Below are 288358 nucleotides of genomic sequence, written 5' to 3'. Positions count from 1 at the left end.
TAGAGGCGCTGGAGGGGGCTGGCACAGGGTGCTCCGACCCCTGGAGCCGGCCCCGGTAATAGGTAAACAACATTTCTGGAGTTGCAAGTAATTAAATCATTAATTTTATATTCTATGCCATTAATATTAAATGCAATAGTTTTTCTCATATTATCCTTCGAAGCGGTGGTTCTGCACATAAGGCAGTCCCCGCATCTATGGATGCCTCGCGGTCTGTTACTTGAAATAGTTTTCTCAATTAATGCACTTTTGACCAACTTATTCTTCAAAGAAGCTGCTTTCTTATAAATAAAAGTGGGCTTCATGGGTATTACTCTACTCAGAATGGGGTCATCCTTTAGTAATTTCCAATTATCCTTAATATTTTTTTTTATTTTTTATGATGGCCTCCAAATTGGGTGATGTATGCCCATTCAAATTTATTCTCATTCTGAATTGATTCAGATTTTTCTCTCTCATTCAGGAGGTCTTCTCTATCTCTTTGACTTTAGAACTTACTTTATCTAAAAGGTCGGTTGTATAACTTTTGCTTTGGAATCTACTACACATTTCTTTTATCTGTTCGTCCAAAATTACCTCCTCAGTACAATTCCTCTTTTACCTTTTTAATTGTCCTAATGGTATAATTTGGAGCCACCTGTCATGATATTCATTCTTAATATTTATATATGCGTTTGAGTTGGTGGATTTTCTGTGTATGCAAATGTTGCCTTCTTTAATATAAATAACTAAATTAAAAATACTATTTCAGATGTGCTAATGTTAAAAGTAATATTAAAATAATTAATACTTAAAAACTCACAGAAATTGGTTAAAGATTCTGAATCAGCGCACCATATAAAATGGATATCATGTATAAAACGCCACCATCCTCTATGGCTTTCAATAAATAAAGTTTGGATACACAAAGAAAGAGAAAAAGAAGGGCTAGTTGCTCTTTCTTTCTCTTTCTTTGTGTATCTGATTGTGCATGTGGGCTATGGGACACCACCAACACTCTACAATAACTTATTATAATAAAGAATTTATAATTTGGTTGGTAAAAATACAACTAATAGGTTCTGTGTGGAATCTTTCCTTGTTTTCTCTAGTAAATAAATGTTTCCCAGTATGCCATAAATAAATTTGCATCACTGGGGGCAAACCTGGTCCCCATTGCTGTACCAAGAATCTGAACATAATAACTGTTAAAATAAAAATAATTATTATGCAGAATAAAAGCAATGCCTTCTAAAATAAACATTTTAAGATCTTCCGAATACTAACTTTTTTCTAAAAAGAATTTTACAGCCTCTCTACCTTTTTCCAACTCTATAATAGTGTACAGATTCCTCACATCTGCCCTAACGAGTGTACAAGTATCATAGTAGTCATCACTGGCAGAGAATATCTGTACCTGCTGTATACTACACAATATATACCTACCCCCAGCTTACATGAGAACATACCATTGCAATCCAGTTGTGCCTGTTCCCTCTTGAGCATTGCAATGCACGCTTGCAAGCACGTGTAGTGCAAATTCACACTAGTTAGATACAGCCCAAAAATGGCCCAAGAGGGATGAAATAGTATCTCGTTGATAATAGTGGTTAACTATATCTCACTGGTTTGTTAAAAGAAAAGCTTCTGTGATATGGAAAAGCTGTGTGATTCCATTGAATATAGAGAATACATTTTGCCATCTCCAGCACATATAAAACGATCACTGGTATAACAAGCCCACTTGCTGGTTTAGGCATGTTCGCAATTATGATAAACCCTTATAAGGAATGCCCAGATGTGTTCTTCAGAGTGAAAAACTTGCTCCTTGGCAAGATCCATGAGCAGCAGTATAAACCAAGGGAACTTTGCTGATAAGCAATCATGTGACACTGCAACAAGGGAAAACAGCTTTTGTTCTAAGATGGCCTCCACAGTCCAGGCATATATAGAGCAGGATGCAGATGTTTTCGGGGGCCTGACCGCATTTTTTATATTCACCAAGCAATGCCACCTTACCGAGAGAGCTGTCCTTTGCGTTTTTCTTCATGGAAACCAGCGTGATTAACGCCAGCATGCACGCAATGAGTGGTGGGATGCAAATTGTGATGTGTCATGCATCCCGCCCATGAACGCCAATAACTGCCTATCTCATACTTATGGGGCAGTCCAGGAGGCCTGCCACCTTATGAACTGTGTTAAGGACGCTCTGCCAGGAATCACTTCATTCTGAAAAGGGAGAAGTTGCCTGTCTACAGGGGAGTACTAAGTGAGGAGGGGGCCGCTATACAGTCTCCTTCCGAGCCCCCTCCTCTCTAGCCGGTGGCAAAAGTATGTAGACATTGGCATTGTGCCAGAGTCTACTGCACATGAGAAGGTCTCCGGGAAAGTGACGTGGTAGCCATTTTACCTGCAATTTTTCTACTGTGTATGTGCAGATTGCATGAAAAATGGCTGCCAGGCCATTTTTCCAGTTATTTGTGCAGTGCTGCTGCTGCCTCCATGGGACTTTTGGACAGGTAAGTATTTTAGAACATGGGTACAAAGTATGCGGTGAGGGTCCCCAGGGACCCCGGGGCCCGTTTGCACTGCACACCCTGCACCTATTATAGATGCGTCCATTTCTATCCGAGAATGTCACAGACTGATCCACAGCCTGCTAAGAGACTACAAAGTCCTGAGGAAGAAGAGGATTAAAGTTTCTCCCTATCTCCCCATATGTGTCTGTTTTTAATAAAGCTTTAGGGCTTTTGACTCACCCTCCCTCAGCCTCTTTCCTTTCCCCCATTATGCTACTTGATGTTTTATATGGTGATATGTCTTTAAATTGATATTATTAATGCGCCCTCCCCATATATGTGTTTGCCTTTCATTAAAGCTTCAGACCTCTCACACTTTTCCCCCCATCACATCCACAGATTTTTATTGAATATTTTACTGTTTGAGAAACCGAAAGATTGCATAAGAAAAGAGGTGTTTTAAACCTCTAGGATGGGGGCAGGCATGTATGCAAATTACTTGTGGGAGTTAGCCTATGGCAAGCAGGGGCGGGTTTGTAACAGGAACATTATATAGTCGGCTAAAAGTGTGGGCCAAAGCCTCTTTGTTCCAGATTCTGGTCAGTGACAGAGATTAGCAGTGTTTAAGTTTGATTACATTGGTGATTGTTTTCTTTTGTTTTGCTTTATTTCTTATTGTATATCTCTATCCCTGCTGTATTCTATCTCCCTATTCTGCTGTCATTTCATTCTTCAAAGTTTATTTTTCATCTCTCTTTTTTCACTGATTAAAGCCTGCCCCTGTTTATGGCCCTGTCCCTCTTGATGCATGCCCCGTCCCCGCCGCTGCGTACCCCCTCCTGCCCGCTCTGTTTGGCCATAATGTGAGCAGAGCTCACGCTGGCGCCGTGGAGCGGCCTCTGCAGGCGGATCCTGCTCCCGGCGCCGCAGCTGATAGGACGCGGGGCACACACCAGCGTAGGGGAACGGCCTCTGCCGCGAACACGGCAGATTCCGTTCCCATTGCGGCTCTTGCCGGGGATCGGCATCGCGGGGTGGCCCCTGCCGCGTTTGCGGCGGGTGGTGCCCCCGGCGCCATTGCTGATAGGCGGCGGAGTACGCACCGGCGCCCGGCTCTGCTGAGCCCGGGCCCGGCCGTGGATCCTGCTGCAGGAGCAGTTAGGTGCCCCCGGCGCCATTGCTGATAGGCGGCGGAGTACGCGCCGGTGCCCGGCTCTGCTGAGCCCGGGCCCGGCCGTGGATCCTGCTGCAGGAGCAGATAGTCACGGGCGGGAGCGCACCGCGTCAGCGGCACGCGGGTGCGCTCTCACATCCGACACCCGGGACATAACCTCCGTAAAAGGAGGAGGTCCAGGCAGGGAGGTAGGGCAGAGCCCAGTGTTCATAGAGGGTCATCCTTACCTAGGGGCCTCCCCGTTCCCCGCTCACAGCGGGGCGACCGCCATGTTAGTGAGCGGGGGGCGGGGCTTAGTTGACAGGGCAGCCATTTTACAGCCAGTTTGTCCCCAGCTCCTGTTACCGAGTCTGGGGCTCAGGGCCCTAGTGCTAGTGGGATGACGCCAGCTCAGTCAGCCCCTGTAGTTTTGGGTATTGTCGCCCTCCCCCCATTGCTGCGCAGCCAGAACCCTCAGCCATCGTGTCAGCCTGACCAACTCTGGCTGCTGTGTTTGCCCCATTTTTAGCAGCTCCGCCAGCTGTTAATTTGTATAGCCAAAATGTCGCGCCTGCTAACGTTAACCCCGCAAGGGCGCAAGGGGGGTCGGAGGTAGAGCAGTTGGCGCAAGCATTGAGAGCTATTGCCCCTAGCTTGGTCCAGCAAAGTGTAGTCACTACAGCACCCTCCCTTCCGATGAGTCAGGGTGCTGGTCAGGGCGGTGCAGATGTTAGGTGGCCTGCCGCAGAGGCGGCAGCGGGTGTCCTTTCCCCTTTTTTAGATGACGTCGTCAACGAAGGGGAGCTTGTGGACGAGGATGTCGGAGAAGGGCCGTCTGGATTTTCCTCTGATACCGTGACATCGGAGGGTTCAGGTGGGTCTTTCTCAGACTCTAGTTCTTTGACATTTTCTTTTGCTTCCTCTACCTCTAACGCGGACAGCGCTGGCAGAGTGCGCAAGAGAGCAGCAAAATATGCAAAATTGGAGGCAAGGTGGTGCTCGAGGCGTAGGCAACGCATCCCTAAGCGTAAGCTGATAGAGAAGGGTTTGGAAGGTTCTGCAGGGGTTCACTGTGACAACACCGCTGTATTGCAAGGTTTAAGGGCACCTTGCCGCAGTAAGATACGCAAGGGAGTCTATGTGGATATTTTTGCTCTTACGGAGAAAACTAAGAAGGCGTTTAAAGCAGCTAGGGCAAAGGGCGGAATAGGTTTGGAAGCGTTCAAGTCTTACAATTAACGGGTTGGCCGGTTTTTGCATTTTCTTGGCTTGATATTTGGAGACGCGTCCAGAGGAGCACTTGAACGTCATTAGGTACCTGCATTTAATTCACAGCATGCAGTTATTCGCAAGGGTCATGGCTTGGCGCGCTTACGATGAAGAATTTAATCGCAAGCAAGATGGCAGACAGGTGATGGATCTAGGCTGGAAGGAGGTGGAGGTATGGCTGGAGTTCACACAGCCTTTGCGTCCTGCGTATGAGGGGTACAACGCGAATAAAACTGATAGTTTGGTTCGTCAGGGCCAATAGCAGGCATATGCTTCGTTTTTAATAATTATACCTGTACGCAGGGACGAAAATGTAGTTTTCATCACCTCTGCTTGCGATGTGGTGGCAACCAGCCAGCTGCCAAGTGTTTCAAAGTGGGTGCCCAACAGCAACCTGCTCAGCCAGCAAAAGGCGCTAGGGCTAAGTAAAGCTCCTTCCCCTGTCCATGTCACAGCGATTGCGAAATGGTTGATTTGGTACCCGGTCCTGCAGGACGCAGAATTTTATTAGAAGGGTTTTCATTTACATATTTGCAGGGATGTTGACACAGTCTCCCCTAGGAATTTCAAGTCTGCGTCTGAGTTGCCCCACATGCTTAGGGAGAGGGTCGATGGTGAAGTTAGCTTAGGTCTTTTTGCAGAAACCCCCATTAGGTATCTTGTTGTTTCCCCGGTGGGTGTGGTTACCAAGAAGATTCCAGGAAAATATAGGCTCATTCGGCATCTCTCTTATCCACCAGGCTCGTCAGTAATGATGCCATACCATTGAGGTTTCCTCGGTGGTGTACCAGTCATTTGACGAAGCTTTGGACATGGTTAGGTGTTATGATCCGGGCACACTGTTGGCTAGGATAGATGTTGAGTCAGCTTTTCGCCTACTTCCATTACACCCAGAGTCATTCAGATTTATGGGTTTTTGCTTGGACGACGGATATTACATAGACAAGTGCTTGCCTATGGGATGTTCTGTGTCATGTGCGTTTTTTTTTTTGAGCGATTTAGCACTTTTCTACACTGATGCGTGGAGTTTTCTTGCAGTGGTCATGGGATAGCCCACTATCTCGATGTCTTTCTGTGCGTCGGCCCTTCCGGTTCAGATAGATGTAGTGATGTGTTGTTTTCTTTGCAAGCGCTGTTTTTTCATTTTTGGAGTTCCCGTTGCTGCGGACAAAATTGAGGGCCCTTCTTGCTTGTCATCCCTCCTGGGCCTATTTAACTTCGCCTGTAAGGTCATACCAATGGCAGAGTTTTTTCCGCGTAAGCTGGGAAGGGCCACGGCTGGGGTCGCTAAACCGAGACATTTGCTACATTTAACCTCAGAGATTAAGCGGGACCTCTCTGTCTGGGTTTCGTTTCTTCAGGATTTTAATGGCGTTCGGTTGGATGTCTCCAGCCGCTGACAATTTGCGGCTGCAGCTGTTCACCGACGCAGCAGGCGCCACAGGGTTCGGATGCTACCTCGATGGTTCCTGGTGTGTTGGTCGTTGGCTGGAGGAATGGGTGGGAAAGGGTTTGACTAAGGTCTTGCTCCTTCTCGAACTTTTCCCATAATGGTTTCCTTTGAAATCTGGGGGAAACGGTTACGCAATCGCAGCATCATTATCAGGTGCGACAACCTGGGCGTGGTCCATGGTTTTGCGTTTGCTAGCGCAGCTGGTGCTCACATGTTTGCGCTGTAACATCATGTTTAAGGCACGACACGTTCCTGGGGTGGAGAAAGAGATAGCTGATGCGTTGTCACGTTGTCAGTGGCCTAAATTCCAATGTTTGGCCCCTGGTTCTGATGCTGAGCTTTGCCCCTCTTATTTTTGACAGAGTGATCAAGCCGGCATGGGGGGCTTAGCAGAACAGTCTCTAGCCTTCTCCACATTGCGAGCATACCGTCAGGCATGGAATGAACGGGAAAATTATTCCCGTAGCAGCAGGCAGGTAGATAAGAGTCTGTATCGTTCGATGCTTTCTTTTATTTGGAGTCTCCATTTGGCTGGCAGATCCAGGGCTTCAGTTACGCGCTCTTTGGCAGGCATTGCTTTTTATTGTAAGTTGAAGGGACAGCCTGACTTTTTACAAAAAGCGTTCTGATCATGAAGGCTTTAAAGGGTTGGGCACGGGTCTCCCGGCCAGTAGCTGACCGTAGGAAACCTGTGGACGCTCATTTGCTTCCAGCAGTATTGGGGGCAGTTCACGAGTTGCTCTTACCGAGTACGAGGCGGTCCTGATCCAATTGGCATTTTCAATGGCTTTTCACGGCGCCTTGCGGGTATTCAGAGCCGGTAGCATCTTCCAAATGGGTTGATGACACCATGCTCCTCTCGGATATCTCGGTCAATGTAAGGTCCGTGCTGTGTTAGGATGCGGCGGTCAAAGACCGACCAGGCTGGTAAGGTTGGTGGATCTCGTTGAGTGCGTCTAAGGATGAACGGATCTGCCTTGTGGCACTAGCGATGTGCTACGCATTATTACGGCCGGATGTCCCTGGTTCATGGCTCATGCATTTGGACAGGACTCCGCTTACCAAATACCAGTTTGGTCGGTTTGGAAGAGGTGTGTATCAGGTTTAGTCCTCCTGCCTCAGGATTTTGGTACACACCCGTTTCGGATCGGAGCCGCAATTTCGCCGGCAGCTGCGGGTTTCTCGGCATCAGCACTTCAGGCCCTGCGATGTTGGAAATCGGATAGTTTTATAAAGTTACATTAGACCTAGGCGTTAAGGTCCTCTGTTTAAAATCATGTCACAGTGTGTTCTGGTGACGTTTATATTTTATGCTTGCCTGCTTTTTTGTCATATCTCATGTACTGTCTTGTCTTGTCTGTTACCCCTGTCCATCCTACTCGGGATTAGCTACTCGCCATTGCTGGCAATGGGAGTCTTGAGGGATTTTACAATTTTTACCTGAACTGACGGATTCAATTCGGCTATTCTCAATCATTTAATTATGCCATAGTCCATCCCTCAGCAGGTTTTTATTTTACCTCTTGCCGAGTTCACCTGTTTTTTCCCAATTCCCCCCCACCCATTCTTCCCCTTTGTGTCTTATGTTTGTCAAAGCCACTTTAAATAGTAAAGTCGGCGACCAATAGAAAATTTTTCTTTTTGGCAGATACTCACTTATGTTCTATCAGATCCCACTAATACACCATAAAATGTTATTGTTTTATGACAATTACTAATTTTTATTTACTGCTTTCCTCCACCTTTAGGATTGCTCTTTGACACGCAGGACATTTGGGTGATAGGCCACTCATATATTTTTTGGGCTGCTAGGTTTATGAGTTCAGATCAAGCTCAAATTTTTGAATATTCAGCTAGGGTCCATTGGATAGTTTCCAGAGGTATGAGATGGCATTCCTTTTGTCCTAAACTGTTAGAGTATGCAAGGCTTTTTGGTAGGCCACGTATTTTGGTGGCTTATTTAAGAGGCAACGACTTAGGGCAGAGGTCCACTGTAGAATTACGAGTTGATATTGTCAATGATTTGGTGGGGTAGATTTAGTTATATGTATAGACCTGATGGAGTTCATTTAACAGAGGAGGGTTTGTCTTGTTTATTGGGGATCTTTTTGAGGAGTTGGCGTTATTGGGGTAGTACTTGGTATGGTGGCGGTGCGGCGGTTCTATAAGCAGAACCTTGCTGTGGCGGGAAAGAACGGCAGGTCGCCAGTCCGGGTGCAATTATGATTTAAGGGCGCTACCTTCGTTGACTGGTAGTTGGCTGTACCAACCTAACGGGGGGCAGTATCACCACCTAAACGGGTGGGAAGTCAAGATGGGGGTGAGCGTTACCTTTTGTTGTTGACATGATTTACATGGTTATGTGTATGCACTCTGGGCGATCTACGCCTGCTATGCCTTTTGTTGTTTGTGTGTGGGCATAGCAGATCTGGCTGATTTCTGGCCGTCCTTTCTTTGCCACCATACATCCTTAAATAAATAATAAATAAATAATAATTATTATTGCTCCAATAAATCGCCATCAAGTTATCTGCCAAATCCACGTCTCAGTGTCTTTATTTTATCTTAGTATGATAAGTGGTTTGCACACATGACAACACCTCATCCGATAGAAGGTTTAGAGAAACCGAAAGATTGCATAAGAAAAGAGGTGTTTTAAACCTCTAGGATGGGGGCAGGCATGTATGCAAATTACTTGTGGGAGTTAGCCTATGGCAAGCAGGGGCGTGTTTGTAACAGGAACATTATATAGTCGGCTAAAAGTGTGGGCCAAAGCCTCTTTGTTCCAGATTCCCCACCCTCCCTCCCCTATAAATTTTGTATGTGGTGGGTTTGGTTTTGGGTGGCGGGAAAGAACGGCAGGTCGCCAGTCCGGGTGCAATTATGATTTAAGGGCGCTACCTTCGTTGACTGGTAGTTGGCTGTACCAACCTAACGGGGGGCAGTATCACCACCTAAACGGGTGGGAAGTCAAGATGGGGGTGAGCGTTACCTTTTGTTGTTGACATGATTTACATGGTTATGTGTATGCACTCTGGACGATCTACGCCTGCTATGCCTTTTGTTGTTTGTGTGTGGGCATAGCAGATCTGGCTGATTTCTGGCCGTCCTTTCTTTGCCACCATACATCCTTAAATAAATAATAAATAAATAATAATTATTATTGCTCCAATAAATCGCCATCAAGTTATCTGCCAAATCCACGTCTCAGTGTCTTTATTTTATCTTAGTATGATAAGTGGTTTGCACACATGACAACACCTCATCCGATAGAAGGTTTAAAGTGTTGAATGAATAGTACAGTGTAGAGCCGTAAAAGGGCTTAAATGCACCCTGTGCATTCCCGCGCGCCTTAGTGTCCGACATAGCATTGAGGCATACTTGCCCACCCTCCTGATTTGGCTGGGAGATTCTGGAAAGGCAGGCAAGCTCCCTGGAAGCTGCCGACCCCTCTGCCCCTCTCCGCAATTATAAAAGGATCCCCTGCAGCAGGAGGGGTGGTGACGATAATAGCATCATTTTGGCCCCACCCCCTGCTTCACAATGCCAGTAATCTCGGCATTGTGTAGCGGGGGCAGGGCCAAAATGAAGCAATTGGGTGGCCACGCCCCCGCTCTGTTCAGAAATGCTGGCCACGCCCCCTTGATTTGCCGATCTTGCTGCCCCCTCCCGGATGAGGCAGCCAGAAAGTCTGCAACCCCGCGTGAAGGAGGCGAGGCCGGCAGCACCTGTAATTGCAGCGCTAACTGATAATCCTGAGGACGCTTCAGCGGCATTGCAGCAGTGATTCTGGTTGCAGATTGCCCTGCAGTGCCCTGTGTACGTGTACAACCCTAGTTACAGCCCTGGTACAGTATACAATGTGTAGTGTAGGATATCTAATACCATATGTCCAATATTGTGCTATAAAGTATGATTGATGTATGTTTTACAGTGTATGGTGTTTTGGCTGTAATGCAACACAGAGCACTTGAATATAATGTCTTATGTATTAAAGTTTACATATTTTAATTCAAAGATAAAACACTGTCTAGCTATTACTTTTTTCATTTTTTAACATTATTAGTTTTATTATTATCCTTTATTCATATGGCCAACAAGGGGTCTACACCGCCTTACAGAGTACAGAAATTCTGCGCATTCATCGCAGTGTGCATGCGCAAACCAGCTGCTGCGATCAGGAATCGACCTCAGCGAGCACACAGAGCCTTCATACAGTGATTGACAGGAAGTGACTGTTTGAGGGTGGTGACGGGGGGGTGGTTAGTGAAACACAGGCGTGCCTAGGCGTCTAAACGCTGTTTCAGTGGCGTGCATAATTAGGCCCCAGCGACGGCATACACATCCTAACGTCTAGTTACACACACAAACATTAGCAATGTCTGCGGTAGGGTCAGGTCAACCACAATTTGTTCATGTGGGTCCGATGGTTCTCGATGTTACCAATGTTTTCGCTGTCTTGCGAGAACGTACAGTGCATCCGGAGAGTATTCACAACGCTTCACTTTTTCCACATTTTGTTATGTTACAGCCTTATTCCGAAATGGAATAAATTCATTTTTGTCCTCAAAATTCTACACACAATACCCCATAATGACAATGTGTAAAAAGTTTTTTTTAGATTTTTGCAAATTTAAGTAAAAAAAGAAATCACATGTGCATAAGTATTCACAGCCTTTGCCCAATACTTTGTTGATACACCTTTGGCAGCAATTACAGCCTCAAGTATTTTTGAATATGATGCCACAAGCTTGGCACACCTATCTTTGTGCAGTTTCATCCATTCCTCTTTGCAGCACCTCTCAAGCTTCATCAGGTTGGATGGTAGGCTTTGGTGCACAGCCATTTTCAGATCTCTCCAGAGATGTTCAATCGGATTCAAGTCTGGGCTCTGACTGGGCCACTCAAGGACTTTTACAGAGTTGTCCTGAAGCCATTCCTTGGCTATGTGCTTAGGGTCGTTGTCCTGCTGAAAGATGACCTGTTGCCCCAGTCTGAGGTCAAGAGCACTCTGGAGCAGGTTTTCATCCAGGATGACTATGTACATTGCTGCATTCATCTTTCCCTCTATCCTAACTAGTCTCCCAATTCCTGCCGCTGAAAAAGATCCCCATGGCATGATGCTGCCACCACCATGCTTCACTGTAGGGATGGTATTGCCTGGTGATGAGCGGTGCCTGGCTTCCTCCAAGCATAACGCCTGGCATTCATGCTGAAGAGTTCAATCTTTGTCCCATCAGACCAGAGAATTTTGTTTCTCATGGTCTGTGAGTCTTTCAGGTGCATTTTGGCAAACTCCAGGCGGGCTGCCATGTGCTTTTTACTATGGTATGGAGTGGCTTCCATCTGGCCACTCTACCATACAGGCCTGATCGGTGGTTTGCTGCAGAGATGGTTGTCCTTCTGGAAGTTTCTCCTCTCTCCACAGAGGAATGCTGTAGCTCTAACAGAGTGACCATTGGGTTCTTGGTCACCTTCCTGACTAGGGCCCTTCTCCCCCGATCGCTCAGTTTAGACGGCCGGCCAACTCTAGGGAGAGTCCTGGTGGTTACGAACTTCTTCCATTTACGGATGAAGGATGCCACTGTGCTCATTGGGACCTTCAAAGCAGCAGATATTTTTCTGTACCCTTCCCCAGATTTGTGCCTCGAGACAATCCTGTCTCGAAGGGCTACAGACAATTCCTTGGACTTCATGCTTGGTTTGTGCTCTGACATGAACTGTCAAGTGTTGGACCTTATATAGACAGGTGTATGCCTTTCAAAATCATGTCCAATCAACTGAATTTAACACAGATGGAATTCAATTAAGCTGTATGAACATCTCAAGGATGATCAGTGGAAGCAGGATGCACCTGAGCTCAATTTTGAGCTTCAGGGCAAAGGCTGTGAATACTAAGGACATGTGATTTCTTAGTGGTTTTTTTTTATTAAATTTGCAATAAACTACAAAAATATTTTTACACGTTGTCATTATGGGGTATTGTGTGTAGAATTTTGAGGACAAAAATGATTTATTCCATTTTGGAATAAGGGGCCTATTCATCAACACTAAAATAACGTTTTTAAGGACATTTTCCTTAAATAACAATATTTTGGTATTCATGAACAGACTTAACACAGGAGATATCACAGATATCTCCTTGCTAAGTTCCCCTGCGTTAATTTCCACACTCCCCATACATTAGTACATTAGTATGGGGATGTGGAAATTGTGGTATTCATCAAATTCTTAAAATTATAAATTTTCGGAATTTGATGCAGTTACTATTCGCCAATGTGAGGTGGCGAATAGCAGAATCCACTTACCTGTATCAGCGTGTGCAGGTCCCCCGACGAGTCCCTCCGGCGCTCTGCTCCGTCCTCAGGCTCCGGAGGCTGGTCTGTCATGTGTGCTCCCCAGCAGAGCACAAGAAAGTTTAGAAAAAGAAAAAAAAAATATTTTTTTTTCTAATCTGTCATGTGGTCTGCTGGGAAACCACATGACAGACCAGCAGGACGGAGCCGGAGGCTGCTGCGCGGACAGGTAAGTCGGGGGGGGGGGGGAAAGGTGAGCGGAGGGGGGAGGGGGTTGGGGGGGGATCGGGGGGGTACGAAACTTAACGCATCTGTAGGCAGTGCTGCGCATGCGCTGGTTTTACAGATGTAACAGCGCATGCACAGCACTGTTTCCAGATGCGATAAGGTAGTGTAGGCAGGGAAAAGTATCTATTTCCCGAAAAGCTGTCATCGCAAAAATGACAGCTTTTCGGAATAGATACTTATGGAGAGGTGGAATGATGAATTCCACCTATAATTAGCTAGAACTCCATGCGAGTTCTAAAGCTAGTTATCTCCAGAGAATTTTAATGTTTAATGAATAGGCCCCTATGGCTGTAACATAACAAAATGTGGAAAAAGTGAAGCGCTGTGAATACTTTCCGGATGCACTGTAAGTGAAGGGAAGTAGGAGGCATTATGTAATGTTGGGTGTCTACTTATTGTGCTGTGGTTACATTGCGTATGGGGTCACTAGCATATTTTCGCCTCGACAGCCAGCGTGCGAACGCAGCCTTGCGACCGGGTCTGAAACGGGCAAATGGTTTATAAACATTGCTTCATCATTTAGCAATAATAAGACCCAAATAAGCAGCGGGGAGGCAGAACCCAAATGTTTGGTGCCACTATAGGCAGTGAGGAGATGATGGTATGAGTGAGGGCAGGAAAAGCACATGAAGGACGAAGGCCCTGCTCGCGAGAGCTTACAATCTGAGTAGAGGTGGACACACAGGGGTGACAGACATAATGTTGATCTATTAACACCTAACCTAGCGATCCATCAAACAAAATATGGCAAGCGTGTTCACCTGTCATTAATTGTAGCCAGGGGCGAATTTCTGAGTCTCTCTACACAAGTATTAGCCGATAAATCAAACTTTTATATTTTCCCTTAAAGCATTTTTTTTAAAAGCTGGTTCAAGGTTATCAATCCTGTATGACCCTAAAGGAATTTTGTCTTTGATTGTGGTTACACAAAGCTTAACTTTGGACTTGGGGCCTGATTCATAGTTGGGAATAGAGGCCCTGATTCAGAGCCGGACGCTATTAGCGCTCGCTCGTTCAGAAAAAAGGGGTGGCTATTCAAATGAACCGTTCGCTCTTTTCGGTCTGTTCACGCCTCAATGTCTGAACGAGCGAACAAAACATGCGGTCATTTTTTGGAAAAATACACCCCCTGGCCGCTCGCATCATACGTCATGTCCGCTATTTATTAGATTAATCGAGTACATCGAACAGCGTATGAACTGCTCGCTATTCTTGTGGCTGGTTTTTCCAACCGCTATATTGCGAGCAGTTCTGATATAAAACAACCAAGTGACGTGGTCAATGACGCTACTGTATTAATTATGCACACCCATAAAACGCCCGTTTTGACCTTTAAGCACGCCTGCGTTCTGAATTCCACTCCCCGTTTTCAAACACCTTCCACTGTTACCACCCACATACGCCTCCTCCTGTCACTCAAAATAGCAGGCATTCGCTATATAGCGAACAAATGATTTTCGGCCACACTGACTGGTTCGCGCATGCGTATTACAAACCGTTCGCATGCGCAGATGTGCGAACATCGCTCGGAATGAGCATACGCCCGCTTACGAGCGGCTCTGAATGAGGTCCAGAGAGAGAGATAGCACTTAACTGTGAACGTGGACAAACCATGTTGCAATGCAAGGGGTGTACATTAGGGGTGTGCACCGGCCACTTTTCGTGTTTTGTGTTTTGGTTTTGGATCTGGATCTTTCTTTGTGTTTTGGATCTGGATTGGTTTTGCCAAAACCACCCTTCCATGTTTTGGGTTCTGGGTTTTGTGTTTTGGATCTGTATTTTTTTTTTAAAAAGAATAAAAACAGCTAAAATCACAGAATGTGTTGGTTTTTCTGCTCCTATGCTATTATTAACCTCAATAACCTTCATTTCCACTCATTTCCAGTCTATTCTGAACTCCTCACACCTCACAATAGTGTTTTTATGTCCAAAAGGCTATGCTAAGCGACACGAGTGGGCGGCACAAACACGTGGCCCATCTAGGAGTGGTACTGCAGTGGCAGACAGGATGGCAGTTTGAAAAACTAGGCCCCAAACAGTACATAATGCAAAGAAAAAAAAGAGGTGCAAGATGGAATTGTCCTTGGGCCCTCCCACCCACCCTTATGTTGTATAAACAGGACATGCACACTTTAACAAAGCAATCATTTCAGCGCCAGGGTCTGCCACACGACTGTGGCTGAAATGATTGGTTCGTTTGGGCCCCCACAAAACAAGCTGGCAATTAATCTGTCCCTGTACAAACTGTCTCTACGGAGGCAAGATGTCGTCCTCATCCTCCTCATCCACCGATTCCTCACCCTCTTCAGTGTTGTGTACATCCTCATCCTCACAGACTATTAACTCGTCCCAGCTGGAATCCACCACCACAGGTCCCTCTGTACGTTCTGGAGGCTGGTCTCCCTGGAAGAGTTGGTAATTCATTTTTATGAACATCATCTTCTCCACATTTTGTGGAAGCAGCCTCCTACGCCTTTCGCTGACAAGGTTCCCGGCTGCACTAAACACTCTTTCGGAGTACACACTGGAGGGGGGCAACTCAGGTAAAATAGAGCCAGTTTGTACAGGGGCCTCCAAATTGCCTCTTTTTCCTGCCAGTACAGGTACGGACTGTCTGACATGCCTACTTGGATGCTGTCACCGATGTAATCCTCCACCATTCTGTCAATGGTGACAGTATCATATGCAGTGACAGTAGACATGTCAGAAATTGTTGCCAGGTCCTTCAGTCCGGACCAGATGTCCAAACTTGGTCCTGCCTGCCCTGCATCACCGCCAGCGGGTTGCTTCTGATACCTACGTTTTTTCCTGGCAGCCCCAGTTGCGGGAGAAAATTAAGAAGGAACTGTTGACGTGTCACGTTCCGCTTCAGCTGACAGTGTTTTCACCAGCAGGTCTTTGCATCTCTGCAGGCTTGTGTCGGCCGGAAAGAGAGACACCACATAGGCTTTAAACCTAGGATCGAGCACGGTGGCCAAAATGTAGTGGTCTGATTTCAACAGATTGACCACCCTGGAATCCTGGCAAAGCGAATGAAGGGCTTCATCCACAAGTCCCACATGCCAAGCGGAATCGCTCCGTCTTAGCTCCTCCTTCACTTTCTCCAGCTGCTTCTGCAAAAGCCTGATGAGGGGAATGACCTGACTCAAGCTGGCAGTGTCTGAACTGACTTCACGTGTGGCAAGTTCGAAGGGTTGGAGAACCTTGCACAACACGGAAATCATTCTCCACTGCGCTTGAGTCAGGTGCATACCGCCTCCTTTGCCTATGTCATAGGTGGATGTATAGGCTTGAATGGCCTTTTGCTGCTCCTCCATCCTCTGAAGCATATAGAGGGTTGAGTTCCACCGCGTCAGAACCTCTTGCTTCAGGTGATGGCGGGGCAGGTTCAAAAGTGTTTGCTGGCACTCCAGTCTTCGGCACGCAGTCGCTGAATGGCGAAAGTGGCCAGAAATTTTTCGGGCCACCCAAAGCGTCTCCTGCACGCCCCTGTCGCTTTTCAGAAAATTCTGCACCACCAAGTTTATTGTGTGAGCAAAACATGGGACGTGCTGGAATTTGTCCAGATGTAATGCCCGCACAATATTGGTGGCGTTGTCAGATATCACAAATCCCCAGGAGAGTCTAAGTGGGGTAAGCCACTGGGCAATGATTTCCCTCACTTTCTCTAAGAGGTTGTCGGCGGTGTGCCTCTTACTGAAACCGGTGATACACAGCGTAGCCTGCCTTGGAACGAGCTGGCATTTCTGAGATGCTGCTACTGGTGACACTGCTGTTGTTGCTGCGTAAGGTGATACATCTACCCAGTGGGCTGTCATAGTCATATAGTCCTTAGTCTGCCCTGTTCCACTTGTCCACATGTCCGTGGTTAAGTGGACATTGGGTACAACCGCATTTTTCATGACACTGAGGACACTTTTTCTGACATTTCTGTACAGTCTCGGTATCGCCTGCCTAGTGAAGTGGAATCTAGACGGGATTTGGAACCGGGGACACACTACCTCCATCAATTGTCTAAATCCCACTGCACTAATGGCGGATACCGGACGCACGTCTAGCACCAACATAGCAGTCAAGGCCTCAGTTACACGTTTTGCTTCAGGATGACTGCTGTCGTACTTCATCCTCCTCGCTAAGGACTGTTGGAGGGTCAATTGTTTAGTAAAAGTAGTGGTGTTCCTACTTCCTCTCTGGGATGATGAATGACTCCCAGCAGCAGCAACAGCAGTTGAATCCCGGATAGGAGAGTCAGTCATGCAGGACCACTTCCGATCCTGACTAAGGAGGAAATTGACGAGGAGAGAGTTGATGGTGTGGTTTGCAGGCGCTTGGATACAACAGGACAATGGGATTTAGGTGTCCCTGGACTGCTTACGGTCTTAGCCAAAGTTTATGAACTTGACAGTACTTTTAACGCGCTGCAGGTGCCGTATAAGGGAGGATGTTCCTAGGTGGTTAACGTCCCTACCCCTACTTATTTCACCTTTACATATGGTACATATGGCAAGACAGTTGTTGTCCGGATTTGGATAGAAATATTGCCAGACCAAAGAGGAGGAATGTTTGGTCTTCTGCCCAGGCATGACCGTGATGGGCTTTTTCATCCCACGGACAGCAACTGTCTCCCCCGGAGCCTGATTTAAACAAACCACATCACCATCAGAATCCTCCTCGCCAACTTCCTCCTCAGCGCCAGCTACACCAGTATCCTCATCCTGTTGTACTTCAACAGTGACATCTTCAATTTGCATATCAGCAAGTGGACTGTGGGTGCTCCTTTCAGCACTTGCAGGGGGCGTGCAAATGGTGGAAAGAGCCACCTCTTCCCGTCCAGTGCTGGGAAGGTCAGGCATAGCAACCGCCACTACATTTGGACTCTCCTTGGGGATTTGTGATATCTCCTTAGAACGCACAGTTCTTCACTGTGCTTTTGCCAGCTTAACTCGTTTGATTTTTTTTAGTGGGAGGAGGGCTTCCATCGTCATGTGAAGCTGAACCACTAGTCATGAACATAGGGAAAGACCTTAGCCATTCCTTGCCACTCCGTGTTGTAAATGGCATATTGGCAAGTTTACGTTTCTCTTCAGATGATTGAAATTTTTTTTCAAGGTCATTTTCCTGAACTTTGTCATTTGGGATTGTATGTGCCCTCTACTATGACATTGGGCATCGGCCTTGGCAGACGACGTTGATGGCATGTTATCGTCTATGTTATGACTAGTGGCAGCAGCTTCAGCACTAGGAGGAAGTGGTTCTTGATCTTTCCCTATTTTATTTTTACCGGAGAAAGTTTGGTCCTCCATTTAAGTTATATTGATATATACGTGCGGCTAAGGCGCACACAAACACAGAAAATAATTTTTTATTTTTGTTGGAGAGTAGTGCACTTTGTGGGTTACACCACGCTTTAAGAAATGAGCCAGCCGGTCCTTTACTTATGGGACACAGGCGCATGCTTGGCGCTGCTCCTTTGTTGATGCACGTGCAGTCACAGTGCACACAATTCACAAACACAGAAAATATTTTTTTATTTGGTTTGGAGTGTACTTTGGGGGTTACAGCACCCTTTAATGGACAAGCGAGCCAGCCCTTTACTTATGGGACACAGGCACACGCTTGGCGCTGCTCCTTTGTTGATGCACGTGCAGCCACAGTGCACACAATTCACAAACACAGAAAATATTTTTTTATTTGGTTTGGAGTGTACTTTGAGGGTTACAGCACCCTTTAATGGTCAAGCCAGCCGGCCCTTTACTTATGACACAGGCGCACGCTGGGCACTACTTTGTTGATGCACGTGCGGCTACTGCGCACACAATTCACAAACACAGAAAATATTTTTTTATTTTGTTTGGAGTGTACTTTGGGGGTTACAGCACCCTTTAACGGACAAGCCAGCCGGCCCTTTACTTATGGGACACAGACGCACGCTTGGCGCTGCTCCTTTGTTGATGCACGTGCAGCCACAGTGCACACAATTCACAAACACAGAAAAATTATATTTTTTTGCACTTGGGGGGAGCACCCCTGATGTACAGAGCACCCCCTGGACAACACTACAGCACCCCTTTAGGACTGGGACACTGCACAGGACTTTGGAGTGGACACAGCCCCTATGGAGAACTGACTGCACAACACAGTCCAGCCAGCCCCTATGGACTTTGAAGGAGTGGACACAGCCCCTATGGACAACAGCAGCACAGCGCAGCACAGCACAGCACAGCACAACACTACACTGCACTACACTACACTACACTACACTACACAGCCCAGCCAGCCCTAACTCCCACCCTCCCTCTTCACTGTCCACAGCCGAGTGAGTAAATGGCGCCGACGCGGGTACCTTATATAGGATTCAAAACCCGCGAGACCCGGAAGGCGGGATGATGACGTTTTGCCTCGATTCCAGATCCGAGTCAGGCGGGAAAAGTCGAGCCTGACTCGGATTGGCCTTGGACAGGGGGGGCTCGGGGGGGTTCGGATTTCAGAAATCCGAACCCGCTCACCCCTAGTGTAAATACATAATTTGTTTTTTGCATGTGGGGTAAATACTGGCTGCTTTTACATGTAGCCCACAAATACTGCACAGCTTTATTATTACTCTACAAATTAGATGTCAGTTTGGACACCTCCCTCCCAAATCTAAATCTCTCTGCACATTAAAAATCTGCCCCATCTGCAGTGCAGCATGGTTTCACCAACTTGATCAGTTGAGAGAGAGATATCTCTCTCTATTCCTTAAGGTGCGTACACACTAGACGATATGCTCCCTGAGCGATATCGTCTAGTGTGTCCCCGGCAGGCTGTGCTCAGTGTCGTTTATGGCATTGAGCACAGCCGCTGAACGATATCATTAACGATATCATTCAGCGCCGGGCTCTCTCCCCCATTCCCTGACATGCAGCAACCTGACGAGATCGTCAGCCCGATGAACGATGATGACGAACGACCCGCGGGAACGCGCGTCGTCGTTATCGTTCATCTTTTTGGGCTTAAAAATGGACGATAAAGTGGACGACTGAACGATAATGATATCGTTATCGTTCAGTCGTCCACTTTATCGCCCAGTGTGTACGCACCTTAAGTCTGAATCAGGCCCTTGATTCAGATTTGTATGCAAACCTAATGGTTTACGTAGAAATTCGATGGTGCATGTGCAGAATGCAGTGGCGTAACTAGGGCAGGGCGAGTGGGGCATGTGTCCTGGGCACCATGGGACCTGCAGCGCGAGGGGTGGTGCCACCGGCCACGGTGCCGGTCCATCCGAGTAATCCAGTGTAGTGCCGACCGCATTGAGTGCGGTCAGCGCTACACATTTACACAGGACCGGTGCTAGACTTCCCAGCGCCGGTCCTGTGCTGCACAGCTGAGCCCCTTCCCTCCCCCTGAGCGCTTGCCCAATAGCGCCATGCGGAGGGTGGGAGGCAGGCTCAGGCTGTGCTAACACACACATCGCCACCAGCTTGGCGGCGGTGTGTGTTAAACAGCAGCCAATGAGAGTCAGACAGACTCTCTTTGACTGCTGCAGCGCCCACTGCAAGAGTCGGGCTGGAGCTCACTCATGAGCTCCGCCTTCCAGCTCTTGCAGTGGGTAATTGGAGAGACATCATGACATCTCTCCCATAATGCAGAGCGCGCCAGCCCGGGAGGGCTGACGTGCAGACGGCGGGGGCGGGGGCGGGAGCAGGAGCGTGGATGCAGGTAAGTTTTATTTTTATGTTATTTTTTTGCTGTGTATTTGAGAAAAGGGGGGCACCTCTACTGGGGGTACTAATCGGGGGGACTACTACTGGGGGCACTAATTGGGTGGACTACTACTGGGGGAACTAATCGGGGGGACTATTACTGGGAGCAGTATTCTGGGGGACTTCTACTGGAGGCACCACTGGGGGGATCTCTACTGGGGGCACTAATCGGGGGGACTACTACTGGGGGCACTCCATCAGGGACCACTACTGGGGAGACTACTACTGGGGGCACTATATAAAGGGCACTGCATAGCGGGGGACTACTACTGGGGGCACTGCATGAGGGGACTGCTACTGGAGGCACTATATAAGGGGCACTGCATAAGGGGTGTCTACTACTGGGGGCACTATGTAAGGGGCTTACTACTGGAGGCACAAGGGACACTGCACTGGGGGCACTAAATATGGCGGACCACTACTGGGGGGCTGCATAAGGGGAATTACTACTGGGGGCACAGTATAAGAGCACAACTGGGGGCCTGCATAAGGAGGACCACTACTGGGGCACTGTATAAGGGAAACTAATGGGGAGCTGCATAAAGAAGACCACTACTGGGGGCCTGCATAAGAGCCACCACTACTGGGGACATTGGATACTGGGGTACTGTACAAGGTTCACTACTGTGGGCCTGTATAAGAGGGACCACTACTGGGGGCACTTCATAGGGCGGACTGTATAAGGAGCACTACAGGTGTTAAGGTGCACATGGAAAGGACTGTTAAGAGTGATGAGAAAGGGATATATGTGTCCTGTTGACAAGTTGACACGCCCCATTTTTAAGTGACCCTGCCCATTTTTTGCCGCGCGTGCCTTTGGTGCGCACATACAGGGGGTGGGGGGGAACTCCATTTTTAAAATTTGCCCTGGGCGCCAAATACCCTAGTTACTCCACTGGCAGAATGTGTCCTGCGTGATCGCATGCAGTACCCCCTAAGCCGCAGCATTATTGACAGGCTACGGCCCTTTGGGTGCAGGGAGGGGGCGGCGACCTGGTCAATTGCAGAGAATGGAGGCCTCTGTGTTGTGGGAGTGCCGAGTCCAGGGGCTGCGTCTTCCTATGCAGAATTTCTGGCCCGTGCAGCGTGAAACCACCAGCAGTCCTGCATAACCCAAAGGTTACTCAGATCATCGATGGCCACCCAAGTGATCTGATGGCTGCGTCCTCCGACCCAGCAGCAGATCACTGTAGCAGGCCGGAGGTGTCTTATTACTACAGACGCCTCCTATTGCTTTTGCATATGTTAGCATCGCTGCTGCGTCCAAAGACTAACTCGCCCACATCTCAATTAGGCCCTTAGTTAATCAGGTTAAACAACTTAGAGAGTATCAAGTGCATGTTGCTATAGGGAGTTCTATTAAACCTATTGGTTTTTAGATTATTTACCTACATTATATTTTACAAACTAGCGCACTGATAAAAGTTAAATTGGAAAAACATAAAGGCTATTTAAACTGAAACATTGCGGTAGTAATTACATCTGTTACACTGCTTAATAACCATAATTGTTGCGATATATGTCCAAAATATAGTTCTGCCCAATTGTGTAAATCAACTCTACAGGGTATATTTACTAAAGTTCGATTTTGCATTTGATTTTATTGTCTATTTAAATCAACTGAAATAGAATAAAGCCGACATTCATTTTCACTGTCAAAATCCAACATTTAGGGACATATTCAATTAGGTGCTAGAAAAGGTAAAAATCCCGCACCTGCATGGTTTTTCTTGCAGGTGTGTAATTTTTGCTATTCAATTAGGTGCTGGGTTTTTTAAACTTTAGATCCCTGGGAGGTTTTTTTTCACGCACCTCCAGTGCAAGTTTGATTTTTCCCCAAAACTTTATTTTTGTGGAAAATCACTGGCACTTGCTCTGGGACCCCGGCGGCACCCCCCCCCCGAGGACTAATTATGCAATTGGAAGTTTCCAATTTGTTTAATTAGTCCTTAATTACTTACCTTTGGCAGGGCTGTCTTCTGCATCCAGCATCGGAAGTCGGGTCCTCTACTGCAGGGTATGTCAGTGTGTGTGAGTGTATGTTAGTGTTTCTAAGTGTGACCCCCGGTGTGTGTGGCCCCCAGTGTCTGTGTGCCCCCCCTGAATGTGCGCTGGGAGAACTACATCTCCCAGCAGCCCTTGCCCCTCCCATCAGCCCCTGGAGCCTCCCGGCAGCCCCCAGTATTCCCAGCAGCCCCCTCTCCAGTGAGAAGACAGAGGGGAGGCCACTGGGAGCCACGGAGACCACCGGAGACCCTCAGGCAGGTAAGTGCAGAATTTTTTTTTTTACGCGGCGCAAGGTTTTCAGAGCTGAAAACCCCGTGACCACTTTTTTTAAATTGGATACAGCGGGTTTCGGGAGCACGCATACCCGCTGTATTCCAATATTGGGCGCGAGGGGCACAAGGTTTTTTACCTCGATAAACCTCGCGCACAATTGAATATGCCCCTTACTAAGATTCAATTTTTAATTGGATTTCAAAATCTAATTTGATGTGTGTCGATTTTGAATAGTGGTTTCTTGTTCCGATTTGGATGTCCATTTCAAGATCAAACATAAATTCATCTATAAAATGGAATGTAAAATCGAATGAAATAGAATAAAAATTCCACAAACACTTCCATATGTACAGTGGGTCTCATTCAGACCCGCTCGCGAGCGCTGTACGCTCGCAAGCGGGTCGATGGTTCCCAAGTGCGCATGCGCGAGACCGGCGAGCGACGGGGAAGCCGTCGCTCGGGTTCTCGCTACAAAGGGGGCGTGCTGTCGATGGTGAGTGACAGCACGCCCCCTTTGATGGGCGTGCCGGGGGCGTGGCTGCCCAGACGGAGGCGCTCCCATGGGAACGCCTACCGTCTGGGTCCGGCCCCACTGACATCACTAGTGATGTCAGTGGAAGTGATTTTGGCTCTGTTAGAGCCAAAATCACTCCAGGGCTTGCGGCCACGAGACCCTACCGCAAGGGTCTCGTCGCAAGCCCGATGGTCGCGATGGTCTTGACCATCGCGACCATCATCATGGACGCTCGCATAAGCTGTGGGTGGTAACCCACAGCTATGCGAGCGTCCAAGAGGCCGCTCCAATTTTAGGTAGCCCGGCCCTGATTCAGAGCGAGCGCTCTGGTCAGAGTGTCCGGCTCTGAATCAGGCCCAGTATTCCTATTGGGCAAATCTTATCACATGGAAGAAGCTGCTGTGGTTCCTCTAATTCTGGTTTGCCTATATCTGTCACTGTTTGGGGTCGGGAAACCCAAAGACACAGGAAGGATGTGCACTGCGTCTATCTCCAAATGAGGCCCAGAATTCCTACAGTCACACTGAGCCACATGTTTGGGTCTCATTATTAGAGATGTGCGCAAACCCTCAAGTCTTTCTTGATTTCTTTTAAAATTTATAAAAACGTCTAACATCTTGTCATTTGGACCTGTCACATAGATCCTTTACAGTATTATTAATATCTGCCCTGATTCACTGACGGCCGCTATGGCGATTGCAGCTGCGATTGGGCACGTTGAGGATGTGCAAGATTATTCAAAATACAAAGCAGCCCGGAAAAGTACAGAGACGACCAGCGGAGCAATAGCAAAGGCACCTCAACTGCGCACACATTCTCAGCGCACACGCAGATCCTCCGATAATCGTCAGCTCAAGTAAATCAATGGCCTCTCAGCGTTACAAGCTATAACAAAAAACTCTGACTATATAGCTGGGTACACACTAGGCCGACCCGCCGACCTAACAAACGATTGGTAAATGCATATACACTTACCAAGCAGTCAAGTGATGGGTCTGCACTGTCAGCACAGACATCACAACCATTTGAACGCCCAGTATGTACCCAGCTTAAGGCAGCAAGTAAAACGGGAGGTCGCAGGTGAAGATTCGGAGGGTTGCATGAGGTCCTGGTGCCCATCACTGCACTAGAACCACAATCATAACATGTTCACTGAAAGAGATTGCAACCAATGCTTTGATGTGCTTTAAATGCTTATCTGCCACAAATTCTAATTCATAGAGCCTAATGACTAGGAGTATTTACAGCTGTGTCTATTATCCATTATTAGAAAATGGGGACATTATTGGGGGGCAAAACAGTTTTAGAGGCAAACATACAGGTATAAAACACTCTTATATGTACAATACCACCGATGGAAATTAGGGACAGTTTATATAAACCTGTGTATGGCAACATGATACATTATTGCATACTGTACCTCTCAACATTTTGGAGACAAAGATCAGAACCACAGGCGCATCAAAGCCCCTTGCACCCGAAAAGGGGTCATGGCCTTGTGGCACATCCTCCATTTCTATCACTCTGGGGGCATGCCCAGCGCTCCCAGAGCAACTAGGCACCCCCAATAGGCTCATCCACCGCACTGTTTAGATGCCGTATGTAGGCGCATGGCATCTATTCAGTATTCACTGTTCTATTGTGGTGATCGAGTGTTTTCCCAACCTTCCCCCACAGCCCACAGGACACTGCGGGTGGTACAGTGCCGGAAAAGCAGGACTCTCATGCTGAAATCGGGAAGTATGAACTATTTCCTTTGCAGGGTTGTTATGGGGCCTGGAGATGAATGGGGCCTGTAACCAAGCACTTTGCACAACAGCAAACTTCCCGCCACTTTGAAGCTGGTACAGGGTAATAAGCTTTGCTCACTGCGCAAGTACTAAAAGTGTCGGGAGGGAGTGAGGGTACTTCTTTTCCCAGGCCCGGGCTGGCTGGAGGGGCCCGGCGGTGTCCCGTCCCAGTAGCACATCAGACAGGGAGAGAGAGGAGGCTACTGCCGTGTTAAGAGGGAGGGGCACAATTGTGGCCACGACTCCCTGATTAAGATACGCCCCTCACTGCTCTTGATGGCCCTGGCAAGGACAGGCCCCTGCTGCGAATGCTCAGAGGAGGAATATAATGAGGACCATAGATGTACTGTTCCGTCCCTGGTAAGACCAGTACTCAGTACTGGATTGTATTGTTCTGCTATAAGAGCAATACAATCCAGTACACTTTAAAGGCCACTTTAATACATGTCCTCTGGTAACAGTTATTCTACTTTTTGTTTATGTCACCAGTTACAACCCTTTAATAAGCATGATCGAGCTGATGTGTACATACTACAGGTATAATACAGTATATAGATATTCACCATGCCTTCAAGCGACACTTACAAACCTGACCAACAGGCCGGGCTAGTCGGCCCATTCCCTGACTCACTGCCGTGTAATGTGCTTTTGTCTTCATATGAGCAATTTATGGGCAATTTCACGAATGCAGAGATAACAAACAGAATATTTTTTAATGTATACAAGGAATTCCTTTGAGAATAAGGTGGGGTGTCAGTCTTATTCATGTATAGTGACTTACGTTCAAAGGGGCTGATTCAGTAGCACATGCAATTGCGATTACGGACACAGGGCCTGATTCATTTTGGATCACTATGCTGCTTATACGCACGCACCGCAGTTGCTAATAGCGGTGATATGTAAATGTTTGCATTTGCATTGCGATCGCAGCCTGACATAAGAACGCCCACTTCCCCTTACATCCGTATACTTGGCCAACATAGAGAAACAATCGGTAACATCGGACAGTTAATGAAGCCCAGGAATTGCTTACTTCAGCGCACGATATGAGGCCTAATGCGGCCTCTGGTATCGCAGTGGATAATTTATGCACGGTTCTGCAATGCCGTTTAAATGCACTGGCATGCCTGCGTTCGCCCGACCACCACTCCCGTCGGCCACCCACAAAAGAACACTTCCTGTCAATCACTCTGCCATGGGTCTACGCAGCCTCTGCGATCGCTGTCCCGATTGCAGTGGCTAGTATGCGCACTGCGGTGCATACGCATGCATAGAATGCAACAATCGGCCGATTGCCTGTGGCGGATCCAGAGGGGGGCATAACTTAGCCACTGCGAATGCATACACAGCATGAGAGCTCTCAGCATGCGAGGAGACTGGCAGTGTCTGCGGCTGGTCAGACTTGTTGTAAATGTTGCATACCTGTGTGATGTGCGTCAATGGTACCGATCGTTACGTAGAAGAGCGACATTGGACGAATATGAGAAGGCAGCAGTGGGCGTCTTTATGGCGGTTGTGCTTTGGCAGATAGTATATTTTAGCAACTGCGATCCGTAGACGATTGTCAAAATTAAATCTGAAGATTATAAATTTCATTAGTATTTGAGTGGCCCAACATTTAGTGAATTCGAATAATATAATAATCATAACAAGAGCAAGAGTGAGATATTTCTAGTACTAATATATGAATAACTTTAAAATAGTGGTTCCTTCTGCTGAGTTTTTAGTCTCCTAAGATGTATTCCGTGTATTTGGGCATGTATCGTCTCCTCATTGGATACAGTATTGAATATGAAAATGAGGAAATTGCCAATCTATCAGTCACTTATATATTAGTGTGGTCAGCCGAAGGGGAGTAGAAGGTGTCAGCATGAAAACGCCCCTATATATGAAAGCTGCGTACACCACTCACAAAAAGAGGTGATTAGTAGTTCCCTCAAAGGTATCTTTGAATTCCAGATTCACCCGGTGAAATGCTGAACAACTCAGTCATGCAAACTGTGGGCCTGATTCAGAGCCGGACGCTCTGACAGAGCGCTCACTCTGAATCAGGGCCGGGCTATTTTTTTTTTTTGGAGCGGCCTCCTGGCCGCTCACATAGCTGTGGGTGACCACCCACAGCTATTGCGACCGGCCATGATGATGGTCGCGATGGTCAAGACCATCACGACCATCGGGCTTGCGACGAGACCCTTGTGGTAGGGTCTCATGGCCGCAAGCCCCAGAGAGCTTTCGGCTCAAATTGAGCCTCCACTGACTTCACTTGTGATGTCAGTGGTGCCGCCCCCAAATGGTAGGCGTTCTCATGGGAACGCCTCAGTTTGGGCAGCCACCCACCCCGGCCCACCCACCAAGGCGGGTGAGCTGTCACTCAACATCGACAGCTCGCTCCCTTTGGTGCGAGACCCGGAGCGATGGATTGCCCATCACTAGCCAGGTCTCGTACGCATGCGCTGCGGGCCACCATCGACCCGGTTGCGAGCGCTCGGCGCTTGCGACCAGGTCTGAATCAGGCCCTGTGTATCATAACTCACTTAAACAACTCTTAGTGACTACTTGTAAAGGTATCTTTAAATATGGAGATAGCGTACCACAACTCACTCTAAGGAGGATCGGATTCTGCACATCAAGGTTTCTTTCAAGATCAACAAGGTTTTTCTCTTTACTTCACTGTATGATCCCCAATAGACACTGTTTCTCTCAATGCCAATGATAAGTGATTCAACAAATCGTTTTATTTAAAAAGACACAAGTCCAAGTCAAAACAATAAAATAAGAGACATCAATCCATATCACAATGAATGTCACTGGGATGTCTCATGCCAGTTAAAAATAACAATAGAAACAGTAAAAAGGATCTTAAAAAGAAAAGTATAGAAAAATAAAAAATATAAAAAAATAGCCAATGTTCCCACTTTATGGTGAAAATGAAAAAACTCCAAAGACAGATTATGTTTCAACAATCATACCTCCGGCGTTGAAAGAGTAAATAAAGTCACAGGATCCTCGTAGTCGACGCGCGTTTCGGCTCACACTGGAGCCTTTGTCAAGACATGAGGATGATGTGACCCAAGTACTAATTTATACCCCCAGCCTCCTATCCACATGTGGCACAGATTAAGCCAGAGTGTATCAGGTGATCAAGGCGTGTAATGCCTCCTACCTGTGTGTTCAATGTAGGTCACTTGTTGAAACCACTATCCTCCACCTGTAATTTACAGGTGGAATTGATTGGTGCGGCATCCACGTGGTATCCGTGTCTGGCCTACCGGAACTCAACACCCAAAGACTGGGCCGTGCAGTGTCCCCCTTTCCGCCGCATAAACCATACCAAATGAGATGTTCCGGGGACATTCTGGGTTGTTTGGTTAGGGGCACTAAGGGTAGAAGTAAACAACACAACATACCAGTGTGTTCGCATACATCCCGCTGGAAGTGACGTTCCGCTGGCAGGCCGGAACTTAGCTTCCTGTTAGGATGTAGTCATGGTAACCTGTACCACAGCCTAAGGAGGCGCTGCCTTAATAAACATCCCTAGCATACCAACACTAATGACTAATACACAAACATAACAATGCATGACAAAATACATAGAATATAAAACAAAATTAAACATTTAAGTACTCTTATTCAAATAGACTCGTGATGGCTCAACACTTTCTATTTTTTTCTCTGTCTTTCTCTTTTCTTTTCTTGGGTGTTCAACATTCTTGCGTCCATATTAGTAGGTCTTCATATGAAATGTCCAAAAATTTAGAAACATAAATCCAAGATATTGACACTAAAAACATATCTGGATTAATTTCAAGACCTTATACATATACCAATACCCATATTGGTGCTTCACAAAAACCACTTAAGCTCGAAGTCTTCGTTTAGCCTTAAGGGCACCAAAGTCCTCAGAGTGTAGATCAAATTCATCTCTGTTTTGGCCATTGCAGTGGCCACATCCTTTGATCTTAGCCTAGTCTTTATGCTTTTGATGCCGTAAAAACCTACTATACCATCTGGCGAAAATCTATGAACTTCTTTGAAATGGGAATACGGCATGGGTTTCCAGACCCTTCTTCACATTGCGCAGATGCTCAGATATCCTTATTTTAAGTGGTCTAGATGTTCTCCCAATATAAAATGTATTACATTTGCATTTGATGGCATACACAATATTTTTGCTTTGGCAAGTCACAAAATCATTAATTTGAAAATCCTCTCCATTAATCTGAACTTTTTCAGTTTTATGACTACCTTCACTTTTAATGAGCCTACATCCTTGACAGCTCCCACATCTATAAAATCCTTTTGACACAATTGTCGTTGGATCCCTAGATGGTGGAAGGGCACTAGTGACCTGTTTGGTTTTTAAGTTAGGAGCTTTCCTGAAAATACAAACTGGTCTGTCTGGAATGAAAGACCCCAAAAAAGGGTCTTTTTTCAAAAGACCCCAAAGTTTCTGTAAGATATTTTCAACAGATTTATGTTTATCTGAGAATTCTGTAATAAAAGCCCAATGGAAATTATTTTCCTTTGAAGTTGAAGTATTTTTCTTATTACTGTCGTTAAGGAGTTCCTTTCGTTCAAAACTCTTGACTTTGTTCAAAGCTTTACTAATGTTAACCTGATCATATCCACATGCTATAAACCTACTAGTGTGTTGTCTGCGTGAGAAAGAAAAACTTGTGATTCTGAGCAATTTCTTTTCATTCTCATTAGCTGGCCTGTCGGTATCATGTCCAGCTAATTCTTGTGATGGCAACTAGCTCTATTACTGTACGTGCCCGAGTCCGTCGGTTTCGTGTAGTTTTTAGTTTGTAAAAATCCATCTTTCTCATATATAGATACATCCAAGAAGTTTAAACTCATATCACTAATCTCAAAAGTTAAAACAATATTTTTGATGTTGTTATTGAGATGTTTACAGAAGGAATCTACACTTGAATGTAAGCTCTCACGAGCAGGGACCTCTTCCCTCATGTGCTTCTCTTTACATTTTCTTCTACTCTTTACTCCCCATAAGGGCACCTAACACGTGACTGCCAACTCCCGGCTGCTTATTGTGAGTGCTTTAATCGCTATTGCAGCAATGTATATAAATCGTGTCCTTGTCCTGCACTGTAATGTACTGTAAGTTACTTGTTTCTTGTTCACTTATTAGTTCTATGTACTATGTAAGGTGCTGCGGAATACTTGTGGCACCATTTAAATAAAGGATAATAATAATAATAATAATAATAATAATACTACTAATTTGATCTGCCCACTCTCCATATGAAAAATATATATCCTCTATATACCTGCGATATGACATCAAGCCCGCATCGAGCTCACCACACCCCCAAATGGCTTCCTCCTCCCACTTGCCCATGAAGAGGTTGGCATAGCTCGGCACAAACTTGGTGCCCATCGCCGTACTTGTCTTCTGAAGGTAGAACTCATCTTTAAAGAGAAAAGAATTATTATGAAGAATAAACTGATACCTTCCAACAAAAAGTTTTGCAGATTCTTAGACATATCAGACCTTTCCAAGAAACCCTTGACTGCTTCTATACCTACATCATGGTTTATGATGGTATACAATGAACTGACATCTGATGTCACCATCAGAAAATTCTCATCCCATTCCAAATCCTCCAAAGATATTCAAAATTCTTTTGTATCTTTAGGATGGGATTTATTGAGACTCACCAAAGGCTGCAAGTGAAAATCGATAAATTCTGACAAGTTGGAGGACATAGAATCAACTTCGGAGATAATTGGTCTCCCATGTGGATTAATAAGGCTTTTGTGCACTTTTGGTAGTGAATATATAACCGGAGTTACTGGTTGCTCATTTATAAGAAATTGTTCCTCTTTCTGTGTGAGCGTGCCCATTTTTAGATATTTATCTATTAGATTCTTAATTTTCAATAGAGTGGAATTCGTGGGATCCCCCCTGAGTTTTTTATATGTTTGTATATCTATTAATTGCCTGTAAATTTCTGCCTCGTAATCTGTGGTATTGAGAAGAACAACCCCCCCCCCATTATCTGTTGGTTTTACAATTATATCTCTATTACCCTTCAGATCTTTTAGGGCTTTTCTCTCCTTAAATGTCAGGTTCATCTTGTTTTTATTACCCTTCCTTGTAGTCCCCTTTACGTTTAATTTTTCTAGATCTTCAAGGACCAACGCACAAAAAGTATCCAAAAAAGGACCTTTAATGTGTTGCGGATAGAATACCAATTTGGGACGGAATGGAGTGACAGGCGTCTCTTCCAAACTTGTCCCATTTGATTGTTCATTCTGATGAAAAACAAGTTTTAAAGTTAATTTCCGCATACATTTTTGTACATCTACAAAAAAGTTTAAAGGGTTAATTATCAAGAGACGGGTGGACAAACAAAAACCCACAAACTCCAAGCAAGGCAAGAATGGGCAGCCATCAGTCAGTATGTGGCCCAGAAGTTGATTGACAGTATGCCAGGGCGAATTGCATAGATCTTGAAAAAGAAGGGTCAACACTGCAAATATTGACTCTTTGCATAAACTTAATGTAATTGTCAATAAAAGCCTATGACACTTATGAAATGCTGTAATCATACTTCAGTATACCATAGTAACATCTGACAAATAGGTCTAAAAACACTGAAGCAGCAAACTTTGTGAAAACCAAGTGTCATTCTCAAAACTTTTGGCCATGGCTGTACATACCAAACATTTAGGACTTAAGATCAATCATGCCTACACTCAATCTAAAGACTGGAGATTGTACTTATGGTAATTTACATGCAATAAAATATTATAAGGCACATGCAGACTTCAGATAACAAATTCGGTTTACCTAAATATATATTTCAAACAAAGCAGCACAAGAGGAGTAATGTTCTGCAGCAGACTTCATATAACAAATTAGGTTTACCTGTTGGAGACAGAGATAGGAGGGGTCAGTTCAATTGCTGAGGATATAGCCAATAACACCAACATTTTTCTTAAAATCTATTTTGCATTTGTAAAATGTGCACTTATGACAATCTGCAAACTACAGTCAAGGCCTACAGCCTAGTAAATACCATATATTGCAAATCTGTGGGGAAGGGGTGAGGCTAAAATGAAGCAATTTACATTATTTTAGCCCCACCCCTCCACATGGACCTGTGATTCCTGGTATTATCTCCCCATCCTGCCCACTTCTCTAGGAAATGGATGGGATGCAGGAGATCCACCCACTCTTCCGGGGTCCTGGGGACTACTTGAAAAATAGTTAGTACACATTCTGGGAGGGTAAGAATGAATCTCCTGCCTAAAAATGTCATTGCGTAGAAACAAATATAGGTGCTTTGTACACATGTACCACTCTAAGTATGGCATTTATTGTGTGTCTAATTTATAACAATTTCTTGAACACTTCCTCACTTCTTATCTTGTGATATTCCCACAATCATCATAGGTGACTTCAATATCCCTATTGTTAGCCCACAATCTCCTTGTGCCTCCAAACTCCTCTCTCTAACCTTCTCTCCCAGTGGACTGACTCCTGTAGTCATTAGTATGGCCACTGCCTGGATCTTGTATGCACTAGACTATTCTCAGTTTCTTAATTCACTAACACTCCTTTCCTTATCTCAAGTCACAATCATATCACCTGCAAGCTCTCCTCCTTAACCAAACTCTAGAAATAACCCTTGATGAAGTGACTCCAGCTACCCATCACACTCCTTGGAGACTTAGATGTCAACTGTGGCCTTCTAAATTAACAAGACACCTACAAAAACTCTCATGTAAAGTAGAACGTCAGTGGCATAAATATCGTGCCCCAAGTGGCTTCCTCATGTACAAGACTATCTACCACTCTTATTGTAAGGCCCTGGACACTGCCAAACAAATATATTTCCAATCTGTCATCTCTGCTCAAGCTTCTAACCCCAAGCAACGTTTTAATACATTTAAATCACTTCTTACTGCACCCACACCAAGCCCACCGGCTACTATTAGTGCACAAGATCTTGCTTCCTACTCAGGGCCGGCCCTAGCCCAAATTTTTTGGTAAGCGAGTATATTTTTTGGCGCCCCCCTATGCAGTGCCCCCGGTAGTGGTCCCCCCTGTGCAGTGCCCCTTGTGCCCCCAGTAGTAAGCCCCTTATATATTGCCCCCAGTAGTAGTCCCCCTATGCCGTGCCCCCAGTAGTGGTACCCCTATGCAGTGCCCCTTATATAGTGTCCCCAGTAGTGGTCCCCCCTGTGCAGTGCCCCTTGTGCCCCCAGTAGTAAGCCCCTTATATAGTGCCCCCAGTAGTAGTCCCCCCATGCAGTACCCCCAGTATTGCCCTTTATATAGTGCCCCCAGTAGTGGTCCCCCTTGTAGTTCCTCCCCCCTATGCAGTACCCCCAGTATTGCCCTTTATATAGTGCCCCCAGTAGTGGTCCCCCCTAGTAGTAGTCCCCTCTTTTAGTGCCCCCAGTAGTAATACCCCCCTTGTAGTGCCCCCAGTAGTAGTCCCCCCTTTGTAGTGTTCCCAGTAGTAGTCCCCCCCTTGTAGTGCCCCCAGTAGTAATCCCCCCTTGTAGTGCACCCAGTAGTAGTCCCCCCCTTGTAGTGCTCCCAGTAGTAGCCCCCCTTGTAGTGCCCCCAGTAGTAATCCCCCCTTGTAGTGCCCCCAGTAGTAATCCCCCCCGTACAGACGTAATAAAAATAAAAAAAAAACACTTACCTGAAACCCTGCTCCTGCTCCTGGTCTCGCTGCCGCTATCAGCTCCTCCGCATCCGCCCTCCCGGGCTGGGCCGCTTTGCATTATGGGATAGACGTCAGGACGCCATGACGTCTCTCTCATTACCCACTGCGGGAGTCGGGAGATGCCTGGCTCTGGCAGTGGGAGCAGCAGCCAATGAGAGTGTCTGACTATCATCAGCTGCTAAAGCAAACACACAGCTGCCGGCGCCGGCGGCTGTGTGTTTGGCACTGTGTAGTGCTGACCGCGCTACACACGCGGTGCAGCTGTGTCACAGAGACACAGTCTGCCCGCATGGTACACAGCTGAGGGGCCCTCCACTATGTGGCGCCCTACTCAGCTGCGTACCATGCGTAATGGGAGAACCGGCCCTGTTCCTACTTCAAGGACAAGATTGATTAGATCCGAAATTAAAACAGTATGCTCTTCCTCAGCCAGTGACCTGCTCAATTTCTTCCCTGAACTCTCTGGCACCTTCTCTTCATTTGATTTCACAAACGAAGATGAAGTGTCTACACTCTTTTTATCTTCCTACTCTACTACCTCTCCTCTTTTCATTAAGTCACCCATTGTTTGAATCTTACTTTATGCTAATTAACTCACTTAACCACTAACTAGAAATAACCCCACGGACACCTATCTGGAATTAAAAGAGGACACAGCCAAAATGTATTGATCAAATTGGAATTATAAAGATGGTGGCAGTATATTTAACTAAATAAGAAGAGGTGGATCCCCGCCCAGCGCAACCTGCCCAGAGGCAGAACCATTCTACCTTAATTGGCACAGCCTTGACCCCTCCCTATGATGATGGCCTGGTCCCCCCCAAGGAGAATGACCAACTTTCCGCTATCAAAAGGTAAATGCTACCCAGGCACTTTAACGCTATAATAGACCGCCTAGGAGCACTGCTTCGCACCAAAAATCGTCTCAAAGAGCCGAGCTCTGCCACCTATGAGGAATTAATCGCACTTCAAAGAATACTGTAAAGTTTCAAATAGAACACTCTAGACCTGCACCCGTGAGGTGTACCCCATCAGGCCTATGAAAACTCCTTCCCATGTAAGGCAATTGAAGGTGCCATATAACACGCCTGCCCATTAGCGACCGGTCTAGATATTACCACCAGACTATCCTACTGCTGGCCATCTCTAGTAGACTATTTGCAGGTCCCGTCTAATAGCAAGTATAAGTGCAATGCATTTGCAAGTACCAAGATCATTGCCCCCCAAATGTACAACCAACCAATCGGGGTCTCAAATCTGGCTTCTGCTGTCCATAAAACATCTCATAAAAAACAATTTGGAACATATGGAAACAGACCCATCCTTATTCTGGCAAGCTTTTAAATCAGTACTTAAAGGTTTCATCATCTCTTACTCTATTTCGCATAAGAAACAAATAGCTAAAGATTTTTTAGAGGCCCAAAAATCTCTTACTAATGCTTGCCAGGCATACTCTTCTGCTCCGTCTCCCCAGCTTAAAAACGATTATTTGAAGGCTAAGACCCATTTTGAGGGTACTCTTGCTAAAATGGAAAGTAGATACTCTTTTAAAAAAAATTACAGATTCAATAGATTTGGGAACAAGTCAGGCAAGTTACTGACTAATCTACTTAATGGAAGTAGACCCCCTTCGCTGATTCATCCTCTCTGGCTCCCCAATGGGTCTTTCACCTCAGGTGGGGCTAAGGTGGTGGAGCTGATGAGGGAATTTTACGAGAAATTATATTCTGACACTTTAGCTCTTAGTGCCCTGGAAGAGTCCAATACATTTTGGGAGGATCTGCCTATCCCACAAGTTTCCCCGACTTTTGTTGACCTTTTGACAGCCCCTATAACTGAATTGGAAGTGGAGAGAACTATCCAAGCTATGAAAAAAGGTAAGGCCCAGGGCCTGATGGCTTATCGGCGGACTATTACCACATTCTAAACAAAAAAATGTACCCGTCGCTCACAAGAGCGTTAAACCATATATTACATTTTGATCTTATGCCTGCCCATTTTAATTCAGCCACTCTCAAAGTGTTACCAAAGCCGGATCGAGACCTAAGTGATCCAGGTTCTTATAAACCCATATCACTTTTAAACTTGGATTACAAAATCCTAACTAAGATAATCGCAGAGCGTCTGAAACAGGTCCTGCCCTTAGTGATCCACGAAGACCAAACTGGTTTCATAGCTGGCAGACACTCAGTGGTCAACATCCGCAGAGTTTTGTCAACTATTATAGCTGCAAATTCCTCGAAGGATTTATTGGATAAGGCAATATTATCATTGGATGCCGAGAAGGCATTCGATATGGTCTTGTGGCCTCATCTATATGAAACTTTAAGGAGATTTGGATTTGGGGACAAATTCATAGGAACACTTAAAACACTTTATACCAATCCTAGCTCTCAGATTGCTTTGAGTGGGTATATATCGAACCCTTTTCAGATTAAAAGAGGGACCCGACAGGGTTGTCCACTCTTGCCATTATTGTTCGCAATTGCTCTTGAGCCGCTCGCAATTGCGTTGCGTAACTGTCCCATGTTTAGGGGTTTACTGGTGGGTAACATTGACCTGAGAGTTGCCCTTTTTGCAGGCGACATGCTGCTTTTTTTGTCGTCTCCATCCATAACTCTTCCCATAATTATGTCCATAATCTCGGATTTTGGCATATTCTCAGGATACAAAATAAATGTTTCCAAGTCAGAGCTATTAATTATTTCAGGTGATATACCTTCTATATCGCAAGACCCCTCGCTAACTCAATTTAAAATCTTCTTGGGAATTCAGATCCCGGCAACACTCTCTAAGTTATATTCTCTAAACTATTCTCCTATAATTCAAACAATAAGTAACATGTTAGATAGATGGATGTTATTACCTCTCTCGCTGTTGGGAAGGGTAGCTGTAATAAAAAAACTTTATTTTCCCAAAACTCTCATATGTTCTCCAAATGCTCCCAATTAGGTTAACTAGAACAGACACCATGCTTCTCTCAAAATTGTTTAGTAAATTTATATGGTCCAAAAAAAAGCCTAGGATAGCGTCTTATAAATTACGATCTTTGAGAACACAGGGCGGGCTAAATTTTCCAGATTTGACTCAGTTTACTAATGCTATTCATTTCAGGTATATTCTCGATTGGCTACTCAATCGCAACGTTTATACATGTTTCCCCATAGACTGTGCCCTCTTATCTCCTTACTCTCCGGGAGCCTTATTACATTCTCCCAAGAAAAGTATACCCCCGAATATTCTACAAAACATAATGTTTCATGACACTTATTTAGCTTGGTGGGCGATTAATAGAATTTTTAAACGAAATCCTAGACACTCAGATTATATCCCTTTTTGGGGAAACACACAATTTAGACCAGCTATGGAAAACGCGTCTTTCCTTCGTCTGAAAACTAAGGGAATACGTTCGACAGCGGATGTGTTTGATCCTGGGGGTAGTTTATTTACATTTTCAGATTTAAGAAATAGGATTGATATACCCCAATCTTATTTCTTCAGTTTTCTCCAGATCAGGCACTTTGTACAATCAATACCCCCCCCTTTGAGGTCCCGGGGAGTCCAGACGTCTTGATGACACTGATTAGGCTTGCGACCAAAAAGACTTATAAAATTAGCAGTTTATATAAAGAACTGATTACCGCTTTATCTCCTAAAATATGGAGTAAATCAGTAGAAGTATGGAGCTCGGACCTAGCTGTTGTTGACTCTGAGAATGTTTTGCTTCATAAGCTTGATAACACATTAAGGATCTTAAATTCATCCTCATTACAAGAAATACATATTAAGGTTATTAACAGAGCATACATTGCTCCTCATCAACGTTCATTTATGGTTCCCTCCGAACTGGAGTCTGTAAGTAGTGTTCTCACTCCAGGGCAACATTTATACACTGTTTCTGGGAATGTGGGGTGATAAAGAAATTTTGGAACAAGCTCATTTCATATTTTAATGGATTATTTGGTTTAAAACTTACCCCCGATCCAATAGCACTTTTGTTTGTCAACTTTACCTCCTGGACCTCTGGGTCGACTATTACACATCTAATACCATTTCTCACTATTGCAATAACGGTGGCAAAGAAAGTGATTTTAAGACATTGGATTTTTAGATCCAAACCTTCTGTCTCTGAGGTGAAACAAGTCCTACTCCAACTAATGTATTTTGATCGGTACTCCTCTATTCCAGAAGTGGAGACTGGGAATTCACGTTTCTATCGTAAATGGGGAGTCTTTATAGATACTCTAGACCCAGAAATACAAACCAATGTGTTTAAAGTTTTTGAAAACACAGAGTGGTTCTTACTTCGACAATTAGACCGGAATACCCCATCTGCTCCAAATGAAGAAACCCAGGAAACCTGACTAGACCCATTTTGAATATGTTTAATATCTCCCTTCCTCGTTTTTGATTTTGTTTGTTCTTTCTTAACCTCCCCTCCTCTCCCTTGTCGATGTCTCCCCTATACTATATACTTACAATATATTTGTTCATGGTCTACATGTTTCAATGTAACTGTACATGTAATATAGACAGTTGATTATTGTATTTGGCTCTAACCAAGAAACAAATATAAAAGTTTCTTTCTTTTTCTTTTTCTAACATGTATATCTGTTTTACTTGATATATGTTATTTCTACTTGAAAAATCAATAAACATATGTTTAAAAAAAATAAAAAAAACATCTCATAAAGGCCACCCCAGCGGATGCCCCTAAAATCGAACCACTGAATCTTATTAGTACCTAACAATTGCGAGGCCTGAAATGCTAAAGGATGCTTATTAACCCAATAGATACATTAATGTCCGAACCACACCCAACAATTAGCATTCCTGTAAACCTGCAAAAAAGGGTTAGTCACGGCCGGATAGGCTTTACAATTTATTGAAAAACAGCCTAGCCAAGGGAAGGAAAACCATAGTTGGGTGACCCATCTGAAGGTGAAAAACAGAAAACCTCTGTGAGGGCAAAACTGAAAAGCCCCTCAAACTCCAATGCGGCAGTAGGCATAAGGCCCCTGGGTTTCCCAACAGACTCACAAGAAGCGCTGCTAACTATGCAACTTAACCCCCCGAACTACATTTTTGTATGTTGCCTACAACCATCGACTAAATGTTTTAAAGTGTCAACGGAAGTACCTGCAGCTACCATGCAGGTTGCTGCCCCAATCCTGGAAAATGTGTGCCAAACTGATCTAGCGGCAAATCTAAAGCAACCTATTAAACATACGGCCAAAACCACTGGATCGATGAAAGGGTGTGCGTGAGCTGGAATAGAGGTCCATCGCCCTTCAGCAAGCTGATCAGTTTTTAATCCATGTATACAACACAATTACAGGTTATACCGAAAACGTCATTCTCAAACACTGTATTGGCAGATGAGACTGCTGTTTTAATTAATGCTTTGTTTTAAAACCTTTTTATATATATATATATATATATATATATATATACACACTGTTGAATGGTTGAATGATTAGCAGGTTGCTGCTGCTGGCTGGAGCTAAAATGGGCGCCGAGATTTCGGGGCCGGGGCCCGCCGTGGAGTGGTAGAAGGGGAAGCCTGGGTCCGAGGGGCGGTTCGCAAACAGGCAGGGGGTCCTAGGTGACTTGCGGGGCCCCCTGCGATGCTGGCAGTAAGTGTAGGGTGAGGAGACAGATGCAGCAGCACCGGGAGAGGAGGCAGGCGCGGCATCGCATCCCCACGAGGCTGGCAGTAAGTGTAGGGTGAGGAGGCAGGCAAGACAGCACCGGAAGAGGAGGCAGGCGCGGCATCGCATCTCCACGGGGCTGGCAGTAAGTGTAGTGTGAGGAGGCAGGCAAGACAGCGCTGGGAGAGGAGGCAGGCACGGCATCGCATCCCCGCATGCAGGCGGTAAGTGGAGAGTGAGGAGGCAGACGAGGCAGCACCGGAAGAGGAGGCAGGCGCAGCATTGCACCCTGCTGGTTGGCGCGCACCGCTCCTGGGGAAGCAGCGGCTGTGGTGGCAAGGGGTCCGGCTGCTCAAGTAAGCAGCGCGGTGAGGGAGACGGGCGGCAGGAACTGAGAAAGGTGAGGGGTTGACACGGGGCTTAGAAGCAGGGGGGGGGGGAGTTGGGTGGAAAAAAGGGGACTGGGAAAAAGCAACAGGGTGTAAAGACACAGGGAGAGACGTTGGCTGGAGGGTGAGGGGTAAAGCAGCAGCTGGAAAAAAAACAGCAGGACAGAGAAACTGAAGATAAATTGCACTATACACTGTGATACTCAGCCCAGCCTGGTTCCAGAACTGGAAAAGAGGAAGTTGGCTTCTCTTCCAGACTATTTATAATGAATAGTAGGGGCCCTGCCCTTTATTACTGCCATAGGCTATTATTTTTGATGGACACAATCCCGGCTATGCCCCCTCCTCTCCTTTAACCCCTGGTGAACTAGCAATATTCCATCACTAAACAGGGTGCTTATCTGTCCTCAAACTTAATCAAGTATTCGGATCTATATACCCTCACAAATTAATAGAGCTTTATCTCCTGTGCTCATCCCAACCTTAACTAAAATGTGCAATCTCTCTCCTGGTATATGCAGATGGTGTAATGGATAACATTACTACCTCACAGCACTGAGGTTGGGGGTTCAATTCCCACCACGGCCCTAACTGTGTGGAGTTTGTATATTCTCCCCGTGCTTGCGTGGGTTTCCCCCGGGTACTCTAGTTCTCTCCCACACTCCAAAAAATATACTGATGAGGTTAATTGTCTACCAACAAAAAATTAACCCTAGTGTGTCTACTGTATATACATCCATTTCCAAATGAACGTAATAGTAAGTTCTCTTTATTGTACAAATAGCTTCTATTTAGTAGTAGATCGAGCACTAATTAATATTCCATCTGCAAAAAAGCCTTTAAATCAGAGCTGGTATTAGATATCATGTACAGTACTACACACCTTACAGTGACTGCAACAATGCTGTAGTACCAGTTGGAGGTTATAACTTTTGCCCATGATAGAATCCAAGAATGTACGAGGCCTTTTATCTGCCATAATTTGTCATTTCTGCCAATCAGAGTGACAATTCCGGAATGTAGCTCTGTGTGTGAAACAGGTCCAAGATCCTGGGGCCAATTCAGAGAGAGAGAGAGAAAAAAAGAAGACACATTTAAACCAAAAAGTATATCTGTTAACTACATACAGTATATTGGGGGGGGTCATGTAGATTTGGACGTACAAAACAAATTCATTTTCATGATTATTTTGTGATGCATGTATCTTGCAATATGTGTAATGCAAAATAAAGATGTAACAGCGACCACATGAAGATACGTTTTCCACACATCAAGATAGGCTATAACAATATGCTACAGCACACACACAATACACCATTATTTAACTTTAACATCATGATGTTGTATGGCATCTTTGTAGCAAATAATGAGCTTTAGAATATATACACCGCAGCGTTAGTTTGCTGGTGACAGCAGAAACCCCTCGCAGAGGGGCGGGGCTTCTGCTGGCGCTCCCGGAGGAGCTTCAGCTTAGTAAATTCCATCAGTACAATATAACGTATCATCACAATATGCTGCACTACATACAGTAATAATAGTTACCTCCAATCCAAGGGCACCAATCCGGGGCATAACAAAAAAACAAAATTTTCAAGGGCCCCCACCCCCAATGTTTCTATGGAGACACCTCTCACCACAATAGTTGTTAATTTTATGCCCTACAATATTGCCCTAGTTCACTTTATTCGCCATACAGTAATAGTTAGTGGCGGACTGGGCTGGGGGGCAGGGTGCCATGTGCCCCCTGGGCCACAGCGTCATGCGGGCCACGGGCAGTCTGTGTCACTGTGACACAGACTGCACCGCCTGTGTAGCGCTGACCGGACGGAGTTTGGTCAGCGCTACACAAGTGACAAACACACAGCCACCGGCACCGGCAGCTGTGTTTGTTTTGATCAGCAGCCAATGAGAGTCTGTCAGACTCTCATTAGCTGCTGCTGCGCCCACTGCAGGAGCCGCTCCATCTTCCGGCTCCCGCAGTGGGCAATGGGAGAGGCGTCATGACGTCATATGACGTCTCTCCCATAATGCAGAGCGGCCCGGCCTGGGAAGGACAGACGGAGGAGCGGATGGCGACGGCGGGAGCGGGGATTCAGGTAAGGGGGGTTTTTTTGTTTTGTTTTTTACTACGTGTGTCTACTGGGGGGGAGGCTGGCACTACAAGGGGGAGACCACTACTGGGGGCACCACAAGGGGGGAACCACTACTGGAGGCACTGCAAGGGGGGGGACTACTACTAATGGGGGCAATACAAGGGGGGGACTACTACTACTACTGGGGCACTACAAGGGGGGGACTACTGGTGGCACTACAAAGGGGGAACCACTACTGGACTGGGGGCACTACAAGAGGGAGGGACTACTACTGGGGGCACTACAAGAGGGAGACCTCTGCTGGGGGTACTACAAGGGGAAGATCACTACTGTGGGCACTACAGGGGGGAGGGCAATACAAGGGGGGACCACTACTGGGGATTATAACTGGGGGCACTTCAAGGGGGGGGACTACAACTGGGGGGACTACTACTGGGGGCACAACAAGGGGGGGACTACTGTTACAAGGGGGGACTACTACTACTAGGGGCACTGCAAGGGGAGGGGACAACTACTAGGGGCACTGCATAGGGGGGAGGGGACTACTACTAGGGGCACTACATAGGGGGGAGGGGACTACCACTGGGGTCACTACATCGAGGGACCACTGCTGGGGGCTCTATAAAAAGGGCAATACTGTAGGTACTGCATAGGGGGGAGACTACAACTGGGGCCACTATTTAAGGGGCACTGTATAATGGTTACCACTATTGGGGGCACTGCATGGGGTGTGGACTGCTACTGGGGGCACTATATAAGGAGCACTGCATAGGGGGTACCACTAATGGGGGCACTATATAAGGGGCTTACTACTGGGGGCACAAAGCACTGCACAGGGGGGACCACTACTGGGGGCACTATATAAGGGGAACTGCATAGGGGGGATCACTACTGGGGGTACTACTGGAGGCCTGCATAAGGGGGTCCTCTCCTGGGGCACAGGGGGGCACTGCATGTGGGCACCATGATGGGGCTGTTCCTAATCTTTATTTTTACTTTACATTAATACCATATGAACCCGCCTCCTCCCTGGAACACTTGAGGGGGGGGGCACCGTTGCACGCACGTTCTTCGGGCACCCTGGCTACACGTCACTAGTCCGCCAGGGCCGCCTGCATGCATTTGCCTCCCAGATTAAAAGTTGCCAGCCAGCCCCTGGTAATAGTGCCCTAGTTCATTTTATTCACCATACAGTGATAGTGCCCTAGTTTTTTTTATTCACCGTACAGTAATATTGCCCTAGGTCATTTTATTCACCATACAGTAATAGAGCCCTAGTTCATTTTATTCACCATACAGTAATAGTATTCTAGTTCATTTAATTCACCATACAGTAATAGTGCCCTAGTTCATTTTATTCACCATACAGTAATAGTGCCCTAGTTCATTTTACTCACCATACAGTGATAGTGTCTTTTTTTTATTCACCATACAGTAATAGTACCCTAGTTAATTTAATTCACCATACAGTAATAATGCCATAGTTCATTTTATTCACCATACAGTAATAGTGTCTTTTTTTATTCACCATACAGTAATAGTACCCTAGTTCATTTAATTCACCATACAGTGATCGTGCCCTAGTTAATTTTATTCACCATACAGTGATAGTGCCCTAGTTCATTTTATTCGCCATACAGTGATAGTGCCCTAGTTCATTTTATTCGCCATACAGTGATAGTGCCCTAGTTCATTTTATTCACCATACAGTAATAGTGCCCTAGTTCATTTTATTCACCATACAGTAATAGTGCCTTAGTTCATTTTATTCACCATACAGTAATAGTGCCTTAGTTTATTTTATTCACCATACAGTAATAATGCCCTAGTTTATTTTATTGACCATACAGTAATAGTGTCCTAGTTAATTTTATGCTCCATAGTAGTGCCCCAGTACACAGATCAGAAGTGCCGACCACCATTGGTGATAATGGAGTCTGGCAGAGGCGTCATAAGCAGGTGTTGTGGAAATGTGGTGTGCTACATTCCAATCTTACCAGGATAGGATAGAGGGGGTCATTCAGAGTCGGTCGCAAGCGCTGAGCGCTCGCAACTGACTCGATGTTGCCCCACTGGGCATGCGCACGATGGAGCCGGCTCTGTCGTGCGCATGCGCAAGACCCCGCTAGCGACGGACGCTCCATCGCTAGGGGTCTCGCAGCAGACAGGGCGAGCTGTCGATGGTGAGTGACAGCTCGCCCCGTTTGGGAGGCGGGCAGGGGGTGTGCCTGCCCAAACGGAGGCGTTCCTGCCGGAACACTTGCCGTTTGGGGGTGGCCCCACTGACATCATTGCTGATGTCAGTGGGGAGCTTCCTGCTCGATCAGAGCAGGAAGCTTCCTGGGGTTTACGAGTGCCCAGACTCAACCTTAGGGTCTGGTCGTAAGCCCCGATGGTCGCGATGGTCTTGACCATCACGACCATCACCCATGTCAGTCACTAGAGCTGTGGGTGTTAACCTGCAGCTTAGCGATCGACAAGTAGGCGGTGATTCAGGGCGACCGCTTGCAACTAACGACCACCTCTGAATGAGGTCCTGAGTTCTTACTTCCTCTTGGTTGCTCAGAGATGTAAGGAGGAATGTTCCAGGGAGGAAGAATGATACCCATTGTTATCATATAAGTTTCAATTTATTCAAAACAACGATTTAAGTAAACACTATTATAAGAATAGTTTCTCAGCATACATTTACTCAAACATTGTCAAATGTATTAAAATCTAATATTCTCCATCCACAAAGAAAATGCTTTCTTTTTCAGGAACACTGGAACCTCAGCTGTTGAGGATAGAAACGTTAGTCTTAAGGCCCCCGTACATCAGCAATCGATTGTAGCAATTCTGCATTTGCAATCGATTGTGTATAAAAATCTGCAATGTATGGGCTTCACAGATCGCAGATTGCAACCAAAAAGTGATTGGAATTGTTAAATCAGATTGTCCAACATATTGGATGTCACAGATGGATTGGGGCTGTAGATTGCTAGTGTATGGACATGATCAGCAGATTTGCAGACCGTTACCAGTAAAATGATGGGCCTTTCAAGATTGGCAGTTCTGTGTTTGCTGAAAATGATCTGCAAATCACTGAAATAGATCTGTAATGTATGGGCAGTAGTGGCTCCAGGCACGGGCAAGCCGTTCCGTCGCCCGGAGCGCTATTGTACCCGGCATGCGCATGAAATGCCCACGCCCCCCCCTCCCGGCGCTATAGTGAATGTGTAAGTTCAGGGGGTGGGAGTGGAGGAGGGAAGGGGCAGCACCACAGGATGGCACTGGGCGCAGCAAAGCCTAGCGCTGGCCCTGTGTATGGGCGCAGATTGCTAGATTGGGAAATACTAAGATTGGGCAATAAATCTTCAAATTGTTCAATTGTGGTTTTCATCCCTTAGTACCAATTCAAACACTGCAACTTAACAGGAAATTAAAACAGGGTAACAACGCTATCTGCTATGTAATATATAACACTTGCATAAGTTAACAAATTCGGCTCACTAATAAAGAACACAGTTTCAACTAAAGGGTATCTGTTTAAAGTTTCTTACTTATGAGCCTATATAATATTTAGCATAAGATTATACCTCTTCTCCACCAAAAACCCGGGTCCGACCTGGGTTTTCATACATGGTCCCAACCCAGGTCAGACACCGTTTACACAGCATTATCAATCTGGGTTGTTCTCAGGTCAGCCCCATTCACACTGAACCTGGGTCTGCCCTGCTAAACTTGTGAGGTCATAAAAAGTGGCAGGTGACTGCTCTACAACCACCAATCAGCTCATTTTAGGCATGATCCAGGTTGAATAACCCGGATTGCGCCGTTTACACTGCACCATTACCCAGGTCCATCCTGGGTCCAACCCTGGTAGCTACCTGGGTTGGATTGCTGGGTCACTTGACCTGGGTTATATTTCAAGGACCTTTTTACACTGAGCTGCGACCCGGGTAGACCCAGCAATAACCCAGGTTTTTGCTCTGGTGTAAAAGGGGTTTGAGTTAAACAAACTGGAAATGATGAATTTCCATGAGTCTTCCCTTTACTCCTCTCTATAATAGCATGTAAAGAATCAAGGATGAATTTCAGTCTAATGCTGGGCATACACTATACAATTATCTGTCACATATCTGTCCAGTCTGGCTGGTTGGAATGAAAACCTGGTAATGTATGGGAGCAAATGACAATCGACCATATGGTTTTAAACTAGGGATGTGCAGGCTCGGATAGGTTCGAGTTTGCACGTGGAGTTCGGATTTTTCCCTCCAAAAAAACGGAACTCAGAACGAGGCAAAACGTCATCTTACATGGACGAACATCATCATTCCTGGACAAAAGACCAGGAATGATGATGTTCGTCCATGTAAGATGACGTTTTGCCTCATTCTGAGTTCCGTTTTTTTGGAGGGAAAAATCCGAACTCCACGTGCAAACTCGAACCTATCCGAGCCTGCACATCCCTAGTTTAAAACCATATGGTCGATTGTCATTTGCTCCCTTACATTACCAGGTTTTCATTCCAACCAGCCAGATTGGACAGATATGTGACAGATAATTCTATAGTGCAGGGGTTCTCAAACTCGGTCCTCAGGACCCCACACAGTTCACATTTTCAAGATCACCCAGCAGGAGCACAGGTGTATTCATTACTCACCGACACATTTTAAAATATCCACAAGTGGAGCTAATTATATCACTTGTGATTCTGTAAGGAGACCTGGAAAACTTGCACTGTTTGAGATCTTGAGGACCGAGTTTGAGAACATGTGGTATAGTGTATGCCCAGCATAATTAAGCAGTACAAATCCTTAGATGAGGGTGGGTACAACGCCAGTTAGCTTGTAGGTGACTTAATAAACATGACACTTCTATATCGTGATGTATTAAACGCTGTTGCTCCTACTGAAAATAGAGTCAGAGATGCTGCTTATCCTTCTCTGCAGTTTTGGAGAGGCTTCACGTGTCTGGGTACATAAGTATATTAAACTAAAAGCAGAGTTCTTTATGTTATTATTTACTAGGCGACCTCCAGAGGAGACTGCAAGTCAGTTATACCCCTTTTACACCGGAGCTAAAACCCAGGTTATTGCAGGGTTACCCAGGCAGCTCCCTGGTGTAAAAGGGGAGAGGGTTGGATCGCCAGGTCGAGTGACCCGGCAATCCAACCCAGGTAACTAGCACAGTTTAACACGGGCGTAGCCCGTGAAACCCGGCTGTGTGTGCGGCGCACTCCGGGTCTTGATGACCTGCAGAGCGCTGCAAGCCGGCCGATTGGTCCAGCTTCAGTGGCGCTGGGAGATGACGTCATCTCCAAGCGTCCACTTTTAAGCCGGAAAAACCGGGTCTATGTAGACCCGACTGCGGTGTGGTCGGCGCCTGCTAAATTCCAGGTCTGATCCGGATAGGAACCCTGTTCCAACTCCGGGTCAGACCCAGAATTTTGGTGGAAAAGGGGTACAAGTAGGTAAAAAACGCAAGGTAGTAGCACAATGATAAATGCACTGTAAGCTTTAAAAAAATTTAAAAACAGTACATCAGATCTGTATGTGATTTAGGCCAATAAACAGCTTGTGCATGTATGTTCATTTAGACCTCAGGACCCCAAACAGGTCGTGTTTTCCAGGTCTCCTCACAAAATCACAAGTGAAATAATTAGGTTCTCCTGTGGGTCTTTTACAATGTGTCAGTGAGTAATGAATACACCTGTGCACCTGCTGGGTGACCTTGAAAACGTGACCTGTGTGGGGTCCTGAGGACAGAGTTTGAGAACCTCTGATTTAGCCAATAACACATGTATGTCAGCAAGAGGGTGTGTGTGACATATGCTGTTAGTATAACAGTTTGTTGCCAACATTCACAAATCAATGTATCAAATAGCAAGTGTTACTCAGCAATGTGATACAATCTAATGCAAAGCTTGGTAAAAAAATATATATATTGTCAATACAAATATACATATAGCAGCAATGTCATTAGATCTGTTAGTGAATAATGCTGGGTGCACACTATGTAATATGTCGTTCAATCAGCCGACGAATGACATATCGCATAGTGCACAGACGATATGTCTGTGAATGGCGTTCAGAGTGCATCTGTCCTGCAGCACAAATGATGCTGATATATCTTGTAGATATATCAGTATTTCTGCCTGTGCGTACGGACGACCCGCCATCCTCCCGTACACTGCCTGCAGGGACCGCTGACCCTGACATCTCAACTGGGCGGGCAAATTTATATACTCACACAGTTGTGATGTCAGCGCAGACATATTCAGAGGCAAATAGGTAACTCTGCAGTGGCTTACCAATCGGCTGCTCAGTCGGCGGATCCCTGGGGCGGCAGACTAGAGGCCCAGGTGTGTACCCACCTTAAGGTCAATAAACAACTTGTGCATGTATATTAATTGTAGGGCAGTTCTAGACTAACTGGCTCCCAGTGCAAACAGTCAACACCCAGGATATTTTCTAATATATTGCTGTTTCGTGAAATGTAGTGGACATAATTTAGAAATAATAACATTTAATTTAAAATAAAATACTTTAATTACAAGAAAAGTTTAAGAAAGTCAAGTGCTTTCGCTTGCACTAAATGTACAAGAATGGATTTAAGTAAACAACCTGGACAAACATTGATCATGTTAACTTTTTACATATTACATAGCTCACATTACTTAATTTACAAGAAAAAGGTCAAGAGCCTTCACTTACACTAAATGCACAAGAATAACTTTATACAAGAAAAAGGTCAAGTGCACAAGAATGGCGTCATGCAAACAGCCAGGACAAACACTGATCATCTTTTATAAAGTGCACTTTTTAGATACTATATAGCTCACGTTATAAACAATATAAATGTAACAATGCCTAAAGGGAAGGCATTTCTAAGGATTTCCTATGCAAAATACATTTTATCCAGGACTTCACTGTTGCAAAAGTGTATACTACCGGGGCATAATCTATTTTTTCTACGATTTCGCTCTCAATTGACAATAGAGCAAGACCTGATAACCAGGGCTGTGAAGAGCAGCGCCGGGCCCAGGTACTGTAGGGGTGAGGCCTAATCAGTGTGTGGCCACGCCCCATGCAAATTATATGAATAAAATAAAAGATGGCGCATAAACATTAGAGAGCAAAGACTCTCCCACTGTGTCAGAGTTTTTGCTTTCACAGTGCAGTACCATCTTCCCGAAGATGTCACTGGCAAGATGGCACCGTGGATGAGGAGGACCCTCTTGCCGGAGCTAGGTAAGTAATTGGTAGCGCGCACCCCCTGTAGGCACCCTTGCTGATAACCTCTCCTCAGACATTGTGGATTGTAAATATGTCTTTATCAATATTAGATTACTAAAGATCCTCTCACCACTAGCAACTGTAATTGGAATTAATGTTCCTCGGACAACTGAAAGCCACCTTTATCTGCTTCTTGTGCGGATTTGTTATTATTGCTCAACATATGCTCCAAGTCCTTACACAGTTTTACCAGCTCTTCTTTTTTTATTGTTGACTTGAAACGTTCTTCTCCATCTGTCCCTCATACACAGACATCCTTCTCTTTGTTCTCTGCCTTTGGGGCATCTTTATACCTATCTCAATCCCTATAACTGAGGCTATTTATTTTGCAATTATCCTGGTGCATATGTAACCAGAACGTCAATACTCTTTCACAAAGCTAATGCAGACCTGCAGCAGTTTATTGCACAGTGGCAGATCAATACATCCGGACTGCATGGATTCGCTTGGAAGAGCAGGCCGTACAATAAGAGTCAGAATGAAACTGAAGTCTACCAAATGTACTATCTCATGATGCAATCAGATACAAAATTAGTGGGGGAAAAACATTTCAGTGCACCAACACTACCACTATGGATTAATGATTATTTAAAGCCATGTATACACTGAGAGGCCAATTCATCATGACTAAACTAAAGTTTTTAGCACTTTTTACTTATTTATCCCAATATAAAATATCACCGCCATTTATCTAACCTGTAACACAGGAGATATCATGGGATTTGTTTAATATCCCGACAGCGGGGATTCCGACGGTCACAATGCCAACGCCACAATCCCAACACTTATCGGAATACCGGCACCCCGACCGCTGGAATCCTGAAGGTAAGTATCGGGGGTCGGGAGGATGATTAGGGGTTAGGCACTAGAGAGAGGGTTAGTCTTACGCACTAAGGGTGGAGGGTTAGGTTTAGGCATCGGGGAGGGAAGGGTCAAGCACTATGGGAGGAGGTTAGGTTTAGGCACTGGGGAGGAAGGGTTAGAGTAGGGTTAGGGGTTAGGTTAGGAATACTTACCTTGAGCTGTCGGGATGCTAACCTAGTTGGGATGCCAGCGTTAGGTTTCTAAATGCCAGGATCCTGAACAGATGGTCCATTATGTACCACTCAATAAACTACCCTCCGTATCCGAATTGGCTCAGTTATTCATACATAATTCGCCTGCATGGACTCCCAGCTGAAATTGTATCGGACCGTGGAGTACAGTTTGTGGCCAAATTTTGAAGAGCTCTTTGGGCCTGATGCAGACCCGCTCGTGAGCGAAGGACGCTCGCAAGCGGGTCGATGGTGGCCAAATGCACATGAAGGAGGGAGCTCCGTCGTGCGCATGCGCGAGACCCGGCGAGCGACGAGGAATTCGTTGCTCGGGGTCTCGCACCAAAGGGGGCGTGCTGTCGATGGTGAGTGACAGCACGCCCCCTTTGGTGGGCGTGCCGGGGGCGTGGCTGCCAGACGGAGGCGTTCCCTGATTCAGAGCTCTGGTCAGAGCGTTCGGCTCTGAATCAGGCCCTTTGTTCCACTCTACAAGTTAAACTAAATTTCTCTACAGCCTATCACCCTCAAAGTAATGGATCTACAGAGAGGGTAAACCAGGATCTGGAGACCTTTCTAAGGATCTACATGTCATCCTCCCAAGATAATTGGTCTGACTCTCTTCCTTGGGCAGAGTTCATGCATAATTCTTCTTACCACTTCTCATCCGGTCAGTCACCATTCTATGTGGTTTATGGTCTCCATCCTAGAGTTCCAGAGTTCAAAGACCTGCCAACTGTTGATGTTCCTGCAGTTGATTCAACACTATGGAAATTCGCTCAGATCTGGACCCAAGTTCATGCTACTCTCCTCAAGACCTCTCAGTGATATAAAAAAGGGGTAGACTTCAAAGTGAAACAAGTCTTGGACTCTCGTTTCCGATATGGACATTTACAGTATCTACTGGATTGGAAGGGTTACAACCCAGAAGGTGCTGGATTAATGCGGAGGATGTTCATGCTCCTAGCCTCATTCGCAAGTTCCATGCTTCTAATCCAGAGAAGCCTAGGAAGTGTCCAGAGGCCAACCGTAAAGGAGGGGGTGCTGTCACGACCAGAGGTGTTGTACCTGGCGGTTCGAGGTCTATGCCTGTGCGGGTTCTTTTGTGCGGTCCTACCGGTGGGGGTGCTGGTGTCTGGAGGTTGGTGCAAGGTGCGCATGGTTGTTCCAAGGGTACATGCCATCTGGTGACAAGTGAGAATGGCAGCGCTGCCACGCTGGGGACTGCGGGGCGCCGCCATCTTAGTTTTGGGGATGTGACCTGAATAACCAATCTGGCTGGAGCTTCTGGCATGTGAGTCTCAACAGCCTATCATGCACTTTCTCATGGTACTTAAGGGTGTTCAGCACACCCTCTAGTTGCCAGTGCAATGTGTAGACAGCGCAAGCTGTGTGAGACTTCTCTGTGCTCCTTAGCTCAGTTTGATTATTGCATTCACCTCAGGCTGATCCTGGATACCCGCATCTACCCATTACTCAGCCCACGGTTTGTGATCCCTCCAGCTCTCCGTAAACAGAGCTCACTCCAGTACTTCAGACCTCAGTTACATCTCCACTGGACTTTGTTTTCTCTACCTAAACACCTGTTTCCAGCTTCATTAATTGGGCTCTGTTTTCTCTGCCTAAACACCTGTTTCCAGCTTCATTAATTGGACTTTGTTTCCCTGCCAGTCACTTGTAATTCAGCCACACATCACTTGGATTTGTTTATTTTCTGCCAGTATATAGATTTATCACCGTTTCATGAATCATAATACTACTCCTATTAAACCTGCTGCATTTCAATACTGCAAACTCGTTCCAGTTTTCTCTCCTGCATCCACCCAGGATTCAAAAAATAATCCAAACCTGACAGTTTGCACTGGCCCAATGGATTCGGCCACTGGACAGCAGTCTAGAATGGATTTGCTACAGGTTATTGCCAATCGACTGGAAGGCCTGGAGGCCTCGCAGCAGCAACTGGCACAATTCCTCCAGGAGATGTCTCGCAGATAAGACGCCTCACAGGCTTCCCTCATCACAGTTAATATTCCAGCAAACACCAATCAGCCCACACCAATGGTCTCGGTTCCCAGTGTCTCACCTTGTCTGTACTTACCTACATCCAGTAAATTTGTTCGGAACCCCAAGATGTGTTGTGGTGTTCTTAACCAGTGCGATATTCACTTTACCCTTCAACCCTCCAACTTCCCTACTTCTAAGACCAAAGTGGCTTATATTGTGTCTCTGCTGTCCGGACCCGCATTGGACTGGGTTTCCCCATTATGGGAACGATCAGATCCTCTACTGGATAATTATTCGCACTTTCTAGCATCATTCAGGAGAATCTTTGCCGAACCCGGAAGGACAACTTCTGCATCCTCCGAAATGATGCATCTCAGACAATGGGTTCGTCCTGTCAGTCAGTATGTTATCCAGTTTCAAACGTTAGCATCAGAATTGAAATGGAACAAAGAGGCATTAACATCGGGCTTCTGGAACAGCCTTTCTGATCGGCTAAAGAATGACCTAGCCACTCGGGACCTTCCCGCTAAACTCGACAACCTCATCTCTTTGTGTAACAAGGTGGATTTATGGTTTCGGGAACGACAGGCAGAGAAAAGTAGAAGTGATCGTTCCAGATTTCGTCCTGCCATATTTCCCATCACCTCTGTCCTAGGATCCCCAGATGATGAACCTATGCAGCTTAACCGGGCTTGCCTCACTAATGAAGAACGGCAGAAGCGACACCAAGAAAATCTCTGCATGTATTATGGGGAGTCCAGCCATCTTGTAGCTTCCTGCTCCCACTGTCTGGGAAACTTGTTGAGAGTCTTGTCTTCTACTCATCAAACCTGTAAGGAAAATTCAGACATCATAAAATCTACAACTTCCTATTCCATACTGGACTTTTTCTAAGGTCTTTTCAGAAAGTAAGGCTAATATCCTACCTAAACATCGAGACTGGGACTGTCCAATTGATCTGATGCCAGATAAGACTCCTCCCTGAGGTCGTACATACCCTTTGTCTTTGCTTGAATCCAAGGACATGTCAGAATATACCCAGGAGAATCTGCAAAAGAGCTTTATTAGACCATCCACTTCTCCTGCCAGAGCCGGATTCTTTTTTGTGTCCCAGAAGGATGGGGGTCTCCATCCTGTATTGATTATCGGGGACTAAATGATATCACTATAAAAAACAGATACCCATTGCCCCTCATTACAGAGCTCTTTGATCGTGTCAAAGGAGCTACAGTCTTCACTAAACTGGACTTACGAGGGGCTTATAACCTCATTAGAATTCGCTCTGGCGATGAATGGAAGGCCACCTTCAATACATGAGATGGGCATTTTGAATATTTAGTGATGCCATTTGGGCTCTGTAATGCCCCTGCAGTCTTCCAGGACTTTGCAAATCAAATATTCAGAGACTTACTTTATGTTAACATGGTTGTGTATCTGGACGACATTTTGATTTTTTCTTCTGACCTCAAAGGACATCGGTGCCACGTTAAAGAATCCTGACTTGGCTGAGAAAAAAAAATCTGTACTGCAAAATTGAAAAATGTGTCTTCGAAGTGCCTTCCATTCCATTTTTAGGGTACATTATTTCTGGCTCTGGATTGGAGATGGACTTCAAAAAAATTCAAGCAATTCTGGACTGGTCTCGTCCCACTTCTCTCAAGGCAGTACAAAGACTTATCTGGTTCTTCAATTATTACAGGAAGTTTATAAAAGGATTTTCATCTCTTGTGGCTCCCATCACAGCCTTGACCCGTAAAAGGAGCCATTCCCTCCCAGTGGCCTCCCAAGGCAGAGACGGCATTTCAGATGTTGAAGCAGGCCTTTATATCGGCTCCAGTCCTGAGACAGCCAGACACCAACAGGCCTTTTCTATTAGAGGTGGATGCTTCCTCTGAGGCAGTGGGAGCTGTTCTCTTTCAGAAATTCGAGGACAACAAAATCCATCCGTGTGGGTTTTTTTCTAAAAAAATTTCTCCATCAAAAAGGAACTATGCCATCGGAGAACAGGAATTGCTGGCTGTCAAGTTAGCCTTGGAGGAGTGGCGTTATCTTCTCGAAGGTGCCAGGTTCCTGTTTACTGTATACACCGACCACTGTAACCTGCTGTTCCTAAAACTTATCCAATGCATCAGTTCAAGGTTGGCACGCTGGGCCATATTCTTTTCACACTTTAATTTCTCTCTGACCTATCATCCTGGATCTCTCAACCAGAAAGCTGATGCTCTGTCATGCTCCTTAGCTTCAGATAACAATATAGAAGTCCTCAGAGAAACCCCAGTCTTCGACTCAAGGGTCTTTGCAACCATTCAGATACAATCTCCTCTTGGAAAAACCTTAGTGGCTCTGGAGTTATGGAAGCAACTATTGTCTTGGGCTCATTCATCCCGCTCTGCTGGCCACACAGGTATTTGTAAAACATTGGAGTTTCAGCAGCGCTCCTATTGGTAGCCCACCATGAAATCAGAGTTCATTGCCTCTTGCACTCAGTGTGCTCAACACAAATCATCTAGACAAACCCCTGCCAGAGATCTGGTGCCTCTTCCTACTTGTCCTTGGACCCATCTATCCATGGATTTCATGACAGACTTGACGGTGTCCAATGGCTACAACAACATCTGGGTGGTGGTTGACTGTTTCTCTAAAATGGTCCATTATGTACCACTCAAAAAACTATCCTCCATATTCGAATTGGCTCAGTTATTCGTACATCACATAATTCGCCTGCACGGACTCCCAGCTGAAATTGTAATGGACCCTGGAGTACAGTTTGTGGCCAAATTTTGAAGAGCTCTCTGTTCCGCCTCTACAAGTTAAACTAAATTTCTCTACAGCCTGTCACCCTCAAAGTAATGGATCTACAGAGAGGGTAAACCAGGATCTGGAGACCTTTCTAAGGATCTACATGTCATCCTCCCAAGATAATTGGTCTGACTCTCTTCCTTGGGCAGAGTTCATGCATAATACTTCTTACCACTTCTCATCCAGTCAGTCACCATTCTATGTGGTTTATGGTCTCCATCCTAGAGTTCCAGAGTTCAAAGACCTGCCAATTTTTTATGTTCCTGCAGTTGATTCAACACTATGGAAATTTGCTCAGATCTGGATCCAAGTTCATGCTACTATCCTCAAGACCTCTCAGTGATATAAAAAAGGGGTAGAATTCGAAGTGAAACAAGTCTTGGACTCCCGTTTCTGATATGGACATTTACAGTACCTGCTGGATTGGAAGGGTTACAGCCCAGAAGAACGATACTGGATTAATGCGGAGGATTTTCATGCTCCTAGCCTCATTCACAAGTTCCATGCTTCTAATCCAGAGAAGCCTAGGAAGTGTCCAGAGGCCACCCGTAAAGGAAGGGGTGCTGTCACAACCAGAAGTGTTGTACCTGGCGGTTCGCGGCCTATGCCTGTGCGGGTTCTTTGGCGCCCTCCTACCGGTGGGGGTTTGGTGTCTGGAGGTTGGTGCGAGGTGAGCATGGTTGTTCCAAGGGTACATGCCATCTGGTGACAAGTGAGACTGGCAGCACTGCCATGCTGGGGACTGCTGGGCACCGCCATCTTGGTTTTGGGCATGTGACCTGAATAGCCAATCAGGTTGGACCTTTTGGCATGTGACTCTCAGCAGCCTATTATGCACTTTCCCATGGTACTTAAGGGTGTTCAGCACACCCTCTAGTTGCCAGTGCAATGTGTACACAGTGCAAGCTCCTTAGCTCAGTGTGATTATTGCAGTCCCAGCAGTGCTCCATTTCCTGCTCTGTCTCCACCTCAGGCTGATCCTGAATACCCGCATCTACCCTGCTATACCCCATGGTTTGTGATCCCTCCAGCTCTCCGGACTCAGAGCCCACTCCAGTACTTCAGACCTCTGTTCCTCAGTCACGTCTCCATTGGACTTTGGCCCTCATTCAGAGCCGCTCGCTAGCGGCAGTACGCTCGTTCCGAGCGATGTTCGCACATCTGCGCATGCGTACGGTTTTTAGTACGCATGCGCGAACCAGTCAGTGCGACCGAAAATCGTTTGTACGCTATATAGCGAGTGCCTGCTATTTTGAGTGACAGAATGAGGCGTATATGAGTGGTAACAGGGGAAGGTGCTTGAAAACGGGGGAGTGGAATTCGAACGCAGGCGTGCTTAAAGGTCAAAACAGGCGTTTTAAGGGAGTGCATAATTAATACAGCAGCGTCATTGACCACGTCACTTGGTTTTTTTTAACTCAGAACTGCTCGCAAAATAGCGGTTGAAAAAACCACCCACAAGAATAGCGAGCAGTTCATACGCTGTACGATGTACTCGATTAATCTAATAAATAGCGGACATGACGTATGGTGCGAGCGGCCAAGGGGCGTTTTTAGCAAAAAAACGAGCGTATGTTTTGCTCGCTCGTTCAGACTTAGAGGTGTGAACAGACTGCAATGTGCGAACGAATTTGAATAGCCACCCCTCGTTTTTGAACGAACGACCGCAAATAGCGAACGGCTCTGAATGAGGGCCTTTGTTTTCTCTACCTAAACACCTGATTCCAGCTTCATTAATTGGACTTTGTTTCCCTGCCAGTCACTTGTAATTCAGCCACACATCACTTGGATTTGTTTATTTTCTGCCAGTATATAGATTTATCACCATTTCATGAATCATAATACTCCTATTAAACCTGCTGCATTTCAATACTGCAAACCTGTGCCAGTTTTCTCTCCTGTATCCACCCCGGGTTCAAAAATTAATCCAAACCTGACAGCTGGCTTCTCGTACTCAAACCGATATTACGAATATCTCCTGGTTACAGTCCAGCTGCACTAATTTCCACATTCCCCATACTTTAGTATTCATCAACTTCCAAAAATAATAGATTTTTGGAAATTGCATGTGTAAATGTGCACCATCCACAGATGGCGTACAGCTCCCGAAAGCCATGTCAAGCTGCCATGTACTCAGCACGGCAGCTTGTGTGTGTAGATATGCAGGGCTGACTTCAGCCTTGCTTTAAGCTTCTCCTCAGCCTCCCCCTGCATCCGTAAGCTCCGTCCTCCCGCTGCAGCGTGTACTTACTGCAGCCGCTGCTTTCACAAGACCTCCTTCTCCCCCCGCATCCAGCCTTTCCCTTCTCCCGCTGCATTCCTCTCTCCACCACAGTATGTACTGACTGCAGCCTCTGCTCTGTCTCCCCACGCGTCCGCCGGCTACCTCCTCCCGCTGTATACACCGCCGCTGCATGCTGATTACAGGGAAGCATCTCCTCACTAAAAAACACTTACCTTTTAGGAGATTCTCTTGTGACCACTGCCACTGCCTGCAGACCCGCTACACAGAACTTACGTCTTCTGTGGATGGAAGGCTCTGCATGTGCAGTCAGTAAACCAGGCAGCGCTATTTAAGGGCAGCAGGAGAAAAGTATCTCTATCCAAAAATCTGTCTCCGCAGAAATTACAGTTTTTCGGAAGAGATACTTATGTAGAGGAGCTACGATGAATTGTTCCGATATATACTATAAGTAAAACACAATGAGAATCCTAAACTACAGTGTCACCTCATAATTTTTAGTATTGATGAATAGACCCCCCCAATATAAAGACCACAATCTGTAGTTAGTAGTACTGACAGTCCGTGAAAGGTCTGAACACAGTGCTAGGATCCTCCAGATGCCTGTCTGTTGTGTTCTAAATGTGCAGACCGTTGGTTACACCCCAAAGAGATACAATGTATAAACCTTTGTTGGGAAGAAAACCACTGCTTGTATCTACTATACCACAGTTGGCCTAGACCAGTGGTGTCAAACTCGGGCCCTTCAGCTTTTGTGGGACTACATATCCCAGTATGCCCTGCCACAGTTTTAGCATGCCCTAATAGCAAAACTGTGGCACTGCATGCTGGGATGTGTAGTTCCACTGCAGCTGGAGGGCCCAAGTTTGACACCACTGGCCATTTATACACTGCGTGACTGCATAACGTGACGTTATGACATCACAGCACAGACGTGTCTTATGGTGCATACACATGGTCAGATTTTTCTTCAGATCTGAACGATAACGATTTAAAAATCATTAAATCGTTCATATCTGAAGGAAAATCTGCCATATCTGACATGCCTGAACGATGGACGATGAACGATGAACGATGCGCGTTCCCGATGGTCAGATAACGATATCTGACATCTGATGTGTTTGCAGTCAGACTTGGACGATTCCATTCATTTTAATGCAGTAAAAAATCGTTCAAATCGTTCAAATCTTTGGTAAAATTGTTCAAATCGTTCATCTGACAGATCTGACAAATCTGACCGTGTGTATGCTCCATTACTGTGCAACTGTGCCCAACGAGCAGAGCACCCGAGGACGGATCTGCTTAGCCAGGCCTTACTCCGGGCGGCCCGTCTGGCGGCAGCTGTAAATGACTGCCGGGCTCTGCTGAGAGCACTGGAATAGCCTGTCCAGTAATGATTTAATAAAATACTTATTACAGGACATAATAAAAGGATGATCATTTAGTATGAGTGGTGTCACCTAGACGCCAGTGTGATTTTAATTTGTGGGGGTGCAAAGTTCACTGCAAGAGTCATAAATCTTGCGTCTGAGTATTTAAAATAATTTCAATCTTTTATTTGCGTCACAAGTGAAATAACTGGTCTGCCCTGTTACAGAGCTGTCTTCTTATGATACAAATTAGTGAGATAAATGACATCTCCAGGCATAATATGAGTGTGTCCTACAGAGGAATGTGAGATATGTAAATCTTCTGCAGCACTCAGCGTTTTTCCCTATAATACCCCACACCAGGTTCCTTCAGCCCACAATGCCCAGGGGAGCTAAAAAGCGTTGCAAGGACATTATAAATTAGCAACAGTGTCTTGGATAAGTATTCTACCCCCTAAAAGGATAAACAAATTTGTCTATATTACAAATGACACTTATACCCCTTTTACACCGACCTAAAGATCCCGGGTTGATGCGCATCAACCCGGGATTTTTGTATGTGTTAATGGATCCACCTACTCAGGTAGTTTGCAGGGTTGGCCATGCCACCCTTCAGTATAAAACGGCACGATCCGGGTCACGATGACCTGGATCGTACTGCATGCCGTCTGATTGGCCGGCTTCAGTGGTGCTTGGAGATGACATCATCTCCAAGCGTCCACTGCAATGCCGGAAGAGCCGGGTCACTGCAGAGCCGGCTCTGGGATGTGAACGGCAGGGTTAGGTTTAGGGTTCCCAGGGGTACTTAGGGTTAGGCTAGGGGAAGGGAGAGTTAGGGTTAGGCACCCCCGGGGGGAGGTTAGGGTTAGGCTAGGGGGAGGGAGGGTTAGGGTTAGGCACCTCGGAGGGGAGGTTAGGGTTAGGCACCCCCCCGGGGGACTCAGGTTTAGGCGGCGGGGAAGGGGGGGTAGGTTTAGGCACTTGGGGGGGAGGTTAGGGTTAGGCACCCCTAAGGGAGGGTTAGGGTTAGGGTGTAGAATTAGGTTAGTGAATACTTACCTTGGGACGATTGGTATTTTCACTGCTGCCAGGATCCCGCTGTCGGGATTTGATCAATCATACTGAATCCTCTTAAAGTACTGTACGTTCTCAAACTCATAATTCATTATTTGTCTGAATATTATTATTTTTAATTGAAGATTCAAGCTACATTTAGTAATACCCCAGGGACAACCTTGTACATAATCACAAAATCAAAGACACCCTATGTAGGTTAAAAATCAAAATAACAAATTAAAAATTAAAAATAGCATTGGGATACTGAAGGGATTGGGATCATGGTGTATACACTTAGAGATGGATCAGTCAGATTGTCGTCATTCACTATGGGCCTGATTCAGCATTGTACTCAAACCCGGTGGTTTGCGTACAACTCCGATGTAAGAAGATCTGTGCATACACAGGATCTGTACTGCACATGTGCTGGTCTCCTTCTGCCAGCTCGCTGTACAGTGCCCAGGCACCGCAGCCTGATTGACAGGCTGCGGCCATTTGGGGGTGATGTGGGGGGGGGGCGGCATCAGGCAACGCCCCAGAAAATGTAAAGATCAGTGGCGGCTCCAGAGCTGGGGCTGCAACACAGTTCAAAATTCAAATAGGGGAGCCACACCAACTGCCACCCCACACACTGAGAATCATCACCGACTGGGACTCGCTGGCAGTTGGTGTGGCTCCTCTATTTGAATTTTGGACTGTGCTGCAGCCCCACCGCTGGAGCCGCCACTGGCAAAGGTTAAAACATTAAGAGCCTCATTTATCAATGAGTGATATTCTTCTTATCCCTCGTTACTAATCTTAACTGGTGCTCCAACCAATCAGCTCCTAACACTGTCATGTGTTTGAAAAATGACAGTTAGGAGATGATTGGTTGGAGCACCATTTAGGACTAGTAACGAGTGATTACATGAATATCGCTCGTTGATAAATGAGGCCCTAAAGCACATATGGAATGGATATGTGGAATCATCAAACACATTTGTTCAGCATCTCAAAAATAACGCTTCTAATTTAACTTGCACCCTCAGCAAACACTCTAGTAAATATAGTGTACCCCTTATAATTGTATTCATTTCAAAAAGTAATCACTACCGGAAATGGCTGCAGAACTTACCTTCTGGCAAACTGCGCCGTCTTCATAGAAACTGTTTTGAGCCAATTGAATTTGAACAACGCTCACAATTATTAATACAAGAAAAAGGTTATCCGGAATCATAGGCTTTTAAGGGGGGGGCCTGTGTGCATTCCCCGTCCGGGGTCACCTCCTCTCTCCCTGGCAGCCGGCCGCGCACTGACCACAGCAGTAAACTCTTGGCACTAGCCTGTGCCCAGATTTTAATGCGCATGCGCTGGTCACTGGGACAATGGTGCGGTCGCCATTTTTCCAGGGATTTCTCTACCTCGCACGCACAAAATGCCGGAAAAATGGTCGCCATTTTTCGGGTGTTTTGTGCAGCGCTACAGCCGACACGGGACTTCGGGGGGTAAGTATTCAATAATATGGGTGCAGGGTGTGTGGTGTGGGCCCCCCTGGACCCAGGAGCCCGTGTGCATTGCACACCCTGCACCCATTATAAATACGCCCCACTCCAGAATCCCTCTTAAAATATTCTTTTGATAAAATTTTGCAATGGATCATAATGTACATTTTGCTACTAAATATAAAGCCACACAATAGAAACAAACAAGGCTTCACTCATTTACATTCACCACTACTGAAACATGATTTGGGTACAGGGACTAAAGTTATTTTTCGAAGAGGCCAAAAGCCTCGGGAATGTGTCAGCTCCAACTATTTTCAATAGAGATCATACTTGCCTACCCTCCCGATACGGCCGGGAGCCTCCCGAAAATCAGGTGCCGCTCCCAGCCTCCCAGAAAGGCAGGCAAGCCTCTCTGCAGCCGCCAACTCCTACGGCCCCCTGCCACCCTGCGGTTATAAGAGAATCCCAGGCAGCAGAGGGGGCCGGTGATGCGATTCTCGACGAATCATGTCATTTTGGCCCCGCCCCCTGCTTCACAATACCGGTAATCTCGGCATTGTGTAGCAGGGCGGGGCTAAGATTCTGCTATCGCGTGGCCATGGCCCCACGATTGCCAGCCACGCCCCCTTGATTTGCCGATCTGGCTGCCCCCTCGCGGACGGGGCAGCCACAAAGTTGGCAACCCTGATAGTGATACAAGAAGAGATAAAGGACCTCATTCAGAGTCGGTCGTTGCGGCCGCACGGTCGTAGGGGAAAGGGGCCGGATATGCAAATGAAGCGATCACAAGTTGCGGCCCTAAGATGAGATCGTTAGCTGAACGACCGAGGGTAAGAAGCGGTCGTAAGACTAAAGCACGTCTCCTTCTCGATCACAACACACGTCATCTCCTGGGATTTAAGGATTAATCGCGACCATCGGGAACCATCGGAGCTGGTCGTAGAGCTTAAGGTTGACCATACCCTCTCTTAAGCACTACGATCAAGTCAGTGTACAAAGCTCCCATGTCACATGTGCCATGAGACTACTTTGTTAATTATGCACTCCCATTAAACGCCGTTCGCATAATTAGGCACGCCTGCGTTCGGATCTCCACTCCCCCGTTTTCAAGCACCTTCCCCTGTTACCCACAAACGCCTCATCCTGTCACTCAAACTAACGACCTGGCTGTGTTCAAGGAGAGAGAAATTTCTGATCGTAACAGCTAGTTTGCGCACGCGCATTGCGAACTTTACACATGCGCAGTTTAGCGAACATCGGCTGTGTACGACCGTGCGGCCGCAACGACCGACTCTGAATGAGGTCCAAAGTACCAACCAATCAGCTTCTAACTGCCACTGTACAGGCTGTGCTTGAAAAGTGACAATAAAGCTGGCCACACATCTAAAGATTATCTGTCCAACCAGCCAACTAGTTGATTGGTTGGAAAGAAAATCTGGCAAGGAATTCAATCAGCAATTTGCTCCCAAACACTGGAAAATGGACCAAAACTGTTGTTTGAACAAATAGTTTAGATCAAACATTAACAAACTTGTCTGAACGACCATTTTCATCTGTTTTCTGGCATTTAGGAGCAAATTGCTGATCATTTACTCCCATTCCTTACCAGATTTTCATTCCAACCAATCAACAAGTTGGCTGGTTGGATGTAAATTGGTCTAGTGTGTGGCCATCTTTAGGAGCTGATTGGCTGGTATTTTATCTCTGACCACTTTAGCTCTCTCCAAGGCTTAGAGGTCTAGTTACTAAGCCTTGTAGGGAGATAAAGTGCCAACCAATCAGCTCCGAACTGACCTTTTTAAAACACAGCTTTTAACATGGCAGTTAGGAGCTGATTGGATGGTACTTTATATCCGTTCACTTTATCTCAGTCTAAGGTTTAGTACATAGACCCCTTAGACCCCACACTATTTATCTCCTAGAATGTATTTGCGGTGTCCAATATAGAGGACGTACCACTAGCAGAATAAAAGACAGACTCCTAGAAAATGTCCTAAAAAATCTACAGAACATACAGATGCGCCCAGACATTGTACAGAACAACATCAAGGAGACTTTAAATGTATACAAGCTATAGGCATAGAAACCATTTATCAGTCGGAGGTGGAGACAGATTACAAGAGATGTCATGGATGCACAAAATGCGAACACTGTGTCCTGAGTGTCTGCATGAGATTGTGGAGATGGACTTTGACATATAGTACAAGGATGACGCCGCAGTTCCCTTCGGGCCACCCACAACTATATGCCAGATTCCATACAAATACCTAGACGGGGACATTTTTTCATTGAAATATGTACACTTTTCTACTATTCTTGTAATTTATGTATTTTGTAACAGATTCTATGATGTGTGTAAATTGTTATTTCTGTAGAACAGGGTTAGTTATAGGGGTATATTTACTAAAGTGAGTTTTTAGAAGTGGAGATGTTGTCCATAGCAACCAATCAGATTCTGCTTAACATTTACCTAGCACCTTCTAGAAGATAATAGCTAGAATATGATCGGTTGCTATGGGCAACATCTCCACTTCTAAAAACTCTCACTTCAATAAATATACCCCATAGAGTTTTTCTTATATCCACACTCTATAAACACATTTATTATTGTAACAATTTATTTCCCCTCTTTTTTTTTGCATAGCCTTGCAAAAACTGCTTGTGAATATTATCATAATATTAATGATAATAAATAATAAATGTATTCATATAGCGCTCATTCGTCAATAGGACACAAAGCGCTTAGGTAGTAAGAACAAAATACAGAGGTTTACATATTCAAAGCCAGTACAGAAACTGTACATGAGAAGGAGATATAGCTTTGCATGAAATAGAGATCATGGCGGTAAAACAAATAGTGCGGCAGCCATTTTGGGTCATCAGTTGCAAGGTTGAAGCTGGATTAGAAGGTTTTATGTAGGGTGAATAATGTGGAGCAGAGGATGGGAGCTTTGTGGGCATGCGACCACCGCTGTTCCCCATTTAGATCAGAATATCTCATTTATTACATAGAACATTTTCCTCATATCTAAAAAGCTATTATTTTATTCAGGTAATATCATTTTACATGTCTATTCTATCCAGGTTTTGAAAGATACTTTTATAGAATTTTATATAAGTAATATTTATGGATAGGTTGGTTTTAAACCAAAACCGACAGACAACTCTATTTTTTAGAAGTGTAAAAAAATGTCTATTTATCAACAGTTAGGTTTCAACTTCAAATGAAACCCAACAACGATGTCAGTCAGTTTTTGAAGTTCTAAATGCCGACAGTTTTGAGCTTTCATTTGAAAATGGAGGGCAAATAGAAGTTCAAAGCCGACAGCATAGCCCCCAGAACATATTCACTGCATAGATCAGTAAGAAAAAAAAGGGATACAAAAACATGAAAATGTGTGCCTCCCCCCTCAACCAGTAACTAGCCAATTACCTCCCAGATACTGGAAAATAGGGGGAAAAACTGCCTGGGGTTCCTCCTATTGATTTACAAGTGGACTACAGGTGCCAGCAGGCCCTTAATATCTGGGCATGCTGGCACTTGTTGTTCCACAAGTGCCGATAATTACAGATTCAAGATTATATGGAAGATATCTGACATTTGTAAAGAGGTAGGTCAACTCAATTTGAATGCCACCGGAGTAGGAACAACAATATTTGAAAAAAAGCCTAGTGAATCAAGCAGCGAACTTTATGATGGGCACCCATAATCATAGAATTTGGATAGACAGACTCTGTGCCCAGTTTTTCATCCGAGTGGCATTCTCTGCCTGAAAAAATTTGTACAGAGTACAAAGGCCCTCATTCAGAGCCGCTCGTTAGCGGCAGTACGCTCGTTCCGAGCGATGTTTGCACATCTGCGAATGCGTACGGTTTTTAGTACGCATGCGCGAACCAGTCAGTGCGGCCAAAAATCGTTTGTACGCTATATAGTGAGTGCCTGCTATTTTGAGTGACAGAATGAGGCGTATGTGGGTGGTAACAGGGGAAGGTGCTTGAAAATGGGGAGTGGAGATCCGAACGCAGGCGTGCTTAAAGGTCAAAACGGGCGTATTATGGGTGTGCATAATTAATACAGCAGCGTCATTGACCACATCACTGGGTTATTTTATAGCCAGAACTGCTCGCAAATTTGTGGTAGCAAACACCAACCACAAGAATAGCGAGCAGTTCATACGCTGGTCGATGTACTCGATTAATCTAATAAATAGCGGACATGACGTATGGTGCGAGCGGCCAGGGGGCGTTTTTAACAAATAAACGAGCGTATGTTTTGCTCGCTCGTTCAGACTTAGAGGTGTGAACAGACTGCAATTTGCGAACGGATCATTTGAATAGCCACCCCTTGTTTTTGAACGAACGACCGCAAATAGCGAACGGCTCTGAATGAGGGCCAAAATTTCTTGGTGTTTTCCATTACTGTGCCCAAAATCATGTGCTTGGAATCCATGCCGGAGACCTTTAGATCAAGGGAAAGAGGCAGGTTTATGGTAAAAAAACGGTGAGGAGGAATATGCTTCATGTAAATAATGGTCGTGAGCAAAATCGGCCCAAGGTAAATTATCCATCCAACCGTAGAAATTGACCCAGATACATTTTCTGAGTCAGGTTTGCAAATCCTGTTAACTCTTTAAATATGACTGTTGGACTGAGGATTGTAGGCAAAAAGGATATGAGTTACAGTAGATGTTCAATTGCAACTGGACTTCTTGATTATACACCTACAAAGATGGGAAACCTCTAATATGTAGAGTTTAGCAAGCAAACGAGCAGATGGTAAACCCAAGAGAGGAATGAAGTGTGCAGCTTTAGAAAGCAGTGCACCACCACCCAGAGTGTTGCAAACTTTACTGACCAGAATTTCAGTAATGAAATCCATGGAGATGCACATCCATGGTCTTTAGGAATGGGCAAAGAAAGACAAGAACCACAGAGTACTTGACTTGGCATATTTAGCTGTGCACAAATAGAACAAGCTGTCTTTAACACCTCAGCAAAGAATTGGCCATCAGTAGCTACAAGTAAAAACTCCAGAGTCCTCTTTACCCCAGCACGTCAGGAGAACTGGGAAGCATGTACTTATAGAAGAAGCTTCTTTCAAAGAAAAGTAGAAATTAAACTTTTCCTGGAGAGAGGTAGTAATAGTAACTGCCAGTAAACACTTGGAATATAATATGGGATGGCTTTCCAACTAGTCCTTGGTGTCAGCTGTTCAAAGGAAAGAGACTGGACATCTGCTTTTTGATTTTTGTCCCCCTATCAAAAAGAGATTCGCACTTGGAAAGAATAAAGACCATCAGGCCTGCTGAGGGTTCAGACATTTGGTAATTTCAGGGTATGATGGTTTAAGATTGGTGTATCTTGTGATTTGGAAGCAAGCCCTCAAGAACATAACTCCATTATAACTTTCATAACCAGTAGTTATTTCTTTCCAATAGTGTAATTTTTCTCACCCTGGGGTGATGATGTTTCCTGGTCGAGGAACATTGAGAGAGGATGCCACCACCCCCACAAAGGAGGCATCAACTTCAAGAAAGAAGGGCTGACCAGTGCCAGGCTGTCTGAGGATAAGAGCTGTGGTAAAAGTATGTTTCAAGCAATAGAATGCTTCAGAAGTCTTAGTGGACACGTCCAGCATGTTAGAAGGGTAACAGGAGCTACTATGGTGGAATACCCAGTGATGGAATATAATATTTAGCAAATCCAAGGAATTGCTGAAAAGTTTTAAGTCCTAAGAGACAAGTCCAACAGAGAATTGCCAGATTTTCTTTGGATCCATCTGTAGTCCAGAACCTGAACTAATGTATCCAAGGAAAGGAATTTGCTTTTGTTGGAACAAGCATGTCTTCTGTTGATGGTAGATTAAAGCCTCTGCTACATGTGCATGATGGGATTGGCGGTCCTTGGGAAAAACTTATATACTGTATCATGACAGACAGCAAACAAACATTTTAGAGAAGATCCTAGGAGATTTCACTCACAAAGCTGCACAACCCGAATGGCATTACAAGACACCCAAAATGACCATCACAAGTTTTGAAAGAGGTCTTCCATTTGTCACCTTAATGAATATAGACAAGGTTGTAGGCACCTTGAAGGTTATGCTTGGTAAAAAAGTAGGCTCTTTTAACTTAATCAAACAAATCAATGATTAAAGGGGTAGCGTCTTTTATGGTAATCATGTAGCATTGAGTCCACAATAATCAATCTAAGGCAGTGGCATATTAACAAAGGGGTATTGCCCCTGATCCATGCACCCATCTGCCACAGGCCAGAAGAAGTATTTAGTGAGCAGAAAATTTGCCATTCATAGTCCCCATCAGTGTATGTAGAACAGAGGCATGAAGTCTAACATGCCGGTGATCTTTGTCAGGGACCCCGGGGATTTGGACTTTGCTGTGTCCGATACACAGGTTGCAGATATCTGAGTGACTACCTAGTGTGACAGGCTGGTGACCAAAGTAGGTGCAGGACACAGTTGCATCACAAGGAGGTGCGGGACGCACCCAGGTGTCACCATGCACAAAGGTGAAATGCAACAAAATATTCACATTAAATTGATTATAAAAATAAATGATTACAGTATTCAGTTTAATCAGAGAATTGTTGCATAACTTCACTTTATCAGTGAAAGTTCTTATGCGGCCCCTGACTCATTACCCTTAGGCGTTATTGCTGTTATTGAACCTTTCAGGGAAAAGGCGTAAAGAAGATAAAGGTCTTATTTGTGTTTATTAAATTCTCCAAATTTGTACAAAGAGTTGTGGCCTCCAGGGCAGCAGGAATCTCCTCCTATACTGTACATGCCACACCTGTATTCAAGGAAATCTGCTGCTATGAATCGCACCAAGAGGAAACAACTCAGACTGTAATCAAATGCTGAAGACAGTAATCAGAGATAAAAGGCTGAGATAAATAATAATAATAATTCCGTGCTGGGCAGGTGACGCAGGATGAAGCCCAGGTCCTGGCAGTAAATAAATGTGTACTTTCGCAAAAATGCCAAGTTTAAGTTTAGTTTGACAGCCATCATCATCACCAGGACAGCCTGTGTGCCCTGATGCGCCCCTGCCAGCTGTAGTCATGAATTGCCTTTCATCCTTATACCCTCCTCTGTCAATTTCCCTGCCAGTCTGCCCCCCCCCCCCCCACTTCCCTAGCTACACCCCTTCCAGCTGTAGTCATGCCCCTGCCCTTCATCTTTCTACCACTGAACAGGTTACACTCTGGTTACAATAAAGGAAATGTATCACTTACTGTATAGCAAACAGAAAATCGCATCTTACCAGAGATTATGTTACATTTCTTATGTTAGTATTTATTTATTCTTCTACCTAGGAAAGAACTGAAGGGTTACCCCAAAAAAGATGCCGTCACATACTGGCAAGCTGAGGATCAACCCAAGGCCTGGGGACATGGAATGAAAGAAAAACCTTTGCCCAAGAAGACACTACCAACACTTCAATGTGCCCCCCTCCTATGCGTGACACCATGCCGTTTCCAAAGTTGCCACGTATACCACCACGTGTGAGACCTGTCCCTCACCAAGGACTTAAGACACTGGCACAGGAAAGCTACCAGTGGCCCCTGGATGCCAAAAGGTCGGAGGATGTTAAGTTCCCTCTGGAACGCCTCTGGGCAAAGCCACGTCAGGCGCCATTACCAGCTATTATGTCTGTGCCAAAGATGTATAAGAGAGAATGTGAAATGATCTACAAATAAAATAAAATGAATATAAAAAGAATAAAAAATTAATCTGGAAATTAATAAGGATGACATGCTTCATTTATTATGCTTTTTGGAGTGTGCTGTGCACGCAAAACCATGTAAGGGCTTTTCTGGCACAGGATGTCTTCTGTAAGTCTGTCCCTTTCCCCAGCTTTATGTGTCTGCCTCTAATATTGTAGTGAGGTCTGTGAGCATGTGGGAGAGTGTGATGGGCATTTAAAAGGCACATGGGGAATTCTAGGGGGAATGTGAGGGGATCTTATGAGCATACAGTGTAAAAGGCATGTGAGGAGGTCTGAGGGTATGTGCAGGACCTGATTGGCATTTAAAGGGCATGTGGAGTGGTCTGATGGCATGTAAGGAGGTCTGAGGGGCACATGGGGTGATCTGATGGCATGTTGGGACAATTTAGGGGTATATGGGGAGGTTTCAAGGACATTGAAGAGGCATGTGAGGGAATCTGAGGGCATGTGGGATGATCCGAGAGGTATTTATGTGGAGAGGTCTGATGACATATATAAGATTCCATAGGTAACATTTTAAAGAAATAGGACAAGATCCTACAACATAGCATAATCCAGTATAATTATGACATATATGCTTCTGCCAAAAATAATAGGAAACACACGTACAATAAAAACAAATATAAAGTGCTTATCTGAAACTCAATCCAATGACAAGAAGCCAATCCGCTGATCTTCCAGTATCCCAACGCGTTTTGATAGATATTTTATATAAGCGTATCTATAACTTTATCAGATGACTCAATGGCCTAGCTCAACACACTTCACTTCTAAAAATAAAATAAATAAAATTATATATACAAATGTTGCAACAGCCAAACACACAAACCCAATCTATAGCTAGGCCACATTGCATAAATCTTATTGAACAAATATTTATCTATTTTTGTAATGCAATAGTCGAAGAAAAGGGGGTTTTTACATGAAAAATATTGCAAAAAGAAAGGTCTACCAAATACCTAAAAAAATGAAAAACCAATTACTTGGCAGTCACAGAAAGTTATTCTGAGCTTAGCTTGTACATGGTATTCATTAACATTTACTTATAAATTGCCAGCATATACAGTTGTGCTTCACAATTGGAAACAAAAGAGTAATAGAACAGTAATAAACCAAGGCTGGGTAATAACAGAGAAAGAGGTTGGAGGGCCTTGCTTGCAAGCTTACAATCTATAGACATAGTAAGAATACTGAAATAGTTCTAGCCATAAAAATGCAACCATGAAGGGACCTAAGGTAAAGTTTTGTAGTCCATTCTCTAGGACTGGTGCTAGGAGTAAGTGAAACTTGGTAGTTGGCTAAGGTACCAATAGTTAGTGGGCACCTAAAGCACTGGATGAGTGACATACTGTCAATCATCTAGAGCAGTGATTCTCAAACATGGTCCTCAGGACCACACACAGGTCACATTTTCCGGGTCACCCAGCAGGTGCACAGGTGTATTCATTACTCACTGACACATTTGAAAAGATCTAAAGGTGGAGCACCTGTGATTCTGGGAGGAGACCTGGAAAACATGCAGTGTTTGGGGTCCTGAGGACAGAGTTTGAGAACCTGTGATCTAGTGTCTCAATGCCCCCAAGTTGCCACCACCTGGAATGCCGGCTGCTGACATAAAGTAGAAGAAGCCAGCCATAATTATAATATGATAAGAGCGCATGTCCTACATAGGAACTGTGGCTGTGCAGTTCCTTTATGTGGCACAGAAATTGCATGCAATAAGGCTGATATAAGTCACCTTTTAACCATGGTAAGGGAGGATTGCAATGTGCTGTGACCTCCCCTAAGAAGCACAAGGCAACACGCGAGGATGGACCCAGAGGCAGTTATTGGGTGGAATTTTGACTTTGAATTTTGTCTCATAAGTTCACATTCTTAAAATTGTCTGTGAGGTACATACGATCACAAAGGTAAATATATGGTTGAAGTATGATCTTATTAAAATTTGTTAAATACAGAGAAGGTACATTACACCGGTTGTTGTAAATGTATCATTTATTTTAATCATTTAAGGCTTTCAAAAACACCGGCAATCTTTGTGTTGAGGGTGCGTCATTGGCGTCTTAAAGACGAAGCATTGAGATGCTATTTGTTAGGCCTATTATTGTATATTTTCCATTTTGATTATATTTCTCTATTTATCAATAGTGTCCTTTATAGACTTAGATACGTTTCTTGTAAAAGTAAAAACAAAAAACTGAATAAAAGCTGAGTTTACAAAGCTACTGTACAGCAGGATAAACATGCAAGGCAGGATTCTTTGGTCTCCAGCCTATGGACATAAAACTGGACAGGGAGCTGCTCTTTCCCACGACATTAGTAAACAATAAAGTTATTTCTCCTAAAGGCAGATGTAGCAAAATTGACCCTCAAACATGCTTTTTCAGCAGCTACTGATAACATATGGCTGTAGGCACAGCTGCCATCAGAAATTGTGAGGCTCAGTACTGGTGTAACAGGCAGGGCCCCCAGCCTCCCACACGGTGGACACAGAGGTGCATTATGGAGCTCTGGCACCCAGAGCAAGTACATACTCTGGCGCCCCCTACAGTACTGACATGCAGCCCATTGCAGGGTTATAGACAATCCTTTAAAGGGAGAATTGTCCAAATGATCTATTACAGAAAAAATTGCACTTGTCGTTTTTAGGTTTATGAGGCGATGAACAAGGTCTGGCCTCCACTTGTCCACGCTACTTCTGATCGCAGCCACCGAGGAAGGGGAAAGAGGGTGATGGCAGGGTCAGAGAAAGGGAGGTGCTCAGAGGAGCACGTGGCGTAGACACACTTGGAGATGGTTGGGGTAGAGGCACACTTGGGGATGAAGGCAGAGGCACACAAAGAGGGAGGCAGGGGCACAATTGGGGAGGGAGCAGAGGCACACAAAGAGGGAAGCAGAGGCACACAAAGAGGGGGTAGAGGTACACTCAGGGAGAGCTGAGGAAGAAGCACACTTCGGGAAGGAGGCAGAGGCACACTTGGGAAGGATCAAAGGCACACAGAGAGGGGGGCAGAGGCAAACTTGAAGATTGATGGTGGCAGAAGCACACTTGGGGAAAGCTGGGGGCAGAGGCACACTTGGGGAGGCATGGGGTTAGGCACACTTGGGGAGGGGGGCAGATGTACACTTGGGGAGGGACGGGGCAGAGGCACACTTGGGGAAGGCTAGGGTCAGAGGAGCCACACTTGGGGAGGCATGGGGTGAGGCACACTTGGGGGGGGGGGGGGCATAGGCACATTTGGGGAGGGATGAAGCAGAGGCACACTTGCTGAGGCACTTGGGGAGGAGGAGCAGAGGCAGACTTGGGGAGGCACAAGGTGTGCTACACTTGTGGAGGGGAGCAGACACACACTTGGGGATGATTGACGGAGAGGCACACTTGGGGATGACTGGGGCAGAAGATCTTCTAAAGGGGAGTGTCATAAAGTCAGCAACTAAGTAATAGAATCTTCCATTTCTCTCACTGGAAACCTGATCTCTAAAATGATGTAGAAATACAGTTTCGAAACTGGACAAGCAGCTACTATATTCTTCCCTGCTCAGACGCTACCACCTAGTGGTCGAAGCAAGATATTACCACATTACTTTGGATAATACTGTATTATTGAACTATTCTGCAACTAATGGAGCGTACACACGGTCAGATTTGTCAGACTTGTCAGATTTGTCAGATGAACGATTGAACGATTTAACGATCTGAACGATTTGAACGATTTTACCAAAGTTTTGAACGATTGAACGATTTTTGACTGCATTAAAATGAATGGAATCGTCCAAGTCTGACTGCAAACCCATCAGATGTCAGATATCGTTATCTGACAAACGGGAACGCGCATCGTTGATCGTCCATCGTTCAGGCATGTCAGATATGAACGATTTTCCTTCAGATATGAACGACTGAACGATTTTTAAATCGTTATCGTTCATATCTGAAGGAAAAATCTGATCGTGTGTATGCACCTTTACAGTTTGAAAAGCTTCTCTCAATGCATCTAAATTGTTCCTCTTCTAAACACCCAGGGGTATATTTACTAAAGTGAGAGTTTTTAGAAGTGGAGATGTTGCCCATAGCAACCAATCAGATTCTACTTAACATTTATCTAGCACCTTCTAGATAATATCTAGAATCTGATTGGTTGCTATGGGCAACATCTCAATTTCTAAAAACTTTCACTTTAGTAAATATACCTGTGACACAGTCAGGTTAGGGGGTCCCTCTCCTGGGTAGAAGGACTCCTTTCTTACACACACCCACAGCAGCAGGGAAGCAGCACACCAGTCTGGATGCAAGTACAAGCTGGTCGGCACCAGTCTTTATTGTACAATGTCAGAAATAACATAAAGAAAACATAAACATAAATCCTAGCCCTGTCGGGGCACTAACTTCACAGGTAGTTCCCTCACTACCAGAACCTGGCAGAGCCTAATGCCTTCACCAGCAACCAAGGCACAGCACAGCACAACACAACACAGTTAGGTTTTCAAGTGTCTCTGAGCAAACTCCCTGTCTGCTCTCCCAGGTGAAACAATCAGCCCTCAACACACTAGGCTTATATTGGCCACTCTCAGGTGGAAACCCTAACAAGCCTGTTACCAGGCTAAGAGAACCAAAACCTGGAGTGGCCGTGGGTGGAGCCCTCCCTCTCCTCTCACCCACAATCCCCAGGTCCCAAACCGGCTTTTCAAAAAGCCGAGACTCAAGCCTGCTACACTGCAGACTTTGTCCTGGAGGTTTAAAACACATAAGACAGGAATCTGGGACAAATGTACCTGCCAGAGACCACTTTACCAATGATCCTATCACAATACCCCATAGAGTTTAAATTTTATCATAAGTATTAAGAAAATGAAGAAGAGAAGGAACTGAGTAAAAATAAAGTAATAGCAATATATTGGCAGAAGTTTTGGTGCATCCAAAGAATTTACTCCATCAATTATAATCTACTATTTATTCACAATCAAAGACAGGTGAATAAAAACATTATAATAAAAAAGGAACAAATATATTTAAAAAGTGCATGTGACTATAACACCCCGTTATTGTATTGAATTATATATACTGTATATAAATATATATATATATATATATATATTTACTATATATATATATTTATCAATATTGATCATAATTGGTTTCCTAAACCTCTTTAGCATTCTAACATTGGGTGGCAGAATTTAAAACTGTATTCAGCATTGCACGTATGCGCAGAATGGGTCCTGCGTCATCGCACGCATTGACGTATTGGCAGACAGAGGCATTTGTGGGGCGGGGACGTGGATGGCCGGCATTCCCGGAAATGGGGGCGCCTCATGCCCGTTTTCTGGGAGTGGCAAGGCCAGGATATGCATCCACGGATGCAGCTTCCTGGCCTCGTAAACCGGCCAGCCTGCATAAGCTGAGGCTTACTCATCTGGCCAGTGCCGTCCACCATCGTGACCGATGGTCACGATGGTTGTCGCAGTGCTGGGATCGCAAATGCAGCAGGGGGTGTCACACACCTCATACACCTGTCATGCACCTGTCGTACACCTGTCATACACCTGTCATACACCTGTCATACACCTCCTACACCTGTCATACACCTCCTACACCTGTCATACACCTCCTACACCTGTCATACACCTGTCATACACCTCCTACACCTGTCATGCACCTCCTACACCTGTCATACACCTGTCATACACCTGTCATACACCTTCTACACCGGTCATACACCTCATACACCTGTCATACACCTGTCATACACCTCCTACACCTGTCATACACCTCATACACCTCCTACACCTGTCATACACCTCCTACACCTGTCATACACCTGTCATACACCTCCTACACCTGTCATGCACCTCCTACACCTGTCATACACCTGTCATACACCTGTCATACACCTTCTACACCGGTCATACACCTCATACACCTGTCATACACCATATACACCTGTCATACACCTGTCATACACCTGTCATACACCTCCTACACCTGTCATACACCTCCTACACCTGTCATACACCTGTCATACACCTCCTACACCTGTCATGCACCTCCTACACCTGTCATACACCTGTCATACACCTCCTACACCTGTCATGCACCTCCTACACCTGTCATACACCTCCTACACCTGTCATACACCTCCTACACCTGTCATACACCTGTCAAACACCTGTCATACACCTGTCATACACCTCCTACACCTGTCATGCACCTCCTACACCTGTCATACACCTCCTACACCTGTCATACACCTCCTACACCTGTCATACACCTGTCATACACCTCCTACACCTGTCATACACCTCCTACACCTGTCATACACCGTCATACACCTCATACACCTGTCATACACCTCCTACACCTGTCATACACCTCCTACACCTGTCATACACCGTCATACACCTCATACACCTGTCATACACCTCCTACACCTGTCATACACCTCCTACACCTGTCATACACCGTCATACACCTCATACACCTGTCATACACCTGTCATACACCTCCTACACCTGTCATACACCTCATACACCTGTCATACACCTCAAACACCTGTCATACACCTCATACACCTGTCATACACCTGTCATACACCTGTCATACACCTCATACACCTGTCATACACCTGTCATACATCTGTCATACACCTGTCATACACCTGTCATATACCTGTCATACACCTCATACACCTGTCATACACCTCATACACCTCATACACCTGTCATACACCTCATACACCTGTCTTACACCTGTCATACTCCTCATACACCTGCCATACACCTCATACACCTGTCATACACCTCATACACCTAATACACCTGTCATACACCTGTCATACACCTGTCATACACCTCATACACCTCATACACCTGTCATATACCTGTCATACACCTCATACACCTGTCATATACCTCATACACCTGTCACAGACCTGTCATATACCTGTCATACACCTCATACACCTGTCATACACCTCATACACCTATCATACACCTGTCATACACCTCATACACCTATCATACACCTATCATACACCTGTCATACACCTGTCCTACACCTGTCATATACCTGTCATACACCTGTCATACACCTCATACACCTGTCATACACCTCATACACCTGTCATACACCTGTCATACACATCATACACCTGTCATACACCTGTCCTACACCTGTCATATACCGGTCATACACCTCCTAGTTCTGCACATGCGCAAAACGAAGGGAAAATGGCCGCTGCGGCCATTTTCAGGCATTATTTTTACAGCGCTGTCACCGCCACCGACGTGTGACTCTGGAGAGGTAAGTATAATATGGGTGCAAGGTGTGAGGTGCGGGCTCCCCCTGGACCCAGGGACCCGTGTGCACTGCACACCCTTCCCCCATTATATATACGCCTCTGTTTTGTCCACATAAAATTATGTTTTGCCTCATTGTGCCTCATTATGAGATCCTAATTTGGTGGAAAGTTCTGAGCCAAAACCAAACCGCTCATCTGTAGTATATTGTTTGAGAAATCCAAAATCCAGATCTTCCAGGATCTGATGCCTTCAGTAATAAATAAACTCCTAGAGGACATAGACACATTGGTTTGAGGTAGACACTTAGGGGTAGATTTACTAAGAATCGAGGTAAGGGGGAGAGGCCGACCTGTCAGCGTCCCGCTCCCCAGCTATCACCCATAAAGTAGACTCGGAGACCAGGTTTTGAAATACCAATCTGGCCACAGCTTTATTTTACAACCTCAATAGCATACGTTGCAGGGCGCCAAGATAAGCAGTGGGCAAGGCTAGTTTACAAACAAAAAGTATGGTGGTCGCTCACATCAACTTAATGACATTGCACAGGTGCTCGTAAAGGGTGGGGTTTACACTGAGCTACAGAAAAAAAAAAGGGATTTTCCCTCCAGCACACTGCAGCAAAAACAAAAATACTTGAATCCTACATGATAATAGAAATTCAGAGGTATTGGTTTACATACATTTGCAAATATATGAATAAGCGCTGGGCCAAACGTCAAGGCTCCTCTATACCAGCGTCCCTAACATTATGGGGTTCACGTCTGAGATGCAGGGAACCCCAAAAGAATCCAGCCAAGGACCATCCCCAGGGCATCACACGAATAATGGAAAAAAGGGTGAAAGTGAAGTGTAAAGTATAGTTGTGTAAAGATAAATCAATAAGTGTTAATGGTAAGGGGTTAAAATGACATAAATAATAGACAAACAAATAGAAAGGTGATAAAAAATATCTATGTGAATTAAGTGGTGATGCCCTGAAAAAAGGCATGCGCCAGACGCGACGAGCGAAGGACTTTCCCTCGCTTGTTGTGTCTGATCAAAGGGGGCGTGCTGTCGATGTTGATTGACAGCACGCCCCCTTTGGTGGGCGTGCCGGGGGCGTGCCTCCCTGACGGGGGCGTTCCTAAGGGAACGCCTACCGTCAGAAGCCGGCCCACTGACATCACTAGTGATGTCAGTGGGAGTGATTTTGGCTCTGATAGAGCCAAAATCACTCCGGGCCTTGCGGTTGAAAACCTCAACCGCAGGCTCCGGCTCACAGTTTCGATGGTCGCGATGGTCAAGATCATCGCGGCCATCAAACTGCAAGCTCGTATAGGCTGTGGGTGGTGACCCACAGCTATACGAGCGTCCAGGAGGACGCTCCATAGTTATGGAGGCCGGCCCTCATTCAGAGCGTGCGCTCTGCTCAGAGCGTACGGCTCTGAATGAGGGCCTTAGTTAGTGGGGATGCATCCGCATGGATGAGAATAGTTGTCGCCCTCCCTGGGTCTACTGGCCAGAAATTCCATTACCGCCATCACTGGACACACTGTCGTGTCCGGCTGTGTCCTTATCTAGACCCATCTTCCCCTGCCGGCTTGGTCGGTCTTTGACCTCTGTATCTTGCACCGCACTGTGTCATCAGCTAACGTCACGTTCATGCTCTGCAGGCCTGAGTCGTGAGAACGCTTCGACTCTGCTACCAGCTCACTCACCCTGCATGCTCCCCTGAATGCCATGATGAAAGCTGTCTTAAACAATGTAGCCTCGCCTGCGTCTCTGTATAACCATGGTACTAGCCTCTCAGTTGTCACTGGTTCCCTACTGTCCGGCCTCCACACTTCTGCTCTGGCCCAGCCTTTCAATACTGTGTGGACCACAAAGTCCTTGGTCACATCCCTTTCCCCGGTCAACTTTGCAAATAATGATATGCCGGCCAGTGTCGTATTTGGCCTTGCCCTGGAAAACTGTTCCCTTCTCAGCTTGCATATAAAAAACAAAAATTTCTGGTATGGGTCCTTACCCTCCAGCCCTCCCACACTTGAAAATCGCTGCCACTTTTCCCAGGCAGCTTTGTATGCTATCCATGTCTTAGGCACCAGGGGCTGCTCAACGAGGGCACTCAAATCGTGATCGGCTCGACTATCTTACCACTTACTTACCACTTCTGCCTAGACAACGCATCCGCTATCACGGTCTGTTCCTTAGGCACGTGCCTGGCTTTGAATGTGACGTTGTGCCGCAGGTAGGTCGTAAATAATCTTCTCACTAACCAGATAACCGGTGGGGATGACGCGTGCTAATTGTTTACAATCTGCACCACCCCAATGTTGTCGCACCAAAATTGTATACGTCTGTTGGCCAGCCTGTGGCCCCAGATGCTCTCTGCTACCACTATTGGGAACAATTCCAACACTGCCAGATTTCTGGTCAACACCGTAACCCCCCGTCTGGCCGGCCACTGCTGGGCACACCATTCTCCTTGCAGGTAGGCCCCAAAACCTGTTGCACCAACCGCATGAATAACTGCAACGCATGGTTGCAAGTGGTTGGTGCCTGCCAGATACAAACGCCATTTAAATGCCGGATGAATTCCTCCCACATTCGCAGGTCGTCCCTAAGGTACTTGGAGATGCGAAGAAAATTGTGCTTTTTCTTAACACCTGCCGTGGCCTGCTCCAGCCGCATTTTAAAAATCCTGCCCATGGTTATTACCAGGCATGCAAATCAGTGCCTCCCTAACAAGGACTGCAAGGGGCCTAGCGTGACCTTTTTTGCCCCCTCGCAAAAACTGATCTCGTGACCTAGCCTTTCTACCTTCTCTGCTGGGAGTCTGCACTCTAGGTTCTCTGAGTCAATCTCTATGTCCAAGTATGCCATTATGGCCTTTGGCCCTTCTGTCTTTTTCTTGCAATGGGGACGCCAAATTCTCCTAGCATGCTCTGGAGCTCCTGCAGAAGCCGGCCGCAATGACCTAACCATGGGGGGCCTGCTAGCAGGAAGTCGTCTAAGTAATGCGCTGTGGCCTTTGATCCTGTGAATTCTTGAAAAACACCACTGCAAGAAGGAGCTGAAGACCTCAAAGAAGGCGCAAGAAATAGCGCGACCCATGGGCAATCACTTGTCTATGAAAAAGTATCCGTCGAAACGTAAACCCATGAGTCTAAAGCTCTTGGGATGCAGGAGCAGCAATCTAAAAGCGGATTCAATGTCCAGCTTTGCCATGAGTGCTCCCTTGCCCTGGCTTTTCACCATCTGTCAAATGACTGGTACTGCACTGAACACTGATCCCTGTCTAGGGCTTCATTCACCGATGCCCCCTCTGGGTAAGATAGGTGCTGAATGAGCCTAAATTTCCCAGGCACCTTTTTCGGTACCAGCCCGAGAGGTGAAATCACTAGTTCTGGTATCGGTGGGGTGCTGAACGGTGCCGCCATCCTGCCTAATGCCAGCTACTTTATAATCTTGTCTTCCACCACCAGCGGTTGCTCCGCAATGGATTTCAAATTCCTGCTGTTAACTGTGTATGGGACGTTTCTCACTACTGGAATCCTGAACCCGTCTCTGAACCCCGCTCTTAACAGCTCGGCTTCGTCTGGCTTTGGGTACCTGGCCAGCCACTCCAGGATCCTACCTAATTTCACTAGCTAGCGTGCGCCCTGAGCCACTCGTCCACATCTCTGACTCCGAAGTCAATGGGCTTTCCCCCCTGCACCTTCTGCCTGATTGCCTCATCGTACCTGTGCCATACAGATCCTCCGTATTCCTTGTACACAGAATAGATAAAATCTGTATACTTCAGCAAGCCTGCTCCTACCTCCGGGTAGGCCTTTATATAACAGCCTGTGTGGGCAAACATACTGCTGAGCCAGTGCTCCATGGTCTTGTAGGCCTCAGTCTGTCCTCCCTTAACCGCAGCTCTTTCCTTGTCCCTTAAGCTCGCCTGTGTTGCCGAACGAATGTCCACAAACGCGCCCTTTACAATCTCCTTCTTAGTTTGCTTCAGCAAGTGCCTTGCCACTGACCCCAGGACACAGCCTACCGACACCCCTTCCGGCCGGAACCCCTCTACCTTCTTTTGCTGTACCTGCAATGCTGCTGCGGACTGCACTGGTGGTTGCTCCTGCTGCTTTGTAAAAACTGCTGAACGTCCTTCTGCACGTCCTGCGGTAAATGCTTGTCTGAATTGAATTCCTGCTGTAGCAGCAGTGGCAGCCCAGGTACTGCGCGCTGCTCCCTTGAGGTGATGCGAACTGCTGACAGGCTGACCTTGCGGGCGATAACTGAGTGCTTAGGCTCCCATGGGGGGATGGGTAATGCTGTATGTGGTGGTGTATGGGTAATGGCTGGTTACACGGGGGTCCCAGACAATGAGCGGCAACTATATGTAAAGCGGCCTCAGATCGGCTGGCGGGCCATGGGATTTCCCGATGCATCCCGCCAGCTGGCATTCGCGAAGTATTGTTATGTGTGATAACAAACATACCGATACTTGTCCGTATGGGTTCGCTTACTCGGTTTGTTATTTTGCCAAGACCCCTGGATGCTACGGAGACCAGCGCAAGGATGGAGGTGAGTATCAGATCTTTAATTCAGGTACACACATTGGAATCTACTTGGAGAAGGGGACAGAAACATCTGGCAGTAGGTAAGTATGTATAAATGAGTAGGTAAGTATGTATAAATGGGATAGGTCCATGTAATAAACTTTTACTGTATACGGTGTATGTGTACTGTGGTTTTTTAACTATTTATTTTACAGTGGGGGTACGGGTGCTGGCCGCCTGCTGCCATTTGTAGTTCCACAAGTGCTAAAGGGCAGGCATGCTGGCACCTGTAGTTCCACTGTAAAATACAATAGTTTTCAACTATTTAACACATTATTACCCCTGTACCCACAGCCCAGGGGTGCAGGGAAGAGCCCCGGGCTTCAGTTCAATCCTGGGGTTTCAGTAGAAAGGGGACCCCTTTTTTAAATATAAATGCTGGTTTTAAATATATGTTGACCCCTACGTAATTTTTTTTCCCCTATATTTAAAACCAGGACTGGCCCTGCTGCCAGGTACTGGTTCCTAAATTATGGTGGAATCCTATTCATTTTGTTCCCCGTAATTTTTGGAACCAGGACTAGCTGACCAGTCCGGGGCTGGTTATGGCTTTTGGGGAGAGGACCCTATGTAATTTTTTTTTTAATAGAAACATTTTCCATTAAATACACATGCAGAAACATACACAAATCACACTGATCTGTGTATGTTTCTGCCAAACTCGCAGCTCAGGAGGTTCAGCGTTTGAAACTTCAATTTCTAAGCGAGTTTGCTCTATTCTCACCTGAGATTGTAATCTCGATTCTTGGTAAATTTGCAAACTGCATCTTTTTCACGAAAAGTACTTCCGAGTTTGCCTGATGGTGAGAAGATTCAGTTTGCGATCTCACCCGAGTTTTACGAGTGAGAAGATAGAACGCTCTCCCAAACTCACCCGAGTTTGCATTTAGTAAATTTGCGAGATGATAAACATGCCTACACTCACCCGAGATTGTCATCTCAACCAAACTCGAATCTTAGTAAATTTATCCCTTAGCTCCTGTATGCGAAGCCTATCAATCTGTAATTAGGAAGAGGGAGTAAGGCTATCATTAACATCTGCCATGTTTCATAGAAAGCGACAGACTACAACAAAGGATTCTGTGACGTCTAGGTTACTGCAGACCGGGCAGGTCCTCAGGCAGAGTGTAGCTGTAGACAAATAATGAAGCTGAGAGGGAAAATCCAAAACATTTGGGCAGAAAAATAAAAAGTCTCAAATCTGGCTCAACCAAAATATTCGGTGACAATAAGGTGTGGCATATTATGTCGACATTGAAAATATAGACTGTCGTCATATAGGCACCATAATGTTGACATGGTCTATGGACCTCATTCAGAGTCGGTCGCGAGCACCGAAGCGCTCGTAACCGACTCGATGGTTTCACCTGCGCACGCGCAGCGGCCGCACTGCGCGTGCGCAAGCCCCAGAGCGACAGAGAAACTCTGTCGCTTCGGAGCTCGTTACCAAAGGGGCGGCTGTCGATGTTGATCGACAGCTGCCCCCGTTTAGTAGGCGGGCCGGGGGGTGGTTTCCAAAACGGAGGCGTTCCTTTACGAACGCCTACCGTTTTGTGGGCGGCCGCACTGACATCATCAGTGATGTCAGTGGGGAGCTTCCTGCTCCATCAGAGCAGAAAGCTCCCTGGGGCTTACGAGTGCCCAGACCCTACCCTAGGGTCTGGTCATAAGCCCCGATGGTCGCGATGGTGATCACCATCGCGACCATCAACCTGGTCAGTCGTTAAGCTGTGGGTGGTAACCCACAGCTTAGCGATCGACAAGGAAGCGGCCGTTCAGGATGCAAGCGGCCGCCCTGATTCTGTGCGACCGATTGCATCTAACGACCGCCTCTGAATGAGGTCCAATATGTCGACAATCAATATGTAAACAGTCATATGTCAACAAGGATCATCATGCATACTTGCCTATTCTCCCGGAAGGAGCAGGAGACTCCCAGAAGGAGCGGGGGCCTCTAGATTTTTCGGACAGACCTCCGCACCCCCAGAAGAGTGACCTGATCTCCTGTGTCCCATTGAAGTGGGCAGGATGGAGAGATTATACAACCGGAAATCAAGGCCTCTATGGAGGAGGCGGGACTAATATTGCGCAATCACATCAATTTAGTTCCACCCCCTCTGTACGGACTGCGATTCCCAGTGGTATTATCTCCCTATTTTGCCACGGCAGGGGAGGGGCCTAATGACTTAGGGTTAGTGACAAAAGAAATAGCCACTGACAGGCTGGTCACATTGCTGCATTCTAAAATTTTAATATTGCGCTTAAAAGTTTAGGACATCGAACATTTCTCATGTGTTCAAAAAAATAAACACTTAAGGGGTGTCACTGCTGTGACTGAAGTCCCTGCATTGCATCCTGCATAGCTGCCACTCATCCTAATGAATGAGCACTTATATAAATTACATCTTTAATTGACAGTTCTGTAATGCTGCATACACACGGTTTCAGAGCTGTCAGATTTTTACGATAATGATAATGGTCGATGCGCGGCCACGTATGGTTGTTATCGACCAACTACTGTCATCTGTGCAAGCAATCAGACCTGGTCGATATCGACCAGGTTAGCCTGCTCACTGTAGGTTATAGTCGTTAAGGGGTTACTGCATGTGTTGGATGAACATCCAACACATACAGGACAATCAGACAATGATCGTCTGATCGTTGCCATTGTACCGTGAGTACGCAGCATAACTGAGAAGTGCTGCAGCAACTGAGGGCCTGAATCAGACCCAGACGCAACGCAGCGCACATTCGTAGCCGTCAGGGGCAGGGTATGCAAATTCCGCGATACACGACCAGGTTTAATGACGCCCTCTATGTCTTAGAGAGACGGCAGAGTGATCGCACACTGGTGTAATGACGCCCACTTTTCTTTCTTAGTACACGTCATCTCCAGGAAGTGTATGATTATTCAGTAACATCGAGAGCCATCGGAGCCGCACGCAGCGCTTCAGGTACACCCTGCCCCACCGCAAGCACTGCGTTCACTGCAGGCTGAAATACAACCAGGTAACGTGTACAATGACGCTTCCATGCTAATTATGCTCAGACATGCCTGCGTACGTTCATCCACTCCCCTGTTTTCTAGAACCTACCCCTGTTACCACCCACAAACGGCACAATCTGTCACTCAAAGTAATGCTCAGTCTTTGTGCTACGAGCGCACGATTCACGATCGCAGTGACTGGTTCACGCTCGCGCACTGCGATGCATGTGCAGATGGGCGACTATCGACCATAGCGTACGATCGCAGCTTAGCGACCAGGTCTGAATCAGGTCCTGAGTGTTATAAGCAACACAAGTCACTTCTCATGTTGTGCTAGTTCATCTTCAAGCAAAACTAAATGAGAAGTAGTCCACATCAGCCTTTGGGCCTAATTCAGCATGGATCGCTATTGCGAAAGCGGCTGCGTAATCACACGCAATTCTGCTGCGAAAAAATGCTAATGTTTGCAACCACCAGTCCTGCGTATACATCAGTAACATCAGACCCTCTCGCAAAATTACAGCAGCTCTTACCTGTTGTAGGACGTTGTAGTGGCTAATTTATGCACGCCCATGTAACAGCGTTCAAACGGACTGGCACGCCTGCGTTTCACCGACCAATCCCCCCGTCACCACCCTTAAATGCTGATGTCCCGTCACTCACTCTGCGATGGCTTTCTATGTGCGAGCGCGATTGCAGTGCGATAACAATGCTGTCCTGCGCACGTGCACTGCGGTGCATACGAATGCGCGGTACGCACCATCGACCGATCTGGGTGGGATGTAGTCAGAATGCCGATGCTCGGGAAGCCATCTTACGAAATCCTGTCGTCTAAGGGCCTGATTCAGAGCCGGACGCAATTAGCGCTCGCTCGTCCAGAAAATAGGGGTGGCTATTCAAATGAACCGTTCGCTGTTTGCGGTCTGTTCACGCCTCTAGGTCTGAACGAGCGAACAAAACTTGCGGTCGTTTTTTGGGAAACTACGCCCCCTGGCCGCTCGCATCCTACGTCATGTCCGCTATTTATTAGATTAATCGAGTACATCGACCAGCGTATGAACTGCTCGCTATTCTTGTGGTTGGTTTTTCCTACCACAATCTTGCGAGCAGTTCTGGCTATTAAATAACCCAGTGACGTGGTCAATGACGCTGCTGTATTAATTATGCACACCCATAAAACGCCCGTTTTGACCTTTAAGCACGCCTGCGATCGGATCCCCACTCCCCGTTTTCAAGCACCTTCCCCTGTTACCACCCACATACGCCTCATTCTGTCACTCAAATTATCAGGCATTCGCTATTTTGCGAGCACATGAATTTCGGCCGCACTGACTGGTTCGCGCATGCGTATTACGATCCGTACGCATGCGCAGTTGGCCAAACATCGCTCGGAGCGAACAAGCGGCCGCTTACGAGCGGCTCTAAATCAGGCCCTAAATCCCGACTTGGTACTAATGATAGGCGTCTAAATGCCGACGCCTATCTTTAGCCCGTCACCGGAATCCCAACAGACGGCTTCCCGAACAAAGGTAAACGGGAAATGTTAGCACTTAGCGGCAGGGGGAGGGGTTAGCTTAAGGTACCCCCCGGGGGGACTTAGGGCTAGGCACCCCCACGGGAGGGTTAGGTTTAGGCTAGAGGAAAGGGGGGGTTAGGGTTAGGCACCCCCCTGGGAGGGTTAGGTTTAGGGTGTGGGGAAGGGGGGGTTAGGGTTAGGCACCCCCTGGGCAGTGGCGGGCTGGGCCGGGGGGCAGGGTGCCATGTGCCCCCCGGGCCGCAGCGTCATGCGGGCCGCAGGTCGCGGTGCAGACTGTGTCACTGTGACACAGACTGCACCGCGTGTGTATCGCTGACCGGACGGAGTTCGGTCAGTGCTACACAGCACAAACACACAGCCGCCGGCTCCGGCAGCTGTGTGTTTGCTTTAGCAGCTGATGAGGGTCAGACAGACTCTCATCGGCTGCTGCTCCCACTGCCAGAGCCGGACATCTTCCGGCTCCCGCAGTGGGTAATGGGAGCTACGCGTCACTCCCATGACGCGTCACTCCCATAATGCAAAGCGGCGGACGGAGGAGCTGATCTCGGCGGCGGGACCAGGAGCAGGAGCGGGTGTCAGGTAAGTGTGTTTTTTTTTTTTTTTATGTCTCTACTGCGTGGGGGGGGGGATCGGGGACTACTGGGAGCACTACAAGGGGGGGACTACTGGGAGCACTACAGGGGGGGAATACTACTGGGGGCACTACAAGGGGGGTACTACTACTGGGGGGGACTACTACTAGGGGCACTACAAGGGGAGGGGACTACTACTAGGGGCATTGCATAGGGGGGAGGGGACTACTACTAGGGTCACTACATAGGGGGGAGGAGACTACCACTGGGGGCACTGCATCGAGGGACCACTGCTGGGGGCTCTATATAAAGGGCAATAGTGGGGGTACTGCATAGGGGGAAGACTACAACTGGGGCCACTATTTAAGGGGCACTGCATAAGGGTTACCACTACTGGGGGCACTATATAAGGGGCTTACCAGGGCCGTAGCTAGGGTAGTGCGGCCGGTGCCATCGCACAGGGCACCACAGGTCAGGGGGCACTGGTTGGGCCTACCAAATTTCTATTTATTATCATTCTTGTTTGTAGCTTCCTCTTATTTCATCCCCAGCATCTCCTGGCCTCTCCTATACTTTCCCTGGCCCTCCCCCATGAAGCTATGGCCCTTTTTTGGGTGCATTATGTCCCTTTGAAAAATGAGGGGGGCGCCAATGCTCTTTCTAGCACAGGGCACCAAAAAGTCTAGTTACGGCTCTGGGGCTTACTACTGGGGGCACAAGGGGCACTGCATAGGGAGGATCACTACTGGGGGCACTACTCGAGGCCTGCATAAGGGTGTCCTCCTGTGGCACAGGGTGGCACTGCATATGGGCACTACGACAGGGGGCTGCCCGTAATCTTTATTTTTACCTTACATTAATCCCATATGGACCCGCCTCCTCCCTAGAACACTTGAGGGGGGGGCGCCGTAGCACGCACGTTCTTTCGGGCACCCTGGCTACACGCTACTCCTCTGCCAGGGCCGCCTGCATGCATTTGCCCCCCAGGCTAAAAGTTGCCAGCTAGCCCCTGCCCCTGGGAGGGTTAGGTTTAGGGTGTGGGGAAGGGGGAGTTAGGGTTAGGCACCCCCTGGGAGTTTTAGGGTTAGGCACCACCAAGGGAGGATTAGGGTTAGGGGGAGGGAGAAGGGTAGGGTTAGGCTAATTACCTGCCCCATCAGGATTCGGCGGCTTCGGGCTTCCAGTGTCGGTATTTCACCCGGCGGCTATGTAGCCGCCGAGATTTCATACCCAATGCATCTGCATACACGGTTACAATTGCGATCCATGCTGAATCAGGCCCTATATTCCCTACCACACGTTGTGGAAGGAAACGGGAGCACGTAGAGAAATCCCATGTAGACATGGGGAGAACATACAAACACCACACATGTAGTGCAGTAGTTGGCTTTGAATCCATGGCCCCAGTGAGGTAAGACAGTAATGCTAACCACTGTGCCACTCTGCTACATAACCAACTATGCCTTAACCTGACCTACATTTGCCTTCTTTTGAAAAATCATTTCTGCAAGATGACATACCATCGAGGAGGTGTATCTTGCTCTGCCCAAGGGGCGTAACTTGCTCAACACATGGGGCGCATATAGTGGTGCCCAGGGGCGTGTCTAGCACTACCGTTTGAAATGTATCATGATCTCCTCAATCAATTTACAGAACTGTCTTATATGTCAGCACTTATTAACATGAAGATAATAATACATGTACTAGCTGTAATATGGCAAGGGCTGTGGCAGGGGTGTCTCAACATTTTAATGCCGTTTCATGGGTGTGCATAAATTAGCCATTGTTATTTCAGTCTCAGAATGAGAGGAGAGCTGCAGTGTTTGCGGCTGGTCAGCCCTCCCGCAAGGGCAAGATGGCTGCTCTATGTGCATCGATGTTACCGATATTTACGCATGTAAGCGATGTTGCACGCTGATGAGAAGGCAGCATGCTCGGGTGATCTTTGCAACCACATTTTTGCAGCTACGTTCCGTATGAAATCGCAACTGCGAATGCATTAGCATTTGTCTCTGAATCAGCACAAGCTTGACAAGCCATCAGACACTGCACTGAGATTTAACCACCCACAGAAGAACCCAGGCCATGCCTGGGCTCTGCGGTAACTCAATAAGCTGCTGATCCTCCTCTGTTTCTGCCTCCTGTTCTCTATGAGTCAGGTGGGGAAGTGATGTGTTTCTTAGGTAAGTGATGAGCACAGACAGCTTCAGCCATATTTGGTTCAGCAAAATTGCTGCAGGAGATTTAGGGCCTGATTCAGACCAGTATGCAAAGCAGTTGAGTTTCGCAGCCATCAGTATGCATGGTATGCAATTCAGCGATCGCACAGCAAGGCTTAAGGACGCCCTCTATGTCTTAGAGAGCTACAGCAGAGCGAACGCCATACATGCCGACGTTTCACTCCTTCCTTCCGGGAGGGAGCTGTCGGGCTTTCTCGGCGGGGGGCGGGTCTCGGCGAAAAGGGGGCATGGCCCGGCGGTGACGTGCATTTTGGGGCGGAGCATGGGGGCGTTTCATCGCGATCAGTCATCGCGGCTCCGCCCCCTCTTTACAATGCCGGTTTAAAGGCATTGTGAGGCAGGGGGCGGGGCCGTGAAGACGCGATTCAGCGCGAAATGCGTCACTGGCCCCTCCGCTGCCGGGATTTTTATAGTAAGTGCAGGGGGGGGCGGACGTGTCGCTGATCGCGGGAGGCTTGCCTGCTTTGCCGGGAGGTCGGGAGCGGCTCCCGACCAAATCGGGAGGGTAGGCAAGTATGGCGAACGCACTCCGGTCTAAAGACGCCCACTTTTCCTTTGCAGCACACATCATCTCCAGGGAGTGTATGTAATATCAGTAACATCGGAGCTGCTCGTAGCCCTTGAGGTAGACCCTACCCTGCTGCAAGCACTGCGATCACTGCAGGCTGAAATCTAACCAGGTGACGTGTACAATGACGCCTCCATGCTAATTATGCATATGCACGCCCATGAATCGCCGTTAGAACACACAGGCAAGGCTGCGTTTACAGATCCACACCCCCATTTACATAGACCTTCCCCTGACACCACCCACAAACGGCACATTCTGTCGCTCAAAGTAGCGTTCAGTCTTTGTGCTACGAGCGCACGATTCACGATCACAGTGACTGGCTCGGGCACTGCGATGCATACGCATGCACAAATGGGTGAGCATCGGCCATAGTGTGCAATCGCGGCTTAGCGACCAGGTCTGAATCAGGCCCTTAGTTCCCTAAATATACCACCCTACACTACAGAAGACATTAAGCAGCCCAGGGATGGTGGAGGTGTGTTGTAGGGCACAAATCTCCCTATCCTGGCACCTAGAATGATCAAAACCCATAACAACAGTTCCCTCTTTCATATGATATGCCCCCTACTTGTTGTTTTCTGGTGGTCAGCAGGCAATAATACCCTATATTACTACAAACAATAAGTTGTCCACAGTTGGAGCAGATCGGGACAATGCAGTCGAGCTCTTAGAGACTGACCCACTGAAATTGTGACAGTAGACATGTATGGACTTCATACCTCCCAACGTTCGGAAGGGGGGTACAAATAGAGGGTAAGGCCCTGTTGCATGCTCGCGATGCACATCTTGTTGTAGGCGTGCCTGCACATCATACCCTATTGCTCGTGATGCTAGGGGCATGCCCAGCGCTTCCCTTCCACAGGACACTGTGGCTAGGGATGAGGCTAAGGGGGCAATAATGATAATTTGTTGGGGGCACCAGCGGGGGAGCAGCAGCTGCAATCCTGGGCAGCAGGATGGAAGGGTGGGCTGCATATTGTTATCCCCTCCCTGGGGCTGTGCTCTGCAGCAGAAGGCTGCACGGTCCCTGCCTCTGAGTGAGCCCTCCTCATCTTCACTCACAAGAGCAACCTCAGCTGGACTTTCCTGACAGGCAGCTGCTGGATGATACTTGCTGCTTCCCAGAACACTGAGTGGCTGTAAGAGAAGTGGATTACAGAAGAGCTCCAACAGGTAAATTGGGGTATAAGGGGTCAGGTGTGGATTATGTTAGCAATAGTAAGAATAAGGGAGGTAACGTGTGAAGGCTTTAATGGGGTAAGATGAAGGGTTACTTTTAATGATACTGAGAGAAGTTATTAGAGGGTTAATGTACATAAAATAGAATTATGGAGGGGATAATTATATTAATTGCAATAAATGGGGTTGTTACGATGATGCTGAAGTAGTTAATAGTTTTTGAGGGAGGGTTATTGTTAAGAGAATTATATTGTAACGCGATCAAAAGTACTCTCTGTATAGAATGACAATCATAGGCCCTCATTCAGAGCCGGATGCTCTGAGCAGAGCGCTCGCTCTGAATGAGGGCCGTCCTCAATAAAAATGGAGCATCCTCCTGGACGCTCGTATAGCTGTGGGTCACCACCCACAGCTCATACGAGCGTGCAGGATGATGGTCGCGATGGTCTTGACCATTGCGACCATCGCCAGTGCGACCAGAAGCCTGTGGTCGGGGTTTTCGACCACAAGCCCTGGAGTGATTTTGGCTCTATCAGAGCCAAAATCACTCCCACTGACATCACTAGTGATGTCAGTGGGGCCGGCTTCTGACGGTAGGCGTTCCCTTGGGAACGCCTCCGTCTGGGAGGCACGCCTCCGGCACACCCACCAAAGGGGGCGTGCTGTCAATCAACATCGACAGCACGCCCCCTTTGATCAGACACAACGAGGAAAGTCCTTCGCTCGTCGCGTCTGGCGCATGCGCACGACGGAGCTCCCTCCGTCGTGCGCATGCGCAGTGCACACCATCGACCCACTTGCGAGCGGACAGCCGCTTGCGAGTGGGTCTGAATGAGGCCCATACTCCTCTATATTATATGGAGATCACCGATGCTTTATATACTGTATGGTAGCCAATGATGCTCTCCATATTATATGGTGGTCACTGTGATGTTCTCTGCATTATATGGCGTTCATATAGGTAGAGGGTGACTAATATCTAATTGGGAGGGAGTGGATAGGGAAGGGGTCTTCCCATGGGTGGGATGGAAGTATCAAATCAAAATGGCTGGGGAGTATGGAACGTGTAAATTTAGGAGAGTACTGACATCTTCATTTCATAGAAAATAAAAGCACAGAGTTAAGCTGGGCATCCACTATACAATTTTCTGTCAGATATCTGTCCAATCTGGCTGGTTGGAATGAAATATATACTGCCCTTAATCTCTCATGCTGGAATAAAGTGCACTTCTAAGGGCCAAATAGGAATGAATAAAAATGATTTTAATAAGTGACCTGTAGATCACGGAATAAAAAGGAAATATGCAAATACATAAAATAAACATACATCAAAAAGGACATATATACCACAATACTAAATACATACTATGCACATCATGTGGTACCTAGGCATATATACACTAACTAAAAAGGAGTTGATCGGACACATAGAGAAAAAAAACGTGATTGTCCAAAGTATTATAAAGTGACAAAATAGTATCAGCTGAAAGAAACAAATGTAGCTGTTTATGTAACAGATTCCTGATTGTGGTTAAACGTAACCACATAACTGATATAAACAATCAGCGTTTAAAAGGTGATTCCTGGGGATACACCCTCATAACATATTGAATAAATGGTTTGAATGTCAGTACTCCTTCTGAGTGTAAAAATTGAATGAAACGGGTAGGATGAACAAATGTCCCATCTGAATAAATGTCACAATGGTAGAACAATTTTCCGGGTTGTCTGTTACATGATAGTTCAGCCGTTAGATGATCTAAAAATATGTCCAGTATCACCAGATTATATCTGTGTACAAGTCTCAGCGGAGTACTGGAGGTTGGGGGCTAAACTCTACCTTGCCGCTGTCCCACCGCACCCTAATGCTGTACCTGTAGTGGCTGGGAGCCCAGCGCTGGGTGGCAACACTGCGTGCCAGGAGTCTGTGATCATAGGCAGCGTCCATCTCTGTGTATGCCTGAATCGTGAGGGACACAGCGGGCATCAATCAGCGGCCAGCTTCCGTGATCAGCTCCAGTCTCAATATTAGCCTGGCTGTATAGACTATGCAGCAGGAGGTGGATACTTGGTAGTGATAACACAGTGGAAAATGTGCGGACATTGGTAGTGTAGCCGGATCCCCAGGAGCCTTTGAAAGAGAGCAGCAACGCGTTTCGGCAACCACTGTAGCCTTTTTCCAGCTGGGACCTGGTAATGTATGGGAGCAAATGACAGTCGATCATATGGTTTTAAACACTGAAGAAAGGTCTAAAAAAATTGTTCAAATTGGTTAAATTTGTGTGTTTTAACCAATTTGTCTGAACGACCATTTTTAGCTATTTTCTAGTGTTTGTGAGCAAATGGACGATTGTCATTTGTTCCCATATTTTACCAGATTTTCATTACAACCAGCCAGATATCTGACAGAAAATTGCCTAGTGGATGCCCAGCTTAACCCTCATTGATCCCAGCACCACATAACAATCACCAAGTGGCTGCATCATAATAATAAATCTCTTGCAAGCCTGTGCTTAGTACTACCGCAAACCCAGCTCTTCAGTATATAGCTGTACATCACATTAAATACCGTATCAGTACAACAACTTTAGGACTTGTGAGATATATATACAAGTCTTTATATAATGACCTCCATCATCCTCCTCCCCCCAGGGACACAGCTGAGTTGCTCCCTCTCACTACCCCAAAATGGCAGCTCAAACAGCACAACAACAAATGCTTGGTGCTCCCCCTAGTGTTCTGTTTAACGTCACTTCCGTTGTCACAACCACATGTGCCAGTAATGGCGCCGCGCTAGCAAGCTTCACTTTTCATGGGAGACACGCCCATTGCCAGTACTAAGAGGTCATATCCGGCCCCTGGCTAGTATATATGCGGCCCGCAGCGACCGGACGTTCTCTCTTACCTCGTGGCTGTAGAGGTGAGTGCAGGCGGCGGGTGTGCTCCGGGTTATTACTATTATAACACTAGTTATAGCCTTATACAGTTACTGGGTGCTGTGGGGATACACGAACCAGCGTGCGCTGCACCCATTTCATTGTGTGCATTAGTCTCCTTTCATGGTGCATGGCGGCCTGAGAGCCCCCTGTCTCCCTTTCTAATTCCCTGGGCATCCTTTATGGTGTCAGCTAGTACTCTATATAGAACCCTTTGTCTTGGTTCTGTATCAGATCAGCGTTTCATGCTGTACTCCAGTGTTTCTTACTTCCAGTCCTCCGTGACCCCTAACAGTGCATGTTTTCCAGATCTCCTCCTAGTCTGTACACCGGTGCATTCATTACTTGCTGACACTTTAATATATCCAATGAGTGGTGATGACTGTTTCACCTATAATACTGAGATGTGAATAATGTGCACTGTTGTGGGGTCCCTGAGGACTGGAGTTGGAGGCTTTGGGATGGGTAATGCTCATACTAATCCTTAGTACAGGTTGAGTTTCCCTTATCCAAAATGCTTGGGAACAGGGTTTTTTTGGATATTGGACTATTCTGTTTTATATATGTGCATACCATAATGAGCACTTTGGAATGGCCCCTAAATCTAAATAGTTTGTAAGCAAGTGTCACTATCTCAGCCATGCTAAAATTCTGTATTGGTTTTCTGTGTTTCAGAATATTTGGAAATGGGAGACAACTTGTACTGTGCTCTGTATTTAGTTCCTGTGTGCCTATAATGAAAGCAGTGTCTGTCTGTTCTTAAGACTGGTGGAAATGGCTCTGAGCTTTCTGGCATCTGGGTCTTAAACTACAACTTTAATGTGCCCTTTGTCTTTCAGCTCTGCAAGAAGTGTCTCCTGGAACCGTCCTTCCTGAGACGTGGAATGATGCCGGAGTCTTGTACTGATATCCTGGATTCTGATCTGCAGGGCAGGTATGCAACAGGCTCTCATTACAGAGAAAGATTTCATACATGTACTTGAAACATATTCATTACTTGCTGTGACTGCAAGTTGGAACTACAGTTTGATGTCAAATCCCAAAACAAGTCTGCCCCCAGCATGGTGGGTAGGAGTCTGGAGTTCAGCTATTGGTAGCAGTCCAGGGTGCTGTTCAATTGGTTATGGTGTAATGCGCATGTTAGTCTCACAATAGCCTATAAATTGGACCAGTTTAGTATGCACCCTTGTGTTGGTGCACTAAAATGTTGAACATAGATGGTGTTGCAACTGCATGTCACAGGTTTTGCATATTCAATAAGGGGTGCTACAGAGGTGATTTCTGTGATGTACAGTTGCAACACAATCTTAAGTTGCACATTTTAGTGCATTAACATGTAAGAGTGCATATTAAACTGGTCCAATTTACAGGCTACTTGTTATCCTTGCCTTCAGAGGCACAATGATGGTTGCTGCAGATCCTGGGGGTTTTTTTTATAGAGCTTCTCTAGGTAGTATAGATTTTTGTTTGATAGGAAATAGTAGCTCGTGTCAGTTAAATGGGTGGCTCTAGCTTCTCCTGTGGGGTACAAACCAGAATGAAGACCCACATAGACAGGTACTACTTCAATCAGGCAGCAGAGAAATCTTACACACTAGGATGTGAACAATGATGAGTCTATCCCGAACCTGACTTGTGATGACACACTATTATGGATCTGACTGCTGAGTTCACTACTACATTCTGCTAATTAGACCTTAGGTATGTGTTTAGTCAGTTTTACTTTATGGTAGTAATTTCCTGTGCATGTTGATTGTGGCTCATATACGGCACTAGACTGACTTCATATAGCAGGTAATGTAGTGTTCAATCTAGGTCTGGCACCAAGCCTAGATAAAATGCACATCTTTGTGTCCAGGGAAATGGGGGGTTTCTTTAAGACTCATACCCTTCATCACTCTTAGGGGGTGTACCCAGCACTTGCGGGTATCCTGAGCTGCCCCAAGTGCTGCTATCATTGTGAATTGATACTGGGTACGTGCACCTGGCATTCATTCACTGGCTGTGACCGTTGCACTGCTATTTTCCTGATCTGTGGGTGGGGAAGGCACCTGCAGGCTGTTTCAGTGGGTTGCTGTGCCAGAGGGCAGGATGGTTTTTGCCCTTTAGAACTAGGGCAGGGTGCCCTGGTAAAACAGCCTAGCGGGAACACTAGCTAATGTAAGCACTTTTCATGCTCTGAAGTAATTTACTAAATAGCTTTTGCTAGTCGCTGTATTTTAGACTTAAGAATTTTCTTCATTCTTAGGTTGTTTGACCGAGCCCTGGTTGCAGCCTGGAAGGAGCCATTACATACATTTGGTGAGTATTGCATTAACTGGCTTTTGTTTGATGCCCTGTGTTGCACTGCAAATGATGTCTATTCTCACGATGGTCTTCCAAGTCTCAATGCTGAGGCTGTGACGATGATGCCAATTGGCTTTACTGATGCAGTGCTCTTGGTAACGCCAAAATGGATGAATTGCAGGTTTAAGGATGTCTGAGAATAAACGCTGAGCAGGCCTATGGGCTGCTTCAATTAGCTGTACCTCTGATTGTCCTGTAAGTTGTGCATATGGTCTTGCAGTAGCCTAGGGATGGACATCAGAAGCCCACCATCAAATGATGGCTGGACTTCTGTCACTGAGACTTTAGATGTGATAACTAACATGCATCAAAGGAATTTGATGGGCTGGAGGCAGTTTTGTTTAGTGCATGTGCAGTAGCACCCTTAGGTCTTCACTGATCAGCTGATTTCAGCAATATCTTAACGAATGGCTTTTTCTTCTACACCATTCAATGGCAGCCACAATCGAATGATGAACATTACTTTTGAAAGGAAGACATTGATGATTGTGACATCGGAAGCCGATGTCCATTCTTAAAATAGCCCTGAACTCGCAGGTTTTTCTTCAGAGCCCTGTAAGGCTCAGTACAGAAATCCATGAGGGATGTGCTGTAGATGAACCTACAGCAATGGCACCTCACAGGGCTAATTGAATTGACCACCTGGCTTGAAGGGGCTGCTAATAACTGATTTAAGTCAATTTGTCCCTTGTTCATTCTGATCTGAACCCCCCCCTTAATTTCTGTATTCTGTAAAAAATGTCCCTTCATGCATGAATGGTGACCACTTTCTTTTACTTTCAGTCCTGAAAGAATCTGTCTTCCTCTATTGTCCTGGCTGATTGGTGGAATAATGGCTTCATATTATACAGGTATCCTATTCTCCTAACACTAGTGTACATGATGGAACAGTCATATGGCTGGTGGGCTGTGATTTGAACATTCTTGGTGTCTACTTAGAATAGAACCTAGTGTAAAGTAGGCAGGTACTCCTGTGACTTGGTTACTTATAGTGGGCAGCAGAATAACTTTATCCAATTATTTACAGAATATGCTGGTGCTAGATAGGTGTTGATACAATTCAATGATGCATTGGGCTTTGAGTAAAGGGTTTCATTAAAGCTTAAACTTGCCTGAACAATGATGAGTCTATCCCGAACCTGACTAGTGATGACACACTATTATGGATCTGACTGCTGAGTTCATTACAATCCACTTAAACCTAGGTATTGGTGTCTACTTGTATCACTAGCTGAAGTACCTACTGTTGCCTGGGTTTAAACCTTAAAGTTTTTTTTATATCAATCCATCCAGTGGAAGGTACAGAACAGGCTCCCCGGGTCAAAGTTCTGGCTGGCACATGTGTGGTCTGACTAGGACCCCAACCACTCAATTAGTCATCCCAGACCAATTGCCTCCCCCTCTGAAGTTTTTGTCCATATCCATCCAGTGGAAGGCTAAGAACAGGCTCCACAGATCAAAGTTCTGCCCAGCATACACCAATGTAAGGTCCTACCTGGACCCTAACCCTCCTAAAACATGGCCAGGATCCAACTGTACCAACTCATATTTTTCATTCCAATCTGTGCAGGGGTGTACAAATGCATAACCGGACAGACCTATATAAAATTCATTAGTTTATTTAAGAAGAAGTTTTCCTAGATGGTGCTTTTGGTTTAGAGGGCCCTGACCACATCTCAACGGGTTATGGAAGTCTACGTCTAAGCGGCAGTATGCTGCTCAGATCCTGGTGTAGGGGATTAATGTCAGATTGCAGTCTCTCTGCTGTAGACCTTAATGATGCCAATAGGCACTTACTAAAAGTTTGTTTAGGGGTGTTAAGTTCTGCTTTCTTTGCTTTCAGGTTTTCGGACCAAGCCCTGGTTGCAAACTAGGACTGATTATAGAAACAATGTAAGTGGTTATTGAGCTGATAAATGGTTTCCATCTGAGGCCCTGTGTTACACTGCAAATGATGTCTATTCTCACGATGGTCTTCCAAGTCTCAATGCAAAGGCTGTGACGATGATGCCAATTGGCTTTGCTGATGCAGTGCCCTATGTGATGTATAAAACAGATTGCAGGAGTAATTTGATCTTTTGTTCTAGGTTCTAATCTGAAGATGGATTGGGTTGCATGTCCTCCTACAGAAGTCTGCAGTGCTAAGCTGCTGTCCGCTCCATGATGTGACGGCCCAACAGAACTTCAGGTGCGCAGAACCGTGTGACTTGGAAGCTTAATGCGGTCTAGCCATGCTAGGGACTTAATAGTTTCCTCCCTAAAAGAACATAACTGTTTGCTGGTTCATTGTTCTGTCTGAGATGACTGGGGTTTGTGCTTAGGACTTGCATCCTTCTAGAACGGCATTGGTTAGCCCATGGTAAACCACACCAGTATCTTGTATCATACCTGAACGATGATGAGTCTATCCCGAACCTGACTTGTGATGACACAACTTTATGGATCTGACTGCTGAGTTCAAGGTTTTTACTGTAGCTGTATGGTAAACCGGGACCTTCTGCCAGTACATGTTAATTGCATGTCTGAAGGATTGTTTGGTTTCTTGAATTGTGTTGAAACTTAAATGAAATGGGCAGAGTAATCTATAATTGCAACCTGACTCACTCTGCACTTCCAGGCCACCTGGGGGAGGGGGGGCGACCTACAAAGCAACCCACACAATTCAGCTAGTGGGTTGGGGCAATAATGTTTAGCCCAAACACCAGATTTGTAGAAGCTTCTAGTTCAGAAGCACTGCATAGTAATCATTTGGAGTCCCAGCAATTCCTCCTAGACAGATTTAGTCCTCTTGGCGAAGTGTTTATAGAAGAATGAACTCTTCTGCTGTTTCGGCATGATTGGTCTAATATACTTTCCTATTGCAGGATATACAGAACATGAATCTGGATGATGAGACTAGGTGAAACAAAGGTATGTTTATCAAAGCATTTTTCCAGTTTGGGTTAAGTAGACCAATCTAGAACCAGTTACCAAGGAAATGGATTCTGAGGCACAAGCTGTGATTTTGGATTGGAAATCAATCTGTTAGGTTGTGGGAATATCTGTGTTCTGGACTTTGTAGTGCAAATGATGTTCATTCTCACGATGGTCTTCCAAGCCTCATTGAAGAGACTTTGACGATACTGCCGAATGGCTTTGCTGATGCCCTGCAAACATCTAGACTTGTGGTGTAGGTTTGTGTTCTGTGACTAAACTCATGTACTTCATTTTCTGACAGTGTCTTCCAAGCCGTGCCTTAATCTCAAGTGTCTCTTCAGATGACTCTGTGGCCTGTCGGGTATGTACTGCAATGATGTGGCATGAAGGTCTTGTCAGCTTAAGTGATCGTCATGTCTTAATCAGGCTTTCAAACCACTATGGTTTGATGTGTAGGGTTTTTATCCCAAATGCAAAAAAGTAATTGCAGGAATTCAATGCAAGTCTGAATACAGCTCCCACAGCTATCCAATACTGTGCTGTTTGCCTGGTCAGGAATTGGTTAAGTTGGAGAATGCCAGTACTCTCGACTTGACCTGGTCGGCAAACAGCTGTGCACCTGGCACTCTTGTCAGATTTCTCCTCTCATTCCCAGGGGTGCAAGAAATCCTTTAGCCTGCCCAAACAGTGCAGTGAATTGAATAGCTTCCGGAGTGCCCTCCCCACTGCTATTCATCATGAATTGAATTCCCCCCCCCCCCCCCCCCCCACCCTTGTAGCTTTGGACAGTACCTAGTGTCAGACCTGTTAACAGGCTTTCCAAACACTCCTGTTTAGCTGCGGTCTTTATTTTGGCCTGTTCTCATCTAAGATTGCTACAGTAGCTTAAACTGTCAATGAAACGGGTTTTCCCAATTTGTTTTTATAGAATTGCTTAGTGGCTATAGATCTATATTATATAGATATCAGCACTTGTGGGTATTGAAACTGGCCGATATGTTGCACATTTGGACATGTTTTTTTGGTTTGGGGTAAGATGTTCCCAATGACAAGAACACCAATAGCATATGTATGATAGGCTTTGGTCTTAAACACTGTCTTTGAGTGGGTTTTATAGAAATGTCAAATAGTAGAGTTTCTAACCTCCTACCTGAACAATGATGAGTCTATCCCGAACCTGATGTGTGATGACACCACTTTATGGATCTGACTGCTGAGTTCTTGCTGCTTCTAAATTACTGACCCGAACATACTGATATCTGGAACTAAAACTTTTTTATTTTATGCAGATTGTTGGCAAGTAAAGGTGGATGAGGACCTGACTGGTAAGTTACATCATTTACTAAAACACATGTATGTAATCTGTCAATGATGCTTTGTATTTTACCTACATTGTTTGACTTGTGTATGAGAAAATGATCACATTCTGAGACAGACTTGGCTGTCTGAGTAATACGCCTCATGTTCCACCAGATCTAACATTATACTCTCTGCAGGGAAATGGAAAGTGGATGGATCTGGTGCCGCAATATATTGATCTGCTAGCAAGATGAATCATTCAATGATAATAAAAGTCTCTAAGAAACTAATTGGTGTTGGCTCTTGTGTACAGTGTGGGAACAATGTTTAACATTATCTAATGATGCAGAAACCTGATTACATAATCTTGGGGGAGATTATCCATTCCTGTGACCAGTTAAGATACCTCTTGTATAGTGCCACATTGTCTGTGCTGTACTTGGGTGATGGAGCCCAATACCCAAGTAGGGGACCAACAAGCAACATGAACAGTGATCAGGCATAACATGCAAGGTGCAACTAGGTGTAGCACATGAAGCCTAATATAGGACATGCAGGTGGGCCAAGGCTTGTCCTAGACTACTTCCAATCTAGTATGGAGTGGTGAGGCTGAGTAGAGGGGCAGGTGGATCTAATGGCACAGATTGTGGGAGTTTGCAGAGGGGACAGTTTTAAAAGTGGGGAAAGGCAGAGGTGTCTTAGATGGGTTGTGCTTGCACAATGGACCCCCCCCCCCCCCCTTAGAAGGCCTTCTCATAAACAACCAGTGGGTACCCCTGGGTCTTCACCCTGGTATGCAATAGGGAAGCCGGCGGATGTAATCCTGACAGCCGGTTTCCCGACTGCTTTATCCTGGCGAGGGTTAAATGACAGGTGCCTAAATCTAGATGCCTGTCTTAACGGGATGCCGGTCTCCCAGTGCCGATTGAAGGGATGTCGGGCACCGCTGTGGGGGGAGGGTTACAGTTGGGCAACCCCCAGGAGACTTGGGTGGTGGAGGAAGGGGGTTAGGCACCCCTAAGGAGGATTAGGGGGAGGTTAGGTTGGTTAATACTTACCTTGATCAGGATTTTCAGCCATGTTGGCCAGCCGCTGTTGGGATTTGAACCGCCAGATACCGATTCCTTCACCCTTGCCTAGAACACAATTGCAGCCTAGTAGAAATTGGAAAGGGTTTGTTTGCATTGGAGGGAATAACTAGTTTGACGGCCATAGCTGGGTGCACACTAATTGTGTACCCAGCAATGTGACTCCCACCTTGCTGATGGGCTGACTTATCAGTTGGCTGGTACACACTAGACCACATGTTCTCAAACTGTCCTCAGGACCCCAAACAGTGCATGTTTTCCAGGTCTCCTCACAGAATCACAAGTGAAATTAACTCCACCTGTGGATCTTTTAAAATGTGAGTAATGAATACACCTGCTGGGTGATCTGGAAAATGAACTGTGTGGGGTCCGGAGGACCGAGTTTGAGAACATCTGCACTAGACAAGCCAGTGCCTGACTGCCCAATATATTGGCTGCTCCTGCTGCAGCATGGGGTTGTCAGCTGCACTGTCATGTTGGGCTACATGTAGTGCTGACCGGCTGACTACCCCACGGGAGTGCACACAGAACATGGTGGGTACACACTTGACGGGCAAATAGTTGAAAACAATTGCTTTGTGTACCCAGCTTGATTTACAATCAATTAGTCTGTTCTTGATTAAACCTAATCTTAACATCGCAGCTGTTTTTTGCCACTGCCAGAAAAAGTATAAAAAAAAATTAAAAGCTGGTTCAACCCCTCATGTATGTCTGGTACAGATATAGGATTGCTGCGAGGCAACTTCAGTGTCAAATGTAAGACTTATGCATGAGGAGTAATCACTTTGAAACCTGTACTTCTAACCCATAAATGGGTAGCCTGACAACCAAAGTTGAGTTTTAAAAACTGAGAAAGGGGGGGGGGGGTTTCTGCAAGTCTGTTATTAAAATTAGAACATTGTATCAAACCAGTAACTACAAAAAAATAAACATTTTAATACTGCAGCATGTAAACCCCTTTTCTACTTCAGGGTCCATAGGGGGTCCACAGGGTTGACCTTGGGGTATAGCTGGATCTGGATCCATGGGCACCACGCAGTTAAAGCTTTAGCTGCTCCCAGGATGCACTTGGTTCCGTCCTCCTCTATACCCCGGCCACAGCACCCCAGTTTGAGTTGGTGCCCGGCCAGAGTCGGGTCACCTGCGTGGGGGGCTGCAGGAGCAGCCCCCAAAAGCTTTCTATTTAAAAAAAAAAAAGAGCCTGTTAGATTTTTATTTTAAAACAGAGGCTCTAGTGTGGCAGCGACGGGCTGTCTATGCAGACGCCCACGCTGCCGCCGCGATGCCAGTACTGCACTGGGGATCGCGGCGGGAGGCCAGAGTCCGTAGTAGCCGGACTCTGGGTCCCTCCCTGGACTGCTGCCGGAGTCGCCGGGGACAAGGTAAGCCGCGAGTCGCCGATTAGCGGCGGCTTGCGGGTTTTGCCTGCAGATGCAGTCCTTTGCCCCCGGTCCTAGGGGACAGACCGGGGGCCGCTAGCGGTGGCGGTGGGCTCCCCCTCTGAGGAGGAATAACCCGTGGGACCACTAGACCACCAGGGATATATGGCAAGCGGGATGCCGGCAAGCCCTGGGGTTAATATGCTAGCCAGGGGAGGAAGCCTTCCCTGTCAGCGGCTCCTCAGCTCAGCGCGCCTTTCAGCACGGAGTCTGGCGTCGCTGAGCTGCAGTTACACGGCCACTCCTCTGAGGTCTCCAGTGGCCATTTTCTCACAGTGGCAGCGCAGATCTTCAGGGAGCACGTGGACCGGTCCCCCTGTGTACCTCTCCCCTGATTAAGGACAGCGTACACAGCACTATAGCCCTCCCAGACACTGAATCTGGGCAGGTTGATTGTAGTGGAAAGGTGCAGTGAGTATATCTTCCTGCATGGTATGTGACTTTTGCTAGTGCTGCCTGTCTGTGCTTATTTTCTACTTACTGTCAGCTTATACCTATCCCTTTACTTCTCCTACAAGCCCTACAGGTGTGTGGGGGAGGGGCGTTTCTACTGACCTCACTTATATAGATCACTTATTTGTGAGGTCCGTCACATACAGTTGTGTGCTACTCAGTGCCATATTGTGGGCTGTTGTTCAGCACACCGGTGAGTGCGTTTTACTTCTACCCTGGTGCCAGATATATAATATATTCTGTCATGTCAGACGAGGAGGTTGAGCGCTCAGTGGCTCCGGTGTTGGCCTCCTGCGGACGCTGTTCTGCAGGAGTAGATAGGGAGGATTTGTCACAGGATGGCCTGTGTAGTCGACGCCAGGTGGCTCCTGGCCCATCCAGACCTTCTCTGGCGCAGGAACCACCGTGGGCGATGTTTTCTCAAGTGCTGGTGTCTATTGCGGATCGTCTGTCGGTCCCGACTGCTCTCCCTACTAGGGCGTTGCCCCAGCCGACCATCCCCCATTCCCCGGGTGTCCCGCAGTTATTGCGGAGTCCTCCTGGGTCTCAGTCGGTGGGTCCCTATGCGGGGTTGCCTATGTATATACAGGCTTCCCCTGTGCCGCAGCAGCCTGTGGTACCTTTTCAGGCCCCTATGGTGACTCCTCCACCCTGGGTGGATGTGCTCTCCAACTCCGTGCAAAATTTGGCGGCCGCTTCCTCGGCTTTTCAGTCAATGTTGCAGACTGACATGCCTTCTAGGATTTCAAAACGCCCACTCATGACACGGGCTGCTCAGGTATCGGACTCAGAGGGTTCCTCAGATGATGGGGAGGTCCCTGATGACACTGACTCGGACGCCTCGGTCCAGGAAATGGATACCAAGTCGTCCATTAATGTGCGAGCACTAGTTAGGGCGGTGCGAGCTATTCTTCTTATAGAGGATGAGGCACCGCTTCCTAAGTCGAAGTTTCCTAGTTTAAAAAAAATTAAGGTGGCTTCTGCGGTGTTTCCCCTGTCGGATCAGTTGACTGATCATATGGCGGTAGCTTGGCAGGCGCCCAGTAAGAGATTCCTTCCTCAGAAGCGGTTGGCTTCTAATTACCCCTTCCCTGAGGCACATTGTAAAAAATGGGAAACTCCACCGGCGGTGGATTCCCATGTCACCCGTTTAACTCGGGGCGCCACCTTACCATTACCGTTGATATCCTCGCTGAAGGATCCCACGGACAGGAAAGTTGAGACTTGCTTAAAGTCTATTTACTCCCTCTCCGGGACGGTGGCCTGACCGTCCATGGCCATCTCCTGGGTGGCCAAGGCCATTGAGGGGTGGGCCAATGCATTGGAAGATACCTTCCCGGACGACGCTCCGGATGTCCAGCGGGCGTTGTTGGGACAAATGAGGGACGCTGCTTCTTACATTGGAGAAGCTTCTTTAGATGCTAGTCTGCTGACCTCGCGGGTATCGGCTGCAGCGGTGTCTGCCCGCCGATCCTTATGGTTGCGGTCCTGGAGAGCGGACTCTGATTCAAAGAAAGGTCTGGAGGCCTTACCTTTCAATGGGGAATTACTATTTGGTCCGGACTTGGACAAAATAGTGGAGACCCTGGCTAAATCCAAGTCGGCCTTCCTCCCTTCGGCGGCACTGCCTGCTAAGGTTCGGAGTTCGGCTTTTCGTTCCTTTCGGGTTCAGGGTAAGGCGAAAGGTCAGTCCTTCCCGAGACAGTCTGCGAGTAAGACTGCCTCTAAACCCAAGAAGCAAGCCTGGAGTGCTCGGCGCCCTTCCAAGCAGGAAAATAAACCTGCGGCCTGATGGGACGGGCCTCCCTCTGGGGGACCTCAGAGTGGGAGGCCGACTTCTATTTGCCCAGTGCTGGCACAATACCACCACGGATGCCTGGGTTCGAGAAGTGGTCTCCCAGGGGTACGCCCTGTCTTTTCGGCACAGACCACCCCACCAGTTTTTCTGCACAAGTCCTTCTCAGAACAAGACCAAGGCGTTACAGGTTCAGGAGGCTATAGAGTCCTTGCTGAAAGCAGGGGTCATTGTTCCCGTTCCTCTATCACAACGAGGGACGGGGTATTATTCGTCTCTGTTTCTGGTGCAGAAACCCAATGGTTCTCATCGCCCTATCCTCAACTTGAAGTCTCTGAACAAATTCCTCAGAGTTCCCAAGTTCAGGATGGAAACGTTACGTTCCATCATTCTGGCGATGGAACCGGGGGATTACATGGTGTCCCTGGACATCCAGGACGCCTACCTCCATGTTCCGATAGCATCTTCACACCAGCGGTATCTGAGGTTCGCTATCCTTCAACACCACTATCAGTTCCGGGCGCTACCCTTTGGTCTCTCCACGGCACCGAGGGTGTTCACGAAGATTATGGCGGTCATGGCCGCACATCTTCGGAACCAGAATGTACGGCTGCTGCCGTACCTGGACGACCTCCTGTTGCTGGCGAGCTCCCCGGAGGTACTGCTTCAACATCTCCACCTGACGATCGCTTGCCTGCAAGCACACGGGTGGTTGATAAATTGGAAAAAGTCCTCCCTGATTCCATCACAGCGGATGGTTCATTTGGGAGCCCTGCTGGATTCGCGTCAGCAAAGGATCTTCCTGACTCCGGAGAATGTCGCCTCCCTACAGCTGCGGATACGCAGTTGCCTGAGCCGTTGCCGCCTGTCGGTCCATTCGGCTATGAGAGTTCTGGGGTCCATGGTGTCGACATTCGACATGGTGGAATTTGCCCAGTTCCATTCCCGGCCCCTGCAGGGGCTGATTCTATCAGAATGGAACGGGTTACCTCACCGGATCCGCTCTCAGGTGCTGGTGTTGTCTCCGGACGTTCGGCTATCTTTGGCTTGGTGGCTTCAGACAGCTCATCTGGTCGAGGGGCGCCCATTTTGGATCCCGGACTGGGTCCTGCTCACGACGGATGCCAGTCTCCGGGGTTGGGGGGCAGTGACCGGCTCTTTGTCGCTTCAGGGTCGTTGGTCAGCGGAAGAAGCACTTCTCCCCATCAACATCCTGGAACTGCGGGCAGTATACAGGGCCCTGCAGTCGTCCGGCCCCGCTCTTCACGGAAGGGCGGTACAGGTGCAGTCCGACAACGCCACCACGGTGGCGTATATCAATCACCAAGGCGGAACTCGCAGTCAGGCAGCGATGTCGGAGGTGTCTCGTATCCTGACTTGGGCGGAGGGTCACATTCCAGCGGTCTTCATCCCCGGAGTCCTCAATTGGGAGGCGGACTTCCTCAGCCGTCACGACGTGCATCCCGGGGAATGGTCGCTTCACCCAGAGGTGTTTCAGCTACTCGTGGACAGGTGGGGACTGCCGGAGCTGGACTTGATGGCCTCCCGTCACAATCACAAGTTGCCCGTTTACGGGTCAAGGACAAGAGACGCAGGTGCAAGTCTGGTGGACGCGCTGTCGGTGAAATGGACGTTTCACCTGGCGTATCTGTTTCCTCCGCTATCCCTGCTTCCTCGGGTTCTGCGGAAATTCAAGCAGGACGGCGGCATGCTCGTGCTGGTAGCTCCGGCGTGGCCCAGACGTCCTTGGTACTCCGATCTCAGGAGCCTCTCCATCGATGCTCCGTACCTTCTTCCTCAGCGTCGGGACCTGTTGTCTCAGGGGCCCTGCCTTTACCCGGATCTGGGTCGGCTGTCTTTGACGGCGTGGCTCTTGAGACAGCCGTCTTGAGGTCTCGGGGCTTCTCCAGTTCGGTTATTGGTACCATGCTCAGGGCACGCAAGCCTGCTTCAGCATGGATTTATCACAGAGTGTGGCACACTTACTTACAGTGGTGTGAGTCCAGACATTATGATCCTCAGGTGTTCCGAGTTTCTAGGATCTTGGAATTTCTTCAGTCAGGATTGGATCTCGGCTTACGCCTTGCATCTCTGAAGGTTCATGTGTCCGCCTTGTCCGTGTGGTTTCAACGGCGGATTGCAATACTACCAGACGTTCACACCTTTTTCCAAGGTGTTCTCAGGATCCAGCCTCCCTTTGTGCCTCCTGTGGCTCCTTGGGACTTGGCGGTGGTGCTACGGGTCCTGCAGGGTCCTCCGTTTGAGCCTCTTGAGGCGGTGGAGCTCAAGTGGCTGACATTTAAGACGGTTTTTCTCCTGGCAATTGCTTCGGCCAGGAGGGTGTCTGAATTGGGGGCGCTTTCCTGTCGCCCTCCTTTCCTGATTTTTCACCAGGACAGAGCGGTGCTCCGCACTCGTCCTGAGTTTTTGCCCAAAGTGGTCTCGAAGTTCCATATTAATCAGGAACTTGTTGTGCCAGCTTTTCAGTCCCCTGATCTTTCAGCTGGTGAGACTTCCTTAGATGTGGTCCGGGCGCTTAGAATTTATGTAGACCGGACGGCTTCGGTTAGGAAGTCTGATTCCTTGTTTATCCTCTTTGGTTTTCACAAGAGGGGTTGGCCTGCCAACAAACAAACGTTAGCCCGTTGGCTTCGTTCCGTTATTTGTGAGGCTTATGCACAGGAGGGCTTACCTGTGCCAGCCTCTGTTAAGGCTCATTCCACTCGTTCTGTGGGTCCCTCTTGGGCTGCTAGACGTGGCGCTTCTGCTGTTCAGCTGTGTAAGGCGGCCACTTGGTCTTCAATTCAAACGTTTTTGAGGTTCTATGCGTTTGACACCTTTGCCTCTCAGGATGCATCCTTTGGGCGCCGGGTACTCCTTTCAGCACAGGAGCGTCCCCGCCCTTAGCTGTACTGCTTTGGGACATCCCCAAGGTCAACCCTGTGGACCCCCTATGGACCCTGAAGTAGAAAACAAGAGATATGGTAAGAACTTACCTTTGTTATCTCTGTTTCTACGAAGTCCATAGGGTCCACAGGGTGCCCGCCCTGACGCACCTGGCTTCAAATGGGCTGTGTGGCTGGTCACCGGTTTTCCGTCTCCCATTTCTGTGAGTATGGTTTCTTGTGTGTTCCAGTCTTCCTTCTCTCTGTTTAGTCTCCTCCTCCGGCCTTGGCTGCTTACCAACTGAGGTGCTGTGGCCGGGGGCGGGGTATAGAGGAGGACGGACCCAAGTGCATCCTGGGAGCAGCTAAAGCTTTAACTGCGTGGTGCCCATGGATCCAGATCCAGCTATACCCCAAGGTCAACCCTGTGGACCCTATGGACTTCGTAGAAACAGAGATAACAAAGGTAAGTTCTTACCATATCTCTTGTTTTTCTCAAATAGACTAGCTGTGATTATAGTGTAGATTAGGCAATGTGTGTACATGGTCTGACCAATCCGATGAATGTTTTACTACCAAATTAGGTGCACTAACACTGCATGGAACTTCAGGATGCTTGAAGTAATACTTAAGAATATTTTAAATTTGAAGAATCAGATTCCTCTACCCTAATTGCATAAATACTTTGTATATATTATTGCAAGTCACTGAAGGCAGTACTGTGATTGTCCTTATCAGCCACATACAGTGCTTCTCTTAAATTTATTTATATAGTCTACATATTTTGCAGAGGTTGTTGGCAGTATCTAATACTCTGTAAGCACCACTGGAGAAGGGACTGATCTATATTCCCTATTATGGGTACATGTAGTAGGTTTAATTGGCTTATGCAATTCCCTACCAACATGTTTTTGGGAGGTAATTGGAGTACCTGGAAGAGCCAGCTGAACACATTGGTAACATACAAACTCCACACAGAAGAATTTTGCATACACAATCTAGAATTATGCTGCATGCACTGGCCAATATTTTGAATGTCAATATATTGCATACACACTGGATAATATTGTGAATGATGCAGGCAGATCATTGAAGGATATCTATCACCTGAACATGCAGGCCGGCCTGACTATTGTCAGGTTGTGCATGTTTAGGGATACTGCTGGTGAGGTCACTACTAGATTGTTACTATCATTCAGTGTATAGGCTCAATGTCATTAACATTGAGCCTGGCAAACACTTAACAATAAAGCTGTAGACACAACACTGTTTTGTTACCAATGATTTTATGAACTATATATTTTTTTTTTTTAAACTAATGTTTTTTGCATATTAACTTGATGAAAATCATTGAGTTGACAAGTCTGACTAACCTACAAACGTGAACTGACGATAATCATTCATCGTTTGACTCAGTGAACGATTTTTCAAACGATATTGTTCAAAAAAATCTATTGTGTATGCAGCTTAAGTGATAAGTGTGCCTTTACTTTGTACCAGTGGTCAATGGGCTTATATATTGCAAAATTTTTAACATGAGGGTGGGGGCCTGGTATTTGTATCACACCTTGTTACAAATGGGACTACAAGAGCTGCTGAGTTACAGGCGGAAGCAGTACATTCTGGTTTACCAGATTGGTGCCATTGTTGGCTTCTGGCGAGAAATGGTAAATGATTTAGGTGATTGCAATATACAGATGTGCCCATATACATCTAGCCTCCTTGTGCATTAAACAGCCCTTCTAGTCGCTCGGTGGTGTGACTGCATCGCTGGGCATGTGACTTTTAACCTTCAAATGCATCTTATTCGCACAATGTTGTGAATAGAACACACAAGCAGTTTCTGCTGATTAGAATGATATGCAGCATGCCTATGTTCTGTGTGACTGCGGGTGAAATGCTACATTAGTGTCAGCAGCTGCTGTAGTTAAATTGGGTACATAAAAATGGGTTCAAGTATATTTTTGTGGTCATTTTAGAGTAGTTTAAAAAAAAATGTTAAATACACCTGCAATCCCAAAACACTTGTCCCATCCATACAGCCCCCCAAATTACCTACCACAATACTTTTAAACCCATTCTCCAACACTTTATATTTTGACCCCAAAAAAGACAGGTTATTAGGGGGGATTAAGTTATTAAAAAAAAATTTATTTGCATAATTAGTCATTGGCAGGGAGGGGTTCTAAACAAAGTTCCATAGGGGTTACTTCAGGGTCCATAGGCTCCACAGGGAGACCTTAGGGTGTAGGTGATGGTTTGGACACCACACAGTTCATTTTTCTCTCCAGGATGCAGTGGGCCACTCTCCCTATACCCCGAGCCAGAGGCACCTCAGTTTTGTTGGTGCCTGGTTGGAGTTAGGTCACTGTAGATGCAGTGGTGCTGTTCAATAGCCACAGAAGATTTGGACAGTCCAGTGGACCTTTCCACTGTGGTCTGGCTTAGCTGAGGCAGCTCTCCTCCCATGGGCATGCCCTCTCTAAGGTCTACGGGGGACATTTTCTTCCACTGGAAGTTGCAGATTTCTCAGGAAAATGCGGAGCCTGGGTCCCTCTACATACCTCACCTCCTGGTCAGCGTATGTAGCACTATAGCCTACCAGACACTTAAGTTGTGTTTTTCTGCATAGTATGTGACTTTATGCTGGCGCTGCCTGTCTGTGTTTCTTAATCATCTGTCAAAGATATTACTATACCTTTCCTTCACAGCCCTTACAGTACAAGTGTTGTCAGGGTGTTTAATATACCTCACAGTTCTATTAATAACTGTGTGGTTTGTCACATACAGTGTGGAAGATGTGCACAATTCTGCTCCAGCCCAATCATGGGCTGCAGGGTTAGGTGTGGTAGACATGGTGTTAGAGCAGGGGTGGGGAACATTTTTTTTCTGCAGAGGGCCAATTTGATCTATATAACATTATTTGCGGGCTGAATGCAGGCCATGCCCCCTCTGTGTGATGTCACAAAGGGGTGGGGCCACAATTGCTGGTGATTACGGCAATGCCTGGAGTATCCTGAAGATGCTCCGGGGAGCTGTAAGGGCAGCGGTGTGACTGTCTGAAGCGTTTTAAGGACACCCCAGGCAGCACTGCTGCATAGATTTTGGCTGAATGGTGCCATTCTAGGCATCATGCTAGCCAGATAAGGCTAGCAGAAAAAAGCTCAGAGGGCCAGACCAAACTATTCTGGGGGCCTTTTATATGGCTTAGCACAAAATTGGAATCGCCTCTTGTGGTGGACTCTCATGTGATGCTCTTAATTAAAGTGCTACTCTACCTATGTCATCCATATCTTCCTTAAAGGACACTACGGATAGGAAGGTAGAGATTTGTTTAAAGTCAAGATATTCTCTTTCAGGGGCTATCGCCAGGTCGGCCATTGCTACTTCCTGAGTGGCCAAGGCTGTGGAGTTCTGGCAGACTCCTTAGAGGAGTCCTTTCCTTCAGATGCTTCCAAAGATCAATGACTAGTGAGTAATCTCCATGATTCAGGTGCATATATTAATGAGGCTGTTTTGGATGTCAACCTCTTAACTTCCAGGATTTCGTCTGCTGCGGTCTCAGCTCACTGTTCCTTATGGCTGCGCTCTTGGAGAGCGGACACGGACTCTAAGAGGATTAGAGTGTTTGCCTTATAATGGTAAGATCTTGTTTGGTCCCGACCTGGACAATAATGTGGATACATTGGCAGCAGCTAAGTCTGCGTGTCTGCCTTCGGCATATACTTCTTCAGGATCCCGGACCATGGCTCTTGAGACTTCCCTTTTAAGGTCCGAAGGTTTCTCCAGCTCTTTGGTCAGTACCATGTTCAGAGCACGTAAACCAGCCTCTGCTCGTATATATCATAGAGTAGGGCATACCTATTAATGGTGTTGTCCCAGTGGTTATGACCCTCTGGTATTTAGGATACCTAGGATTTTGGCTTTCCTTCAAGCGGGTTTGGATCTTGGTCTCTGCTTGGCCTCACTGAAGGTGCATGTTTCAGCTCTATCTGTAGTTTCAACGTAGGATTGCTCCTTTACCAAATATTTGTACTTTCCTGCAAGGTTATCTTTGGATTCAGTTTTCTTTTGTCCCCCCTGTGGCACTTTGGGATTTGGCTGTTGTCCTTAATGCTCTCCAGAGCCCTCCATTTGATCCGCTGGCCTCATTGGATCTCAAATGATTGACAGCTAAGACTGTGTTTGTTTTTGGGTTTGGGACATCCCCAAGGTCTCCCTGTGGAGTCTATGGACACTGAAGAAGAAAATGAGAGATATGGTAAGAACTTACCTTTTGTTATCTCTCTTTCTTCGAAGTCCACAGGGCACCCACCCTGACGCTCCTTGCTTCAGATGGGCTTCACTCTGGTCGCCGGTTTTCCGTCTCCTATGTGAGACTGTGATTCCTGTGTGTTCCAGACTTCCTTCTCTCTTTTATCCTCTGGCATTTGGCTTATTATGAACTGAGGTGCCTCTGGCTCGGGGATGGGGTATAGGGAGAGTGGCCCGGTTCATCCTGGGGAGAAAAATTAACTGCCTGGTGCCCGGATGTCCAAGCCATCACCTACACCCCAAGGTCTCCCTGTGGACTTCAAAGAAAGAGAGATAACGAAAGGTAAGTTCTTACCATAGCTCTCATTTTTGTACATTTTTCTCACCTGCTCTTAGATGGTGAAAACTATTTGCCGTTTTTTAAAAATTCATAATTCACATGTGTGAAAAGCCGCGGCTAGTAGCATGATACGCAGTTTTGTTGAAAAGTTAGCACAAGTGTAAACTTTTGCCAAACTGTGGCTTTTCATGGCTAATTGAATCTGGCCCCTAGTGTCTAATCTGGAGATGCTTCCACATATCAGCCAAAGACTGGAGTGTAAATGTCTTCAAACTTGCAACACAACAACCACCACTGTCTGTACATAAAATGGTTTTCTCCTAATGCTTGGATTAGCCTCATTTCTGGCTTAAATTATAGTTATGGACCATCAAGGCTGCTTTTATTATACATTGCACAAGCGGCAAACACACAATGCAGTGAGGCTGTAAACTGCATTATATAACTATTGCTGTCTTTAATCTGCTGCATAGACCTGTTCCATTGCTAGGAATGGATCATGTGAGCAGTGTGCATGCCCCTATAAATTGCATCCCTGTCGTACCTCTAGCTAGTATCATCTACCAAATTACACTGACTGCTCTTTACCTACTTCATACTTGACATGAAACCCCCTCGTTTTCCCCAGTGAGAATGCCCCTTCGCACCGTGGTCTTTTTCACACACCCAGTGGGAATCTACATGGTTTGAGCAAATGAAAGTAACACATCACCAAAGAGGATTTTGTACTGTGCAAATAATGTTCTGTGCACTGTAGAACTCAGAATTACTGAAACAAGACAATGTTTCCCCCAAGAGTATTTATTTCTGCATTTTACTTAATTCACTGCTCTTATTGGTCCCAAGTTGTATGAGTACCTCTTCCATGATGCTGGCCAGCAGCTCGCTGTCAGCCAAGCTCATTACTGGGCTCTCCTTTAATCCTGAAACACAGAATGATAGTCATGCATTGCTAAATTTTAGAAGCCACTTGCATTATGGTTTTTTAAACAATAAAGCTGGCCACACATCTAAAGATTATCTGTCCAACCAGCCAACTAGTTGATTGGTTGGAATGAAAATCTGGTAATGTATGGGAGTAACTGATGATCAGCAATTTGCTCCTAAATGCCAGAAAACAGATAAAAATGATCATCAGACAAGAAATGTTTGATCTAAACAATTTGTTCAAACAACAGTTTTTGTCCATTTTCCGGCGTTTGGGAGCAAATTGCTGATTGTCATTTGCTATCATTCCTTACCAGATTTTCATTCCAACCAATGTATGGGAGTAACTGATGATCAGCAATTTGCTCCTAAATGCCAGAAAACAGATAAAAATGATCATCAGACAAGAAATGTTTGATCTAAACAATTTGTTCAAACAACAGTTTTTGTCCATTTTCCGGCGTTTGGGAGCAAATTGCTGATTGTCATTTGCTATCATTCCTTACCAGATTTTCATTCCAACCAATCAACTAGTTGGATGTAAGTTGGTCTAGTGTGTGGCCAGCTTAAGTAAATCAGAGGTTCCCCAAGCACGATCCTCAAGGCTCCCCAACAGTTCAGGTTTTACAGATAGCCATGGTTGAGCACAGGTGGTTTAATTAGTACCTCAGTCAATTTTATTTAACCATGGCTATCTCTAAAACCTGAACTGTTGGGGAGCCTTGAGGACTGCGTTTGGGAACCTCTGAAGTAAATAATAACGGTAAATATTTTCCTCCTCCAATTTGTTTCCCAAACTCATTCCTCAGGGAGCACTAACTGCAGGGTTTCCAGATCTCCTGGTTGGTGTGCTCACTAACATTTTAAAAGATCCACAGGTGGAGCTAATTATTTCACTTGTGAAAGTGTGAGGAGACCTGGAAAACATGCACTGTTAGTGCTCCCTGAGGAATAAGTTAAGGAAACTAGTCTATTCCAGAGTTTCACAAACTCTGCCATTACAATCCAGGTTTGTCACTACCATTTAGGCCAAAACAGCCCACATTTATCCCCTTTTACTATTATATAAAGTTATATCATATAACCATAGTATTGATGCCCGACACATCTGGGGGTCTGGTTCTGACCCATTATGTTACCCTCTTATGGTCGCAACATGTCCATGTAGGTATCTGCTTTCCTCCAACTGTGGTACATTAACCTGCATTGGAATAGGTATAAAATACCAGCGGCTGAGTAGCTGGTTCATATCCCGACAGCGGCATCCAGAAGTTCTCATAAGTATATTAACCCTCCCCTCGCCCTACCCTCCCTTAGTGGTGCCTAACCCTAACCTTCCCCCAGTGGTGCCTAACCCCCCACCCCCCTTGCCCACACCCTAAATCTAACCCTCCACCATCCCCGCACGGCTAAGGCCAGCCTGTCCCTGCTTACCCTCGTTCAGGATTTCGGCGTCAGGCTAAAGATAGACGTCAGTATTTCGACGACTATCTTTAATCCTGAGTCGGGCTTTCAACGTCAGAATTCCAACGGCCGGCATCCTGGCTGTCACTAAATTCACTACTTTCCCCGGCATCTGATATAACTGCCCCTTGGACCTGTCTCTGTTCATTAGATCAAGGGTCCTCAGGACCCCACACCGGTCATGTTTTCCAGATCACCCAGCAGGTGCACAGGTATATTCATTACTCACTGACACAGGTGGAGCTAATTATTTCACTTGTGATTCTGTGGGGAGACCTGCAAAACATGCACTGTTTGGGGTCCTGAGGACCGAGTTTGAGAACCTGTGCATTAGATGAATTAGAATTTGACCTGGGCCGGTACGGATGTGTCTGAAAACAGTGTATGATGGCTACTGACAATGTCACTATAAATAAAGAGCTATTCACTAACTAATTTCTCTATTGCATTTTAACTCTCCCTCCAGTAACTCCATAGCCGTTCTTGGTAAACTCCACCATGTCTTTATTTCTAGTTTAAGCTCGTATATGTGATTGAACTAATTGGTGCTTAAATTTAGCAGCGAACTCTCTGAAATGCCGCCTGCTCCATGATATTGGAACCTATTCCACAATCCCCCTCCGCATGTAACAGGCTCATGTTACCTTTTAATAGACACTGTCGCACATGTTCTGCTTCATAACTCAGTCCCGTGCTGTTAGTAAAGTTCAGGTGCCTTGTAGTAGGGGGAAGAGGGTACTTGGTTTCTTTTCCATTGACGATCATTGAAGTTGGAGACCACACATAGGATGGAATCTGGACAGGATTGAATTAGAATTACAATATGTAGCATGTAAACTCTTGCTAAGAGTCAATTTACTATGCAGTGCTGCTTAGGGCAGTCTTACGCTACTCCAGGGTGGGCAATAAGCAGGGCCAAATAGCAAAACTATGGCATGCTGGGATGTGTAGTTCTACAGCAGCTGAAGGGCCCACCCCTGCAACATAGAAAAACAGTACAAGTTACATCACTACATAAGTATTCAGCGTTCAAACCATTGTAAGTTCTAGTTGTGATGATCCAGGGGAAGATCAAGCTACACCTTAAGCTGGGTACACTCTGGGGCTGATCAGAGATGTAGGCGAACCCGATGGTTAGCGCACATCTCTGAGGGCCAGTGCTGTGCATGTGCAGTACAGGTCCGCGATCCCCGATTGACAGTCTGCTGACGTTTCTAGGCGGGGAGGGGGCAGCGACGATGGCTTCAGTTTCCCCACAGGAGGCGTGTCACTGCCGTTAGAGGGGAGGGAAGAGGCCAAGATCTCCGCCAGGTGATGGAGATTTCCTGGCCTCTTTTGCGCAACTGCGATCGCCTGTCCAATGCAAAGCACGGTGTTCTGGACCTAAATGGTGTTGGCAATATAGCCACTAGATAAAGTGCCACTTCATTCTAAGCTAAAGCAACCTGGTGTTGCTTTACAATCTAGCAGCTCTATCGCCAAAATCTCGCTGGTGCCAGCAAATCGTAGACTTACATTTGGGCCTATAGGCTCTCAAAACAAGGTTTCTATTTCTTGCAGTGGCTTTCCGTGTCAGACCGGACAAATCATTGTCAGCTCACCTTCGTGCAAATCTCCAGGTATCCCTTAAGTACCCAGGAACTAGAGGCCAGAAACGTCTTACTGCAAATACATTGAAAGCCTGAAATTGCAGTGACCGCAAACGAAAGAAGTTTCTTCCGATTAAATCGGGTATGGATAAAGAGAATTTTAAAGATAGATCGAACAATGGGCCTGATTCAGACCCGGACGCTATTTGCGTCCGCTCGCTGGCTAAAAGGGGCTATTTAAATCATGCGCTCGCACTGCGTCACGCAAAGCCACCCACTAAGTAATAGCGAGCGGCCGCACTATGCGCTCGCACCTGTATAAAGACGCCCCTTTGCCACTCGCAACACACGTCATCTCCGGCAGTTGTAGGATTAATCGGGAACATCGAGAGCCATCGGAGCTGCTCGCAGCGCTTGTGGTAGCCTTTTCCCACCACAACATTGCGAACAGTTCAGGCTAAAATACAGCCTAGTCACGTGTGTAATGGCGCTACTTTGCTAATCATGCACACCCATTAAACGCCGATCTGACGGTCAGGCACACCTGTGTTCGCACAGGTACACCCCCGTTTTCAAGCACCTTCCCCTGTTACCACCCACAAACAGCACTGTCACTCAAATTAGTGGCCCGACTGCGGGCTACAGGCGAGCACTTTCACATCGAAATGACTGGTTCGTGCACGCGCATTGCGACGCATGCGCAGATTGCGAAAAATCGCTCAATGCGAGCGAGCGCAGCATAGCGTCCGGGTCTGAATCAGGCCCAATTTCCATTAGACATTTAACAGTGGCTCAGTCTCACTTAGGGCCGTATTCAATTAGCCTTGAAAAGTGCCGTTTGGAGAAAAGTTTTCTCCGATTTGCAGTTTTCGCCTGTTTTCAAAGTATCGCCGTATTCAGTTCCACTGGGTTTTTCGGCTACACGAAAACCCCATAGGCAAAAATAGGCGGAAAAGTTTCTCCAGCAAAAGGCAGGAGAAAAGAAGTGCAAAATCCATATTTTGGGTTACAGATGTGAGGACTTGGCTCAGAACCCTTTGGACACCTCCACCCCTAATCAGTAATAGGGCAAAAAAAAATACTTCATTCACCCCAAAAAAGACATGTAATTTTTGGGGCAATAATGAAAACAGTGTTGGAAAATGGAAATAAAAGGTGGGGGACCTGGTACTTTTGGGGGCTATATAGTTGGCACAGGTGTTTTTGGGATTGGCTGCAGTCGGTGTATTTTTGAGATTTTCTACATCTTCATTTTAGAGACATCAAAATATACTAGTACCCATTTTCAGGTACCCCAAACTTCACCTCGGTACTTATTTTTCAGAAAGAAACTGTACTTTCTATAATTTTTCCGCAAAAATGCATATAAGCCATTTGCACTCAAAAAAAACCCCACTAAATACCTTTTATTAGATTTACTAGGACTATTCTATATTATTTCCCAGGGTCACTGAGGCTTTTTTATGGGGTACAGACTGATTTCCCCCAAAAAAGCTGTCCTTTTTGCTAGTTTCGCTTTGTTAAAGATTCGCCTATCCGTGTTTTCGCGTGTTTTATAATTGAATAGGGTGAAAAGCGGGGACGTCCATGTAGAAAACATTGTGGCAAAACAGGCGAATGAGGCGAATTAATTCCGCTTTTCGCCAGCCTGCACTTTTGGCGGCTAATTGAATTTGGCCCTTAGGTTGAAGCCTCTGGTCTGGAGAGGTCCATTCATGTCGTTAAGGAGCTCAGGATGAATGTCTCTCAATGGGATATAGCATTATGCAGGAACAAGTAAAGAGCCAATCCCTTGTCCTACTGCACTTTGCACCAATATAATATTTTTTTTTTTTATTGTCTGATACAACTTTCAGTAGAAGGTGTGAGATTCCAGAGATGTAATGCTCTGCTCTGCGGATTCAGAATGTGAGATATATTTGCATTGAGTCCAATGGCTGCCATGTACCATACAAATGGCCACAGAGTCATGAACCAATAAGAAAAAAAAAAAATCTAATTACGGATTGCTGAAACATTGCCACACAGGCCCTCATTCAGAGGCGCTCGCAAACTGTGAGCGGTCGCTCTGAATGTGGGCGGCCGCTTGGGTTTTGAAGTGTGGCCTCCTGGTCGCTAGCTAAGCTGTGGGTTACCACCCACAGCTTTAGCGACCGACCAGGTTGATGGTCGCGATGGTCAAGACCATCGCGACCATCGGGGCTTGCGACGACACCCTGAGGTTGGGTCTCGGCAACCGCAAGCCCCAGGGAGCTTCCTGCTCTGATCGAGCAGGAAGCTCCCCACTAACATCACTGCTGATGTCAGTGCGGCCGCCCACAAAACGGCTCAGTTTGTGAAACCACCCCCCCGCCACGCCTACAAAACGGGCCAAGCTGTCGATCAACATCGACAGCCAACCCTTTTGTAGTGAGCTCCAGAGCAAGAGAATTTCTCTCTCACTCCGGGGGGCTTGCGCACGCGCAGTGCGGCCGCTGCGCGTGTGCTGGGCCTAAACATCGACCCGTTTGCGAGCTGGTCTGAATGAGGTCCAGAGTATCAAAAGGGCCATCGAGAGTTGGGTCGGGCCCCAGTACTAGGGTGTGCTGGCAATACATGCAGGACATGGGCTGTCTCACAAGCTCCTCACAGCTGGGCCCTGGCTTGCTATACTTCTGCAATATTTATTAACCATTGAAGTAGCGCACAAACCATGGAGGAGCGACAAACCAAGTACATGAAGGTACGGTACAAATAAAGTCACACAAATGAGAATGAGCATTTCCTGTGGCCCCTAGAGAGGTGCTGCATACCTGAATCATCCCTTTGGTGCCACAGATCGCAGCTTGGTTTGGTAGCTCGGTCACCATGGTACAGGTGAGTACGGCCTGCCGTTTCCCCGGGTACTGCAGGATAACCGTCACAGTCTCATCAGCACCTATCATAGGAATCAGGAGGAATTAGTATACAACTTTACACAATCTATGCTCATGTAATGGTGACTCGTGCCCACTATCTGATAGTCATGACTTCTGAAGGACAAAAGTGGTATAGCCTATCTGGAGGTATGCCCAGAGTTGGCCATACCTTGTTTTGCCTGCAGGAAGGCTCAGAGCTGGTCAAGTTGCAGTTTTGTATTCGTTAGGGTGCAATTAAAGCTTACCGGTCTCGTACAGAAATCCTCTGGCAGTTACGGACTCTGGTTTTTCTCCATGGAAAGCCATTAAGGCAAACTGGATACAGTAACAACCAATGTCCAAGAGTGCCCCACCTCCCAGCTCCTTCTCCACTGCCCGGGGCACACCAAGTAAGTTAGCCCCGAATTCTGCCCGTACGAACTTCACCTCTCCAAGAACTTTCTGGTCCAGCAGGGAGCGGATCTGTTCATAGACCGGGAAAAAGTGGCTCCAGAAGGCCTGCAACGAAAATAAATAAATGGGGCTCGTCCCAAGTGCGTTAGAGACCAGATTTTCCTGCGCCAGTGTCACTGAAATCTCCCATCACATTTACATAGTGTACGGAGCATAAGCTTTCTGCTAGCCTCAGTCCGACATCTCACATCATGACACTACCCAATGGGGCATTACTTTGGTACCAATCTTCAGTAAAGGCATTATACAGGGGAAAATAAATTATACGATGCAGTTTTTAAAATTGTTTAATACAAGTGAATCCATTAAACATTTACTGGAATTCTAAATATGTGCCCTATATTTTAGGCTTGGTCTACTGTAGGATGTTATGGGCCATGATAATAACAATAAAAGTTAAATCACTCAGATAAAACTGGAGCACTCACGTCTCACTTTCTGAAGCAGTAGATTTAGGGCATAACTTTATACAGAATTAGTTTTTGCTGTCTCTCCAGCTAAACAGTCAGGACCTGACGCAGAGGTGCAGGAGCCAACCAGATGCCGAGTTGTATGCATCACATGATGCATCTGCGTGCGCCCCTGGTCAACTACTTTTCATCATCAGATCAGTGAGGACTTACCCTATATTGCGTGCAAAGGATACACCTCCAAATAAGCGCACGGTCCACAATGGCTCTGATTCAGTACGGATCGCTATTGCAGTTGCGATTACGCACGCAGTCTTGTGCGTAAATATGCTAATGAATGCAATCGCAATGCCGTCGCAGCCTAACATAAGGACGCCCACTTTACATTACACACATCCGTCATACTTTGCAAGTCTGCGAAACCATCGGTTGGAGCCTCACGCACACTTGAACAATGTCTGACCTTACTCAGGTATTGCTAACCTCGTCGCACGCAGTGACAGCCCAAGCTGTGTATGGCACCGCAATGGCTAATTTATGCATGCCCCTGTAACTGCAAATGGTCACTTCCTGTCAATCACTCTGCGATGGGTCTGCGTAGTCACTGCATTCGCAATGAGGTCTTTGCGCACTGCGATGTATGCGCAGAACGCAACAAGCGGCCAATTGCATGCGTAATCGCAGTTGCGATCAGTAATGAATTAGGTCTCTGGCCCTCTGTCTTTTAGTCTAGCCAGATCGCTGCACCCTGAACGTTTGTACTGTTTATGTATATTTCTCATTTGAAGAGACCATATGGTCTACTGTGTTGTATTGTACTGAGGGTCTCATTCAGACCCGCTCGCGAGCGCAGGACGTTCGCAAGCGGGTCGATGGTACCCAATTGCGCATGCGCACGATGGAGGCTGCTCCGTCGTGCGCATGCGCAAGACCCGGCGAGCGACGGGGTAGCCGTCGCTCGGGGTTTCGCACCAAAGGGAGCGTGCTGTTGATGGTGAGTGACAGCACGCCCCCTTTGGTGGGCGTGCCGGGGCGTGGCTGCCCAGACGGAGGCGCTCCCATGGGAACGCCTACCGTCTGGGTCCGGCCCCACTGACATCACTAGTGATGTCAGTGGGAGTGATTTTGGCTCTGATAGAGCCAAAATCACTCCAGGGCTTGCAGCAACGAGACTCTACCACAGGGTCTCGTCGCAAGCCCGATGGTCTTGACCATCGCGACCATCATCATAGACGCTCGCATAAGCTGTGGGTGGTCGCTCAAATTTTAGGTAGGAGGGCCCTGATTCAGAGCGAGCGCTCTGGTCAGAGCGTCCGGCTCTGAATCAGGCCCTGAGTCCCTGGCCTTCCTCGTATTCCCTTTTTGTTACCACGCACACGCCTTTTTGTGCGCATTTTTTTTTTTTTAAATCACCAGTTTCAATAAAAACATGTAATAAAAATAATGGTTCTATTACTGTTTATTTATGAAATGCCCCGGACCCCACCCAGCTACCATGTGACCTCAAGTTACCGCAGGACAGTGGCCCAGAGTGCAGTCCTTTTACAATGCTAATGGTCCACATTTGGTAGTAAGTAATGTTGTTGGTGATGATTTTGGGTGTATGACAGAAGAGAGGTATTCTGGGTCACAGGTCCTCTCAGCGCAAACATTACAGCCTGTCTGTACCTATAGCCAAAAGCGGCGTTGCAGCCTGCAGCAGGCCCAGCACTTCAGTCATACACGGGCTTCAAGTAAGAAATCTGTAGCCTGCTTTTCATATCCAAGCCTTTCCACCGCTCCCTAAAGCAAATACTGGCCTGCGGAGAAACCTCTATGCGGTACTGGTCACTGCCCTCTCTTAGACTGTGTACACAAGCGATGTTCAGCACCTATGATACTGGGTATGATTGAGGTGCACGCTATTCATGCGTGGATGTGATTTCTTGAGCATTTGTGGAAATATGCAGATGCCAGGATAAGCATTCCCCTGGTGGAGTGACGTGCGACAGACTGAACAAGCCCTGCAACGCCTACTTTGCATAACCGAGCAATGCTCAGGTCTGCTGGTGGGTCCCACCACTCCACCATTGACGCACCATCAGTCGGAACATCGACTCCTCAAGCAGCCACTGGCTAGTGCAGAGTCTTCCCTTTAGCTTTATTAAAATATGGGCACTGCTGCTGCGTTGCTGCGATAGAGAATGCAGCCGTATGCTGAATCACGCCCCATAACACGCCCTCTTTTTGCATCCACTTTATGTTACCTCCCAGTCTCAACCTTGAAATGTCCACGAATTGCAGGTTCCATTTCTACTCAACTGTGTTCGCCATCACACACATTGGTGCCCACGAGCGCAGTAAGGGTCTCCTAGACTTTTTCAAATGCGCAGTAGAGAAACATCGCTCAACTGCTGAAACACCTCTGTATCAGGCTCACTGTCTGGGCTGCATTCAGCTGCAGCTTCTATGGGGAAGTACACCTAACAGCTGGAACTGAAGTACACAGAAGGGAATATACAGAAGATCAGACTCACTGGGCTGCATTCAGCTGCAGCTTCTATGGGGAAGTACACCTAACATAGCTGGAACTGAAGTACACAGAAGGGAATATACAGAGGATCAGGCTCACTGGGCTGCATTCAGCTGCAGCTTCTATGGGGAAGTACACCTAAAAGAGCTGGAACTGAAGTACACAGAAGGGAATATACAGAAGATCAGACTCACTGGGCTGCATTCAGCTGCAGCTTCTATGGAGAAGTACACCTACCATAGCTGGAACTGAAGTACACAGAAGGGAATATACAGAAGATCAGGCGACCTTGTGTCCCTGCAGATAAATGAGTATATAGGGCCTGATTCAGCTTGGATCGCAGTTGCTAATACGCACGCAATCGGCCGATTGTTGCTTCCTGCCAATACGATCGCAGTGACTACGGAGACCCATCGCAGGGTGATTGACAGGAAGTGCCATTTGTAGGTGGTGACGGGGGAAGTGGGGGGCTGTTGGCGAAATGCAGGCGTGCCAGTGCGTATCAACGCCGTTGCGATGCCCTATGCAGCCTGAGGTCTCATAGCGTGCGCTGAGGTTAGTAATTTCTGAGTAAGGTTAGAGCTTGTGCAAGTGTGCATGAGGCTGCGATAGTACTCGAGTATACCAATGTTTTCACATCTTGCTAAACATTATGGATGTGTGCAAGGTAAAAGGGGCGTCCTTATGTAGTGCTGCGAGAGCATAGCATACTATTGCAGTGAGACTGCGTGCGTAATTGCAGCTGCGATCGCTTAGTCCTCTCTGGCTACGTTGGGTCTCTTTCTGATATTATAATTAATTGTTAAATACAGTCCAAGGGTGGAATCCAATTCTTATTGATATCTCGCCAAACATCAGCGCAGTGTTCAGCCGCGCACATTGTCGCCTATTAGTAGTCATTTCACGGATTTTCCTCTATGGGGTGCAAAGGTAAAATCAGCAAAACTGGATGGGCACATAGTGCACTCAGACTGTTCCAGAGGTATCATGCGGCCATCGCCGGGAATTGAATCCCCCTCCCCATGTGTGTAATTTGATTTGTATAACATTACGCCAAAGCAGAGTGTCTCAAATCCAGCTACACATCCGCAGCAACAGGGCAAGTTTTCTGATTTGCTGGAATCATGCAGAAGTAAACCGGTCTATCTTTTTGGGTCAATAATTATACTACTTTTCCCAATAAGGGAAATACTAAAAACATGGCCTGCTGGCTTACCCGAATCGGGAAATCCTGCAGCAGAGAGTAAACTTAACACATTCATAGGTAAAATAAAGAGCGTATATAAAGAACCTACTTCCATTAGATAGACCTTGTACTTCCTGGCAGCTGCGGTCAGCTCCTTCACCTCTGAGATGTTCATGGCCAGCGGCTTTTCGCACAAGACGTTTTTCCCGTTCTTCATGAACATCAGCGCCACATCTCTATGGACAGTATGAATGACGCCAACGTAGACGACATCTGGTGTAAGAGACGAGACAAGTGTGAGCATCTGGAGGGAGAGACACTGGATAGAAACAAGTGTTTTCATTTTTAAACATTATAAAAAGCCAATTGTCATCAAGTTGACTGGAGGAGGTCAGAGCCTGTGGGGTAGGGAAACCAAGATTCCTCTCCCGTGAGAATGCCCCCATAGGCACAAACTGGTTTCATCTTCTGATGATAAGGTTAACCTATGGGGCCAACCTCCGAAAAGCTATGCTACATAATGGGGATACATATAATTATGCAGAAACTGCAGTTTCTACATAAACTTATGGGAAAAAATAAAACCTTAATAAATAGGCCCCAGATCGAGCAGAAAGGCTTTGGAATGGCGCTCTGAGCTCTATTTTCACTATGATACACCCATACATTTCCGCCTTCATCTGATCACATGACATGCTGAGAATCCGTGAGACTGCCAATTGTATCAGACTCTCTGGGGTCATAGAGCTGGCGCCATGTACCTGGAGATCTGCGCATGTGCCGTAGACCCTGACACAAAGCCAGAGTCTACTGCTCTGCAGGAGAGGAGGGGGCCCGCATGGAGGCACACAGGGGCCCCCCAACTCTCTTGAACCGCCCCTGGGTGTGGTTTTGCGTTCTTTTAGGTGTCAAGTGCAGTAAAGAGCTACACAAGTCTTCCCACTAGTACTACTAATCTAGGTACAACATGAGTCTGATGTCCAGGACTGTGCTCGGGAACCATAGACATATGGGAACCATAGAAGGACTTCTCTTATGCGGCAGAGTACCTGCGTACCAATATCAGGGTCTTTGGCAAGCTCTTCATATGAAGCATACACTTTAGGAATGTTAAACGTTTGGGCAAATTCCTTAGCACGTCTGACATCCCTGGCAGCCACTGCTACTACCTGAGGAGAAAAAAGAAACCTGAATAATGTTGCACTAATTAAAAACATTTATATGAGACATTAAAAATGTTTGCCAACACCTAATTTAGGCTGCAGCGGTTCAAGGTAAGCCCTAGCCCAGTGGTTCCCAAACTGGGTGCCGTGGCACCCCGGGGTGCCTCAGGTTGGTGGTCCAGTACCAAATAAAATGATTTTTAGTCAGTGTGATAGGCAAAACCAGTGCTAATGGCTGCCAATCAAAAAATAGGTGTACAAAAAGAAGCTCAACCCTGCACCCCACCACATAACTGAACAACATTGTAATTGTACATTTGTTCCTCTTCCCCTGTAGTGCCCCTGTCGCTCAGTGCCAGCACCCTCCATCACTCTGAGCATGGCCAATCTGTCATTATCGGCAGATTGACCGGCATGTTCAGGCGATGATTGATGTTGGAAACGACCAGCGGGAGCGCGCATCGCTGGTCGTTTTCAACATTTTCATGCCCAATTTGTGCACGATTAACGAGCGATTGAACGATAACAATATCGTTATCGTTCAATCGCTCATTTTAATCAGCAAGTGGATACCCGCCTTAAGGATGACATAAGCACAATTTACTTCATTTAATTTTTGCTGAATTTCTCAGTAAGAAACTTTTGGCCCAGGGCAGAGGCAAATGCAGGATTTTCAAAGGGGGGTTTCCAAATAATTGGTTACAGAACCAGAAAAGCCTAATCAGAATAAGCCTGCAGCATACACTTTATTGTGTACTTCAAGGGTTTTAATATAAATAACAATAAATAATATAAATAACAAGGAATCTGGGCATAAAACTTGCTTAAGCACAATGTGTAACAGTATGTACAAACAAAATGTAAACTACCAGTGCAATTTACCCCACACAGTACTGCCCCTTTTTCATAATGCCCACAGTAGTAGTGCCCCTTATACAGTGCCCACAGTAGTAGTGCCCCTTATATAATGCCCACAGTAGTAGTGTCCCTTATACAATGCCCACAACAGTGGTGCCCCCTATGTAGTGGTGCCCCTTATGCAGTGCCCACAGTAGCGGTGCTCTTTATGCAGTGCCCCCATTAGTAGTGCCCCCAGTAGTAATGCACCCATGAGTAGTGGCCCCATTAGTAATGCACCCTGTAATAGTGCCCCGGTAGTAATGCCCCCATTAGTAGTGTCCTCAGTGGTAATGCTCCCATTAGTAGTGCCCCCATTACTAATGAACCCAGTAGTAGTGCCCCCTCTAGTAATGTCCCCATTAGTAGTGCCCCGAGTGGTTATGCCCCAAGTAGTAATGCCCCCCGTGGTAGTGCCCCCAGTGGTAGTGCCTCTAAATAGAAAAAATACAATTAAAAATACAAAACACAATACTTACCTTAAGCCCCACTCCTGCGTCCACTGCCGTCCGATCCGACCGCTCGGATCTATGGTAGAGACGTCAGGACGTCTCTTCCATAGTGCTCACTGCGGGACCTGGAAGCCGTTGCTCAGGAGTAAGCTCCAGCCTCTGTCTGCCGCTGCTGGGAAGGAGCCCAGCAAATGGAGCCTCCCTGCGGCGGCTGGAGGGGGATGCGGGTAGATGGAAACCCCCCCTGTGTGCGCGTATGCAGGAGTGTTGTGGAAAACATGCTGATACTCTAGAGCGCTGTAATTCGAAAAAGTTTGGGAACCACTGCTCTGAAGCACATGCCTGTATGTCCGCAAAGTGTGGAATGAGCGTGGCCGCTGTCAAATGGGCACACGTTAAAATTTTGCATGTCCGGTCCAAAACTAGAGTTTGCATATTATTGCGGCCCGTATATTCGCCCACACTAGAGTTGTACGCCCATATTTGTAGGCTTTGTTTCACACCCGTCAATGGGCCTCATTCAGCACGGATCGCTATTCTGCTTTTACGCATGAAATGCAGTTGCTAAAATCAGCGGTGATATGTAAATGTTTGCATTCGCATTGTGATCGCAGCCTGACATAACGACGCCCACTTCCCCTTACTCACATCTGTATACTTTGGCAACATAGCGAACAATCGGTAACATCGGACCCATACGCACAGATAAGGCAGGTCAGACCTCACTCAGGAGCTGCTAACCTCAGCCCACGCTATAAGGCCTCAGGCTGTGTATGGTATCATGCACAGTCCTGCAACGGCGTTGAAACGCACTGACGTGCCTCCATTCACCCGACCACCCCCCCGTAACCACCCGCAAACGGCATTTCCTGTCAATCACTGTGCCATGGGTCTGCGTAGCCTCTGCAATCGCACTCCAGATCACAGTGGCTGGTTCACGCACACACATCGATACATACACAGAATGCAACAGTCAGCCGATTGTGTGTGTATAAGCAACTGCGGTCCTTGCTGAATCAGGCCCAATATCATCAGTGCGCACTCGCTAAAGATACATCTGAAAACGACATTCTCCCATTTCCGGACGACTCTGCAGAGCCTACAATATCGTCATCGCGCCCCCGTTGGGCCTGATTAAAAGATGGATGCAATGCGATGTTTACGTAGTGTCGCATTGCACTTGCATCAAGTTTCATTACCGATGACGCTCACATCGGGGGGGGATGAAAGTGTGGGACTATCGTGCAGAGTAAAAACATGCTAAATACGCTCTGCAAACGGACATAACTCTGCCCCAATTGCTTTCATTATTTTCTTTTAATCTAAAACTTATAGGAGTCCCAGATAAAGTGATGCTCTAACAATAAAAATAAACTGTGGGCTCTAAATAGTTAATGCAGGTCAGTGGTTGTGTTGCAGGCTCCAGCGATTGGCCACACTACTGCTCACTATTGCACATACAAGAAGTGGTCAGGTTTTAAGGCCCCCATACATCAGCAATTGATTGCAGCAATCGTGCAATTTGCAATCGATTGTGTATAAAAATCTTTCCCTTTTTCAATCGATTGCAGAATTGCCACAATCGATTGAAAAAGGGAAAGATTTTTATACACAATCGATTGCAAATTGCACGATTGCTGCAATCAATTGCTGATGTATGGGGGCCTTTAGACTTATGGGATGGCCATCACTGATTAGTCACACGTACTGTGTGTTTATATGAGCACATTGCACCCACCTGGTGATCCTGAACTGGCAGCGTCTCCAGAGCTACCACAAAGTCATTGCTAATCTTTCCTGCAGAGCAGATGCCCCATTTGGTGGCCATGATTAATGACACTCAGTGTAAGGTCCTGAATGAATCTTATCCGGGTGCTGGATGAGGAAGAGAAACATTCTGTGTGTGTGCTTTATAGGGCAGGCAGAGGGAGGTGTCCAGCCTGTAACATTCTGCTGATCGCTTGCTGACACCATAAGCCCAACGCCTGAGCTCAAAGTGCACTCCTGTGCTTCTCTGTGGCTGATTTCCCTGAGATCCCCCCACCACAAATATGTTTATGTTATTACCTATTGTGTTATTATTCAGCTATGTACTTTTATTGCTATGGAAGTTTATAGTGCTGGCTTTTATGTAGTTGATCTAATACTCAAATCAAAAAGTTTAAATATATTAAAAATCCACAATCTAAATGGACCCCCTATGTTGTTATTGCAAAATAATTAGGTAACAGGAAGAAAGCACCAAGCTCTGCATAGAGAGGGCAGCCCACAGCTCCTTCCCTAATGCGACTATAGTGACCTCTCTCATCTTTGCTACAGTCGCGTCAAGCAGCCCCTCGTGGCGTGACTGGTCACGTAAGCCTCTGCTAGCTCCGGGCGTTTTTTTTTGCAAATGTGCAACTGAGGGGTCTATTTACTAAGCCTTGGATGGAGATAAAGTGGATGGAGACAAAGGTCCTCATTCAGACCCGGTCGCAAGCGCTGGCAACTGGGTCGATGTTTAGGCCCTGCGCACGCACAGCGGCCCACACTGCGCGTGCGCAAGCCCCGGAGCAAGAGAGAAATTCTCTCGCTCTGGTGCTCACTACAAAAGGGCCGGCTGTCGATGTTGATCAACATCGACAGCTTGGCCCGATTTGTAGGCGTGGCGGGGGGTGTTTTCACAATCGGAGGCGTTCCTTAAGGAACTACTGCCGTTTTGTGGGCGGCCACACTGACATCAGCAGTGATCTCAGGGCCTGATTCAGACTCGGTCGCGAGCGCTGAGCGCTCGCAACCAGGTCGATGGTGACCCACAGCGCATGCGCACGACCCGGCTAGCGACGGGCAATCCGTCGCTCCGGGTCTCGCACCAAAGGGGGCGAGCTGTCGATGATGGGTGACAGCTCGCCCCCTTTGGTGGGCGGGCCGGGGGGGTGGCTGCCCAAACGGAGGCGTTCCCGAGGGAATGCTTGCCGTTTGGGGCCATCCCCAATGACATCACGAGTGATGTCAGCGGAGAGCTTCCGGATCTGTTAGAGCCGAAAGCTCTCTGGGGCTTGCGATGAACGAGACCCTACCACAAGGGTCTCGTCGCAAGCCCGATGGTCTTGACCATCGCGACCATCATCATGGCCGCTCGCAATAGCTGTGGGTGGTCACCCACAGCTATGCGAGTGGCCAAGAGGCCGCTTCAAAAAAAAAAAAAAAAGCCCGGCCCTGATTCAGAGCGAGCCCTCAGTGGGGAGTTTCCTGCTCAATGAGAGCAGGAAGGTCCCTGGGGCTTGCGGTTGCCGAGACCCAACCTTAGTTGCAAGCCCCGTTGGTCGCGATGGTCTTGACCATCGCGACCATCAACCTGGTCGGTCGCTAAAGCTGTGGGTGGTAACCCACAGCTTAGCTAGCGACCAGGAGGCCGCACTTAAAAATACAAGCGGCCGCCCTCATTCAGAACGAGCGCTCGCTTCTTGCAAGCGCCTCTGAATGAGGGCCAAAGTGCCAACCAATCAGTTCCTAACTGTCATTTTCCAAACACAGCCTGTGACATGGCAGTTAGGAGCTGGTTGGTTGGTACTTTGGGCCTGATTCAGACCCACTCGCGAGCGGCTGTCCGCTCGCAAGTGGGTCGATGTTATGCACTGAGCATGCGCACGACGGAGGGAGCTCCGTCGTGCGCATGCGCCAGACGCGACGAGCGAAGGAAAGTCCTTCGCTCGTTGTGTCTGATCAAAGGGGGCGTGCTGTCGATGTTGATTGACAGCACGCCCCCTTTGGTGGGCGTGCCGGGGGCGTGCCTCCCTGACGAGGGCGTTCCCACGGGAACGCCTCCCGTCAGAAGCCGGCCCACTGACATCACTAGTGATGTCAGTGGGAGTGATTTTGGCTCTAATAGAGCCAAAATCACTCCGGAGCTTGCGGTTGAAAACCTCAACCGCAGGCTCCGGCTCGCAGTTTCGATGGTCGCGATGGTCACGACCATCGCGGCCATCAAACTGCACGCTCGTATAGGCTGTGGGTGGTGACCCACAGCTATACGAGCGTCCAGGAGGACGCTCCATTTTTATGGAGAGCGGCCCTCATTCAGAGCGTGCGCTCTGGTCAGAGCGTACGGCTCTGAATGAGGGCCTTTATCTCCATTCACTTTATCTCAATCCAAGGCTTAGTAAATAGACCACCTCTATATCAGCATGAATTGCTACGATGCAGCGGCCGCAGGTTTTTTATACACCAAGTGCAATTTACATTCCCAGTCGCTGACAGAGATACAAGTGTCATATCTGTATAAATGTTTGAAATATAGGAAAACAAAGAATTAATTAAATATCAATAAACCGCGCACATTGCAGTCATGCTGGAAAGTGAACCAATAGGGGGCAGTATTGCCAGTATGGCAATTGCAGCCTGTCCCCGGTGCTGTACTAGTAGCATCCACTTAACAGAAAACTTTAGGCCGGCACCGCCATTACAGGCACAGGGACGCCGCAGGTGCAGCCCCCAATACAGCAGAGTGGTGACCTCTAGAGGAACAATCTTCACTGGGCCTCCTGCAATACATGCCGATGTTCTTATCCCCCCCATTGTGTATCAGTGCAAACAGAGACAGGCCCTGCCCATCCGCAATGGCGAACAGTGTGATGCTCTTATCGTCAGTTATTACAGCCAAGTTCTCTGCGTACAGGACATTTGTATGTGAATGATCTGAAAGGCACCTGGCTTTAGGGTGGGTCAGCGAGAGGGGGAGGCTGACTGAGCAATCCCTGAGGCGGGCAGGCCTTACCACAAAGCTTGGGGGAAGATGGGTGATTTCGCCTTTGCAGGGAGAAGGGTGGTTTTAGGTAGCAGGAAGGGGCTTCATGTGGAAGTATCATCATCATAATCATCAAAGTTTATTTACAAGGTGCCACAAGTTCCGCAGCACCGAACAGACAAGGAAGCAATGCAATAGAATAAATCAAACGAAACAAAAGAGACCTGAACCTACAAGTGAGTATAGTTGGGCGTCAGGACAATCAGTCTTTACATTCTCAGAGCGAGTGCAAATCAAACAAATAATGCAACAATCATATACGTAGTTAGAGATACTGTAGCACAAAGAATAAACAATGTGAAAATGAATAGACCCGGGCAGGATAGACGTGAGACACAAGGTTCAGAGGGCCCTGCTTGAGAGAGCTTACAGTCTAGAAGGACTGGGCAGGAGACAGGAGGAGTTGGTGGGACAAGGCAGATGGTACAAGTGGCAGGATAATTCTCAGGTGGAGTAGTGGTAGGCACTGGTAAAGGGGTGGGCTTTAAGGGACTGATTGAAAGAGTGAAGACTGGAAGAGAGCTGGGTCAGGTGGAGTAGGGACTTCCTCAGGTGTAGAACAGTGTGGGAGAAGTCTTGGATGTGGGTGTGAGCTGGTTACCAAGGGAAGGAGAGGTATACATCCAAGGAAGATTGGAGAAGATGACAGGGGATGTATCTTGAGACAAGTACAGATATAGATTGGGGGGGGAAGGGGGAGCAAATGAGGGGTTTAAAAATGAGGTTGAAAACATGGAGACTTGCGGTTGTACTCTAATTGTGAGTAATGGTAATGCATCTCTGAATATATGTGAACATGTACTGTGCTACAAAATTAAGTAATGACAGTGAACTTTATGAGTATAGAAGATTTGGTGCTGTATGTAATTGGGGTTGTTATCATGACTCAGTAGGGCTTTAGTGTCAGACGTAGGGGTATATTTACTAGAGTGCAGGTTTTTAGAAGTGGGGATGTTGCCCACAGCAACCAATCAGATTCTACTTAACATTTATCTAGCACCTAGAAGATAGCTAGAATCTGAATGGTTGCTATGGGCAACATCTCCACTTCTAAAAACCCGAACAGTTGCCACAGTAATATTACAACTCCTCAATCAGACTTCAATCACCACAGTGACGGACAGACAGCTGCATCGGGGAATGTGCACATGAGGACTGCCCCAAAAAGCAGCTGTCCCACTAAGCCTTAACACTACTAACACTTTCATCCCGGCAGTGTTAAGGGGTGGGGCTTCCAGAAAGGGGGCGGAGCCAAATGAAAACGGGGCGGAGCCTCGCGGCTTCCCCCGTTTTCGTCACTATAGGGGGCGTGCCCAGCACTCTCCGAGATGCTGGGCAGCCCCCCAGGCTCTCCCTACGCCAGTGAACAGATGCCGTGCGATGCGCACAGCATCTGTTCACACTCTGCACACCCGCTGCTCTGCTAGGCAGAGCAGCGGGTGTGCTCTCCCCAACTTCCCCCCCAGCGCGGGACACTGCGGGACAGTCCCATAAAAACGGGACTGTCCCGTTGGGAGGTATGGTCATGCGTTATGACCGTTCGTACATGGCCCTGCCGTCGGCGCTGCTATCTTGTAGACAGCAGCGCAGATAATGACAGGGGCGCATAGCACCCCTGTCATTTACCGCCCAGACCCCCGATCATACATATATATATATATATATATATATATATATACATATATATATATATATATATATACATATATATATATATATAACATCTTCATATTGGGGGCAAAGTAGAATCAGGGAGATTGCTAGGCCCTTCAGGGAGACAGGGAGATTGCTACTGTTTCAGGGAATCTCCCTGACAATCAGGGAGAGTTAGCAAGTATGGTCTAGTTGCTAAGCAGTGTTAGGAGACAGAGTGAAAAGTGATAAGGTGCCAGCCAATCAGCTCCCAACTGTCATCTCACAGGCTGTGTTTGAAAAATGACAGTTGGGAGCTGATTGGCTGGCGCCTTATCACTTTTCACTCTGTCTCCTAACACTGCTTAGTAACTAGACCCCATAATTACTTACCATCAATGGCACAGATAGTTGAAGTGTGGTCTCTATCTCCCCCTGCTGGTAGAAAGATGGAATTAGAAAAACCTAATAGATGAAAATGTTCTGGTGGGACAATGTGGTCAGTAGAGAGAAGTGAGCAGGATAACCAGGGCCGGTTCTAGACATTGTGGAGCTCAGGGCGAAAGTTCACAGTTGCGCCCCCCCAAGCTCTCCCCTCGTGGCGCATAATTGCCATGTGCAGTAATGCGCCTTACACAGTAATGCCCTTTATAAATACATTATGCCACATGCAGTAATGCCCTTTATAACACATTATGCCACACGCAGTAATGCCCTGTATAACACATTATGCCACACGCAGTAATGGCTTTTATAACACATTATGCCACACGCAGTAATGCCCTGTATAACACATTATGCCACACGCAGTAAGGCCTTTATAACACATTATGCCACATGCAGTAATGCCCTTTATAACACATTATGCCACATGCAGTAATGCCCTGTATAACACATTATGCCACATGCAGTAATGCCCTGTATAACACATTATGCCACATGCAGTAATGCCCTGTATAACACATTATGCCACATGCAGTAATGCCCTGTATAATACAGTATCCCCAATTCAAATTACGCCACACATTAGTCCAGGGCCGGATTAAGGTCTGTGGGGGCTCCTGGGCAACAAACTTGTGGGGACCCCTTATGCAATGTCCCCAGTAGCAGTGCCCCCAGTAATGGTCCCCCTTATGCAGTGCACACTGTAGTAATGCCCCTTATATAATGCCCCCAGTAGTGTCCCCAGACCCAGTAGTGGTCCCCCCATATGCAGTGCCCACAGTAATGGTCCCCCATATGCAGTGCCCACTGTAGTAATGCCCTTATGCAGTTCCCCCAGAAGTGGTCCCCCTATGCAGTACCCCTTATATAATGCCCCCAGTAGTGGTCCCCCTATACAGTGCCCCTTATAAAGTGTCCCCAGACACAGTAGTGGTCCCCCCCTATTGCCCCCAGTAGTAGCCCCCCCTATACAGTGGGGCCAGTAGTTGTCCCCACTATGCATTGACCCTAGAAAACTCCCTCCAGTGCCCCCATGAAGCGGCCCCCTATACAGTGCCTCCTATAGCGGCCCCCCTATGCAGCGCCCTCTGTAGTGGCCCCCTCCCCTATGCAGTCCCCTGTAGCAGCCCCCCCCATGCAGTGACCTCTGTAGCAGCCCCCCTATGCAGTGCCCTCTGTAGTGGCCCCCTCCCCTATGCAGTCCCCTGTAGCTGTCCCCCCATGCAGTAACCTCTGTAGCGGCCCCTCCCCTATGCAGTGTCCCCTGTAGCTGCCCCTCCCACCATGCAGTGACCTCTATAGCGGCCCCTTCCCCTATGCAGTGACTTCTGTAGCAGCCCCCTCCCCTATGCAGTGTCCCCTGTAGCTGTCCCCCCATGCAGTGACCGCTGTAGCAGTCCCTCCCCTATCCAGTGTCCCTTGTAGCTGTCCCCCCATGCAGTGACCGCTGTAGCGGCCCCCTCCCCTATGCAGTGTCCCCTGTAGCTGCCCCCTCCCCTATGCAGTGTCCCCTGTAGCTGCCCCCTCCCCTATTCAGTGTCCCCTGTAGCTGCCCCCTCCCCTATGCAGTGTCCACTGTAGCTGGCCCCTCCCCTATGCAGTGTCCCCTGTAGCTGCCCCCTCCCCTATGCAGTGTCCCCTATAGCTGCCCCCTCCCCTATGCAGTGTCCCCTGTAGCTGCCCCCTCCCCTATTCAGTGTCCCCTGTAGCTGCCCCCTCCCCTATGCACACACAAACGGAAAAAAAAAAATCACCACTTACCTGAATTCCCGCTCCTCACGCAGTCGGCGCTGCCCGCTCCGAGTCCGGGCTCTTCCACTGCACTATGGGAGAGACGTCAGCGTCATGACGTTTCTCCCATTATCAGCAGATGCGGGGGGAGCCGGAAGTCGGAGCTCATGAGTGAGCTCCGGCTGGCTCCCTCCGTTGTGCAGCAGCCAATGAGAGTCTGACTCTCATCGGCTGCTGTAACATACACTCAGCTGCCGCCGGCGGCTGTGTGTATGTTACTGTGTAGTGTAGACTGCGCTCACTGCGCGGTCTACACTACACTAGCGGAGGGGTCACTAGTGGCGGGTGCAGACAGCGCACCGCTGCTTGTGGGGGCCCCTCCGGGTGTGGGGGCCCAGGGACGACCGCCCCTGTCGCCCCTCCCTTAATCCGGCCCTGCATTAGTCCCTTATTCATGTTATGACACACAGTGGTGCCCCTTTTACACAATGCCCAAATTAGTGCCCCTTATACCCTATAGTAGTGCCCAAAGTTGTAATGCCCCCATTAGTGCCCCCTATAGTAGTGCCCCCAGTAGTAATGCCACCTTATAGACATGTCCCCAGTAGTAATGCCCCCAGTAGTAATGCCCCCTTATAGACATGCCCCCAGTAGTAATGCCCCCAGTAGTAATGCCCCCTTATAGACATGCCCCCAGTAGAAATGACCCCTTATAGACATGCTCCCAGTAGTAATGCCCCCTATAGACATGCCCCCAGTAGTAATGCCCCTTATAGACATGTCCCCAGTAGTAATGCCCCCTTAAAGACATGCTCCCAGTAGTAATGCCCCCCTATAAACATGCCCCCAGTAGTAATGCCTCTTATAGACATGCCCCCAGTAGTAATGCCCCTTACAGACATGCCTCCAGTAGTAATGCCCCCTTATAGACATGCTCCCAGTAGTAAAGTCCTCCTATAGACATGTCCCCAGTAGTAATGCCCCTTATAGACATGCCCCCAGTAGTAATGCCCCCTTATAGACATGCCCCCAGTAGTAATGCCCCCTTATAGACATGCCCCCAATAGTAATGCCCCCTGTAGTAATGCCCCCTTATAGACATGCTCCCAGTAGTAAAGTCCCCCTATAGACATGCACCCAGTAGTAATGCCCCTTATAGACAAGCCCCCAGTAGTAATGCCCCCTTATAGACATGCTCCCAGTAGTAATGCCCCCCTATAAACATGCCCCCAGTAGTAATTCCTCTTATAGACATGCCCCCAGTAGTAATGCCCCTTACAGACATGCCCCCAGTAGTAATGCCCCCTTATAGACATGCTCCCAGTAGTAAAGTCCCCCTATAGACATGTCTCCAGTAGTAATGCCCCTTATAGACATGCCCCCAGTAGAAATGCCCCCTTATAGACATGCCCCCAGTAGTAATGCCCCCTTATAGACATGCCCCCAATAGTAATGCCCCCTGTAGTAATGCCCCTTATAGACATGCTCCCAGTAGTAAAGTCCCCCTATAGACATGTCCCCAGTAGTAATGCCCCCTTATAGACATGCCCCCAATAGTAATGCCCCCTGTAGTAATGCCCCCTTATAGACATGCTCCCAGTAGTAAAGTCCCCCTATAGACATGCACCCAGTAGTAATGCCCCTTATAGACATGCCCCCAGTAGTAATGCCCCCTTATAGACATGCTCCCAGTAGTAATGCCCCCCTATAAACATGCCCCCAGTAGTAATTCCTCTTATAGACATGCCCCCAGTAGTAATGCCCCTTACAGACATGCCCCCAGTAGTAATGCCCCCTTATAGACATGCTCCCAGTAGTAAAGTCCTTCTATAGACATGTCTCCAGTAGTAATGCCCCTTATAGACATGCCCCCAGTAGAAATGCCCCCTTATAAACATGCCCCCAGTAGTAATGCCCCCTTATAGACATGCCCCCAATAGTAATGCCCCCTGTAGTAATGCCCCTTATAGACATGCTCCCAGTAGTAAAGTCCCCCTATAGACATGTCCCCAGTAGTAATGCCCCCTTATAGACATGCCCCCTATAGTAATGCCCCCTGTAGTAATGCCCCTTATAAACATGCTCCCAGTAGTAATGCCCCTTATAGACATGCCCCCAATAGTAATGCTCCCTGTAGTAATGCCCCTTATAGACATGCTCCCAGTAGTAAAGTCCCCTTATAGACATGCCCCCAGTAGTAAAGCCCCCTTATAGACATGCCCCAAGTAGTAATGCCCCCATGCCTCCCTTATGAAAAATAAAAAATACAAACACAATACTTACATTAGGCCTCGCTCCTGCGTCCGCTGCCGTCCGGTCCGACCACGGCTCCACCACAGATCTATTAGAGAGATGTCATGACGTCCCTCCCATAGTGCTCTATGCGGGAGCCGGAGCTCTGGAGTGAGCTTCGGCTGCCGCTGCAGGGAGGGAGCCGGGTGCCCGCTGATAACAAATATCAGCGGGCGCCCGGCATTGTGGGGGGGACCGGCGCTGGGGTTTTTTTTTATTATGGGATTAAAAATTTTTTACCTTCTGGGGACTCACTGGCGCCCTCTAGGGGCCGGCGCCTCGGGCGACAGCCCTGTTAGCCCACCCCTAGAACCGCCACTGAGGCTATGGGCAGTGACTAGCAGCAGCTCTAGTGACTGTTACAGGATATATGAGATGTCCTACATGCAGGGTAAGAAAGGGCATACGATAAGCTAGAGGTATAGGGTAATGGGACATGAATAACACAGTATAGTGATCAGGGTTGTACAAAAAGGATCCTGCGCGCTTAATCAGAGAATTAGCAGCTGTCCTATTGAGTGTAATCAGACACCTGATTGACACTCTATAACTGGAAATACAAATGCGTCGCTAGTGATTACAGGTGGGGTGGAAAAAAGGGTATTGTAATGAACAAAACAGATATGTGCAGATGTTACAATGATCAATAGTTAATGAGACCGGCAATTGCTAAGTAAACAGAGGACTGAAAATAGACACATAAAGGCAAAAGGATGTTTGTAGCTCTTTCATGGAAAAAATGTCTGTGTGCTGGAAGACAAACAGCAAGGCCACATAGCAATAAGAGAATCCAGCCGCTAATTAAGAAAGGACCAATGAGAACACTCCAATGGGTATTTAAGAAGGCTGGAATCCTTTTGACAGACACCTTGAAAAAGTCATTGAATGACGAAACGCGTTGGTGTTAGGAAAGGCGGCAGTAAGAGCACGGAGAGACAACAGGAGCGCAAGCGGCAGCAGGAACCCCGGACTTCGACTCGCTCCACAGAGCCCGAAACAACACAGCCCGGGAAGACTCAAGCAAGACGGCAACAGCACAGAGCTTATAGCCGACACTACCCGTTCCCACAAGTCGTCAGCGGACTCCAGTCTGCGCCGTCAATAGGGTAAGATAGGGTAAGCTTTCAACCGCTGCTCCACTCTCAGCGTGCAAGACACGGGACTGCCACAACAGATTCACTTTCTTCCAGCACACACACATTTTTTCCATGAAAGAGCTAAAAACATCCTTTTGTCTTTATGTGTCTATTTTCAGTCCTCTGTTTACTTAGCAATTGCCGGTCTCATTAACTATTGATCATTGTAACATCTGCACATATCTGTTTTGTTCATTACAATACCCTTTTTTCCACCCCACCTGTAATCACTAGCGCGTCCAAACCCCATTTGTATTTATAGTGATCAGGGTGTTACATATGTTGCAGTGTATAGTAACATGTCTGTATTCCCCTAATGTCACTCATATCTCATTTCTCTTACCTTCTGCACATCCACCACACTTTCCTCCTGAACGGCACTTGGGGCGATGTTCTACGGCCCGATGTAACGCCAGTGCCTGAGGGTGGCAAATATTTATGTCAGGTTCAGGGCTGTGGCAGTTTGGGCACCCTAACCAGGACTATACGTGGCTAAACCCTATTCCTCCTCTAGCTGGCGCTCTCCCTCACCCCTCTGCATCTCTTTCAGTATGTAACCAATCATCTGTTAGCGATCCTGTTTCAGCACATTACAATAGTGATGGCCATCGATGGTTACCATTGATGGCTATTTAGCAAGTGGCCATCGACCAGCGACCAACTATGCAGTGGATGACCATCGATGGGTTCACCAACCGATGGTCATCACTGTTCTTTAACTGACTAGCCCGTGGGCCAATCAGAACCTGGGGGTGGGGCTTTGCGGTGTCGGGGTGGAGCTATGCTCCATGTCCCAGCACCTTGAAAAAAAACATTCAGTTATGCTTTACCATCGATGCAGGGAAACCATCTGGTTCTCCCCATTGATGGTAAAAACATTCGACATCGGCCATAAACCATAACTTTACATCGGCCATAACTGTACTAGTGTTCTCTCTCCAATAACTATTATGGTTAAACATGGAGAATGTCCCAGTGAAAAAGCATCCATCTATATTTACCACCCACTTCTTAATTCGCCACCCGCTCTCTCTGCAAGTTGAGCACGTCACCCCTTGCTGGTGTTCTCATCTCCATATAGTTCAGTCATCTGTGCACTGCAGGTCCTCCTGGGATCAGATAACAGAGTAAGATCATCTTATATCACACCCATGAAAAAGCAGCAGAGTGTATCTATAGATGCAAGAATCTCTGGTGACAAGGTGGGACGGACTGGCCAAAGAAGTGTTCCCAATGGGTTGATGTTTCAGAGTTCTGCTTATTTATTTTAAGTATATAATTTTTTGCCTGTACACATCAGGGACGGCTATGGCCTTGATAGAGTTACGTTTCCTGGTGACTGGCCCCTCCCCAGGGATCAGTCACATTACTGCTTCAGCTGTGACTGGGGTGCTTAATGTACTGTATGGCTGTCACTCTAATGCTCCATCTACTGTATGGCAGTCACTGAGATACTTAATGTACAGTATGGTGGTCACTGTACTGTATGACTGTCGCTGGAATACATGATGTACTGTATGGTGGTTATTGGGATACTCATTGTACATACAGTATGGCATTCACTGGGATGTTTAATTTCCTTTATGGCGATGACTGGGATGCTCATTGTACTGTATGGCAGTCACTGGGATGCACTCCTGACGGTATGGAGTTAATTGGATATTCATATACTGTATGGCGGTCACTGAGATGCTCTGTACTGCATGATGGTCAAATTATTGCTCTATCGGATTACTCATGGCATGTATACATATGTGTGGAGCTAGGTTAAGGGGGAGGGGGTGTAAATGCATATATTTTTTCTGGTTCCAGGTCATTTTACCCCTCATCTGCATTAGCCGATTAGCCTTCACCTAACACACTGACACCTTTTAAGAATAAATGCTCATTTGAACTACAGAATGGCTATATATCAACCTTGGGACGCCTGCATACACTGTTGAATAACTAGTGTGGGAGCGCTCAGCACATAACATGTAAATTGCAGCAATATGAAAGAGCCAGCACATCCAAAAATGAAAAAAAATGTCACTGTATTCCTTTACCTTACTTTCTCTGTTATTATCTGCATTCAGTCTCCAAGTCGTTTTCTTGCCAGGAGTGGTACCATTCCTTTCCTTGATGCCTGGTATGGTGGGCACTTTACTAAGCCTTTCCATCACCGGGACATTTGACCTCTGGCCCTTCTGCTTCTCTTCCACCCTCACCAATGGCGGTTGGCACACACTCCTTTCTTGTTTGGGAAGCTCCACTTTTACATATTTGATGATATAATCAACCAGGATGCCATGTAAGAGGGTATGTAGAGCTGTATAATTTACAGCTGGAACATCAGGGCCAATGGTGGCTAAATTGGCCATATCAAAAATAGTCATCATTGATGTCATCATGCTCCTTAATGAGTTGGTGAGACCTGACTAGCTAAAATGTGGTGGCTACCTGCACTGGGCGCTGTACTGTAACAGAAAACTCCATATACAACTTGCCACAAGCAGCTCACACACACTGGCCCACAAGCTGCCTAAGGGTGGGTACACACTAGAACAACCGGCAATCTTGCCAATGGTCGGGAGGATTACCCTTCGTCCCCGGATCATGCAAGATTGCCGTTACACACTAGGAAGATTTAATGAACGACGGAACGATCACTCTTTCCGCCCTTCATTAAACTACACAGCCCCGCATGCAATATCGTGTGATTGGCCGTGCAGCACGGCCAATCACACGATATCGCATGGGAATTGCGGGAGGATAATCCGCCAAATGTATGCACTGATGTTGTGACCTAAGTATATATGCTAAAAATATATGCACCTGTAAGTATCATATTTTGGACCTACAGTACAGAGGCCCTGATTCAGAGCCGGACGCTCTGACAGATCACTCGCTCTGAATCAGGGCCGGCCTTCTTGTTTTTTTGAGAGGCCTCCTGGCCACTCGCATAGCTGTGGGTGACCACCCACAGCTATAGCGAGCGGCCAGGAAGATGGTCGCGATTGTCAAGACCATCGCGACCATCGGGCTTGCGACGAGCCCCTTGTGGTAGGGTCTCGTTGCCGCAAGCCCCAGAGTGCTTTCGGCTCTAACAGAGCTGAAAGCACTCCCACTGACATCACTTGTGATGTCAGTGGGGGCCGGCCCCAGATGGTAGGCGTTCCCATGGGGCCTCCGTCTGGGCAGCCACGCCCCCGGCCCACCCACCAAAGGGGGTGTGCTGTCACTCAACATCAACAGCACGCCCCCTTTGGTAGGAGACCCGGAGCGACGGATTGCCCGTCGCTATCCGGGTCTCGCACATGCGCATGATGGAGCATGCACACTGGGCCACCATCGACCCGCTTGCGAGCGCATAGCGCTCGCGAGCGGGTCTGAATCAGGCCCAGATGTCACTGTTTTTATGATTGTGAATAGGATGAAAAACATTAAAAGAAATCTTTAAATATAACCAAAAGTTTTCCGATACAATAAATACACTATAGTAGTATATTTAATTTGACTTTACTGATTAATACGATTTCTCTCTTAGTATTACGTGGAATGCAGGCTATCTACATTTATCTTTCATTGTTCACTTTAGTTTTTTTATCATTTATTTTACAATTGCAAGTTAAAAAATAATGTATATGATTAATTATAATACATAGAAATTAGCGGTTTAATTCGATGTTTATTAAATATTTGTGCGTTGCAGTAATAATCCTAACGGTAATTGTTGTACATAATCAGTCTCTGTCCTGCGGGAATGTGACACCAAGCTGCTTGCGAACTTCCTCCATGATGGCGGCCAGAAGTTCACTGTCCGCCAGGCTCATAAGCGGACTCTCCTTTAATCCTACGATGCCAGAAGTTGTCATTAGAGCGGAGCCTAGTGGACAATAGTGGAACTTAAAGTCACATGATCATTTACGTTACCTTTCAGCAGACACTGGCGCACGTGTTCCGCTTCGTAGCTCAGTCCCGTGCTGTTTGTAAAATGCATGGCCTTAGTGGATGGGGGAAGAGGAAATTTGGTTTCTTTTCCATTAAGGATGACAGAGGTTGGGCACCACATGCATGAGGGAACCTGAGGGGGTAATAATATTTATACTGGTGTAACAAAAGGCAGGATATAAACCTTAACGAGGAGCCTGTCTTAGGGTTGAATTCAATTAGAAGCGAAAAGTCGGAAACTTTTCGCCTATTGCACTTTCCGCCGCATTCGCCTGTTTGAGACGTGAATTTGCGGCATGCGCGTCCCTGCGTTTCGCCGTATTCAATTGCAGAACAGGCGAAAACGCAAATAGGCGAATGCATAACAGGCGGAAAGTACTAAATAGATTGGGAGAATCAGTCTGTACCCCAAAATAAGACGCAGTGACACTGGAAATCATTGCAGATGTGTACTATTAGCCCTAATAAAAGTACTTTGTGTCCTTAAGTTGTGTTAAAAGCTTTCTAAGGCGTGCACTGTCCCTTTATTGACATTGCACCGAGGGGGGGTGGTGAGTTCCACTATTTCTCTAGGAACACTTTAAGCACTGCACTTACCTATCAGTATCCGGGGAGTCCATTCCCTCTGATTGATGAATAACCAGCACTATCCACCAATCGCCATGTTTGGTGCCTTATACTGGATTAAGGGCCACTATCATAATCACATACCCAGAAATGACAGCTGTACGGTGCATAATCTGCTGACAGACATAGGTGTACCCATTATAGGGATTTAGGAGTCACCATTTCAGATGACTTGAAGGCAGGCAAGCAATGCACCAAAGCAATGAGGAAGGCAAGTCAGATGCTTGGTTGTATAGGGAGAGGAATACTGTGTTCAGTTCTGGAGGCCATATCTCCAGAAGGATATAGACACATTAGAGATGGTACAAAGAAGGGCAACTAAAATGGTGCATGGCCTACAGCACAGAACTTACCCGGAAAGACTAAAAGATCTTAATATGTGTAGTTTGGAACAGAGAAGGGAAAGAGGGAACATGATAGAAACTTTCAAATACATGAAGGGTTTTAACAAGGAACAGGAGGGAGACATTCTTCAAAGGAAGAGAAGTACAAGAACATGAGGACCTGCACTGACACTGGAGGGTGGTAGGCTCAGAGGAAGAGAAGTACAAGAACATGAGGACCTGCACTGACACTGGAGGGTGGTAGGCTCAGAGGAAGAGATGTACAAGAACACGAGGATATGCACTGACACTGGGAGGAGGGAGGCTCAGAGGAAGAGATGTACAAGAACACGAGGACAAGCACTGACACTGGAGGGTGGTAGGCTCAGAGGAAGAGATGTACAAGAACACGAGGACATGCACTGACACTGGAGGGAGGTAGGCTCAGAGGAAGAGATGTACAAGAACACGAGGACATGCACTGACACTGGAGGGTGGTAGGCTCAGAGGAAGAGATGTACAAGAACACGAGGACCTGCACTGACACTGGAGGGTGGTAGGCTCAGAGGAAGAGATGTACAAGAACACGAGGACCTGCACTGACACTGGAGGGTGGTAGGCTCAGAGGAAGAGATGTACAAGAACACGAGGACATGCACTGACACTGGAGGGAGGGAGGCTCAGAGGAAGAGATGTACAAGAACACGAGGACATGTACTGACACTGGGGGGGAGGGAGGCTCAGAGGAAGAGATGTACAAGAACACGAGGACATGCACTGACACTGGAGGGAGGGAGGCTCAGAGGAAGAGATGTACAAGAACACGAGGACATGCACTGACACTGGAGGGTGGTAGATTCAAAGGAAATCTGAGGAAAAATTACTTCACAGAAAGGGTAGTGGATAAGATGAATAGCCTCACATCAGAGGTGGTTGAAGCTAAAACGGTGGAACAATTTAAACACGCTTGGGATAGGCATAAGAATATCCTTAAGAGAGACGTAAGGAGCAAATAGGGTTGAGGTTGCCAAAAGGATAAAAGAAAAGGGGCAGACTAGATGGGCCAAGTGGTTCTTATCTGCCGTCAAATTCTATGTTTCTATAAATGTGCATAATTTATTCTGAGCAAACAGACATAATTCACATTCAGCATTTCCCCCTAAATTTTTTATTTTTCTATGATAAATCCTGTGCAGGCATTTGTTTGTATACAGTCCGAATGATAACAGTTGTCAAATGAAGTGATTTCAGCCTGTTTAGCTGCCGTTCTATAACTGTATTATAATCAGAGATTTGGAAGTGTCAGAGTTGGGCTGTACAGGGGATTTTTGCACAATCAAGAGATACTGTATAGCTTGTGTCCTGTTTGCATGAGCAATATCGTAATTAATCTCCTCTACACAGGAGGGAGATCAATCTGGGTAGGAAACGCTCCTTAAAATAGAGAACAGTCTTACTGTACGAGGTATGTCTATAAAATAACCAGACTGTGATTCCACCTAGTAAACAAAGCAGTCAGAACCGGTTCTAACTGCATATGTAGTAACCTTGAACTTGTCTGAACCTGGTTGACAGGAGCATCATCGGGCTTGCGACGAGACCCTTGCGGTAGGGTCTCGTTGCCGCAAGCCCTGGAGTGATTTTGGCTCTATCAGAGGCAAAATCACTCCCACTGACATCACTAGTGATGTCAGTGGGGCCGCCCCCAGACGGTAGGCGCTCCCATGGGAACGCCTCCGTCTGGGCAGCCACGCCCCCGGCACGCCCACCAAAGGGGGCGTGCTGTCACGCACCATCGACAGCACGCCCCGTTTGGTGCGAGACCCATAACAACGGCTTGGCCGTCGTTATTCGGGTCTCGCGCATGCGCACGACGGAGCCGCCTCCGTCGTGCGCATGCGCACTTGGCCAACATCGACCCGCTTGCGAGCGCTCAGCGCTCGCGAGCGGGTCTGAATTAGGCCCTCTGTTCCAAAAGGATCAGCTGTCTCCGCGCCAGAGCAATGATGAATTGTTCCGGCGCTTGCATTGAGTTAGAATGTTAATTATCATCATTAATAGCCCCTGTGTGACAATCAGCAATACCTGAATCATCCCTGTAGAACCACAAATGGCAGCCTGGTTTGGCATTGCAACCATAATAGTGCAGGTGAGGATGGCTTGCCGTTTCCCAGGGTACTGAAGAACAATCGCTACGGTTTCATCAACCCCTAGTAAAGGAAAGAAGCATCGGTTGGTGTTGGGAGCGTTTCCCACAGTACGTTCCTATTCTATCCATTGGAGGACTTACCAGTCTCATACAGGAATCCTCTGGCAGTCACAGACTCTGGTTTTTCACCTTTAAATACCATTAAGGCAAACTGGATGCAGTAACAGCCAATGTCCAGGAGTGCCCCACCGCCCAGCTCCTTCTGCACCGCTCTGGGGACGTGATACTGGTTAGAGCCAAATTCCGCCCGTACAACTTTCACATCCCCAATGGCCTTCTGGGATAAGAGGGTGCGGATCTGATCGTACACAGGGAAAAAGCGACTCCACATTGCCTGTGACACAATGAGATATTTTGATAATTATGAGAATTGTAAAAGTTCTTTCCATTAAATTCATTATTCGCAGTCTGAATTGTTGAATATTAAAAGGAACATTGCTTGAAAGAAGTAAAACATGTCCGAGAGACTCATTCATTTCGGTGAGTCCCCACAGGCTCCCGGGAGAGCAGGTCGCCCTTCCTAGTAAAAGGTTTTAGAAGTGAATTTTAGAAGAGATGTTGCCCATAGCAACCAATCACATTCTAGCTATTATCTTCTAGAAGGTGCTAGTTAAATGTTAAGTAGAATCTGATTGGTTGCTATAGGCAATAGCTCTTCTAAAACTCATTTCTAAAAACTCTCACTTTAGTAAATTTACTCCTAAATGTTATCGAAGAAATTTAGAGCTGGCGCCTGAGCTTACAAAATGGTGACAGATGTTATAGCTAGCGAGAGCCAACTTAATACAAATTATTACATTCCCTAAACGACTATATTGACTTCCAAATGCTCCTTATTACGCTAACGGTGAGCGTATGCCGATGCGGGTACCGGTGCAGGGATGCTGGAACAGCCTTCTGGTTAGCGGTAATATCGGGTCTCACTGGAGCTAAGTGGAAGACAATTGTCTTCCACTGTGGCACTCACCACAATGACAAGATGGTGCCGCACATGCTCAGTACATAGGTCAGCTTCCATCTTTGAATAGGGAATGAAGCCTCCCTGGAGGCTCAACATGGAGTCTGTGCAGTAGTGCACTCTATTCTCAACAGGTTTGACACAAGAATGCCCTTCGTGTTCCCACCGATCCAATCCTGAACAGTCGTGCAGAATTAAATCGGAATTGTGCTTTCATCAAAACAATAAGGGGGAGTATTGTAGTATGTTTCAGAAGAATTATACTAAAAACAATAATACAAAAAAAAAACATGCCAATTACAGAACTGTACCTCCATAAAAAAGACATTGTGTTTCCTGGCGGCGGATGTCAGCTCTTTCACCTCCGATGAGTTCATGGCCAGGGGTTTTTCACACACCACATTTTTCCTGTTTTGCAGGAACATCAATACAACTTCCCAATGGACAATATGCAGGACCCCAACATATATAATATCTGCAAGACAATATCATTTCACTTTAATTTAAAGGGACCTTAATCTTATATTTATATTTTTCAAGTTTTTCTTCTTGTTGTTTTTTATTTTTTTTGCATAAATATTTAAGGATGAATGAGCAGGATTATTTTTGTTATAGGACTTTACTTATTATCTATAGTGGTTTTTGGAGTTTTGGCCGCCTATTGCCATTAGTACATCCTGCCCTATATAAGCCAATCCCGCAAATGAGAACAAGATAGAGTATATAAAAGAGACTACAGCCTCCAAGCAATCCCTATCAGAGGTCAGTTGCAGAGGAGGGCATCTGACCTTCGGCAGGGACCGCTAGCTGTAGCTTAACAGCACAATCCTGCACACTTACCTCGCAGCAAGCATCTAAACACCTACAGCCTGGTGCACTGTGCTTAATAACACTGAGGCTACTGCAGGACCATCCAGTGGGGTTGTAGTTGGCATCCCGGCGTGCGAGATGTCAATGGTCTAAATACCGGCGCCAAAATCCCGACAGGTCGGGATCCTGGCACCAGTATCCCGATCGTCGGCATCCTGAAGGTAAGTATCGGGGTATTAGGGGGAGGTTAGGGTGCGGGGTTAGGGTTAGGCACTATGGAGAGGGTTAGGGTTAGGCACCGGGGAGAGAGTGTTAGGATTAGAGTGCGGGGAGGGAGAGGTTAGGTTTAGGCACTAGGGGGGAGGTTAGGTTTAGGCACTGGAGAAGGGGGGGTTAGGTTTAGGGTGCAGGAAGGGGGAGGTTAGGCTTAGGCACTAGGGGGGAGAGGTTAGGGTTAGGCACTGGGGAAGGAGAGTTAGGATAGGGGTTAGGGAAACACTTACCGTTCGTTCCTATGGGTGTCGGAATTCTGGCTGTCGGTATTCTGACCAGCGGCATCCCGACAGCCGGGATTTAATACCCAACCCATCCAGTGTAATTTCTACGTGACTCAACACCACGGTAAATTCAGAAGGGGATATACTCATTGAACCTATACATTTTAAAACAAGCACTTTCTTACCCACTCCCTGCCCTATCACTACCCCACCCCTTATCCTTGTGTTGTGTCTTCCCTATCTTGATGATTTTACATGTTCCTACTCTTATAATTCAATACATTTGAACTTATTTATATGGATCTGTCATTCATGTAGAAAACATTTGAGTACATATTATTTATGTAGGTAAGGCATCCATCTGTACATGTTTATGTAATTCATTCTCACTATTACATCATACTAATTATTCCATCTACTGTTTATAGTTCATTGGTTATATATATCAGAGTTATGTACAGTACACATCAGGGGCGTGCAGTCAGGGTAGGCAGCAGATGCAGAGCCTCTTCTGTCATACTCCTGGGATTGGATATAAAAATGATTAGAATTATGCAAAGAAGATATTTATAACTTATAAACATCTTTGTTTATTGTAATCATTTTTATAGTTAACACTCACCAGCTTTGAGGAGCTCCCTGGGACTGCAGGGAGACATGAGATGAGACAGCAACAGCTGGCCAGTAAGGAGGTAATACACAACACGGGCAGTAAGCTGCACAGAAAGAGAGCTAATAGAGGCAAGCCTCTGAATATGGGTGTGTCATCACTGATAGACACCCAGGATGTGTCATGTGACCAGGAAGTGCACTGCAGTGTTTAGAGATCGGAGCTTAGTCAGAAACAAAGAGAAGACACAGTGATGCAGGTAGGACAATCAATGGACACTGAAGCTTAGTGTAGTGAGGGGAGAGTTACAGTGAGTAGGGGGTGAGACAGGCTCCCAGCACTCAGACCCAACTCCATGTGTGCCACCCCAGCCATTGACGTAACCGCACTTCACTAGTACATATAAAGAATCATACCTTAGCACCACACTTGGTGAGCGCTCATACTGTACTATTGGTAGAAATTAGATTCTTAGGGAGATTGGTGACCTTTAAGTATATCAGCCCCATAAAACAGTGACCCCCAGACCCAAATACATACACTGCAGTACTACCTCTAAGGGGGAACTACTTTCACAGGGGAATTGTTCCTGAAATCCTTAACTTCAACAACAGTTCCGGTGATCATACTGTAGGTATTGAATTAATAATACGGTTTCTTACTGAGATGAGGTTCCTCCATACTGAGGTGGACAAAGGATTAGAGAGCAGAGATCTTTGCCCTCTCCGGGCTCTCAAATTACACGTTGTTTACCCAGAGCCGGTATAAGGTTTGTGGGGGCCCCAGGGCAACTAACTTGTGGGGGCCCCTACCAATAAAATTGTTAATATGATATGCCGGCGATGTTACTAAGAAGTATGTGTGGGGGCCCCTTGGTGTGTTGGTGCCCCCAGGTTCTTATTATTATTATTATCCTTTATTTATATGGCGCCACAAGGGTTCCGCAGCGCCTTACATAGTACAGAAACATAGTACATAAACAGTTGAACAGAACAAGAAAACAGTGTCATACAGTTTAAGACACTACAAGACAAGTACATGGTATATAAACACTGCTGCAACAGAAGCAGGATGGCAAAAGTCACGGGTTAGGTGCTTTTGAGTATAGAGCAGATAGTATAAGTAAAGAAAGGATAAGCACAAGAGGATAGAGGGCCCTGCTCGTGAGAGCTTACATTCTAAAGGGGATGGGCAGACAGACAGGGGTGACACAGATGGGGTAGACAGTGAGCGTGGGACAGAGGGTTAGGATGACAGATGGCTGGATTCCTATTTTACAGTATGTGTGAAAGTCATTTGAATTAAGATTTACGCCACTGACATTCTACTTTAAGAGGCAGTTTTTGTAGGTGTTTGTGGAAAGCCATGGCTGTTATATCAGTTTACGTGAAGTCTGACGGGTGGCAGAAGCCACTTCATGTGGGGCTTTCTACTTCAGGGTCCATAGGGGGTCCACAGGGTTGACCTTGGGGTATAGGTTGGGAACCAAATCCGGGCACCACGCAGTTAAAGCTTTTAGCTCCCAGGATGCACTTGGGTCCACTCTCCCTATAACCCCGCCCCCCAGCCAGAGGCACCTCAGTTTAAGTTGGTGCCCGGCCGGAGTCGGGTCACCGTTACTGCAGGGGGGCTGCTTAGCAGCCCCTAAGCTTAAAAGAGTTTTATTTTATTATTTTTTTTTTACTACTCTTCAGAGCGGCAGCATCAGACTGTCCAATGGACGTCTGAGCTGCCGCTCCTACACCCCGCCGGCGCTGCGACGCCAGTACAGATCTGGGGATCGCAGCGGGACCCCAGAGTCTGTACTAGCCGGGCTCTGGAGGAATCCCTGGGCTGCTGCCGGATCGACGGGGACAGGTAAGTCGCGTGGTCACCGCTTGCGGTGACCCGCGTGTGAATAATGCAGCCTTATGCCTCCGGTCTCTGGGGACAGACCGGAGGCGCTAGCGGTGGCGGCGGGCTCCCCCTCCATGGAGGCATACCCCGCGTGTCCACAGCCCACCAGGGATTATAGCGGCAGCGGGAGCCGGCATCCCGGGGGGTTAATTGCTAGCCAGGGGAGGAAGCCTTCCCTGTCTAGCGGCTCCTCCCCTCAGCTCAGCGCGCCTTTCAATACTACAGTCTGGCGTCGCTGAGCTGCTTCCTCCGCGGGCCACGCTTCTTCTGAGGTCTCCAGCGGCCATTTTCTCTCTGTGGTGCTGCAGAACTCTTAGGATGTCAGTGAGCCCAGTCCCCCTGCGTACCTGGCCATTTTGGGTGAGTGTACACAGCGCTATAGCCTTCCCAGACACTGAATCTGGGCAGTTGAATGTAGCGACATTGTGCAGTATATTATATGTCATGCTTATGTATGTATATATATTTTTCTGCATTGTATGTGACTTATGCTAGTGCTGACTGTCTGCTTTTTCTCTCACCTGTCAGTGTATATCTATCCCTTTTCTTTATCTGCCCTAATACAGGTGTACCTGGGGTGGTTCTGAGACCTCACATATATATATTTGTTAATATCTGTGAGGTTTGTCACATACTGTTGCGTGCTGCACGTTGCCATATTTTAGATGGAACTGTGAGTTGCGTACGCTGATAATGGGTTCCTGCAGCTAATCTTAGCGTCAGTCAGGACCGGTATGGCGCTGCTTAATATTTCCGTCAAGATAGTCAGATATATCTGACCAGGAGATTGCACACGATACTGCACCCATTATTGCTATCCTGCAAGTCATAGCCTGCAGGAATTAGTGCGGAGGATTTTAACTCAGAAAGGTTTACGTATGCGGCACCATCTGGTGCCGGGCCCCTTGCACGACCCCCTTAAAGGGCGTTGTTTCTCAGGATCCTCTCCTTTGAGGATCGCCGGGCGGGCCCCATTGTCGTCACTCGCTTTGAGTTACTTCACCATACTGCCCTTTTGAACTCGGGGTATCTCGCAATTTCTTGCAATTTACCCCTGTGTCACAGACTATCGCTCCCTGCCGGGGTTTTTCACAGTACATGAATTACCTCCGATACCACATCGGTCTGTCATTCCCCTTGCAGGGATTACCACAACGGCCACCCTGGTGGATGTCGTTTTATACGAAATACTAATTGGCGTGATATACGCCCTGTGGTTACTGACCAGTGGCTCTGCCGTGAACTGGATGGTATATTCGGCTCTTTCCCTCTCACATGGGGGGGAGCCGATCTCAAGTATTATTATCCCTGCTTTGGGGCTGGTAGCCAGGCTCATTCTGGATATAGAGAATGTCGATCCTGCACCTGTATCATACATCTCCCGTTTTCTGCCCAGCGGGTGGATCTCATAGCGGGAGTCTGGCTGTCCCCAGATACGAGGAGTCACAAAGGCCTCCTGTTTCCCATTCCCTGAGGGTCCTCACAAGTAATGGAAATCCCCTTCTGGGATGGATTTGTATGTTAATCATCGGGTTACAGGCATTAATACGCCTCCCATCCCGGCCTGGACGGATTTTACGGATCCGTAGGTGGTAACTTTGCCTGAAATCAATGTACTCGTTTTCAGGGCCTGTTGCCCGTCCTACCATGGCCATCGCATGGTGATGCTTTTGTGACGTTTTTCCCCTCCAACACGTCTGAGGTTCAAATATCTTTTTGCCGCTCACAAAATATGCAGTGGTCATATGTGGGATTACCTCATGGGATGCCGGTCTTCTAACTTTCAGGGTTTCGGCGGCATCTGTATCCGCCGCAGTACCCTATGGCTGCGTTATGGGAAAGCAGAGGTGCACACTCCTTCCAGGGGGAAGTTCTTGTTTGGTCCTGACCTTGACAAGATCGTTGCATCATTGGCAGTATCACTAATGGGGAGATACCGTCTTTAGCTACTCCCACTACATTCGGACTAACTCTGTTAAGTCTTTTTGTCCTCAGGGTCAGCCTAAAGGCCTGTTTTTTCCTAGGCTGTCGGCCTCCACGGGGGCCACCATATCCAGTACCGAGCAGTCCTGGACTTCCGGACGACCCTGTTTCTACACCTGAGGATATACCCTCAGCCTGACGGGACAGGTCTACATCTGGGGAATTTCCAGAGTGAGGTACTGATTCTCAACGGCCTCTCATTGCTCATGCAGCCTCCTCACAGGCATTGGTACACGGGCCCTTCTTCAGAACTGATCAGGGCCTTACAATCCCAGAAAGCTATACAGTCTTTGTGGTAAGCAGAGCTATTTCGGCCAACCTCACTATCTCAGTGAGGGACTGGTTGTTCTACTTTCTTTTTGGGGCGGTGACCGACTGGTCCTCCTTTGCCTATACTCTGTCTCAAATCCCTGAATCAGATTCCAACGGTGCCTTGACTCAGGTGGAATCGTCCATGCTCCATCATCCGATGTTTGGAACCTGGGGATTTTATGGTATATCCGAGTATTCAGGATACGTACCTACGGGTACATACAGAGCCCTCTCATCAGCATGGGTTCAGGTTTGCTGTGCCACAGCAACACTTGTAAGTTTCGGGCTCTGCCTTTTGGGGCTGTCCTCAACTCCACCGGGGTTTACCAGCTTTATGGATTTTCTGACAGTTCACCTGTTCAGTGTATCCGAATGCTCCTTTCTCTGGACGGTCTCCTACTTTTAGCAGGATCACCAAGGTACTTTACCGCCAGGTCAGGATAACCGGGGCTTCTTCTCGTCACAGAAAAGTCCTCCCTGCATCCCTCACAGGGTTTTCTTCATCTGGGAGCACTGCTGGATTCTCAGAATCTGAGAATTTTTCTGGCGTAAGACAAGATCTCCACTCTTCAACTTCGAGGGTGCGGATATCTACGCAGTCGACATATGTCATTACTCTTTGTGATGCGCGGTCTACCAGAGTGTCTACCTTTTGGTAGGGTGGAATGTGCTCAGTTCCATTCCAGGCCTTGCCATAATTGACTCCCCTCCAGATGGATCGAGTTTTTTCCATCGGATCACTGTTCGAACGATGATACTTTCTACGGAGGCGAGTTGGTCTCTGTCCGGGTGGCTATGGCCATCTCGTCCAGGGTGTTCTTTGCTAAAGACAGTGTCTGGTCCGCATTCATTTCGGGGCAGTTGGACGTCTGTCGCTTCTGCCCTGCCACTTAACTTGTTGATACTTTAAGCTGTCTTGGACTTTCACTCTGGCCTAACCCATTTGTCACGGTTAACCTGAATAGGTTCAGTCCGACAGTGTCACAACAGTGGCTTCCATCTAGGCAACACTGGTAGTTGGGTGGCAATGTTAGGAATGTCACCCATTCTGACATAGTCCAAGGGTCTTCTCCTGGCCAACTCTGCGGTGTTTATTCCCGGAGCTCTCCATTGGGAAGCGGGCTTCCTCAGCCGTCACGGCGTGCATCCCGGGGACTAGTCTCTTCTCCAAGAGAGGTTTCAACTCCTGGTGAGCAGAGGGGGCCTCCCTGAGGGGATTGATCCCCATGGCCTTCTGACTCGATCACACATTACCGGTGTTACAGTCCAGCTCTAGGAGTACTGAAGCTACCTTCAGTGACTCCTTGTCAGTGAAGTGGTCCTTCCACTTTGTGTACCTGTGTCCTCCGGTCTCCCTTCTTCCTCGAGGTCTTCGGAAGTTTAATTCGAGACGGAGGGGCTTTCCTTCTGGGGGCTCCAAGTCGTCCCAGACATCACTGGTACTAAGATTTTCGGAGTCTCCTCCTCGATGCTCCGTTCCTACTGCTTCACTATCTGGACCTGTTGTCTCAGGGTCCTTGTTTTTCCCTGGATCTGGATCGCTTGTCTTTAACTGCGCCCCTACTGTGGTCCTCGGGCTTCCCTGGCTCTGTCTTCATTGAGATGTTTAGAGCAGATAGGCCAGACTTTGCTGGGATCTGCCACGGACTGTGGCATACATAATTCTTATGGTATCGTACCTGTCGATACGATCCTCCGGTGTCCAGGATTTCCAGATATTCTGGCATTCCTTCCAGCTGGCTTGGGTTTCACCCTTGGCCTGGCCTTCCTGACAGTGCGGATCTCTACACTGTCGGTATGGTTAAGATATGGAATTGCTCCGCTCTGGTATCCAGTTCATCCTTTGGAGTGTTTTCTGGATTATGTCTCCACTTATCCTCCCTAGGGACTCCTGGGGAGTTGGTAGTGGTTCTTTGTTCCCTCCGGGGACAGTCAATGGAACCGCTGGTTGTGATAGCCATTACATGGTCTATTGTTTAAGCTCTCTCTCTCTCTCTCTCTCAGGGTGTTTAAATCAACCAGGAGAGTGTCTGAATGGGGAGCGTTCTCATGTGGCTCCCTCTTCTGGAGGGCATCATGTCAGGGTGTGAGTTGCTCTCGCCCTGTGTTTCTTCTTAAAGTGGTTTTTAGGTTCCATATTATTCTGGAACTTATGGTATGGCCATTCAGTTCCCAGTCCTCTCGGCTGTTGTGGCCTCATGGACTGTGGTCCGGCCTCTTTGGCTTTATGTGATCCGTTCAAGTTCCTTATGGTAAGCGGACTCCTTATTGGTGGTCTGCGGTTTCTGGTTTTAACAGGAAACGATGGCCGGCCTATAATGAAATGTTGACTGGATGGCCTCGTATGTCTTCCTCAGGGGCCTACCCATGGGTGGGCATTTCTGTCGTTGAGGCTTGTTTTTTTCTCGGGCCGTGTAACCCTCGTGGGCGGCTCGTCGTGGCGCCTCGGCTGTTTTGCCTTACTAGGTGTCCACGTGGTCTTCTGTCCATACCTTTTTAAGGTTCTAGGCATTGGTTTCCTTTGCCTCTCAGGATGCTTCCTTTTTGGCGACGGATTCTCCTCTCAGCACAGGAGCGTCCCCACCCTTGGTTGAACTGCTTTGGGACATCCCCAAGGTCAACCCTGTGGACCCCCTATGGACCCTGAAGTAGAAAACAAGAGATATGGTAAGAACTTACCTTTGTTATCTCTGTTTCTACGAAGTCCATAGGGTCCACAGGGCGCCCGCCCTGACGCACCTGGCTTCATATGGGCTGTGTTACTGGTCACCGGCTTCCCGTCTCCTTTTCTGTGAGTATGGTTCTAGAGTGTTCCAGTTTTCTCTCTCTTTTTCTCTCCTCCTCCGGCCTTTGGCTACTTACAATCTGAGGTGCCTCTGGCTGGGGGGCGGGGTTATAGGGAGAGTGGACCCAAGTGCATCCTGGGAGCTAAAAGCTTTAACTGCGTGGTGCCCGGATTTGGTTCCCAACCTATACCCCAAGGTCAACCCTGTGGACCCTATGGACTTCGTAGAAACAGAGATAACAAAGGTAAGTTCTTACCATATCTCTTGTTATTTAGAGAGTGTGGTTAACGTGTGAACCAGCAGTCTCAGGTAAATGTCGAAATTGGTGAAAGCAGTTATTGTAAAGAGATGTTCAGATGTAAAATAATAAGTTGTGATCAAGTGTGAATTCTATAAGGCACATTTATTGATTTGGAGTGTGATGGGAGACATGTGAGGTTGGCAGGATATATATTCCATAGTAAATCCGCTGTATGTGTGAGGGGCCTGGATTTGGTGATATGTCACCAGATAATAAAAGCAGAAGGATGGAGAAGTAGATATAGTTGTAGGTGTGTAAAAGTTTTTTATAGTGACACAATGAGGCTGTAATTGTCAATCTTTGATGAAAAGAAAGCTCATTAGTTTTTAGAGGAGGTGAGTGACTCAATAGGGTGGCAGTGTGCCCAGAGAGGGGAGATGCAGGGAGAGTTGGGGATGTTATATCCTTAGAGAAAATACAAAGGAGAGAGTTGATAAAAAGAAATGTGTAGTACATGGTGAGTTTTAGGTTTGTTATTTTTAGACAAATTTTAAAGCAATCAGTTTCTTAATCTGAAATTACCTTAGATGTTGGTCAATGTTTGTTCAACTGTTTGATTAACTGTTATGTAATCACACTTTGTGCATTTAACACTTGGTGTTTTTAACCCCAGCTGCAAACAGCCCCAGCTGCCCCTAGACTGGTTGGTGATGTAGCTATGGGTTGGGGCCACTGAGTGTGTTTGGGCCCCTGGGCGACTGCCCCGGCTGCCCTATTGTTAATCTTGCACTATTATTATTATTATTATTATTATTATTATTATTATTATTACTATTATTAGTTCAAGGAAAACCCTGATACTTGTATCTGTGTTCATAGAGGGTGCAGGTTATATCTTCTGAGCCAAGCCTTAGTATACATGGAGTATGAAGTCTTTAACTAGAATATAGGGAAGGTCTCTGCATGCCATTGATCATTATAATAATTATGTATCTCATTAGGCCCTGATTCTTCAGCCCAGGGCATAGGGCTCTGTGTGACCATTCAATTTGGATATAGCGATCGTCCTGCTATTTAATCATGCTTGAATAAAGACGTATAAGGTACGGTTCAACCATGGCTCCACCGATTGTGTGATTTTGCAGATATGTGACTTATCTCTAATAGTCTCTGTTTGGGAGGATTCGGCCTTGTGCTGAAATTTGGTCGTGCGGTTTGAGGTTTCTGAATATCTGAGGCAAATGAACCTCATACGATCCATTAGAAGGTCTTGTAGTGCAGGGATGTCTGCTTTTGTAGCTGTGTTTTTTTAAGAATTTACTCCATTACGTCTTGCACGACATATTGTGTACTGGGAAGGTGAGTTTAAATTACTGTGCGCAAATATTGTAGCAAGCTCTACTGCCACCTTGTGGCGGCTATAGAAATTGCAGAAATCCGTACAATTTTCCTCCATCGCAGCTTTATGAGCACTGATAGTGGAATGACAGTGGGCCTGATTCGGAGACGGACGCTCTGAAAGAGCGCTCGCTCTGAATCAGGGCGTTTTGTTTTTTTTGGAGCGGCCTCCTGGCCGCTCGCATAGCTGTGTGTGACCACCCACAGCTATAGCGAGCGGCCAGGATGATGGTCGCGATGGTCAAGACCATCGGGCTTGCGTCGAGACCCTTATGGTAGGGTCTCATGGCCACAAGCCCCAGAGAGTTTCTGGCTCTAATAGATGGTGATTTCAGTGGGACCACCCACAAACAGCAGGCGTTCGCTTGGGAACGCCTCCATTTGTGAAGCCACCCCCCGGCCACGCCTACCAAATGGGGCGAGCTATCAATCACCATCGACAGCTCGCCCCCTTTGGTGCGAGACCCGGAGCGACGCAGCACCCGTTGCTAGCCAGGTCTCGCTCGTGCGCACGATGGAGCCGGCTCCATCATGCGCATGCCCAGTTGGCAAACATCGACCCGGTTGCGAGCACTCAGCGCTTGCAACCGGGTCTGAATTAGGCCCAGTGTTCTATATTTCAAAGACAGTGAGCAATAAATCTACTACCAAGCTTCTTGTAATTCAAGAGCAACCACAGGCTGCCCCCCACACCCCCAGTGAGATGTTTCTATTTTTACAGTTCTCGTTTACCCTATATGAACAATTGCGCACAAATCATAACCAAGGGCCTCATTTATCAACAAGGTATATCATACGCAACGAGTGCTAAAACTGATGTGGGTGCTTCACTGGGCCAGAATATTGTGGATGCGCTGCCTCATGTATCAAGTGTACCTCACACCTTTTGGACTGAAAGCTTGTTTGGGCCGGGTCCTGCTTTCCTTCTGTGTCATGTGATTGCATGTCATGTCATGTGATTGCATGTCATGTCATGTGATTGCATGTCATGTGGTTTCTATCATGATTCGTCCCCTCTACATACAGCGTACTGTTGTATTATGTCACTTTATAAATGAAAAATAATAATAATAATCCCCGATAACTGTCCTATAGAATTACATGGGTAGTTTAACTGCAGAGCATTTTGTACTAGAAGAGGTTATGCTGGATGCTCTGCGCCCCGCACTATAACAAAGCAAATCCTCACCAATATTTGGGTCCTTGGCCAGTTCCTCATATGAACCATAGGCTTTCTGAATGTTGTGAGTTTGGGCAAATTCCTTAGCCCGCTTCAGGTCCTTATCTGCAACCGACACTGCCTGCGGGGAAGAAATAAACTGTTATCTTAGTATGACTTGTACTTACGGTCACCATGTAAGCCTGGACACATAGGAGTTGTATACACTACATGACCACACCGCTATTGTACATACATTTGGCACGCCTGCAGTTTCTACTATGTAGACGCGCAGCAGGCTACTTGCAGATAAGCTTGTGTTATGCGTGTTACCTGTCACGTACCAACTGGCGTTATATAAATACGTGTACCATGCCTTTCTAACATTTGTAAAACACATGTAAACGGGTCTGGCACTACAAATCATTATTTCTGATGTTATCGCACACATTGAATGTGTATATATAAATTTGTGTGTCAAAATGGTTTCTAGGTTGTGTCCTGTATTTGACCTGTATTCCTACAAGGCTTGGGGGAGAAGGAGCAATTTCTGTCTTCCTGGAACTAGACATCCAGATAACCATCTCTTATCTCTACAGGCCATAAAGTTTGGGGAGAGATGAATCCTTCATTTTCAGATGGACAGACCTGGATGAGCCAGGCCATGGGATATAAATCCTATAGGATGGATGATAGCAGGAATCTATGTTATGTTACCTGCTGACTGGTTTCTAAATCCCCATCCACCCTGTTTCAAACCCCCCTATCTCCTATAGACAATTATGTGGAAGAGTGTGTCTGATTTCTTATGTCCAGTGTACAGCAAAGAGAGAGGGGCTGATGCACCTGAGAGGGTATAACTGTGCTTCTACCTCAATGATAAGTGCTCTGTGTGCCTAAGGAGAGTCCTGACAACTGGCCTGGATCCGATGCTTCAAATGTCTCCTTCACGTCAGGGTTCGAGAACTCTGAGTTATTTCTCTTTTATTTTTAGAAAATATTTGTCTTATAATCTGTTTGTCATTTTATTAATATTTTGCAACTAAACCTTGAAAATATTTTTTGGATTAAACACATTTAATCTAGCATATTCTCCATGATTCTTGTTGAACTTGCGTGGCTGGTGAGGCCCCTGCTACATACCTGTGTGCAATTTGAATGTGATTTATTATTAGGGGTGAGTGGGTTCGGATTTCTGAAATCCGAGGCCCCCCGATCCGAGGCCGATCCGAGGCAGGCTCGACTTTTCCCGCCTGACTCGGATAGGGGCTGGCTGTACTGTGTTGTGCAGTCAGTTGTCCATAGGGGCTGTGTCCACTCCAAAGTCCTGTGCAGTGTCCCAGTCCTAAAGGGGTGCTGTAGTGTTGTCCAGGGGGTGCTCTGTCCATCAGGGGTGCTCCCCCAGAGTGCAAAAAAATAAAAAAAAATTCTGTTTGTGACTGTGTGCGCAGTAGCCGCACGTGCATCAACAAAGTAGCGCCAAGCGTGCGCCTGTGTCATAAGTAAAGGGCCGGCTGGCTTGACCGTTAAAGGGTGCTGTAACCCCCAAAGTGCACTCCAATCAAAATAAAAAAATATTTTCTGTGTTTGTGAATTGTGTGCACTGTGGCTGCATGTGCTTCAAACAAAGGAGCAGTGCCAAGCGTGCGCCTGTGTCCCATAAGTAAAAGGCCGGCTGGCTTGTCCGTTAAAAGGTGCTGTAACCCCCAAAGTACACTCCAAACAAAAAAAATATATATTTTCTGTGTTTGTGACTTGTGTGCACTGTGGCTGCACGTGCATCAACAAAGGAGCAGCGCCAAGCGTGCACCTGTGTCCCATAATTAAAGGGCTGGCTGGCTTGTCCATTAAAGGGTGCTGTAACTCCCAAAGTACACTACAAACAAAAAAAATATATATTTTCCGTGTTTGTGAATTGTGTGCACTGTGGCTGCACGTGCATCAACAAAGGAGCAGCGCCAAGCGTGCGCCTGTGTCCCATAAGTAAAAGGTCGGCTGGCTTGTGCGTTAAAGGGTGCTGTAACCCCCAAAGTACACTCCAAACAAAATATAAAAATATTTTCTGTGTTTGTGAATTGTGTGCACTGTGGCTGCACGTGCATCAACAAAGGAGCAGCGCCAAGCGTGCGCCTGTGTCCCATAAGTAAAAGGCCGGCTGGCTTGTCCGTTAAAGGGTGCTGTAACCCCCAAAGTACACTCCAAACAAAAAAAATATATATTTTCTGTGTTTGTGAATTGTGTGCACTGTGGCTGCAAGTGCATCAACAAAGGAGCAGCGGCAAGCGTGCGCCTGTGTCCCATAAGTAAAGAGCCGGCTGGCTCATTTCTTAAAGGGTGGTGTAACCCACAAAGTGCACTAGTCTCTAGCAAAAATAAAAAATTATTTTCTGTGTTTGTGTGCGCCTTAGCCGCACGTATATATCAATATAACATAAATGGAGGACCAAACTTTCTCCGATAAAAATAAAATAGGGAAAGATCAAGAACCACTTCCTCCTAGTGCTGAAGCTGCTGCCACTAGTCATGACATAGACGATAACATGCCATCAACGTCGTCTGCCAAGGCCGATGCCCAATGTCATAGTAGAGGGCACATACAATCCCAAATGACAAAGTTCAGGAAAATGACCTTGAAAAAAACATTTAAATCATCTGAAGAGAAACGTAAACTTGCCAATATGCCATTTACGACACAGAGTGGCAAGGAACGGCTAAGGTCTTTCCCTATGTTCATGACTAGTGGTTCAGCTTCACATGACGATGGAAGCCCTCCTCCCGCTAAAAAAATCAAACGAGTTAAGCTGGCAAAAGCACAGCGAAGAACTGTGCGTTCTAAGAAGATATCATAAATCCCCAAGGAGAGTCCATGTGTGGTGGCGGTTGCGATGCCTGACCTTCCCAGCACTGGACGGGAAGAGGTGGCTCTTTCCACCATTTGCACGCCCCCTGCAAGTGCTGAAAGGAGCACCCACAGTCCACTTGCTGATATGCAAATTGAAGATGTCACTGTTGAAGTACAACAGGATGAGGATACTGGTGTAGCTGGCGCTGAGGAGGAAGTTGGCGAGGAGGATTCTGATGGTGATGTGGTTTGTTTAAATCAGGCTTCGGGGGAGACAGTTGTTGTCCATGGGATGAAAAATCCCATCACGGTCATGCCTGGGCAGAAGACCAAACATTTCACCTCTTTGGTCTGGCAATATTTCTATCCAAATCCGGACAACAACTGTCTTGCCATATGTACCATATGTAAAGGTGAAATAAGTAGGGGTAGGGGACGTTAACCACCTAGGAACATCCTCCCTTATACGTCACCTGCAGCGCATTCATAAAAAGTTACTGTCAAGTTCAGAAACTTTGGGTAAGACCGTAAGCAGTCCAGGGACACCTAAATCCCTTTGTCCTGTTTTATCCAAGGAATCGGTGGATGAGGAGGATGAGGACGAAATCTTGCCTCCGTAGAGCCAGTTTGTGCAGGGACACATTAATTGCCAGCTTGTTTTGTGGGCGCTCAAACGAACCAATCATTTCAGCCACAGTCATGTGGCAGACCCTGGCGCTGAAATGATTGGTTTGTTAAAGTGTGCATGTCCTATTTATACAACATAAGGGTGGGTGGGAGGGCCCAAGGACAATTCCATTTTGCACCTCTTTTTTTTCTTTGCATTATGTACTGTTTGGGGCCTAGTTTTTCAAACTGCCATCCTGTCTGCCACTGCAGTGTCACTCCTAGATGGACCACGTGTTTGTGCCGCCCACTCATGTCGCTTAGCATAGTCATCCAGCTACCTCGGTGCAACCTTTTGGACATAAAAACACTATTGTGAGGTGTGAGGTGTTCAGAATAGACTGGAAATTAGTGGAAATTAAGGTTAATAATAGCATAGGAGCAGAAAACCCCACAAATTCTGTGATTTTAGCTGTTTTTATGCTTTTTTTAAAAAAAATACGGATCCAAAACACAAAACCCAGAACCCAAAACACGGAAGGGTGGTTTTGGCAAAACCAATCCAGATCCAAAACACGAAGAAAGATCCAGATCCAAAACCAAAACACAAAAAGTGGCCGGTGCACACCCCTATTTATTATTAATCTGTTTGGAGATCGCAGAAACTCTGCGTAGTGGCAGAAGAATCGTATATTCTGGTAAGTGATCGGCGTCACAATCAGCTGATCCAGATTGTTGTATCTGCGAGTCGGCCCTGGTTCGTGACAGCACCCATCGCTCCAATTCATCCCTGAGGTTCTCAATGGGGTTAAGATCTGGACTCTGAGCAGGCCGGTTACCGAATTCTCTGTATGCCAGTCCAGGGTCGCCCTTTGAAATACAACAGGTGGCATTGTCGTCCTGACAAAAACATTTATTGTTTCCACAGAATGGCCACAACGTAGGGAGCACAGAGTTATCGAGAACATCTCTATACTTCTCAGAGTTAATGTGACCATGCATTACAATTAGTGGACCCATGTCACACCAGCTGAAACATGGGGGTGTCCAATCACTTTTGTCTAGTGTATTATGCAGAATCTGCTCACCCTTACTGAGTCCTGTACAACCCTTCTCGGATTCTGTAACAAGTTTTTAAAAAAAAAAATAAAAACATCAAAAACCAAATACTTTTTATTGAATTTCCAGCACATGATTACGGGGAATGGGGGTGTATAACGGAGAAAGGGAAGGGGAGGAGTGTTAGAAGAATAGCGCAGTCCAAGTTAAAAAAAAGCGGTGCCTTACACATAGACATTGCAGCGAGATCTCTTATACAGTCATCCTTGAAAACTGAAGTCACGCTATGTCTGATTATAAAGCAAGGTTATCATTTTGATGAGAAAGACGTGTAGTCTAGAGGATAAGATGAACAGAAGGACTTGGGTGACCCAACCCCACATTAATACGTACGTTAACGTGTGCTGACACCACTAAACGCCATATTGCAGGTTCATACATCTAATCAATTTCTCTAATTAATTCAAGTTTTAGACTCTGGGCCAGGGGTTCCCAGACTTTTTTGAATCATGTCACCCAAGAGTATCAGCATCTGTTTCACAGCACCCCTAGGTCAAAAGAGAAATTCTCCAATCTATGTTAAATGAAGTAAATTTTGATTATAGTATCTGTCATCCATTGGGTCAGTTATGTGGTGGGGACAGGGTCGTGCTTCTGTGTTGTCTACATATGTTATGATTTGCAGCCACCAGCTCTTGTTTTTCCTATTACATGGATCCAGGGGCATAACATAATGTAGGGGGGCCCCATAGCAAAATTTATACAGGCCCCCCTAGGTCCTCTGCACCTCCCCCCCTCGACTTACCTGTGCTCCGTGGCCACACCCTCTATCAGCAATGTGCTGCACAGGGCAGGCACACCTCCTCTCCCGGTTGGCTCCATCTCTCCTCACTGACTGATGCTGGGACATCCCCGGATCATGGTCACGCCTCCTCGCAGTGTCAGTCAGTGAGCAGAGATGGAGGTGAAGCTGACCAGGAGTGCAGATGTGCCTGTCTTGTGCAGCGCAACACACTGCTGCTGAAGGAGGACGCTACCATGGCTGGCCTGGTACCGTAGGTGCAACAAGGGGAGTGCTGGGCTCCAGAGGCGGCCGGGGCCCCATAGCAGCCGCAAACCCTGCACCTACGGTAGTTACTCCAGTGCATGGACCGTAAATAATTTGATTTGGTCCTGGAAACTCCAACCGGTGGCACCCCTGCAAGTGCTCCGCGGCACCCAGATTGGCAACCGCTGCTCTAGGCCATAATGTGCCAGTCAAATGATTTAATGATTTAGTTCTGCTGGTAGACACATACTACAAGTAAAATTGAGGCATACTTTTTATTAGCAGCTTAAAAGGACATTATTTATAACTATTCTCATTTGTAGGTCTTCTGCTAAAACAAGGCTACTCTTATATAGTATCTGAAAGATGCTTTGTTCAGACGTTATTGCCCGGTAGGTAACGTACGATTGTCACCTCCACACCACGTTAGCCGCAGCTATGTGGACTGAACAGATATATGTGAGAAACAGGCCCATGAATAGTGTGATGCTTTGTGAATACTGGTCATGAAGTACCTCAGTCACTGGTCAAAAGTGAATACACTATCTGTAATATTGGACCAATCCATGCAACTGAGTACACATAAACAAAATATACGGCACCACGTGTCATTATTTTGGACACTGGCACTATTCCATGGTTCTATATTAATCACAATTTATGTAACTTCTCTGTGCAAATACTATAGCAGCCTCCACTAGTAAATATATGCCTATTATTGGACTGGCAGGTCTCCAGAGTATAGAAAGGAAATGAAACGTTTACACAAATCTGTAATAAAAGAACAACAGATTGATGTTTTAATGTGTTGTAAAAATGAAAGTATGTATACTATATTATATACTGTCCAGGTATGGCCGATATGCTACATATAGCATTTCCTCTCATTGCTGTCTGTCACTACTACACCCTGGTGCTTCAAAATACTACTGGGAGCAAATAACATTTTCTAGTATTGGGCAGAACCAGTCATCCATTGTGTTTAATTGTGGGCACCCAGAGGGGTGATACTGGGAACTGTACTGTACAGCTGGTACAATCACCAACATATCAATTAGTAATAGGTCAGGGATGGACACACACTACAGTACGTACACAAATCGGCTGATCGCTGTCAACTTGATACTATGAAAGAATATACATATTCCAAATAAAAAAATATTTATTTACCAACCCAATAAAAATAAAAACAAGTTGCAAAAAAAGAGATAAAGCTATATTGTATTGTTTATGATAAAATGTAAAGAAAAAGATTTCAAAAGAAAAAATATAAAGAACCACACATTAATAAATAAAAAATAAGTTGCAATTTCCCACTGTATATATATATTTATATAATGTTTCTGAAGTATAAAGAAATGTAGTTTAAATAAGCAAAACAATTATTTTAAATATAATTAAATATTTCCACGGAAAATAAATATTAGACTTTTTTTATTTATTTTTTTAACCTCACGTTTTGATAGCCAGACCTTTTCGTTAACCCTTACCTTATCCATAGGTGTGGCGGTGTTCCGGGCCTGCCTAATCCTTTATCCTTAATACGGTGATAGCAAATTGAGAACGAATGTTGATCATATTTATTCACAATATCTAAATGAACTTTTGCTACCTTCAATTAACATGAAATAGTTCGTTACAGTCGTGCTAGAACCTCAACATTCAGCTGATCTCATTGCTTTTATGTCCTTGATTAAAAGTAGCCGCCCTCACATACAGTATGTTAGTATTTGGATAATGCACTTGCTGCATCCTAATGTTCCCTATGTCTGTTCTATAGGTGACTGTTGTGCTGTCACCTTCCTTACTGTGTTCATGCTGCGCTTGGGCGCTGACTGTGATGCCAGATAGGCTGCTTCTGGGACTGTTCTTGTTTCATGCAAAGTCATTTAAAGCCACCTATGCAGGGTCCAGCAGAACTCACCTGGTGATCCTGAGCTGGCAGGGTCTGCAGAGCTACCATGAAATCATTGCTAATTTTCCCTGCTGCACAGATGCCCCACCTTGTGGCCATGGTGGCAATAAATGGCCCGCTCCTGGCAGATTCCTGATACTGGCAGATATCTGATGCTGCACATCTGTCTTTATATAATAATAGAATGGGAGTGTCCAGTTTACTAGAAGCAACTTCTGCTGACAAATCAGTGGCTGAGCTTAACCCAAGACCTGTCCTACATAGAGTCCTGAATTGCATGCACAGGATGGCGTGTAAGTACCTCTAGCTGCCACTAGAGGACACTAAATATTTGTATGAATATTGAAAAGATGTCACTTTATCGCAAATTACACTTTAAATGTGTGTCCTTAAATGGACATATATTCATGGGAAACTTAATATACAGCAGGGCCTGATTCAGAGATATGCGCAGTGCCCGTCTCTGCTGCCATCCCGTACGCCGCAGACTGTCGAAAATATCCTAACGACTAAGCTGTACATAATGGAGCGATTTTTTTTTGCCACGTGCGGCAAGTGATTTGCGATATCGCACACATTATTCGCAAAGTGAGTGACAGGTAGTCAGCGTTTGGGGAAGAGAGAGTGGGTGGCTAGAAAAATGCAGGTGTGTCGGGACCGTATTGTGGGCGTGCCAAAGTCAGTCACTGCGAATTCGCTCTCCAGCTCGCAGCTGGAGAGCTCTCAGTGTCTTTGGAGAGCCGCCCTGTCATTGTACATCAGCGGCGGGGGCGAGATGCCAGCAGTGGGTGTCTCAAGACGGTGTCTGAGTCATTAGTAAATTTTCGCAATTGCTCAGCGAACGAAATCGCATTTGTGTACATCTCTGAATCAGGCCTATAAAATGCATTGTTCCTGCTCATGTAAATGTAAGAAAAAGAAAAATCCCCTCCGGGAATGATCGCAAGTGCGAAAAAGCTCCACGTATGTTGTTACTTGTCGCCCTCTGTTGCTTTGTACTCTGACATATATACTGTACACAAATATTCACATACAAATACTGACTCCAGCAATACGCAGGTATGATCCATACATTTATTTACAAAATTAAAGTGTCTATTCCTCGCAGAGGCTTTAATTAGTGCTGTAATAAATACTTTCTCTCTGTGTCTCCTTATTGATAAATCTGGCAGTCACCGTAACGCCATCAGTCACCAGTCTGGCTCCTGTTACACCTGGAATCTACTCGCAGGCCAGTTTGCCATCGAAACTCGACAGGCAGATTCCAAAAGCTTGGATTGGACTCAGCGGATATTTGAAGTCCATGGTGAATACATCATCCGCAACACGGCCAAACTGCAAGAGGATACTCTCCGCTGCATGAGAAAAGACAGGCACTGTCACCACCTTCCACTGTGCAACACCATTCATGTGTATGGCCCATTTATAAGGTACACCAGCCAATGAAAAGATGTGTTGTAACATTTACAAACATATATACTAGTCTTTGTAATCCGATTGCCCAAAGGGAGGAACCTGCTGTAAGAGATTCGGCAGTACAGATGGTGTAATGGTTAGCATTGCTGCCTCACAGCACTGAGATCGTGGGATCAATTCCCATTATGGCCGTAACTGTGTGGAGTTTGTATATTCTCCCTGTGCTTGCGTGGGTTTCCTCCAGCTGTTCTGGTTTCCTCCCACACTCCAAACAATATACTGGTAGGTTAATTGGCTCCCAACAAAAATTAACCCAAGTATGTGAGCATGTGATAGGGAATATTGGCCCTCATTCAGAGCCACTCGCTAGCGGCAGTACGCTTGTTCCGAGCGATGTTCGCACATCTGCGCATGCGTATGGTTTTTAGTACGCATGCGCAAACCAGTCAGTGCGGCCAAAAATCGTTTGTACGCTATATAGCGAGAGCCTGCTATTTTGAGTGACAGGAGGAGGCGTATGTGGGTGGTAACAGGGGAAGGTGCTTGAAAACGGGGAGTGGAGATCCGTTCGCAGGCGTGCTTAAAGGTCAAAACGGGCGTTTTATGGGTGTGCATAATTAATACAGCAGCGTCATCGACCACGTCACTTGGTTTTTTTTAACTCAGAACTGCTCGCAAAATAGTGGTTGAAAAAACCAACCACAAGAATAGCGAGCAGTTCATACGCTGTACGATGTACTCGATTAATCTAATAAATAGCGGACATGACGTAGGGTGCGCGCGGCCAGGGGGCGTTTTTAACAAATAAATGAGCGTATGTTTTGCTCGCTCGTTCAGACTTAGAGGTGTGAACAGACTGCAATGTGCGAACGGATCATTTGCATAGCCACCCCTTGTTTTTGAACGAACGAACGCAAATAGCGAATGGCTCTGAATGAGGGCCAAAGAGTGTTAGCTCCACTGGGGCAGGGACTGATGTGAATGGACAAATATCCTCTGTAAAGCGCTGCGGTATATGTGTGCGCTATATAAATAACTGGTAATAAATAAATAAGCCCTATGTGGGCAGCAGCAGGATTCATATTTTCCTAACTTGCCGTTACATACTCCTTCCTCCCTGCCTCCCCCATCTGTGTCACCCCTGTTTGTCTGCCCCTCCCCTTTAGAATGTAAGCTCTTACGAGCAGGGCCCTCTACCCTGTTGTGCTTCTTCTGCTCTACTTTCATCTACTTCTTACTCCCCACTAGGGCACCTAACACTTGGCTACTTTGCTATGTTGCTTATCTGGGTGTTATGGTCACTTATGCAGCAATGTATATTATCCATGTCCTGGTCCTGTATTATACTGTAAGTCACTGGTCAACTTATTTGTTTATGTACTGTGTAAGGCGCTGCGGAACACTTGTGGCTCCATATAAATAATTGATAATAATGATAATACTGTGGCAATGGATTGTTATTGATGCAAGCAATTTTTTATTAATTAATTAATATTTTATGTCAATTGACAAGTTCATTTTAACAAATATTATCTTTTTGATTGAAGCTAATGTGAGGCCTTATTGGCCATGTGTCTGGGTGTTCTTTGGTGAGAGGGTCTTTTTTAGAAACTTGTTGAAAAATTGTACAAAAAATCCGCTGAAGATTGTTCAAAGAAAAGATCATTTTCATCATTGTCCAGCATCGACATTTCCGATTGGACTTTCCTCCTATTGCTATTATATTGTGTCAAAGCTCTTATTTCCTGTTAAAGACTTTACGTTTATAGTGCGCCCTCCAAATGTTATTTTATTTGTTATATAAATTCAAATAGGGGAACCACACCAACTGCCCCATGCCTGAAGCCGCCACTGTATATATATTTATATATATATATATATATATATATATATATATATATAAATCAGGTTTTCAATTATTGGCGCATTGTCATTGGTTTAGGTGCAAATTACTCCGAAAATATACTGGTAGGTTAATTGGCTCCCAACACAAATGAACCCTAGTGTGTAAGGGTGTGTACATGTGGTAGGGAACATAGGGCCTGATTCAGACCCGCTCGCTAGATGCGTTCGCTCGCAGCCGTCAGCTGCCAAAGTATGCAAATCCCGTGATCGCACAGCAAGACATTAGCACGCCCACTATGTCTTGGCGTGCGATCGCGGTGTGTATATAGACGCCCACCAGCCTGACACACGATGCCCATTTTCCCTTAGTAACACATGTCATCTCCAGGAAGTGTATTCAACAATCGGTAACATCGAGAACTCCCCATTAAAGCCCAGTTACACCAGTGGTAAGTAGATATGCACTTAAAATGCTTAGGTCTAACTGCATTACCCGTACTTACGTACGTCTGGCTCTGGAGAATGTGCACTGCCAAAACAAAATACACACAACAAACAGGTTCAACAAAGTACAATTCTTAAAACCCCAAATTCATTCTTAAAAAGTGCCTGCAGCGGTGTTCATGTACTGTACAGTATACTCCAGATGGGGGCTTCCCTGTCCATGTACTGTACAATATACTACAGATGGGGCTTCCCTGTCCATGTACTGTACAGTATACTACAGATGGGGGCTTCCCTGTCCATGTACTGTACTGTATACTCCAGATGGGGGCTTCCCTGTTCATGTACTGTACAGTATACTACAGATGGGGGCGTGCCTGTCCATGTACTGTACAGTATACTACAGATGGAGGCTTCCCTGTCCATCTACTGTACAATATACTCTAGATGGGGGCTTCCCTGTCCATGTACTGTACAGTATACTCCAGATGGGGGCTTCCCTGTTCATGTACTGTACAGTATACTCTGGGGGGCTTCCCTGTCCATGTACTGTACAGTATACTACAGATGGGGGCTTCCCTGTTCATGTACTGTACAGTATACTACAGATGGGGGCTTCTTTGTCCATGTACTGTACAGTATTCTACAGATGGGGACTTCCCTGTCCATGTACTGTACAGTTTACTCTGGGGGCTTCCCTGTCCATGTACTGTACAGTATTCTACAGATGGGGGCTTTCCTATCCATGTACTGTACAGTATACTCCAGATGGGGGCTTCCCTGTCCATCTACTGTACAATATACTCTAGATGGGGGCTTCCCTGTCCATGTACTGTACAGTATACTCCAGATGGGGGCTTCCCTGTCCATCTACTGTATAATATACTCTAGATGGGGGCTTCCCTGTCCATGTACTGTACAGTATACTCCACATGGGGGCTTCCTTGTTCATGTACTGTACAGTATACTCCAGATGGGGGCTTCCCTGTTCATGCATCGTCATCAAGCAGCCCTGAAGATTTTATGAGAGATGACTATGGTCTATGCATCTGGAATCTGAGTTCTACGAGCAAATTCCTTAGATGAGTGTACCCAATATTCTCCCTCCTTGAGGAGATACTCACGGTCACCATCATTAATAATCTGGAAATTCTTTACAGAGGCCTGAGTGACCCGTCCGTGAAAGTTTAGGACATGGGACTGGGTCTCCTCGTTCCAGGATGGTGCCTTGTTCTGCAGATAAATGATATCCTCCATATTACCATTCTGGTACCGTGACAGTAGGGTCTCACGTTCCTGTATAGAGTAAATAGAAAAAACGTGTTAATAATAAGGGAAATAACATAAACAGCTGTAACAATATATTACCAGGAAATGAAAGACAGGGAGAAGGGGAGCTATGGGATACAGATGATAGATGGGGGGTGATGTGGGGAGTACAGAGATGAGAGACAGGGAGAAGGGGAGCTATGGGATACAGATGATAGATGGGGGTGATGTGGGGAGTACAGAGATGAGAGACAGGGAGAAGGGGAGCTAAGGGATAGAGATGATAGATGGGGGGTGATGTGGGGAATACAGAGATGATATACAGGGAGAAGGGGAGCTATGGGATAGAGATGATAGATGGGGATGATATGGGGAATACAGAGATGATAGGGAGAGGGGAGCTATGAGATAGAGATGATAGATGGGGGGTGATGTGGGGAATACAGAGATGAGAGACAGGGAGAAGGGAAGCTAAGGGATAGAGATGATAGATGGGGGGTGATGTGGGGAATACAGAGATGATATACAGGGAGAAGGGGAGCTATGGGATAGAGAATATAGATGGGGGGTGATGTGGGGAGTACAGAGATGAGAGACAGGGAGAAGGGGAGCTATGGGATAGAGATGATAGCTGGGGGATGATGTGGGGAGTACAGAGATAAGAGACAGAGAGAAGGGGAACTATGGGATAGAGATGATAGATGGGGGATGATGTGGGGAGTACAGAGATGAGAGACAGGGAGAAGGGGAGCTATGGGATAGAGATGATAGATGGGGGTGATGTGGGGAGTACAGAGATGAGAGACAGGTATACAGGGGGGGTGAGGGAAGCAGAAAAGAGAGACAGTGGTGAGGGGGACAGAGATGAGAGGCAAGGAGAAGGAAAGGTAGGGGGATAGGCATGATAGAAGGGGATGTGAGGAGAACAGACATAAAATACAGGGGGTGAGGAAAGCTGAAATGAGAGACGGGTGAAGGGGACAGAAATTAGATACAGGGAGATGGGGAGACAATGGGCCTGATCCGATGATGAACATACATCTCCTATGGTTAGCGGTCTGCGCATGTGTACAACAGGTCCTGCGATTACGCTCGCAGATCCCCCCCTCCAAGCCGCAACATGATTGACATGTTGCGGCGTTTGGGACGGGGCGAAGCAGAGGCGTGGCTGGCTACCGTTCCAGAGACAGGGGTGTACTGCCCCCTGTTTTCGGGGAGAGATGAGGCCAGGGTCTGTGTCAGCGGATGCAGATTCCTGGCCTCTGAGGTGACCAGCACCCGGTCAGGTTGTGGGAAGCGATGGATTTGCTTTAAGATGGGCGGAAATACAAAGCTGCTTGTGTGCGGCTCTGCAATTCCATCCATCTCTGGATCAGGCCTAGAGTTGATAGACGGGAAAACAAGGGGTGGGGCAGGATTGAGAGGAACACGGATGAGTAGGGGGGGGGGCAGGCACGATAACTAGCTACTAGGCATATGACGAGTCCGTAATATTAGTATATAGTATATTATATACTGGTATAATGACTGTGCCAGTGACACGTTTAGGTCAGACTCACATCCAGTGGCTGAATACACGCTCTCTCCCGGTCCTGGGTCATCCCAGGAATAATCACTTTCATTTTCCGGGGACCTCTGAGCCCTAATACATTGGTTTTCTGTTGGAGGATAGAATACAAACACTGGAGGATACAATTCAATCATTTGGCGCTCATAAAGCATAAAGCATGTCTGGAAATGTTCTTCATGTGTAATATTTCACCAGCTTCAATGTGTGATCAGCACATTGCAAAGTGTTCTCACCCTTCCTCATTTAACCTTTGATATTAAACTGCAATCTCTCCTGGGCAGGGGGGTAAAGGCCATTTTAAGTTGATTTAACACTACTGACAATGGTGCTAGTCAATGAGTTATTACCGCAGGTAGAAGTAAGAAGCCATTGCTGCGCTATCATGTGGTATATAAAAGCAGCTTACATGCTAAACTGAAGTACTTTATGTATTATCATTGAGCATGAGGTCGCTGATCAATAATATTGGCAATATAATATATAATGTACTTTAAAAACGAAGGACCTAATCCTGAGTCGCTTGCAAGTCCAAAAGCCGAGGCCTCTAGTGGTTTTAGGACACTGCGCACCCGCTGCACCATGCACCTTAAAGGCGGCTACGTGCGCAACTGGTACAGACACTCGCATTGGCATAAGCATGGGCGTATTAAAAGAGGAGGGGGCCTGGGCGCAATCTCCATCTGGGCCCCCTCCTCTCTCACCGGCGGAGCAAGCGAGTAGAATCTGGCGCTCCGCCAGAATCTACTGCGCATGAGCAGGTCTCCGGGAAAATGGCAGGGCGGCCATTTACCTGGTGATTTTTGTACTGTGCATGCGCAGACCGCCTGTAAAATGGCTGCCACGCAATTTACCAGGTGATTTGTGCAGTGCCAACGTAGGACTCCGGAGAGGTACAGTAAGTATTGAATGACATGGGTGCAGGGTGTGTGGTGTGGGCCCCACTTATGAAAAGTTGAATGCAAACAGGCCATAATTGCTCGCGCATTGTGTGCATGGGAATATATTTCTATATTCGCCAGTATGCAGAGTTGTACACACCCAGCAACCGCGCGCTTAGGCCCGTATTCAAATTGAGGCGAAAAGTCCAGACTTTTCACCTGCTGGACTTTTCACCTCCTTCATCTGTTTTCCAGGCGGAAAAGTATCGTGCGCGTGCCCGATAATCCCCGTATTCCACAGGTTCTCAAACTCAGTCCTCGGGACCCCCAAACAGTGCATGTTTTCCATGTCTCCACACTGAGTCAAGTGAAATAATTAGCTCCACCTGTGGACCTTTTAAAATGTGTCTTTGAGTACTGATTACACCTGTGCACCTGCTGGGTGACCTACAAAACGGGAACTGTGTGGGGCCCAGAGGACCGAGTTTGAGATCCTCTGCTGTATTCAATGTAAAAGGACGCGAAAACGGGAACCGGCGAAACTGGGAGTGGCGAAAAAAAAATGGGAATTTTTGGGAAAACATCCTATCACCCCCCTAAAGATGTCCAGACATGGGGGATCACTATGGGTACCCCCGTTTTTGCCTGCTGAAGGGGTCGGGTTTTTAAATAGCCATGGCAGGTGCATAAATGCGGCTTTGGGAAGGTGGTGAAGCAATCTTTTTTTGGAAAAATAACTATGCCCATCAAATTTGGGGTACATGAAAATGGGTGTAAGTAGCATATTTTTAAGTCCCTAAAATGATTTTTATAAATTCTTCAAAAATGCACCTGCATATATGGGGACCCCTCTGGAATGTATTTCGCTACTTTAGGATTTTGCTCCCCATTTTTTTTCTTTTTTTTTACCCCAAATTCTAATACATTTTTTGGGGTGTCCCGATTTTTTTAAAACTTTTTTTGGCACACATTGTTTTTAGGGGCATTCCCAGGGGTGCAGGCTATTTTTTTTTTTTAAGCCAGCACCCCTAAACCCCAATTCTGCACTTTTTTTCGCCAGCTAAAGGCTGGAGAAAACTTATCCCCGTTTTTTTACATTGACTTTTCGCACCGGCGAAAATTCTTTGTAATTGAATACGGGGATAATGACAATAGGCGGAAATGACGTCATCGCCTGACAGGTTTTCACCTCAAATTGAATATGGCCCTAAGTTTGTTATTTGTCATCATAATCAGTGAACCTATACTTGGTGCAAATGATACGCCTGGAAATTATTATCTACGCTTATGTACAACCTGCGTAACCCGCACCAGTAAAGCAACAAGTGTTCTGAGGTTTAGGGTGGGCGAATGTAGTGACGCCATTAGAATTAAATGTTGACAGTAGAATGTGAGTCAACTTTAAGTGATTAGAATGACTAATTTTGAATTGTGTTTGATGCTGTTGCAGGTAATGTAAGAAATGAAGAGCTGGTATCACCTCTAGTTCAGTTCTGTTCTGCCTGCAAAATGTGCCCAAATGTTGAAAACTCACATAAGATATAGCTGCCAGCTCTTGTCTGATCGCTTCCCTCTCCTGCACAAAGGGCTTTGACTCCGGATTCACTCCGTGGTCAAACACTGTGAATCTGGTTCCAAGCATGTTCGACCTGCAATAAGCCAAATACTTTTATGAATGATAACATCACAACTGGATTAGGGATGTGTATATATACAGTGAACACAGCAACGTGCACCATATTCTCTCCGCAGCAACGCTTGGTTTCTCCGCAGGTTGTCAGAGGTTCCGGACACCAAGGCACATCTCATACTGTTAATAGGCAATAAATAGGGATATGCAGGCTTGGATTAGTTTGGATTTTCCCACCAAATTCTGATTTTTTTTTCCCACCAAAAATCGGGACTCATAAAGAGGCAAAGCGTCATCTTTCATGGACAAATGTGAGAGTCTATAATAATTTATAGTGTTTATTTAAAACATATTGTATGATTTATCAGAAAAAGCCATTTTCCTTTACACAAATATCATGAGATTGATCCATACTGAGCAGACAAAAGTCCATGAATGATGATGTTTATCCATGAAAGATTACATTTTGCCAATTATTGAGACCCGATTTTTGGCGGAAAAAAAAAAAATCAGAATTTGGCGGGAAAATCCGAACTAATCCGAGCCTGCACATCCCTGGTAGTAAACACCCACAATCCGTTACCTGACTTTCCCAATGTAGCTCTCTCCACCTCGCGAGAGGTCTGTGGGGTCCACCGAGAGGAGGTAGTTTGAGGCCTTACTTTTCTTCCTCTTCTTCCCTCCCATCAGAAACATCTGTGCAAAGAAAATGACAGTAACTTAAATGAACTATCGGTAAGAACGATACAGTACTCAGGTTCATTATAGCACCATCTTCCAACACAAACCAATATCAGAATATCTTCAAAATCATCGGAGCCTATTGTATGTTAAACTAAATTTGCACCCAGCCCTCCAAAAATGTCAGACTCTTCACAGATTTTTATTTTTGCAATGTCGATGTTTATAATGAAGGCACCGATATTGGAGCTATCGACTGTGGTTCATATCCAGAAGCGGTTCCCATAGCTATATATATATATGGGGACTGCTATAAAGGCATATTTACCAAGATCGGAAAAACTTAGGGCCTGATTCAGACCCACTCGCGAGCGGCTGTCCGCTCACAAGTGGATCGATGGTCTGCACTGAGCATGCGCACGACGGCGGGAGCTCCGTCGTGCGCATGCGCCAGATGCGACGAGCGAAGGACTTTCCTTCGCTCGTTGTGTCTGATCAAAGGGGGCGTGCTGTCGATGTTGATTGACAGCACGCCCCCTTTGGTGGGCGTGCTGGGGGCGTGCCTCCCTGACGGGGGCGTCCCCAAGGGAACGCCTACCGTCAGAAGCCGGCCCACTGACATCACTAGTGATGTCAGTGGGAGTGATTTTGGCTCTGATAGAGCCAAAATCACTCCAGGCCTTGTGGTTGAAAACCTCAACCGCAGGCTCCGGCTCGCAGTGGCGATGGTCGTGATGGTTACGACCATCGCGGCCATCAAACTGCACACTCGTATAGGCTGTGGGTGGTGACCCACAGCTATACGAGCGTCCAGGAGGACGCTCCATAATTATGGAGGGCGGCCCTCATTCAGAGCGTGCGCTCTGCTCAGAGCGTACGGCTCTGAATGAGGGCCTTAGTCGCTAACGCCATCTTCAAATACTAGCCTATTGTATCGCAAAATTCTATAGAGAGGGATCCTTCTGATCCTTTCCCGTCAGCCCGTCACACTCGAGCTCCCAACCGCCGCAAATGCACATAAGCCTCACCGGGCCCAGAAGTAAAGAAACACAGTAGTGTAAGTTATGACTTAAAATATATGTATAAAGTTAAACTGTATATTTGTTTTAACTCAATTTTATTGATGTATTTACATGTAATGTTATATATGTATTAAATTTATTATCAATCAATTCAGCGCTCCCTTGGGTGTATATACATATATGTACTCATTTGGTGTATGTTTAAGTTATGACTTTACTTCTTACTTTTTGCAGGAACTGGCCCTTATTCCATGTCCCGGCATGTGACATTTGCTAAATACCATATTAATATAATTTCTTATCACCATGATATTTGGCGATAAGGAATGATATTTAACAGGTCTAGGAATTACTCTGATGTGGGATTGGTTGGTCTGATCAAAGGAGTAATAGGCTATACACAATTGTTTTCTTTAGTTACCCGTTCCCCATCATCTCTCTCCAGATGGAGGTAGTAGGTGGGGTAGATGCCCTTCTCTATTCCCCGCTTGTCCCTGGTGATGCGGCACTTCAGAGTCATGTTGTGGGGAGCCGGGCATAAAGCAAACTCTTTTAGATCATCAATCTCCATAGGCGCTGCTATCAGGGGGACTTGTTCCTGGTGTTACCATAACAAGGCGAGTATTACTATGTTAGGCTGTAACAATGCTGGTCTTTTCTTGCAGTCTACAAGCTTAGGGCTTTTACAATGGACATTTTTTTTTTCAAATAAAAGGGATGGGGAAATAAAGACAATAAAATATATGGCAACTATTTTCTTTTACTAAATGAATGCAGGATTATCATCACTCACGTTACTGACGGTACTATTAGCTCACCTTATCGTAGGCAGCCATCGGCCTTGCGTATGCGACACTACTGAGAATATCTTCGTAGTCATTTTCTTCGTCATACGCATCTGCCTGTTTTTGCGTCTTTTTCTTCTTCCGCTGTTTGACAGGCGCAGGAGGAACTGCCCGATCCCCTACAGATACTGAATACGCCTCTTCTTCACTGGAGTTCTCAAAGGCAAACATCTTCTCTGAATGGATCTCCTGTACGAGCTCTGCAGTAGCCCGGGCATCCTCGCCTGCAGGAAAAGTCGGAGAGGACAGTTCATGACGCGGCGTGTGATACGATGATGGGTCGATCTTTCTATCTGGAGCGAGTCGGCATCATTAATCATGCGAGGTCACAACCTTTACGGTGCCGGTGTGTTTTCTTCTCTACATCCCAAGCTGGGGATGACACTAGTCTAGGGGTGCTTGACTTTTTGGGTGTTTTTGGTGCAGACTTGGATGTGATGGGACCTTTGCATCTTCACATCAGCTTCTCCTGGTTATGGGACGTATATGGTAACACAGATAATAGTCATTCTAAATCTGACTCGCAAAGCAGGACAATGGGCCTGATTTAGAGATGGATGCAGTTTGCACAGCCATTGTGTTTCCGCTCCTGCGACCTAGGATGCAGCAATGGATCATCAGCCTCGGATCAACTACTCAGATTGTCCGGTATAATCACAGTGCAGGGGCCAGTAAATATGCGCTGGAACCCTGAAAACAGTGCTGACTAGCCTTAAAAAGTCCTAGGCACTGCGAGCGATGTCGCAGAGCGAGATCTGCACATGAGCAGTACGGCATTTGCGCATGCGCAGATCTCAAACCATCAGGGGTGTGCATTGACATCGAGTTACGTTACATCTGTGAATCCTTAAGTTGTACGCTAATGCTGCTGCTCCTGCGTCTTTGTACGCAGCTGCGATATGAAAATATGCAAATTTTACAGCCGCCAGGATATGTATGGAACGCCCGCCTGCGGCTTCGCAATTGCAAGCATTTGCGTACAAAGACGCGGCATTTGTCGGAGATACTTCGATAATTGGCCTCTTGAGTAACCCATACCTCCCAACTGTCCTGCAATCAGCTGGACAGTCCCGTTTTTCTTGGACTGTCCCTCTGTCCCACCCACGGGCCGGAGTGTCCTGCAGTGGGGGGGAGTTGGGGGGAGCATAGGGGGGGAGTTGGGGGGAAGATAAATGCCATGCGCAGCGTAGGTGGAACCTGGTGGCAACACAGCACCCCTGTTCTCCCCCACAATGGCGCAAATGGGGGTGCCGCAAGGCTCCGCCCCCGTTTCAGCAAGGTCCTGTCCCCTTTCCGTGAATCTCCACCCCTGTTCGGATGTCCCGCAGCTTCAAATTTAGAAGTTGGGAGGTATGGTAACCCTATAGTGGAACAGAATAGCTACAGGTACTGAGATGCCAAAGTCATGTCTACTGCACACAGGATGAGGCAGGGTGTGATATGCCCCCAAAATGTTCGTGACACACCTGGTTGGGGAATCTATTAAATGTCCAAGTCTCTCGTATTTCTTACACAATTAATTTTTGCCTCTGAATGACATGTAATAGGAACCAGCATGGATAATCGTTTCACGCACCAACACTCAGGTTAGAAGCCTTAATCATTTATCTCAAAAGTCGGAGAGAGGACAGACTACTATTTTATTAGTAATGTCAATGCCAAACATTAAGCAAAGAGCTTGTTAATGAACAACATCCCCCCTTCCCCTCCCATCATGTATACAGGAACCTGATTACTGTATATGAGGTTGTAGCATGGCTCATGGTTACCAACCATTCTTTGCCTTAGCCTCCTGCCCTGGGCTGGCTGACTGTGGCTTTTTCTTGCTCGCCCGAGGGCGAGTGTCTTCCAGTAGGGTCACCTCCAGCTCTTCATCTGAAATGTCCGCTAATAGGAGGAAGAAAATAAATAAGTCAAACATTTGGCGCTAGATATAAAAAGAAGGAGGAGTAAGAAGTTAATAAGCGTAGTGAGTTACAGGAAGCGGTCAGGTGGCGAGAAACGCTTCTGTATACTCCGAGGAGTGCACCATTTTATTTTATGCTTTATTTTATGGATTACTTTGATTTTATGCCTGATGTTGCTGTACTGATGCTGTCTTTTTTTTTTTTTACATCTTAATTTCTTATATATTATCAATTTACTGTCTGTATATAGGGAAAACGTTTTATACAGACTGTTGTAATATTATGTTTGTGCATGCTCTGGCAGTGATCCCTCTCAGTCTGAGACACCCACTGGTTGTGGCAGTGATCCCTCTCAGTGCACCACCGAAGCTTGCACCAGGCCTATGGCATGTGCAATATCTCTGTCTGAACACGGCTTGCTGCGTCTGTGCTATGCAGCAAAAGACAGGCTCATATCTGCATAATCACCCTCTGTTACCTTCCAGGAACGCCCTTAGAAATGCAGGGCTCTACTGCATCCAAATTCGCTTTGCATCTGCCAGCGGTAACCGCCAGTACGCATATGCAGTCCAACTCGGACAAGCGCGCAGACACCAAAACGACACTGTGTGTACCTGTGAATTAGGCCCTAAATCACTTATTTCAGATGGACTGGAAATCCTGCTTGAAATAGAAAAGCCAGTGGAGTCTCTTTTTGATGTCTGGGAGAGTTATATCGGTATATTACCTCTTCCAGTGCAGAGAACGAGTCACGCTAGTCTGTACCTCACTACTTGGTATGAATTACGGGTGCTTAACGGAGATCTGCCGACTGCTGTCTAAATCTTTGGGCAGTGATGACTGTTATTTCCTCCCCTAGGAGTCCATCGGTTTTATCACACTCCCTTCTGAATGTTTATCACCACTGAAATTTTATATGGGGCCACGAGTGATGCTGATTTATTGTTACCCATTATGATGTCAGCAATGTACTGTAATGTGATAGATGCTTGATAGGTTACTCTTCAATAGGGACGATCATCTACCACCATGCCCTCTAACAATCAGCCCAATCCATATTGTTGGGATCATTTTAGTATATGGTGGTAAATGTGGTCATAACACAACTTCAGATGTCTGATTTCTGCCCGTGTCTTATCTTCAGACCTCGCTAACATGCCCGTCATGCCAGACGTCACCCAGCCGCGTGGCCCAGGAAGCCAAATGACAGGGTCTTGTCCAATTAGGCCCCCTTCCCGCATACTGTACCTTTATGGAGCTCTGATGTCTTCTTCTCTTGCTTCCTATCAGGTTTGGTGTTCCTTGTGATAGGACCGAGGCTGGCAGGAGTACCCTCTGTTAGGGCAGTAGTATCCACTGACACACCTGGATGTTTTTTGTTATAAGATATAAATAAAAAAAACCTTAAATAATTCTTATAATGTAATGACTATTTGCCTTGCATCATACCGTCACATTGTTGCCACAAATGCTTTGGTTTAAACAAGATACGTTAAAAAATAGCATAAAGATTTCTATTAGTACTATGATCTATGCGCCATACCCATAAATATGCTGCTCGCACTGCTGGACTCCTCCGGTGGGGTCTGATCCCCGGTCTTCCGAGATCTCCGTGGCTTGGCTTTATAATCAGCGTTGGGTTGTATCATCTGGGGCTCCAGCCTCTTCCTTCTCTGTTTCTTTTCAAAGAGTTTACGCTTAGGAGTAATAAAGAATAATAATAATAATTAAAAAAAATATTTTCCAAATCTCTTCAATGCCAAAATTCCGCTGTTGTCACTTATCAATTTATATACTGTGTATATATATATATATATTATATATATATATATATATACACAGGAGGGCCAGCAACAGAAATCTTGGGGCCCAGTACACTGATGTCTCTGGGGGCCCCACCTTCTCACCACCAGCCCCGACCTCGCACCCACATATAACTCCCCTGCCTGTGTGATATGTGAAGAATGATAATGTTAACTGAAGGACATGCCAGCCTTTAAATAAAGCCAAAATACACTATGACTTACCACCATTGATGATGCAGGTAGGTCTTGATTACAGTGCTGTAGATGTCTCAGGGGTAGGAGGGATGGTGTATGTAGCCAGCCATCCATAGTCCTCAGAACTTCACCATTCTCAGCCCAAAAGTCCCTTATCACCTTCCTCAGCCTCACACCCTCATCACCATCCTCATACCACTATCACCTTCCTTAGCTCACAACCACCTTCACCTTCCTCAGCCCTTAGTCCCATCACCTTCCCCAGCCCTCGGCATCCTTGACCTTCCCCAGCATACGTCACCTTCCCCAGCATCCATCACCTTCCCCAGCCCTCGGCATCCTTGACCTTCCCCAGCATCCGTCACCTTCCCTAGCATCCTTGACCTTCCCCAGCCTTCGGCATCCTTTACCTTCCCCAGCATCCTTGACCTTCCGCAGCATCTGTCACCTTCAACAGCCCTCAGCCCCCTTCAACTTCCCCAGCCCTCAGCCACCTTCACCTTCTTCAGCCGCTGCCCACAGCCCATCACCACCACAGTGCAGTCCACTGAGTGCCTGGCAGACAGGGATGATGTGCGGCGGCATGACGTATGATGTCACGCCGCCGTGTTGCTTACTGGAAAGGTCATGTCTGGCCCAGGCCAGATCAGAGCTACAGGCAAGTCGAGCCCAACACTGCCCGGGCTAGACTGCAAAAGAGCTAGATGACAGATTTGGGTACCGGCGGTCGTGGCTCGGAGCACTGAGTCTGCCATCCGTGGCCCCACTTTGTACCCGTCTGGGCCTTCAGGGCCCCTCTGGACCTCGGAGCCCGTTATATATATATATATTAGGGGTGAGAGGTGAGCGGGTTCAGATTTCTGAAATCCGAACCCCCCCGAGCCCCCCCGATCCGAGGCCAATCCGAGTCAGGCTCGACTTTTCCCGCCTGACTCGGATCTGAAATCGAGGCAAAACGTCATCATCCCGCCTTCCAGGTCTCGCGGGTTTTGGATCCTATATAAGGTACCCGCGTCTGCGCCATTTTCTCACTCGGCTGTGGACAGTGAAGAGGGAGGGTGGGAGTTAGGGCTGGCTGGGCTGTGTAGTGTAGTGTTGTAGTCAGTGGCTGGCTGGCAACTTTTAGCCTGGGGGGCAAATGAATGCAGGCGGTCCTGGCAGAGGAGTAGCGTGTAGCCAGGGTGCCCAAAGAACATGCGTGTTACGGCGCCACCCCCCTCAAGTGTTTCAGGGAGGAGGCGGGTCCATATGGGATTAATGTAAGGTAAAAATAAAGATTAGGGGCAGCCCCCTGTCGTAGTGCCCATATGCAGTGCCCCCGTGTGCCACAAGAGATAACACCCTTATGCAGGCCTCCAGTAGTCCCCCCAGTAGTGATCCCCCCTATGCAGTGCCCCTTGTGCCCCCAGTAGTGGTCCCCCCTGTTCAGTGCCCCTTGTGCCCCCAGTAGTAAGCCCCTTATTTAGTGCCCCCAATAGTGGTACCCCCTATGCAGTGCCCCCAGTAGCAGTCCACCCCCCCCATGCAGTGCCCCCAATAGTGGTAACCCTTATGCAATGTCCCTTAAATAGTGGCCCCAGTTGTAGTCTCCCCCCTATGCAGTACCCCCAGTATTGCTCTTTATATAGAGCCCCCAGCAGTGGTCCCTCGCAGTGCCCCCAGTGGTAGTCCCCTCCCCCTATGTAGTGCCCCTAGTAGTAGTCCCCTCCCCCCTATCCAGTGCCCCTAGTAGTAGTCCCCTCCCCTTGTAGTGCCCCCAGTAGTAGCCACCCCAGTAGTAGTAGTAGTCCCCGCTTGTAGTTCCCCCAGTAGTAGTAGTCCCCCCCTTGTAGTGCCCCCAGTAGTAATCCACCCCCCTGGTAGTGCCCCCAGTAGTAATCCCCCCCTGGTAGTGCCCCCAGTAGTAATCCCCCCCTGGTAGTGCCACCATAGAAATCCCCCCCCTGGTAGTGCCTCCATAGTAATCCCCCCCTGGTAGTGCCCCCATAGTAATCCCCCTCCTTGTAGTGCCCCCAGTAGTAATCCACCCCCCTGGTAGTGCCCCCAGTAGTAATCCCCCCCTGGTAGTGCCACCATAGAAATCCCCCCCCTGGTAGTGCCCCCATTGTAATCCCCCCCCTTGTAGTGCCCCCATAGTAATCCCCCCCCTTGTAGTGCCCCCAGTAGTAATCCACCCCCCTGGTAGTGCCCCCAGTAGTAATCCCCCCCTGGTAGTGCCACCATAGAAATCCCCCCCCTGGTAGTGCCCCCATAGTAATTCCCCCCTGGTAGTGCCCCCATAGTAATCCCCCCCTTGGTAGTGCCCCCAGTAGAGAGAGACTTCATAAAAAAAAAAAAACACTTACCTGAAACTCCCGCTCCTGGTCCAGACACTTCCACCGGCTCCTCTGGCTGCTTTGCATTATGGGAGATACATCGTCATGACGACGGCTCTCCCCCTACCCACTGCGGGAGCCGGAAGATGGCTCCCGCAGTGGGAGCAGCAGCAGCCGATGAGAGTCTGACAGACTCTCAGCGTCTGCTTATTACAGCAAACACACAGCTGCCGGCTCCGGCGGCTGTGTGTTTGTGCTGTGTAGCGCTGACCGGACTCCGTCCGGTCAGCGCTACACATGCGGTGCAGTCTGTGTCACAATGACACAGACTGCACCGGCCCGCATGACGCTGCGGCCCGAGGGGCACATGGCACCCTGCCCCCGGCCCAGCCCGCCACTGGTTGTAGTGTAGTGTAGTGTAGTGCAGTGTAGTGTTGTGCTGTGCTGCGCTGTGCTGCTGTTGTCCATAGAGGCTGTGTCCACTACTTGAAAGTCCATAGGGCCTCGCTGGACTGTGTTGTGCAGTCAGTTGTCCATAGGGGCTGTGTCCACTCCAAAGTCCTGTGCAGTGTCCCAGTCCTAAAGGGGTGCTGTAGTGTTGTCCAGGGGGTGCTCTGTCCGTCAGGGGTGCTCCCCCCAAGTGCTAAAAAAAATAATATTTTTTCTGTGTTTGTGAATTGTGTGCACTGTGGCTGCACGTGCATCAACAAAGGAGCAGTGCCAAGCGTGCGCCTGTGTCCCATAAGTAAAAGGCCGGCTGGCTTGTCCGTTAAAGGGTGCTGTAACCCCCAAAGGGCACTCCAAACAAAATATAAAAAAATATATTTTTTTGTGTTTGTGAATTGTGTGCGCAGTAGCCGCACGTGCATCAACAAAGTAGTGCCAATCGTGCGCCTGTGTCCCATAAATAAAGGGCCGGCTGGATTGACCGCTAAAGGGTGCTGTAACCCCCAAAGGGCACTCCAAACAAAATAAAAAAATATATTTTTTTGTGTTTGTGAATTGTGTGCGCAGTAGCCGCACGTGCATCAACAAAGTAGTGGCAAGCGTGCGCCTGTGTCCCATAAATAAAGGGTCGGCTGGATTGACCGCTACAGGGTGCTGTAACCCCCAAAGGGCACGCCAAACAAAATAAAAAAATATTTTCTGTGTTTGTGAATTGTGTGCACTGTAGCCGCACGTGCATCAACAAAGGAGCAGCGCCAAGCGTGCGCCTGTGTCCCATAAGTAAAGAGCCGGCTGGCTCATTTCTTAAAGGGTGGTGTAACCCACAAAGTGCACTACTCTCCAGCAAAAATAAAAAAAAATTCTGTGTTTATGTGCGCCTTAGCCGCACGTATATATCAATATAACATAAATGGAGGACCAAACTTTCTCTGATAAAAATAAAATAGGGAAAGATCAAGAACCACTTCCTCCTAGTGCTGAAGCTGCTGCCACTAGTCATAACATAGACGATAACATGCCATCAACGTCGTCTGCCAAGGCCGATGCCCAATGTCATAGTAGAGGGCACATACAATCCCAAATGACAAAGTTCAGGAAAATGACCTTGAAAAAAACATTTAAATCATCTGAAGAGAAACGTAAACTTGCCTATATGCCATTTACGACACGGAGTGGCAAGGAATGGCTAAGGTCTTTCCCTATGTTCATGACTAGTGGTTCAGCTTAACACAACGATGGAAGCCCTCCTCCCACTAAAAAAATCAAACGAGTTAAGCTGGCAAAAGCACAGCGAAGAACTGTGCGTTCTAAGAAGATATCACAAATCCCCAAGGAGAGTCCAAGTGTGGTGGTGGTTGCGATGCCTGACCTTCCCAGCACTGGACGGGAAGAGGTGGCTCTTTCCACCATTTGCACGCCCCCTGCAAGTGCTGACAGGAGCACCCACAGTCCACTTGCTGATATGTAAATTGAAGATGTCACTGTTGAAGTACAACAGGATGAGGATACTGGTGTAGCTGGCGCTGAGGAGGAAGTTGGCGAGGAGGATTCTGATGGTGATGTGGTTTGTTTAAATCAGGCTCCGGGAGAGACAGTTGTTGTCCGTGGGATGAAAAAATATGAGATATGGTAAGAACTTACCCTTGTTATCTCTATTTCTACGAAGTCCATAGGGTTCCACAGGATACCTTGGGGTACAGGTGTGACGTCAGTCGCAGGGCACCAAAGAGTTAAGCTTTCAGCCTCCCAGGATGCACTGGGTCCCCCTCCTATACCCCGCCCCCGAGCCAGGGCACCTCAGTTAGTTACCAAGCCATAGGCCGGAGGAGGAGAAGGAAGAGAGAGAACAAAGATCTGGACACATACAAGAATCACATTCTCACCAGAGGGAGACGGAAAACCGGTGACCAGAGCAAAGCCCATCTGCAGCACAGGTGCGACATGGCGGGAGTCCTGTGGAACCCTATGGACTTCGTAGAAATAGAGATAACAAGGGTAAGTTCTTACCATATCTCATATTTTCTACTTCAGGGTCCATAGGGTATCCACAGGATACCTTGGGGATGTCCCAAAGCAGTATCCTTTAAGGGTGGCGACGCTCCTGTGCTGAAAGGAGAATCCGCCGCCCGAAGGAAGCATCCTGAGAGGCGAAGGTGTCAAACCTGTAATACCTCACGAAGGTATGGACAGAGGACCACGTAGCAGCCTTGCAGATCTGGACTGCAGAGGCACCACGTCGAGCTGCCCACGAAGGACCCACAGACCTAGTGGAATGAGCCTTCACAGAAGGAGGAACCGGCAGGCCTTCATGAAGATAAGCTTCAGAAATAGCCATACGGATCCAGGCTGCCAAAGTTTGCTTTGAAGCAGGCCAACCCTTTTTACGGAAGCCATAGAGGACAAACAAAGCGTCCGACTTCCTAAACGAAGAAGTGCGGTCAACATAAGTCCTTAAGGCCCGCACAACATCCAAAGAGGCCTCACCCACGGAAAGACCCGGTGAGTTAAAGGCCGGAACAACGATTTCCTCGTTAACATGAAACTGGGAAACAACTTTGGGAAGAAACTCGGGCCGAGTGCGGAGCACTGCCCTGTTCCCATGAAAAACCAAGAAAGGGGGTCTACAAGAAAGAGCCCCTAACTCAGAAACACGTCTGGCCGAACCAATAGCCAGAAGGAAAACAGTCTTAGCTGTTAGCCATTTAAGATCCACTGAGCCCAGTGGTTCAAACGGCGGTCCCTGGAGAGCCCTCAGGACCACAGCCAAATCCCAAGGCGCCACAGGTGGAACAAAGGGCGGCTGAATGTGGACAACACCTTGCATACATCCGGGATTGTAGCAATCCTACGGTGAAACCAGACAGACAGGGCCGAAACCTGTACCTTCAAAGAAGCAAGGCGAAGCCCATGATCTAGTCCCGCTTGCAGGAAGGCGAGAATCCGAGACAGACGAAACTCCCGCGGTGCATAACCTCTCGGTCGACACCACTGGAAGAACGTATGCCACACGCGATGGTATATCCTCGCAGAAGACGGTTTCCGAGCTCGCAACATGGTACGCACCACAGAGCTGGAAAACCCCCGGGACCTCAGCATGGCCGTCTCAACAGCCACGCCGTCAAAGACAGTCGAGTCAGGTCCGGGTGACGACAAGGACCCTGAGACAAGAGGTCCGGTCATAGCGGCAACCGCAGAGGACTGTCCACGGACAGACCCTGAAGGTCTGAGAACCAGTGCCGTCTGGGCCACGCGGGAGCTATCAACAGGAGCGTCCCTCCTTCCTGTTTGAATTTCCGGATTACCCGTGGAAGAAGGGAGACCGGAGGGAACAGATATGCGAACCGGAACGTCCACCGGACGGACAGAGCATCCACCAGAGACGCCCCTTCGTCTCTTGTGCGAGACCCGTACACCGGCAACTTGTTGTTGTGCCGGGACGCCATGAGGTCGATCTCTGGAAGACCCCATCTGTCCACCAGTAGTTGAAAAACGTCCGGGTGCAGGGACCATTCCCCCGGATGAACGTCCTGGCGACTTAGAAAGTCCGCCTCCCAATTGAGCACTCCCGGGATGAAGACCGCTGATATGGCCGGAAGATTGCGCTCCGCCCAAACCAGGATCCGAGACACCTCCACGAGAGCCGCCCGGCTTCGGGTTCCTCCTTGCCTGTTTATGTAGGCCACGGTGATAGCGTTGTCCGACTGGACCTGTACCGGGTGACCCTGGAGAAACCGATGTGCCTGCTGGAGAGCATTGAAGACCGCACGGAGTTCCAAGATATTGATTGGAAGCTCCGCTTCTGTCGGAGTCTACCTGCCCTGGAACAGATGTGGACCCGAAACTGCTCCCCAGCCCCGAAGACTGGCGTCCGTAGTCAACAGGACCCAATTTGGAATCCAGAACGGACGTCCCTCGCTGAGGTGGGTCGTCTGTAACCACCAAGCAAGGGACAGGCGAACCTCCGGAGTGAACACAATCGTCTGGGACTTCAGAGACTGAGGCAGCCCGTTCCACTTTGACAGGATCAGGTGCTGCAGAGGTCTGGAGTGAAACTGGGCATATTCCACCATGTCGAACACCGACACCATGGAGCCCAGTAACCTCATCGCCGAGTGTAGAGACACCTGGCGGCTGTGCAGACAACTGCGCACCCTTGACTGCAAAGCAGAGATCTTTTCCTCCGTCACGAAGATCTTTTGCTGTCCCGAGTCCAATAAGGCTCCAAGATGCAGAATCCTCCGAGACGGGATTAGAGTGGACTTCTGCCAGTTGATTAGCCAGCCGTGCCGTTGCAGCAGGGCAATGGTCAGGTCTAAGTGGCGTAACAGGAGCTCTGGAGATCCCGCCACCAATAACAGGTCGTCCAAGTACGGCAACATGCGGACTCCCTGCAGCCGCAGAGAAGCCGCCATGACCGCCATCACCTTGGTGAAAACACGTGGTGCTGTCGCCAGGCCAAAAGGTAACGCCCGAAACTGGAAGTGGTCGCTGCGGATTGCAAACCTGAGGAACTGTTGATGGCGCAAAAGAATAGGGACATGCAGGTAAGCGTCCTGTATGTCCAATGACACCATGTAGTCCCCAGGTTCCAGCGCCAGAATGATGGACCGTAGGGTCTCCATCCGAAACTTCGGTACCCGCAAAGACTTGTTGAGTGCTTTGAGGTTGAGAATCGGACGATACGACCCATTGGGTTTCTGTACCAAAAAAAGATTTGAATAGAAACCCTGGCCCCTCTGGGAGAATGGAACAGGCACTATAACTCCAGCCTGGAGCATAGTGTGCAATACCTTCCGCAGCTCCGTAGCCTTGTTCCGGTCTGATGGTAGACCCGTGGTGAAGAATCGAGCCGGGGGTCTGTGCCAGAAGGAGAGGGCGTACCCGTGGGAGACCACCTCCAGAACCCAAGTGTCTGTCGTAGTGACCGACCAACACTGGGCGAACTGCAGCAGGCGGCCTCCCACCCTGGGATCCCCCAAAGGGAGGCCCGGACCGTCAGGCCGCAGGCTTGTCATCTGGCTTGGGGGCCGGACGTCTGGTACTCCATGCCTGCTTCCGGGGCTTGACCGATTTCCTAGGGCCAGCCTGACGAGGAAACGACTGTGGTTTGGGCCTGCCCTGGGCCCTAGATGACCGAAAGGACGATGGTCCAGAACCAGAAGGAGCAGCGGCCGACGGGAGACAAGCCGATTTGGCTGCCGCCAGCATGGCCACAATCTTATCCAGATCCGGACCGAAGAGAACTTCTCCGGTAAACGGCAAGGCTTCCAGACCCTTCTTGGAATCTGCGTCCGCCTTCCAGGATCGCAGCCACAAGGTGCGACGAGCAGCTACCGCTGCTGAAGAAATTCTAGACACCAGAGTACTAATGTCTAGAGCCGCCTCGTTGATGTAAGTGGCCGAATCATGGAGATTGCCAATCAACTCCGCCTGTTCGGCCGGACAGTCGGAATCAAAAGAAGCCTCTAATGAATCCGCCCAGCGCTCCATCGCTCTGGCAACCCAGCAAATGGCCATAGCCGTACCGGCGTTCTGGTACCGGCGGGGTGTAGGGAAGACAGCATGGACGTCAGGACTGACTGTCCATACTGTTCATCCAGATGTGCAGCCACAGCTGCATGAAGAAAAAGCTTCAGGGGCTCTTCTAGCCCCCACTCCAACAGGTGCACCCGACTCCGGCCGGGCACCAAACTAAACTGAGGTGCCTTGGCTCGGGGGCGGGGTATAGGAGGGGGACCCAGTGCATCCTGGGAGGCTGAAAGCTTAACTCTTTGGTGCCCTGCGACTGACGTCACACCTATACCCCAAGGTATCCTGTGGATACCCTATGGACCCTGAAGTAGAAAGCCCATCACGGTCATGCCTGGGCAGAAGACCAAGCATTCCACCTCTTTGGTCTGGCAATATTTCTATCCAAATCCGGACAACAACTGTCTTGCCATATGTACCATATGTAAAGGTGAAATAAGTCAGGGTAGGGACGTTAACCACCTAGGAACATCCTCCCTTATACGGCACCTGCAGCGCGTTCATAAAAAGTTACTGTCAAGTTCAGAAACTTTGGCTAAGACCGTAAGCAGTCCAGGGACACCTAAATCCCTTTTTCCTGTTTTATACAAGGAATCGGTGGATGAGGAGGATGAGGACGACATCTTGCCTCCGTAGAGCCAGTTTGTGCAGGGACACATTAATTGCCAGCTTGTTTTGTGGGGGCCCAAACGAACCCATCATTTCAGCCACAGTCATGTGGCAGACCCTGGCGCTGAAATGATTGGTTTGTTAAAGTGTGCATGTCCTATTTATACAACATAAGGGTGGGTGGGAGGGCCCAAGGACAATTCCATCTTGCACCTCTTTTTTTTCTTTGCAGTATGTACTGTTTGGGGCCTAGTTTTTCAAACTGCCATCCTGTCTGCCACTGCAGTGTCACTCCTAGATGGGCCACGTGTTTGTGCCGCCCACTCGTGTCGCTTAGCATAGTCATCCAGCTACCTCGGTGCAATCTTTTGGCCATAAAAACAATATTGTAAGGTGTGAGGTGTTCAGAATAGACTGGAAATGAGTGGAAATGAAGGTTATTGAGGTTAATAATTGCATAGGAGCAGAAAAACCCACAAATTCTGTGATTTAAGCTGTTTTTCTGCTTTTTTTCAAAAAAATACAGATCCAAAACACAAAACCCAGAACCCAAAACACGGAAGGGTGGTTTTGGCAAAACCAATCCAGATCCAAAACACGAAGAAAGATCCAGATCCAAAACCAAAACACAAAACACGAAAAGTGGCCGGTGCACACCCCTAATATATATATATATATATATATTAGGGGTGAGCGGGTTCGGATTTCTGAAATCCGAACCCCCCCGAGCCCCCCCGATCCGAGTCCGATCCGAGTCAGGCTCGACTTTTCCCGCCTGACTCGGATCTGAAATCGAGGCAAAACGTCATCATCCCGCCTTCCGAGTCTCGCGTGTTTTGGATCCTATATAAGGTACCCGCGTCGGCGCCATTTTCTCACTCGGCTGTGGACAGTGAAGAGGGAGGGTGGGAGTTAGGGCTGTGTAGTGTAGTGTAGTGTAGTGCTGCTGTTGTCCACTACTTCAAAGTCCATAGGGGCTGGCTGTGTTGTGCTGTGCTGCTGTTGTTAATAGGGGCTGTGTCCACTACTTCAAAGTCCATAGGGGCTGGCTGGACTGTGTTGTGCAGTCAGTTCTCCATAGGGGCTGTGTCCACTCCAAAGTCCTGTGCAGTGTCCCAGTCCTAAAGGGGTGCTGTAGTGTTGTCCAGGGGGTGCTCTGTCCATCAGGTGTGCTCCCCCCAAGTGCTAAAAAAATTATATATTTTCTGTGTTTGTGAATTGTGTGCGCAGTAGCCGCACGTGCATCAACAAAGTAGTGCCAAGAGTGCGCCTGTGTCATAAGTAAAGGGCCGGCTGGCTTGACCGTTAAAGGGTGCTGTAACCCCCAAAGTACACTCCAGTCCAAACCAAAAAAAAAATTATTTTCTGTGTTTGTGAATTGTGTGCGCAGTAGCCGCACGTGCATCAACAAAGTAGTGCCAAGCGTGCGCCTGTGTCATAAGTAAAGGGCCGGCTGGCTTGACCGTTAAAGGGTGCTGTAACCCCCGAAAGTACACTCCAGTCCAAACCAAAAAAAAAATTATTTTCTGTGTTTGTGAATTGTGTGCGCAGTAGCCGCACGTGCATCAACAAAGTAGTGCCAAGCGTGCGCCTGTGTCATAAGTAAAGGGCCGGCTGGCTTGACCGTTAAGGGTGCTGTAACCCCCGAAAGTACACTCCAGTCCAAACCAAAAAAAAAATTATTTTCTGTGTTTGGGAATTGTGTGCGCAGTAGCCGCACGTGCATCAACAAAGTAGTGCCAAGCGTGCGCCTGTGTCATAAGTAAAGGGCCGGCTGGCTTGACCGTTAAGGGTGCTGTAACCCCCGAAAGTACACTCCAGTCCAAACCAAAAAAAAATTTATTTTCTGTGTTTGGGAATTGTGTGCGCAGTAGCCGCACGTGCATCAACAAAGTAGTGCCAAGCGTGCGCCTGTGTCATAAGTAAAGGGCCGGCTGGCTTGACCGTTAAAGGGTGCTGTAACCCCCGAAAGTACACTCCAGTCCAAACCAAAAAAAAAATTATTTTCTGTGTTTGTGAATTGTGTGCGCAGTAGCCGCACGTGCATCAACAAAGTAGTGCCAAGCGTGCGCCTGTGTCATAAGTAAAGGGCCGGCTGGCTTGACCATTAAGGGTGCTGTAACCCCCGAAAGTACACTCCAGTCCAAACCCAAAAAAAAATTATTTTCTGTGTTTGTGAATTGTGTGCGCAGTAGCCGCACGTGCATCAACAAAGTAGTGCCAAGCGTGCGCCTGTGTCATAAGTAAAGGGCCGGCTGGCTTGACCGTTAAAGGGTTCTGTAACCCCCAAAGTACACTCCAAAACAAAAAAATATATATTTTCTGTGTTTGTGACTTGTGTGCACTGTGGCTGCACGTGCATCAACAAAGGAGCAGCGCCAAGCGTGCGCCTGTGTCCCATAAGTAAAGAGCCGGCTGGCTCATTTCTTAAAGGGTGGTGTAACCCACAAAGTGCACTACTCTCCAGCAAAAATAAAAAAATATTTTCTGTGTTTGTGTGCGCTTTAGCCGCACGTATATATCAATATAACATAAATGGAGGACCAAACTTTCTCCGATAAAAATAAAATAGGGAAAGATCAAGAACCACTTCCTCCTAGTGCTGTTGCTGCTGCTGGGAGTTGTTCATCATCCCAGAGAGGAAGTAGGAACATCACTACTTTTACTAAACAATTGACCCTCCAACAGTCCCTAGCGATGAGGATGAAGTACGACAGCAGTCATCCTGAAGCAAAATGTATAACTGAGGCCTTGACTGCTATGTTGGTGTTAGACGTGCGTCCGGTATCCGCCATTAGTGCAGTGGGATTTAGACAATTGATGGAGGTAGTGTGTCCTCGGTTCCAAATCCCGTCTAGATTCCACCTGCATCCTCAAAGCAGCAGCGACAAGCGTGCGTCTGTCTGTTAAAGGGTGGTGACACCCTCAAAGTGTGCTACACAAACAATTAAAATATTGTTCTTTTTTTTTCTGTCTTTGTGAATTGTGTGGGCTGTAGCCGCACTTGCATCCTCAAAGCAGCAGCGACAAGCGTGCGTCTGTCTGTTAAAGGGTGGTGACACCCTCAAAGTGTGCTACACAAACAATTAAAATATTGTTCTTTTTTTTTCGGTCTTTGTGAAATGTGTGGGCTGTAGCCGCACCTGCATCCTTAAAGCAGCAGCGACAAGCGTGCGTCTGTCTGTTAAAGGGTGGTGACACCCTCAAAGTGTGCTACACAAACAATAAAAATATTCTTCTTCTTTTTTCTGTCTTTGTGAATTGTGTGGGCTGTAGCCGCACTTGCATCCTCAAAGCAGCAGCGACAAGCGTGCGTCTGTCTGTTAAAGGGTGGTGTAACTCTCAAAGTGCTCCAAAAAATAAAAAACTATTTTTTTAATGTGTTTGTGACTTGTGTGCGATGTAGCCGCACTTTCATCCTCAAAGCAGCAGCGACAAGCGTGCGTCTGTCTGTTAAAGGGTGGTGACACCCTCAAAGTGTGCTACACAAACAATAAAAATATTCATCTTTTTTCTGTCTTTGTGAATTGTGTGGGCTGTAGCCGCACCTGCATCCTTAAAGCAGCAGCGACAAGCGTGCGTCTGTCTGTTAAAGGGTGGTGACACCCTCAAAGTGTGCTACACAAACAATAAAAATATTCTTCTTCTTTTTTCTGTCTTTGTGAATTGTGTGGGCTGTAGCCGCACTTGCATCCTCAAAGCAGCAGCGACAAGCGTGCGTCTGTCTGTTAAAGGGTGGTGTAACCCTCAAAGTGCGCTCCACAAACAATAAAAATATTCTTTTTTTTTTTCTGTCTTTGTGAATTGTGTGGGCTGTAGCCGCACTTGCATCCTCAAAGCAGCAGCGACAAGCGTGCGTCTGTCTGTTAAAGGATTACATCGGTGACAGCATCCAAGTAGGCATGTCAGACAGTCCGTACCTGTACTGGCAGGAAAAAGAAGCAATTTGGAGGTCCCTGTACAAACTGGCTCTATTTTACCTGAGTTGCCCCCCCTCCAGTGTGTACTCCGAAAGAGTGTTTAGTGCAGCCGGGAACCTTGTCAGCGAAAGGCGTAGGAGGTTGCTTCCACAAAATGTGGAGAAGATGATGTTCATAAAATGAATTATCAACTCTTCCAGGGAGACCAGCCTCCAGAACGTACAGAGGGACCTGTGGTTCCAGCAGGGACGAATTAATACTCTGTGAGGATGAGGATGTACACACTGAAGAGGGTGAGGAATCGGTGGATGAGGAGGATGAGGATGACATCTTGCCTCCGTAGAGCCAGTTTGTGCAGGGACAGATTAATTGCCAGCTTGTTTTGTGGGGGCCCAAACGAACCAATCATTTCAGCCACAGTTGTGTGGCAGACCCTGGCGCTGAAATGATTGGTTTGTTAAAGTGTGCATGTCCTGTTTATACAACATAAGGGTGAGTGGGAGGGCCCAAGGACAATTCCATCTTGCACCTCTTTTTTTTCTTTGCATTATGTACAGTTTGGGGCCTAGTTTTTCAAACTGCCATCCTGTCTGCCACTGCAGTTTCACCCTAGATGGGTCACGTGTTTGTGCCGCCCACTCGTGTCGCTTAGCATAGTCATCCAGCTACCTCGGTTCAACCTTTTGGACATAAAAACACTATTGTGAGGTGTGAGGTGTTCAGAATAGACTGGAAATGAGTGGAAATTAAGGTTATTGAGGTTAATAATAGTATAGGAGCAGAAAAACCTACAAATTCTGTGATTTTAGCTGTTTTTATGCTTTTTTTCTAAAAAATACAGATCCAAAACACAAAACTCAGAACCCAAAACACGGAAGGGTGGTTTTGGCAAAACCAATCCAGATCCAAAACACGAAGAACGATCCAGATCCAAAACCAAAACACAAAACACGAAAAGTGGCCGGTGCACACCCCTAATATATATATATATATACTTTGGCTCTCTTTTTGGTCTGTTTCACTTGCCATATAAATTGTCTGTCGAAATCCTAATTTGTATTTTGGCATGTCCATAACGGGAAGTAGTTAGCATCCCGGTGTGTGGGATGCCAGCGGTCTGAATAACGGCGCAGAAATCCCAACAGGTTGGCATCCTAGCACCAGTATCCCGACCGCCGGCATCCCGAAGGTATCGACGTGCGGGTTATCGACAGTCTTGAATACAGGCGCCGAAATCCCGACAGGTCGGGATCCCAGCACCAGTATGCCGACCGTCGGCATCCTGAAGGTAGGTATCGGGGTGTTAGGGGGAGGTTAGGGTTAGGTAGTAGGGTTAGGGCTAAGCATTAGGGGGAGGGTTAGGGTTAGGCATCGGGAAGGGAGTGTTACGATTAGGGTGCGGGGAGGGGGAGGTTAGGTTTAGGCACTAGGGGGGGAAGTATAGGTTTAGGCACCAGGGAGGGGGTCTTAGGTTTAGGGTACGGGGAGGGGGAGGTTAGGCTTAGGCACTAGGGGCAGGAGGTTAGGGTTAGGCACTGGGAAGGGAGGGTTAGGCTTAGGGTAGGGATTAGAAAAATACTTACATGTGTTCCTATTGGTGTCGGAATTCTGGCTGTCGGGATGCCGCTATCGGTATTCTGACCAGTGGCATCCCAACAGCCGAGATTTCATACCCAACCCGTCGTTCTTGAGTTTATAATGTGTATTGTATAGTTGTAAGAAGGGGTGTCCTCTCTAGGGGGCTGGGAATGTAGACCCCTCAGGTTATATTGTGACCACTCCTCCCTCATTGTGGCTGCGCACACCACAGGATCACATTCCATTAAGGGTGTAGCAATGCCGTATCCAGCGGCCAGATTTCTCGCCAACCCCGACTACACTTCTGCGCTTTAGTAAATACATTTTTAGTTTACCTGCAGCTCCAGTCTTTGTTGACGAACATTGTATAGATCAGCCTCCACCCCACTGCGATGTGAAATAAAATAATAGAAAATTGTTACGAACATGTATATTGTATACTGTTATTTATTAACATGGGTGCAAAGCTACACAGTGCCACCTGCCATTGTGAAAGGACAGTATTTCATGTTTATGTTCACAATGTATGTGATGGTGTGACCTCTTGGAGCGTGTTATTCCTTACCTGGTTGGAAAGGTTGAAGCGACAGCTGAAGTATCTTCTGGCCTGCATTCAACAACGTATATTTTTCAATAACTTTACTAATAAAAATCCTATTTATTCGGATTGGACTGAATCACACATACGCCTGTCAGTCAACTGGCGACTCACGTCAGGTAAGTGCTAGTGTTATGGTCGCTAATGTAGCAATGTATATTATCCATGTCCTGTACCTGTATTGTATTGTTCTGTAAGTCGCTTGTCTACAATTTGTTTATGTACTATGTAAGGCGCTGCGGAACACTTGTGGCGCCATATAAATAAATAATAATAATAATAATTCAGGATGCTACATGGACCAAAGAGACCCCTTCATATTGTGAGTAATAAATTGGCGAACGAGGGCTGTGTGTTGGGGGGGGGGTTAATTTAATAAAATACTACTTCATTTGGTGTTCATGTACTGTCTTTTGTTTAATATTTTCTTTAAAGGTGGAATACAGATGCCAGTGGGCCCTTGATGTCCGGGCATGCTGGAACATATGGTTCAACAAGTGCCATCATGACAGGGCAGGCTTGCTGGGACCTGTAGTCTACCTGTAAAAAAAAATATTATTTAACTACAGTATTTACTTTTAATATTAGCTCTGCACCCAAAGCCCATGGATGGTTACCCCTGGAGAAGGGGGACCCCATTGTTTATGGTCGTACCCACTTCCCTAGGGATTCTGGACCTGGCCTGACCAATTTGGGGCTGGTTGCTGTTAAGGCACGGGGGGACTCTACACTAGGTTTACCCCTGCTATAGCTTTAGCTACCATGGCTGGTTCAGCCTAGTGCTGGCTATTGAAAAATAAGGGGGAGCCCACACTGTTTTCCCTCCTTGTTTTCCAATGCCAGCCTAGGCTCAGGGGCCTGGAGTGGGTTAATTGTTTGTTTTGTTAATTTAACCATTTTTTATAATATTAATAAAATGAAGCCTGCACAGATCATAGTGATCTGTGCAGTGATCATAGTGATCTGTGCAGAGCTTTCATTTTGCCACAGATTGATGGTGGATTTGCTGTAGGATCTGACGCGGATTTAAGGGGTTGAAATCTGACCGACATCAACTGTGAATGACAAATGACAGTCAAAATGTCAATGCCTGTCGGTTTCAATCTAATGGCAAATACCCCCTAAAGTCAGTAATTTGGTTGGTTTCTTGTTGGCTTGGCCTTTAGTAAATAGGGATTGCAAAACCAACCTTTGCTAAATATACCCCTATGACTTATTCATGTCTGTATATACTATGTGATTTATCATTAACCCTATTCTGACACATCCTGTGTGATCAAAGGTCAAAACTCAAATCCAATCATTGTGGTATGGTTATTCATTTTCTCACATCATTTATTTTATAGTTTAATTGATTTTGTTTCTAGATTAATTTATTCTGAACACTATTTTAAAGTCAAACATTAATTTCCTTTGGGACAAGGTAATTTATTTAACCAGCTGAGCCATCTCCTTATCTATTATCATCCATTATTCTAACCTGAATACACTTACGCTGACCATTATTGCTGGGACACTTTCCCAGGCACACAGGATTAAGATGGACATGAAAGCTGCTTATTTATCCGAGCTGATGACAGCTGCCCCGGTGGATTTAGCCATCAGCAGCTTGTAAACGCTGCACCGTCTTACCACCACTGTGTTACACTCACCTGGGGGTGAGACACACAGGGGCTGGGGTAACCAGGTACAATGCAGGGAGGGAAGAGGTTGTGAGGATTTTAGCAAATTGAAATGCTGTATCATAACTTGGGCCCTGATTCAGAGCCGGACGCTCTGACAGAGCGCTCGCTCTGAATCACGGGCGGTCTTTTTTTTTTTAGAACGGCCTCCTGGTCACTCGCATAGCTGTGGGTGACCACCCACAGCTATAGCGAGTGGCCAGGAAGATGGTCGCGATGGTCAAGACCATCGCGACCATCGGGCTTGCGACGAGACCCTTGTGGTAGGGTCTCGTGGCCGCAAGCCCCAGAGAGATTTCGGCTCTAACAGAGCCGAAATCTCTCCCACTGACATCACTCGTGATGTCAGTGGGGCCGCCCCCAAACGGAGGCGTTCACATGGGAACACCTCCGTTTGGGCAACCACTCCCCCGGCCCACCCACCAAAGGGAGCGTGCTGTCACTCAACATCGACAGCACGCCCCCTTTGGTACGAGACCCGGAGCGACGGTTTGCCCGTCGCTATCCGGGTCTCGCGCATGCGCATGACGGAGCCGGCTCCGTCGTGCGCATGCGCTCTGGGCCACCATCGACCCGGTTGCGAGCGCTCAGCGCTTGTGCCCGGGTCTGAATCAGGCCCTTAATCCAGCACCAAAAATGCAAATAACTGAAAATGTCAGCCCAGCAGCCCTCTTCACACTCTTAACTATACTTGCCGGGGGACGGGGCCGCAATGACGCAATCACGCCGCCACACTCTGCACCGCCCACCAGTGCCGCCCCCTTAGGCGCCAACCTGGATGCCCCCACCCGGTGGGGCAGCCATAAAGCATGTATGCTCGTAACTCACGCCCTCTATCCTCCCTTCCCATCTCTTCCCAGTTCAGCTCCCAGTTATACCTCCTACTCCACCAGACTGTCAGCTATCATAAGAAGGGCCCCCAGTCCCTGTAGAAGGTACGTATAAGGTATGTAGCCCTCTTGTTGGCAATCTGCCTGTCACCAAGCAGTATGTGGACCCCTGAGAACGCAGGTACCGTTAGGTCAACAAGTAAATTGAAGTATTTTATGCACACTGGCAGTACAATAGTGTCATATAATTATTCACCATGATAATTGTACCATACTTGCCGACTTACTGACAGGGGGCAGGTGCGCCATAACAAAATGGATGGGATGGTGGGCGTGATGACGCGAATGTATCATTGTGGCCCCACCCCCTGCTACACAATGCCGCGATTACAGGCTCTGTGAAACGGGTGTAGGGCCAACATAACGCAATTCAGCACAAATAGCGTCATCGCCCCCCCCCCCCGGAAGCCCACTTCACTCGGTAAGTGGGCAGTAGCAGGTAGTGGGGGACGGCTACGGAGCCATGCCCACTCGTCTGAGCGGTCGGGAGCGACACCCGATTTTCGGGAGCCTCCCGGCCTTTCGGGGAGAGTAGGCAAGTATTAATTGTACTGCCGGAAATGCTTTACTCGTCATCAGAATAGTGCCTGCGTTCCGGGGTCCGAATACTGATTGTCAACATTCTTAGGGGTAAATTTACTAAAGTGAGAGTTTTTAGAAGTGAGTTTTAGAAGAGATGCTGCCGATAGCAACCAATCAGATTCTACATAACATTTAACTAGCACCTTCTAAAAGATAATAGCCCAAATCTGATTGGTTGCTATGGGCAAAATCTCTTCTAAAACTCACTACTAAATACTCTCACTTTAGTAAATTGACCCCTTATTGTAGAAAAGACATATGTATCCTTCCCCTGCAGAGTCCTAGGTAGGGATGGACATCGGAAACCGATGGTTAACAACCATCAATGTTTCAGATTCGATGGAAGTACTTTTTGCATCGAATACCGGGAATTTAATGGTTGCTAGCCATCAGATGCAGCATTCCAATGCCCATCTGATGGCTGCCTGTGGGGGAGCATACAGAAGAAGTAGCAGGAGAATGGAGGCATCCCGGGGATAGCCCAGCATCTTGGAGATTGCTGGGCACTCCCCCACAATGACGTGGGCGGAGAGAGTCGTGAGGCCACGCCCCTTTTCGCCCCGCGAGTATAACCGTTGCGATGGTTATACTATTTAATGGTTGCGATGCGATGGCTAGTTGCCACTGCATCGCTGGATTTGATGTCGGAAACCCGGCAACCATTCAATACCTGGCTTCCGAGGTCCATCCCTAGTCCTAGGGGTATGTTTACAAAAGTGCTAGTTTTTAGAAGTGGAGTTGTTGCCCTTCGCAACAATCAAATTCTAGCTATTATCTCCTACAAGGTGCTATATAGATGTTAAATAGAATCTGATTGATGGCGCCATATAAATATATAATAACAGCAACAAAAATCACAATAATAACAACAAAAATATACAGCTAATTAGGACATATGAATATAGGGGGCAATTCAGTTAGCCACGATGAACCTGCGGGTGCAAGTCATCGCAACAACAGCCCACTTTATGGCAGCCTGAACTCGCACAAATTATACGCAGCCTCATAGAGCTGTGTACAAAATTGAGCGAGCTTGGCCTGAAAGAAGGCCACGAAAGAAGGCCACAAGGGGTGCGAGGTGTGGTGCCGTTGCCGACGTTTGAATGCTGTTGCAACGGCAACACTCACGCGATTCACACCCCTTGCAGCTAATTGGATTGATCAAATATATTAGCTCCGCGCGTTGGAAGCTCCACATTCTGAATTAATTTTGGATTGTCCCCTTAGTATACTATGGCCCTCATTCAGAGGCGGTCGCAAGAAGCGATTGCTCTCTCTGAATGAGGGCGGCCGCTTTTTTTTAGTGCGGCCTCTTGGTCGCTAGCTAAGCTGTGGGTGACCACCCACAGTTTAGCGACCGACCAGGTTGATGGTCGCGATGGTCAAGACCATCGCGACCATCGGGGCTTGCGACGAGACCCTAAGGTTGGGTCTCGGCAGCCGTAAGCCCCAGGGAGATTCCTGCTCTGATCGAGCAGGAAGCTCCCCACTGACATCACTGCTGATGTCAGTGCGGCCGCCCACAAAATGGCAGGCGTTCCTTAAGGAATGCCTCCGTTTGTGAAATCACCCCCCCGCCCCGCCTACAAAACGAGTCGAGCTGTCGATTACCATCAACAGCTGCCCCTTTTGTAGTGAGCTCCGTGAGTTGCGAGCGCTCAGCGCTTGCGACCGGGTCTGAATGAGGTCCTATATCCATACAGGTGATGTAGACTCTATATCTCGCACTGAATAAACGAAGGGCCTGATTCACTACGGATCACTATTCTAATTATACGCACGCAACGCAGTTACTAATATCAACGGTGATATGCAAATGTCTGCATTCGCATTGCGCTTGCAGCCTAACATAAGGACGACCACTTCCCCTTACTCACATCCGTATAGTTGGGCAACATAAGTAACATCGAGTAACATCGGACCCAGACGCACAGATAAGGCAGGTCAGACCTCACTCAGGAATTGCTTACTTCAGCGCATGCTATGAGGCCACAGGCTGCGTATGGTATTGCAGTGGATAATTTATGCACACCCCTGCAACGCCGTCCCAACGCAATGGCACGCCTGCGTTCACCCGACCCCCCACTCCCGTCACCACCCACAAACGGCACTTCCTGTCAATCACTCTGCAATGGTCTGCGTGGTCCCGATCGCAGAGTCTGGTTCGCGCACGCGCACACATGCGCAGTGCAAAATAATCGGCCGATTGCGTGCGCATAAGCAGCTGCGATCTTTGCTGAATCAGGCCCTAAGACATTACCCTAGTAAATTAATACATGTAAATCTAGATAGACTGAAATGGAAGAAGATAGAATACTTACATTTGTTTCTCCAACACTGTATTAGGACCTTCAGTAGTTTCTGTGCCCAAAGCCATCAACAATTAACCAGCAGATGCTTCAGCTACACTGGCAGTCCCACATTCCACCTGCCGCTAATTCCTATGAGACCCTGTATTGTACAGTGGGAACGATTTCAGCCTATTTGGCTCTCTGGTAGTACCCGAAGGCAGTACAGGGTCGGAATGGTGGCAATGCTTTCAATCTCTTTGAAGACAGGCATCTCGAGTGCTGCGAAGGAGGGGCAGATTGCATGTATAATCTTCCTATAGACATGAACATCAGTAAATTAGGATCCTCTTAATCAGCTTTCTTAGCATAGCTTAAACCTTCGTCACAGGACTGGCTTCTATGACATGGCAAAAAACCTGCGCCGTATAAATAATGTCATGAAGCCCATATTAACGTTAATATGAACTAATTATAAATGTTATATTGCTTAGTACATGTCTTGGGCAGAAACACTTTGCCAACAAGTAACTAGTTATTTAAAGATAAGATTCCAAGGGGTCTATTTACTAAGCTGTGTTAGGAGTAGGGGTGTGCACCGGCCACTTTTCGTGTTTTGTGTTTTGGTTTTGGATCTTTCTTCGTGTTTTGGATCTGGATTGGTTTTGCCAAAACCACCCTTTCGTGTTTTGGGTTCTGGGTTTTGTGTTTTGGATCTGTATTTTTATGAAAAAAAGCATAAAAACAGCTAAAATCACAGAATTTGTAGGTTTTTCTGCTCCTATGCTATTATTAACCTCAATAACCTTAATTTCCACTCATTTCCAGTCTATTCTGAACACCTCACACCTCACAATAGTGTTTTTATGTCCAAAAGGTTGCACCGAGGTAGCTGGATGACTATGCTAAGCGACACGAGTGGGCGGCACAAACACGTGACCCATCTAGGCGTGAAACTGCAGTGGCAGACAGGATGGCAGTTTGAAAAACTAGGCCCCAAACTGTACATAATGCAAAGAAAAAAAAGAGGTGCAAGATGGAATTGTCCTTTGGCCCTCCCACCCACCCTTATGTTGTATAAACAGGACATGCACACTTTAACAAACCAATCATTTCAGCGCCAGGGTCTGCCACACGACTGTGGCTGAAATGATTGGTTCGTTTGGGCCCCCACAAAACAAGCTGGCAATTAATCTGTCCCTGCACAAACTGGCTCTACGGAGGCAAGATGTCATCCTCATCCACCGATTCCTCACCCTCTTCAGTGTGTACATCCTCATCCTCACAGAGTATTAATTCGTCCCCGCTGGAACCACAGGTCCCTCTGTACGTTCTGGAGGCTGGTCTCCCTGGAAGAGTTGATAATTAATTTTATGAACATCATCTTCTCCACATTTTGTGGAAGCAACCTCCTACGCCTTTCGCTGACAAGGTTCCCGGCTGCACTAAACACTCTTTCGGAGTACACACTGGAGGGGGGGCAACTCAGGTAAAATAGAGCCAGTTTGTACAGGGACCTCCAAATTGCTTCTTTTTCCTGCCAGTACAGGTACGGACTGTCTGACATGCCTACTTGGATGCTGTCACCGATGTAATCCTTTAACAGACAGACGCACGCTTGTCGCTGCTGCTTTGAGGATGCAAGTGCGGCTACAGCCCACACAATTCACAAAGACAGAAAAAAAAAAAAGAATATTTTTATTGTTTGTGGAGCGCACTTTGAGGGTTACACCACCCTTTAACAGACAGACGCACGCTTGTCGCTGCTGCTTTGAGGATGCAAGTGCGGCTACAGCCCACACAATTCACAAAGACAGAAAAAAGAAGAAGAATATTTTTATTGTTTGTGTAGCACACTTTGAGGGTGTCACCACCCTTTAACAGACAGACGCACGCTTGTCGCTGCTGCTTTAAGGATGCAGGTGCGGCTACAGCCCACACATTTCACAAAGACCGAAAAAAAAAGAACAATATTTTAATTGTTTGTGTAGCACACTTTGAGGGTGTCACCACCCTTTAACAGACAGACGCATGCTTGTCGCTGCTGCTTTAAGGATGCAGGTGCGGCTACAGCCCACACAATTCACAAAGACAGAAAAAAGAATATTTTTATTGTTTGTGTAGCACACTTTGAGGGTGTCACCACCCTTTAACAGACAGACGCACGCTTGTCGCTGCTGCTTTGAGGATGCAAGTGCGGCTACATCGCACACAAGTCACAAACACATTAAAAAAATAGTTTTTTATTTTTTGGAGCACTTTGAGAGTTACACTACCCTTTAACAGACAGACGCACGCTTGTCGCTGCTGCTTTAAGGATGCAAGTGCGGCTACAGCCCACACAATTCACAAAGACAGAAAAAAAAAGAACAATATTTTTATTGTTTGTGTAGCACACTTTGAGGGTGTCACCACCCTTTAACAGACAGACGCACGCTTGTCGCTGCTGCTTTGAGGACAGTATCATATGCAGTGACAGTAGACTTGTCAGAAATTGTTGGCACGTCCTTCAGTCCGGACCAGATGTCCAAACCAGCCCTTGACTTATGACACAGGCACACGCTTGGCGCTGCTACTATGTTGATGCACGTGCGGCTACATCGCACACAAGTCACAAACACATAAAAAAAATAGTTTTTTATTTTTTGGAGCACTTTGAGGGTTACATCACCCTTTAACAGACAGACGCACGCTTGTCGCTGCTGCTTTGAGGATGCAAGTGCGGCTACACCCCACACAATTCACAAAGACCGAAAAAAAAGAACAATATTTTTATTGTTTGTGTAGCACACTTTGAGGGTGTCACCACCCTTTAACAGACAGACGCACGCTTGTCGCTGCTGCTTTGAGGATGCAAGTGCGGCTACAGCCCACACAATTCACAAAGACAGAAAAAAAAAGAACAATATTTTAATTGTTTGTGTAGCACACTTTGAGGGTGTCACCACCCTTTAACAGACAGACGCACGCTTGTCGCTGCTGCTTTGAGGATGCAGGTGGAATCTAGACGGGATTTGGAACCGGGGACACACTACCTCCATCAATTGTCTAAATCCCACTGCACTAATGCCGGATACCGGACGCACGTCTAACACCAACATAGCAGTCAAGGCCTCAGTTATACGTTTTGCTTCAGGATGACTGCTGTCGTACTTCATCCTCATCGCTAGGGACTGTTGGAGGGTCAATTGTTTAGTAAAAGTAGTGATGTTCCTACTTCCTCTCTGGGATGATGAACAACTCCCAGCAGCAGCAGCAATAGCACTAGGAGGAAGTGGTTCTTGATCTTTCCCTATTTTATTTTTATCGGAGAAAGTTTGGTCCTCCATTTATGTTATATTGATATATACGTGCGGCTAAAGCGCACACAAACACAGAAAATATTTTTTTATTTTTGCTGGAGAGTAGTGCACTTTGTGGGTTACACCACCCTTTAAGAAATGAGCCAGCCGGCTCTTTACTTATGGGACACAGGCGCACGCTTGGCGCTGCTCCTTTGTTGATGCACGTGCAGCCACAGTGCACACAAGTCACAAACACGGAAAATATATATTTTTTTGGTTTGGAGTGTACTTTGGGGGTTACAGCACCCTTTAACGGTCAAGCCAGCCGGCCCTTTACTTATGACACAGGCGCACGCTTGGCACTACTTTGTTGATGCACGTGCGGCTACTGCGCACACAATTCACAAACACAGAAAATAATTTTTTTTTTGGTTTGGACTGGAGTGTACTTTGGGGGTTACAGCACCCTTTAATGGTCAAGCCAGCCGGCCCTTTACTTATGACACAGGCGCACGCTTGGCACTACTTTGTTGATGCACGTGCGGCTATTGCGCACACAATTCACAAACACAGAAAATAATTTTTTTTTTGGTTTGGACTGGAGTGTACTTTGGGGGTTACAGCACCCTTTAACGGTCAAGCCAGCCGGCCCTTTACTTATGACACAGGCGCACGCTTGGCACTACTTTGTTGATGCACGTGCGGCTACTGCGCACACAATTCACAAACACAGAAAATAATTTTTTTTTTGGTTTGGACTGGAGTGTACTTTGGGGGTTACAGCACCCTTTAACGGTCAAGCCAGCCAGCCCTTTACTTATGACACAGGCGCACGCTTGGCACTACTTTGTTGATGCACGTGCGGCTACTGCGCACACAATTCACAAACACAGAAAATATATTATTTTTTTAGCACTTGGGGGGAGCACCCCTGATGGACAGAGCACCCCCTGGACAACACTACAGCACCCCTTTAGGACTGGGACACTGCACAGGACTTTGGAGTGGACACAGCCCCTATGGAGAACTGACTGCACAACACAGTCCAGCCAGCCCCTATGGACTTTGAAGTAGTGGACACAGCCCCTATTAACAACAGCAGCACAGCACAACACAGCCAGCCCCTATGGACTTTGAAGTAGTGGACAACAGCAGCACTACACTACACTACACTACACAGCCCAGCCAGCCCTAACTCCCACCCTCCCTCTTCACTGTCCACAGCCGAGTGAGAAAATGGCGCCGACGCGGGTACCTTATATAGGATCCAAAACCCGCGAGACTCGGAAGGCGGGATGATGACGTTTTGCCTCGATTTCAGATCCGAGTCAGGCGGGAAAAATCGAGCCTAACTCGGATCGGACTCGGATCGGGGGGGCTCGGGGGGGTTCGGATTTCAGAAATCCGAACCCGCTCACCCCTAGTTAGGAGACAGAGTGAAAAGTGATAAGGTACCAGCCAATCAGCTCCTAACTGCCATGTCACAGGCTGTGTTTGAAAAATGGCAGTTAGGAGCTGATTGGCTGGTACCTTATCACTGTTCACTTTATCTTCTAACAGCTTAGTAAATAGACCCCTAAAACACTTTCCCTGGTGCACTCATGATATTTTGTGTCCTAGTCCTGGGGCCTGGAGGTGAGGAGGGGCCAGAAGTTGCAGGTCTCCCCTACCCACACTATGGGCCTGATTCTGACCCGCTCGCAAGCGCTGTACGCTCGCAAGCGGGTAGATGGTGCCGAAGTGCACATGCGCATGACGGAGGGAGCTCCGTCGTGCGCATGCGCGAGACCCGGCGAGCGACGGGGAATCCGTCGCTCAGGGTCTCGCAGCAAAGGGGGTGTGCTGTCGATGGTGAGTGACAGCACGCCCCCTTTGGTGGGCGTGGCTGCCAGACGGAGGTGTTTCCATGGGAACGCCTACCGTCTGGGTCCGGCCCCACTGACATCACTAGTGATGTCAGTGGGAGTGATTTTGGCTCTGATAGAGCCAAAATCGCTCCAGGGCTTGCGGAAGCGAGACCCTACCGCAGGGTCTCGTCGCAAGCCCGATGGTCGCGATGGTTTTGACCATCTCGAGCATCATCATGGACACTCGCTATAGCTGTGGGTGGTAACCCACAGCTATGCGAGCGTCCAAGAGGCCGCTCCAAATTGAGGTAGGAGGGCCCTGATTCAGAGCGAGCGCTCTGGTCAGAGCCTCCGGCTCTGAATCAGGCCCTATATACACAAGTGTGTATTTCACACTTCATTGACGTAACATAAAGGTCCCTACAGTACACCATAGTTGCCGACTATCTGGCTGCCCCTTCCAGGAGGGAGCAGCCATATCTGCATGACTGGGGGGGCGTGACCAGGAAATGTGGGCGGGGCCGGCCAGATGAGGAGTGTTTGCGGGCAGGGCAGGGGGGCGGAGCCACGCAGTGTAAAGCAGTGGGCGGGGTCAAAATTACGTGATTCCACGTGAATTGCATCACCGCCGTCCCCCGCTGCGGGGGCTTTACATGTAATTGCGGGGGGATAGGAGGGGTCGCCGGCAGTCTGCCTGCCTTCCCGGGATGTCGGGAGCGGCACCCGATTTTCGGGAGACTCCCGACCAAATCGGGAGGGTAGGCAAGTATGCAGTACACACTAGACGATGTTTTGAATGATTTGGCCGATTCCGACACATCGGAAATTTCAAATCGTCCAGTATGTGCGCACTATGCGCGCTCCCACGGCGTCGTCCATCTCATCTTCAGATCTTTTGTACATGCAGGAAGATGTGTCAATCTCGTTAGCGATTCCCGCAGATCATGCTGTGTGTATGCACTACAGTCTAACCACCACATGATGCAAGATATATCGTTTGATCGTTGGTAACATTGCGTAGTGTGTATTCACTATATCGTTTCCTGGAAGTGCAAGGGAAATCGTGCACGCCATCGCGTCATTTGCAAGTCATCTAATGTGTACCTAGCCTAATTACACTGTGTCCTACTTGTGTACTATGGGGGTCATTCAGACCCGTTCGTGAGCAAAGGACGCTCGCAAACGGGTCGATGTTCCCCCACTGCGCATGCGCACGACGGATGGAGCTCCGTCGTGCGCATGCGCGAGACCTGGACTGCGACAGCCAAGCTGTCGCTCCGGGTCTCGCACCAAAGGGGGCGTGCTGTCGATGTTGATTGACAGCACACCCCCTTTGGTGGGCATGCCGGGGGCGTGCCTGCCAGACGGAGGCGTTCCCATGGGAACGCCTACCGTCTGGAGCCGGCCCCACTGACATCACTAGTGATGTCAGTGGGAGTGATTTTGGCTCTGATAGAGCCAAAATCACTCCTGGGCTTGCGGCAGCGAGACCCTACCGCAGGGTCTCCGTCGCAAGCCCGATGGTCACGACCATCGCGACCATCATCATGGACGCTCGCATATGCTGTGGGTGGTCACCCACGGCTATGCGAGCGTCCAAGAGGACGCTCCATTTTCAGGGAGGAGGGCCCTGATTCAGAGCGAGCGCTCTGGTCAGAGCGTTCAGCTTTGAATCAGGCCCTAAGACTTTGTCGTTTCTAAATAAATAGCACCCACTGTTGTGTTGTGTATCTCATAGTACATACCATTTATATTTACACTGTAAATTGCTTATTTTCTTGCAATTTTTTTCTAAACTACGTGTAAAGATGTGCGGTTCGGTTCTCCAGAAATTCAAATCCACACGAATTTTCGTGAATCCAGACAGGCCCAAGATGGGGTTCTGACCTCCAGAGGAAATACGGACAGATCTGAGCCGTGGATTTTAAATCCGAATTTCGGTATTTTGGATTGCAAAAATTACATGATTTTAGCGGTTTTAAAAAACAAAACAAAAACATTTTATCAATTCTTTTTTTTTAAAATCCCAGATCCAAAAACAAAACCAAAACACTTGAGAGAGGTTTTGCAAAACCAAAACACAAAGATGAACCCAGATCCAAAAACAAAACACAGGGGGCAGCGCACATCTCTAAAAATTATATAACCAGATTTTTTTTTTAAAACAAACTTTGTATATTTTTTAAGTTTAAGTAAGCTCAAAATGTCCTGCTGGTCTGTCCTGTAGTTTGACCCACTCCTTGCATTGCTATGATTGTTTTGACCAGTTAAAATAAAGAATTTTTAAATATTTTATTTTATTTTTTGTTTCGGGATAAAAAAAATAAATTACATATTTAAATAAGCAAATAAAAAAAAACAGATGGTATTTTTGATGTTCTTTTCTTAATAAAACATGATATGCAAACCTCTTAACCGTTCCGATTCTGACGGGGCAGTCCTGATTTCAAGGGCCAATTACGCTATCCAAGATCAGCGTATGTCCTGACTCACAGGAGGTTGGGAGACATGTCCGTAGTGACCATCTGCTGCGCGCAGTGGAGCCAGGAGCATCTGGTGCTTGCAAATGTCTTATGGATGTTTTAGGAGGAGAGGAAGGAGATTGGAGGCCAACTAGCACCACAGGAGTGTCACGCACGCCCAAATTGATTTATCAAATATATTGGCAAATGTATAGCTCTTGGCATCGTGCACATTTATGTTTTGTCTTTCTACGTTGCTATTTTAAGCTGCCCTTAACTTAAGGCATAAATTGAGCATGTCCACTGCAAAACTAAACACAACAGCTCTGTCCCCGTGGGCCTGTTGCACTAATGGTTCTAAGGATAACACTACTTTAACATGTGTTCAACTAATGTTTACTAAAGTTTATATACAATAAGCATACAACTCATATCACTCTATAGTACTGTATAGTGGTACACTAAACAGTTTGCGGGTGGCTTTGTTTTGCTAGGTCTTTACTTCTATCAGTGGCGTATCTATAAGGGTTGCAGGTGAGCGGACCAGGGGGGCCCGCACTGCACACTGGGCCTGATTCAGACCCGGTCGCAAGCGCTGAGCGCTCGCAACCGGGTCGATGGTGGCCCAGAGCGCATGCGCACGACGGAGCCGGCTCCGTCGTGCGCATGCGTGAGACCCGGATAGCGAAGGGTAAACCGTCGCTCCGGGTCTCGCACCAAAGGGGGCATGCTGTCGATGTTGAGTGACAGCACGCCACCTTTGGTTGGCTGCCCAAACGGAGGCGTTCCCATGTGATGTCAGTGGAGAGATTCCGGCTCTGTTAGAGCCGAAATCTCTCTGGGGCTTGCGGTAACGAGACCCTACCATCTTCCATCGCGACCATCTTCCTGGCCGCTCGCTATAGCTGTGGGTGTCACCCACAGCTATGCGAGCGGCCAGGAGGCTGTTCTAAATAAAAAAAAGGCCGGCCCTGATTCAGAGCGAGCGCTCTGTCAGAGCGTCCGCCTCTGTGCACCCTTTCAATACACTTCCCTTGTGCGGACAACCTCAGAAGAAGTCTCTGGGGAAATAGTGGCAGCAACATTTCCCCAAAGAAATGTGCATGGGTGTAGGGGGAGCAGATATGGACACACACATGCACCCCCCCTCCCCCATTTCTACATTGACAAATCATCCCACAGGTATGGAGAAGACTATGTAAAATGCTCGGTAATCTGTGAAGTTACACATATAGGGGCTGGTTCTTGATGCATGGATGCAAATGACGAGTTTTAATAAACAGTGCATGCGCAAATGTGTGTCTACGCAATTTTCAGGAGGGTGCGAGGAGACTAAACAGGGAGCTGAATTGAATAGCTCCGAGAGCTCCCTCCCGGCGCTATCAACAGCGCACTGAATTGAATTCCCCTCCCCCATTGACTTGATTTGTCGTTTTGTGTCTGTTATTTACATCACTGTTTGTTTAGGAACCTTTTGCTGACATCACTGCCTCTATACTAACACTATATTATATCATGAGCTACTTGCTGTGTATCCACTTTCATCAAGACCAACCAATGAAACACTGGCATTTATTTATTGTCATATTTTCAGCTGTTGAACATATTCCTGAGCATCGTGGGGCTGATGCATGGTGCTGGGAAGTCAGCTATCTGCACGGAAGCACACACAGAGAGTGAAAACATTTATTTAATGTGTCCAATCAGTTTAGAACTGCCAGCTTTGCTAAAGCCAAGTGTACTAATTATTGTATGCGTTTGCATTCTGCTTAAAATATGTATTTCATTTAGGGATGTAGTTAAGATGCCGGCGGTCAAAATCCCGGCGACGGAATCCCGAGTCGCGGCCAGAATACCGGCTCCACTTGAGGTGCCGATGCCAGAATCCCGACAACCAGGATCCCGAACGTAAGTATAGCGGGCCAGGTTAGGAGGGGGGAAGGTCAGGTTCAGGAGCCACCAGGGGGTTAGGGTTAGGCTGCCGGGAAGGGGGGGGGGGGGTTAGGTTCAGGAGCCACCAGGGGGTTAAGGTTAGGCTGCCGGGGGAGTGGGGGTTAGGTTTAGGCACCAAGGGGGGAGGGTTAGGCATTAACTGGAAGTGTTAGGGTAATGCTGTGGGGGGAGGGAGGGTTAGGATTCAGGAAGGGATGGTTAGGGAGTGAAAGGGGGAGGGTTAGGATACTTACAGAGCCCCTGTTGGGATTCTGAGCATCAGGATTCCGACTGTCAGTCTCCCGTATCACACCCTTTCATATATTGTTAAAGTCTTCGTCCTGTGTCGAGCCAACAGTAAAGCATCCAGAGACCATTCATGTGTGGGGTTGCTTCTCAGTCAAGGGAGTGGGCTCACTCACAATTTTGCCTAAGAACACATCCATGAATAAAGAATGGTACCAAAACATCCTCCAAGAGCAACTTCTCCCAACCATCCAAGAACAGTTTGGTGAGGAACAATGCCTTTTCCAGCATGATGGAGCACCTTGCCATAAGGCAAAAGTGATAACTAAGTAGCTCGGGAATAAAACATCGAAATTGTGGGTCCATGGCCAGGAAACTCCCCAGGTCTTAATCCCATTGAGAACTTATGGTCAATCCTCAAGAGGCGGGTGGACAAACAAAAACCCACAAATTCTGACAAACTCCAAGCATTGATTAGGCAAGAATGGGCGGCCATCAGTCAGTATGTGGCCCAGAAGTTGATTGACAGCATGCCAGGGCGAATTGCAGAGGTCTTGAAAAAGAACGGTCAACACTGCAAATATTGACTCTTTGCATAAACTTAAGGTGCATACACACTAGACGATATGCTCCCTGAGCGATATCGTCTAGTGTGTCCCCGGCAGGCTGTGCTCAATGTCGTTCATGACATTGAGCACAGCCGCTGAACAATATCATTAGCGATATCGTTCAGCGCCGGGCTCTCTCACCCATTCCCTGACATGCAGCAACCTGACGAGGTCGTCAGGTTGGCCTGCATGTCAGCCCGATGAACGAGGATGACGAACGACCCGCGGGAACGCGCGTCGTCGTCATCGTTCATCTTTTTTGTGTTAAAAATGGACGATAAAGTGGACGACTGAACGATAACGATATCGTTATCGTTCAGTCGTCCACTTTAATCGCCCAGTGTGTACGCACCATTAATGTAATTGTCAATAAAAGCCTTTGACACTTATGAAATGCTGTAATGTTACCTCAGTATACCATAGTAACATCTGACAAAAAGGTCTAAAAACACTGAAGCAGCAAACTTTGTGAAAACCAATACTTGTGTCATTCTCAAAACTTTTGGTCATGGCTGTTCATGGCTGTACATGGCGACAGGAAGCTTCACAGGTTGTGTGGCATGTCAAGCTGAACCAGAACTCTGCGTATGGGTCCGATGTTTCTCGATGTTACAGATGTTTTCGCTTGCGGATGTATGTAATGGGAAGTGGGCAGCTGTATAAGCTGGTGGGCGTCTTGGTATAGTGATGCGATCTAATTAATTTGCATATTTTTGCAACGTTTGGGTGCATGCGATTGCAGACTTGCGATCCAAGCTGAATGATGCCCTGTTTTATCTATCGTTGTACTTCAGTTACAAAGCCACACTCCTGTCGTATTCCTGCCGCACCTGCTCCTGTGATTTCCTGGCAGCGGGAGGCGCATGTGCTACCTATGCAGGAGTGGTGGCATCTCACATTTGCAGCTAAACTCTGCATAGGTAACAAAACATGTTTTATGTGCGCGGTCTGAATGACTCAATACGGCCATAGGCAGCGTTCTCCCACTGACCAACACAGTCTACTAGAGGCATTATTCTTAGGAAAAAAGTAGGTGGCCCATTGGAACCCCTCCCTATCTATCAATCCATCTCCATTTGTATATTAATAATGATTTGTGAATTTTACTGTATTCAGCAGAATGTCGACACCCATGTAACACTGTCCGCGTTCCCACACTGTACACAGAATTTATTGTCATTTTCATCATCCTTTATGGAACTCTTTACAAGTTGGCCAACGCCTCCACTTCTCCTCTTTAGACGGTTTGCTCATTATTTCCCCCCCCACCAATGTGGCTTTGGCACAAGTCATGGGGACTGGGAAAGTCTCCGAAAGTATGGCGGTCGCAGCACCATCCCTGCAGACCAATCATTGGTCTATATTGTTAGTCACTCTATCTCTATCATCATATTGTGCCGAGCGGTAATTAATGAGCTGTCATCATACACGTAAGGCCACACCTCTGAGAAAGCCTACGTGGCCTCCCCGTATCACTGTACTGCCCTCAGCGTGAGGGCGGAAGTGTATCAGTGACTGTATGTCACTATGCTGCCTCAGCTTGAGGGCGGAAGTGTATCATGGGCTGACATGTCTCCTGTATTGACACGGCAGTGTGAGGGCGGAAGTGTATCATGGGCTGACATGTCTCCTGTACTGACACAGCAGAGATAGGGCGGAAGTGTAGTATGGGCTGCCATGTCCCCTGTACTGACACAGCAGTGTGAGGGCGGAAGTGTATCATGGGCTGACACGTCCCCTGTACTGACACTGCAGTGTGAGGGCGGAAGTGAAGTATGGGCTGTCATGTACTGACATAGCAGTGTGAGGGCGGAAGTGTACTATGGGCTGCCATGTATTAACACATTAGTGTGAGGGCGGAATTGTATCATGAGCCCCAGTGACGTCTTTCTTTCTGCTTCTCCGTCTCACACCCGGCAGTAAGGGACAGCACAGCACAGCAGACGCCTGGCTGGCAGAAGGACTGAAACACCTCCCAGCGCGGTGCCAGGTAACCTGCTGGCCTCATATACTGACTGCGAGTTTTTAAGCCTATCATTTAATAATGGGGGTGATAAGTTTATCTGCACGTGATGAGTGGCCCCTGGGTCCAGCATATCTCCCCAGCTACTGACAGCATCACTGGGATCAGGTTATAAGGGCAGCTGACCTTCCCTGCATAGCTATCATTAATGGGACAATAGCTGCATGCTTCCTACATTCTCTTATTCTTCCCCTAACTGTTGTTGCTGACACCCCTGCCTGCTCCCTACTGCCCTATTATATCAATAGCTGATGGGGAATCCACTGTCATCAAGTCCAGTCCATTAATCACTGGTATTTTTCATATATTCTGCTTTATTATCATCTATATCAGGGGTGGGGAAACTTTTTTTTTCACTGTAGCAGCAAATCGACTGTGTTGACATAGTGTGTACGCAGTCAGATACATCCCGCACTATAGTCAGTCATATACATCCCACACTATACATATCCATCAGTCATATACATATCCATCCATCAGATACTCCCCGCACTATACTATACATATCGATCAGTCATATACATCCCGCACTATACTATACATATCCATCAGTCATATACATCCCGCACTATACTATACATATCCATCAGTCATATACATCCCGCACTATACTATACATATCCATCAGTCAGATACATCCCGCACTATACTATACATATCCATCAGTCAGATACATCCCGCACTATACTATACATATCCATCAGTCAGATACATCCCGCACTATACTATACATATCCATCAGTCAGATACATCCCGCACTATACTATACATATCCATCAGTCATATACATCCCGCACTATACTATACATATCCATCAGTCATATACATCCCGCACTATACTATACATATCCATCAGTCATATACATCCCGCACTATACTATACATATCCATCAGTCATATACATCCCGCACTATACTATACATATCCATCAGTCATATACATCCCGCACTATACTATACATATCCATCAGTCATATACATCCCGCACTATACTATACATATCCATCAGTCATATACATCCCGCACTATACTATACATATCCATCAGTCATATACATCCCGCACTATACTATACATATCCATCAGTCAGATACATCCCGCACTATACTATACATATCCATCAGTCAGATACATCCCGCACTATACTATACATATCCATCAGTCATATACATCCCGCACTATACTATACATATCCATCAGTCATATACATCCCGCACTATACTATACATATCCATCAGTCATATACATCCCGCACTATACTATACATATCCATCAGTCATATACATCCCGCACTATACTATACATATCCATCAGTCATATACATCCCGCACTATACTATACATATCCATCAGTCATATACATCCCGCACTATACTATACATATCCATCAGTCATATACATCCCGCACTATACTATACATATCCATCAGTCATATACATCCCGCACTATACTATACATATCCATCAGTCATATACATCCCGCACTATACTATACATATCCATCAGTCATATACATCCCGCACTATACTATACATATCCATCAGTCATATACATCCCGCACTATACTATACATATCCATCAGTCATATACATCCCGCACTATACTATACATATCCATCAGTCATATACATCCCGCACTATACTATACATATCCATCAGTCATATACATCCCGCACTATACTATACATATCCATCAGTCATATACATCCCGCACTATACTATACATATCCATCAGTCATATACATCCCGCACTATACTATACATATCCATCAGTCATATACATCCCGCACTATACTATACATATCCATCAGTCATATACATCCCGCACTATACTATACATATCCATCAGTCATATACATCCCGCACTATACTATACATATCCATCAGTCATATACATCCCGCACTATACTATACATATCCATCAGTCATATACATCCCGCACTATACTATACATATCCATCAGTCATATACATCCCGCACTATACTATACATATCCATCAGTCATATACATCCCGCACTATACTATACATATCCATCAGTCATATACATCCCGCACTATACTATACATATCCATCAGTCATATACATCCCGCACTATACTATACATATCCATCAGTCATATACATCCCGCACTATACTATACATATCCATCAGTCATATACATCCCGCACTATACTATACATATCCATCAGTCATATACATCCCGCACTATACTATACATATCCATCAGTCATATACATCCCGCACTATACTATACATATCCATCAGTCATATACATCCCGCACTATACTATACATATCCATCAGTCATATACATCCCGCACTATACTATACATATCCATCAGTCATATACATCCCGCACTATACTATACATATCCATCAGTCATATACATCCCGCACTATACTATACATATCCATCAGTCATATACATCCCGCACTATACTATACATATCCATCAGTCATATACATCCCGCACTATACTATACATATCCATCAGTCATATACATCCCGCACTATACTATACATATCCATCAGTCATATACATCCCGCACTATACTATACATATCCATCAGTCATATACATCCCGCACTATACTATACATATCCATCAGTCATATACATCCCGCACTATACTATACATATCCATCAGTCATATACATCCCGCACTATACTATACATATCCATCAGTCATATACATCCCGCACTATACATATCCATCAGTCATATACATCCCGCACTATACATATCCATCAGTCATATACATCCCGCACTATACGTATCCATCAGTCATATACATCCCGCACTATACGTATCCATCAGTCATATACATCCCGCACTATACGTATCCATCAGTCATATACATCCCGCACTATACGTATCCATCAGTCATATACATCCCGCACTATACGTATCCATCAGTCATATACATCCCACACTAGACAAAAAACTTTAAAGAAAAAATGCGCTTGTATCTTATTACAATACTCTCAGTACTTCCCTTTGTAGTATACAACTCTTCCTCTTACTGTAAACTCTTCTCTTGCTCGATATTCATACCATGAAAAACAAGAAGATAATGCCACAATCATGGTGTAGTATTTTCTCAAAAAAAATTTAACATTTATTCATATAGTTTAAAATTCAGGTGCCACACACCTTCCAATTTATATTGCACGTATCCAATAATTAAAACAAGATGGGGAATTACCAGAAGTCCATGCATACAGAGCACGTAGATGTTTAGGATGGAGGTATTCCGGATTACCTCTAACCACATCTATATCCAAGATCCTCTGGAATCTCCCAGTACACCAGTAGTTCTGTCACTGCTATACATATCCATCAGTCAGATACATCCCGCACTAGACTATACGTATCCATCAGTCAGATACATCCCGCACTATACTATACTATACATATCCATCAGTCATATACATCCCGCACTATACTATACTATACATATCCATCAGTCATATACATCCCGCACTGTACTATACATATTCATCAATCAGATACATCCCGCACTATACTATACATATCCATCAGTCAGATACATCCCGCACTATACATATCGATCAATCAGATACATCCCGCACTGTACTATACATATTCATCAATCAGATACATCCCGCACTATACTATATGTATCCATCAGTCAGATACATCCCGCACTATACTATACATATCCATCAGATACATCCCGCACTATACTATACGTATCCATCAGTCAGATACATCCCGCACTATACTATACATATCCATCAGATACATCCCGCACTATACTATACATATCCATCAGATACATCCCGCACTATACTATACGTATCCATCAGTCATATACATCCTGCACTATACTATACATATCCATCAGTCAGATACATCCTGCACTATACTATACGTATCCATCAGTCAGATACATCCCGCACTATACTATACGTATCCATCAGTCAGATACATCCTGCACTATACTATACGTATCCATCAGTCAGATACATCTCGCACTATACTATACGTATCCATCAGTCAGATACATCCCGCACTATACTATATGTATCCATCAGTCAGATACATCCCGCACTATACTATACGTATCCATCAGTCAGATACATCCCGCACTATACTATACGTATCCATCAGTCAGATGCATCCCGCACTATACTATACGTATCCATCAGTCAGATACATCCCGCACTATACTATACATATCCATCAGTCATATACATCCCGCACTATACTATACATATCCATCAGATACATCCCGCACTATACTATACATATCCATCAGTCAGATACATCCCGCACTATACTATACATATCCATCAGTCAGATACATCCCGCACTATACTATACTATACATATCCATCAGTCAGATACATCCCGCACTATACTAAACATATCCATCAGTCAGATACATCCCGCACTATACTATACATATCCATCAGTCAGATACATCCCGCACTATACTATACATATCCATCAGTCAGATACATCCCGCACTATACTATACTATACATATCCATCAGTCAGATACATCCCGCACTATACTATACATATCCATCAGATACATCCCGCACTATACTATACGTATCCATCAGTCAGATACATCCCGCACTATACTATACATATCCATCAGATACATCCCGCACTATACTATACATATCCATCAGTCAGATACATCCTGCACTATACTATACGTATCCATCAGTCAGATACATCCTGCACTATACTATACGTATCCATCAGTCAGATACATCCCGCACTATACTATACGTATCCATCAGTCAGATACATCCTGCACTATACTATACGTATCCATCAGTCAGATACATCCTGCACTATACTATACATATCCATCAGTCAGATACATCCCGCACTATACTATACATATCCATCAGTCAGATACATCCCGCACTATACTATACATATCCATCAGATACATCCCGCACTATACTATACATATCCATCAGTCAGATACATCCCGCACTATACTATACGTATCCATCAGTCATATACATCCCGCACTATACTATACGTATCCATCAGTCAGATACATCCTGCACTATACTATACTATACATATCCATCAGTCATATACATCCCGCACTATACTATACTATACATATCCATCAGTCATATACATCCCGCACTATACTATACATATCCATCAGTCATATACATCCCGCACTATACTATACATATCCATCAGTCATATACATCCCGCACTATACATATCCATCAGTCATATACATCCCGCACTATACTATACATATCCATCAGTCATATACATCCCGCACTATACTATACGTATCCATCAGTCAGATACATCCCGCACTATACTATACGTATCCATCAGTCAGATACATCCCGCACTATACTATACGTATCCATCAGTCAGATACATCCCACACTATACATATCCATCAGTCATATACATCCCGCACTATACTATACTATACATATCCATCAGTCATATACATCCCGCACTATACTATACGTATCCATCAGTCGGATACATCCCGCACTATACTATACGTATCCATCAGTCATATACATCCCGCACTATACTATGCTATACATATCCATCAGTCATATACATCCCGCACTATACTATACATATCCATCAGTCATATACATCCCGCACTATACTATACATATCCATCAGGCATATTCATCCCGCACTATACTATACATATCCATCAGTCAGATACATCCCGCACTATACTATACATATCCATCAGTCAGATACATCCCGCACTATACTATACATATCCATCAGTCATATACATCCCGCACTATACTATACATATCCATCAGTCAGGTTAATCCCATACTATACTATACATATCCATCAGTCATATACATCCCGCACTATACTATACATATCCATCAGTCAGATACATCCCGCACTATACTATACATATCCATCAGTCAGGTTAATCCCATACTATAGCCGAAAACCGTATCACCTATAGATTATACTGACCCTTTTTTAACACCCTGACCTACCACACCCCATTCCTTTGTGCCTGTCCCTCTTGTCTTTCATCCCTATATCCTAAACTAATACTGTTAGTATATATGTATACTCGTAGCTTATATACTGATTACATAGAATGATGTCTAATGCAAATAGCTCCTATTGTTACTTGTTATCCTTAATCTTTCTGACAGGTTTATCTGTGTTATTATAATAATAATAATAATAAGCATTTGGGTATGTGCGGTCTATAGGGTAGTCTATATCTATTATAGTACAGTATATTATATTTTCCTCTGTATCTACACTTAAAGCCAACACTGGAAATGTTTAATGCAGGCTGACCACCTTGATACTGGTTATTTGTACATATACCTCGATCTAATGTGACTGGGGCCACGTGTGGACAGGATCTCCTGTGCAGTGTCTGGTCATTGCCACATCCTGCTTATCACCGTGTGCAGATTGCACTGTGCTTCCTTCATTATGTGTACATCTCCAATTCAGTTATTATTGTATTCATCACAATCCCTACAATCATACAGTTTGTTTCCAATATCATAGACCGATAACTAGGAAGATAGAATTATAGTATCTTCTCCTCCATATGTTGGAATAATTTGTAACTCTGTTATTGTCTGGTATATGCAAAACTATATTATATAATCTTGTGACTTGTGTATCCGGTTGTTGTTGTCTTACATGTGGGGAGATTTAACATTGTTTAAAAAATACATTTATGAGATATTTATAGTAACAGACTGATCAATTACATTATATGTTGACATTCTGTGACAATAAATGTGTATGGAAATAACTTATGTTCTCTGTAAACAGCAATGCATCCTTTTGTTTAATGAATGTATATAGATACGGAAGTTTGTGGTTTGATTTACTTTTTAATTTTCAACGATTTTGGCAGGTGGGCAAATAATTATTTGAAACCTTTGTTTCAGCAGCGTTCCCGGATCTCAGACCAGCAGATTATTAATTCTATGACTTTTGCATTTAAATTTTTAGGCCAGGGGTACACTACATGTGGTGCTCCAATTGCTGTTAGGGCATGCAAAAATATTGGCAGGGCATGCTGGGTTGTGTAGTTCGGCAGCAGCTGTAGTGCCACACATTGCCTACCACTGTGCTTGGCTGTCAATCTGACCCTTCACACCTTGTTATTGCTAAAGGTGCATACACACACACCGATTTTTTGAATGATTATCGATATCGTTTATCGTTCAGTGGTTGAAAAAAATCGTTCACTTTCTGAGCTAAAACGATCTATTATCGTTCATGTGCGTTCACGTTTGTAGTTTGTAGTTCAGTCAGACTGACCAACTGAACGATTTTCATTTAGGGAATACGCAAAATCGTTTGTAGTTCAAAAAAATCGTTCATTACACGTTAAAAATTCTGACAGATAATCGTTCAGAAAATCGTTGGTAACAAAATCGTTGTGTGTGTATGCAGCTTAACTTTCCCTTGTCCACTTGTATTTTGCTTTGTTTTCTATTTTTTTCCTTTTAAACATGTTTACATTAATGTTGGTCACGTTACCTTGTTTTCTGTGGAGTAAAATGACTCCTCTTAACATATGTAAGGGGTGTTTCTATCCAATGAGGAGTACAGCTGTATATCGGTAATCCAATTTAATTGATAATTGGCTTAAATGCGTTCAAAACTGCATTCAGGCAGTGCAGTATTGTAATACATTTTGTATGTACCTAGGCTGCAATTTGTGTTAGTTTAATGACACTATGAGTACGTGTTTGCCTCTTTAATGATGCAGCACCAGGCAGCCAAGTCATGGCCTTAATACATAAGTGTGCGGTCCAATGAATCAGTTTGCACACTGTGGGCTGATTTTATGTTGGGAGTATACAGGGGGGCGTTTATAATGGGTGTAGGGTGTGCAGTGCACATGGCCCACACCACAAATCCTGCACCCATTTATTCAATACTTACCTCTCCCGCGTCGTTGGTAGCATCGTTGTACAAGTCGCCTGGAAAATGGCAGTTAGGGCCATGTTCCCAGCGTTTTGCGCATGCGCAGTAGGGAAATCACAGGGAAAATGGCTGCCGCGCCTTTTTCCTGGTGACCTGCGCAGTAAACTCTGGCACAGACTAGAGCCCATAGTCTACTACTGTGCTTAGTGCTCTGCCGGATAGAGAGGGGGGGTACCCGGACGGAGACTGCACACGGGCCCTCTCCTTTCTTAATACGCACCTGGGAGCAGAGATAAAAAGAGCAATTGACTTTACACGTGGGTAAAACCTTGCTGCGCTGCAGATGGGGCAGATGTAACATGTACAGAGCGATTTAGATATAGGAGGGACCTGTCCAAACTCTGCTCTAAATTGCAGTGTAAAAAAAAAAAAAAAAAAAAAGAGGCTGTCCAGCATTTGTGGGCTACATGCAATAGCAGCCGGTATTTACCCTGCATGCAAATATAATAAATGTATTTGCAACATGGTTTGTACCAGATACAAAGTTACTTGATTTCTTTGATTTGCTCCCAATTCAGAATCAGCACCTGTGCCTCCAGGTCCCCAGCCCTGTGTATGGTCAGATGCCAGCCTCAGTCATTGCTCTGGATCTGCAGGTGATGTCCTTTCCTGCACAGAGCCATGGATTCCTTGTCATCTGACATGGCATTTGCATGTCTTAATGTGAGGCACTGTGGGTAATGTCAGCGTCTGTGCACAGACGAACCACTGAGTGCCACGAGACTGCCTCAGGAAAGGAGATTACAGCAGTGACATCGTATGCCTCTCTCTTTTCTGCAGGGCCTCTTTTCATGTCCTTTGCAGCGTCGCAGCTCTGCCCCTACCAGCCGATTCTCTGCCTACTCTTTACCTCTGCAGGGCGTTACTATAGTTTTTAGTCCTGACAGCCAAGATCGGCTATGGGTACCTTTATACTCTGCCATGGCACAGAACAATCGGATCTCCGCCATCAATGGTTGCTCTTGCTAACAATCTCTACCATCCCTTCCTCTGATCAGATGTGCTGTGTGATCTGCCTGTCATGTGCGGAGGAGGACCCGTAATGTGGAAGCCGGGTGCTCCTGTCATGTTCAGGCTCAGGGCCTGATTCAGCAAGGATCACTATTCTGCGTATACGCACGCAACGCAGTTACTAATATCAGTGGTGATATGTAAGTGTTTGCATTCACATTGTGAGCCCAACATAAGGACGCCCACTTCCCCTTACTCACATCCGTATACTTTAGCAATATATCAAAATAATCGGTAACATGGGACCCATACGCACACTTGCACAAGCCCTGACTTTACTCTGAAATTGCTATGGGACCTCAGTCTGCGTAGGCTGTTGCAGAGTGGCTAAATTATACGCACCCCTGAAACGGCGTGCGAACGCACTGACCTGCCTGCGTTTCTCCGACACCCCCCCCCCTCATCACCACCCACAAACGGCACTTCCTGTCTATTACTCTGCGATGGGTCGGCATAGCCTCTGTGATCGCAGTCTCGATTGCAGTGGCTGGATCACGCACGAGCGCTGAGATGCGTATGCTTGCGCAGAACGCAACAATCCGCCGATTGCGTGCGTTTTAGCAACTGCGATCCAAGCTGAATCAGGCCATTATCTATACTTTATGACGTACTGCTGAGGATAAGTCAAAGCCGGTCTACAGGCGAAGACCCCGCTAGTTGCCTGTGACTGGCTTAGATTTGTCTGTTGTGGGCATGAGGCTGACCTGCAGGAGTAACAGAGCTTTACCAGGAGTCGGGGATGTCTGTATAGGTGTTTGGTGTGATCCCTGATTGATGCTATATCCGTTAAAGAAGGAAAAAATAATGCACATTTGGATGAAAGATACACTTCTACGAGGCATATACACCCCCACCTCCAGCCCTCCTCTTCCCCTCACTGAGTCTATAGAATTAGAAATGAATTGGTAAATGAACATTTGCCAGCACACAGTGGAAGAAGCCATTCTATTCGCTAAACATTATTCTGTCTTTCACTTCCCTAGTTACACAGTGCCTCATACTTTTGATTAGCGTCTCAGCCCTTGAAGTAGCTGCCTCCGCGTTGTGTTGGTGACTTTTACGCTTTTCAAATAAATGTTTCCCTTTTTCCAACATTAGTCACTCTGTAAGCGGAGCCCATCAATATCTTCCCCATCTTCCACCCTTCATGTCAATTTCACAGCTGTATATTGCTCCCGTACAGTAGCTATTAGCAGCAGGCGTTGGTGAGCACAGCTGGCACTCTGTATACATGGGCTGGGGGGGTCACATGGCTGGGCAGTAGCTGGCCAGGCATGTTACAGTACCCACCTCGGGCATTATACAGTCACTGATGTGTGGTTTTTGTGATTTGCTTAAAAATTTGTTTTATCCTAATGTCACAAATACAATGATATAGTGCCCTCTCATAACAACGTACATCTGTTTTCAGACTTATTCAAAATATATCCTGTGATTTGTGCAGCAGTCTGTAAAACCTGAATTGCATCGGTGTCCATGAATACAATATATGTTCTCCCATGTAATCCTGCTGCATTCACTATAGGGTTACGAGAGCAATTTTCAGTCTCCAATTCAGTCTCATGAGATTAATGCTTTGGAAAACACTGTGCTGCTTTATGGTACTTTGTGCCGTTATTCACCTGAGATTAATCACGGTTCTACAAAAAGAAAGAGATTTTTGATCTATTTTATGCCCCTTCCCTTTCCTCGTGCCACTGTAGTGAAAGGGCGCAGTTACCCCCTTGAAGTTCAGGCCATGCAAGTAAATTGAACCATTGTGCCATCAAAGGCAATAGTCTACAGGGTTTAAAAACCACCTGTGTACATCACCCGGTAATGAGCTGATTGTATGTAAGCAATTAATTGCTTGATTAAATTTCCTCGTTATTTTAACAACTATTATAGTTATGTGTTGTGTATAGATTTTTGTAGAACTTGTATTACTCTTCTGGTCCTAAATCAGTTAAACTGCACACACACACCGATTTTGTTACCAACGATTTTATGAACGATTTTCTGTCAGATTTTTTAAAGTGTAATGAACGATTTTTTTGAACTACAAACGAATTTTGCATATTCCCTTAATGAAAATTGTTCAGTTGACAAGTCTGACTGAACTACAAACGTGAACACGCATGAACGATGATCGTTCATCGTTTGACTCAGAAAGTGAACAATTTTTTCAAACGATATCGTTCAACAATAATCGTTCAAAAAATCGTTGTGTCCTAATCTTGGGCCTGATTCAGAGCCACTCGTAAGCGGCAGCTCGTTCGCTCCGAGCGATGTTTGGCCAACTGCGCATGCGTACGGATCGTTATACGCATGCGCGAACCAGTAATTGCGGTCGAAATTCATGTGCTCGCAAAATAGTGAATGCCTGATAATTTGAGTGACAGAATGAGGCGTATGTGGGTGGTAACAGGGGAAGGTGCTTGAAAACGGGGAGTGGAGATCAGAACACAGGCGTGCTTAAAGGTCAAAACGGGCGTTTTATGGGAGTGCATAATTAAAGCAGCAGCGTCATTGACCACGTCACTGGGTTATTTAATAGCCAGAACTGCTCGCAAAATTGTGGTAGCAAAAACCAACCACAAGAATAGCGAGCAGTTCATACCCTGGTCGATGTACTCGATTAATCTAATAAATAGCGGACATGACGTAGGATGCGAGCGGCCAGGGGGCGTAGTTTCCCAAAAAACGACCGCAAGTTTTGTTCGCTCGTTCAGACCTAGAGGCGTGAACAGACCGCAAACAGCGAACGGTTCATTTGAATAGCCACCCCTATTTTCTGGACGAGCGAGCGCAAATAGCGACCGGCTCTGAATCGGGCCCCTTGTTCATAGGACCGTGGTCACACCGTTATGATACTCAGTTACCTTATAAGATGCATACACACACACAACGATTTTCTGTCAGATTTTCTGTCAGATTTTTTAAAGTGTAATGAACGATTTTTTTGAACTACAAACGATTTTCACATATTTTCTTAATGAAAATCGTTGAGTTGGTCAGTCTAACTAAATTACAAACGTGAACGCGCATGAACGATAATCGTTCATCGTTTGACTCAGAGTAAACGATTTTTTCAAACGATTATCGTTAAACGATATCGTTTAACGATAATCGTTCAAAAAATTGTTGTGTGTGTATGCAGCTATATTAATATATAGAAGACATTTGTCCCATGCAACGTTTTATTTTTGCTTTGCAGCACAATGAAGATCCATTTTTTTCTGCTGTTTCCCTTGCTGGGGCTTAACTTGGCAGTGCCGATAGAACGGGGTACTCCGAACAAAGAAGAACCAGAGAAACCAGAAGAACCTGCAGTAAGTGCTTTTTTTTCTGGGGCTGTTATGTTATCCAATTGGTAAGTTTGTGGTATATGTGTATGATATGTGGTATGTACCTGGGATATATAGATTAGTTTCTCTCGTCTGGACCCCACGCAGGTGCCAGCTGGTGGGTCGGTGATGCGTGGCCGTCGATCAGGTGACCTGCGTATTGGCGACTCTGGTGACGGGCTCTCTTGTCCCCATCTGTCTCTGTTAATAGCACTTCAAAATGTATTTGCTTGATAATTATTCAGACAGGTGCCGTTCACGCTGGCAATTTCCTACACTAATTAGAGATCACACAGACAGATAACCAAATTGTTCTGTGAATTAATTTATTCGGTCCCATGTAAAAGTTAGGAAAACTTATTAAAAAGTTATTTTACCTGAGCACACGTTGGAGGTAGCCATTTTATGGGCTGAACTGATATACATGATAATAAGACAGCCCATTCATTAGGAACCGGTACCGCACAGATATAACATGGGCCTACGATGCAGGAAGTACCAAAATTGTGGACACTTTTTGAAATTTGAATGTTTTTCAACTTCGAATGCTCACGCAGTGCAATGATTCATATATCAAATGAAAGGAAATTTAATGCTGAATTCAACACAATAAATATTTGCATTACAAGGGAAGTTATACAGTGAAATCAACACTACCAGTTTTTTCAAACGGAACCACAAATGTTCTATGGGGTTCAGGTCCGGGCTGCTTCCTGTCCATCCCAGCACCTGTATGTCATTCTCTGTGAACCCCTTTTTGCATGTCCGTGCAGTGTGGCAGGGAGCTGAATCCTGCAGGTAAAAAAAATGGGGCATTATCTGGAAATAGATCCCTGATAGAAGGTAGAAGTTTTGGTTGTAGGATGGTGTCAATGTACTTTCTGCTGTTCAGTGTGCCATCTATGACATAAAGGCGGCCTACAGCATCTGCTGTCATACATGCCCAGATCATAACACTTGTAGGATTCTTTGTTGTTGCTTGAATAAAATCTGGATGTACCTCTTCCCCGATGCGACGTCTCACACATTTTCTCCCATCACTACCACATATCGATATCTTAGTTTCGTCACTCCATATCACTTGTTTCCACTGACCTTCTGTCCATGCAATGTGTTCTTTTGCCCACTGTATTCGTTTCTGCTGCTGCTTTTTATTCAGCAATGGCTTTTTTCGGGGAATCCTACCTTTTAGGCCAACCTCCGTTAGTCTTCTCCGTTCCGTTCTTGCACTGACTAAAACACTAGTTGCACTCAGGTCACTGCTAATGGCCGCAGATGACATCCATTTGTCCCTGACCCAAATTCGTTTTATTCTCCTATCACTTTTTCCGGCCTTTTCCTTCCTTGTTTTGTATAGACTGTGTTTCCTGATAGCGTAAACAAAACTTTCGTACTCCTGATGTTGTCACATTCCCACCAACTTCTCTCGCAATTGCAGCATACGAAAGACCATTTTCACTTAACACCACAATCTTGGATCACGTCGCTGTGCTGCGGTCTTGAAAAATAAAGGATACCCAACGAAATACTGATAAGACAGTAACATCATAAGTACACAGTGTTGTTTTCACTGTATAACTTCCCTTGTAATGCAAATATTTGACCTCTGTTTATTGTGTTGAATTCAGCATTAAATTTCCTTTCATTTGATATATGAATCATTGCACTGCGTGAAGTGAAACAGTTTTTATAAGCATTCGAAGTTGATAAACATTCAAATTTCAAAACATGTCCACAATTTTGGCCACCAGTGTATATAATGGGAGGTGCTACCTGATTAGACTGTGTTAGTACCTCAGTCATGTCCGTGGTTCCGGGTAAAATGGTAGCCGCATACTGATTCGGCACACAAAATGGTTGCGTCCGCTGTGTACAGGTCACCGTTCCACTTAAACATTATTTACAGTCTTGGATTTGACCTTCATAAAAAAAGACAACAGAACACCCTAAAAACACCCTAGATAGTTTTGTACTTTTCTGGACATCTAGGATAGCAGTGCTGGTACTTTTAGTGCTGCCCACACACAGGCAGCACAAGTCGCCAGAGCGGATCTGCATCCATTGTGAGCACAATTCTGGTTGGCCAGGTTACACCAATCTGATCGCTCAGGACTAAGGTGTTGGAGCACAAGTGGTGGCTTTGGCTGATGACACTGCACACAGATTGCTGCCATTGGCTAATGACATTTACAGTCTCGGATGAGGAAAATCAAGTTGTCAGGTTTTTGGTCTCTGAGAACCGTATCGGGCTCAATGGTCTGTAACCTTCTAACTGGATATCCTTTTACCCGTGCTATCCTTATAACAGGACACCGGCCTGTACTATGAACGCTACCTGCGGGAGGTAATTGATGTGCTGGAGACAGACGGACATTTCCGAGAGAAGCTTCAGGCCGCTGATGCAGATGACATCAAGGTAAGTTATTGTGTGGCTGAGCCATGTGATTAGCCTGCCTTGTGCGCGCCGAGCGCTTATCTTGGCATAGTCATGTTTGCTTTACAGTGTGTTGGTTTTGACCAGGTGGAAGAGCAAAGTACATAGGACAGATAAGGAGATGGCGACTGTTTCCTGTGTGTTATATCCTACACAATATCCCTGCTTCTCTGCTGGTTTTCTTCTAGTTTAAAGTATATAGCCCTGCAAATGCCTGATAGATAGATAGATAGATAGATAGATAGATAGATAGATAGATAGATAGCTATCTATATCACATCTTACTGTGTATTAACTGTCTTAAAGCATATATCCAAATACACAATATCACCATGGCCATGTTTACGTGGGACCTTTTACATACGTACATGCGCATATATATATATATATATATATATATATATGTATGCATCTCAATGTCACAAAGACTTTTTAATGTTACATTGGCTGACCTTTCATCCATAAAGACTATAGACCTCGCTACATCGTGTTGTGCTGATTGGCTCTGACGTTGGTAAATGGCGCAGCGGTGTGGACCGGCTGTAGATGAGGACTGCATGCGTCCAATCCTGACGATAGAGCGTCAGCAGCAAAGTACTAGACATCCTTTTACGTAGGGTATTTATTATACTTGGAAAACATTTTGGACTTGAATCCCCTAAGGACCATCCCTGAAATCTGTATTTGTCAAGTTTCCTAGACCATTTAAAAATGTTTCCTCTTCCATGGCGCCTGATGACTGCTTTAGAACGTGCGCTAGGTTTCCCTGTGTCCCTACGGTTTAGTCTATTTCATTGCTCTGGTTTCACATTTCTCACGTTCTCCCAATAAGCGTAAGGTGCCGTGTGTAGGACACTGGTGAGTTACCAGCGATGTCTGTCCCTCTCCGCAGAGCGGTAAGCTCAGCAAAGAGCTGGACTTTGTCAGCCACCATGTGAGGACCAAGCTGGACGAGCTGAAGCGACAAGAGGTGTCCAGGCTTCGGATGCTAATCAAGGCCAAGATGGACGCTACCATGGAAGAGAGTAAGTGATGGTATTAATATTATGGCTTATTTATAGTGCACCGCAAAGTGTCTGCAGAGCCGCACAAGAATTACAATAGGATAAATAACAATACAAAATGAATAGAAATGTAACAGGGCAAATGCCAAATTGAGAAAAACTATACAACAAAATGAAATGAGTTTCGTTACTTAACCACTTAACTAACAATTTTTTTTTTTCCCCCGTAAACCGCTCAGAAATAATTATTTTTTATTTAAGTGTAGAAAATATTTGTAATAATATATTTAAATATTTTATTTAAAAAATATATAACTACAGGATGTTTAACACCCCCCTGTGTCCATAGGCCTCCACTATAAAGTAACTTTCCACCCCCTATAGGCAATAGACCCCCCCCAGGAATCATAAATCCTAATAATAATACCCCCCACACTCCATTAGTAGTAAAAAAAAAAAAAAAAAATGTACAAGTTTTCTAAACCAACTCCACCCCCTGTAAAAACACAATTTTTCTTTGCCCCCCCTCCTACCCTGTGACAAGTATGTTTTTTTTTATTTTTGTTTCCCCCTCCCCTTCCTCCTCCAGTGTAATATAAATAAATAAATAAATATTCCTCCCCCCTGATGCTAGATAAACCCCTCTCCCTCATATGCAGAGCGCAGCAAAGCGTGTCAGGGGGGGACCGATCATCAATCCCCCCCTGCTGAGGCTGTTTTCTGCACTTGCTGAGATCAGCCAAATAGTGCTTAGAGGGGAACTTCCTCGCCCTGTGATCCACGGTACAGGCGCCCCGGAGTGCCGTTAGCACAGCATTCTGGGGCGTGATTCTGGAAGCGATGTCGGCAGTCACAGACCTCCACATCACTTCCGGGGGTTCAGAGAGTCAGAGAAGATTTGTTCTGGACAAGTGCAGAACGAATCTCTGGAAAAGCCGGGGAAAGCGGCGTGGGATCAGATGGGATCAAAGTGTGGACAATCAGGAGACCGGAAAATGCGGAGTGAGAACCAATAGGGCGGGGGGCCCTGCTCGCGAGACCTTACAATGTAAGCAGCTGGTCGGATATTCCCCTCTTTAACACCCTATCTGCTTTCTGTTGCTTAGATGTACAGATTGACCATGTCGCGTTGCTGAAACAGTTTGAGCACTTGGACCCTCAGAACCAGCATACGTTTGAGGCTCGGGATCTGGAGCTGCTCATTCAGACTGTAAGTAAGATATGTTTGTTTCCGCATCAGTCACTGCATCCTCTTGGTGCCAGACTGAAACCAATATGGTTCCTGCACACAGAGGATTTGAGCTGTATTTGTTCTCTAGTCATCAGTCATCATGTGTAATAGATCTCACACACTGTCTGCTTATACGCAGCAAATAAAGCATTACAGCAATGCATATTTACTAACATGCTCTGTGCAGGAAGTGGATCCTGGTGTGGTGTTATTTCTATTGTTCCTAATAAACATTATAAAGCACTAACATATTGCACAGGGTATTTGTAATAATTCTCTACCACGATGGAGCTGAGGGGAGAATTCCCTCCCTTAGGGCTCTATTTACTACAATCCGCATATTCTATAGATTGTAAGCCTGCGAGCAGGGCCCGCTTACCTATATATCTGTCTGTTATTACCCAGTTTTGTTCTATTAATGTTTACAATTGTAAAGCGCAACGGAATATGCTGCGCTATATAAGAAACTGTTAATAAATAAAATAAATTTTGAATGCAGATTGTAATGTGATATTAATGACTGAATTCGCATAGCGAATTCATCCAATATCACAGGGAGCTACTAAAATCCCTTGCAGGGACAGAGCTTGCGATAAAGTTCTGTCCCTGTGAATCCCCTCCGCACACTTATCACGGTATATTCTCAAAAAAAATCTTGACATGTGCCCGCCGCACGTTTGCCAGCTGCCGCTAAGCTCCGCCCCCCGCAATCGCAACCCTAGCCCCCGCGACCCCCCCCCCTTAATTACACTTACCTCCGGTCATCGGTGCTCCGGTCAGCTGACATCCCATCCCGCGCTGGGACCCGGTCAGCTGATGACCAGGTCACAGTGCAGGATGGGAGACCAGCTGACCGGAGGGAGGACATCACCGGAGCTCCGATCTCTGGACCCTGGTAAGTTTTATTTATTTATTTATTTTCTTTTGCAGTGATCAGCTTGCGTTCTGTTTAGACCACACAGCTGATCACTGTGGCCTTCTCCGGGCTCTGCTCTGCCTTTTAGAGCAGAGCAGGAGTCCGGTAACCGGGGGAGACCCTGGATAACACCACCTCCGGGTGGCATTATTATCACAGGGCTTTCCCTGGTATTTTTTCACAATTTATTTTTTGTAACTTTGGTCAGATCACATTTCCCATTACAATTATGGGAAATGCGATCTGATTAATAAAAATAAGTGATACTTAGGGGTTGGAGTAGAATTTTACTAATGGTACTCCAATTGCCTTTTAGTAATTTTAGGTGATACTAAAATAATGTGAAAAGGGTGTGAAAACACCCTTTTTCACTTTATTTTAGTAAAATTAATGTTAATAAATAGAGCCCTTAGCGTCTAATTTCCCTGCCACACAACAACAACACACAGACTTTGGTGCATCCAAAGCCAATTAACTTACCAGTACATTTTGGATATATAGGTACGGTAACCATAATAAAGTGCAAAAAAATAAATGTGAAAGTGCTGCTATTTTTTTTTTATTATTATTTGTCTTTTAGTTTTGTCGTTGGATAAAGACCTTTTTGCAGGAATCCAGGTTTCTTTTTTTATATTTTTACAAATGTTTCCCTAACTTTTTGAAGTGCTGTCCCCCCTCTTTCTATCCAGCTTACCTTCGGGTGGATTTGCAGAGTCGCAGAGATAGGCACATATGAGTTATCTAGGGGCTATTCCAGGGTTTGGGAAAGGGTACCTTGAAAAGTTCCTGGCAGATGAATAGGTGCATTTTACGCAAATGCTTGAATAATAAATGCCCCTCAGTGAGTATTTATGCACATTATACAGCCCTGAGCAGCTTACAGATATCCTGCCTGTTCCCCACCCCCCTCTCTCCAATCCTCTCCCCCCTGTAACAAATGTTATCATGACAAAGTACTATGGATGGGAAGAAGTGCAGAGGTTGTGTAAGACTTTAGAACACAAATGGAGAAAGAGAGTATTCTGTGGAAAGACAGTGATGGCGCATCAGGTGGTTGTATTGTTTGTGCTCGGTTTTATAGCGCTCTCAAAGCTTTGCTCAGCTGTGCATGGCGCCCGGTGCCCATTACAGAACATGGTACATTGTCCACATGCAGTGCAGACGATAGAACAGACTTTTTGAAAGGAAATCCTCCAATTTTGCACAGGCCACCAAGGATCTTGAGAATTACGACGCCGCTCGCCACGAAGAGTTCAAGCGCTATGAGATGATGAAGGAGCACGAGAGGCGCGAATATCTTAAATCCCTGGATGAGGACAAGCGGAGAATGGAGGAGGTCCACTACGAAGAGATGAAGAAAAAGCACAAGGAGCACCCTAAAGTCAATGTGCCGGTAAGTGGAGTAAATGTTGGATTGTAGGACCCGCGCCGCTCCTCGATAAGGGAAATCCAGTGCTGTTTGCGACCTCCAAGAGACCAGGGGAATCCAGTATTCCCGCAAAAGGAGAATACTTGAATAAACAGGAAATTGTGATTATCTGTCTTATTTTCCAGCTGTTTATTAAGCGATAAAAAGTTAATTTATTATTTCAAAATTCATATATGGCATTCCATTTCCTCAAGCGTATGACGCGTTTCGCGTGTCACAGCCCCCTACCTTAGAATGTGCTTTAGTTGTTGGATCAGGTATATGGAGACATCCTGTGGTCCTTTTATAGCTCAGGAATACACTGGAGAACAGCTGTCTGCATCCTTTAGTGTTACAGGAGTGAGGGCAGCACTAATGGATGCAGACAGCTGTTCTCCCCAGTGCTCCTTAATTCTCTTACTGAGCTCAGGAAACTTACCAAAGGTCTCCATATGCCTGAACCCAACATTTAAAGCATATCCTGATGAAGTAGGCTGTGAATCACAAAACGCGTCATATGCTTGAGGCACATGGAATGACATATATGTATTATTTTGAAATAATTACCTTTTTATCACCTAATATACAGCTGGAAAATATTTAATTACAAAGACATTAACTGCATTAAAGTTTAGGCTTGCACCCATGGTTGATAATCAGCCCCAAGACAATGTTGCGGACCAGTGTTGTCAGCTTTCAGCCCTCCCTAGTTGAACCATATATCCCATGTCCTCAGCTAGATTCACTAGGAAAAGTCCCTTTGTACCTGATTCTCCTCACTTGTCCCTCATGCCCGGTATATAATAATGTCTTTATTTGCATCACTAGGGAAGCAAAGACCAACTGAAGGAGGTCTGGGAGGAGACTGATGGCCTGGACCCTAACGACTTCAATCCTAAAACATTCTTTAACTTACACGGTAAATACAATCTTGTAACATAAGTACTCTATGCATAAATACACCTGTAGGGGGCGGTGGAGGTGTTACCAGGTTGGTGTTGCCTTTTAAATGATTGCCGGTTTAAATGTTCGTCAGACTCGCCAAGATCTCGCCAAAGTCTGCCTCTTGCATAAGCCCCCTTTACTCTCCTTTCTGTGGTTTATGGAGTGTGCATGTGTGTGTGTTTTTTTTCTTTTTCATATATCAGTAACCAGGGCCGGGTGTGATTGGTCATACTTCAGTAACCAGGGTCCGGTTGTGATTGGTCATACTTCAGTAACCAGGGTCCGGGTGTGATTGGTCATACATCAGTAACCAGGGCCCGGGTGTGATTGGTCATACATCAGTAACCAGGGCCCGGGTGTGATTGGTCATACTTCAGTAACCAGGGTCCAGGTGTGATTGGTCATACATCAGTAACCAGGGCCCGGGTGTGATTGGTCATACTTCAGTAACCAGGGTCCGGGTGTGATTGGTCATACATCAGTAACCAGGGCCCGGGTGTGATTGGTCATACATCAGTAACCAGAGCCCAGGTGTGATTGGTCATACTTCAGTAACCAGGGCCCAGGTGTGATTGGTCATACTTCAGTAACCAGGGTCCGGGTGTGATTGGTCATACATCAGTAACCAGGGCCCGGGTGTGATTGGTCATACATCAGTAACCAGGGCCCGGGTGTGATTGGTTATACATCAGTAACCAGGGCCCAGGTGTGATTGGTTATACATCAGTAACCAGGGCCCAGGTGTGATTGGTCATACATCAGTAACCAGGGCCCGGGTGTGATTGGTCATACATCAGTAACCAGGGCCCAGGTGTGATTGGTTATACATCAGTAACCAGGGCCCGGGTATGATTGGTTGTACAATAGTAACCAGGGCCTGGGTGTGATTGGTTGTACAATAGTAACCAGGGCCTGGTGCAGTAGGTGATACTCTGTTCTATGCCTTAATTTTTCAGACACCAACGGAGACGGCATCCTGGATGAGCAAGAGCTGGAGGCTCTATTTACAAAGGAGGTAACTGTAATTGTGTGTTCTAGAGGGAACTGCTGTGTGCATGGAATATGCTGTGTAATAGAGAGGGGTTCTGGCGCACAGCGATAGGGTTCTGTGTATCTAAAAGGTCACTAATAGTATTGACCTGCCCAGCACTGCTGCTTGGAACATGGGCCCAAACCAGTATTATAGGAATACACACAGTCCAATTATTATCTTTAACCACTATCCTTTTAATGACTATCAGACAATGATTTGTTTTAAACAGGGCACAGGCCGTTATTTTCTATAGATCACCTTTTGCAGTCAGCTGGATGTGTGTATTCCTATTGTTGGAAGAAAGTCTCAAATGTTGTCTTATTTGTGTAGTACCTGTAAAATAATTGGGGGCAGATGTACTAAGCTCTGGAAAGTGATACATTGGTTCGTAGTTTATCTCACTCCAATCAGCTGCTGACTGTCATTTTTCTAACACAGCCTGTAACATGACAGGAGCTGATTAGTTGGTACTTTCTCTAGAAATCTTACTACATCTCCCCATTGGCGTGTCAGTGATCAGCTCCCCATTGGCGTGTCAGTGATCAGCTCCCCATTGGCGTGTCAGTGATCAGCTCCCCATTGGCGTGTCAGTGATCAGCTCCCCATTGGCGTGTCAGTGATCAGCTCCCCATTGGCGTGTCAGTGATCAGCTCCCCATTGGCGTGTCAGTGATCAGCTCCCCATTGGCGTGTCAGTGATCAGCTCCCCATTGGCGTGTCAGTGATTAGTGTCAGTGGTCAGCTCCCCATTGGGTGTGTCAGTGATCAGCTCCCCATTGGTGTGTCAGTGATCAGCTCCCCATGTTGTCACTGGACTGTGCAGCTGGAGCTGGGGTAACTGAATGAGAGCTGTCGCCACGTGAGCTGGCTGCTGTACAGAGCTCCTGTAGAGGCACAAGGGGCTTTCACACAAAGTAATTCCCAGTCAATAGAAGACCAATACTAATTTGACTATTACTATTTTCTCATTTTAAAGGGTATTCAACTAAAAAAAATGTTTGTTTGTTGTTTTTTTTTTCATTTGTGTAAGGTGAGCATGTAAAAAGGAATAGTTAACCTGTAAACCTTTTGGGATTTTGTCGGTATTGTGAATAATCCTGGTGATTCTTTGGGGAAAGTATTTTATCTATGCAATCCAATGCGAAATGTGATGACCTGTCATTGATCATAGTAAGGAGTCGGTTCAGATCCAATTATGGTACTACAATAGTGACGTGCACTTAGCTAATGTGCCTTAATAGGGTCCCCGGGGCTCCCTGCTGTGTGTGTGTGTCTATCAGAAGTATAACTAGTGACTGTTACAGGATGCGCTTTACGTTGGCTGATCACATGACCCTGTAGGCTGTACTGTGATAGGAAGCCCCTAATCTGACGTCAGGCCTGTAGTGTGTAACATTCGCTCCTTTCTCTATCTAGCTGGAGAAAGTCTACGACCCAAAGAATGAAGAAGACGACATGGTGGAGATGGAAGAGGAGAGGCTGCGTATGCGCGAGCACGTCATGAAAAACGTATGAACGACGTAAATAATGCAATGAAAGGGCGGATCATGATAAACGTACATTGCACATAACTTGCTGCACAGCTCCTAGGAAGCTATGCATAGAGTACCAGGGAATCAGTGATGAGTTGGTATTGTACGTTGGACAATGGGTAACTGCATTGTATTAACATCATATAGAGACGGAGGGAGAACAGAAGCTGAGCTGGGCTGTGAATGGTTTAACCCACAGGACTCTTATTGGGGATTAACGTGCACCTACCTCTATCCTGATCACCTGGTAGTACTGGGTGCGCACCGCAGGCTGGTGATCTTGTTGTCACTTGCTGGCCGCAGTCACGCGGCAGAGGGTACGGTTCTTAGCCAAGTGATCACTGGGACGTTTTTAAATAACGGACGTCTTTTGCGTTTCGCCTTTAGTATGGGTAATGCAGACAAAAATCAGAACGCACCATATTCACCGTACACATCTTGTTGTGATGGGCACGACGTGATATGAGTTATTATTGGGGTCGCAATATCAGTTATTACTGGGGGGGGGTTGCATTCCAAGAACACCCCCTGCCCACCAAGAAGCAATAATAATGATGATAAAACAAAATGCGTTGGGTATGATTGGTGGACAGGGACCATGTCTACATGGATGATCTGTCAGCAAGATGACCTGTGATCATGATACCCCTGACGTGTGTGTTCTGGAGACCATTGTACTCGCATTTAGTTGCTTTCCAAAACACGATGCTAATTTGCCTGATTTTCTCGGGTTCTCTCTCAGAACACACGCGTCTCATCAGCGGAGATTAATTTATTGTAAGTACTGGCGCAAGCGCTGTGTTGCTGCGGGGAACCAGCTAAGTCCTTGTAGCTGAATTGCTCGTGTGTGTGGGGGGGAAATGTGTCCCTTCCTTTATAGCTTTTATCACAGGAGACATCCGCTACCATTTACTGTTTGGAAAAAAAATTATAATTTTGTTTCCCTGGAGTGACGCCATCCTGAAACTGTTTAACGTTACCGGCACTACAGAGACGCACTGTGCCCCGTGCCTCAGTCATGTCACTGGTTCCTAGTGCACACATGGGGCTACATTTCATTCTATATTGGTTAATTCCATCAAGTGTTAACTTAATCCTGGAGGCGTAGAAACATTAGGAACTCTCCAGGGCTTTTTATACCTGGGATAACTGATGTCAAAACAATAAAAGGTGGATGACCTAAAACGTAAAACCGGGTGACATTAAATAGCCAGCAGGTCTCGCACAGGCTCAGTATAGAGCTATACCTCCCTTATTACACTGCACTAATGTATATCGGTGTTGACACTGACAGCGCCTCCCTTGGAAGCTTAGTACATAAGTTGTTGTCTCTCATCTCTGTAGCGGAGGTTATAGGAAAGATCTACAGTCCACACAGCATTGCTTTATTCAGATCCTAGCTGGGATATATACTTTCCTTTCTATGCTGATATTTTCTATTTTTATTGTAACTTAATACACATAGGAGTATGTGGGAACGTGTGATAATCAGAGTGCGCATTGTTTTTTTTAGGTGGACGCAAATCATGATCGCCTGGTGACGCTGGAAGAGTTCCTGAAATCCACCGAAAGGAAGGAGTACAATGAGGCTGGGGGCTGGGAGGTGAGTGAGGGGTGTTCATTAAAAAGAAAAAAATATATATATATTCATATAAATACATATAAATATATATATATAAATATATATATATATATATATATATATATATATATATATATATATATATACACATATATATATATACATACATACACACACACACACACACACACAGTCAGGTGCATAAATATTGGGACATTGACAGAATTTTCATATTTTGGCCTCTATTCACCACCACAATGGCTTTGAAATGAAACAAACAAGATGTGCTTTAACTGCAGACTTTCAGATTTAATTTGAGGGTAATTACATCCAAATCAGGTGACCGGTGTAGGAATTACAACGGTTTCTATATGTGCCTCCCACTTTTTAAGGGGCCAAAAGTAATGGGACTATCAACTCAAAAGCTATTTCATGGACAGGTGTGGGCTATTCCCTCGTTATTTCATTATCAATTAAGCAGGTAAAAAGGTCTGGAGTTGATTCTAGGTGTGACATTTGCATTTGGAACCAGTTGCTGTCAACTCTCAATATGAGATCCAAAGAGCTGTCACTATCAGTGAAGCAAGCCATCATTAGGCTGAAAAATCAAAACAAACCCATCAGAGAGATAGCAAAAACATTAGGTGTGGCCAAATCAACTGTTTGGAACATTCTTAAAAAGAAAGAACGCACCGGAGAGCTCAGCAACACCAAAAGACCCGGAAGACCACGGAAAACAACTGTGGTGGATGACAGAAGAATTATTTCCCTGGCGAAGAAAAACCCCTTCACAACAGTTGGCCAAATCAAGAACACTCTCCAAGAGGTAGATGTATATGTGTCAAAGTCAACAATCAAGAGAAGACTTCACAAGAGTGAATATAGAGGGTTCACCACAAGATGTAAACCATTGGTGAGCCACAAAAACAGGAAGACCAGATTAGAGTTTGCCAAACAACATCTATAAAAGCCATTACAGTTCTGGAACAACATCCTATGGACAGATGAGACAAAGATCAACTTGTACCAGAGTGATGGGAAGAGAAGAGTATGGAGAAGGAAAGGAACTGCTCATGATCCAAAACATACCACCTCATCAGTGAAGCATGGTGGTGGTAGTGTCATGGCGTGGGCCTGTATGGCTACCAATGTAACTGGTTCCCTTGTATTTATTGATGATGTGACTGCTGACAAAAGCAGCAGAATGAATTCTGAGGTGTTTTGGGCAATATTATATGCTCCTATTCAGTCTAATGCTTCAGAACTCATTGGACGGCGCTTCACAGTGCAGATGGACAATGACCCGAAGCATACTGCAAAAGCAACCAAAGAGTTTTTTTAAGGTTAAAAAGTGGAATGTTATGCAATGGCCAAGTCAATCCCCTGACCTGAATCCGATTGAGCATGCATTTCACATGATGAAGACAAAACTGAAGGGAAAATGCCCCAAGAACAAGCAGGAACTGAAGACATTTGCAGTAGAGACCTGGCAGAGCATCACCAGGGATGAAACCCAGCGTCTGGTGATGTTTATGCGTTCCAGACTTCAAGCTGTAATTGCCTGCAAAGGATCTGCAACAAAGTATTAAGTGAAAGTTAGATTTAGGATTGTTTAGTTTGTCCCATTACTTTTGGCCCCTTAAAAAGTGGGAGGCACATATAGAAACCGTTGTAATTCCTACACCGTTCACCTGATTTGGATGTAATTACCCTCAAATTAAATCTGAAAGTCTGCAGTTAAAGCACATCTTGTTTGTTTCATTTCAAAGCCATTGTGGTGGTGAATAGAGGCCAAAATATGAAAATTCTGTAAATATCCCAATATTTATGCACCTGACTGTGTATATATCTCTATCTATATCTATCCTTGTACAATGAAGCGGCACTCACAGTCTGTATATCCAAGAAAACTTTTTACTGCATCAATACATCAACGTTTTCGGGGACCATCCCCCGTCCTGATGACAGGGGATTGTCCCCGAAACGTTGATGTATTGATGCAGTAAAAAGTTTTCTTGGATATACAGACTCAGAGTGCCGCTTCATTGTACAAGGATATGTGGAGGGGTTTTATGCCCCAGGATGAGCACCTCAGCAAGATATTCATTTATGTGCTCTTCAATTACAAGAGTGCCGGTACTTGTTGCTACATATATATAATATATACACACACCTGCTTTGAAGGGGAGAAAACAATAATCCTCTTAGCATCGTAGCACCCGGTACCTGGTGACTAAGCTGTCAGGGGTCACTTAGATATATATATAGGGGTTGATTGAAGTAGAGGTGATGTGAGGACAATGCACACTATGTGCCATTGGTATCCTGGCAACAGCACCATTCATCACCCCTAAGTCGCACTGATTTTGTATATTAAAACGCACCATTTAGGAACTACCGTATTGATGTGCACTGCATCGCGCATATTGAAGGCGATTTACTAAAGCTGGCCACAGTGGCTGATACTTCAACTCAGCGTAGGCAGCAGAATACCAGTTTCCATCTGTCCGGCATTCGGACTGAAATACTGATCGCACGGGCCCTGTGTGCGCACTCCGCAGATGACCACTTCCAGGCCGCTGTGAAACCACTTTATTCTCTAGTATACCAATCCCTTACGTTATTAGTGTCAGTGTGTATAGCAGCAGAAGCTCCGCTGACCTCTCTGCGTTTTCTCATTCAGACAGTGGACGAAGCCCAGATTTACACGGAGGAGGAGCTGCGGCGCTTTGAGCAGGAGCTGACGGCGCAGGAAGTGGCCTTAAACCAGCGGGCAGAGGAGCTGCGTAAGGAGCATGAAGATCTTCAGCAGAAACAGATAGAGCTGGATGCACAAAAGAAGGAGTACCAGCATGTAAGTGTCCAGGCGGCCGCACGGTAAGACTCAGCCGTTCCACATGGGTGGCCCACATCGATCAGATAGACATTTCATGCCCCAGAGTTCCCATATCTCTACAAAACTGTGTGTGCTTCCATCAGACAGATGCCGCTGCTCAGGAACCTCTACAGCTGGATCTAGTTAGGCAAAATGAATATTGTTGAGGGATGACCACACACATGGTCCTATTGCGCCCATTGCTCAACTGCATTTTCCAGTTCCATGGTCTAAAATCAATCCAAAAGTCAGAACGGCAGCACCTATGGGAACCCGAAGATCTAATAAGAGCTTTGACCCCAAACACTACGAGTCCTAGTTTAAGGAGACTTCAAGCTGAATTTTGCCTGTATTTAGCTAAGTAACCGTACAGAATAGAATCGCACTTCTTTCTTGTTATAAACACCCCATAAATGTCCCTTCATACATGATCATATTTACACTTCTTGCAAGATCAGTTTCCATGTTGGATCTGTCTGTATTTTGGTAACTTGTTTAGTCTCAGTCTATGAAGACTTCGGCAATGTCTGCAGCTGAGTCCTCAGGGGTTTCGGCCCCCGGATTTAAAAGGGCAATCATATTCACTACAAAACTAGGCATGTTTTCTATGTAATGTTGTTGCTCCTTTTAAATCCAGTAGCCAAAACCGCAAAAGTCGTGGAGACTTTGATTTCACTGTTTAGAAAATTGGTCTTTAAAAGCAAAAACTCTCCAGACGTAATCTTACAGAGGCTAATCTCAGATATGGCAGAATATAAATTAGATATCTGGGGGAACTGGTGCAGATAACAGGTGTTATAATCTATAGCAGCCATTTTTCTAGTGAAGTTTAGAAACTGAAAAGTACGATGTACTTTATTATTTTGTTTGCACCATTGTGCTTCGGATCATATAAATGCCCCAACATCGGCAGTGTCTCTACAGCTAAACGGCAATTACAGTGAAACTAGGTTTACAGGCAACGTCCAATCTTCTTACAGCAAAGTCTGAGTTCTGTTGGTTTTTTTGTTTTTTTAGGCTGTTATTCAAATGGAACAGAAGAAGTCACAGCAGAACGCGGTTCCTCCAGCCGGCCCCAATGGGGAGCTGAAGTTTCAGGCTGAAGTACCCCATGCAAATGCTGACAAAGGTAATTAGCAGCGTATTTAAATTGGAAATTTAAAAAGAAAAGATCCTATCCACCAATTGTTAATAAAATTGGCAAATACTCATTTATAAGTTGCCTTAAGAAAGTAATGTATACATACAGATGTGTCCTCATACATCTAGCCTCCTTGTGCGTTAAACAGGCCGCCTAGTCGCGCCATGCCGTGGGGTGACTCTGTAGCGCCGAGCGTCTTTCCATGCGACTTTATACCTTCATACGCAGTTGTATCTGCATGCTGTGTCACGGCCGCTGACACTGTAACGTAGCGTTCCGCAGTCACACACACAGAATACAGGCATGCCGCATATCATTCTAATCAGCAGAAGCCGCTTGTGCGTCCTATTTGCAGAACTGTGCGAATAAGATGCACTTGAAGGTAAAAAGTTGCACGAAAAGACGGTCAGCACCGCTGAGCTGAGTCACACGGAGCTCCCGCGTTATTTGTAGTGCGAGGATAGATGTATGTGGACACATCTATACGGTTTCCGAAGCTATATACTCCCAGCAGAACTTGGATCTACATTTGCAAAGACGTAAGCATCAGTTTCAGTGCAAAAGAACTCAAAAATGTGCGCGCTCATCCCTTATAGCGGAGTCACTTGTTGCTTATATAATATAAAACCATATTCTGCCACAAGTGCCCCAATAATCATTGGCATGCTCGTAAGCACTATTATATAGCACAGACATTTTCATGCGGTTATACAATGGGAAATGTGCGCTTTCATACAGCCAATCAGACAGTGCTTCACAGTATTCGCTATAACTATAGTATAACCCATTCATTTCTAACAGCTAAACCAGAAGAGCCCCATCCGGGATCAGACGTTCACCCAGGCCCGCCAGCAGCCGCTCCAGCAGCAAATAAAGACCATGAGCCCCCCCAGGAACAGCACGTTCAGCAAACCCAATAACCAATTACAGGGCGGCGACTGCAGCAGGACGGGGGAGTATTTGTGACCCCTGCGTGAGCTCTGATACCCCCGTTCCCCTGAATTGTCAAAGTCAAGGGATGTGCAATCCTGGGTAAATGTCTCATATTGGGAATCTTTATTTTAAAAAGAAAAAAAAGAAACTTAAAAAGAAACTAAAAAAATGATGTAATGTATAATGTGGGGCGTTAGTCCGTTTATTTCCCCGGAAAAGCACCTTTTCGTTGTCATTGTGCTATTTAATTAGCGCCCCGTTCCTGCAGGGATTTGCTGTGCATATATATTTTTACATTGGTTGTGTCTCTGAAAGTCAGGTCTGTAAATTGTGTGTCACAGCGACAAAAAACTGATTCATAGCGACATCCGGCTCACACTGATGCAGCTATGAAGTCACTGTCCTGCTTTTAGATACCTTCGCAGGCTGTTTAAACGGAACCATTAAACTATAGGTTACGTGCAGTATTGGTACGCATGGACCCCTATCCCAGTGCATGTTCTGTCCTTGGTGCACCATGCATTTGGAGAAGGGTCAGTGTACCAACATAGCGAGTTGTGCTTACCACCCAGAGCAATGGAGGGTGCTCCCAAAGCTTAACGCTGCTGTGTACTTACCCGTAAAGGGTCAGGGAAGAGGTATGGCCACTGAGATTAACAGAAATCAACCACAGTTTGGGTGACGGCAGTACATATGAAGCCACCGGATATTCATGGCTGCCGAGTTCCGCAGCCCATGGACGTTGTTTCGAATAAAATAAATGTAATGAACCTTTTATTTCAAAAATATTTCATGATGACTCTTTTTTCACTTAATAAATAAACCATTTCGAAAATGTCTTTACTGTTTATTGTATGCAATATAGTTATTGACAAGCGAAAGGAATCCTGTATTATATTGTTATACACACAACTGGCTGCGCCCACCTTCAACTGCAAGAAGGAGTCGCCAGTCCGGCAGACATGGTGGTGACAACCAATCTATTCCCACTGTGTCACTGTATTCAGAGGCTGCAATCATTGAGGAACAGCGATCACAGACCAGGAGGTCAGGGTGAGCCCCAGGGAGATGGGAGGTTTCTTTTTAGATGAAGTGGTTTCTTCTAATTACATTTTTATTTTGTATTAACATTTATGAAGCCAAGGATGAAGTTGTTTGTGATGTGGCTAAAAACCTACAAGTGAACAAAAAAGTTTTAATTGCGCAGTTTATGAAAAAAAAAAAAAAAGAAAAAATAGCATCCAGAGCTGACTTTCCCAAACTTGGCCATTACAGTCCAGGCTTTAGGAATATCGATGCTTGAGACCAGATGGTTAACTCAAATTGACTACTAATTAAGTCACCTCTGCTCAAGCATGGATATCCTTAAAACCTGGACTGTAATGGCGGAAAAACTGTAGAGGGATTTTCTGGAAAATTGGTCAGTTTTTCATCTTGAATGAGCAGCAGCAACTGCCCCTGTATATGGATGGACCTGGTTATTAATTTATAAGGACTGATGGATTTGGGTCAGGTCAACAGTGAATCAGCTGAAAGCTTAGAAAAAGCAACCTTAGGAATGGTCTAATACAGGGGTCAGGGAACTCTTTTACCTTTTACCCCAATATATATTTAGCTACACCGATGTTACCCCCTTATTTGAAAGGAGGGAAATCATATAGTAGTGCCCCCATAGTTATGCCCCTGTAGTAGTGCCTCCATAGTTATGCCCCTGTAGTAGTGCCCCCATAGTTATGCCCCTGTAGTAGTGCCCCCATAGTTATGCCCCTGTAGTAGTGCCCCCATAGTTATGCCCCTGTAGTGCCCCCATATAATGCCCTTGTAGTGCCGCTTGTACAAAAAAAACACTTCTTAATCCCCGCTCCTGCATCCGCCGCCGTTCTGTCCGCCCGGCAGCTCCTCGGAACTATGGGAGAGACGGGTCTGATCCAGGTTGAAAACCCACCATACACTGCTCAGTATTCCTGTATAATGTGCCATCCATAGCCTTCTAGGGTTTCCATGCTTTCAGTTGACATAATATTAACTCTTGACCAGTGAACTAACTGGGCTATATAGAGTCAGCTTTTGTGCAATATACTTATTTAGTGCTGTGTGTCATGTCAGTGAGATATATGTATTAAATGTAATAAACTGTGAATTTTTTAGAGAAGTCTTGTTCTTGTTACATTATTCTGACAGGTGCTACCATAGTGCAACAATTGTTATATCATATAAACATTCCTTGCGCAGTTCAATCAATTTGTTATTCGTGCTAGGGCATCAGGGTAAGGGGATTCTTAGGGTCGAGGGTTAAGGCTGTTTGTGTATTAGTGTTTGTGTATATGGGTCAGGGTGGGGGTTAGGATACGTGGACTGATAAGGCCAGGTTACCAAGGTTCAGCTGGGGAGAGTATCCAGGATATGACTCCATAATAGCCACAATGTCCAGATCATCCCACTATAGCATTTAGTTCTGGAATGTTATCTCCTAAGCTCCTAGCGTTTGCACACGTAGCTTGAAGAGTTTTGTTAGTGCATCTCTTAAGCTAGATACACAGTCAGATTTATTTTTTCGGGACAGTGGAAAGCCCCAATATCTATGTTACATATTATGCATTTTTTATTTTTTTTTAGAAGCTACAGATTTTCTTCCACATCACTGATTTTGCATATGTCCCACAACAAGGAGGAGAACATAGTGACAGGAGAACATAGGGAATATGGGCAGATTACTGGGAATGCTCACACTGCTCCATATCGGGAAATTGAGACCAAGATTTTTGACAAACAGATCGGATAATGGAAGGAATGAGTTGTGTTTTCTACCCGTTTTATCAGTGAAACGCTAAAACGATCGTTTATACAATAAATGAGGCTGATCACTCGATTATTGGCAAATCGGTCCAATAATTGTATAGTGTGTGCCTAGCTTTAGACCCAACATGTTCAGACAGTACATAAAACAATGACAAAGATTTATTTGATTTTCTACTTCAGGGTCCATAGGGGGTCCACAGGGTTGACCTTGGGGTTATAGCTGGAACAGGATCCATGGGCACCACACAGTTAAGCTTTTAGCTCCCAGGATGCACTTGGGTCCTCCTCTATACCCCGCCCCCGAGCCACAGGCACCTCAGTGTAAGCTGGTGCCCGGCCGGAGTCGGTCACCGCGCAGGGGGGCTGCAGGAGCAGCCCCCAGAAGCTTTTTATTTTAAGTTAAATTTTATTTATTTGTAATCTATTTTTACTACAGACGGCAGCGAAGGGCTGTCTGTACAGACGCCCACGCTGCCGCTCTGATCCCCGACTGGCGCCGCGACGCCAGTACTGATCTGGGGATCGCAGCGGGAGGACAGAGTCCGTACTAGCCGGACTCTGTCTACCTCCCAGGACTGCTGCCGGAGTCGCCGGGGATTCAGGTAAGCCGCGCGTCGCTGGCTAGCGGCGGCGCGCGGAATGCCTTAAATGCAGTCCTTTAGCCTCCGGTCCTGGGGACAGACCGGAGGCTGCTGGCAGTGGCGGCGGGCCCCCCCCATAACCCGTAGGACCACTAGACCACCAGGGATAACCGGCAAGCGGGAAGCCAGCATCCCTGGGGTTAATGGCCAGCCAGGGGAGGAAGCCTTCCCTGTCAGCGGCTCCTCCCCTCAGCTCAGCGCGCCTTTCAGCACGCAGTCTGGCGTCGCTGAGCTGCAGATTCCTCGGCCACTCCTCCTCTGAGGTCTCCAGCGGCCATTTTCCCAGTGGCAGCGCAGATCTCAGGGAGCACGCGGACCGGTCCCCCTGTGTACCTCTCCCCTGATTAAGGACAGTGTACACAGCAACTATAGCCCTCCCAGACACTGAATCTGGGCAGGTTGATTGTAGTGTAAAGGTGCAGTGAGTATATCTTCCTGCATGGTATGTGACTTTTTGCTAGTGCTGCCTGTCTGTGCTTATTTTCCGCTTACTGTCAGCTTATACCTATCCCTTTACTTCTCCTACAAGCCCTGCAGGTGTGTGGGGGAGGGGCGTTTCTACTGACCTCACTTATATAGATCACGTATTTGTGAGGTCCGTCACATACAGTTGTGTGCTACTCAGTGCCATATTGTGGGCTGTTGTTCAGCACACCGGTGAGTGCGTTTTACTTCTACCCTGGTGCCAGATATATAATATATTCTGTCATGTCAGACGAGGAGGTTGAGCGCTCAGTGGCTCCGGTGTTGGCCTCCTGCGGACGCTGTTCTGCAGGAGTAGATAGGGAGGATTTGTCACAGGATGGCCTGTGTAGTCGATGCCAGGTGGCTCCTGGCCCATCCAGACCTTCTCTGGCGCAGGAACCACCGTGGGCGATGTTTTCTCAAGTGCTGGTGTCTATTGCGGACCGTCTGTCGGTCCCGACTGCTCTCCCTACTAGGGCGGTGCCCCAGCCGACCATCCCCCATTCCCCGGGTGTCCCGCAGTTATTGCGGAGTCCTCCTGGGTCTCAATCAGTTGGTCCCTATGCGGGGTTGCCTATGTATATACAGGCTTCCCCTGTGCTGCAGCAGCCTGTGGTACCTTTTCAGGCCCCTATGGCGACGCCTCCACCATGGGTGGATGTGCTCTCCAACTCCGTGCAAAATTTGGCGGCCGCTTCCTCGGCTTTTCAGTCAATGTTGCAGACTGACATGCCTTCTAGGATTTCTAAACGCCCACTCATGACACGGGCTGCTCAGGTATCGGACTCAGAGGGTTCCTCAGATGATGGGGAGGTCCCTGATGACACTGACTCGGACGCCTCGGTCCAGGAAATGGATACCAAGTCGTCCATTAATGTGCGAGCACTAGTTAGGGCGGTGCGAGCTATTCTTCTTATAGAGGATGAGGCACCGGTTCCTAGGTCGAAGTTTCCTAGTTTAAAAAAAAACTAAGGTGGCTTCTGCGGTGTTTCCCCTGTCGGATCAGTTGACGGATCATATGGCGGTAGCTTGGCAGGCGCCCAGTAAGAGATTCCTTCCTCAGAAGCGGTTGGCTTCTAATTACCCCTTCCCTGAGGCACATTGTAAAAAATGGGAAACTCCACCGGCGGTGGATTCCCATGTCACCCGTTTAACTCGGGGCGCCACCTTACCATTACCGTCGATATCCTCACTGAAGGATCCCACGGACAGGAAAGTTGAGACTTGCTTAAAGTCTATTTACTCCCTCTCCGGGGCGGTGGCCCGACCGTCCATGGCCATTTCCTGGGTGGCCAAGGCCATTGAGGGGTGGGCCAATGCATTGGAAGATACCTTCCCGGACGACGCTCCGGATGTCCAGCGGGCGTTGTTGGGACAAATGAGGGACGCCGCTTCTTACATTGGAGAAGCTTCTTTAGATGCTAGTCTGCTGACCTCGCGGGTATCGGCTGCAGCGGTGTCTGCCCGCCGATCCTTATGGTTGCGGTCCTGGAGAGCGGACTCTGATTCAAAGAAAGGTCTGGAGGCCTTACCTTTCAATGGGGAATTACTATTTGGTCCGGACTTGGACAAAATAGTGGACACCCTGGCTAAATCCAAGTCGGCCTTCCTCCCTTCGGAGGCACTGCCTGCTAAGGTTCGGAGTTCGGCTTTTCGTTCCTTTCGGGTTCAGGGTAAGGCGAAAGGTCAGTCCTTCCCGAGACAGTCTGCGAGTAAGACGGCCTCTAAACCCAAGAAGCAAGCCTGGAGTGCTCGGCGCCCTTCTTCCAAGCAGGAAGATAAACCTGCGGCCTGATGGGACGGGCCTCCCTCTGGGGGACCTCAGAGTGGGAGGCCGACTTCTTCTATTTGCCCAGTGCTGGCACAATACCACCACGGATGCCTGGGTTCGAGAAGTGGTCTCCCAGGGGTACGCCCTGTCCTTTCGGCACAGACCACCCCACCAGTTTTTCTGCACAAGTCCTTCTCAGAACAAGACCAAGGCGTTACAGGTTCAGGAGGCTATAGAGTCCTTGCTGAAAGCAGGGGTCATTGTTCCCGTTCCTCTATCACAACGAGGGACGGGGTATTATTCGTCTCTGTTTCTGGTGCAGAAACCCAATGGTTCTCATCGCCCTATCCTCAACTTGAAGTCTCTGAACAAATTCCTCAGAGTTCCCAAGTTCAGGATGGAAACGTTACGTTCCATCATTCTGGCGATGGAACCGGGGGATTACATGGTGTCCCTGGACATCCAGGACGCCTACCTCCATGTTCCGATAGCATCTTCACACCAGCGGTATCTGAGGTTCGCTATCCTTCAACACCACTATCAGTTCCGGGCGCTACCCTTTGGTCTCTCCACGGCACCGAGGGTGTTCACGAAGATTATGGCGGTCATGGCCGCACATCTTCGGAACCAGAATGTACGGCTGCTGCCGTACCTGGACGACCTCCTGTTGCTGGCGAGCTCCCCGGAGGTACTGCTTCAACATCTCCACCTGACGATCGCTTGCCTGCAAGCACACGGGTGGTTGATAAATTGGAAAAAGTCCTCTCTGATTCCATCACAGCGGATGGTTCATTTGGGAGCCCTGCTGGATTCGCGTCAGCAAAGGATCTTCCTGACTCCGGAGAAGGTCGCCTCACTACAGCTGCGGATACGCAGTTGCCTGAGCCGTTGCCGCCTGTCGGTCCATTCGGCTATGAGAGTTCTGGGGTCCATGGTGTCGACATTCGACATGGTGGAATTTGCCCAGTTCCATTCCCGGCCCCTGCAGGGGCTGATTCTATCAGAATGGAACGGGTTACCTCACCGGATCCGCTCTCAGGTGCTGGTGTTGTCTCCGGACGTTCGGCTATCTTTGGCTTGGTGGCTTCAGACAGCTCATCTGGTCGAGGGGCGCCCATTTTGGATCCCGGACTGGGTCCTGCTCACGACGGATGCCAGTCTCCGGGGTTGGGGGGCAGTGACCGGCTCTTTGTCGCTTCAGGGTCGTTGGTCAGCGGAAGAAGCACTTCTCCCCATCAACATCCTGGAACTGCGGGCAGTATACAAGGCCCTGCAGTCGTCCGGCCCCGCTCTTCACGGAAGGGCGGTACAGGTGCAGTCCGACAACGCCACCACGGTGGCGTATATCAATCACCAAGGCGGAACTCGCAGTCAGGCAGCGATGTCGGAGGTGTCTCGTATCCTGTCTTGGGCGGAGGGTCACATTCCAGCGATCTCGGCGGTCTTCATCCCCGGAGTCCTCAATTGGGAGGCGGACTTCCTCAGCCGTCACGACGTGCATCCCGGGGAATGGTCGCTTCACCCAGAGGTGTTTCAGCTACTCGTGGACAGGTGGGGACTGCCGGAGCTGGACTTGATGGCCTCCCGTCACAATCACAAGTTGCCCGTTTACGAGTCAAGGACAAGAGACGCAGGTGCAAGTCTGGTGGACGCGCTGTCGGTGACATGGACGTTTCACCTGGCGTATCTGTTTCCTCCGATATCCCTGCTTCCTCGGGTTCTGCGGAAATTCAAGCAGGACGGCGGCATGCTCGTGCTGGTAGCTCCGGCGTGGCCCAGACGTCCTTGGTACTCCGATCTGAGGAGCCTCTCCATCGACGCTCCGTACCTTCTTCCTCAACGTCGGGACCTGTTGTCTCAGGGGCCCTGCCTTTACCCGGATCTGGGTCGGCTGTCTTTGACGGCGTGGCTCTTGAGACAGCCGTCTTGAGGTCTTGGGGCTTCTCCAGTTCGGTTATTGGTACCATGCTCAGGGCACGCAAGCCTGCTTCAGCACGGATTTATCACAGAGTGTGGCACACTTACTTTCAGTGGTGTGAGTCCAGACTTTATGATCCTCAGGTGTTCCGAGTTTCTAGGATCTTGGAATTTCTTCAGTCAGGATTGGATCTCGGCTTACGCCTTGCATCTCTGAAGGTTCATGTGTCCGCCTTGTCCGTGTGGTTTCAACGGCGGATTGCAATACTACCAGACGTTCACACCTTTTTCCAAGGTGTTCTCAGGATCCAGCCTCCCTTTGTGCCTCCTGTGGCTCCTTGGGACTTGGCGGTGGTGCTACGGGTCCTGCAGGGTCCTCCGTTTGAGCCTCTTGAGGCTGTGGAGCAATTGCTTCGGCCAGGAGGGTGTCTGAATTGGGGGCGCTTTCCTGTCGCCCTCCTTTCCTGATTTTTCACCAGGACAGAGCGGTGCTCCGCACTCGTCCTGAGTTTTTGCCCAAAGTGGTCTCGAAGTTCCATATTAATCAGGAACTTGTTGTGCCAGCTTTTCAGTCCCCTGATCTTTCAGCTGGTGAGACTTCCTTAGATGTGGTCCGGGCGCTTAGAATTTATGTAGACCGGACGGCTTCGGTTAGGAAGTCTGATTCCTTGTTTATCCTCTTTGGTTTTCACAAGAGGGGTTGGCCTGCCAACAAACAAACGTTAGCCCGTTGGCTTCGTTCCGTTATTTGTGAGGCTTATGCACAGGAGGGCTTACCTGTGCCAGCCTCTGTTAAGGCTCATTCCATTCGTTCTGTGGGTCCCTCTTGGGCTGCTAGACGTGGCGCTTCTGCTGTTCAGCTGTGTAGGGCGGCCACTTGGTCTTCAATTCAAACGTTTTTGAGGTTCTATGCGTTTGACACCTTTGCCTCTCAGGATGCATCCTTTGGGCGCCGGGTACTCCTTTCAGCACAGGAGCGTCCCCGCCCTTAGTTGTACTGCTTTGGGACATCCCCAAGGTCAACCCTGTGGACCCCCTATGGACCCTGAAGTAGAAAACAAGAGATATGGTAAGAACTTACCTTTGTTATCTCTGTTTCTACGAAGTCCATAGGGTCCACAGGGCGCCCGCCCTGACGCACCTGGCTTCAAATGGGCTGTGTGGCTGGTCACCGGTTTTCCGTCTCCTATTGCTGTGAGTATGGTTTCTTGTGTGTTCCAGTCTTCCTTCTCTCTGTTCCATATTCTCCTCCGGCCTAGGCTGCTTACCAACTGAGGTGCCTGTGGCTCGGGGGCGGGGTATAGAGGAGGACCCAAGTGCATCCTGGGAGCTAAATCTTAACTGTGTGGTGCCCATGGATCCTGTTCCAGCTATAACCCCAAGGTCAACCCTGTGGACCCTATGGACTTCGTAGAAACAGAGATAACAAAGGTAAGTTCTTACCATATCTCTTGTTTTACCTGGTCTCAGATGTTGTTCAATGTTTGTTCATCTGTTTTATCAACTGTTATGTACGTCACACGCTGTCTTTTCCACACTTTGTATTATCCACAGTCACCGGAACCCCTCAGCCAGCTGCAGTACCCCTAAACTGATTCTAAAGGAATAGTAATCTGATCGCAACAAGTGTCAGCTGAACAAAGCACATAAATTGCACTGTGAGAAGTAAACCCATTGCTCAATAAACTATACTACCCTCAAGAACCTATCCAGAACAGTATGCGTTCGGCATCCCGGCGGTCGGGATGCAGACGCATACGTTACCGGCGCCAGAATACCGACGCTGGTCAGAATTTCGGCACCGGCATCCTGCCCGCAGGGATGCCGAAGGTAACAGGGTGGTGGGGAGGGTTAGGTTTATGGTGCTGGGAGGGGGGGGTTTGGGTTAGGCACCAAAGAGGGAGGGTTCGCACACCGACCAATAAGTGTTGGTATGTTAACCCTGTTGGGATCCCAGTGTCAGGATCCCGACTGTCGGTATTTCAGGCCGATTCTCTCCATTACTTGCTTATAATATCAAGTATAAGCAAGTAATGAAATCACATACATTTATTATGTATGAGGGTGAGTGCAGATTGGGAGCAGTCGTGCAGGATGGGAATGGAACTCGCATATCTTTTGATTAACTGTTATGCAAATCACACTTTGTCATTTCCACACTTAGTATTTTCCCCAGCCAATTGACCCCAAAGCCCCCTACCCTGATTCAATGCCATGGAGGATGAATAGGAAATGTGGTATTATATACCAGGTAACCAGGTTTCCTTGCATCCTCCATTGCAGATTAGTTGCTCATCCCTAAATTATGGGTTAGAAATGTATTGTATGTTTCAAAATATTTTACAGTTTGGGGACGACCATCAATGGTCAGCAAACATGATTGGATTTGCCAACGATGGTTGAGGCAAAGAGATGTTTTTTTTTTTTTTTTTTTTTGAACACAGCTCTCATTGTAGCACTTGGTCCTTCCGTCTTCCCTGATTGGCCTGACACTTAGCTACGCTAACCTATCACATCTCTCAGCCCACACCCCCTTCCCTTATTAGCTTACCTCGTCCTATAGCAGAGATGCCCATTGATGATTCAAACCATCGATGGCAAACCCATCACTACAGACGACACAGAAGGGAGGTGTGACCTCCAGCTGCTTCCTTTACTTTGTAGGAGGGGTGGATTAACCCCTTGGTGAGTACTGCCATGGATGAGTCTAGTAAACCTTTGCTTCTAATTCTGCAGTACCCCCCTGAGTTCAGTGTTTACACCTCTTTATCTGTCTTCCTATCACATGATATGAGTGTGTGTGTGACTGGCAGCCATACAAGCCATCCATCCAGAGAGTGTTTGAAAGTAAGGTAATGATTTCCCCCCCAAACTATTCATCATGACTATAATATCAAAATATGAAGGAGACGTTTTCAGTGCCAAATAAATGAAGAGAATAGTAATTGGCAAATAATATACCTGCTGAGAATAGTTGTAGTTAAATTCAGCTTTGTTTTCTCTCATAATATATACATGAAAGAGACAATTGTTCCAATAAACAATAATGTCAGAACAGGTTGTGCGGTAACTGCACTATAAACATGAGATTGCGTGCACTACAGAGACTGCAGGGGTGCCGAGAGGGGGGGGGGGAGGTGCTGGTACTAATCCCACAGGCTCGCTGGAGGAGCCCGGGTACGGCATCGCTCTTCCCCCCCCCCCTCTTACATTACAGCAGCCCAGCACACACTCAAGCTGATCGCGCCCCCACTGGTTATGCGCCGGGCTGCGGGGGGCAAAACTTTTCTTTCATTTATTTTTACTTAAGGGGGTGGTGGCCACGCCTTCCACAATTAGGCCACACCCATTTTATACAGGCTCGGTGCAGCTCTTGGCGGGCCTGAGAGTCATACGTGGGATCATCAAAACCAGAGATGAATCACACTGGCAGGATTATAAAATTCATTGGGAGCACCCACTGCATGCAGCTATGTTATATAGATTTAATACTAAGGGGTAAATTTACTAAGAATCGAGTTTGTCTGAGTTAGCAATCTCTGGAGAGTTTGGGCATTTTTTTCCACTCGCAGATTTACTAATGTAAAACTCAGGAGAGAGATCTCTTTTGCTACAGGAAATACTGGAGAGTCAGCAAACTCTCTTCAATTCACCATCGGCTAAACTCGAGAACCTTTTCACTAGTGAAGATAGGATTTTGGAATTTACCAAGCAGAGAGTTTCTAAACTCTTATTAGATGGGACAACTCTCCTGTAAAAACTTGTGAAAAAATTCACCTGCGAGTTTGGCAGAAACATACACAGATCACTGTGATCCATGTATGTTTCTGCCTGTAAATTGGTTTAAAAGGGTTAAATGTTAGAAGAAAAATTACATAGGGCCCCCCGCCCCCTTAACGCTTAACCAGCCCCGGACTTGCCAGCCAGCCCTGGTTTCCAAAATTACGGGGAACAAAATGAGTAGGGCTCCACCATAATTTAGAAACCAGCACCAAACTGTAGAGCCAGTTTTAATTATGGGGGGGAAAAAATTGCGCAGGGGTCCCCCTATATTTAAAACCAGCACCGGACCCAAAACGGCCGGGTTGTAATGCCACAGCCCGGAGACCCTATTACCGGGGCCCCGTGGGCAAAGCAGTATCAGCCCAAGTCGGGGATCTCAGGGGAGGTGGGTACCCCTGAAAAAAAGGGGTCTCCTCTCTCTCTTAACCCTAGGCTTGGTCTGAAGCCCAGGACTCTTCCCCGCACCCCTGGAGCGTTGGGTACGGGGGTAATAAAGTGAAGAATAGTAGAAAACTATTGTATTTTACAGTGGGACTACAGGTGCCAGCATGCCTGCCCTTTGGCACTTGTGGGACTACAGGTGCCAGCATGCCTGCCATTTGGCACTTGTGGAACTACAAGTGCCAGCAGACGGCCGGCACCCGTACCCCCACTAAATAGTTAAATAAAGACACCACACACGCCGTGCCTAGTAAAACTTTATTCCATACACCTAATCGAGTTTAAAAAAAAAAAGCAAACTCGACCAGACTCAAGTCTTAGTAAATTTACCCCTAGGAGTCTGTTCCTAACACAGCCGTGCAGAGCCGTTTAGTTGTGTCATTGTATCTCACTGCAATTACTATGCATGTGTGCCAGATAGTGTGTGTCTATAGCCACCTAACATCACTAGTAAAAGCTACAGGAGGGAGTCTTCAATGGTATAGCAATAACTTAGCTGCGGCCTCCAGCGTTCCTCACTGGGCTGCAGAAGAGCCAGAGGTGGCTGCCTAGTGGGCACTTTGCTTGCTGGGTCCTATGCTGTGTAGTCAGATAGCAAACTTATTGCAGAAAATGTTCCCCCTCCACTAGAAAGCCTGTGATGTGGGATTGCATCCCTGGCACCCGCGCACGCAGGGGGGGTTTCCGAGTCCCTGGAAACCCCCCCTGTTCGACCCGGAGAGCAGCGCTGCTTAACAATTTTTTTTTTTTTTTTATTTTTTTTTTAAGTAATACTGACACTGCCTGGGCTGGCTGTAGGGGGAGCTGCAGCGCGCAAGCCCCTCCCACCCAGTTCCCAGGCAAGCATCGTGACATCAGCGCCTCTCATGCAGCTGTCAGCGGCGCTCTGTGGACTGCGCCTCCGGAGCTGTTGAGTTCGGCCGGGCCGCAAGATGTAAGTGGCCGCCGAATTGTTCAAGCTGCAGTATGTGTCGGGGGAGCGCCGGGGATCTTGCGGGCGGGCGGGCGGCGGGGGCTGGGAGTCCGAGTATTTTTGTTTTTGAATGGTGCAGCACCATTCAAAAAAAAATAATTCTCGGACTCCCAGCCCCCGCCGCTCGCCCCCCCCTGGCACTGCCATATTCTACTGCTACTGCTATTCTACTGCTGTGCTGGGGGGCTTGGAGTCCCAGTATTTGCAGGTGCCATATTATTCTACTGCTTTGGGGGGGGTGCTTCTGTGTGTGTGGCTGTGTGTGACAGGGTGTGTGTGCTTCTGTGTGTGACGGAGTGTGTGCTGCTGCTATGTGTGACGGTGTGTGTGCTTCTGTGTGTGAGGGAGTGTGTGCTGCTATGTGTGACGGTGTGTGTGCTTCTGTGTGTGTGACAGGGCGTGTGTGTGACGGTGTGTGTGCCAGGGCGTGTGTGTGACAGGGAGTGTGTGCCTCTGCTGTGTGTGACAGGGTGTGTGCTTCTGTTTGTGACAGGGTGTGTGCTGCTGCCATGTGTGACATAGTGTGTGTGATGCTGCCATGTGTGACACAGTGTGTGTGCTGCTGCCGTGTGTGACAGGGTGTGTGCTGCCATGTGTGACAGGGTGTGTGCTGCCGTGTGTGACAGGGTGTGTGCTGCTGCCATGTGTGACATAGTGTGTGTGATGCTGCCGTGTGTGACAGGGTGTGTGCTGCTGTGTGTGACAGGGTGTGTGTGCTGCTGCAGTATGTGACAGAGGAAAGAATTAATGGGGAATATTATTGATTTGTTGTTTATGTGCTATAAAAGCCTCTTGCTTGGAGTCCGAGTTAGCCACTATCTCTGATTATGTGCTGCTGGGGATACAATATATACAGCATATATATATTTGCTTTTTAAAAAGAAAAAAAAATCAACAGTTTGGAAACCCCCCTTTAAAATTCCTGCGTTTGCCCCTGTCTGGCAGAGTTAAGCTGGCCATACACATGTGCGACCAGCATCAGATCAGAGTCACCATCCGACTCCCCAGAGCTCCCTGGCAGTCCCGGCGACATATTTGTTGTTTTTCTTAGCACACGATCTGTCGTACGATCGATCATGTGCCTCATGCGCTCAAACTTATCCCTGTATTCATTTCCAAAGTCTTTTCACCAGTGCGGAAAGTCAATGCATTGGAATAGGCGAAAAAGATTCGCCTTTGAAACCCGGCGGTAAAAATTGCACAATTGGGGTTTTGGGGTGCAAACTTGCAGAAACCACCCTGCACCCTTGGGACAGCCCCCCAAAGGTAAACTGTGTCAAAAAAAAGTTGAAAAAATTCTTAAGTACTTTCATTTTGGGGGCGAAAAAAAACAAAGTTGGGGGACAAACTTAAAAATTCGTGAAATAGACTCCAGGGGGGTCCCCAAGTATACACCCATTTTCATGTACCCCAAATTTGCTGGGACTACTTATTTTCTGCCAAAAGAAACTGCTAAATGCTATTCTTCACCACTTCTGCAAAGACGCTAATTACCAACTATTGAGAGCATTTAAGTACCCCAAATAAATTCAGCAGGCCTATTCGGGGGTATCTATAGTGATCCCCAATGTTAGTGCATCTTTTGGGGGGGTGTCGGGCTGATTTCCCCAAATCTGACAGGACTTTTTGCCAGGTCCGAATTCACTGGGTAGTTTTCGACCGATTTCGAATTGAATACGCGGGGACGAGCACGATACTTTTCCACATGCAAAACCAGCGATGACGGCGGAAACTCCGGCATGCGCAAAGTCCAGGACTTTTTGCGTCTGATTGAATATGACCCTATGTATCATGGCTGGGAGAGATAAAATTGTAACAAATAAATCGTCAACCAATCAGCTCCTATCTATCATTTTTAAAACACAGCCAGCAAAATGTAAATTGGAAGCTGATTGGTTAGTACTTTATCTCTCTCCAAGCTTTGATACATAGGCCCCACAGGGGCTTATGTATCAAAGCTTGATGAGAAATATAATTGTAAGAGAAAAAGTATTAATCAATCAGCTCCTAACTGTCATTTTTCAAACACAGCCTATAAAATGTAAATTGAAAGCTGATTGGTTGGTGATTTATATCTCACAATTTTATCTCTCATCAAGCTTTGATACATAGGCCCCTTAACCAGGGTATATCATCCCACTGCTGATGTGAATCTAATCTGCATAATTAAAGTTTTTATACATCTCTAAACAGAATTATTCTGACAATTCGTTTATGCACAGAAAGGAGTTTAAACATGAGTATGTATATATATATATATATATTCATCTATATTTCCACGAGATAAAGCACCCCTCGGAGGGACCGATCTATAGGTGAAGCATCAGTAATATCACAACTTTATAAACAAACATTTATTTGGCATCCTCTGATTGTAGATATCGTATATGATATAGGTAATTCTCTTACGTCTGACACTAGCGAATAGCAAATTTCCGAATATATAATTATTAGTATGGAAATCATTGATGGAATAATATCAAGAAAGTGGAAATTATTTTGTGGGCAGTGAACATGAATATTAAAATTAACAATTAGACACAACCAAACAGTTTTTAATACACTCTTTAATTTAATTTTTGTTTGTACTGTCCACCAACACACATTAATTTTCACCTTTATTATTTTTAACCTCTATATTTCACTGTGTTTTGATCCAGACCTAAGGATATTGTTTGAATAATTTTTTATCAATTAATAAAGGTTATATTTTATTAAATTTCATAATACAGCTTTTATACCGAAATTCCGGGTCTGACCCGGAGGTTGGAACAGGGTTCCAATACGGATCAGACCCGGAATTTCCCAGACGCCGATCCAGGATATCCCCAAGTCAGCGCCGTTCACACACGAGCCCGGTCTGCAGAGACTCGGCTATTATGGCGTTGAAGTGGAAGCTTGGAGATGACGTCATCTCCAAGTCCCACTGGAGCCGGCCAATCGGCACGATCCAGGTCACCCTGACCCAGATCGTGCTGTTTACACTGCAGGGATTCACGGGTTACTCCAGGGTTAAACCCTGCAAGTTACCTGGGTTGGATTTCTGGATCACGCGACCCGGCAATCCAACCCTGTCCCCTTTTACCAAGGAGCTACCTGGGTTAACCCTGCAATAACCCAGGTTTTAGCTCTGGTGTAAAAGGGGTAGAAGTGAGCCAACCAGATCCAACTGTTTTTTTTCTATTCTCTTTGTTTGGTCCTATTGGATTGTCCAGGCTGCACCCCCTACCAAAATACTATTTTGTTACAATATTAAAAGGGTAACATTAAGGTTTATTTAATTTATGTACGTGTGTGCAGATATACAACTTTTTCCTTATTTGAACACTTCAACACAGGCATCCAAAATGATGTAAGTGAACCACACGGTCAAGCATTCCCTCCTTATAAGTATTACTGCTGCTTGCAGCATTCAGGTGTTACCGCTTGGTAAATGGAGTTCTGTGGGCACAACAGAAAGTACGTAGTATCCCAGTGCTGCAGGGAAGTATTACAGGACACAGTCATTGCTGATGTGAGAACAGAGCACAAGGATTTGTCTGTACTAAGTGTTTTTCTATCTGCCAACTACATTCAGACAAGTGTCACATCCTATTCGTGAGTGTGGTGACTGATTGTGCTATTAATAAACAGAACACAGTGTACTGGCCTCCTCAGTGATTGAGGAATTTGTGTTGTCTGTCCTCTTCTGGAAAGGTATATTTAGTACATTATGTACTTGCTGTAACAGCACCCACATCACTTGCCCTGTAATTACAGGATGTAGGGAGGATCCAGATGGTCAGCATGCAGAAGGTCACAATCCCAACTGATTCAGACAGTGAGAATTAGGGTTAGGCTGTAGGAGGTGTGGGTTAGGATTGGTGTTAGAGTATACCAAAATCTTGGGTACCGTTTGGATCCCGTACCCAAACTGTGTTAACTAATTTATGTACCTGATGTTTCAGTTTTATTTATGGCTATAAGAGGGCTAATTTACCCAATGAAGTTAGCAGCCAGTGTGCTACAAGCACATTACTGGTATTATAGCTTGTTGGAACTCCCAAATCAGTTAAAAACAGCCTGTTCCTGGCAGTACGAGGGATGCGGTTAGGATCCCAACAAGCGGGATGCAGTCTGCCGGAACCCAGACATCGGCGTTGAAATCCCGACATGACTCAGGATGCCGATGTCAGGATCCCAGCAGAAGGCTTCCCGATCATAATGACACCAGCGAAAGGTAAGTATTAGGCACCACCGGGGAGGGGGGGGGGGGGAATTTAGGCACTAAGGGAGGAGGGTTTGGGTGCAGGGTAGGGAGGGTTAGTAGAAGGGTGCAGGAAAGGAGGGTTAGGGTGTAAATAGGACAGGGAAACATTACTTACCATTCCCCTGTCGGGATTTTAACCATCGGGATGCCACTGTCAGTGTACTGATAGCCAGCATCCCATCCTGCGGTATTTCATACCAATTCCCAGTGCAGTCATGTGGTTGTCCCTACATAAAAGTTCATTGCCAATCTATAAAAATATACATAGTTCTTGTTTTGAGTGGACAAACACTTCGTAGTTTACTTTCCATGTCTGTTCCAGGATTGTATTTCAGCAAAGTCTACCCACCATTCAGATGCTTTCTCAGGCCAACCTGCACCCTTCTACCTGTGTATCAATGGTATAATTTCAATGAGCTCATGAGCAATCTGAGTGAGGGCTTCCAAAGAACGGTCACTAACAATTACACAATAAGGCTTCAAATGCTTATATTTAAATATGAAAGACAAATTTTATTTTTACAAAAGATAAATAACATTTTATAAATAAATGGTCCATAAACGCAGACATCTCAAACTAGTCTGTGAACTTATTATAATAAATAGTTATGCTCGGTACACACTAGACAATGGGTATCCAAGCAAGTCCTCAGCAACGACGGGACCCCAGCCTCGGCAAGAGCATACACACTTGCCAACGCGGGCAGCATCGGCCCTGCATGGACGGAGGATGTTGCGGTCGCTCCATTGGAGCACACAGTCAGCGACATCACCAGTACACACTAGACTATGTGCCCGATATATCGGTCCGATCCACCAGATCGGATGGCATATCGTCTAGTGAATACACAGCATTAGTTTAAATAATAGCCAACTTCTAAGTGGAATTGTTGGTCACTAGAGGTTCTCTCACAAGTAAACACTGCAAGTAGGTTAGTAGCAAATTCAGTGCTTGATAGTGTAATAGTCATTTAAAGCTGTGAAGGTTTTAAAAAGTTAAGTCGAAAGTGCAAGGCGGGTGCTTTGTTCAGCTTACATCCCTTACATAGTAATTTATGTAAGACGGAGTGACTGCTACCAAGACCCAGATCTATGGTGTCTTGTAAATGGTTATAGAAGGTCAAGGCTCACTTGCGCAGTCTTAAACTGAAATAAACTGTGTATGCCAACAGGGCTCCTGAAAGCTGGGGGGCAAACACCCCATAATCCACAAGCATACAGAATGGGCTGTTTGCAGGAGAATGTTTAGCAAACCCATCTGATCATATGCACATTACAGTAATTCCCTGCCAGAGGTAGGTGTGTGCATGGCAATGCCATAAGTAATCACTATTGCTATCCTTGCTTTGCTACAGCCTGATGAAATGATCAGCAACTACTGCAGGAATGTTCCCGGAAACTAGCTGCAAAGGTCAGTCTGATGGGTCATGGTGCAGTCACAGCTGCCAGTCATGCTTCCTTATGGCACAGAAGTATGGCTTATCAACAAGAACATCAATGAAGAACTGGGATTGCACAACATACCTAGTGTACATAATAAACACACTAATGTAAGAACACTGTCAGTTAAGCAAAACACTTATCACGTATGATACAACAGTGCAAGGGCAGAGGATACACAGGTGCTCTGTCACCATGGAGTGTAAAGGTCACAGGTGCAGAGCATTTGTAAACTGGTTCTGTATTTCTGCAATGTATCAGAAAATGGTTGACAAGTCTCTTATACAGTCCAGGCCACTTAGAGCTCAGCGAGTCCAGCCCAAATCCTCTCTCTGTGGCCAGGTTCCAAGCAGTAGCCGATAGCAGCCTCCGTATCCGCAATGCGTCTCTGAAATCGGCTGCGGTCCCGTGCATATTCTTCCCACGGTCCTTTGCGTGCCATTCTGTGAGCATAGTCCCAAACAACTATGGGGTGCACGGTGACTGCTGAGGAGAAACGCACCTAAACAAAAAAGAAAAATGTTACAACCTATACCGAGACCACTGTAACATGCCATCCTTTATAACAAATTCAATGATGGAACTCATAGCTGGAGCTGGCCTACTTTGTAACTAGGAGACTAAGGAGTTACCACATTTAAGCTTTTAATGTGTAAAAGCTACTGTATATCACTACACACTATGCTTCAGCCACTCCCCCTATTCATGTTCTATATATAGAAATTACTCATCCAAGTTCTAATTACACAGGTCTATTTGTTACAGATTTGCATGTGATCATGACACAGCAGTCACGTGACAGGTGCCGATGACATCACTAATCCCAGAATGCCTATGAATGAGACCTGCTGCTATCAATCACCTGATCATTACAGAAGGTGGCATCAGACCCCACAGGGGACCTTATGCAAGTGCATGAAATACTATTCTACTCTGCTTCAGTCAGCACAGTGTCAAAAGAGACAGGGGACGAGGTATTTTTAAGCAATTTATGTTTGATACGGTAAAAATAAAATCAAGGCACTCCAGGAACTGGTATCCGTTATGCCATTTACAAAATTATTTTAGGTTTTAACAAAATTAAAATGCTATATTACTCACTTTTCATTTCCATGTATTAAATGGCTAGATAATTTACACATTCACCAATAATAAATCACCAAAGATAACTTCTGCCATATTCCCATTACACCACACAAATGTATACAGGGGCACCAGAGACCCTGTTCCATTGCACTAAGCTGCTGCTCACATTTGTACAGTCCATTACTGTATCATGCACCTCATTCCAAGTCTACTTACTCTCTTGATAGGCTCTTTGCCTTGTTCCACTGCATCTTGTGAACATTCCAGCTCATCCTTCAGGAAACACTTGTGAGAAGACCTAAAGCTGGAAAGGACTGGCCTCTTAGCCGTACATTTGTGCTTTTCACCAGCAGGTCCACACACTACTCTGAAAGCAGAAGACCACTTGGCACAATCTGGACTTTCCAGACTCGCAACGGGCACCTCTTTCTTAAACTGCTCGTCCTGTTGCTTAGAACTTCTTGTGGACGCGGCAAAAGAAAGGGGGTTGTATGGGTCATCATAATTACAGAAAGATGCCCACAAGTCCTCAGCCTCTTTATTGTATTCTGTATCACCATCTTCATCCCAAGAGTCGTCATCTTCAGACCAGTCGCTTTCCTCATCACCATCTTGGTCATCTTTGGACTCTTGAGCCCATGGCTCTTGCACCCCACTGTCTACAGACATCTCTTTAAGGGAAGAGTCCTTCTCCAATTCATCACCACCTTCAATATCAGACTCTCCGGATGGGAGTAGAGACTCCTCATCCTCTAATGGTGTGCAGATCATGGACAGAATGACCGGATTTGTACAGGACAACATCATCTCTCTGCTGACCATATTGTCCATGTTGGAGAATAGTTTGCAACCACTGTCTACATCCATGTGTGTATCTTCCTGATGCTTCTCCATAGTTAGTGTATTGCTAAGCAGTTCTTCCTCTTTGCCCGGCTCAGCCGGATATCCCCAGTGATACTTTATAGAGATGGCACTCATTGTATGTAGTGCGTCACACCGCAGCTTATGCTTTGACCGACTCCTGTCAACATACACTCGGATCATCTCCGCAGCACATAGGTCCACGACACGCCAGCACAGCCACAGCACCGCAAGGACAGCCCGGCTCATCCAGCCGCTAGAAATCATCTTCAAATACCGAGCTCTTCTGTGCAGACGATTCTTCACCAAGGAAATGATGGCCTGCACAGTTCTGGCAGCCATTGTGAGAAGTACCATATGTATACCCAGCTCAGTGTGTGGAAGCTGTATTTCCAGGTAGTCTTTCATTTGGTCGGATTGGAAGGCCGTTCCCCTGTGCCAATAGGTGAGAGGAGCTGTAAGGTTTCTCCAATAAGAGCCAAAATTGAGATAGTAAATACCCATTCTGCCTTCAATGCTGTGGAAGGAAAACATTGTTACAATTTGTGATATGTAACAATATACACCATACAGATAATCCGATACTAGCGATTTCATTACAAGATATACATGCTGTGATTAGGCAATTAATGTGGCATTTAAATTATAATTAAAGAGGGACCATAAGTAAATGGCCCTATGGAAGTCACAAAACAATGGAGCCAACTGCGAAACATCCTAAAAAGACAAGGATAATAAGATCCTGACAACTGTGACATCACAATGAAACTTAACCAGCTACACACCCACATATATAATGAGTACATGTCATCTCCATGTATACCCATATATAATTACAGGCCAGCCCAATCTAGAGCAGGCTCACAGCCATTTAGTAATAATGCTTCTATAAATGTAATTTGGTCTATACAACCTCTCCCAGGGATGCTGGGAATTATTAATGATGTCCACATAGATAGATTTTATGTACAAGTCATTCAGTATTTGCCAGAAAAACAATTTGAAAGTCAGGACTATGGCAGGTCTGCTTGTTACCATTATATTGTGTATCGAATCCCCTTACATCCTCTATATCAGTCTCTCCCAACATTGGTCCTCAAAGCACACTAACCGTCCAGGCTTTATGAATTGCCATACTTAAGCACAGGTGACTCGGGGTCTATTTACTAAGCCTTGGAAGGAGATAAAGTGAACAGAGATAAAGTTCCAACCAAACAGCTCCTGTCATGTCTATTAAAGGGGAAAAAAAACGAGTTAGGAGCTGGTTGGGACTTAATCTCCATCCAAGGCTTAGTAAATAGACCCCTTAATACCTGTTACTTTGATTTCACAGTCTGTGCTCAAGTATGGATATCCTTAACACCTGGCCTGTTAGTGTATCTTCAGCGAGGTTGGTCACATACCGTAGGGCACTTGGAGGCAGGGGGTCAGCCTGTGACGGCGGCGCTCCAGCAGAAGGTGGCGGCGGTCACTTGGGCCGGGGGCTCCTGAATATTCCGGTGTAGCCCGAGGAAGGAAACAGCAGGTCTCAGTCCGAGCGTCCGGCCTAATCCGCGGCTCAGCAGACAGCGCATGGATGGGTGGCGGCGGAGTGTCTCTCCGTGCGGTAGTGAGCTAGTATCGGTACCGGCCATGCCTGGACATCGGGGCGCTATCTCTGGTTGTTATATCTGTGTGTGTATAAGGGTGTAGTAGTAATGACGGCGGTGCCCGTGCTGCCTTTATATACTTCTCTGACGTCAGAGGCTGAGCGTGCATGCAATGGCCAATGAGAGAGGAGCGGGCGCGGCTTCCAGTCTCGAGGAAAGTACGTGCCTTTCGCTACGTACCGCACAAGGAGACGTTGAGGGCGCGTGTTGCCGTGGAGACGGCACGCGACGTCACCTTGTTGTTGTACAAACAAAGTTACAAAGTACACTTACGTCACACCCATGGCTGTGCTGCTAGAATGGCCTGGAAAGTGGTGGGAGGGGGAACTAGTAGTAACTGGGAAACTCAGTCATCTCCCTTCCAGTAATCACGGGGATTCCATCAGGAACTCCAGAAACTATCAGCTTTCCACTCTTTACATGATCATTTCTGCTTTCTGACAAGTACAAAATATATTCTATACATAAGATACAATAATATACACAGTGGTGACCTAATAACTTAGGTAAACATTCAATACAACGTAAAAAAAAACCACAAAACAAAAAAAAAGTTGTCAGAAGTACTGATATTGTTAAAAAAATAAATATATATATATATATATATATATATATATATATATATATTGTAGTAGATGGGCAGCGTCACTCCTCAGTAAAGTATGTTACAAGTAGGGTATATAATGCCGAGCCGTTGCTGCATATATATATATATATATATATATATATATATATATATATATATATTAAAGAATTTAGTAATATAAATAAATCGCATTGGCTGTTCTGATTACCTGGACACCACGGTACATTCATCATCACCTCGTAATGTGAATGAGAACTGTTGACCATGGTCGGGATTCACCATCAGTGGTCTACAATAGTGGATTTTATCTAGGGGCCCCCAGTGATTGTCTGTCAGTGGCAGTGGCTTCCCTTTGGAAGCACTTTCTGCTAATCACAGACAGTCCCAGGGGGAGATGATTTTTCCCCTGGGAATTCCAGTCTGGACGGCGAAACCAGAAAGCACTTTCAATGGGAAGCCACAACCCATGCTGTTATGGTGGCCCTACCCGGCTTCTAGTGGCTGCAACTGATGCCGTCCCTAGAAGCCAATTTGACCACAGCTTATAGGCTACCATCGATAGTGCCATCAGTATTTTACACCGATGGCAGGAAACCATAGACTGGAAACCATCGATGGCTTAAATCATCCACTGGCATCTCTAGTGTGGGACAAGTGACTGTGGCAGGCCAATCCCGGAAGGGGCTAAGTGATGCAGCAGGGGGTGGGCTGGGCTAAGTGCGGTGCCCCCTACACCAGGGAAAAAAAGTCACAGCATATCTGGTATCAGTGGCAATAAACATCGCATGTCCATCAAAGGTAAAACCATCAAACATCGGTGGCAAAACACCAATGGTTGCTAACTATTGATGGTACATGGCCGTCCAGACCCCCACCTGGCCTTGCATATCTCTTGCAACAATGTAATTCATAGGGCAGGGAAAAATAACAGAGATAGTAAAGTGGAGATTAATTTAGCCGCAAGATCATGACAGAACCTTTCACATACTTACCTACTCTCCTGGAATTTTTGGGTAGCCCCTTGCACCCCTGGAAGAGTGTCTGGATCTCCCGCATCACACTTACGTCCTAGTAAAGTGGGCAATATGGGGAGATAATTGCCGGGGCGGGGCTAAATAACACAAAAAGGCGTCATTAAGCCCCGCCCCCTCCTCGCGGTCCCACAATTTGCTGCAGTTTACTGGGGCGGGGCCTAATGACATAGGAGCCCGGCCCTCCCCCTCAAAGTGGCCAGCTGCATCTCCTCTCCAGGCTTCTCCCGAAGAGGAGATATAAAAAGTCAGCAAGTATGACCTAGCATGCTAATACTACGCAGCTGGTTTTTACATAGAGGTGTGAGCAAAAGAACAAGTGAGGTTTTCCTTATGTAATTAATTTCCCAATTTGAAATTGGCCAGAGTCACAGCAACACCAGAAGAAGTCTGTCACAGTAGGTGGAGTATTACAGTGGCAAGTAGATAGAGTCAGCACAGTAGTGGGGGTAGTGGTATCGCTTAATTTAGCAGCAAGGAGTACCCAGGATTAGGAATGAAGTGATAATGGTTGTGTATGGGTTTAATGGTTGTGAATGGGTTTCCTCCAACAGCTAGGACGAGCTGTTGGAGGAAACCCATTAATCGTAACATAGATCATTCTTACTGGGACTCTCCCACTGGTTCACAATTTTCCCTAGCAGTTCTAAAAAACATTCCCTCTGTCTACAATTCTAGTGACAGATATCCAATACAGAGAGCATTCCAGTGACTGCTTTACAGAACAGAGAGCATCTACGTATTCACCATACAATACAGAGAGCATCCACATGACAGCCATACAGTGACCATCATACAATACAGAGAGCATTCCAGTAACTAACATACAATACAGAGACCATTCCAATGGCCACCATACAGTACAGGCAGCAAACCAGTGAGTACCGTACAATAAAGAGCATTCAGTAACCGACATACAATACAGAGACCATTCCAATTAACACAACACAGTACAGGCAGCAACCCAGTGAGTACCATACCATAAAGAGCATTCCAGTAACGTAATTAACTATAGAAAGCATTCCATTGACCATGGTACAGTACAGAGAGAACCCACGTGAACGCCAATACAGTACAGACAGCATTCATGTGACCACCACACAGTACAGAGAGCAACCCAGTGACCACTAAACAGTTGAAAGAGCATTTCAGTAACTGCCATACAATACAGAGAGCATCTCAATGACCACTATACAGTATATTGAGAATTCCAATGACTGCCATGCAGTACATCAAGCGTCCAATTTCACTCAGATATGCGCAGTTGACGAGGCCGGGGGTTACCTATGGGGAGGGATATGCGCCTGTGACAGGATCGGGGGTTACCTTCGGGTAGAGGAGCCTGGGAGGGGGCAAGACGGGTGGTCACATGGTCAATTTATTATTCACTACTAGCTGCGGGCACGCGGTGCCGCCGGGCCTGACAGTAGCTAACAGGGGGCGGTGTGCCTCGTGCAATAGCACGACTCGCTCGCTCCTAGAAACGGCCCTGGCTCTTGGAGCAGTGCAACAGCTCTAGGATATATGATAGAACCATAGGCCCGTATTCAATTCCAGGCGAAAACCCGTTATCCGTCATTTTCGCCTATTGTAATTATCCCCGTATTCAATTACAAAGACTTTTCGCCGGTGCGAAAAGTCAATGTAAAAAAACGGGGATACGTTTTCTCCAGCCTTTAGCTGGCGAAAAAATGTGCAGAATTGGGGTTTAGGGGTGCAGGCTTAAATAAAATAGCCTGCACTCTTGGAAATGCCCCCTAAAAACAATGTATGTAAAAAAAAGTTGAAAAAAAATCGGGACACCCCAAAAAAATTAGGGAAGACACTTGTAAAATAGCTAAGGCCCTCATTCAGACCCACTCGCGAGCGGCTGTCCGCTCGCAAGTGGGTCGATGGTGCGCATGCGCGAGACGCGACGAGCGAAGGACTTTCCTTCACTCGTAGTGTCTCATCAAAGGGGGCGTGCTGTCGATGTTGACTGACAGCACGCCCCCTTTGGTGGGCGTGCCGGGGGCGTGCCTGCCAGACGGAGGCGTTCCCAAGGGAACGCCTACCGTCTGAAGCCGGCCCCACTGACATCACTAGTGATGTCAGTGGGAGTGATTTTGGCTCTGATAGAGCCAAAATCACTCCTGGCCTTGCGGTTGAAAACCTCAACCGCAGGCTGTTGCTCGCAGTGGCGCTGGTCGCGATGGTCAAGAGTCGACCATCGCGACCATCATCCTGCACGCTCGTATATGCTGTGGGTGGTGACCCACAGCTATACGAGCGTCCAGGAGGACGCTCCATATTAATGGAGGTGGGCCCTGATTCAGAGCGAGCGCTCTGGTCAGAGCGTCCGGCTCTGAATCAGGGCCTAAATTCAATCCAGAGGGGTTCCCATATATGCGGCAGGTGTTTTCTTCATTGCGGGTAGTAGCGGCAGGTGCATTTTTAAAGAATTTTTTAAAATCATTTTAGTGACTTAAAAATATGCTTGCACCCATTTTCATGTACCCCAAATTTGATGGGCATAGTTATTTTTCCCCAAAAAATAGCTAAATTCTTCATAACCTTCTCAAAGCCGCATTCATGCAGCTATTTAAAAACCCGACTTCCCTTCAGCAGGCAAAAACGGGGGAACCCATAGTGATCCCCATGTCTGGACATCTTTAGGGGGGTGATAGGATGTTTTCCCGAAAATTCCCATTTTTTTTCGCCGCTCCCAGTTTCGCCGGGTCCCGCTTTCGCGTCCTTTGAAATTGAATACGGGGATTATCGGGCACGTGTGCGATACTTTTCCGCCTGGAAAACAGGCGAAGAAGGCGAAAAGTCCAGCAGGCGAACAGTCTGGACTTTTCACCTCAAATTGAATACGGGCCTTAGTTTCTGCAGCCCAAGATGATCACTGCCACCCTCTCTGCTGCTCTAAGATCTGCCACAACGTTTGTCCATGCAATTGAATTTTTTTTTATATATAAATTATTTGAGTTATTATGTAGCCCCAGCTACCTGCATGCCCCAGAGTGCAGCGGTGCCGGCCCCTTAGAAGAGGAATGTATGGCGCGCAGCATCCATTCAGTGCAGGAAGAGGGCTGGGGGCAACTCAGCTACTGACGTTGTGCTGGGCTCGCCCCCAGCTTGACGTTAACGGCAGGCATGCCATACGGGCACTCCCCAAATAATGCCATTCAGGGAGCGTGACCTATGGTAATTAGGCTGCGCCACCATTTTCACAGAGCTGGGAGACTCTTCCCCTAATTTAGGTATCTCCTGGAAATTCCGGAAGAGTGGACAACATATAACCATAGTCAGGAAGAATACAAGTATATTGATGATAATAATAGTGCAGACTATGAGCCTGATTCAAAGTCTGCCCAGTCGCGATGTCGGACACAAGCGGCCGATGTTTTCAGTCTGCACAAGCACCCAAGTTGCACTGCTCGTGCGTCCTGATTCCCGAAGCTTACTGCCGGGAGACGCAGTATAATTTTGGATGCAAGAGCTGGGGATTTTAGTGAGCATTCCTGTGAGGTAACATGGAGGTGTTAGTCAGACGCGAGCGTTTCGCTGACAGCGGTTATGTCTAAAGGCGCAGGTGCACAAACACAGGACGCCATGTTCAGAAGCTTGCGGAAATAGATGGTCTGCATGCACCTATGCTTCAGGCTCTATAGTATCTGTTCAGCAGCAAAGTGCCCTTAGGTTGGTACACATTAGACGACAGGTAATCTTGCCGATGGTCGGGGCGATTTACAGTCATCCCGGACCATGTAAGATTGCCGGTACACATTACCCAATGTAATAAACGACGTACCGACACCTTGTTACATCCTTTATTACACTGCACAGCCCCGTATACGATATCTCATGCGACCAGCAGCAGCGTGCAATCGTGGGTACACCTTGGGCGATGTGCCCGTTATATTGTTCCAATCTGCCTCAAAACATATATTGGACGATATATTACCTAACGTGTACCCAGGCTAATCGTCTATAGTGTACCCAGCCTAAAAGTTATTTTATATGATGGGAAGTATTTTTCAGAGAAGAAAATTTGATTCCAGGTACTAATTTTATGTTATATATTGCGGTTTTCAATAAATACCTTTCAGCTTATATCATTCATCATTGTACTGTAGTAAATTTTTAAAACGTCTCCCGTGTAAACCTTTCATAGATTATTTTTATGTACATATGCACATGTTTACAAAGCACACACCATATAATGTTACCAGGGCTACATGAGGTAATGGTTTTACATAGTACAATATACACAACAGATGCAGTAACAGAGTCACGCACATGTCGGCCCCATTGTGTGCTTCAAAATAAATGCAAATTTCTGTCCATATTCAAAGTTGAACGGCCCTATACTTCTGATTGTGAAAGTAGCTATCATCATGGGCGTCAAGAGCAGCGCCGGGCCTGGGGGAAAGGGGGCATAACCTAATCACGGGAGGCATGATTACACCCCCTTAGGATAAAAATAAAGAAAATGTGGTGCTGTGCTCTGGGGAGGTGGGCAGTGGCGTAACTAGGGTATTTGGAGCCCAGGGCAAATTTGAAAACGGAGCCCCCCCCCCCCACTAACACACCGATATGTGCGCACCCCTTTATTTTCACGCTGAACATTCCTATCCATATGCACCTTAACCCCAGTAGTATCTCTTATACAGTACCCCCAGTATGCAGTTGTGGTCCCTCTTATGCAGGCCCTTAGTAGTGCCCCTTATACAGTATCCCCAGTAGTGGTCCCGCTTATACAGCCCCCAATTACTCAGTACCCCCAGTAGTGGCCCCCCAAATGCAGTGCCTCACGTAGTGTTCCCCCTTATGCAGTGCCCCCAGTAGCAGTCCCCACAATGCAGTGCGCCCAGTAGCAGTATCCCCTTATGCAGTGCCCTTTATATGGTGCCCCCAGTAGTAGTCCCCCCCCTATGCAGTGCCCTTTATATAGTGACCCAGCAGTAGTCCCCCCCCATGCAGTTTTCCCAGTAGTGGTCCCCTTTTTCAGGCACCCTGTAGTGATCCCCCCTATCCAGTGCCCCCTGTAGTGGCCCTTCCTATTATTTCCCCCAGTAGTGGTCCCCCGAGTGCAGTGCCTCTAGTAGGCCCCTTTTATAATGCCCCCAGTTGTAGTTCCCCCCCAAGTAGTAGTCCCCAGTAGAGTAGGTCCTCCCAATGGTGCCCCCAGTAGTAGCCACCCCTCCCCCAGTAGAGGTCCCCCCAGTAGTAGCCACCCCTCCCCTAGTAAAGGTCCCCCCAGTAGTAGCCACCCCTCCCCCAGTAGAGGTCCCCCCAGTAGTAGCCACCCCTCCCCCAGTAGAGGTCCCCCCAGTAGTAGCCACCCCTCCCCCGTTGTGCAGATAGGTTACAAAATATATATATATATATATATATCTATAAAAATATACTTACCTGAATCTCTGCTCCTGGCCCTGGTCCTGTTCCTGCTCTCGACGCCGCTCCCGCCCGGGCGGGCACGCTCAGCATTATGGGACAGACATCATGACGTCATGACGTCAGTCCCATTACCCACTGCAGGAGCTGGGCGGACTCCTGCAGTCTGACTCTCATTGGCTGCTGTTTAACACACGCATCGCCGGCGGCGATGCGTGTGTTATGCACAGCCTGAGCCCGCCTCCTGGCGCTATTGGGCAAGCGCTCAGGGGGAGGGAACGGGCTCAGGCGTGCAACACAGGACCGGCGCTGGAAGCCTAGCGCCGGTCCTGTGTAAATGTGTAGCGCTGACCGCACTCACTGCGGTCCGCGCTACACTGGCTAACTAGGGCGGGCGGGCTGGTACCGTGGCCGGCGGCGCCCCCCCCCGCCGCCGGTCCAACGGCGCCCAGGGCACAAACCCCGCCCGCCCTAGTTACGCCACTGGAGGTGGGTTCTGTGAGCCCCTCAGCCCGGCACAAAACCAGGGGGGGCGCGATCAGTGTGATCGCTCTCCCGCACAGGCATAGGAGACTGCTGCAGCTGCTGCTTAGCAGGCACGAGCAGTCTCCCACTGCAGCCCAGCACACAGCAGCATGTGTTGGGCTGCTGTGAGGTAAGAGGGAGAGGGGCAGCACCGGGCCCCTCTAGTAAACCCGGGCCCGGGTAATTAGTACCGCATGGAGACGCAGAGCGAATTTGGATGCAGGGAGTGTGGATTTCAGTGGTGCATTCCTGAGGTAACAGGGGGGTGGCTACGCAATCGTGGGAGTGTCCTGTGCGTGTCGCTGACATCGGCTGCGTCTAAAGATGCACAACAGGTCACGCAGGGCGCCATGGTCAGATGGACAAATTGCGTTTGCCATTGAAATGGTACAAGTTTTGACGGTACGTCCGACAGTGCACCGATGGTGCATCTAGAGATCACCGAGAGGGAATTCCACATGCGCAAGGCGCTGCAAGTGGGCGTGTCAGTTTTAAATAATTTGAAAAAGACGTTAGCATAAAGACGCAGCCGCTTCGGCGTGCAATTCCAAATCAGGCCCCAAGCGTGCAATTGCGCCAGCCATTTCCTTGATGCAAGAGATCTGTCTGAAGTAAGGACCTGATTCTGACGCGCTCGCTAGCAAGCGGCCGCTCGTTGCAGACGATGTTTGTTAATGTGCGCATGTGTGTAGTTCGCAGTGCACGTGCGCAAACTAGTACGAGCGATCGGAATGCGCTCGCTCACCCTGCAAAGACAGCCCAGTGGAATGAGTGACAGGAGAGGCCGTTTGTGGGTGGTAACAGGGGCAGGGCAGTAGTAACGGGGGAGTGGAGTTGCAGGCGCAGGCGTTTCAGAGTGTTTTCATGACATTTCTGGGGCGCGCATAATTAACAGGCAGCATCAAAGTACACATCACCTGGTTGAATAATACACTGAAGTGCTCGTAGTGCTTGTGGTAGGGTACAGTCAACCGCAAGTGCTGTGGTCAGATTCGATGGAACCCGATGTACCGATGGTTGTATATACTTCCTGGAGATGACGTACGCTAGTGGGCGGCTAAAGACAGGCTGGTGAGCGTCTATAAACACAAAGTGATCGCTCACCAAGACATAGTGGGCGTGCTTATGTCTTACCGTGTGAGCGGCTGCGTTGAAGTCACTTAGCTGAATTTCCATACGCTGGGAGCGTGCGGCCGCATCTAGCGAGCGGGTCTGAATCAGGTCCTAAGATCGATCTCTGTGCATACTCTCCTTTGAATAGCTCACTATTACGCCTACATGCCCACCACCCGCCTTCAGAGCAATTATCCTATGCGCTATTGCTCAGTTGCTGCCCAGTTATACCCACTCAGCTGCGAGTGGAGATGTATTCGGCTAAATCGCCCATAATTGCTCAACGTTAATTTACTATTATTATTATGATTTATATAGCACACACATATTCTGCAGCACATTACAGATAATGGGCGGGATGTAATTGGGTGGAAGTTCTTTCAAAGTGCGAGTATAGCGCTACACTCGCACTTTTTTAGAACTAACCCAATGTAATTGAGTGCGAGAACGTGCAAACTCGCGTGCTACTGGCATTTCTACAACCTGCGGTGCCGAAACTCGCATCCAGATGTTTTCTCATAAAAAGTGACAGAAGCTGATTAGTGGGTATGGGCAGCTTCTCCACTTTCTTTCTCTCCAAGGCTTGATCAATCTTCCCCTAAATGAGAGACACAATGTTGCACTGGGCAGTAGTAGCTAACATTGATGTGTATCTTTAAAGCTGTCTGCAGCTGCTCCTCCCCCTGTGCCGGCTCTTTAATTAGCATCGCGCATAACTGAAATGGGGGTGCGGCCTAAATACCATTATCCACACCCCTAAGGCATGGCATGCCTCCAAATAACGTCAGGCTGGGGATAAGCCCGTCACTAGCTAGGCTTCCCCCAGCCCTCTCACAGCACTGAATGGATGCCGCACGCATGCACACAGCATCCATTCAGCTACTCCAGGGGTCTGGCACAGTCGTACAGCTTTGGCGGTGGGGGTTCCCAACCTCCCGATTTGACCACCCACGGGCCACTTTGGCGGGACAGTTCGGGATGTTGGTAGGGGTGCGCCCTCTATGGGGTGGCGCCCCTGTTCGACCGCACTGGTCGAGCACCCCAAAATCCGGCCCTGTGGGTAGGGGGTATAGCACTGGGTTATGATGTCATGCCCCCCTCTCCACACAAGGCAAGAAGTGAGGTGCTGGTACATACTGGTTGATGGGGGTAGAGGTGGACCTAGAGTGTCCCGCTCAAGCCCAGGCAATTTGTATCAGTGGTGGATCCAGAGTGGGTGATAGGTGAAGATCTAGTGGGTCCAGCCCCATCCTGCGTTCTGATTGGAGGATGACAATTGCAATCCGCCAAACACTGTGCTACTGCGGCTGAATGCTGTGCATGAGGGACAGAGTTTTCTGCCCTGCCTCTCCGATGTGTTTAAAAGGTTGGTACTTTATCTCTCTCCAGTGTATCTCTCTCCAAGGCTTGAGATGCATAGAGCCTTGGAGAGAGATACAGTGGAGATAGATAAAGTACCAACCAATCAGCTTCTAACTGTCATTTTACAGACTGTGCTAGAAAAATGACAGGCGATGATTGATTGGTATTTTATCTCTCTCCATTTTATCTCTATACAAGATATGATAAATCTTCCCCATAATAATCTCTGTCTACCTCCTGGCCGCCAGCCCCTTCTAGAGGAATGATCATCCCCTCCCTGGTTGTGCTACTGCTTTCCATTCCCCCTTGCACCCCTGGTCAGAGGGACTAGTCCAAGGTAACTGGTGCTGTTATGAACCATACAACTAGTTTAGCAGAATTACTTAATGGTCAGCCAACTACACTGCTGTGCAGAGTGTCACGTTGTAACTTTAACAATGCACAAAGTTCAGGCATATTAGTCACATGAGAAGCTGTACGTGGAAGATCTGCATTCCAAGACCAGCCATGAACCTCTGTAGTAAACCATGCCTGCGGACGCTGGAACGTGTATGGGAACCTGTTATATCGTTATCGTTCAGTCGTTCACTAAACTGCACAGCATCCACACTGAAAGATATATCGTTCAGTGCAGACACCCTCCCTCATCCCTGAACACGGTCATCCTGACAATATCGTCAGGTTGACCAGCATGTTCGGGCGAGGAGCGATGCCGGCAACGACCAGTGGGAATGCACATCGCTGGTCGTTACCGACATTTTAGTGCCTGATCAGTGCACGATATCGTTATCATTCAGTCATCCATTAATATCGCGTAGTGGATACGCACCTTAAGATCTTGTTTTTAATCTCCTCCTAGCCCCGATCATTACCCCAGGAGAGGATTGCAATCTCAGCCGTGACACTGCACTTTATTATAAGGAAAATAACCTGTCACTTTGTTGGCAGGTCCAACTTAGCATAGGATCCTTAGTGAAAATAATAAAATACTACAACTGCATCGGGTGGCACTACCAGCCACCTGGAAAGGTGGACAAGTCTCCTGAGGGCTGGGCCACCCTGCCACAGCCGCCCACTTCCCCAGTGAAGTGGGCGGCACAGGCGGCCCGATGATGCGATTTGTACAATGACGGTAATCTTGGCATTGCATTGTGGGGGTGGGGCTACAATGACGCAATTGCCTCGTCATGCCCTGGACCCACCCACGATAAATGCCACACCACAAGGAAGTCACTGCTGGAGACTCCGGACCCACCAAACCAAGTTAGTGCACCACCAGAAATGTTTTGTTGATATTCTAATTATGTCAACATTTCATCAGTCATGTTGACATGCATGTCGACAAAACATACCCCATCCCTTTTATAATATTTATATTTTAAGTGTGTCACATGACATAGCAGAGATTTTAGAGAGTTTATTGACATTTGTCCATTTGTACGTGTGATGCATTGTCACATGATTGCGTTGTCTTCCTGGCTGTCAGCGCACTGTCTGAAGGGCTATTTATTTCTGTCTTATGAACAATTGTTACAGCGTGTTTGTATCATTTCACCGTATTGCACTGTAATGAACTCAGTTGCGGCCCCGTTGGGTATTCCGGTAGCACCCTCATGGGATATGAATTGTTTGCTAAGTAGTGTAATACAATTACTTGGACATGATACATTAGTGGAGTGCATTGTATATATTTTATTAATGCATGCTATCCATTAGAGGTTACGGGAACCACTGTGGAAGAAAGTGTGAGCATATGATAAGTATGATGTTGTTACTTGATAACCTACAGCAGAGAGACCTTATCACACAGTAACAAAGTGAAACGTTTTCAGGATACGGATAAAAGCACGTGTCACTCACACAAAGAGAAGGCAGACATACTAAGGAGAAGACAATAAATATTCTAAATAATAAATAAGTTGTTTGTTTTTTTATTTATCAAATAAATTAAAAAACATAAAAACATTTCTATTTAACAGTATATTAAGACAGATAGACAGACAGATCGATATGAGACAGATCGATAGATGGATGCATGGTACATGGTATATAATGCCCCTGTAGTTGTGCCCCCATAGTTATGCCCCTGTAGTAGTGCCCCCATATAATGCCCCTGTAGTAGTGCCCCAATATAGTGCCCCTGTAGTAGTGCCCCATATAATGCCCCTGTAGTGCCACTTGTACAAAAAAGAAAAAAAATCCACTTACCTTAATCCCCGCTCCTGCATCCGCCGCCGTCCTGTCCGCCCGGCTGCTCCTCGGAACGATGGGAGAGACGTCATGATGTATCTCCCATAGTGCGCATGGAGAGAGGCGGAAGCTGGAATTCAGAAGAGAACTCCAGCCTCCAGCTAACGCGGCGCTGCAGGGAAGGAGCCGGGCGCCCGCTGGTAATAACATCTCAGCGGGCGTCCAGCTTAGAGCCTCCCTGCGGCACAGCCGGGCATGCATATGAATCATTCTATATTATAGAATGATTCATATGCATGCCCAGCTGTCCGTCCATTACCCTCAGGAATTTCATTATTACCCCATGTGGGGTAATTTACCCCTGTTTCCCGACCACTGCATTAGAAGAGCTTTCCTGAATTGGACCTGGGTGAATCCCTTGACCATGATGACTGGGAGGAGATTAGAGAGAGGGCCGCCTCTAGCTCAATCTGCGTCAGAATAAAGGAGAATGTTTACAAAATCCTCTATTGATGGCATTTGGTCCCCTCCCGGTTGATAAAGATGTTTTCCAGATACTTCCGACAGATGCTGACGTGGCTGTTCATTAGAAGGTACTCTCTTCCACATTTGTTGGAGTTGTCCAAAATTTACTGGTTTCTGGTCAGACATTAGGAATTTCATTACTTCGATTATTCAACTCCCGATCCCTCTGGATCCTAAATTTTTTCTTTTGACCTTATCTATCCCAGTTGCCACTTTTCACCAAAATAAATTAATTAGGCATATTCTCTCAGCGGCCTCCTGTCAATTGGCAGCTGACTGTAAGCAGTTATCGCCCCCTTCTCTCCAATCAATTATTAATAGGGTCTGGACGGTCCAGCGTATGGAATTTATGACCAGTATCCTTAAACATGCCCCATCTACTTTACAATAACCTGATAAAATGTACCATCTACTTTACAATAACCTGATAAAATGTACCATCTACTGTACAGTAACTTCATAAAATGATAAAATGTACCATCTACTGTACAGTAACTTCATAAAATGATAAAATGTATCATCTACTGTACAATAACCTTATAAAATGTACCATCTACTGTACAATAACCTTATAAAATGTACCATCTACTGTACAGTAACTTCATAAAATGTACCATCTACTGTACAGTAACTTCATAAAATCTATCATCTACTGTACAATAACTTCATAAAATGTACCATCTACTGTACAGTAACTTCATAAAATGTACCATCTACTGTACAATAACTTCATAAAATGTATCATCTACTGTACAGTAACTTCATAAAATCTATCATCTACTGTACAATAACTTCATAAAATCTATCATCTACTGTACAATAACTTCATAAAATGTACCGTATACTGTACAGTAACTTCATAAAATGTACCATCTACTGTACAATAACCTAATAAAATGTACCATCTACTATACAGTAACTTCATAAAATGTACCATCTACTGTACAGTAACTTCATAAAATGTACCATCTACTGTACAATAACTTCATAAAATGTACCATCTGCTGTACAGTAACTTCATAAAATTTATCATCTACTGTACAATAACTTCATAAAATGTACCATCTTCTGTACAAAACTTCATAAAATGTATCATCTACTGTACAATAACTTCATAAAATGTACCATCTACTGTACAGTAACTTCATAAAATCTATCATCTACTGTACAATAACTTCATAAAATGTACCATATACTGTACAGTAACTTCATAAAATGTACCATCTAGTGTACAGTAACTTCATAAAATGTACCATCTACTGTACAATAACCTAATAAAATGTACCATCTACTATACAGTAACTTCATAAAATGTACCATCTACTATACAGTAACTTCATAAAATGTACCATCTACTGTACAATAACTTCATAAAATGTACCATCTGCTGTACAGTAACTTCATAAAATGTATCATCTACTGTACAATAACTTCATAAAATGTACCATCTTCTGTACAAAACTTCATAAAATGTATCATCTACTGTACAGTAACTTCATAAAATGTACCATCTACTGTATAGTCACTTCATAAAATCTATCATCTACTGTACAATAACTTCATAAAATCTATCATCTACTGTACAATAACTTCATAAAATGTACCATCTTCTGTACAAAACTTCATAAAATGTATCATCTACTGTACAATAACTTCATAAAATGTACCATCTACTGTACAGTAACTTCATAAAATCTATCATCTACTGTACAATAACTTCATAAAATGTACCATATACTGTACAGTAACTTCATAAAATGTACCATCTAGTGTACAGTAACTTCATAAAATGTACCATCTACTGTACAATAACCTAATAAAATGTACCATCTACTATACAGTAACTTCATAAAATGTACCATCTACTATACAGTAACTTCATAAAATGTACCATCTACTGTACAATAACTTCATAAAATGTACCATCTGCTGTACAGTAACTTCATAAAATGTATCATCTACTGTACAATAACTTCATAAAATGTACCATCTTCTGTACAAAACTTCATAAAATGTATCATCGACTGTACAGTAACTTCATAAAATGTACCATCTACTGTACAATAACTTCATAAAATGTATCATCTACTATACAGTAACTTCATAAAATGTATCATCTACTGTACAGTAACTTCATAAAATGTATCATCTGCTGTACAATAACTTCATAAAATGTACCATCTACTGTACAATAACTTCATAAAATGTACCATCTACTGTATAGTAACTTCATAAAATCTATCATCTACTGTACAATAACTTCATAAAATGTACCATCTACTGTACAATAACTTCATAAAATGTACCATCTACTGTACAGTAACTTCATAAAATGTATCATCTGCTGTACAATAACTTCATAAAATGTATCATCTACTGTACAGTAACTTCATAAAATCTATCATCTACTGTACAATAACTTCATAAAATGTACCATCTACTGTACAGTAACTTCATAAAATGTATCATCTACTGTACAGTAACTTCATAAAATCTATCATCTACTGTACAATAACTTCATAAAATGTACCATCTACTGTACAGTAACTTCATAAAATGTATCATCTGCTGTACAATAACTTCATAAAATGTACCATCTACTGTATAGTCACTTCATAAAATGTATCATCTACTGTACAATAACTTCATAAAATGTACCGTATACTGTACAGTAACTTCATAAAATGTACCATCTACTGTACAGTAACTTCATAAAATGTACCATCTACTGTACAATAACCTTATAAAATGTACCATCTACTATACAGTAACTTCATAAAATGTACCATCTACTGTACAGTAACTTCATAAAATGTACCATCTACTGTACAATAACTTCATAAAATGTACCATCTGCTGTACAGTAACTTCATAAAATGTATCATCTACTGTACAATAACTTCATAAAATGTACCATCTTCTGTACAAAACTTCATAAAATGTATCATCTACTGTACAATAACTTCATAAAATGTACCATCTACTGTACAGTAACTTCATAAAATCTATCATCTACTGTACAATAACTTCATAAAATGTACCATATACTGTACAGTACCATCATAAAATGTACCATCTACTGTACAGTACCATTATAAAATGTACCATCTGCTGTACAATAACCTGATAAACTACTGTTCAATAACTTCATAAAATGTACCATTTACTGTACAATAATATGATAAAAGGTATCATCTACTGGACAATAACCTCATAAAATGTACCCTCTACTGTACAATAACTTGATAAAGCACCCAATAATTTGATACAGTATTTATTACCTACAGAAAGGGTGTTCTAATAGTTTTCTGTAAATCATATTCAAAATCCACACCAAAGCATGATTTACAGACATCAGTGTTATAGAAAGTTAGGAAAAAGAAGAAACAGTGACACCTTGTGATGTATTTTATAGAAATAATCTTACTCTGTTACAGAATCGCCAAGTACCCGCAGTCACGTACTCTGGTACTTGCAATCCTATTGTCAGTATATACAGCTGTCTGTTATTCCCTCACTCACTGGTAAAATCACAGCCCTCCCTCTCCCAGACTGTAACAGAAGCCCTGATTCAGAGACGGACGCACTGAAAGAGCGCTCGCTCTGAATCTGGGCGTTTTTTTTTTTTTGTGTGGCCTCCTGGCCGCTCGCATAGCTGTGCGTGACCACCCACAGCTATTGCGAGCGGCCAGGATGATGGTCGCGATGGTCCATCGGGCTTGCGACGAGACCCTTGTGGTAGGGTCTCGTGGCTGCAAGCCCCAGAGAGCTTCTGGCTCTAATAGAGCTGGAAGCTCTCTCACTGACATCACTGGTGATGTCAGTGGGGCCACCCACAAACGGCAGGCGTTCGCTTGGGAACGCCTCCGTTTGTGAACCACCCTCCTGCCATGCCTACAAAACAGGGCGAGCTGTCGATCAACCGCCCCTTTTGTAGTGAGCCACGGAGCGAGAGATTTTCTCTCTCCGGGGCTTGCACACGTGCAGTGCGGCCGCTGCGCGTGCGCAGAGCACACCATCGACCCGCTCGCGAGTGCTCAAGCGCTTGCGAGCGGGTCTGAATCAGGCCCACAGCCCACTGACCTTACCTACATCTCATTCTCTTTTCTGTTCCAGCAGATTTTCGGTCTCACTTAAGTATTTTCAATCGGGGTTCTTGCTTTTCCTTACATGAAATTTATTGTGTTGCTTCCTTCCCTAAGCAAACAGTTTTTGTATTGTGCTTGTCTGCTTATGTTTTGTTATACCTGGCCATCTTGCAGCCCTACTCCTGGTTGCATACTGCTCAGCAACGATAATTAAGTATGCAGTGACTGCGAGCAACCGAGTACCGGTAACACATTAAGGGATCTGTTCATGCATCAGTGAAAAGCCCCGCATCACAGGTTTTTCGAGCGGCCAGGTGATGGTCGCGATGGTCGGTAGGGTCTCGTCTGCCGCAAGCCCCAGTGAGCTTCCGGCTCTGATAGAGCCGGAAGCTCACCACTGACATCACTCGTGAAGTCAGTGGGGCCGCCCCCAAACGGCAGGCGTTCCTTCGGGAACGCCTCCGTTTGGCTAGCCACACCCCCTACCCGCCTGCCAAACGGGGCGAGGTGTCTGTCAACATCGACAGCCGCCCCTTTTAGATGCGAGCGCCGGAGTGAGTGATTTCTTGCTCGCTCCGCGGCGAGCACGTGCTCACTGCCCGGCCATCGACCCGCTTGCGAGCGCTAAGCACTCGCGAGCGGGTCTGAATCAGGCCCTGGGTTCATTATGTTAAAGCTCACAGCCAATAAGAGGAGGGGACTGGGTTGTGTTGTTGTGACCACCCTCTCTGATTGGCAGGAGGGCGAATCTTAAGCTGGGTGCACACTAAACGACTGTGTACCCAGCGATGCGACCCATGACCCGAGCACTGACAGGCCGCCATATTGGGCAGTCTGTACACACTGGGCAATCCGGTGCCCTACCGACCGATATGCCGACCCCAGCCACATAGCGCGGCATGGGATCGTCAGTCACATCACCTGATCTTCCTGGATGTGCAAAAGATCAGGCAATGCGGGTGACGACCCCACGGGAGCGCGCACTATACAATGCAGTGCGTACACACTGCACGATATTGACGGTGTCGTTCCGATACGTCGAAATTGGCCAAATCGTTAGCAATATCGTGTAGCGTGTAGGGGCCTTTAGTGTAGTTTCTATGGACGCAGACCAAGCACCCATGTTCATCAGTGGTCCTGCTCCACCAGATAACTGAGCCTCTAATAGAGTAACAATGTACAATTTAAGTGCACAGTTTGGAACCTGACATTACAGGAGAGGGTGGCGCCCTCAGGCAGTGGGGTCCCTCGGCGATTTCCCCTGTACCCCTGTGGGTCAGTCCAGAGGCTGGCTGGCAAGTTTTAGCCTGGGGGCAAATGCATGCAGGTGGTCCTGGCAGAGGAATAGGGTGTAGCCAGGGTGCCCGGAGCACGTGCGTGCTTAGGCCCCCCCCCCCTCAAGTGTTCCAGGGAGGAGGCAGCTCCATATGGAATTAATGTAAAGTAAAAATAAAGATATGGGGCAGCCCCCTGTAGTGGTGCCCATATGCAGTGCCCCTGTGCACCAGGAGAGAACCCCCTTATGCAGGCCACCAGTAGTGCCCCTAGTAGTGATCCTCCTATGCAGTGCCCCTTGTACAGTGCCCCCCAGTAGTGGTCCCCCCTGTGCAGTGCCCCTTGTGCCCCCAGTAGTAAGCCCCTTATATAGTGCCCCCAGTAGTGGTACCCCCTATGCAGTGCCCCCAGTAGTAGTCCCCCCCCTTGTAGCTTGTAGTGCCCCCAGTAGTAGTTCCCCCTTGTAGTGCCCCCAGTAGTAGTCCCCCCCTTGTAGTGCCCCGGTAGTGCTCTCCCCCTTGTAGTGCCCCCAGTAGTAGTCCCCCCTTGTAGTGCCCCCAGTAGTAGTCCCGTCCCCTTGTAATGCCCCCAGTAGTAACCCCCCCCTTGTTGTGCCCCAGTAGTAATCCCCCCTTGTAATGACCCAGTAGTAATCCCCCCTTGTAATGCCCCCAGTAGTAATCCCCCCTTGTTGTGCCCCCAGTAGTAATCCCCCCCCCTTGTAATGCCCCCCTTGTAATTCCCCTTGTAGTGCCCCTAGTAGTAGTCCCCCCCTTGTAGTGCCCCCAGTAGTAGTCCCCCCCTTGTAATGCCCCCAGTAGTAGTCTCCCCTTGTAGTGCCCCCAGTAGTAGTCCCCCCTTGTAGTGCCCCCAGTAGTGCTCTCCCCCTTGTAGTGCCCCCAGTAGTAGTCCCGTCCCCTTGTAGTGCCCCCAGTAGTAGTCCCATCCCCGTGTAATGCCCCCAGTAGTGGACTCCCCCTTGTAATGCCCCCAGTAGTAATCCCCCCCTTGTTGTGCCCCCAGTAGTAATCCCCCCCTTGTAATGCCCCCTGTAGTAATCCCCCCTTGTAATGCCCCCAGTAGTAATCCCCCCTTGTAATGCCCCCTGTAGTAATCCCCCCCTTGTTGTGCCCCCAGTAGTAATCCCCCCCTTGTAATGCCCCCAGTAGTAATCCCCCTTGTAGTGCCCCCAGTAGTAGTCCCCCCTTGTAGTGCCCCCCTTGTAGTCCCCCCTTGTAGTGCCCCCAGTAGTAGTCCCCCCCCTTGTAGTGCCCCCAGTAGTAGTCCCCCCCCCTTGTAGTGCCCCCAGTAGTAATCCCCCCTTGTTGTGCCCCCAGTAGTAGTCCCCCCTTGCAGTGCCCCCGGTAGTTTTCTCCCCCTTGCAGTGCCCCTAGTAGTAGTCCCCCCCTTGTAGTGCTCCCAGTAGTGCTCTCCCCCTTGTGGTGCCCCCAGTAGTAGTGCCGTCCCCTTGTAATGCCCCCAGTAGTAGTCCCATCCCCGTGTAATGCCCCCAGTAGTGGACTCCCCCTTGTAATGCCCCCAGTAGTAATCCCCCCCTTGTTGTGCCCCCAGTAGTAATCCCCCCCTTGTAATGCCCCCTGTAGTAATCCCCCCTTGTAATGCCCCCAGTAGTAATCCCCCCTTGTAATGCCCCCTGTAGTAATCCCCCCCTTGTTGTGCCCCCAGTAGTAATCCCCCCCTTGTAATGCCCCCAGTAGTAATCCCCCTTGTAGTGCCCCCAGTAGTAGTCCCCCCTTGTAGTGCCCCCCTTGTAGTCCCCCCTTGTAGTGCCCCCAGTAGTAGTCCCCCCCCTTGTAGTGCCCCCAGTAGTAGTCCCCCCATTGTAGTGCCCCCAGTAGTAATCCCCCCCTTGTTGTGCCCCCAGTAGTAGTCCCCCCTTGCAGTGCCCCCGGTAGTTTTCTCCCCCTTGCAGTGCCCCTAGTAGTAGTCCCCCCCTTGTAGTGCCCCCAGTAGTGCTCTCCCCCTTGTGGTGCCCCCAGTAGTAGTGCCGTCCCCTTGTAATGCCCCCAGTAGTAGTCTCCCCCTTGTAATGCCCCCAGTAGTAATCCCCCCCTTGTTGTGCCCCCAGTAGTAATCCCCCCCTTGTAATGACCCAGTAGTAATTCCCCCTTGTAATGCCCCCAGTAGTAATCCCCCCCTTGTTGTGCCCCCAGTAGTAATCCCCCCCCTTGTAATGCCCCCCTTGCAATCCCCCTTGTAGTGCCCCCAGTAGTAGTCCCCCCCTTGTAATGCCCCCAGTAGTAGTCCCCCCCTTGTAGTGCCCCCAGTAGTAGTCCCCCCCCTTGTAATGCCCCCAGTAGTAGTCCCCCCTTGTAGTGCCCCCAGTAGTGCTCTCCCCCTTGTAGTGCCCCCAGTAGTAGTCCCGTCCCCTTGTAGTGCCCCCAGTAGTAGTCCCATCCCCTTGTAATGTCCCCAGTAGTGGACTCCCCCTTGTAATGCCCCCAGTAGTAATCCCCCCTTGTTGTGCCCCCAGTAGTAATCCCCCCCTTGTAATGCCCCCCATAGTAATCCCCCCTTGTAATGCCCCCAGTAGTAATCCCCCCTTGTAATGCCCCCTGTAGTAATCCCCCCCTTGTTGTGCCCCCAGTAGTAATCCCCCCCTTGTAATGCCCCCTGTAGTAATCCCCCCCTTGTTGTGCCCCCAGTAGTAATCCCCCCCCTTGTAATGCCCCCAGTAGTAATCCCCCTTGTAGTGCCCCCAGTAGTAGTCCCCCCCTTGTAGTCCCCCCTTGTAGTGCCCCCAGTAGTAGTCCCCCCCTTGTAGTGCCCCCAGTAGTAGTCCCCCCTTGTAGTGCCCCCAGTAGTAATCCCCCCCTTGTTGTTCCCCCAGTAGTAGTCCTCCCCCTTGTAATGCCCCCAGTAGTAATCCCCCTTGTAGTGCCCCCAGTAGAGAGACACGTAATAAAAAAAAAAAACACTTACCTGAAACCCCGCTCCTGGTCCCGCGGCTGCTATCAGCTTCTCCTTCCGTCCTCCCAGGCCGCTTTGCATTATGGGAGAGACGTCATGACGTCATGTGGTCTCTCCCATTGCCCACTGCGGGAGCCGGAAGATGGCTCCCGCAGTGGGAGCAGCAGCAGCCGATGAGAGTCTGACAGACTCTCATCAGCTGCTGAAACAAACACACAGCTGCCGGCGCCGGCGGCTGTGTGTTTGTCACTGTGTAGCGCTGACCGAACTCCGTGTGGTCAGCGCTACATGCACGGAGCAGCTGTGTCACAGTGACACAGACTGCCCTCGGCCCGCATGGCGCTGCGGCCCGGGGGGCACATGGCACCCTGCCCCCCGGCCCAGCCCGCCACTGGGTCAGTCCGAACCTGAGTTAATTCTATAAAATGAAAGGAAGAAGCTGATGGGTTGCTATGGGCAACTTCTCTTCTTACTATTTAGAATGTTTGATAGATTTCCCCCATAGTATTCATATAGGGAGATATATGAAATCTTTGAAAGAGGACCAGTGGAGACGTTGCCTATAGCAACCAATCAGCTTCTACCTATCAGTTATCGAATGTACTTGACAAATGATAGCTAGAAGCTGATGGTTGCTATGGGTAAGGTTTGATACATCTCCCCCACAGTTACTAGTATCTTGAATGGGTGTGGCCATGTCCCCCTCTAGCACCCAGGCTTGCAGTCTGTTTCGGCACATTTACTACCATAGTCAAAGCAAATCACAGCCCAGTGTACATCAACATGTTACCCTGGGATCAAAGCTGCAATGATTAGGGTCCTGGATGTATACGGCTAGAAGCCCTCTCTCCATGGTGTCGCTGCATGGATCTTGGGGGAGGAGCACATTCCCTTTGTAGGGACATTCACAGTTGATTGCACTATTGTTTTTTGTATGTATGTTCTGTTTTATTTATTATATACCCTTGGTGTAATGGTTAGCATTATTGCATCATAGCACTGTGTCCTGTGCCGTACCAGGTAAGTCACCGCTAGACCACCATTCTAATCATGCCGACATTTCAACAGTGTCAACTACAAGAGGTCGTGACCTCCAACTTTGAACGTTGACCTTGTGAGCATTCCGAAGTGATGCATGTCGACATTTATGACCAAGTCGACACTATGAATTTCGACAATTTTACGAATTGTACTCCAATTGCCCTGTAGTAACTTTAGGTGAATCTAAAATAATGTGAAATGGGTGGGAAAACACCCTTTTTCGCTTTATTTTAGTAAAAATAATGATAATAAATAGAGCCCTAAACCTGATACAGCCACCTGTGTATCATTTTGTTATGATGATGCTTCTCTGTTGTATGTTGTCTGTTGATTCTACTTAACATTTATCTAGTACCTTCTAGACCAGTGGTTCTCAAACTCGTTCCTCAGGACCCCACACAGCTCACATTTTGCAGGTCACCCAGCAGGTGCACAGGTGTATTCATTACTCACTGACACATTTTAAAAGATCTACAGGTGAAGATAATTATTTCACTTGAGATTCTTACTAATCGCATATGTACTAACATATGCGATTAGTATCGCAAAGGACAGCTCTTGCAAATTTGCCCTTTGCAAAGCAGCCGACGCCGGGTGAGGGGGTCTTCATGGGACCCCGCCCCCTCTGAGCCATGGGAGCTTCCTGCTAGTTACCTGTGTAGGAAGCCCCAGGCTCCTCCTCCTCCTCCTCCCTGCACCTGGAAGAAGATTAGGAGGAGGAGGCGGAGGACCCAGGAGGACCGGGGACCATGGAGAGTAAAGCTGGCCACACATCTAAAGATTATCTGTCCAACCAGCCAACTAGTTGATTGGTTGGAATGAAAATCTGGTAACGTATGGGAGTAACTGATGATCAGCAATTTGCTCCTAAATGCCAGAAAACAGATGAAAATGGTCGTTCAGACAAGTTTGTTAAATGTTTGATCTAAACAATTTGTTCAAGCAACAGTTTTTGTCCATTTTCCGGCGTTTGGGAGCAAATTGCTGATTGTCGTTTGCTTTCATCCTTTACCAGATTCCAATCAATCAACTAGCTGGCTGGTTGGATGTAAGTTGGTCCAGTGTGTGGCCAGCTTAAAGCAAGTGTGGGCCATTGCTGGGTGACTGCGGGGGGCGGCAAAGCGTTGGGTGCGAGATGCGGTAAGAAGCCCATAGGCTTCTATAGGGTAACGCCAGGTTTTTCTGGCACTACTCTCTGCACCGATAAAAGGGCGGCCGGGGCATAGTGCATATGGAAATGCGGTAAAAACACTGAAAAAAGAGTTTTTACCACATTTTTCCTTTAGTACATCCCAGCCTCTATGAGGAGACCTGGAAAACATGCACTCTTTGGGGTCCTGAGGAACGACTTTGAGAACCTGTGTTCTAGAAGATAATAGCTAAAATCTGATTGGTTGCTATGGGCAACATCTCCACTTTTAAAAACCCGCACTTTAGTTAAAATACCCTGTAGTGTCTTCTTGCACTAGGAGCTTCGATCTCTTCAAGCTATGTGAGAGT

The 288358-nt window shown here is 46.7% G+C and overlaps 5 protein-coding genes, 1 long non-coding RNA gene and 8 other non-coding genes across 15 annotated transcripts; 10 read left to right on the top strand and 4 right to left on the bottom strand.

Annotated features, from left to right (window-relative positions):
- Positions 1–92978: 92978 nt before the first annotated feature.
- LOC148478181 (uncharacterized) lies at positions 92979–99901 on the top strand. The gene is made up of 10 exons (XR_015872435.1): positions 92979–93034; positions 93890–93984; positions 95299–95351; positions 96180–96247; positions 97240–97289; positions 97484–97584; positions 98261–98306; positions 98614–98673; positions 99602–99637; positions 99809–99901. It is a non-coding gene; the product is annotated as an uncharacterized LOC148478181 (long non-coding RNA).
- On the top strand, positions 94654–94721 carry LOC148478189 (small nucleolar RNA SNORD50). Its single transcript, XR_015872443.1, has one exon. It is a non-coding gene; the product is annotated as a small nucleolar RNA SNORD50 (small nucleolar RNA).
- On the top strand, positions 95398–95487 carry LOC148478188 (small nucleolar RNA SNORD35). Its single transcript, XR_015872441.1, has one exon. It is a non-coding gene; the product is annotated as a small nucleolar RNA SNORD35 (small nucleolar RNA).
- Positions 96511–96578, top strand: LOC148478187 (small nucleolar RNA SNORD50). The gene has a single exon (XR_015872437.1). It is a non-coding gene; the product is annotated as a small nucleolar RNA SNORD50 (small nucleolar RNA).
- On the top strand, positions 97343–97432 carry LOC148478186 (small nucleolar RNA SNORD35). The gene has a single exon (XR_015872440.1). It is a non-coding gene; the product is annotated as a small nucleolar RNA SNORD35 (small nucleolar RNA).
- LOC148478185 (small nucleolar RNA SNORD50) lies at positions 97787–97854 on the top strand. The gene has a single exon (XR_015872438.1). It is a non-coding gene; the product is annotated as a small nucleolar RNA SNORD50 (small nucleolar RNA).
- LOC148478184 (small nucleolar RNA SNORD35) lies at positions 98458–98547 on the top strand. The gene has a single exon (XR_015872442.1). It is a non-coding gene; the product is annotated as a small nucleolar RNA SNORD35 (small nucleolar RNA).
- On the top strand, positions 99465–99532 carry LOC148478183 (small nucleolar RNA SNORD50). The gene has a single exon (XR_015872439.1). It is a non-coding gene; the product is annotated as a small nucleolar RNA SNORD50 (small nucleolar RNA).
- On the top strand, positions 99674–99748 carry LOC148478182 (small nucleolar RNA SNORD34). Its single transcript, XR_015872436.1, has one exon. It is a non-coding gene; the product is annotated as a small nucleolar RNA SNORD34 (small nucleolar RNA).
- Positions 99902–112650: 12749 nt separating the features above from the next.
- Positions 112651–127687, bottom strand: LOC148478180 (trans-1,2-dihydrobenzene-1,2-diol dehydrogenase-like). Its single transcript, XM_088455830.1, has 7 exons — positions 127554–127687; positions 124361–124472; positions 123413–123576; positions 118988–119240; positions 118638–118762; positions 114901–115051; positions 112651–112788 (listed from the first exon to the last, which is right to left on the bottom strand). Exons 1-7 carry the CDS (start codon positions 127641–127643, stop codon positions 112667–112669), a joined length of 1017 nt encoding a protein of 338 aa, XP_088311956.1. The 5' UTR covers positions 127644–127687; the 3' UTR covers positions 112651–112666.
- Positions 127688–141528: 13841 nt separating this feature from the next.
- On the bottom strand, positions 141529–165172 carry LOC148478179 (trans-1,2-dihydrobenzene-1,2-diol dehydrogenase-like). The gene is made up of 7 exons (XM_088455833.1): positions 165055–165172; positions 157606–157717; positions 146195–146358; positions 145007–145259; positions 144802–144926; positions 141749–141899; positions 141529–141668 (listed from the first exon to the last, which is right to left on the bottom strand). Exons 1-7 carry the CDS (start codon positions 165142–165144, stop codon positions 141559–141561), a joined length of 1005 nt encoding a protein of 334 aa, XP_088311959.1. The 5' UTR covers positions 165145–165172; the 3' UTR covers positions 141529–141558.
- A 933-nt stretch (positions 165173–166105) lies between these two features.
- On the bottom strand, positions 166106–201214 carry LOC148478178 (tubby protein-like). Of its 2 annotated transcripts, XM_088455848.1 has the most exons (12): positions 201024–201214; positions 195286–195337; positions 180096–180249; positions 179801–179917; positions 178419–178532; positions 176619–176869; positions 176222–176398; positions 174681–174793; positions 174002–174116; positions 171579–171677; positions 169875–170046; positions 166106–166400 (listed from the first exon to the last, which is right to left on the bottom strand). In XM_088455848.1, exons 1-12 carry the CDS (start codon positions 201077–201079, stop codon positions 166267–166269), a joined length of 1554 nt encoding a protein of 517 aa, XP_088311974.1. In that variant the 5' UTR covers positions 201080–201214; the 3' UTR covers positions 166106–166266. The 2 variants fall into 2 exon arrangements, with proteins under 2 accessions (XP_088311974.1, XP_088311975.1); XM_088455849.1 differs by lacking the exon at positions 176222–176398.
- Positions 201215–213200: 11986 nt separating this feature from the next.
- NUCB1 (nucleobindin 1) lies at positions 213201–243569 on the top strand. Its single transcript, XM_088455832.1, has 13 exons — positions 213201–213359; positions 225572–225686; positions 228010–228117; positions 229028–229160; positions 230246–230349; positions 232494–232679; positions 233523–233613; positions 234596–234654; positions 236088–236180; positions 237717–237806; positions 240469–240639; positions 241678–241789; positions 242603–243569. Exons 2-13 carry the CDS (start codon positions 225576–225578, stop codon positions 242719–242721), a joined length of 1377 nt encoding a protein of 458 aa, XP_088311958.1. The 5' UTR covers positions 213201–213359; positions 225572–225575; the 3' UTR covers positions 242722–243569.
- Positions 243570–260260: 16691 nt separating this feature from the next.
- Positions 260261–264879, bottom strand: LOC148478176 (uncharacterized). The gene is made up of 3 exons (XM_088455828.1): positions 264564–264879; positions 262516–263677; positions 260261–261715 (listed from the first exon to the last, which is right to left on the bottom strand). Exons 2-3 carry the CDS (start codon positions 263662–263664, stop codon positions 261512–261514), a joined length of 1353 nt encoding a protein of 450 aa, XP_088311954.1. The 5' UTR covers positions 263665–263677; positions 264564–264879; the 3' UTR covers positions 260261–261511.
- Positions 264880–288358: the final 23479 nt, after the last annotated feature.

Source organism: Taudactylus pleione, unplaced genomic scaffold (assembly GCF_031769625.1).
Source record: "Taudactylus pleione unplaced genomic scaffold, aTauple2 ptg000672l, whole genome shotgun sequence".
NCBI lineage: Eukaryota > Metazoa > Chordata > Amphibia > Anura > Myobatrachidae > Taudactylus > Taudactylus pleione.
Note: the sequence above shows the minus strand (reverse complement) of the source record. Positions and strands in the feature narration are given on the sequence as shown.

Coding starts and splice junctions, on each gene's coding strand:
- LOC148478180 (XM_088455830.1), bottom strand. CDS start 127,643: ATGGCCACCAAATGGGGCATCTGCTCTGCAGGAAAGATTAGCAATGAC. Junction 119,241..123,412: donor ACAAGGTCTATCTAATGGAA/GTAGGTTCTTTA, acceptor TTTTCGTTGCAG/GCCTTCTGGAGCCACTTTTT. Junction 115,052..118,637: donor GCACCAAAGGGATGATTCAG/GTATGCAGCACC, acceptor AATCCTGTCCAG/ATTCCATCCTATGTGTGGTC.
- NUCB1 (XM_088455832.1), top strand. CDS start 225,576: ATGAAGATCCATTTTTTTCTGCTGTTTCCCTTGCTGGGGCTTAACTTG. Junction 230,350..232,493: donor TGGAGCTGCTCATTCAGACT/GTAAGTAAGATA, acceptor AATTTTGCACAG/GCCACCAAGGATCTTGAGAA. Junction 232,680..233,522: donor ACCCTAAAGTCAATGTGCCG/GTAAGTGGAGTA, acceptor TTGCATCACTAG/GGAAGCAAAGACCAACTGAA.
- LOC148478176 (XM_088455828.1), bottom strand. CDS start 263,664: ATGGGTATTTACTATCTCAATTTTGGCTCTTATTGGAGAAACCTTACA. Junction 261,716..262,515: donor GCAAAGAGCCTATCAAGAGA/GTAAGTAGACTT, acceptor TTTTTTGTTTAG/GTGCGTTTCTCCTCAGCAGT.
- LOC148478178 (XM_088455848.1), bottom strand. CDS start 201,079: ATGGCTTTGGGCACAGAAACTACTGAAGGTCCTAATACAGTGTTGGAG. Junction 179,918..180,095: donor TGCGAGCAGCATATTTATGG/GTATGGCGCATA, acceptor AAAAACATCCAG/GTGTGTCAGTGGATACTACT. Junction 176,870..178,418: donor GGAGGCTAAGGCAAAGAATG/GTTGGTAACCAT, acceptor CTTTTCCTGCAG/GCGAGGATGCCCGGGCTACT.
- LOC148478179 (XM_088455833.1), bottom strand. CDS start 165,144: ATGGCCACAAGGTGGGGCATCTGTGCAGCAGGGAAAATTAGCAATGAT. Junction 146,359..157,605: donor GGCCAAGGACCCAAATATTG/GTGAGGATTTGC, acceptor ATTGTCTTGCAG/ATATTATATATGTTGGGGTC. Junction 141,900..144,801: donor GTTCTACAGGGATGATTCAG/GTATTGCTGATT, acceptor TTACCCCCTCAG/GTTCCCTCATGCATGTGGTG.